General features: G+C 39.6%; 2 protein-coding genes, 1 long non-coding RNA gene, 2 other non-coding genes and 2 pseudogenes across 8 annotated transcripts; 2 read left to right on the top strand and 5 right to left on the bottom strand.

The window, feature by feature from the left end:
- Positions 1–21,334: 21,334 nt before the first annotated feature.
- Positions 21,335–137,148, top strand: NCKAP1 (NCK associated protein 1). Of its 4 annotated transcripts, none has more exons than XM_008258817.4 (32): positions 21,344–21,468; positions 36,191–36,208; positions 37,255–37,365; positions 54,448–54,540; positions 54,728–54,784; positions 57,979–58,121; positions 58,205–58,295; positions 62,254–62,391; positions 63,809–63,857; positions 69,162–69,318; positions 72,689–72,745; positions 77,473–77,569; positions 77,918–78,024; positions 79,792–79,924; positions 84,928–85,009; positions 87,560–87,618; positions 92,738–92,883; positions 96,280–96,412; positions 100,027–100,146; positions 111,101–111,240; positions 112,097–112,228; positions 115,232–115,450; positions 115,635–115,765; positions 116,035–116,132; positions 119,588–119,681; positions 124,763–124,845; positions 125,281–125,361; positions 128,909–129,002; positions 130,723–130,839; positions 131,428–131,537; positions 135,200–135,289; positions 136,219–137,148. In XM_008258817.4, exons 1-32 carry the CDS (start codon positions 21,361–21,363, stop codon positions 136,333–136,335), a joined length of 3,405 nt encoding a protein of 1,134 aa, XP_008257039.1. In that variant the 5' UTR covers positions 21,344–21,360; the 3' UTR covers positions 136,336–137,148. The 4 variants fall into 4 exon arrangements, with proteins under 4 accessions (XP_002712371.1, XP_051704339.1, XP_008257039.1 ...); XM_051848378.2 differs by having other exon boundaries at positions 54,454–54,540; XM_002712325.5 differs by lacking the exon at positions 36,191–36,208 and having other exon boundaries at positions 21,335–21,468.
- On the bottom strand, positions 105,867–106,782 carry LOC127491741 (eukaryotic initiation factor 4A-I-like; annotated as a pseudogene).
- On the bottom strand, positions 107,180–107,323 carry LOC127491920 (small nucleolar RNA SNORA48). The gene has a single exon (XR_007920846.1). It is a non-coding gene; the product is annotated as a small nucleolar RNA SNORA48 (small nucleolar RNA).
- A 7,884-nt stretch (positions 137,149–145,032) lies between the features above and the next one.
- LOC100348142 (density-regulated protein pseudogene) lies at positions 145,033–170,900 on the bottom strand (annotated as a pseudogene).
- A 27,255-nt stretch (positions 170,901–198,155) lies between these two features.
- Positions 198,156–244,220, top strand: FRZB (frizzled related protein). Its single transcript, XM_002712232.5, has 6 exons — positions 198,156–199,608; positions 208,997–209,044; positions 232,708–232,773; positions 239,770–239,974; positions 240,306–240,369; positions 243,285–244,220. Exons 1-6 carry the CDS (start codon positions 199,152–199,154, stop codon positions 243,399–243,401), a joined length of 957 nt encoding a protein of 318 aa, XP_002712278.1. The 5' UTR covers positions 198,156–199,151; the 3' UTR covers positions 243,402–244,220.
- On the bottom strand, positions 209,948–210,053 carry LOC127491883 (U6 spliceosomal RNA). The gene has a single exon (XR_007920815.2). It is a non-coding gene; the product is annotated as a U6 spliceosomal RNA (small nuclear RNA).
- A 3,741-nt stretch (positions 244,221–247,961) lies between the features above and the next one.
- LOC127491588 (uncharacterized) lies at positions 247,962–267,634 on the bottom strand. Its single transcript, XR_007920343.2, has 5 exons — positions 267,371–267,634; positions 266,144–266,211; positions 251,813–251,975; positions 249,174–249,306; positions 247,962–249,082 (listed from the first exon to the last, which is right to left on the bottom strand). It is a non-coding gene; the product is annotated as an uncharacterized lncRNA (long non-coding RNA).
- Positions 267,635–288,358: the final 20,724 nt, after the last annotated feature.

Below are 288,358 nucleotides of genomic sequence, written 5' to 3' on the forward strand. Positions count from 1 at the left end.
ATGTTTATTCATACAGGCTCTTCTTTATAAAAATGTTGCTAAAATTTACCATATGGATAATACTATTTATAATTCCAGTCCTTTCTGAAGGCACAAAAAAGTATGTTGTCTGTGAAAAATTAATGCGAAATGATCACTTTTAAGAGTTTATTATTAGTTATATTATTTATGTTTTAATTATTTTTATAGCATAATTCATTCTAGTTTAGATTACTAACTACAAATACCATGTTCAAGTTTGGAAAAATACCATTATGTGTCAAAGCTGAGTGATGGGTACATGGGAGTTTATTGTACTTTTCTTTCTACTTTTTTATGTTTGAAACTTTTTTGTAATACATTTTTTTTAAATCACAATCTTTGGGACTGTGCTATAATAGTGTAGAAGGTTAAGCTGCGGCTGTGCTGCCAACATCCCATAAAGCCTATGGTTTGAGTCCTGGCTGCTCTACTGCTGATCCAGCTCCCTGCTAATGTACCAAGAAAGCAGCAAAAGATATACCCAAATGCTTGGGCCCCTGCACCCACGGGTGAGACCTTGAAGAAGCTCCTGGCTTCAGTCTGACCCATTGCGGCCATTTGGGGAATAACCAGTTGTTGGAGAGCCTCTCTCTCTCTCTCTTTCCTTCTCTATTTCTGTATCTCTGCCTTTCAAATAAATAAATATTTTTTAAAAAATCACAATCACAGCATGTCTACAAAAAGTAGTAATACCTTTTGGAATGAAAAGGATATAAAATGAAAGGATGTCCTTCACATGAAGAAAGCTAATCTGTCTGCCACAAAGGGAAGGGAAAAAAATCTGTGCTGTAAGTATATGAGCATATTTTTATACAATCTTGTTCCATCCAAAAATAATTGAGGCAACTTACCTGACTCTACCAGTTTTGGTCAAGTGCCTTGCTTAGTGTCAAAGAGCTATTTCATTGTTATATTTTGCAAGTCTCAAAAATTAATAGATGTAGGAAACAAAGGACCCATTGTAGGTTGGCAGAGTGGGCATTTGCCACTTGACATACAAGAGAGAAGATATTTTGCTCTCAAGAAAATATTAACAGCAATCCAAGACATAAGACTCGATTTGAAAATCTAACCAATACTGAATTTGTTTGGAGTCTGTTGCTGATTCTTCCATTTTTGTGATCCTCTCACACATCCTATGTCTTTTTCTTTCTCATGTTGTTTTACTTCTTTTTTTAAATGAATATTTATTTATTTATTTATTTGAAAGGCAGAGTTACAGAGAGGCAGAGAGAGAGCGTGAGAGCGAGAGAGAGAGAGAGTGAGCTTCCATCCCCTGGTTCAATTCTCAAATGGCTGTAACAGCTGGAACTGGGCTGATCTGAGCTACGAGCTAGGAGCTTCTTTCAGGCCTCCCACATGGATGTAGGGACCCAAGGACTTGGACAAATCCTCTACTGCTTTCCCAGGCCATAGCAGAGAGTTGGATTGGAAGTGGAGCAGCCAGATCTCAAGCCAGCGCCCACATGGGATGCCAGCACTGCAGGCATCAGCTTTACCCGCTTCACCACAGTGCTGGTCCCAACACATTTCTATCTTACTCAAAAGCTAATGTTCTTTGTAACACATTCCCCCTAAGTTTTACTTCTTAAGAATGGGGCATGATTAGGGTGTTCTGGCAACAGATTTCCAAATGTGCTGCTTTATACAGAGCAGCTTTGAGAGCGGAAAAGCTGGCTGGGTCTACTTTAGCAGCAGGTTTCTGAGACTAAATTTACATTTCTGCAATCATTCTGAGGCAGACTAACTATGGCTTATGTAATATTCAGAAACCAGAGGATATCTTTAAAGCATCATACATTTCATTACATTTCATTAAGGAAGCAGCCAATCCTGTTTTATGTATAGCAATAAAAGCAACGGATATCTAGATAAACGTCAACTTGCAGATGATTCAAAGATTATGCTAAACCCTGGTTTCCATTTCTTCCTTTCCACTACAGTGTTTAGTCAAGGTGCCTATCTGAAAGCCAAATAGAACAACTTGAGTTTCATGTTTCAGTTCCCCTTCCCACTTTATATTGGAGGTACCAAAGGTATGGCAGCCAGAGGAGGTGAACAGAGAATTTGAGTAATTGATCTACAGGATATTTCATCCTGATAAACTAACTGTTTATTGCTGAGGCTACCTTATTACTGGAAAGATTAACACAAGGCAACCCACTGAACTGATGAGGAAAGAGATACATCTGACAGCTTTGGATAATGTTGTGAAGAGTTTTCTTTTTAACTTTTATGTCAGATTAAATCTGGATGCTTTAGCAGATGAGTACTTGGGATTGCAATTGCTTTTATGACGTCTTATGTAATACGTCTTATGACGTATTACAATGTAGAGAGTTCTGAAACTGTACATTTGGAGTTTTATGTGGATTTAGTGAGACAATGAAATTTTTTTTAAAAAATTCATTTTTTTGAAAGGCAGAGTTACAGAGAGGCAAAGACAGAGAGAGAGAAAGAGAGAGAGAGAGAGTGTCTTCCATGCACTGGCCCACTCCCTAGATGGTCACAACGGCTGGAGCTGCGCTGATTTGAAGCCAGGAGCCAGGAGCTTCTTCCCAGTCTCCCATGCGGGTGCAGGGGCCCAAGGACTTGGGTCATCTTCTACTGCTTTCCCAGGCCATAGCAGGGAGCTGGATTGGAAGTGGAGCAGCCAAGACTCGAATGGGCACCCATATGAGATGCCGGCACTGCAGATAGTGGCTTTACCAGCTACACCACAGCGCTGGCTCCACAGACAATGAACTCTTTAAAATTATATGAAACTTTTTTACATTTTTATGGATAAGATGCATGGCATCATTCAATTTACACAGGGACCTATGATCCAAAGCTAATTACGAACTTTACTAGCAACAAGAACTAGTTTAGCCCATAAATTTTTAAAAAACTTAGAGAGGAAAATGGTTGCAGGGTGATTTTTATTTCTGTTTTAACTCTTTGGGGGAAATGAGTAAAGATGAGTTGTTTATTTCATTCCTTTCTTCTGATGCAAGTCTATCTCAACCACTTTTTTAAAGAAAATTCATTCATTTATTTATTTGAAAGTTAGAATTACAAAGAGAGAGGTAGAGACAGAGACAGAGAGAGACAGAGAGGGAGAGAGGAAGAGAGGGAGAGAGAGAGAGAGAGAGAGAGAGATTGATCTTCCATTTACTTGTTTACATGCCAATGGCTGCAATGTCTAGGGCTGAGCCAAGCTGTAACCAAGAGCCAGGAGCTTCTTCTGAGTCTCCCAAGTTGGTGCAGGGGCCCAAGGACTTAGGCCATCTTCCACTGTTTTCCTGGGTGCATTAGCAGAAAGCTGGATCAGAAGTGGAGCAGCAAGTCACGAACCAGTGCCTATATGGGATGCCGGAGATGCAGATGGCAACTCAACCTGCTGTACCAGTGTCAGCCCCTATCTCAACCTCTTAAGAAGATGAGCTAGACCAATTCTGTTATTTCCCGAATTGACTGCACAGCCAAAGTTCTCTTCTAATGTTTGAAAGTTCTATAGTTTATGAGGTAGTAATTGCAGTTATTCCCAATACAGTAGATAATAGAACTATCAGCCTTTTTCAGCTCATATATTAGATAAATAACTTTGTCCTGATTAATTATTATTAAATTTTAGAGGTAGAGAGAGAGAGAGAGAGAGAACAAGAGCGAGCTCCCATCTGCTTATTTACTTTCCAAATATCCAAAACAGCCAGGGCTGAACTGAGACCTACACTAGAAACTGAGAGCTCAATGCAGATTTCCCACATAGGTGGCAGGAAACCAAGTAGGTGAGCCATCACCATTGCCTTCCAGGGTTTGCATTAGCAGGAAACTGGAGTCAGGAGCTAGAGTCAGATATCAAACTCATGTATTCCTGTGTGGGACTAGGGTGTCTTAGCAAGTGGGCCAAATGCCCACCCCTATTTTCTAGATAAATTTACTTATAGCTGTCGGTGCTGGAGTGCAGTGGGTTAAAGACTCAGCCTGTAGTGCCAGCATCTCATGTGGGCTCTGGTTCAAGTCCCAGCTGCTCCACTTCTGATCCAGTCCTCTGATAATGTGCCTGGAAAAACAGTAAAGGATGGCCCAAGTGCTTGAGTCTCTGCATCCATGTGGGAGAACCCAAAGAAGTTCCTGGCTCTAGACTTCTTATGGGCTTAGCTCTGGCCATTGTGGCCATTTGGGGAGTGAATCAGTGGATAGAAGACATCTCTCTCTCTGTAGCTACATCTTTGTGACTCTGTCTTTCAAATAAATAAAATATATCTTTTAAAAAAACATAAATAAATTAGCTTACAAATGATCTGTGGTAACTTTAAAATTTACTGTATATGAATGAAAAGGTCATTTTTTTCATTCAATTATTGTGTATAGCTGTTGTGTCCCACTAAACCAGGGTCTTTTTGCTTTAAAACAAAAAATAAGAAACAAATGTTTATGTCTCAAGAGAAACAAGCTTATAATTAAAGTACTACTCAGGAATCTATATATAGAGATATCTATATATATCTATGTAGATAGATTATATATTATCTAGATAGATAGATAGGTAGGTAGCTAGATACATAGACCAAGTTTGCTTTACTACATTCCTAATATATATAATGTAAGTAAATTGGATGCTAGTTAGAAACTGTGGCTTCCCACTGTTCACAAACCAGAAGTAAATTGTTCATTATTTCATTTCAAATAGAGCATAAATGAAGTGATTGGGAATAGGAGAAATGCAAAAAGTAATTGTGGACAATGTAAATAAATTCTGATTCCAAAGTTTCGTAAAAAGAGAAACGAGTTGATGCTATAACGAGTACTCAAACAATATATTTCACTTTGTGTTTCTATGGGGGTGCAAACTGTTGAAATCCTTACTTAATGCATACTAAACTGATCCTCTGTAAAAAAAAAAAAAAAAAAAAAAAGAAAGAAATTATCAATTCCCAACTTGACTCTCACTGGGATTAAACATGACAATAGGTCTGCTCTGATTTCATCATCATTTAAAAAAAATCATCTATTATTTTTCACTTTATGTTTCTGTGTGGGAGCAAACTGTTGAAATCCATACTTAATGTATACTAAGCTGATCTGTATATTAAGATAATCGAAAATGAATCTTGATGTGAATGGAAGGGGAGAGGGAGTGGGAAAGGGGAGGGTTGTGGGTGGGAGGGACGGTATGGGGGGAAAGCCATTGTAATCCATAAGTCGTACTTTGGAAATTTATATGCATTAAATAAAAGTTTAAAAAAAAAAAAAAAAAGAGAAACGAGTTGAAGCAACTGAAAATAATTTAAGAAATGGTAAAACTTTAATATACAAATAATAAATTTAAGTGAAGCAGTATATGTTCATAAAATTAAAGCAGAAAAACAGGATTTGGGGGCAGGTGCTATAGTATAGGTTAAGCCTCTACCTGTCGTGTCGGTATCCCATACAGGCACCAGTTTGTGTTCCAGCTGTTCCTCTTCTGATCCAACTTTCTGTTGATGTCCTGGGAAAGCAGTAGAAAATGGCCAAAGTGTTTGGGGTCCCTGCACCCACTCCTGGTCCCTGGCTTGGGATTGGCCCAGATCCCACTGTTGCAGCCATTTGGGGAGTGAACCAGTGGATGGAGGACTTTTCTCTGTCTCTCCCCCTCTCTGTAACTCTACATCTCAAATACATAAATAGACTGAGAGAGAAAGAGAGAGAGAGAGAGAGAGAGAGAGAGAGAGAGAGAGATACAGATGCCAGTCAGCATCACAGGTGCCGGCTTAACATGTTTAACGAAGAAAAAAGAAAGAAAAGAAAAACAGTATTTGGCAGTATCAGCTTAGTTTGTTAAGTAACACTGGTGTTGAATTTAAGTAGAAATAAAAAGTTGAATTTAAGCATCACTGAACACATGACTTACTGTAAGTATTTAGACTTCTGTGATGTTTTAACAGGAAAATTATATTATAATGAGTTTATATAATATTTTAGAATAATGTACATTATATAATGAGGAAAAATTTAATGCTGTTAGCATTTGCATATAATCAACACCTGGGAGTATAGTGTTTATGGTGTGGCTAACACGATGTAGTGAAAATGTCATTTTCAGAAATTATTACTTTTAATTAGGAGATAGTTCAGCAAAGCAATTTAATCCAGTTAGGTAGGCTTCCAACGTCTGTGTTTGAGTGCTAAAAAGAACAATGAGCTAGCTAAAGTAGGCTGTTGTTCCCTAGCCACTGCTCTCAACTCTTTTGGTACTATCTTCCTCTATGGCATTCACCAAGCAAAAAAAAAGTAAAGAAAATCCACAATTCCCTATTTTTCTGTTTCTAAAGCCATTCGTGTGCCATTGTGGGAAATGACAGACCCAGGGAGACAGGGCAGTATTAATGATGATGATGATGATAACTGTAAGAGTAGTAACAGCAACCAACAGTTATAATGCATGTCACTCTGAAATACAGTGCTAAAAATGATCTCATACATTCTTTTCAATCTTCTGGTTTGGTAAATACAATTATTCTCATTTGAGGTTAAAAAGTAAGGATATCCGGCCGGCGCCGCGGCTCTATAAGCTAATCCTCCGCCTGTGGTGCCGGCACCCCAGGTTCTAATCACGGTTGGGGTGCCGGATTCTGTCCCGGTCGCTCCTCTTCCAGTCCAGCTCTCTGCTGTGGCCTGGGAGTGCAGTGGAGGATGCACTCGCATGGGAGACCAGGAGAAGCACTTGGCTCCTGGCTTCAGATCAGTGCGGTGTGCTGGCCACAGCGCGTTGGCAGTGGCAGCCATTGGTGGGTGAACCAATGGAAAAGGAAGACCTTTCTCTCTCTCTCTCTCTCTCACTGTCCACTCTGCCTGTCCAAATAAATAAATAAATAAATAAAAAGTAAGGATATCCAAGCTTTGGTCACGTTCCAAAGTGCCATATAAGCAAAGCCAGGATTCTCACTCTGTCATTCTGACCCCAGAATCTAGGCTTTTCTTCTGCTAACCATTCTCTATGTTTTAAATAAAGATTTATCTATTTGAAAAGCAGAGCTACAGATAAATTTTGCATTCACTGGTTCATTCTCCAGATGGTCACAACACCTGGGGCTGGGCCAGGCTGAAGCCAAAAACCAGGAACTTTATCCAGGCCATTCATGTGAGTGGCAGGGGCACAAGTGCTTAGCTCATCACGTGCTGCTACCCAGGCACATTAGCAGGAATGCTTGATTAGAAGTGGAGCAGCCAGAACTGGAACTGGTGCTCTAATATGGGATGCTGGCATGGCAAGTGGCAGCTTAACAAGTGGCACCACAATGCTGGCCTCTCTTCTGATGGCTGAAAACATGACATGAAGCTCAAATAAACATTTAACACTCTCTGACACATGACTTCTCTTTTAGGATGATGAAAAATTTCTGTTTCATTGAGAAAATAAATGAAATGAGAAAACTTCCTCATCTTCCCCAAACCATTTTTATTGACCCACATCAGGATGTACAACGATTGTTAAATTTGTGCACTCTGTCCTTGAACTAGTTGTGACTTTAGGCACAATTTCTTTACTAACAATGAAGTTTAACGTAAATGATAAAATGAACTTACTTCCATGTTTGTTATGAAGATGAAATACATTAATACAAGCAAGACTTGGAAGAGTACATGACACATTGTTAGTGCTCAATACATGTGTGCCAATATCGTTAGCCTGTCTCCATCTACCTCATCAAAAAGCAGTCTGGCCAAATATTATCTTCCTCTATTCCACTTCTCTTTCTTGTTGTGCCAAAGCCTCTGCTCCTTTGATTATTCCTTCTTTCTTTTTCAGATTGATTGATTGATTTGAAAGGTAGAGTGACAGAGAATGGAGGGAGTGAGGGAGGGAGACACACACACACACACTGGGGTGGGGGGCTCCCATCTGTTGGTTCACTCCCTAAATGGCCACAACTGGGGCTGGGCCAGGCTGAAGCCAGGAGCCTAGAATTCCATCCAGATTGCCCATGTGGGTGGCAAGAGCCAAGTTCTTGGGACGTCTTGCACTGCTTTCCCAGGCACATTAGCAGGGAACTGGATTGGAAAAAGCGCATGTGAGACTCAAACCATCGTTCCAATATGGGTGCTGGCCTCCCAGGTGATGGCTTACCTTGCTGCATGCCATTCATCAGCCCCTATTCCTTCTTTCTTGACTGAATCACAAACCTCTCCTGAATAATCTGACAACTCTTGTTCAAAACAAACAAATACAAAACCCTCCCTTAACTCTCTAGGTACTGCCCTACTCTCTGGTCCCCTTCACAGTTAAAAGTATCAAAAGTGAGCTGACATTGTGGCTCAGTGGGTTAATTAAGTTGCCCATGTCAGAGTACTGATTTGAGTCCCAGCTGCTCTGTTTCTTTTCCTTCCTTCCTTCCTTCCTTCCTTCCTTCCTTCCTTCCTTCCTTCCTTCCTTCCTTCCTTCTTTCCTTTCTTTTCCCAGATACTTTTTAATGTTACTATAATATTAATACAAAGAGAGTGGATTCGGTGTAGTTCACAGATACAGTTCTGAGAATGTAATGATTGGAGACAGCATTGTGGCATAGCAAGTAAAGCCTCCGCCTTTGATTCCAGTATCCCATTTAGATGCTAATTTGAGTCCGGGCTGCTCCAGTTCCCATCCAGCTGCCTGCTAATGGCCTGGAAAAGCAGCAGAAGATGCTTGGTCCCTGTACCCACGTGGGAGATCTTAAAGAAGCTCCTGGCTCCTGAGTTCAGGAGCGGCCCAGCTCTGGCCATTGTAGCCATTTGGGGAGTGAACTAGTTGATGATCTATCTCTCCCTCTTTGTAACTCTGCCTTTCAAATAAATAAATACATCTTTTTTTTATTATTTGACAGGTAGAGTTATAAACAATGAGAGAGAGAGTGACAGAAAGGTCTTCCTTCCATTGGTTGACTCCCCAAATGGCCGCCAAGGCCGGCGCTGGGCCGATCCGAAGCCAGGAGCCAGGTGCTTCCTCCTGGTCTCCCATGAGGTGCAGGGCCCAAGCACTTGGGTCATCCTCCACTGCCTTCCCGGGCCACAGCAGAGAGCTGGACTGGAAGAGGAGTAGCCGGGATTAGAATCCAGCACCGCAGGTAGAAGATTAACCAAATGAACCACGACGCCGACCCACATCTTTTTTTTCTTAAAGAAGGTAACAATATTCCCTCTTTCCCTCTGTTTCTTTCCGTCTTTCTTTTTTAGTTTTTGAGATAACATTCTTAATTAACATTGAAGTCAAGGGCTTAATGCTCAACTAAATAATGAGATCAACAAGTAAAAAGTAAAAAGACCCTAATTCAGTGGTAATATAGACAAGGGCAATAAACTAACCAAATGGAAAAATGACAATTTCATACATACACAGTCAAGTTTAAGATAATTACAAATCATTAAAACTATAGTAATATAACACTCTTAACCATTGGTTTGACAAAAATATAAAACAAAGTTTGACAAAATCATATTTGCAGCAATACAGATACACACAGGCATTTCTTTTTTGTTTTCACTTTTTGATTTTTTTTCTTTTTAATATTAAGGGAGAACATGTAGTATTTGTCTTTCTTTGGTTGGCTTATTTAATTCAACATGATGTCCTCCAGTTGTATACATTTTGATGCAGATGGTTGAATTTCACTGTTTTTTATAGTTGAATATTATTCTGTTGTGTATATATATATATAATACATATTCTCTATCCATTCATCTGATGATGGACACCTTGGTTGATTCGTGTTTTGACTCGTGAAAAGTCCTTCTATAACATGGTGGTGCAAATATCTCTTTGATAAAATGTGTTCATGTCTTTTGGGTATATAGCCAGTAGCAGGAATTTTGGATCAAGTGGCAAGTCTATTTCTAGTTTCCTAAGAAATCAGCATACAGTTTTCCGCTGTGGCTACATTAATTTACATTTTCTCCAACAGTGTATAAACATTCTGCACTAATTTACATTCTCATCAACAGTATGTAAATGTTCTCCTTTCTCCACAACCTTGCCAGCATTTGCTACTCTCTGTCTTTTGGATAACAGCCATTCTAACGGGGGTGAGGTGATGGCTCATTGTGGTTTTGATTTACATTTCCCCAAATGCTAGTGATGTTGAACATTTTTTCATATATTTGTTGGCCATTTGTATTTTTTTTAATATTTATTTACTTATTTGAAAGAGATACAGAGTGAGAGAGAGAGATACACAGAGAGAGGTCCTCCATCTGCTGGTTCACTCTCCAGATGGCCACAACACCTGTGGTGGGCCCAGCCAAAGCTGGGAGCCAGGTGCTCCTTCCTGGTCTCCTGCATTAGCAGGGGCCCAAGCAATTGGTCCATCTTTTGCTGCTTTTCCAGGCCATTAACAGGGAGCTGGATTGGAAATGGAGCAGCTGGGACATGAATCAGCACCCAAATGGGATACTGACATTGTGGGCAGGGGCTTTACCCACTCTACCACAATGCTAGCCCCTATTTGTATTTCTCATTTTTTTTTTTTTTTTTGACAGGCAGAGTGGACAGTGAGAGAGAGAGACAGAGAGAAAGGTCTTCCTTTGCCGTTGGTTCACCCTCCAATGGCCGCCCCGGCCAGCGCGCTGCGGCCGGCGCACCGTGCTGATCTGATGGCAGGAGCCAGGAGCCAGGTGCTTTTCCTGGTCTCCCACGGGGTGCAGGGCCCAAGCACCTGGGCCATCCTCCACTGCACTCCCAGGCCACAGCAGAGAGCTGGCCTGGAAGAGGGGCAACCGGGACAGAATCCGTCGCCCCGACCGGGACTAGAACCTGGTGTGCCGGCGCCGCTAGGAGGAGGATTAGCCTAGTGAGCTGCGGCGCCGGCCTGTATTTCTCATTTTGAGAATTATCAGTTGAGGTCCTTTGCCCATTTCTTAAATGGATTGGCAATTTTTTTTGCTGTTGAGTTTTTTTTTGAGATGCTGATATATTCATGATATTAATACTTTGTTGGATAAGTAGCTCACAAATATTTTTTCCATCCTGTTCAATGTCTCCTTTGAGTGTTTTATTTGCTGTGCAGAAGCTTCTAAGTTTGATATAGTTCCATTTGTTTAGTTTTTCCTTTGCTGTCTATGCTTTGGAATGCCTTATCCAAGAAGTCATCACTTACACCAGTGTCTTGGAGTGTTTCTCCTACATTTTCCTCCAGCAATTCATAGTCTCAGGTGTTAAATTTAGGTCTTTGGTCCATCAAGTTATTTTTTGTACAAGGTGAGAGGTATTACTTGAGGAGATTATCCTTACTCCAATGTATAGTCTGGGCACTTTTGTCAGCAATTAGTTGGTTTGTTTGTACATGGATTAATTTCTGGACTCTCTGTTCCATTGATCGATGTATTGGTTTTTATGCCAGTACCATACTGTTTACATTACTATTGCTTTGTAGTATTCTTTGAAGTCAGGCATCGTGATACGCACAACTTGATTTTTTTTTAACTCAAGATTACTTTGTCTAGTCTGGGTATTTTGTGATTCCATATGAATTTTAAGATTTTTTTTTCTAATTCTATAAAGAATGTAATTGGTATTTTGATGGAGATTGCTTTGAATCTGTGGATTGTTTTAGGTATCATAGACATTTTAATGATATTGATTCTTCTAATCCATGAGCAAGGAATATCTTTCCATTTTTTGTGTTCTAGATGATTACTTTCATCAATGTTTGATAATTTTCATTGTACAGCTCTTTCATTTCTTTTTTAAATTTATTCCTAGATATTTAATTATTTTTGTGGCTATTGTGAATGGGATTTCTTACCTAATTTCTTTCAGTAAGTTTGTCATTCATGTATAAAAAAAGCTATTGACTTTGTATGTCTATTTTGTAACCTGCAGCTTTACTGAATTGGTTCATCAGTTCAGTGGAGTGATTAGGTTTTCCCATGTACAACATCATGTCATCTGCAAACATGGATATTCTGATTTCCTCTTTTCCAATTTTGATGCCCTTTATTTCTTTCTCCTCCCTACTTGCTCTTGTTAATACGTCCAGTACTATATTGAATTAGAGTGGTTAAAGTGTACTTCTTCGTCTTAATCCAGATTTGAGGGGTACTGTTTTCTCCATCTAGTATGATATTGGCTGTTGGTTTGTCATACATAGCCTTTATAGTTTTTTTTTTTTTTTTTTTTTGACAGGCAGAGTGGACAGTGAGAGAGAAAGACAGAGAGAAAGGTCTTCCTTTGCTGTTGGTTCACCCTCCAATGGCCGCCGCAGCCGGCGTGCTGCGGCGGGCGCACCACGCTGATCCGATGGCAGGAGCCAGGAGCCAGGTGCTTTTCCTGGTCTCCCATGGGATGCAGGGCCCAAGCACCTGGGCCATCCTCCACTGCACTCCCGGGCCACAGCAGAGAGCTGGCCTGGAAGAGGGGCAACCGGGACAGAATCCAGCGCCCCGACCGGGACTAGAACCCGGTATGCCAGCACCGCTAGGCAGAGGATTAGCCTAGTGAGCCGCGGCGCCGGCCAGTTTTTTTTTTTTAAAGATTTACTTATTTACTTGAAATTCAGAGTTACACAGAGACAGGTCTTCCATCCAACTGGTTCACTCCCCAATTGGCCACAAAGGCCAGAGCTGCGCAGATCCATAGCCAGGGGCCAGGAGCTTCTTCCGGGTTTCCCACTCAGGTACAGGGGCCCAAGGACTTGTGCCATCTTCTACTGCTTTCCCAGACCATAGCAGATAGCTGGATCAGAAGTGAGGCAGCTGGGTCTCGAACTGGCACCCATATGGGATGTCAGCACTGTAGGTGGTGGCCTCGCCCGCTACGCCACAACGCCGGCCCCAGCCTTTCTTGCTTTGAGGTATATCCTTCTATATCTAATTTGTGGATAGTTTTGTTTTTTTTTTTTTTTACCTTGAAGGGGTGTTGAATCTTATGAAATGCTTTCTCCACATCTACTGAGATGACCATATTTTATTTTCCATTCTGTTGATGTGATTTTTGACATTTATCAATTTGCAAATTTTGAACCAAAAAAATAACTTGTATCTTTGTTATATATCACTTGATTGTGATATATGATCTTCTTGGTGTGATTTTGGAGTTGGTTTTTTAGTATTTTGTTGAGAATCTTTGCATCTATTTTCATCAAGGATATGGGCCTGTAATTTTCTTTTCGTGCTGTTTTTTTTCAGTTTTGATATCAGAGTAATGCTGGGCTTATAGGAAGAGTTTAGCAGAGTTGCATCTTGTTCAATATTTTGGAATAGTTTGAAAAGTATTGGAGTTATTTCCTCTTTAATGTTTTGTAGAATTCAGTAGCAAAGCTGTCAGATCCTGGACATTTTCATGATGAAAGACTTTTAATTACTGCTTCATCTCATTGCTTCTTATGGGTCTGTTTATATTGTCTATATCTTATTGATCTAATATTGGTTTATTATATGTATTGAGGAATTTATCCATTTCTTCGAGGCTTTCAAATTTATTTGTATATAGGTTTTCACTGTAGTTTCTTATGGTTCTTTGTATTTCAGTGGTTCAGCTGTGAAGTCTCTTTTTTCATTTCTCTCTTATTTTTTTAGTTCTCTCCTTTTTTCTTTGTTAGTCTGGCTAAAGGTTGTCTATTTTTTTTATCTTCTCAAAAAAAAAAAAAAACACCCAGCTTTTTGTTTTCTTTATATATTGGATTGTTTTCTTTGTTTCAATTTCATTTATTTCTGCTCTGATCCTTATAATTTTTCTCCTCCTACTGATTTTGGGTTTGGTTTGTTCCCTCCCTCCCATCCTCCCTTCCTCTCTTCCTTCCTTTCTTCCCTCCTTCCTTCCCTCTTCCCTTCCTTCCCTCGTTCCTTCCCTCTTCCTTCCTTCCTTCCTTCCTTCCTTCCTTCCTTCCTTCCTTCCTCTCCCTCCCTTTCTCCCTTTCTCCCTTTCTCCCTTTCTCCCTTTCTCTCTGTCTCTCTCTCTTTCTCTCTCTCTTTCTCTCTTTCTCCCTCTCTCTCCCTCTCTCTCTCTTTCTCTCTTTCTCTCCCTCCCTCCCTTTCTTTCTCTCTCTTTCTTTCTTTCTTTCTTTCTTTCTTTCTTTCTTTCTTTCTTTCTTTCTTTCTTTCTTTCTTTCTTTCTTTCTTTCTTTCTTTCTTCAATGTCAGCTGTTTCTATAACTGAAGCAGTGATCCAGTATGCCACAATTCATTGTGGCTAAGTGAGTTCAGCTCCCACTTGTGATACCAGCATCCCATATCAGAATATTGATTTGAGTCCCAGCTGATCTTTTCCTGATCCAGCTTCCTGCTAATGCTCCTGGGAAAGCAGCAGAAGATGGCCTGAGTATTTAGGCCCTTGTAACTCATGTGAGAGACTACAATGGAGTTCCTGGATCCTGGCTTTGGCCTGGTTCAGCTCTGGCTGTTACAGGCATTGGCATTCGGGTAGTGAACCAGCATGTAGCAGATCTCTAACATCCACCATCACTCTGACTTAAATAAATAAATAAATAAAAATTCTTAAAAGATTTACTTATTTATTTTTAAGAGTTACAGAGGAGAGGTGGGGGGCTGAGCTATAGTGCCCTGGGTTAAAGCACTGGCCTTGGGTCCCTGCACCCGCATGGGAGACCTGGAAGAAACTCCTGGCTCCTGACTTTGGATTGGCTCAGCTCCTGCTGTTTGGGCCATCTGGGGAGTGAACAGTGGATGGAAGACCTCTCTCTCTGTCTCTACCTCTCTCTGTAACACTGTCTTTCTAATAAATAAAATAAATCTTAAGAAAAAAATAAATTAAGTTAAATTTAAAAAAAAAAAAAGGAGAGGTGGGGTGGTGGTGGAGATATCTTCCATCTGCTGATTCATTGCCCAAATGGCCGCAACGGCTGGAGCTGGGTCAATTTGAAACCAGGACAGGAGCCAGGAGCTTTCGGGACTCCCACATGGTGCAGGGGCCCAAGGACTTGGGCCATCTTCCACTGCTTTACCAGATGCATTGGTAAAGAGCTGGATCTGAAGTGGACCAGCCAGTACTCAAATTAGCACTCATATGGGATACCGGCACTGTAGGCAGTGACTTTACCTGCTATGCCACAGTGATGGCGCCTAAATAAATATTTTTTAAAGACAACTCAAAAGGTATGTGAATATGCGATTTTCATATCTTTAACTCTCATTCTATTTTTTTTAAGATTTAAAGGATTTATTAGAATCAAAGACCTCCAATTGTCTCATTCTAATTTTAAGTAACCTCCACCACTCTGTAGAAATTGTTCTTCTCTACATACCCAAAACCTAACAGTTGCTAAAATCAATGAGAATTTTATGTTCAGTTTTTGTCTAATTTAATGTCTTGGTAGCAATTAACTTGGTGGACAACAATCTCTTAAAATGATCTCTTCTTCTGACTCCTGAGAGTCCATTTGCTTGTGCTTTGTTTCTACCTCCTGCATCACTTTTGGCTAGTATTTTTGCTGGCTTAACTTCCTCCAAGCAATCCCTAAAAGTTAGCGTTTCTTGGGGCTCTAGACTAGATCCTATTTTACTTTTTAAAAAAGTCTCCCAAAATAATTTCATTTATTCTCATGGCTCCAAATAATATACATAGTCTGATGGTTCCCAATCTGCTTTTCCAGTGTAGTCTAGACCTCTCCCTGGAGGTCCAGATCAGTATATTCAATATTTCCTAAGTTTCCAAAGAGTATTCACTTTTGAAGTAGACTGATGTAAAAATGTAAGTGGATTATTTGTGTTCAACTGGAAATTAGTATTATCATAGGCTTAACTTTTATTCCATTGCAAACTTGTTCTACCATTCTGATATTGTCAGTTTTCCATGTAGTAATCTAGTATTTTTATGATTATTTTTAATTTATTTGGGGGAGGGAAGAGAGATCAATCTTCTTCTACCCTCTGGTTCACAGCCCAAATGTGTACAGTAGCTGGTATTGGGACAGACCAAAGCCAGAAGTCAGGCGCTCCATACAGGTCTCTCACAGGGGTGGCAGGGACCCAAATACTTGAACTATCACCTGCTGCCCTCAAGGCTGTGCATTAGCAGGAAGCTGGATTGGAAGTAGCTGGAACTTGAACCAGGCAGTCCAAGTTCAAATCTAGGACTTATCCCAGTGTGCCACAATGCCTGCTACAACATTCTAATGTTTAAAATATGTAAGATCAAACAAAAAAATCAATCAGTATTTATATACACTGATATATGTTTCATTATATAATATTTACAGATAATATTGTAAAACAATACAATTCTAAAGCAAAAGCACAAAAGTCCTTTTCACTGAGAAAATAACAGAAAAAATTAGAGTGAATCATTGTTCATTATTTTAGAAATTTATTAAAATAATTGCATTATTTTAGAAATTCCACACATGGATCTGAAGGTCTTTGAAAGACTTAAAGGAAAGCGAAGTGTGTCTTTAGTTTTGTAAAGCAGAAGCAAACAAGCATGTGTGAGTTGTTTTACCAAATGTCTGGTAGGCTATAAGATGAATCTAATTGGTGGTTCATGGTCAAGATGAAGGCTGTAACTAATTTTTCGTTGCTTTCTTTTTGAACTTTTAAGATTGAGACTATGGACAGTTCTTATGTTTCATTTAGGCCTGTCTCGGTTACTCGTCCACTGTACCAAGTTGCAATCTCTGGCTAAGCCTTTACTCCTTACTTCACTTACCAGAGATACTGGGATACTGTTGCTCTATCTTTTCCCTATTCTCTTTCTTAATCATTTTTAATGGAGTACATTTCATACCTTGTGGTCCTTACCATGTGAGAGAATGGAACTTGAAGTAATGACATCGTATTTCTCTCTGATCACTGTTAAACTACAGTGAAATTTTCCCTTGACCTTTCCCACAACTATTCACCCAGAATTCTTTCCTGTTTATGCTATGATTTAACAATACACAGTGTTTCAAATAATTTTTTATTTTTTTTGACAGGCAGAGTGGACAGTGAGAGAGACAGACAGAGAGAAAGGTCTTCCTTTGCCGTTGGTTCACCCTCCAATGGCCACCGCGGCCGGCGCGCTGCGGCCGGTGCACCGCGCTGAGCTGATGGCAGGAGCCAGGAGCCAGGTGCTTTTCCTGGTCTCCCATGGGGTGCAGGGCCCAAGCACCTGGGCCATCCTCCACTGCACTCCCTGGCCACAGCAGAGAGCTGGCCTGGAAGAGGGGCAACAGGGACAGAATCCGGCGCCCCAACCGGGACTAGAACCCGGTGTGCAGGCGCCGCAAGGCGGAGGATTAGCCTAGTGAGCCGCGGCGCCGGCCATCAAATAATTTTTAAAATGGCAATTCCTTGAAAAGTCCCATTACTTTTTTTATTTACTTATGCTTGACTCTAAAGCTTGGTTCATCTTTTTATTCCTGTTTGATTTTGTCAGAATGTGGCAGTTTCCCAAAGGAAGACAGACAACACTGATATACCTGTATCTTCTACATTGTTCCCAGACTGTTTTTAAGGTAAATTTATTCATATATTCCCAGTCATACTTAGCTAGCAGTACCTGGTTTGAAGTCTGATGGAAGGAAAATGTTGCATTTGCCTTTAAGAACATGAGAAACAATACCTTTGACAGGAGACTTCTAAACAAAGGGTTTTATCCTAAGACCCTAAGACATGTCCTTCAACAAGTTTTTTCTCTTCTTACCTTACATTGGAAAGCAACCACAGAGGGCTGGGTCAGCTAAATCAATTTTTTAAAGATGTATTTTATTTATTTGAAAGACGGAGTTACAGAGAGAAGGGTAAAGACACAGAGAGATAGGTCACTCCCCAAATGGCCGCAACTGCTGGAGCTGGGCCGATCCGAAGCCAGGAGCCAGGAGCTTCTTCCAGGTCTCCCACATGGGTGCAGGGGTCCAAGCACTTGGGCCATCCTCCACTGCTTTCCCAGGCACATCAGCAGGGAACTGGATCAGAAGTGGAGCAGCCGGTACTCAAACTGGTGGATGTTGCCAATGCAGGCCAGGGCTTTAACCTGCTGTGCCACTGTGCCAGCTCCAGCTAAACCATTTTTTAAAAGCAAATTAAAAATTCATCATGATTAGCAAAAAAATGATAGAAATAATTCTCATTCTGGTTTCAGGAGAAAGCAAAGCTAAAGGGAGCTGCTGAATGGTTGGTATATAGGTCAGGGGAAACCGTGGCATACTTTAGCTGCAGATGGAAGAAGGTTTGTTGAAAGGACTATTTATGAAGGTTTAGGCAGGGTTAAGGGACTTTAGAGGAAATTACAAAATCAAGTTCAGAATGCACAAAAAATGTAATGACATCTAACAGGTCTTCAGTGTTGTTCACAGTAGTTAACACGAACTTTGGAGTCAGACTCACAAAGGGGATCCAATATCAGCTTTCCCACTTTCTTTTGGTGAGACTTTGATGGTTTAAAAAAAAAACTTATGTGCATTTACATTTCTTCATCCATCAAATGAAAGATAATAATATTTCAAAGGATTTTTGAGAGAGGTAGATGAGAAAATGTAATTCAAACTAGCATCTGACAAGTAGCGCAAAAAGCAATAAATCATTCATTCCTTGCCTTATTCCTAGTAGAGATAAAATATTAGCTGCAGAAACTATTATTCAAGATCACATTTGGCTGTAATAGAAAAAAATCCAAAACAAAAGGAGTTAAAATCAATTTTTGTTTCTCTTTCACACAAAATTCAGATCCAGACAAGCCAGGTTTCATAGAGCTGCTCTGTTCTAAGGCACTCACATACATCTTCCATCTGTTTTGCCGTGCTTAGTGTGTGACTGTTACCTTTATGGCCCAAGCTAGTGGCCACTGCATCCTTATTATATGTGACATAATGAAGGAAGTAGGGAAGAAATAGCAAAAGGAGAGCAGCAGAAGTCTCTTAAGGTTCTTGAAAGCATATATCTTATTGGCCAAATCATTTGGCCACATTAAGCTGCAAGGGAGGATGGGAGATGTAGTCTTTATTTTTCAGGAAGAAAGAGTATATGTGAGGATACTTCTAAAAGTCTGGAAAAATGGAATTAAAAGATGTTTATTTTGATTAAAACGTTTTGAAATCCATGCATAGTTTTTTCATAATGTTTTCTATGAACTTTTTGAAGACTGTGTATGTATTTGTGGGGGGTGTATATGATCTTAATTATGAAGTTCTTTTTGATGCAAAATGTAGAAAAATCTAAATATTGTGATTACTTCATTTAGACTTAATCTGTTTTACTCAAATAGATATATATTCCATTACAGTCTAGGGCCATTATGTCTAAAAATTAATTATAATAAAACTTGAATAGTCAGATTAGATCTACAGTCTTCCTTTTTTTGGATACACTGAGTTATAAGCGCCTTCAAGTATTCAAATTCATATCGGAACACAATAGTTTTACTTGAGTAGGACAATGTTCACATTTATAATATGATAGCACTTTCTGGTTCTCTGTACAGCAGTTTTAAAAGACTAGAAAATTAGTCACTCATTGGTAAGAATCTGTAATTCTGCGTCTAGAATTGGTGTGGCTTCCCTAAAATGCAGGTATTTTGGCAACTTTCCATTGGATCCGGCTACTCCAGAACCCCTCACTGCTGCCTTCCCTTTGCAGGGCAGCTCTTACTATCCCAGGCTGCAGATCCTGGCTTCCTACAAATTGAAATGTTAATTATTATACTGGAAAATAGTAAAGTAAACCTCTCCACTAGATAATGACTAATTATCAAAAGGTGAGCCCTCTGAGGTGTTGATATTAAAAACAGATTATTTAGGCACAAAGAATTCTTTCAGGGTAATACAACTCTATGTATAGAATCTCAAGCACAATGACAGGTTTGTTTGGGACTTTTTGATGGAAATTAGAGTCTTTCTATCGTCCCTTAAGTAAAATCAATGCAGTCCACTCCTTATCATTTGTTGGGCTATCAGTATGAAGATTTCTCTAATAGTAGGTATAGGGCCTTTAAAATATTTTATAAGTTATTGTTACAATTCCTTTTCATGAAATATTTTGGTCAATCCAATCAAAGATTATTTAATCTCAGGATTTCTTCTATTGCAGCAGACTATTTTTCCCTTGATTTAAAATTAATAAATATAAAAGATGAACACATTGAAAGAAGGAAATGCCAGGAACATCAAAGTGGGCCCAGTCTTTCTGGCTGGAATTTCTCACCCTAGTGAATTACATAAGTCTTTGGTTTGTTCATTTTTGGAACCATTTCTAATATATTTGACCAGAGGGAGTAGCCTTGGAGTGTGGCTGAGAAATTGATCGGGGGGGGGGGGGGGATGAGATACAAAAGTAGCTTGTTTCCAAAAAGGAGTGATGTTTAGGGTGGAGAACGGGAAAAGAATGGGAGTATTCCTTTATTCATCGAACAAACATTTATTTTATTTTATTTTTTTTTGCCTGCCACAAGCCAGAGCCCATTAGCGTCTGCACCGGATGGGTGCTTGTCCTCGACAAACTCCAGATGCCGGTTATCTCGGAAACTCCGGCTGTCCGCACTTCCGACCTCCTCCCTCCCGCAGGGGTTTGAGGCGGGGGCGGACGGATGGGACCCGGCGCTTGGGAGAAGCGATGCTCGCCTTGCTGAGCACAACATCTGCTGTGTTCCGCGGGAGCGTCTGTCAGGCAGTGTGGGAGGAAAATGCGCTTGGAGGCTGCAGCCCACTCTTGGGCGGAACTCGCACGAAAAACACCCCCACCCCGAGTTTCTGAGGTTCTCTTTAAGGGGGGGGGTGCGGAAAGGCAACTTTGGGGAACTAGAAGGACAGAGGTGTGAGGCAAGGTGGGACAAGCAGAGGACGCGACCCAGTTCGGTCGCCGCTCAGGACTCCCGTCCCGCGAGCTGGCAAACCACACCGGCCGGGCCAGCGCCAGGTCCCGAGCGGCTGCGGCGAAGGGAGGCCGGGCGGGGCGGGTGAGGGCCCGCGGGCCGCAGTTCCCGGTCCGGCCTCGCGGGGGCGGCGGCGTAGTCGATCAGGTGACCGAGCGCTCGTCCGGGGCTGCGGGAAGCGGCCTCGTTCTCAGCCGCCGGAGACGCCGCCGCCGCCGCCGCCGCTGCCGCCACACCTAGTGGAGGAGCCGTGGAAGGCGGCTCGGTGGGGGCTGGGGCGGAGAGCGCTGGGGGTGGGGACGGAAGGGCGGCGGGCGGAAGGCAGGAGACTGCTGGGGCGCGGACTGCTGCGGGGGAAGGGGCCCCGAGGCGTCCGCCGCTGCTCGCTCTGTCACTGGCGCGGTATTGGGGCGCGAGGGCCATGGGCGCGCTCTCCTGAGGTGGAGGTCCAGGGCGGGAGGGGAGGAGGCCGGAGAGAGGGTGCGGCGGAGGCCGCAGCCGGGTGACCGGGCTCCAGGCGGCCGACCGGCGGCGGCGGCGGCTCCACCACCACCACCACAGCCGGCAGCAGCAGCAGCAGCAGCAGCACCACCACCACCACCACCATGTCGCGCTCCGTGCTGCAGCCCAGTCAGCAGAAGCTGGCGGAGAAGCTCACCATCCTCAACGACCGGGGCGTCGGCATGCTCACCCGCCTCTACAACATCAAGAAGGTGCGCACGGGCCGGCGAGGCCGCGGAGGGGCTAGCGGGCTGGGGCGGGCTGGAGGGCAGGGAGGCCCTCAGGGTGGGGGCAGCGGTCGGCGCCGAGGGCAGAAATCTCGGCTCCGGCGCGGCAGGCCGGGCCCGGGGTCGCCGGGGTGCGCCGCGGCCTAATGCGGGCGCCTACCCCAGTGGTTCGCGGGCCGGCCGCAGGCGGCGAGAGAAGCCATTTCCCCGCGCCCCGCGGTCGGATCCGGCGCCGGGCCCGGCGCGGGGTGAGGGGCGCTTCGGCCGCCCCCTCCTCTGCGCCTCCAGCCTCGGCTCGGGGTCCACAGGAAAAGGAGGGTGATGGGTGGGCGAAATTCTCCGGGGGGCCAGGAGAGCTTGGGGGTTCCAGAGCCGAGCTGAGAGGACTCGGGCGGCGGTGGCAGCGGCGGCGAGCGATCACACCCCACGTCTGCATTTTTTGGTGTGTTAAAGTGTTGGAATGTGGGCCGAGAACGGCTCGTCCGATGAACCTCGGATCCCTTGCACTTGGCCACTTTATTTTGGATTGCCGAATAAAAAGCCATTTGAGGGCTTGTTGACAATTAAGGATCATTTCATTTTCAAAGTGGAGAGGAGGGGGAAGCGAGGGTGGAACCAATTTTCTTCTGAAATACTTGTAGGCTGTGAGTCACTAGAACAGGAATAACAACCTTCTCTCCCTTCCCTCCTCACTCCTCCTCCTGTTAGTTTTTTCCAGCCCTATCTGATAGTACCAGAACACTGCTTCTGTATCAGAACACCATTTCTTAAAGTTGGGGGTCTGTACAAAATGAAAACTAAATATGTTGCTTTTCCTGCTGGTTCGAAGGATAATCTGTTAATTTGAGTCGTGTAAATGATAGGGCTATTGAAAATCTATGTTATCTTAAGCAGTTAACAACGAGTGGAAGCCTGGAGTTAACAGTAGTAAATGTAAAGATAGGAAAACATCATAGTTACTTACCTTAGGAGAAAACAACCACAATTCTTTTAAGACAGGGCTGATAAATTTTAAAGAATTCAATAAGGAGAAAATAAAATTTTTTTTCTTTTTTTGGATATACTGATCGTTTGGATTTCCAGTGTGCACTTGATGTCATCTTCATCGCTAGTTTCGTTAGCTCTTTAATATATCACAAACGTTACCTTTCAGTTTAATCATAGCAATAGATTGTAAGTTGCCAGTCAGGGCTGATGAATATTTTTCTTTGAAATTTATATCAAGGGGTTCTAGTATAAAATCGGTATGTTTCTGTAATTTGATGTAGACACTGTATTTCTTAAGGAGAAGGCTCTTCTGGCAAGGATAGCTGTGTTCCTCTGGTTGCTCACCTGATTGCAAAGATTGATTGGCTGTAAGCCCAGGGTGACCTGGAGAGTAACTGCAACATGCCTATTCAGCCTGTTCAGTTTGCTGCATTTTATGTGGCAGGAGCTCAGTGGCATTACAAAGAAACCTTCTGCCTTTCGTAAGGAGCTTTGATTATAAATTTATGTAGGTTAGGAATAATTTAATTTTAGACAGTATTACTTACAGGTTGCATTGACCTGAACTTTTGGGTGAGATTACATAGCCTGAGAAACTTGGTGAAATTGGTTTCTATGTGAATTTGGGTCAAAAAACAGGCAAATGAAACATTACTAAAAGTTACTAGACCTGTGGTATTGTGGTTAAAGGAAATGGTTATGATGGTTTCCAGAAGAGGAAGTGAAAGTAACATCAAAAGTGATTTGGGTATTTCGGCAAAATACCTTTTTAAGCATTGACTAAACATTTTTTTAGTATCAATGCAATCAAACATTAGCAGTCCGCTTTCATAAATAAGATTAGAGGAAATTCTAAGCATTTAAACTCTTATAATTCCACTTCACTGCCTTTTCTAAAAAGAGCTATTTTTTCACTTCCTGTTTTGAGAAACTTCAGGCTCTTGTATTGTTGAAAGCTGTTGTAATTTAAAATGAGTTGAATATGACCATTATTATTTGCAAGTGTCACCTGTTTTGGGTTATTGAAATATTTCAGCACTTACCATGTATTTTTAGTTTCTCGAGAAATATTTTGCTTACCTTACCTGATTCTGCATTTCTCTGGGCAAGGACACTATAGTTTAATCTTGAAAGCATTGCTGTTAAGGGTCTTATATACTTGAGGGCTTTGTTTAGGCCTTATTGAAATGAATGAATTACATACTCTGTGTGCGCGCACGCGCACCTAGTTTTAATAGATTTTGGTTTGTTTCCCTGAATGCATATAAATGCATCAGATAGATTTTTGCCTATAGAATTATCTTGTAAGACTGTCACATCTTCCAGCTGGCTAGGATTTTAAACATTTGTTCACATACCTTGCCAAAGAAGTGAGTAAGATCTATTCACCATGTGTTTTTAAGGTTCATGCTGTATGCATTCTTATGACAGAGTAAACCACATGGTCTTTTCAATCTCAGTCATTTGTAGTTCTCAAAAAAGCCTTCTGCCTTATAATACGTTCCTGCTGGTTATTACATCTTTATTAATGCATGCGTGCATTAGATGGCCTACTAGATCTGATTTTTCTGTTGTACTTCAGTTGGAAGTACGGATTGAGCATTTTTTATCCAAGATGCTGGAAACCAGAAGTGTTTGGGATTTTTTTTTTTTTGCTTTTATAATATTAGCCTATAGTGTGATATATCTGAAGGATGGAACCCAAGTCTAAACATGAAATTCTTCTTTTATATTTTATACACCTTATACTCACCTAGCTTGAAGGTAATTTTATGTAGTATTTTTAGTGTGCCTGCCCTATGTAGCCTGTCCCGTGAGGTTAAGTGTGGGATTTTCTCCGGTGGTGTCAGAAAGTTTGGGGTTTTGTAGCATCTTGGGTTTAAGATTTTTTGATTAGAGATACTCAACCTGTATTCAAGGAAAGGTTATACAATGAGAAATACTTAAATGATATAAGTAAGATAGCTACTGAAATCAGCATATACCATTTATTAGGGGGGTGTAATGTGGTTACTGAAGAGGTTTTTTTTTTTTAATGTTCATGAGTGAAAAAAATTTGAAATCTTAATAACTTCACAAGTTAGTGGGAATTTTAGGGAACTTTTAATTGAGAATGTAAGGACATATACATGGGGATTTTAGGGAAGACATGAGAGTGATAGGTGGTTTTATATTTAAATTCATTTGTTTAATTCCTTAGGCTTTTTTCTTTTTAAAGATTTTATTTATTTATTTGAGAGGTAGAGTTATTAGAGAGAGAGAGAGAGAAAAGTCTTCATCCGCTGGTTCACTCCCCAAATGGCCACTGCGGCCAGAGTCAGGCCGATCCAAAGCCAGGAGCTTATTCTGGGTCCCCCTTGTCCGTGCAGGGGCCCAAGCACTTGGGCCATCTTCTATTGCTTTTCCAGACCGTAGTAGAGAGCTGGATTGAAAGAGGAGCAGTCAGGACTAGAACCGGCACCCATTGGGATGCTGGAGCCATGTGCAGAGGTTTAACCTACTATGCTACTGCACTGGCCCTTAATTCCTTGAGCTTAAATTTCACTAAAAATATATCTTCCCTTTTGCAGATCTAATCTACTGTTACATTATGTGTGTGTGTGTGTGTTTTTTTTTTTTTTTTTTGACAGGCAGAGTGGACAGTGAGAGAGAGAGACAGAGAGAAAGGTCTTCCTTTTGCTGCTGGTTCACCTTCCAATGACCGCCATGGCCAGCGCGCTGCGGCCAGCGTACTGCGCTGATCCGAAGGCAGGAGCCAGGTGCTTCTCCTGGTCTCCCATGGGGTGCAGGGCCCAAGCACTTGGGCCATCCTCCACTGCACTCCCGGGCCACAGCAGAGAGCCGGCCTGGAAGAGGAGCAACCGGGACTAGAACCCGGCGCCCATATGGCTGTGTCGCCGGCCTACATTGTGATTTTTAAGATTTTTTAGGCTACTTTTATCTTTCTTATTAATATAGCACAGCAAGAGGTCCCCTGACCTACAGGAACACAAGGCCAAAGTTAGTGAACTTATTTTTCAATCTTCATTCACTCATTGAGAGTTCCGTAACATGGGGTAGGTGATTTGACTTCTCTAAACTTCATTTATATTCATCTGTAAAATGGAGAAAATTGTTGGGGCCGGCGCCGTGGCTCACTTGGTTAATCTTCCGCCTGTGGTGCCGGCATCCCATATGGGTACTGGGTTCTAGTCCTGGTTGCTCCTCTTCCAGTCTAGCTCTCTGCTGTGGCCCGGGAAGGCAGTGGAGGATGGCCCAAGTGTTTGAGCGCTTGCACTCGCGTGGAGCCCAGGAAGAAGCACCTGGCTCCTGGCTTCATACTTCTGGCCGTAGCGGCCATTTTGGGGGTGAACCAAGGGAAGGAAGACCTTTCTCTCTGTTTCTCTCCCTCACTGTCTAACTCTGTCATATAAAAAAAAATGGAGAAAATTGTCAAAGGAACTCTAATATCTGTTCCATCTTTGATTATGGTATTTTTATAAGTCATTGTGAGGTAGGGTAGAAGTTGAAGCCCATTTGAAACAGTAACTGACTTCAGTTTAGTTTTCCTTAATATAGGTATACCTGCATCTGAAGATAAAAGTTAAAATATGAAAATAATTGAAAACTTCTGTGAATGTAAGGTAGTATTTAGGAGTCTGAGCAAATTTTTTGACATTAGTTTTTTTGAAATAGTTGTGTTTTTTAACAAAGGAAACTCCAAAGTCCCAAAAGAAAGTGTTTTGCTGAGTTTTTTTTTTTTTTTTTGTCATTTTGTCCTTTTTCTTTTTGCCCACACTGTTGATGAATGAGAGTGATCATGACCAACATGAGATTGATCTCTGTATTGGAAAGACCTCAGTTAATACTTGTATATTTTTCCTCTTGTTTAATTATTGCCTCAAATCTAGAAGAAAAGAAGGGAAAAAATCCACTTGCTAGAATAGACTTTTTAAACGATACATTCTTGGGCATTTCAATGCACTTAGACTTTTTATTTGATTAGAGGAGTATTTTTCTTTTCTTTTTTCCCATGATTTCTTGAGGAAAGAATTAACAGAAATAGGAGTGTGAAATTTAAAGTCCTTAGCTGATACCTTCTTAACTAGTGGAAGAAACATATTTGTGAGGGGCAGATTGCAAGGTAAATGGAGGGGAACTGGCTTTAGTCTTCTTGTATTTGTCTCCCTAAGGCTGAAGCCAGGAGCCAGGAGAAGAAGCCTGGGTTTCCCACATGGGTGGCAAGGGCCCAAGTGCTTGGGCCACCTTATGCTGTTTTTCCCAAGCCATTTGCAGGGAGCTGGATTGGAAGTGGAGCAGAGGGTACTTGAATTGATACCCATATTTGATACCAGCATTGCAGGTTGTGGCTTTACCTGCTGCTCCACAGTGCTGGCCTCTTAATAGTTCTTAGCTCTGTGATATAGGTACCTATTTTACAGAAAAAGAAAAAAATTAATTAATCCATTAAATAAAAATTAGACTTTGGGGGTTGGACATCTGCATAAGTTTGGGAAGCCATATCAGGTCCAAACTATAGTAGTAGTGCTGTGCATGTTTCATTATCAAGGGACTCTGTTGTTTTAAGAAAAATAACATATACTGGAAAATACTTTCTTATTGCATAGTTGATTTTAGATACCTGACTAATTAAACTGCATCTTTAAAACTGTTTTAAAAATCATATGAGCTGTTCTGCTTAGTCTCAAATATTGAGGATTTCCTATTTATTATTTATTAACACATTTGTTAAATGTGTTCCTTAGCATTAGGTAAACAGGTAGATTAAGATGAAGACTCTAGGCCGGAGCCGCGGCTCACTAGGCTAATCCTCTGCCTTGCGGTGCCAGCACACCGGGTTCTAGTCCCGGTCGGGGCGCTGGATCCTGTCCCGGTTGCCCCTCTTCCAGGCCAGCTCTCTGCTGTGGCCAGGGAGTGCAGTGGAGGATGGCCCAAGTGCTTGGGCCCTCCACCTGCATTGGAGACCAGGAGACGCACCTGGCTCCTGGCTTCGGATCAGCGTGGTGGGCAGGCCGCAGTGTGCTGGCCACAGCGGCCATTGAGGGGTGAACCAATGGAAAAGGAAGGCCTTTCTCTCTGTCTCTCTCTCTCACTGTCCACTCTGCCTGTCAAAAACAAACAAACAAACAAACAAACAAACAAAAAAAAAACTCTAGTGCTAAGTGTTTTGAATCTTAGTAGGGGTGAAAGGTGTATAGATAACTAAAATGTAGTGGATAAGTAGGAGTACGGGCATCTTGAGAAGAGAGTTAAAAATTCCAATGTGAGAGAGATGGGAAAGCGAGGTAGTTATGTTTGTGCTTGGTTTTGAAGTACAAAGAAAGCTTTAGTCAGGTGTTGACAAGGACTAGCCAGTCTGTGTTTCAGAGCCAGTCAGTGTTTCAGAGCCCAGAATTTTTGTTTGCTAACGTATATAAAGATATAAAATATATGATTATTAAATACCCTGGTAATGTTCTTACATGCATTGTTCCTCTAAACTTTTCTATACTTGTATCTTCTAAACGTTCTCCATACTTGTAGGATAGTCTGTAGGTTGAAAGACCTAGATTCTAGGTAAAGGTTTAATACTATTTTTTTTTCTTTTAGCTTTAAAAAAATTATTTAACCTTTCTAGGCTGCATTTATTTTTTTTCTCCTAGCAGTAAGCCTGTTAGCCATGTTTAATGAAGAAAGTACACCTGGCAGAGCAGGCGGGCATTTCAGGAAAAGAACTGAGAGCGAAGTTTTTCTGAGTTCATGGTTTCCCCATAACTTTTGCCTGCAGAACAATAACCATAATTTCTTTAGCTCTGCTTTTATTGGAATTAGTTAAGAAGTTGTTAATGAAATTGTAATAATTTGAAAGCTTTTCCAATGATTTTAGTGTAGTCTCCTATCAAGCCTCTTTTTTTGTTTTCTTTTTTAAAGATTTATTTGTTTATTTGAGAGGCAGAGTTACAATCAGAGAGAGGGAGAAAAGGGTATTCCATGCTCTGGTTCACACCCCAGATGGCTGCAATAGCCTCAGCTGGGCTGATCTGAAGCCAGGAGCTTCTTCCTGGTCTCTCACATAGGTGCAGGGGCCCAAGCACTTGGGCCATCTTCCACTGCTTTCCCAGGCCACTAGCAGGGAGATGGATTGGAAGTGGAGCAGCTGGGACTTGAACTGGCATCCATATGGGATGCTGGCACCACTGGTGGAAGAGGCTTGACCTACTACGCCACAGTGCCGGCCCCATCCTATCAAGTCTTTTAATCTAAACATTAGCAGTGGATTGATTTCTTTCTTTTTTTTTTCACAGCTACCCAAGCTCAAGGGGAAGTGCTAAATTTAAAGCACATTGGTTGGTCAAAATACAGATAATATATAGGGGAAAAAATGAATTGAACTTAACCATTGATACTAGAATTGGAGGCTTCTTTTGCTCTTTGTAGGTTTCTCATACTTATTAATACCTTTCACACTATATTGTATTATTTCATTATTTAAAAATTAGAAAAATGATAGAAAATTTTTACAGTCTGTAATTTCTGGTGATAACTATTCTTTTTGTAGACAATAATTTCAGCCTAGTGAAAATTCTGGAGGTCTTAGTCCTTCTACACCATTAATTTTGCAAAACCTGCTTTACAAACTATGGTGTTTCCTTGTTGCTTAGTCAAAGTTAAGTTTCTCTGTTTAGCATAAATTGGCCACATTTTGTATTTTGCTTGTCTGCCCTAATATGAATCAGATGGGCCTGGTTTCTTTTCTGTGCCATTACAAATAGCATTCTCACATTGACCCCTTATATTTTGTTGATTTTTTTTTCAATTAATTTTATTAAATAAATAATTGTGTTCTTCAGTATTTTGGCAAAGGGCTATGTCTTATTGCTGAGATAGTTTAGAATTAAAAAGAAAACTAATTAAACTGATTAGATTTTTACCTGAATATTAGTTACTCCATGAACATGAAGTTTTTTTTTTTTTTTTTTTTTTTTTTTTTAAACAGGCAGAGTTAGACAGTGAGAGAGAGAGAGAGAGAGACAGAGAGAAAGGTCTTCGGTTGCTTCACCCCCAAAATGGCCGCTACTGCTGGCGCGCTGCGCTGAACCGAAGCCAGGAGCCAGGTGCTTCCTCCTGGTCTCCCATGCAGGTGCAGGAGCCCAAGCACTTGGGCCATCCTCCACTGCCTTCCCGGGCCACAGCAGAGAGCTGGCCTGGAAGAGGAGCAACCGGGACAGAACCGATACTCCTACCGGGACTAGAACCCGGAGTACCGGTGCCATAGGCAGAGGATTAGCCTAGTGAGCCGCAGCGCTGGCCTCCATGAAGGTTTTGAGCAGTGAGATATAGAAAGAATGGAGCTTGTTTTTATACATTATTCTTGTGGAGCATATGTTTTTAAATAACCTTTTCTAGTATTTTGGAATTAGATATGAATTTATCTTTGGTCCTGCCAGTTAGTAGGTTTTTTTTTTTTTTTTTAATGATTTATTTTTTTGAAAGGCAGAAAGATTTAGCCGGCGCAGTGGCTCACTAGGCTAATCCTCTGCCTTGCGGCGCCAGCACACCGGGTTCTAGTCCCGGTTGGGGCACCGGATTCTGTCCCGGTTGCCCCTCTTCCAGGCCAGCTCTCTGCTGTGGCCAGGGAGTGCAGTGGAGGATGGCCCAAGTACTTGGGCCCTGCACCCCATGGGAGACCAGGATAAGTACCTGGCTCCTGCCATCTGATCAGCGCGGTGCGCCGGCCGCTGCGCGCCGGCCGTGGCGGCCATTGGAGGGTGAACCAACGGCAAAAGGAAGACCTTTCTCTCTGTCTCTCTCTCTCACTGTCCACTCTGCCTGTCAAAAAAAAAAAAAAAAAAAAGAGAAAGAAAAAGAAAGGCAGAAAGATTTAGACAGAGAGATATCTGTTCACTGGTTCACTCCCCAAATGGCCACAACAGCCAAGTCTGGGTCAGGCTGAATCCAGGAGCCATGAACTTCATCAGAGTGTCCCAGATGGGTGGCAGCAACTCACTCAAATACTTGAGCCATGATCTGCTCCTTCTTGGGTGCAGTAGTAGAGAGCTGGATCAGAAGCAGAGTAGCTTAGATTCAGAGTAGCATGGATACTATGATATAGGATGTGGATGTCTGGAGGGGCAGTTTAATCTACACTTGCCCTCCGCTATATTTGTTAACATCTTGAGCAAGATACTCAATTTCTTTGAGGCTTCTTTTCTTTCTTTCTTTGTTTTTTTCTTTTAAGATTTATTTATTTATTTGAAAGAGTTACACAGAGAGAAGGAGAGGCAGAGAGAGAAAGAGGTCTTCCATCAGTTGGTTCACTCCCCAGTTGGCTGCAATGGCTGGTACTGCACCGATCTGAAGCCAGGAGCCAGGAGCTTCCTCTGGGTATCCCATGAGGATGCATGGGCCCAAGCACTTGAGTCATCTTGCACTGCTTTCCCAGGCCATAGCAGGGAGCTAGATTGGAAGTGGAGCAACTGGGCTTGAACCTGTGTCCATATGGGATGCCAGCACTGCAGGCAGCGGCTTTACCCACTAGGCCATAGCGCCAGCACCGAGCCTTCTTTTCTAAGTGTTGGTTTAATTTCTAGAGCACAGGTGTTTCATTTACTAAATTGCCTACTGAATATAGTAAATATTCTTATTCCTTACCTTTTTTGTGTATTCATTGTTTTGTTTTTTCTTTATTGTTGCTTAATAATAAAGGAGTTTTTTTTTTTTAACATTTGTTTATTTGAAAGTGAGAGCGAGATCTTCCATCCGCTGGTTCACTTCCCATGGTTGCAGTAGCCAAACATGGGCCAGGCAGGAGACAGGAGCTTCATCCAGGTCTCTCACGTAGGTGGCAGGTACCAAAACACTTTTGCCATCCTCCGTTGCTTTTTTCAGGCCAATAGTAGGGAGCTGGATTGAAAGTGGAGCAGCCTCTGTAACATACGGTGCCTATATGGGATGCTGTCACTGAAGGCGCTGGCTTTATTTCTGGCCCTGGATTTTTAAAAAATCTATATTTGTTGTATTTTTAGCATCAAATAGAAAGTTCTTGAAAAATTTTGTATCATTAACCCTGTAAAGTTAAGCTGTACTATATAATGTACACAGTTTTTGGAAAGAACTCAGGAAGGGGGTTTAGTAGTGGGATGGCAGAAAGATTTGTTTTACAAAAACAGAATGACAAATAGTATTGGGGATAAATTATTTTATAATAATAAAAAGAAAATTGGGGCCAACATTGTTAGTGGGTTAAGCAACTGCTTGTGACAGCAGCATCCCTTATGAGCACCGTTTCGTGTCACTTCTTATCCAGCTCACTGCTAGTGTGCCTGGGAAAGCAGTAGCAGATGACCCAGGTGCTTGGGCCCCTGCCAATCATGTGGGAGACCAGGATGGAATTGCAGGCTCCAGGCTTTTGCCAGGCCCAGCCCTATTGTTGGGGGCATTTGGGGAGTGAATGAAGTGAAAGCTTCTCGCTCTGGCTCTCTCTCACTCTCTCGCTCTCACACTCTCTCGCTCTCTCTCTCTCACTTTCACTCTATTGTGTGTGTCGCTCTCCCCCAATCTGTAACTCTGCCTATCAAATAAATAAATACATAAATTTTTTTTTTAAAAAGAGATTTGTTTTAAAGTTGTATAAAACATAGTCTTTATGTTTCTAGTCAGAGGTTTATTTTGTGACCTAAATAAAAATTTTGTGGTTTTCTGAGACATCTTTGTCTTTTATATTTGGTAATAACATTAGGTTTGTGTTTTGTGAGAAAATAATTTGAAGATACTGAATTGGCACTTAACAGGATCTGGAATTGATTTTATGGAAAATGTTATTTTGATAATTAGAAGCTCTTTGTAGATAGACATATGCATTGGAAAGTTTGATCTTTAAAAAGAGAAGATAATTATTTATAATTTTTTTTAATTTGAAAGAGCACATGTGTGTGTTTTCATCCACTGGCTCACTCCCCAAATGGCAGTGACTGCCAGGGCTGGGCCAGGCTGAAGCCAGGAGCCAGGAGTTCCATCTGGATCTCCCACATGGGTGCAGGGGCCCAAGTACTTGGGCCATCTTCCTCTACTTTCCAAAGTGCATTATCAGAGTTGGATTGAAGTACAGCAGGCAGGACTTGCACTAGCACCCATATAGTATGCTGGTTCTGCACGCAATGGCTTAACCCACTGTGCCACAGCCCCAGCCCCAGAACCTACATACCGGGTATCCAGATAAGCTGTTTATATGTACTGTATTTTGTCTTTTAAAAATTTTTAACAGTCTGCCTATGAAGCAAGTAGTAATAATGTGTTCTCAGTTTATGGATTACGTAACCAAGGCTCAGAGGTTAAGCACCTTGACTAAAAGCATACAAACTGTGATCTACTTGATTAAGAGACAGGGTTCTTAATTTTTATATTTAAATATTTCCTTTAACATTACTATAATTTTACCTGCCACATTAAATATTCCTAACTTTTTTTTTGCTTTTTAAGATTTATTTATTCAAAAGTCAGATTAGAGAGAGAAAGAGAGAGACGGAAAGATCTATCCTCTGGTTCGCTCCTCAGATGTCTGCAACAGCGAGGGCTGATTGGGCCAGGCTGAAGCTAGGAGCCAGGACCTTCATCAGCGTCTCCCACATGGGTGGCAGGGACCTAAACACCTTGCCATCTTTCGGTTTTCCCAGTCCATCACCAGTGAGCCAAATCAGAAGTGGAGCAGGTAGGGACTCAACTGCCACCACTATGGGATTCCAGCATCCCAGGCAGGGGCTTTACCTGCTGAGTCACAACACCTAGCCAGTAACCTTTTTTTTTTTTAATTTGAAGATTATATTAGAATATTCAAAGAGAATATATATTTCCAATTTTGAGAACTAGAAATCTGTGTATCTAAATATTTAAAATTCATTTTAGATCTTTTTGGAATGTGAAATTATAGTTTTTTTTTATGTCATGAAAACATTCTGAATTAGGATAAAGTAGAACAAAGTATTGGGGGGAGCTTTTCTCTTTGAAATTCTGTGGTTCACAAATATATAGTTTCTTTCTCGTGAAATGTCTTGTGGAAAATTTTTTTTGGTGGGACTATGAAATTTTGGGTTTTACATACAATTTTACACGAGTCATCTTTTTGTTAGGGGGTAGAGAGCAGATAGAAGAGGTTAGAATTTTAATGATAAGCATTTAAAATTTCAAAATTTAAATTTAAAATATTTAAAATTCTCCTTAAAAAGTTTAAAAATTTAACATAATTGGTAACTTGTTAAACATTTTTGATTCTGTCTTTGTGATAAGCCTTTTTGAAATGTTATTAGTCTAAAAAATGTAATGATGGCTAAGTATAGTAGTATATATTGTTTTTAAAATTGGTTTCCTGAATGGGTGATAATTTTAAGAGTAAAAGATTAATTTTTTGAAATACTATAGCTGTTTTTGGATAAAATGCAGCTCTGTGTGTACCAATAGCTGCCTATATCCTGAAATTCAAGTTTGTATGATTTCTTTGTCCTAAAAATGAAATTTTTGTTGCAGTGAGAGAGATTTATCTTTATAAACTGACCCTTTTTGTTAGTTGAAATTTTCCTGTACTGCTTTAGTGTAATGGTAGAACTTTCTTAACTGGGTCGTGTTTTACCCAGATGATAACTTTTAGTCACCTCATAATTTAGTTTTTCTTGTACTTTTTCTTTTTTGCCTTAGTATTTTGTCTTTTTTGCCTTATACAGATATCTCTGTTGATATTAAGTAAACAAATCAAGTACGTTGATCTTAGAAAATATAAAATGAGGTCCAATACTTTGTGTAGCATCTGCAAACCTTGTATTTTTTAGTTGGTATTTTTTGAGTACTCATGATATGCGAAATATTCTTACAAAAATTCTAGATAAACATGTTCAAGTAGTAAGCACACAAACCTTTTAGGATATATTATAACTATTATCTTCTGTTTAATACATGAAACTGAGGCAAAGAGGTAAAAATCATTGCTCTTGGTTACCCAGCTGGAAGTGCTGGAGCTAGGATTTGAACATGGACTGCCCATCTTAAAACTCATTCTCTTAACTATTAGGGTAAACTCTTTCTCTAGGTACAACAAGCATTTAGACTTAGCATGAATAAGGGGAATATCTGATCGAGAGGGGGAATTGTAGTCATGAAAGGAACTTAACACTAAATTGCTAGTTCTGAATATTATGATAAAGGTGATTATTGCTATGATTACTATTTATATTAGACTTTTACTTGGATGATTATTATTATCAACATTATTGTAGCTGTAATTAACAACAGCTAACATCTTTGGAGCACTTATGTGCCAGTCATTTTGCTAAATGCTTTACTTGGATTATCCCTCTTCAAATCCTCATAATGAGGTAAGTATTAATTTTCCCCATTTGACAGATGAAGAAACTTAGACTAGGAGATGTTATGTAATACATTCAAGGTCCCATGGCTAGTGAAGATCAAAATCCAGCTGGTTTTATTCCAGAGTCTGTTTTTAGACTTCATGACATCCTGCCTTCCTCTATAGTATGTTTATACTGTAAACCACTGTGTGGAAAAAGGCAAAGCAAGTCCAAGGAAAGCAGATTATATAACCTTTTATTTTTTTCATTGAAATGAAATTCCATTCTTTTGTTTTCACTGTAAGAAGGAAAAACTGTGTGTGTCTATATACACACATTTCTTTAGTGGATTAAATTCTCATGCAGTACAATTTGTGATCATGGGAAGTGAGTAAAGTTACTCATATTTGCATTATTTGATAGTCAATAGTACTGTTAGAATGGATAGCTGAATTTTAAAATAATTAAAATATGAAGGGCAGTAAATATCGTGAAAAAACTGAATTTAGAATCATGTTAGGATTCCGCACTACCTCAGGCATGTTTATGAAACTTGATTTTCATTGTGCCATTGATATAAGAAAATGTTAATCTGTAGCAATTTCTGTTTGGGAAAACTCTTAGCTGTGTGGTTTTTAGTTATTTTATTGTATTTTGGGAAAAAATAGATTGGAAGGTTAATTTATAAGAGATATTATTTTAAAGAAGTGATAGCGTACTCTGAGGAAAAGTCAGATATATATTAATATGATAATATTGAAGTGGAATTTACATAGTACCCTTCTGTTGATTTGATTTAAAGATTACAAAGTTCTAAATTTCTTAAAATTAATTTTGTTTTATCTAATTATGCTTAATATTAGAATTTTTTTTACTGCATTCCTATTTCCATTTAGAAAATATAGGAATGTTTGCATTGATTTTTATACTGTTGCTTGAAAGGAAGTTAGGTGATACTTAAAAAATAGTTTTAATATTAGCTGAAGTACAAAAGTCTTCCAATAACGATTTATTTTTATTCTTGGCTACCGTTTCTTTTTAAGGTATGTAAAATTTTGCTGATGGTATTGCTCCTGTTTTTATAACTGCATGTAGTCTTTATTTTCCTTCTTTTTAGAATTACTTTATGTTGGTTTAGAAAGAGCACCAAGGTACTGACTGACATGGTTGTACACTTACACAGTAGTATTTAAATATATGTGACTAGTATAAATTATTATAAATCTATTGTATTCTAAAACTTGCTACATAGAATACCTTTAAAATTGTAGCACCATATAGTTTTAACTTGTTTTGTTATTCATAGTCTGCAGTGCATAAGTTTTCTACTAAAAAAAGTATGGCATTAGTTTGACAATCATTGTTTACACGTAATTTTCTCTCTTTTTGTTACAATGCTTCCCCAGCAAGGACAAGTTTGGAAGGTTTGCAAAGCTTTTCACCTTCCCTCTGCCCGCTTGCCCGCTTTCAGATCAGTTTCATGTTTCATAACTTCTCTTTCTGCAATCCACAACATAGTCATAGTAAATAATGAAACAATACTAAATTGCAGTACTGTATTTTCTCATACATGGAAGGCAGATATAACTTTTTAAAAGACATATTCTTTTAAAAATGTAATAAAAAGTTAAATAGGAATGTTAGGATTTTAGTAATTCCCTAAGAAATAAAGCTCACTAGGAAGCAGTTAATTAAATGTCACATAATGAAACCATTAGTGAACAGTATTCAAGATTATATTCTGTCTTGCTAATAGTCGAGGTAAAACGTTCTTCCTAGTAACACCCTATAATTGTATAGTGGTTTACAATTCACTGCAGAAAATGCTGTACTGCTGATGTGGTCAAAGTGTAAACATTTCCATTTGTTCTGAGCTTATGAGATATAAAACAGATGCAGATTCATTGTTTAAAGTGCTGCTGGTATGATGGAAAACCGTGTTGTAACTCAGATGTTCAGAGGCAACACACGTTAGCATTATCAAGACAATCTTAGCAGCTTCCAGTTCATTTGAACTAGGGCTCTTGTATTAAAATGTTTAAAGTGAATGAGGAAAACATTTTGGAAAAGACATTTAGATATAAGCTTTTATTTTATAACACTTAGAAAAAAAACATGTCCAGTCTACTGAATATTTAATTTTTAATATTTTATTAGCTTCAGATGAATACAATCCTACCTCAAACCAAGAATTTTTTTCTTTTCCTTTTTTTAGGTTTGAGCTTTTTCCTTCACTGCTGTTCTGCGCTAACTGCTTTGAAACTTTCCATGCATTTTTTTCAGTAGAAGAACATCTCTGTACTGTCTCCCATTGCATATCTCAGCTGTGACAATCCCTGCACTTTGCCTATTCATTTTATCACCTGCTCACCAAAAACAATGAATATCTTTCTAATTTCTGATTACAGATTTGCTATTCCTTGATTTTAGAAGGATGAATTTCACTTTTTTTATTACTGTTGTTTTATAGGCATGTGGAGATCCCAAGGCCAAACCATCTTACCTTATTGACAAAAACCTGGAATCTGCTGTGAAATTCATAGTCAGAAAATTCCCTGCTGTAGAAACCCGCAACAACAATGTAAGTCATCTAAAGTTTTCTATTGCTTGGTTTTAGCCAACTGCAAGCAAAAGAGTGGTCAGTATAGTGCTTGTAGTAACTAACTCTTTATCTAATTCTTTCTATTTTGTATAAAGATTATATACATTGATTAAGAGCTCTTAGAGATGATTTTATCTTAGTTACTGGGAAAAGGGATTCAGCTTTATTGCCATTTTATTATAGAAACAATAAGATCTTAATTTCTTACACATCTATTCCCTTTCGAATTGCAGCAGGAGTAAGGTAATAGATACGTATACACGGTTCGAAATATTTGTATGAATACCTGGTGTGTTTTGTTCATATAGTTATAAACTTAACATTCTTTTGTAGTCATTAAATGTCTTCATGGAGCTTGTATTATTTTTAGCATTTAGATGTGTTTAGTGTAAAATATGTTTGTTTCTGTAGTATTTTCATAGTTGACAAAATCACTTCTGAAAATTAGGTAATATAACAAGATGATGGTGTTAGGATTTCTATTTTCATGCTGGAAAGTTCTTTCTTGGTGTTTTGAAGTAAAGTCATATTCAGAGCACTCCTAGTATGTTTATATATTCTTTGATAGTTCCTTATAATAACTTGTATAAATAACTAATTTAGAAAATGGGACTGACTTTTCAGCTTATGGCATTTTCATATATTTTGTTGACTTGGAGATTTTCTACATATCTTCTCCTTTTACTTTTTCTTTGATATCTCATGTTATAATCCTTGCTTTATGCACATATTTAGCCTAGGAATTTCCTCTTGTGTAGATTTCCCTGCTTTTGTGACATTCTATTTAAAAGAAATTGTCATCTGTTTGTTTTCTGAAATCATATGTTCATTGGAAATTTGTATTTAGCTTGTTGATACCACTTTTACTTAAAAACATTTTAATGTGGAAGGAAAATTAGTCTGTTTTAAATAATTTTATTTTGAAGTTTCCAGTTTTTAGGAGAATAGGTTAGTAGAGGCTTTATTTTATAGAAGATTGTGTTTTATAATGGTATATTAAGGCATCACAATTAGTTTCTGATTATAAAATGGGTGATTCAGATCATGCATTTCTTAAGAACACTGTTTCTCTGTGTGTGTGAAACTTATTTTTAGTTATTAACATTACTTGGCTAACTTGTTTGAGTGATTACAGACTCACTGTAAGTGTAAGATTTTATGATAGTCTATCTTGCTTTTTTTTTTTTTAAGATTTATTTTATTTATTTGGAAGAGTTGTAGAGAGAGAGAAAGAGAGGGAGAGAATCTTTCTTCCTCTGGTTCACTCCCCAAATGGCCATAAAAGCCAGACTGGGCCAGACTGTAGCCAGTAGTCAGGAGACCCATCATGTCTCCTGTCTGGGTGCAGGGACCCAAGGACTTGGACGATCTTCCACTGCTTTTCCAGATACATAAGCAGGGAGCTGGACCAGAAGTGCAACAGCAGGGACTCAACTGGTGCCCCATATGGGATGCTGGCATTGCAGGCAGGGGCTTAACCCATTATGCCACAATGCTGGCCCAGTCTATGTTACTTTAATTTTATATATACTTCTCTTTGTGATGTGAACTCCTCAGTTTGTACTAGGGAACTTCAAAGTGTTCATGGAAAATGTGAAGTAAGCCCATTTTCCATAAATGAGCTTTCCTGAATTCTATTGTATATGTATTTGTATGCAAATTTTCATTCAGATAGTCCGTAATATGAATTCTTTTCTTAGAAAATTAGCAAGATTATATATACATTCACTATTTTGTAACAGTAAATTTTTTTGTCAAGACCAATTAACCAGTTGTTGGTATGCTTCACAAACTGTTTATATTTAATGCTGCTTTTTGTTTTGTATTGTATTTTACTTTCCTTCTCAAATTTTGAAGCATAAAACTGGTACTTTTGTTAACAGCTATATTGGTACTCATTTCTTATACAATTCACTCTGACATGTACAGTTCAGTGGTTTTTAGTATATTCACAATTATACATTCAACACCCCAGTCGATTTTTAGGACATTTTTATCACCTCATAAATAAACTACACTCATTAGCAGCTACTCCTGATGTCTTGTCAAGCACCAGCCTTAGGCATACACTAACCTGCTTTCTTTCTGTGTTTGTATTCTGCAGGTTTCATTTCAGTGGAATCATATAGTATTTGGTCTTTTGTGATAGGCTTTTGTCACATTGAATAAAGTTTTCCAAAGTATATCCAACTTGTAGCATATACTGTATTTCATTTTTAAGTTGCCAAGCAATATTTCATTGTGTGGATATGCCACATTTTATTTATCCATTTATGAGTTGATGCATGCTTAAGTTTTTTACTGGGCGGGGGGCATGGATATTTGTTTATACACACACACACACATACCTAGAAGCTGGATTGCTGAATCAAGTGGTAGTTTCGTTTAAATATATAATGAGTTGTACAGTGCTGTTGAAATGTTTCAACTGCTTGTAGATACGTTTATTCTGATTGTTTACAAAGCCTAAGTTTTGTCTTATGGCCATTCTGGCCATTGTGTGTATTGTGGTATTTTTGTTTTGCTTTGTTTTTTACCTGCTGCAATTTGATGTCCTGGGTATCTGTGAAGCCTCATGATCTCAGTTTTGATGTGGACTGGCTGAGATCTTGGTGAGAGATTCTTAGCCAGTTGGGTGAGGGAATGAGAAGTGAATAATTCAGCTTTACGGTTTTTAAAATGTAGATAAATAGTTAATGGAGATTTAAAGACTGGAAATGAGTAGCATTTGAGATTGATAGGAGGTTGTAGATTTCTAGCTACTTAAGTGTACTGTGGAAATGGTATTGATATCAAGCCCTCACATGTGCCACATAGCCGGCTTACTTTATCTTAAGGATCAAGGTTAGCAATATTTCTACTTTGATTCATGTCATACAACTTGTTCCCAATTTCAGAAAAGGCAATCATAGAGAGAGAGATGGTTTCTGGTGAAAATTCAATAAGGTGTATTTTTGGAATTAGTATGAAAATGATAATCTTACTTTGCAGCCTAAAAAAATTTTTTGTTTCTTCAGTGATTGTCCTCACCCCTTCCTTTTTAATCCCATTAGAAGCCATAAATACATACCTGTCTGCTATACAACAAAGTCCGACATTGTTGAAAAATAGTAGGGTTGGAGATATTTTTACTAAGTTGTTCAGACCCCTTTGCGACCAGTTTTAAAGTTCTATACTTAAAATTCTGAATTTGGGGAAAATCTGGGACCAAGGAATCAGTTACTTTTTTTTCTTTCTGGGTATTGATGTTTAACTAAATCCTCATATACTTCAAAGCAGGCTGATTAAATAAAATTTAAAATGAAGAAAAGCCATACCAGTTTTTTGATTATTGCAGCCACTTACTGCATGTCTACCAAGTGTCAGGCTATGTGTTTTAGTAGATCTTATTTAAGAATTTCAAAGCTGAGAAATCATCCGATTTATATATAATATGATATCTTCTTTTATTTTGAAAGTCTAAATGTCAAATGTAATTTATTTCTCCTATTTCTCTTAGGTCACTTAAGAATACATAGAGTGGAATCTTATGATTTTCCCAGATGAAGAAAATAGAAATCCCTTTCTTTCTTTATTAATAGATAAATGTTATTGCGCTAGGATTTTCTAAAAGGCATTTTAAGTACATGTTCAAGTGTATGTTAAAACTTTTCTTACTGATTTTTTCCAGACTTTTTAAAAAAAAATTTTTTTTTTGACAGGCAGAGTGGACAGTGAGAGAGAGAGACAGAGAGAAAGGTCTTCCTTTGCCGTTGGTTCACCCTCCAATGGCCGCCGCGGCCGGCGCACTGCGGCCAGCGCACTGCGCTGATCCAATGGCAGGAGCCAGGTACTTATCCTGGTCTCCCATGGGGTGCAGGGCCCAAGCACTTGGGCCATCCTCCACTGCACTCCCTAACCACAGCAGAGAGCTGGCCTGGAAGAGGGGCAACCGGGACAGAATCCAGCGCCCCAACTGGGACTAGAACCCGGTGTGCCAGTGCCGCAAGGCAGAGGATTAGCCTAGTGAGCCGCGGCGCCGGCCCAGACTTTTTTAATTTAACGTTTTTCTCTTTCATCCTTTGCTATATTTACATATAAAAGCTAGTTTGTGTTTTTTGAAACAATGTAATTGTCTGGCACGAAAGTGTTTTTTATAGAATTTGCCTGTGGAATTGTACATTTTAGTATAATATTTTGGGTTTGTTTCCTTAATCAATGGGAAAATATAAATTATGATCCTATATATGTTGAATTAGGCCATGGAGTCTGTAAGAATAAGGACATTTTTGGTGAGGAGAGAGCCACAAGAGTGATACAGGGATTCCAGAATAGAACTCAAACCATTGTCATTTGAAAATTATATCTATGTATTTGTATAAATTATATATTTTCAAATTAAGAGGAATATGTTATAGGTATTGTTATCTCCTCTCTCAAGGAATACAGTATTCAAGGTCCTGTGAAACAAATACTGTTTTTTGAAATAGCTTGCAGATATATGTAAAGAAATTCAAAGTATCATCATAACATAATAAGGTTGGTTCAGAGAGATAGCATTAGAATCTGTTTCCAAACACCATTTTATTCCTTGTAACTGACATATTAGAGACACTAAATAAGTGTTTAATGAATGAATGAACCTTCTTAATTGACTTTTAACTTTGTCAGTGGTCACTTGTATTCAAATGCTGGCTTATATTTATGTCAGGACCCACGCTTATTGATATCCTTTTAAAGTTATTGTGTTAATTTTAGCTGAGGAAAAGTAGTACTTTTTTGTAAAGCTATACAAATATATTTCATTAATGATATTATTACTAAAAGTAACTTAGTAAAAGAGAGAGTTTTAACTTTTATACAGTGTTCTGAGATTGCATTATATGCTGGCTGATTCTTAAAAACTAGTGATAAACTGAGTATTGGTTTGTGTTGCTTCACTCTATTTTCACATCTTGGACTTTAAGACATAATATTGTTACCATCAAAATGAAATGAATTCTTCCTAAATTTTATCCGTTGCTTAAAATTATTTCACGGTTTGATGTGTTTCATTGTTAAACTGTAACTCTCTGGAATTACAGTTATGTGCCTTTCTGGTATTAAAACTATCCAGCCTAATAACATAGCACTTTCATTTACATTTTCTCTTTTTTCTGAAATACTTTCTCCTCTTAGCTGTCCGTCTTGTAATTTCAATCTGAAGAGTATATATGAGCCTGCTGCATAGCCTTCATCTTGGATATATTTCTTTCTTGTCTTTAGTGTAATGGTTTTAATTTATTCAATCTTTCATACCGAATTATCATGAGTTTTAAAATCCCCTAAAATTTTTCATGTAATTTATGGAAGAATGAATTTCTTTTCATTTTCTCCATATTATCAACATTATTTCATATGATTCCAAAGCACATTTATTTTAAAAATCTTTTTTTCCTATCCTACCTGTGCTTTTAAAACATTACTGTGTAAATATTTTGTACCATCTGTTCTAGTCATACCAAACTAAAGACATAATCTCTTCAATTCAAGGATACTTTATACTTTTCTGGAAATAATCATGCCAATGAGTATTAAACTGGGGTTTCATAGCATAGCCCCTAAGGATATGCATTTCAGGCATCTTAAATCATTTTTCCATTTTGTTTAAGTTTCTTGAGTTTGTATCGTGCCACTAATGATAGTTTTTCGGCTACTTTTCAAATAATTAATGGCCATTTCCTTTGGCTACAGTGGTGATAATGATGCTCTTGATAGCAGCAAAGGGCATTATCAGTACCTAATCATCTGCTGACCTTTATCTTTTGTTTCTTTGTCCCTTCTTTAAGGCCTTTAGTCACTTTTAGCCTTTTGAGTAGTTAGCATGATATCTTACTGTTTCTTTATGGCACATTTAATAGTACCTTTCTTGGCAGACCAAAGGTTTATTTGACAAGATCATAAATAAAAGATAGTAAAAGAAGCTATAATGTTGTGAAAATTCGTTTCTTTTATTATTATTCCTTGTACTCACCATGTTTTAAATGTGTTTGTCAATGTCTTAGGCCAGCCACAAGAATACAGAATGATATGTTGTGTTAGAGCTAATTGTCAACTATGGGTGTAATGTAGAATATGCAGAAACTATATTTAATTGTCTTTTATTTTAAGGAATGTTTTATTATATAATGGTATTATATACTTGTATGGCACAAATTGCCATGCTGTCTGTTGCCTCTTGACCTTTCCTTTGCTGCTTTCACTATGTGGAATAGCCTCTGTCTTCCATATTCTTTTCCAAGGCCAACTTCTACTTGTCTTTCAGTCTTCATTTAGAAGTCAGTAGTCAGAGAAGCTTTTCCTGACTCTTTCAAATGGGGTTAAGTGCTGCATGGGTATGTTCCCATTGTGTCTTTACAGACTGATCATTCATTTATTTAAAATATTTGTTTATTATCTTCTGTGAACCAAGTACTTTCCTGGGAGAGAGGAATCTAGCAGTGAACAAACCGATGTGGTCTCTGTTCTTATAGAGCGTATGTTTAACTAGATGGAGATGAACAGCAAATGAATACAAATATAATACCAGGTAAAAAGTTTTAGGAAGAAGAACAAAACAAGGTAAATGAATTGGAGCAGTGAGGAGATACTAATTTTCTTAGAATGACCAGGGAAGGCCTTACTGAGGAGACATTAGGGCAGAGATGTGAATGTATGAGGGAGTGACATGAGCGAGGGGGAGGAGTGTTCTATCCTGAAGAAATAGCAGCTCCAAATGCTAAAATGGGTATAACTCTGACATGTTCAAGGAACACAAAGAAGGCCATTATGAGTGGAATAGGTGATTGAGAGGGACTGTGGTAAGAGATAAGATCAGAGTGGTTGCAAGAGAGATCATATAGTGCTTTCTAAGTCATAGTAAGGACTTTAGCTAATTACCTTAACCTTCTATGCCATAGCACTAGTCCCCTCTAACTACCGTGAGTGAGTTGAGATGCCATTGGAAGTCAGTAACAGAGGAATGAACTGATATGACTGATTACTTTGATTGCTGGAAATAGTGTGTAGGAGAATAGAAGTTAAAACCAGGAAGAATAACTAGGAAAAAAATTAAAAATATGTAAATAATTTTTTTTTGTTTGAGAGACAGAGATAGAGCTGCCATACACTGGTTCACTCCCCAAATACCTGCAGTGGCCAGGACTGGGCTAGGGGTAAAGACCGGAGATGACTTGGAATCTGTAGGTCCCAGGTGTATGGTTGGGACCCAGTCACTTGAGCCATCCCCCCTGCCTCCCAGAGTCTGAGTGACAGTAGAAGGATAGTGGAATGAATATATATGAAGCCCCTCTGCATTCAAAGAATTAGTGGAATTAGGGTATTAGAGATTTTAAGTGGAAATTATTCTCCCATTGATACTACCTTGTTTCCAAATATTCCAAGAACAACAGATGGCTGAAAAAGCCAGTGAGAAACCAGAATGGCTTAAATATAAACTTTGTTCCTGTTCCTCAAGGCTTGCCTTGAGGAAAGTTAACATCAGATTTCATTCCCTTTGTCATGTATTCATATATCAAAAATAATCCATGAGTGCCATCTCAATTATAGACTCTTAACTTTCCTAACTTGCTCACCATTCTTAACATTCTTAGAAGTTCTGACTTTTCTTACTGTGGTCATCATCATACTATTATGTAGTTGTATTATTTTTACCTATTTCATGTTATTGCCAGTTGATGAGGGCCTTTGTCTTGACATGTGGGAATTTATTATTACAATTTTTCACTATCTTTGAATTTTTCACTTAGGGCACCTTGAAGTTATAGTATAATCTGCTTTTTTTTTTGCAGAGTTAGAGAGAGGCAGAGGCAGAGAGAGATGTTTTCCATCTGCTGGTTCACTTCCTAAATGGCCGCAATGGCTGCAGCTGGGAGCCAGGAGCCTCTTCAGGTCTCCCATGTGGGTGTAGGGGCCCAACCACTTGGGCCATCTTCCTCTGCTTTCCCAGGTACAGTAGCAGGGAGCTGGATTGGAAGTGAAACAGCCAGAACTTGAACTGGCGCCATTGTGAGATGCTGGCACTGCAGGTGGCTTTACTCACTATTCCACAGTGCTAGCCCCTATAACCTGCTTTTAAAACTGGATATTTATTTAAAAAAAATGTGGAAGTCTCCTGTACATGTTTACATCTGCCCCTCACTAGATGGGTGTTCATTTAGGGCAGAATCAGTGTTTTAGTCCAGTTTACTTTAACTCCTCCCACAGAGGCTGACAATATAATATACTTGTATATTTGTTGACTATATGAATAATACATGATTATAGTGATTCTTCACTTATCCAGAGGTCACTTTTCCTGTTACTTATCTCTTTGAGTCACATCTGAGAATTTAAGAGAAATTAGATTTACTCCTGGGAATCTTCCCAAGAGAAATGCAAATAATTTCTACCCCAAGATATGTTTACAGTGGTATTTATTACTCCTAATAGCACCAAACTGAAACAGTTCAAATTCCTGTGATAAACAAATAAACAAAATGTAGTATATACATTTAGTGTTAATACTGTTAAGCAATTAAAAGCGAAAGACTGCTGCTATGTGATACAATGTGGATGAAAGTCAAAAACAGGCTGTGTGCAAGAAGGCATTTGTAAAAAGCTACGTATTGTGTGATTCTGTTTTATAGGAAATGTATAGACAGGGCAAGTTTAGTGAGACAGAAAGCAAACCAGTAGTCATGTTACAGCCGAGGGTGAGAGTGGGGCTAACTAAATGGGCATGGGGATGATGGAAATGTTCTGAAATTGGATAGTGTTGAAGGGATGATGAAAATGTTCTGAAGTCAACTAGGGTTTTAATGGTTTCAGAGCTCTATAAATTTACTAAAATTATTGTTCACTTATAATGGGTAGATTTTATAATATGTAAACTGTACCTCAGTTAAACTATAAAAAGAAAGTGAGTTTGAGCAACAACAAATGGTATTCTGTAATAAATGATTTATTCAGAGAAAAGCATTTTGGTTCTCTTACTACTAAGGTTGTTGAGTTTACTGAGCCAAAATTTTAACAAGTATGTTTTTTAACACTGTATGTACATTAAAACATATTCTCATATGGAGCAAATGATAATTGGCAGACAGAAAAGTAAAACTTTTAGCAAGTGTTGTGGAAATGGATATTTGGCCTTGAGTTATGACACCAGTTAAGATGCCATATCCTATATCAGAGTGTCGGAGTTCCTAGCTCTGCTCCTGATTGCAGCTTCCTGCTATTGAGCACCCTGGGCGGCAGCAGGTGATGGCTCAAGAAATTGGGACCTTCCCCCTAATGAGGGAGCCCAGACTGAGTTCCTAGCTCTTGGCTCCTGGCTTTGGGTTGACCCAGCTCCAGCTGTTGAGGGCATCTGGGAAGTGAAACAGCATATGGGAGCTCTCTGTCATTCTCTGCCTGTCTGATAAAAAGTTTTAAAGAAATAGAGTAGCAAAGACTATTTAATGTTGGAGTACCTTGCATATGTCAATAGCTCCTGTGGCTATCTTGACATAAATAATTCAATATAATTATTGGTTACAATGATTACATCAAATCAGTAAGAAAAACCTGATTCATATCTAAGTATACTCTGGTGAAAGCAGGGTAATCATATATTAGAAAGATGTTTTAATATTGTGAAAATTAAATGTAAAGGAGCTATCTCATTTATATTTTTATTTGTAATGGAAAATGGTGCCATTTAATGAGCTAAGTTGTACTCATTAATATAATTTTTTATACAAAAATGTTACATTTGATGAACTCCACTTTAGGGGAGCATACAATTAGTGATTTGCTAGTACTGATAACATTAATTTCATGTTTCCTTTAATTTGAACATTTTGCAATCAGAATCTTACAGTTACATTTTGAAGATTTTTAGCTGAGACAAGTTAATGTGTTCAGGTAATGAAATAGAGACTATCTTAATTTGTATTACTGAACCTTATATTGTTTCACTTACCTGTTGCTATATAATAGACTGCCATAAAACCTAGTGGCTTAAAACAGCAGGTTGTTACTTAAGATTTTGTGGGTTGACTGGACAGTTCCTCTGCCTTTCATTAGCTCCAGGTTATTGCTTTGTTCAGCTGGGAGGGAGATGGGCCCACCTTGGACGGGGGTTGCTAAACTCTCTGTATGTGGTATGATTCCTCAGGCTTATTCACACCTGATTCTTGAGGGCAGTGTTTGAAAAGAGCAAAATTGGAAGGTGTAAGCTTATTAAACCCTAGCCTTATAAGCAATACTATTTCATTTACACTACTTTCTGTTGGTCAGAGCAAGTCACAGGGCTAGCTAAGATTGAAAGAGGAAAGAAATGCATTACAGCTCTTTTTTTTTTTTTTTAAATTTATTCATTTACTTGAAAGTCAAGAGTCACTGAAAGACAGAGAGATCGATCTTCCATCCGCTGTTTTACTCCTAGAGGGCCGCAATGTCTGGGGCTGAGACAGACAGAACCAGGAGCTTCTTCCTGTCCCCTATGTGAGTGGCAAGGACCCAAACACTTAGGCTATCTTCTGCTACTTTCCCCAGGCCACTAGCAGAGAGCTAGATTGGAAGTGGAACAGCCAGGACTCGGATTGGCGTCCATGTGAAATGCCTGTGTCACAGGTTGGCAGCATTACCCACTACAGCTAGCCCCTGAACTCTTAATGAGAGGTGCAACAAAATTCTGTTTCAAAGGGCGTGTACATAGCCTTTAATTCATTTTCTTTGCCCTTAAGTTCTTAACAGTGTAAGATGTTTCTTTTTGCATTTCAGAATTAATTGAATAGGTGATTATCAATGTAAACTTGAAAAAAACACTTTAATATGTAAAACAAAGGAGTTGAATAAGAAAGTTCTTAAAAATCTGAATCTGTGAGATCTATTAGAATGCAGTTAAATACAAGTATACTTTCTGAAAAGAAAATGGAACTTGAACTTTGCTTGCTCCTGCACTACTTTTGTCCTATGGAATGACAATTTGAATGTTGAACTGCATTGAAGAGGGGTTTGAGCTTTGAAATCCGATAGCCAGGAGCCAGGAGCTTCTTCCAGGGCCCAGGTACTTGGACCATCTTTTGGTACTTTTTCTGCTGGATCAGAAGTGGAACAGCCAGAACCAAACCAGTGTCTATGGCATCACAGGTGTCAGTGGCAGCTTAACCACTTAGCTATGCCACTAACAGACACCTACTTCTTTCTGTTATTTTCCTATTTTAGAAGGGCATATGAAATATTTTGCCAAACTTCGAGGATTTATTCAAAGGATTAAATTACTACTCTTATGTGTTAGAATAGAAACTCATCTGAGATAGGAATTTTTACTGGAGTCAAATTCATTTGTAATCAGCAATGAGACTTTAAAATTAAGACTACATGATCTTTATGTTAGGAAGCTTGAAGATCATTTGTTTATAGTGTACTTAGTATGTGCCAATATTCTTGCCCTTGTGGAATTTAAATTTGAGTTGACAACAAGCAATTAAAGTGAGCAAATAATTTATATTTTTTGGAAACTAATGGTAGGAAGAAATAAGAAACAGGATAAGGAGTTAGTAAGGGCAAGGAGATTATTTTAGATAGAGTGTTATTTTAGATACTCAACAGTGGCCTTCACTGAGCAGAAGGGATGCAAGGGAATGAGCTATGCCAAGTGGCGAAGAATATCCCAGATGTGAGAAAAAGCATGGGTAAAGGTTTTGAGGTGGGGAACAAGCCTGGTGAATTTGACGAACAAAGCAGGAAAACCAGTGTGGCAACTACTGAGTGACTTTGGAGAAACACAAAAGAAGAGCTATTAGAGATACACAGGGGCTCCTAGTTAGATTTTGAAAGGCATTTGTAAGGACTTTATACTCATGTTTTATTCTAAGCATGAAGGGAAACCATTGGATTTATTAAAAAAAAAAAAAACCTATTTTGCTATAAGGTGAGACTAAACAGAATTTTTGCAAAATAGTACAGAGTATTCCACAATCGTAGTATTAACATCTTTCATAGCCATCACTGGAATTGAAGTAGTATTGCTATAAAATGCCCATTCCGCTGCTGCTATGTGAAGACTGAAGAGCCAAGAGCAGAAGTACAAGCCCAGTTAGGAGACTACTGTTGTGGTCCACGTGAAAGTTGGTAACTAGGATTATAACTGGGATAGTTTCTTCAGAGAGTTCTCAGTACTCTGTTATTTAAGAAAGCTTGGCTTAGAATATCATACTAAGAAATTAGGAGCTAGCATTGTGATGTAGTAGGTAAAGCCGTCATCTGTGATGCCAGCATCCCATATGGGTGCCAGTTTGAGACCCAGCTGTTCTACTTCCAATGCAGCTTCCTGCTACTGTGCCTGAGAAAACAGAAGGTGGCCCAAGTGCTTGGGCTCCTGAACCTACCTGGGAGACCCGGAAGAAGCTCCTGACTCCTGACTTCTGTCCTAGCTGTTGTGGCCATTTGGAGACTGAACCAGCAGATGGAAGATCTCTTTCTCTTTCTTCCTTGCTCTATGTAACTTTCAAATAAATAAATCTTTTAAAAAAAGAAATTAAATTAGATGGAGCTTTACCTGAACCCACATTTCTTAAGAGGAACAAAATACTAGCATCATTTAGATCAAGAAAAGTAATTTATTTTTTATTTAAAGATTTTATTTATTTGAAAGGTAGAGTTACATTGAGAGAAAGAGAGAGAAAGGTCTTCAGTCCTCTGATTCACTACCCAAATGGTCGCTTGCAGTGGCCAGAGCTGAGCCCATCTGAAGCCAGGAGCCAGGAGCTCCTTCTAGGTACCCTATATGGGTACAGGGGCCAACACTTGGGCCATTTTCCACTGATGTTTCAGGCTGTAAGCAAAGAGGTGGAGTGGAAGAGGAACAGCTGGTACTTGAACTGGTACCCATATGGGATGCCGGTGCCACAGGAGGAGGTTTAGCCTACTATGCCACAGCACCATCCCTGAAAAATAATTTATTATACGGAGTTAGTTTCAAGAGTGGAAGAAGATAATTGAAGGGAGTAAATTAAAAAACTGTAACCACATCCCTTTATGTATTAAAAGTCAGTCAGTTCTGTTAGGCTCATTGATAATTTGACTAGTTGAACAAAGATTAATTCCAAAGGTTTTTTTTTTTAAAGATTTACTTATGTATTTGAAAGAGTTATACACAGAGAGGAAAGGTAGAGAGAGAGGGGGAGAGAGAGAGGTCTTCCATCCACTGGTTCACTCTTCAGTTGGCCACAACGTCTGGAGCTGCATTGATCCAAAGACAGGATCCAGGAGCTTCTTGTGGGTCTCCCACATGGGTGCAGGGGCCCAAGTACTTGGGCTATCTTCTGCTTTCCCAGGCCATAACAGAGAACTGGATCGGAAGTGAAGCAACCAGGACTTGAACCAGCGCCTGTATGGGATGCTGCCACTGCAGGTGGCAGCTTTATCTGCTACGTCACAGCACCAGCCTCACGAAGGTTTTTCAATGTAGAAGATATGCTATTTGTAGTTCACATATCTGGTATATATCCTGTTTATTTTGGATTTTTATGCATTTTACTTGACTATTAAGGATAATGATTCATCGAAATTTTAAGTGAATGTATCATCACTGGAAGTGTTTTAAAGTATTAGAGATTAGAATCAAATTTTCAAATAGTACTTTTCTGATGTGATGTTGTAAAACATCAAACATTTTATTGATTTATGATCTTAAACCATATTCTACTTTTTATTTACTATAAAACAGTGAGATGTTAAATTAAGAAAACCTTGTTATAGATGTTGAATCTGGCTAATACTTCTTGGTAGTATCTGTTGTCCTCCAGTTTAATGTAACATATTTTTGTAGTTGAAGCCCAGTATTTTCATGTATGACATTATGGAATTTTCACTAAAATATGGAGCATAACTATAGCTATAACATAGGGATGTTGAGAAGATTGTTTGAGATACCTGTAATCTTTGCTATGATGCTTGACATACAGTGCATGCCCAATAAATATCAACTCTTATTAGAAATAGAATGAATAGTAGTGAGATTATTTAAAATAGTTTTATTTTTACTTGTTTTGAAGAAATGATCTGTGAGCTTCCTTTCTTAGTCACATAACATTTAATGCATAGCTTCTAGGTAACAGGTGCTGTTAAAAGTTCTCATGTACATTGCCTTGATTGATTGTCCACATCATCTCCCATTTTGATAATGGGCTTCCTAACCATGTCATTTGACACGGAACATTTAAAGGTATTTAGTTTATCAATCAGTCCCCTATCTGAAAAATGTTTATATTGAATACTTTTTTGTGCAGAATTGTATGATACAGACAAGAGATATTAAAATCTCAGATCTAGTGTGCTGTCTTCAAGTTTTGAAAGTAGCTATGATAAAAAGTAAAAGTGATATCTGCTATTAGAATTCATACACATTTAGAAAAGGAGATTTTTTTTTTTTTTTCATGGAAGAAGTTCATTTAGGAATGATCTCTTAAAAGTGAGGTTAGCATTTTAGCTGAGTGTTTTAGGAACAATGGAATTTGGACATCCCAAGAGGGAAACAGAGTTAGACAGCATGAGATATATATAGAAACTAGTGAATAACTTGTTTTGGCTACTGTGTGTAATGTGTGAATGGGTGTACCGGAAATTTAAATAGGAAAAGTAAGTTAGAACCAGACTGTACAGGTTGTTGAAAGTATGACTAATTATTTTGAATTCATGCATCTAGTGATTGTTTTTGTAGCTGATATAAAGTCTGGGCCTATATGGTTTGGAGAAAATAAGATTGAGGAATTTCAATTATAATTATATTTGCTTGATAAAAAGGGAAATGATAGGCATATAGAATAGTAGAAAGGACACTTTTTTAGAAGTAAGGAGGTGAGATTTCCAATCATGGTTGTCTGACAATAAATAGTGATATAACTTTCAGAAGATCTTTTCAAGTTCTGTATTAGATTTTATATAAAATGAGGGTTTATATAAAAAAAGATCATTAAGACCTATAGTAAGATAGTGACTGTGTATCATTTATTATCCAAAATAGTATTCTGAAGTTTTAAATGGGACATTATTAATGATTAAGCTAAGGCAACTAAAATAAATAGGATTATTAAACCTAGTAGCTAACATTATATTCTTCATATCTTAGTATTATGAGTGTGTTTTCACTTGTTGTATTTTCAAACTCAAACTTACAGTACAGAAAGACAGTAAGAAGGTCTGTGGAACTGGCATTGTGGTGTAGTGAGGTAAAGCCCCTTCCTGTGATGCCGGCATCCAGTATGAGTGCTGATTCAAGTCCCTCCTCCACTCTGAGCCAACTCCTTGTTAATGCACATGGGAAAGCAGCGGAGGATGGCCTGAGTCCTTGGGCCCTTGCTACCCACGAGACAGACCCAGAAGAATCTCCTGGCTTCAACCTGGCCCAGCCTTGGCTGTTGCAGCCATTTGGAGAGTGAACCAGATTTCTCCCTCCCCCTCTCTCCCTCCCATAACTCTGCATTTCAAATAAATTTAAAAAAATACTTATAAAAAACCTCAAACAGTTCTAAGACATCAATCATAAATGTTTAATGTTAAACAAGGGAAAAATCAGGTAATTTGAAGGAATAGGGTCATTTTAAAAGTAAGTATTAGTTTGATGTTGGAGCATTAATGATTAAAAATGTTTTCATAGAAACAGAATTGCTTTGAAACATGTTGTACAAAATAGAGTCAATTACTTTCATAGATAAAGCTAAAAACCATTAGGTATCACTACAAGTATGTATCTTAATTTCTTTGGCATTTACAGGGAGTGAGATATTCCATTTACATATGTTTTCTAGCCATAATTACTTTCATATAAATGTCTTCAGGAACTGCAGTATTTAGAGTGATTGACTCATTAATAGTTGAATGTACCAGACTGCTATGCTTGCTGTTTTAAATTGACTTTTGGTAGCTTTTAAAAATTAGCCCCCTGTCTCCAGAGTTAGGCATATTGCTGTAAATTTTCTGACTTATAATGGTTGAGTATAATTATATATGGGAGCATCTTTCCTCTAATGCCCCTGTGTAAATATAAATAAAAACTATATAAGGACCTCAAATATCATTTAGACTTTGAAAGCAAGTTTGGTACTTTGAACTGCTTTCTCATATTTTTTAGTTTTTATGTGTTTTAGAAGAATATTTCTCAGACATTCAGTGTGTGTTTTGATCACTTGGGTATCTTGTTAAAAAGCGAATTCTGGTTTTATTGGGTCTGAGGCCTGAAATCCTGCCTTTCTGCCAAGCTCTTACATGATGTGGAAGCTGCTATTCAGTAGACTACACTCAGAGTATCAAGATTCTAAGTGATTATTAGAATTCTGGCGGTCCCAATTGTATAGGCTATTAAATATGGCTAGATTCTTGAAGTTGCATTAACAATTGATTTAAAAAGAAAAGATAGGATTTTTGTAAATTTTTAGTAATACAGTTGGTTGAAACAATATCTGTCTTTCACATTTTCTCTCTCATGTCTTAACACTAGTTTTGCTTCTTTCTCATTTCTTTTTTTGTTGTTGTGATTTTTGCTTTTGTTTGATATATTATTGTTTTGTGATCTGGTCAGGGAACCGTTACTGTATTTTATGTTTGTATCTACATTTTATTTTGCATGCGTAACGTGGCTTTGCCTGGATGTTCTTTTTGGTAAGTTCCAAATTTATATAGCATATTGTTTTTTGTAGTGTAAATGTAATGTTTTTTCACTTTCTTTTCTTCCACAAATAGTAATGTGATCATGCTCATGACTTGCTTTTAATTTTTTTTTAAGAGTTCTTTTGGTAATTGGTCTAACATTTCCCAGTTTTCCTTAGTAGTAGCTCAATTTATTGGTACTAATCTGCTTGGATTTGTTTTATAGCTTCACACTATCAGTTGCTGATTACTATTAGCAGTTGCAGTTTCCGGTACTTGGGTGTTAAAAAAAAAAAAACAAAACCTAGTCATCTAGAAATATTCTGAAAGCTTGTGCTTCCATTTAGCCATCATAACAGAAGATAGTTTGTAGTTAAAATCAATACTTTTATTCTCTATAAATAATACATTCTAATTTTGTTTATTTTACAGCAACAGCTTGCACAACTACAGAAAGAAAAGTCAGAGATTCTGAAAAATCTGGCGTTATATTACTTCACATTTGTAGATGTTATGGAATTTAAGGTATGTATTTTAATATATAAAATTTAGTGTTTCAAATATAAAGTTAATATTTGTTGTACAAAGTTGTTATTTGTAGATAGTAAAATTGGAAATATCCTGTAACTGAAATTTAAAATATTTTGTTTGTATTTTCTGAATTTAAAATTATTTCTGTGCATAAAACATTAAAACAAGCCTTTCTTTTCAGGACCATGTTTGTGAATTGCTGAATACTATTGATGTTTGCCAAGTTTTCTTTGATATTGTAAGCATCATCTTTAAAAAATTTACTATTTTCCTTCTGTTTCCAGAGCTTGCTATTAGTTGCTCTCTTCTTCTTCTCCTTTTTTTTTTTTTTAAAGATTATTTATTTATTTGAAAGGCAAAGTTACAGAGAGGCAGAGGCAGAGAGAGAGAGAAAGAGGTCTTCCATCTGTTGGTTCATTCCCTAGATGGCTGCAGCATCAGGAGCCAGGAGCTTCTGCTGAGTCTCCCACGGGGTACAGGGACCCAAGGACTTGGGCCATCTTCTGGTGCTTTCCCAGGCCGTAGCAGAAAGCTGGATTCAAAGTAGGGCAGGTGGGACTCGAACTGGCACTCACATGGGATGCTGGCAGTGCAGGTGAAGGCTTTACCCGCTGCACCACAGAGCTGACCCCAATTGCTTTTCTTTAGAGAAAGTTTATAAAAGCAGTATATAAATTTTTAGTATTATTATAGTTTTTTTTTCTTTTTTAAACAATTTGTTTTTTGAAATGCAGTGTGACAGAGAGGGAGAAACAGATCTTCATCTGCTGCTTTACTCCTAAATTGCCCCAAAGACTGGGGCTGGGCCAGGCCAAAGCTAGAAGCCAGGAACTCCATCCTAGTCTGCCATGTTGGGGGTTGGGGCCCAAGTACTTGGCCCATCATCCACTGCTTTCTTAGGTATATTAGAGAGTGGTAGATTGGAAGCAGGCAGCCAGAACTAGTTCTCCTGTGCTTGAGTGGGATGTGGCAGTGGAAGTAGTGGCTTAAACCACAGCACTACAATGCTGGCCCCTATTTTAGCTTTATTGTAGCTTCTTTTTTAAAGTAAGGACTTATCAAATGTATTCTGTATATTTACTTATTGATTGCCACTGATTATAAGTCTTATACAGTTATTAATTTCTGTATTTAGGCTCAATATAAAAATATTTAATTGATAATTTTTTTTCTTTAAGAGGCATACTTGATAGAATTCTTCTTAGTATGACAGTTTCTGAATGTAAGAAGTGTAAATGAGGGGCTGGCGCCGTAGCTTACTTGGTTAATCCTCTGCCTGTGCTGCCAGCATCCCATATGGGTGCTGGGTTCTAGTCCCAGTTGCTCCTCTTCCAGTCCAGCTCTCCTGTGGCCTGGGAGAGCAGTGGAGGATGGCCCAGGTGCTTGGGCTCCTGCACCCATGTGGGAGACCAGGAGGAAGCACCTGGCTCCTGGCTTCAAATTGGCACACCTCCATCCATCGCAGCCATTTGGGGGGTGAACCAACGGAAAGAAGACCTTTCTCTGTCTCACTGTCTGTAATTCTACCTGTCAAAAAATATTTTTGCTAAATATATTCTTTAATATAGGTTTGTGATTATATGTAATTTGAATTGAAAACCCAGAAAGTATTTAGATTTTTGGAAAGCTCAAAAAATATTTTTCCTAGATTTTTGGGGACAAAACTTAGACCCATCTACAAACTCAAAAGAGAAAGATTTCAGAGGAAATGGAGTATAGTGTATAATGTTTTAATTGCAATTATACTTGTCTTCCCTTCTTAAATTACTTAAGCCAGTTGGAACCCATTTACTTGAGCTATGCTTGGTGCCTCCTAGTGTCTGCATTAGTATGAAATTGGAGTCAGGAGCCAGAACTAGGTATGGAAACCCAACACTGGGACTTGGGACACAGGTGGCTTAACCACTAAACCAAATGTCCATTCCAAGAAAACCTGAGCATGTCAGTGTGATGATTAGTAACTCAAGTTGTTCAAATATATATATAGATACAGATATAGATAGATACATATGTATCTATATCGATATATTGATATATATTGATAAATTGATATAGATATAGAACATCCCTCAATGTAATTTCTGCAAATATTCCTGTATATTGCAAGAATAAATCAGAGAAATCATGTTATAACCTTAACCAGTGAGTTAACTGAAAGAGTTATGAAGTACTTCCTTTATAAGCAAAACCACAATACATTAAAAATAACAGAAATATGGCATAATGACTTACTTGGTTTTTCAAGGTGACTGAATAGTCGATTTTCCTGAATCAAGATTCCTAAACCTGAACACACTTAGTCACTCTGAAATTATTCAGGAATTTAGACCAGATTTTTTTGAAGTTTTATATTCTTGCAATATAGCATTTATAGTCAATAGCATTTACAGTCATAGATTTTTGGTTTGCTTCAATTGGTATACTTTTAGAAACAATTTATAGTTATACTTTTCTATTTCACATAAACTTTTGACTTCCTTATTTTGTATGTATATTTATAATGTACCCTTTATTGTTTGAGTATTAATATACTGTAATAAAAATAATAAATTTAATATTTTCCCGTTAGTATCTTTATTTTTTCAAGGCTATTTGTTTTATTTAATTTTTAAAAATATTTTATTTATTTATTTAAAAGGTAGAGTTACAGAGTCAGAAGGAGAGACAGGGAGGTATCTCCTGCCTTTGGATCAGCACAGCGCCGGCCATGACGCGCATTAGGAGAATGATCCAACGGAAGGAATGCCTTTCTCTCTGTCTCTCTCTCACTGCCTGTAACTCTACTTGTCAAAAAAAAAAAAAAAAAAAAAAAAAGAAGTCTAAATGAGAAATGTCTCTTGACATAATGAATCTTTTTAATAATACTTTTTTTTGTTGTTGATATTGGCACCAATGTGTTGCCTTATGCTGGTTTTTATCTTTTTAAACTCTTATAGTTTGAATACAGTGATCAAAAGCTCTTTTTCTTTCATTCATAGAATTGTGTAAAAAATGCAAAACTGTTTCCTGTAACTCAAATTTTAGAAGTTTGAAGAGGGCATTTAGCACAACAGTTAAGACACTATTTAGGACACCTGCATTCCATATGGGAGTGCCTTGTTCAAGTCCCAGCTTCCTATTCTAGCTGCTTGCTAATATGTACTTAGGGAGGCAGCAGGTGGTGGCTCAAGTATTTGGATCCCTGCCTCTCATAAGGGTGTGAGCATCAGCTGCTGTGGGAGTTTGGGGAGTGAACCAGCCATTGGAAAATCTATCTCTGTCTCTCTACCTTTCAAATAAATTAAAAATTTTTACAAGTTTTTACTGAAAGAATTGCAGAAATGGGAGATTAGAAAATTAGTAGCTTTCAGTAGTTGCTATGAAATTTTTCTTGTGTGTATTTAAAAGATGGACAAATAGGAAGGAGGTGAACTTGATGATTTGCTTTTCTAGACTGTAAACTTCGATTTAACAAAGAACTACTTAGATTTGATTATAACCTATACAACACTAATGATACTACTGTCTCGAATTGAAGAAAGGAAGGCAATCATTGGATTATACAACTATGCTCATGAAATGACCCATGGAGCAAGGTAGACCTACATTCTAAAAGTCTTTCTAAGATTCTCAATTTGGTTTATTACAACTTACTGAAATCTGATATGTCTCTTTTAAGTGACCGAGAATATCCACGACTTGGTCAGATGATTGTGGATTATGAAAACCCTTTAAAAAAGATGATGGAAGAATTTGTGCCCCATAGCAAGGTAAGAGCTGACTTTTGGATAAGGTATAATGAGCATGACTATGTCTGTATGAGATACCTTAAGGATGAATAGTTAGACAAGGTGATGAACTTCTTTTAGGAAAAAAAATTATAGTGGGATATAATTTTTTTTGTGAACCAAAGAACTAATTGGTTAGATTCAGAATAGCCTATAGAGATTCAATTATTCATTGATAATTATTCATTCATTACTGTGTATAGAGGTAGTAGAGCATACAGTATAGTATTTAAGAATGTCTGTTATCATACTAATATGCCTGGGTTTTAACCCCAGTTCTGCCAATTCCTGTGTAATACTGGGCAAGTTACTTAAACAATCTCATGTTCTTCAGTTTTCTTGTCTGTAAAAATAGAGTAATAATAGCACTTACCCATATGGTAAGAGATTATGAGAATTGAATGAATTAGTTTTTAAAAGTACTTAAATGTATAGTATTTGGTGAATTTTAGCTATATTATATTATGTTCTGTTAATGAGAAAAACATGAAGAGTTTTGTAGAAATATGAAATGTCTAATCTTAAAATTATTTTAAGAAGACATTCTGAGGGCTCATACTGTGGCATAGTAGGCTGAATCTCCGCCTATGGCACCAGTATCACATATGGGTGCCAGTTTGTATCCCAGCTGCTCCTCATCCAATCCAGCTCTCTGCTATGGCCTGGGAAAGCAGTGAAAGATGTCCAAGTGCTTGGGCACCTGCTCCTGCGTGGGAGACCCAGAGGGGGTTCCTAGCTCCTGGCTTTGGATCGGCTAAGCTCCGGTCATCGTGGCCATTTGGGGAGTAAGCCAGTGGATAGAAGACCTTTCTCTTTATCTCTTCCTCTCTAAGTCTACCATGCAAAAAAAATCTTTTTTTTTTTTTTTAAGATTTATTTTTATTTATTTGAAAGAGTTACAGAGAGAGAGGTCTTCCATCTGCTGGAACAGCCGAACCTGCGCCTATCCGAAGCCAGGAGCTTCTTCCGGGTCTCCCATGTGGGTGCAGGGGCCCAAGGACATCTTCTACTGCTTTCCCAGGCCATAACAGAGAGCTGGATGGGAAGTGGAGCAGTCAGGACTAGAACCGGCGCCCATATGGGATGCCGGTGTTTCAGGCCAGCACATTAACCTGCTGCGCCACAGCGCCAGCAGTAAATAAAAATCTTAAAAAAAAATCACTCTGTATGAAATAATTTTCGTTGTAAAAAGACTTGCCGCTAGGGCCAGCATAGTGGCGTAGCATTTTAAGCCTCTGACTGAGAGGCCAGCATCCCATATAGGCACTGATTTGAGCCCTGGCTGCTCCGTTTCCAATCCAGCTCCTTGCTAATGCACCTTGGAAAGCAGTGGAAAATGGCCCAAGTACCTGGACTCCTGCACTCAAGTGGGAGACCCACAAGAAGCTCCTGGCTTTGTATCAGCCCAGTTCTGTCTGTTGCTGCAATTTGGAGAGTGAACCAGTGGATGGAAGATCCCTCTCTTTGTCTCTTCTTCCCTCCCTTTCTCTAACTCTGCCTTTCAAATAAATAAATAAATATATCTTAAAAAAAGTAAAAAGCAATAGGTGAAATTAATAAAAAAAAGACTTGTCATTATAGCTTCTGTGTAGTAGGGCTCATTCACAGAATTGTTATTCCTATGTGGCTCAAAGAAATTATAGATAATAATATTGTTACTTATAAACATTTGAGGGCTGGAAAAATATTATGACAGAGTAAGCCATTTGGCAGTGATAGTGACAATACTGAAGTTCAGGAAATTGAAATCTTGGTTCATTTTTCCTCTTTGAATATTAAGAGTTAGAATTTTAATAACACAACATTTTGTATAAACCTGTGCTTTTTCTTGACATCCAGTCAACAAAGGATTTTATTTCACTGCTTTTACTCCATAAAAATTGTTAAAAGACTTTTCCAATTTGATTTCTTTGCATAGCCAGTTTACAGGTTGTGCATTCTTAATCTGAAAACCTGAAATCCAGAATGCTCCAAATTCTGAAACTTTCTGAATACTGAAAGAGGTTAGTAGGTAGTATCATAGGTTAAGCCATTGGCTGCAACACTGGCATCCCAGTGGACATTGGTTTGAGGCCCAGCTTCTCCACTTCCAATCTAGTTCCTTGCTAGTGTGCCCAGGAAAAGCAGTAGAAGATGGCCCAAGTCGTTGGGCCTCTTCACTCACGTGGGAAACCCACATTAAGATCCTGGCTCCTGGCTTCAGCCTGGCCCAACCCTGGCTGTTGTAGCCATTTGGAGAGTGCATTAAAATACACACTCTGTCTTTCAAATAAATAAATCTTTAAAAATCAGCATTGTAGATGGAGGTATGAGGATTCCTCAGAATGTTCATGGCCATCTCCTGGCGCTGATTTTGGTGATATTTTTTTTTTACCTAGAAGTGTCTTCCCTGTGCCTCTCTTCTTTGCTCTCTGGATCCATTTAGATTTTTCACTACTTGTGTGTTGCCTTGTTTTTATTTTTTAATTTTTTTAAGATTTATTTTATTTATTTGAAAGATAGAGTTACAGAGAGAGGTAGAGCCAGGGAGAGAGGACTTTCATTCACTTCCCAAATGACCACAATGGCCAGAGCTGCGCCAGTCCGAAGCCAGGAGCCAGGAGCTTCCTCCGGGTCTCCCACGTGGGTGCAGGGGCCCAAGGACTTGGGCCATCTTCTGCTGCTTTCCCAGGCTATAGCAGAGACCTGGATAGGAAGTGGAGCAGCCAGGACTCAAACTGGCGCCCATATGGGAATGCTGGTACTGCAGGCTGGCACTTTAACCCACCGTGCCACCATGCTGGCCCCACCTGTTCTTAATTAGCCACTTCAGATTTGATGATTTCTTCAGTTAGGTGATGAAAATTTCCTTAAAGGCTATCAACCACCTACCTACCTTCCTTCCTTCCTTCCTTCCTTCCTTCCTTCCTTCCTTCCTTCCTTCCTTCCTTCCTTCCTCCCCTCCCTCCCTCCCTCCCTCCCTCCCTCCCTTTTCTTTCTTTCTTTCTTTCTTTCTTTCTTTCTTTCTTTCTTTCTTTCTTTCTTTCTTTCTTTCTTTCTTTCTTTCTTGTCTTGTCTTTCTGTCTTTCTGTCTTTCTGTCTTTCTGTCTTTCTGTCTTTCTGTCTTTCTGTCTTTCTTGTCTTCCTTTTGCCGTTGGTTCACCCTCCAATGGCTGCCACGGCTGGCGCGCTGTGGCCGGCGCACTGCGCTGATCCGATGACAGGAGCCAGGTGCTTCTCCTGGTCTCCCATGGGGTGCAGGGCCCAAGCACTTGGGCCATCCTCCACTGCCTTCTCGGGCCACAGCAGAGAGCTGGCCTGGAAGAGGGGCAACTGGGACAGAATCCGGTGCCCCGACTGGGACTAGAACCCGGTATGCCGGCGCCGCTAAGTGGAGGATTAGCCTATTGAGCCAGTGCACCGGCCATGTTTTTGAATATTTATTTATTATTCATTTGAGAGGCAAAGTTAACAGACAGAGGGAGAGACAGAGAGAGAGGTCTTCCATCTTCTGGTTCACTCCCCAAATAGGTGCAATAGCCAGAGCTGAGCTGATCCAAAGCCAGGAGCCAGGAGCTTCTTCTGGGTCTGCCATGTGGGTACAGGGCCCCAAGCTCATATGGAGTGCTGGTGCTGCAGGAGGAGGCCTAGCCTGCTATACTACAGTGCTGGCTCTTCGACCACCTCTTTTTAAGTACTTCATAGTCACTAGCACAGTGTTCAATTAAGCTCTTGCCTCGGATTGCAGAATATACATAGCTTTTACACACACACGTGTGTATATATAGAGAATTAAAAGCAAAATCTAGACACGGGTCTGTTAAAACAGCTCAGATGTTATAAGAAGTATAGTTTTAAATAAGTGGCTCAATTTTTTAAAGTGATAAAGCATAAACAGGCAACAATTCTAGCTGGAATTTAAAAAATAATTTATTCCTCGGCTTTCTTTTTTCTACTTTAGTCTCTTTCAGATGCGCTAATCTCTCTTCAGATGGTATATCCTCGAAGGAATCTTTCAGCTGACCAGTGGAGAAATGCACAATTATTGAGTCTCATCAGTGCACCCAGTACAATGCTTAATCCTGCACAATCTGACACTGTATGATTCTGTTTTTCCCTTCAGAGTGAAAATAAGTGGTTTCTAAAATAAATTGGCTAAACAGTGCTGTTGCAGTTTTTTTAGTAAACATTAGTCTATCAAAGAAGTTTGTTGTAAAATGCTTTTTAGGTGTATTGTTTAGTTTCTTTGTAGATTTTCAAGAAAAACTGATATTACTGTAATGCAATTAATAGCATGAGTATTCTTTAATGTTGAAAGTTTGTTGTGTTCTATCTTGGTACAAAAATTTGAAGAGGTATAAAGTATAAAGAGAAAAAGTTACCCTAAATCTTACCTACTAGGAAAAATTGTTATATTGTTTTTAATTTTATAATGTGTATAAACTTAGATCTTGTACATATGAAAAATATACACAGTTATGGATTTGAGAGAGAGTGAGCATCGAGGCACATAAATCTCTTTTAACTTGACTAAATTTGATTCTGTGAAATCCTGTCAACTCTGATGTAGTCTTGAAAAAAATGGGAAGTTGTCATTTACTAGATTGAAGACAATTTAGCTGTAGTGTGTTTTAAATAGAGGTTTGGAGGGGTACAAATGGGAAACAGGCATATCTCATTGTCTTTTATTGACTGCAGGTTTAAATAATAAAACTTATCTAGCTGCTTTTTTTTTTTTTTTTTTTTTTTTTGACAGGCAGAGTTAGAGACAGAGAGAAAGGTCTTCCTTTTTCCGTTGGTTCACCCCCAAAGTGGCCACTATGGCTGGCGCGTTTTGGCCGGCGCACTGCACTGATCCGAAGCCAGGAGCCAGGTGCTTCCTCCTGGTCTCCCATGTGGGTGCCGGGGCCCAAGCATTTGGGCCATCCTTCACTGCCTTCCTGGGTCACAGCAGAGAGCTGGACTGGAAGAGGAGCAACCGGGACAGAATCTGGCGCCCTGACCGGGACTAGATCCTGGGGTGCCGGCACCGCAGGCGGAGGATTAGCCTAGTGAGCCATGGTGCTGGCCTCTAGCTGCTTTTTGTAAAGATTTATTTTATTTATTTGAAAGAGAGAGAGGTCTTCCACCCACTGGTTCACTTCCCAAATGGCCACAATGGCTGGAGCTGAGCTGATCCAAAGCCAGGAGCCGGAAGCTTCTGCCGGGTCTCCCATGTGGGTATAGGGGAACAAGGACTTAGGGCCATCCTCTGCTGCTTTCCCAAGTGCATTAGCAGGGAGCTGGATAGAAAATAGAGCAGCTGGGACTCGAACTGGCGCCCATGTGGGATGTTGGTGCTATAGTTCCGGGCTTTGACCCTGCACCACAGCACCGGCCCCTTTATCCAGCTTTTCAGATTTGTTGTGGTGATTGGTATTTGAACCAAGACTTGAATAGTTATATTTTTGAGAGGAAAAGAAGATAGTGATTCAATGTGAATTTTTAATCATAAATTATGTGTTCTCTTTTTAAAGATGCCTTGTGAATATCTTTCTTTGGATGCAATGGAGAAATGGATTATCTGTAAGTAAAATGGGCTAGTTTTGTGATTATCCTTTGGTTTTCAGTTTTACAGAAAAATAGTTTGCAACAGTGGTGCTTTATCACAGTGCTAAGTCATTTATGTGCATTACCTCATTTTGTCCTTGTTTTGACCTGTGAGAATGTAGATAGTCTTTTTTTGTGGATGAGGAGTCTAAGTCCTAAGGCCACGATTAGTCACAAAGAAAAAGTTAGAACCCCGGCTAACTCTTAAGACTTGTTGACTACATTATATTACCTTCAACATAAATTTCAAAACTAAATTTACTTTTGTTTTAAATGTTTTTTGATAATCACATTTATTCAGTTAAGGTTTCTTGTTTTAATTTATTTAAATTTATTGAGTACATATAAGTGTCCCATGTATTCAGAAGTCTGTTAGACGCACAGAGATTAAATTAGTAATTTATGCTTCTAAGCAGCTCACGAACTATGGGGAAAGTAAACACACAGGTGTAAAGCAGAATTAGAACTGATAGACAGATAAATTTTTCTACTTTCTCCCATGTTCACTGCCAGAAGGGAATAGTTTTAAAATGTGTGTTTTCTTGATTTATTGACATACACTTGTTGGATTTGTATTACCCTGTTTCTCAAATTATGGTAAAGGACCAGTTTTTCTTTTGTGTTTTTTGGATTGATACTTTAATAAAGTAATATAAGTGATTTACTGGAATTTTCAGAAAAAAATATAACAGAGACCTAAAATCCCACAGTTTTGATAATTGGATTTAGTATAATCTAGGAATTATCTTATTACTAGGTTTCTACTCTGAAATTATTGTCAGATGTTTATAAATTTCTAAATATTTTTGATTTCTATACTTAATCTCATTATAAGCTCTTACTTTGAATGTAAAAGAGGAAGAATTTAGAATCACTATCTGCCTTTAGCCATTTTTATTATATTATTTTTTATAGTGATCAGGTTTGTGATATTTGTATTTTCTTGTATAAAGATAGTTGGGTTTCCACGCTTTATCTCTTAGTGATTTTAAAAAATAGCTTTCATAGCATTGCTTTTGCTTAAATGTATGGTGATTCTGTTGTTGATTTATGTTTATGGGTATATGGCTGAAGACTCAGTTTGATTAGTAGAGTTAACTGGTGTTAAGTAACCATTAGAGATATTTAGTACTGTTTCCTTACAGTTTTTACTTTAAATGGGAATGCTGATTGTAGGACTTTGTGCAATGAGCAGGGAATTGGATCAGGGAGCTAGCCACCCAGAAGCATGGGCATGGGGAAGGCAGACAGATGGAGGGTAACTACAGCTGACAAAGGAGAGATTATTTACTCTGAGTTTTATTGCTTCTGTAAGTTTGAATCTTGAGTAAATTTAATGTAGAGCTAGAAGTTACCTTATATTCTTCCCTTCTCTTTTTGACACCATCTCTCATTCTAGGATTCAGAAGATAGTCTTTTTTTCTTTAGAGCTTTGTTCTAGATTAGTTCAAAATATAGTCCCTATAACCTATAACCTATAACCTATAACCTAGGGATTTCTTTTTCTTTAAGATTTTATTTATTTGAAAGGCAGATTTACATAGATGGGAACTGGAGAGAGACTGAGATCAAGAGAGATCTTCCATCCTCTGATTGACTCCCCAAATGGCTGCAACAGCCATGGCTGGGCCAGACCGAAGCCAGGAGCTTCCTCCGGGTCTCTCATGTGGGTGGCAGGGGCTCAGAGACTTAAGCCATCTTCTGCTGCTTTCCCAGGCTCATTAACAGGGAGATGGATGTGGAAATGGAGCTGCTGGGACTTGAACTAGCACCCACATGGGATTCTGGCATTACAGGCACCTTGCTATGCCGCTGGGCAGTTCTAGGACTCCTAGATACTATTTGGTGCTTAAATACTCTGAGATTGCAGAGTTTTGATCAGTACCCAAAACTACTGAATCAGAAACTCTGTGGGTGGGTCTGAGTAATCTGTGATTTAATAAACCCTCTTGGTGAATCTGATGCAACATAAAGTTTGAGAATCACTGCTCAAGATTATATCCCGGCTGACGCCACTGCTCAATAGGCTAATCCTCCGCCTTGCGGCGCCAGCACACCGGGTTCTAGTCCCAGTCGGGGCGCCGGATTCTGTCCCGGTTGCCCCTCTTCCAGGCCAGCTCTCTGCTGTGGCCAGGGAGTGCAGTGGAGGATGGCTCAAATTCTTGGGACCTGCACCCGCATGGGAGACCAGGAGAAGCACCTGGCTCCTGGCTCTGGATCAGCGCGATGCGCCGGCCGTGGCGGCCATTGGAGGGTGAAGCAACGGCAAAAGGAAGACCTTTCTCTCTGTCTCTCTCTCTCTCTCTCACTGTCCACTCTGCCTGTCAAAAATTGAAAAAAGATTATATCCCAAAGCCAAGAATTGGAGAGGACCTAGAATGTTGGGGACCAAGTTATTTGTAATGTAAATTTAAATTAATTATTCTGATATTATTTTCAGAGTCTGCTTTAGCTTTGTTGATTGGATTTGGAGGACCCCTTGGGAAAGATCTCTATTTTTGGAGTTTTGGGTTATTAATTCCTGAATTTTTTAAACTAATAGTTTTATCCGCTTTCTGTCTCCAATTTTCTGGTCTAGTCTTGATCTTCTATTTTGTTTTCCAACATTTTTATGGTTCTTCTTAAAATTAAAAAAATTTTTGCCTTTGTTGCTAAGGAAAGGAGGTTAATGTACGTTTAATAACATTTCCTTAATCTTGGACAGTCTGTTTTAAATTCATTTGCCTTTTTTGGTTTATCATAAATAAGTTAATATACACTAACTCATATCCCACTCATATCTTAAAATAAAAAACCACCCTAGCCTGTACTATAATATAAAATTTTCAAGGAAATCTTTAATTGTTAGTTGCAAGTATTTTGTAAATCTAAGTGCTAAGTCCTCAATATCCACAGGTTTCACATCCATGGATTCAACTAGCTGGGGATGGAAAATATTCAGAAAAGTTCAGAAAATTCAGAAAAATTCAAAGCTGTGTATTGTACAGATATTTTTCCTTCTCAGTTCATAAGCAATACAATATAACATCTATTTGCATTGGATTAGGTATCACAAGTAATCTAGAGATGGTTTAAAGTAAATATGAGGATATGTACAGGTTTTTTTTATATAAATACATCCTTTTATATAAGGAACTTGAGCATCTATGGATTTTGGTATGAGGGTGTATTCTGGAGCTAATCCTCTAATGATAACCAAGGGACAACTACATACAAAGAGGTCTGAGACACTAAGTGAAATCTCACTTTACTCAAGGGATTAGGGTAAAAAGTATATAAGCTAAAAGTCATTTATTTGTCTTGAAATTTACTTATTTGATGCTGGTAGTAGTGGTGGGGAAGCCAGCTCTTATCCTCTGGTGCACTTCCCAGATGCCCAGATGCCTGCCTTGGCTAAGGCTGGCCAAGTTGAAGTCAGGAATTCAATCCAGGTCTTCTACATTGGTGGCAGAAACCCAACTACTGGAGGCATTACTGCTGCCTCCCAAGGTGTGCATTGCAGGAAGCTGGAATTAGGAGCCAAGCTAGAACGTGAACCCAGGTGCTCTGATGTGGCATAGGGGACATATTCACTGTTAAGTCAAATTTTCACCTCTAAAAATATTTTATAAACAAAATTTTTCTTGAGGACTTTTTTAATTTAAGATTTATTTATTTATTTGAAAGAGTTTGAGAGAACCATTGCCAATATGGGATGCTGGAGCTGCAAGTGGCAACTATTGCAACTATCCGCTGTGGCACAGTGCTGGCTCCCTTGAGGGTTCTTTAAATTTCTAACCATGTTTTCTGGTTGTTCTTTTTTTTTTTTTTTTTTTTTTGGATGTATGCCAAATCAAATAATTGATTTGCATTTAGGGTCCCTGATAAATGCCATTTTTTTTTTCATATTTCAACAAAGTCAAAGAAGTTTAATATGCTCTGTATATGTGGTTTCCCAGTATATAACTAAAGAGCAAAATTGCTAATATAGTATACCCCCTCCCCCTTTTTTTAAAGATTGATTTATTTATTTGAAAGACAGAGTTACAGAGAGGCAGAGGCAGAGAGAGAGAAAGAAGTCTTCCATTTGCTAGTTACTCTTCAAATGGCCACAGTGGCTGGAGCTGTGCCTATCTGAAGCCAGGAGCCAGGAGCTTCTTCCGCATCTCCCACATGGGTGGCAGGGACCCAAACACTTGGGCCATTTTCCTTTGCATTTCTCAGGCCATTAGCAAGGAGCTGGATCAGAAGTAGAGCAACCAGGACAGGAACCGGTGCCCACATGGAATGTGGACATGGCAGGCAGCGGCTTAACCCACTATGCCCCAACATTGGCCCCATAGTGCCCCTTTTAAAGGAAGAGAACTATGAATAAAAAGATAAATGGCAAGTTATATGTTAAAGTGTCGGTAGTAGTACAACTATAATATGAGTCAGGAGTTTAAAGATGGAAGTAACTTGAAAAAATCATAGGGAAATCTCAAAAATGGAATTGCTTCATAACTGGCCCAGCATAGAACCTCGTTACATGTATAGTAGGCATTGAGTGTTGAGTCATTGAGAAATGTCGTCCTGTGGCTTAGTATAGAGGGTTAGGGAGGTCACCAACAAGCATATTTAGGATTATAAATTTGTGAGGAATTTCCAGGCAAGATACCAAAAGTAAGATATTTAGAATTCGTATAATAGAGAGCAGCTTAATATGTTGAAAGAATATTGGACTAGCTCTCTTACTTTGATAGTATAGGTTTAGGTAAGTTATTGAACCTTCACTTCAGTTGTGAAAGGATACCACTTTTCTGGTCTACCAAAAGGATAAACCTGAGAGACAATTCAAGTACATGTGAAAAGACTTATCGCAAACTATAACTTACTATGAAATTATTACTCTATCACTTCTTCTGATGACTTTGAAAAAGTCAGGCTTGCTTTAAATTTCAATTATTATAACAACTGTAATAATATGTTAATTAGTAATTTCTGATCTTTAACTTAAAATATTTTTGAATGTTCCTGAAAATATCTTATTTAAATGATTTGTTTATAACTCAGAAGTGATCTTTTTTCTTCCATTAATATGGGTTCAAAGAACTGATTTTGCAGAATACAAAAAGTTTCAATTGGAAAAGAAAATATTATTACCAGTTTGTATGTATATGATTTATAGACACTTATCACTTAAAAGTCTCAGCTTAGAAATTGTGTTAATTTTTTTCTTTTTTAAAGACTACATTGTAACCAAAAGACATTAACTTTGGAATGTGTTTTTACATTTGTATTTGCTTTCCTTTTTATTTAAAGTTGGCTTTATTTTGTGCCATGGAATCCTAAATACTGATGCTACAGCACTGAACCTTTGGAAGCTAGCTCTTCAAAGCAGCTCTTGCCTGTCTCTCTTTCGAGATGAAGTTTTCCATATTCACAAAGCTGCAGAAGATTTATTTGTGAACATACGAGGGTATGGCATTTTTTTATTATTCTGTCTATTTTGGAGAAGGTTGGTGATGCATTATTTGCTAATGTTTTTGGGATACAGTAGTTGTCACATTATTTAGGATGATTTAGCCTAAACCATCCTGCTTGGTCCTAGCAATGTGTTTTAAACAATTGTCCTGTTATAATAGTAGTCATATTTTTTTAAATACTCATATTTCTAAAATAACTTTACAGATTTAAAATGTAGGGTTCCTGCCTTTTCAAACCTGTATTTTAGGTGGAAAATGTGTCTTCTTGCAAATCATGCAAGTATATGAAGCAATCTGAAACACTGTATTAGATTGATATAATAATTATAAAAGTGAGACCACTGCTGATTTTGTTTCCTTTTCATAGAAGATACTCCCATGCAGTTTGTTTTCATTCTTTCCTGGTAATTTATTTCCTTGGAATTTTTAATGCCTCTCTACCCAGTATATAAAAGCCAAGCTGAACTCAGAGTTTGCAGCAATTATTAATTTTTTTAAATGAGACGCATCTGAAATATATTAGAATCTTTTTGTACTTGATGTTGAGTAGTTATTCTGGGCTTGGTAACTTCAGGCAAAAATGAAATTTGTTTACATTTATTTCACATCCAATTTCAGATACCGTTTCATATCCAATTCAATATAGTCCTTATATAAGTTGAGGTAAAATAAAACATCAGTTTTAAAAAAATAAGTATGTGTAGACAGGTGTTTTGGTGCAGTCGGTTAAGCTGCTGCTTAGGATTCTGCATCCCATATTGGAATGTTGGTTCAAGTTACTGGCTATTCTGCTTCTAATCCATCACTCTGATAATGCACTTAGGAAACAGCAGATGATGGCTCAAGTACTTGAGTCCCTGCCACCCAAATGAGAGACCCACATGGAGTCCCAGTCTCTTGGCTTCAAGTTGGCCTAGTCCTGGGTGTCATACCAATTTGGGGAGTCAAATGGACTATTTTATTCTTTCTGTCATTCTGCCTTTCAAATAAATAACTAAATAAATCTTTTAAAAATGTGTGTCTAACATACATCTCAGATTTTAGTGTGCCTAAAAATTACCCTGGGGATGCAGATTAAAATCCAAATTACTGGGCATCCTCCCAAACCTCTTTATCTGTAGCTTGGAAAGGTTAAAGGAATCTGCCCTTTCCTTACTACTACTTTATTGAAGTAAAATTTACAAATAAAAATAAAATAAATCTTACATGTATAGCATATGACTATTCCTGTGTGACCACCTCATAGATCAAGATGTAGAACATTTTCCTCATCCCTAGAAAATTTTTTTGTGTCTGTTTCTGGTCAGTACTGCCAGCTTTCTTTTTTTTCTGTTTTTTTTTTTTTTTTATTTTTTATTTTATTTTATTTATTATTATTTTTTTTTTGACAGGCAGAGTGGACAGTGAGAGAGAGAGACAGAGAGAAAGGTCTTCCTTTTGCCGTTGGTTCACCCTCCAATGGCCGTCGCGCCCGGCGCCTGGCGCACCGTGCTGATCCAATGGCAGGAGCCAGGTGCTTCTCCTGGTCTCCCATGGGGTGCAGGGCCCAAGAACTTGGGCCATCCTCCACTGCACTCCCTGGCTACAGCAGAGAGCTGGCCTGGAAGAGGGGCAACCGGGACAGAATCCAGCGCCCCGACCAGAACTAGAACCTGGTGTGCCGGCGCCACTAGGAGGATTAGCCTCGTGAGCCGCGGCGCAGGCTTAGTACTACCAGCTTTCATCTTTGCTCCCTCTGTTGCTTTCCCAACTGACCAGCTGACATATGTCATAAGCCAAGGAGCTAGGGGCTCCATCCTGGTCTCATGTGGGTAGCAGGAACCCAAGTACTTAGGCCATCATTCACTGCCTCCCAGGCATATTAGTAGGAAGCTGGATCAAAAGTGAGGAGTAGTTGGGAATTGAAATAGGTACTCCAAAATGGGACATGGGCATCCCAAGTGGAGTCTTAACCTGCTGTTTCACAACACCCATCCTGATTTGCTATATTAATGGTAAAGTTGACATTTTAGAATCTCAGTATTTAAATTTGAGTAGTCTTAATTTTGATTAAATTGTGAGTGATCAGTTTAGAATGAGTATTGTGATAATTAAGTCATAAATATAAAAGCTTATTATAGAGGCCAATCATTTGAAAAATAGCATACTGTGGACATTTGTTTAAAAACAAATATTAGACTACTTAAATATGGAAGTTGAAGTTTATTTTGATAATGCATGGTTTTAGTCATTTTGTCAGGAAGATAACTTTAACATTTTAGGAATTTTGAATATGTTCCTTCAAGATTTGTTTACTTACTTATTTGAAAGACAGAGTGACTAGCGTTAGGGGAGGAGATCTTTTATCCATTGGTTCACTCCCCTAGCCAGAATGTAGGAACTCCATCCAGGTCTCCTACACAGGTAGAAGGAACCCAAATACTTGGGCCATTTTCTGCTGCCTCCCAGGTGTATTAGAAAGAGTGCTGGATTAGAAACATGGAGTATCTGGGACTTGAACTGGCACTGTGATGTGGAATATCAGCATCTCAAGAGAGTGGTTTAAGCTGTTGTGCCACCATGTCTGCTCCAGGAATTTTGAGTTTTTAATCTGGTATTAATGAAGTTACTTATTATTATTTGTTTTTCCAATGGTACCTTCAAACTTGCTGATGTCCATTGCTTTTTTTTAACTGAATTTTTTAAATTGGAAAATAGTTTTTTTTTTAAATGATGAGTAAAAATCATCCTTTATAAGTCTCTTAAAATAATTTGAAGTAGGCAAATGCTTTCCTGCCTGAGTTTTTTCCACCCAGACTGCTTGTATTCAAAGAATTAACTACTGTTGAGTCTTAGTACAAGGGTACTTGAAGAAGTTCATGGAAAAATGGAATTAAAAGATAATTTCATTTTTATACAAAAAATTTGAAATCCCTGGGTAGTTTTTTTCATAACATATATATGTCCTTTCAGAGTTTTTCTGTGCTTATGAAATAGCATTAATAAAAAGGAGTAATACTTTTGTCAGTACTTTGGATTTTTGGGAATTACTGTTAATTATATCAGAGGTATAATTTTATTGACTTCTGGGCTTAAGAAAGTAATGAAATTTAATTAAATAAAAAGCTTCTTGTGAGGAAATTTCATTTTGTTGATTTAATATCCTGGGCAATTGTTTTTTCTTCCCTGGAAAGGCTTGTCCTGGTCTCCTGAGTTGCTAGGGTAGGATATGGTTGGATTTATGGCATTTCCAGTTTGATGGCCAGTTTTTTGGCCATTGTTGTTGATAATAGATTTTTTTGAATTGAATTTTGGTATTCGATATATTCAGTTTGACTGTTATTGATCAAGTTAAGATTAACATGATTCTGGTTTTTTTCATAGCTATAATAAACGTATAAATGACATAAGAGAATGCAAGGAGGCAGCTGTGTCACATGCGTAAGTAAACTGCTTTATCTATGCTTTTCATTAAGAATTCCTTTCTTGAATATGCTTTTATTGAAATGAGAATAGATGAATGGTATGCAAAATGCAGTGTTTGAAAAGGGAGAACTTTCATTCAGTGAGAAACAATGGGCTGTATCCACTAGCCTTTGCAGACAGATTTTAAGTATTTTTGAAATCTTAGTAAAACGCATTAAATAAGTTTCATATAGATCATCTTAAAATTGTGCCAATTTTGCAGATTGTGCTGATTTTTTGTACTTCTTTAGGGAAATTGATAAATTCTTAACACTCTTCCAAATAGGGTATACTTTGGAAAGTATGCTAATTTCACACATTTCCCTGATTTTAGCTTTTTAATATTAGCAATTATATAGATCTCCTAGATTAGAAATTAATGTATTTAAGACCTTTGAACAACTTCTCAATTTTCTTCATGAAAGGATTCTACATAATTTTATGTTTCACGTTACTTATTACATATATGATAGAGCTTTATAGATTATTTTCTCCAGTGTGCTTAGATCTGTTCCATCAGTATTTCTTTAAGGTAGAGAGAAGACAAACACTTCCATAGAAGTAAATAAAAAGCTACAAGAAATTTTAGAATTCAAGTTTAGGCTATAGATGGGTAATGGGAATTTAAGCCATCTTTATATATTGTTAATGTGGCCGGTGCTGTGGCTTAATAGGCTAATCCTCCGCTTCTGGCGCCAGTACCCTGGGTTCTAGTCCCGGTCGGGGCATCAGAATCTGTCCCGGTTGCTCCTCTTCCAGTCCAGCTCTCTGCTTTGGCCCGGGAGGGCAGTGGAGGATGGCCCAAGTACTTGGGCCCTGCACCCACATGGGAGACCAGGAGAAGCACCTGGCTCCTGGCTTCGGATCAGCACGGTGCGCAGGCCGCAGTGGCCATTGAGGAGTAAACCAATGGGAAAAAGGAAGACCTTTCTCTCTGTCTCTCTCTCTCTCAATGTCTAACTCTTCCTGTCAAAAAAAAAAAAAAAGTATATATTATTAATGTGCTACATTATTCCTCATGCATATTTTTTCCACTGGAATGAAGTGCATATGCTTACATTATTCAAAAACAATTCTGTAATACAAATAACATACTTTAGAGTTTGTTAGGATTCCTTTCTAGACCTGCTGAAATTCACGTAATTATCATTTCTTTGTGGGAATAGATCCTATTGTAGATAGATACATAGTGTCACAGCTATCTTTTATAAAGATTTTTTACAAATGTGGTATTTCTATTACCTTGATTTTTTTTTTTTTTTTTAGGTTTATTTACTTGAAAGGCAGAAGTACAGAGATCTTCCAGTGGCCATAATGGCCAGGGTAGGGGCAGACCGAAACTAGGAGCTGGGAATTTCTTTCAGGTCTTCCACATGGATACAGGGACCCAAGGACTTGGGCCATCTTTTGCTGCTTTCCCAGGCACATTAGTAGGAGTGGGATTGGAAGTAGAGCAGCAGGAATTCAAACTGGTGCCCATATGGGATACTGGTGGTGCAGGTGGTGGCTTTACCTATTCCACCACAACACTGGTCCCTACCTTTAGTTTTTATGTAAAATAATTATAAATAGTAAGCAGTACTAATTCCTGCAACTTGTTATCATTTGCTAGGCAATAATACTTCGTAGACATTTCCTCCCACTGTTAACAAACATCACAGATTCTTCATAGCTACCCTAGGAAGCAAAGTAGACAAAATAACATGGTTTTTTTTTTTTGACAGGCAGAGTGGACAGTGAGAGAGAGAGAGAGACAGAGAGAAAGGTCTTCCTTTGCCATTGATTCACTCTCCAATGGCCACCACGGCCGGCGCGCTGTAGCCGGTGCACCGTGCTGATCCTAAGGCAAGAACCAGGTGCTTCTCCTGGTCTCCCATGGGGTGCAGGGCCCAAGGATTTGGGCCATCCTCCACTGCCCTCCCGGGCCACAGCAGAGAGCTGGCCTGGAAGAGGGGCAACTGGGACAGAATCCGGCGCCCCGACTGGGACTAGAATCCGGTGTGCCGGTGCCGCAAGGCGGAGGATTAGCCTATTGAGCCGCGGCGCTGGCCAAGATAACGTTTTCTTATTTCCTTCTTAGGAATGACAACGATTATTCTCAGTAATAGTGTTTTATCATCGCAGTTAAATTTAAAAGTCAGAGATACAGAGAGAGAGGGAGAGATATAGAAAAAGACAGATCTTCCATCCACTGGTTCACTTGCCAGATGGCTGCAAAAGCCAGGAGCCAGGAACTTCTTCCATATCTCCCATGTGGGTTGCAGGGGCCCAGATACTCTGGCCATCTTTTGTTGCTTATCCCAGGCTTTTAGCAGGGAGCTGGATTAGAAATGAGACAGCTGGGACACAAACAGGTGCCCGTATGGAATGCCAGTGTTGCAGACAGCAGCATTACCTGCTACGCTGCAATGCCAGCCCCTAAAGTAATATTTTTTAAAATGATTTTTATTTATTTATTTGAAAGGCAGAGAGTGAGAGTGATCTCTGCTGCTTCACTCCTCAAATGGTCACGTTGGCCTGGGGTGGTCCGGGCTGAAGCCAGGAGCTTAAAGCTCCATCTGGGTCTCCCTCATGAGTGCTAGGAGGCCAAGTTCTTTGGCCATCTTCTACTGCTTCCCCAGACTCATACCAGTGCTCTGATATGGGATGCTAGCATTGCATGCAGCAACTTAATCCACTGTACCAAAACACCATCCCCTTAAGTAATGTATTCTTGAAATACTATATATCATGAAAGATTTGTATATATTTTTTTGAAGTACATTCCATCATACTTGTTTTTTAGATGAGAAATTGAAACTTAGAAAACTTAAGGTAATATATATAGAGAGGACTCATTTTAATCTAAATCTTCTAAAACTAATCTTTGACAACAAAATTACTCTTGTCATATACTCTTTATATTTAGACTTTTATGCACCTAAATTTTAAAACTTTTCTTGGAGCAGTGTATATTTTGCATGATATGATGAGTTGGAATACTTAGAACACCTTTTTTTTCCGTGTTAGTATAAGGTCTTTTTTTTTTTTCTTTATCTTTTCTTTTCTTTTTTTTTTTTTTTCTTTTTTTTTTTTTGACAGGCAGAGTGGACAGTGAGAGAGAGACAGAGACAGAGAGAAAGGTCTTCCTTTGCCGTTGGTTCACCCTCCAATGGCTACCACGGCCGGCACGCTGTGGCCGGCGCATCGCGCTGATCCGAAGCCAGGAGCCAGGTGCTTTTCTGGTCTCCCATGGGGTGCAGGGCCCAAGCACTTGGGCCATCCTCCACTGCCCTCCCGGGCCACAGCAGAGAGCTGGCCTGGAAGAGGGGCAACCGGGATAGAATCCGGTGCCCCGACCGAGACTAGAACCCCGTATGCTGGCGCCACAAGGCGGAGGATTAGCTTATTGAGCCACGGCGCTGGCCAGTATAAGATCTTAATTTGTACTTAATTTTAAAAGATCTGGTATATGATAATTTCGATTATCCCTTTTTTTTCTATTTTTGAACAGGAATGCCAAATAAATCTCATCCCATTATCTTCATTGACTATAACCCTAGTTATAGTCTAGTCTAGTCTAGTTAGTTGTGTATGTTTAACAGGAATATGTCTAATAAGCAAGGCTATAGATTACCAGATACTTCTTAAGTTATACTTCTTAATTTCTACCTGGAAGTGACAAATTGTGTTTATACTGAAACAGTGCTTATCTTCAAAAGGATTTTGTAGTTCAGTTTGTAAAATGCTAAACTCTATATGATATTAAAATTGCAGAAATTATTTAGAAGTTTGTAGCTGGGTATTGGGAAATGCTTCATGAAGGATTGGTCTTCAAAGTTGGGTTAGGATTTTTTTTTATAAAGATAAATTTATTTATCTGAAAGAGTTACACAGAGAGAAAAGGAGAGGCAGAGAGAAAGGTCTTCCATCTGCTGGTTCACTCTCCAGATGGCTGCAACGGCCAGAGCTGTGCAGATCCTAAGCCAGGAGCCAGGAGCTTCCTCTGGGTCTCCCGTGGGGGTACAGGGGCCCAAGGACTTGGGCCATCTTCTGCTGCTTTCCCAGGCCATAACAGAGAGGTGAATCGGAAATGGAGCAGTTGGGTCTCAAATCACACCCATATGGGATGCTGGCACTGCAGGTGGTGGCCTTAACCACTACGCCACAGCATTTTTTTTTTCTTTTTTTTGAAGATTTTATTTGTCAGGGTTATAGATTGAGAGAGGGAGATACAGAGAAAGGTCTTACATCCGCTGGTTCACTCTCTAAATAGCTGCAGTGGTTGGAGCTGGGCCAATCCAAAGCTGGGAGCCAGAAGCTTCTTCTGGGTCTCACATGTGGGTGCAGGGGCCCAAGCACTTGGGCCATCTTCCACTGCTTTTCCTTGGCTATAGCAGAGAGCTGGATTGGAAGAGGAACAGCTAGGATTTAACCGGTGCCCATATGGGATGCCAACTCAGCAGAATGGAGGCTTAACCTACTGTACCACTGTGCTGGGGTAGGATTTTGATAGGTGGAGAGCAACACAAGAAAGGCAAGGATAAACATAAAATTAGAAAGTAATTTAACAAAAAACATACAAAAGATGATTTTTTTTTTATAGGAGCATCTACTTCTTAAAATTAGAAATTTGCTCTGAAATTTCTAATTAAAACCAGCTGCTTTAATTGTCAGTAGTAATTTAGTAGAAACAAATAAACTGATTGTTTCTTTTCCTTTAGTGGTTCAATGCACAGAGAAAGACGCAAGTTTTTAAGGTCTGCACTGAAAGAACTGGCTACTGTTCTCTCGGATCAGCCTGGCTTGCTAGGGCCCAAGGTAATTGATTTAATTCTTACTGCAATAAGTGTGCTATATTAAAATTTTTGCAAGCATTTCTTTTTTATGGAATTTTACTAAAATGTACATCAAGGACCACATAAAAAAGTGGGTTTTATGTTTAGCCAAGAATGAATTTGCTGATTTGACTCTGATACTTTAAAGCCTCCTGCATTTTACTCACTCCTCCCTTGTGGATAGGCTCTCCCTCCAAGTGCTTTTTTATTCTGTTGTCTCTCTTCTCTTTTGAATTTGGTATTATAATTTTCTGCCAATAACTTTTGACTTAAAGATTATTATATGTTTTGTTTTTAATCTTTGAGAATAATTTTTCTTTTTCTATAATAGGCACTTTTTGTTTTTATGGCATTGTCTTTTGCCCGTGATGAAATTATCTGGCTCCTTCGTCATGCAGATAACATGCCAAAGAAGAGTGCAGATGACTTTATTGATAAGTAAGTTAATGACATTAAAAAATTTATTTTCTGTATATTCTGATTTATGGAATATGGAGACTTAGATCTGAAGCAAAGTAATTTTTAAAAAACTTGTTTTTTTAGGACTTTTATATTTTTCATAACAAATATTCTTAACATTAGATGATATGAATTGTAATACAACGTTGTTTTTAACTTGAAATTAGGGCTTTTAATGTATTTTTTCTCTGGTACATCAGATGGTGATATAGTTCTTGTTTGTTTTCTTGATATGCCTAGTAATATTTCCTATGGAATTTATTTTTCAAAATTATTTACTAAATATTTAATTAAGAAATGTTTACAGAGTAGAATTTCAACCCAGTGTGTCATTTGAAATTTCTTTCCTTCATTTTAGTCCACAGTCTTTCAGCAGTATTTAGATAAGTGAAGCAGAGAAGTAGAGCATACAGAAAAATCTTTATTTCTTATAAGCCTCTTCATTTGTGATTTTTAAAAATATATGTGAAGTGTTTAAATTTATTTTAATTTGGATTTTCTGCTATGAGTGTTTATTCTTAATAATTTTTCTTGTTTTGCTTTCTGATTTTTTTTTCTGACATGAATTTTTTTGAATGGAAGTAGTTAATATTAAATATTAACAATTCTTGATCCCTGTTAAAAATGAGTGTCAATAAGAGAGGGAGGAGATGTTCGGTTTGGTACATACTCCCTCAGACTTACCGCTAAGGGTAAAGCTAAAAACTTGCCATTGGAGTCCAAATCCCATTAAGTTGGCAGGTACCAATGCCACCTTATTAGTTAAAGTGATCAGTTTAAGTTCATAAAGATAGGATTAAGTGTCAAAGGGATCACTTAAATAAATCATATAAGACATGTGTCTGCTAACAATAATTGATAGAATTAAAAAGGAGGGAACTATCCAACACGGGAAGCAGATACACAGCAGACTCATAGAATGACAAATGCCCTAAACAGCACTCTGGTCTCAGAATCAGCCCTTAAAGCATTCGGATCTGGTTAAAGAGCCCATGAGAATATCTCAGGCATGGAAAGCCAAGACACTGGGGCAAAAAATGACCTAAATGAAAGATCTCTGTGAGTGAAATCTCAGTGGAAAGAACGGGCCTTTAGAGGAGGTGCCTTTTTCTAAAGGGAGGAGAGAACTTCCACTTTGATTATGGCCTTGCTAAATAAGGTCAGAGTCTGTGAATTCAAGAGGTTTCCATAGCCTTGGCAGCTCATGACAAGAGCCTTGGGTGATTACTGATGTCATAAATTAAGAGTGCCAGTTGTTAAATCAACAACAGGAGTCACTGTGCTTGCTTGCCATTAGGACCTCTGTCCTTAATGTGTTGTACTATGAGAATTAACAGTAAAACTAGTATTCAAACAGTACTTTATACTTTGTGTGTCTGTGTGGGTGCAAACTGTTGAAATCTTCACTCAGTATAGAGTTGATCTTTTGTATATAAAGATAATTAAAAATGAATCTTGATGAAGAATGGGGTGGGAGAGGGAGTAGGAGATGTGATGGTTTGTGGGCGGGAGGGTAGGTATGGGGGGAAGAACCGCTATAATCCAAAAATTGTACTTTTGAAATTTACGTTATTAAATAAATGTTTTCTAATAAAAATAAATTTCTTAACTAATAAAATAATAAAATAAACAGTAAACAATTCCATTTCTAAGAAGCATCTGGAAGTAATATCAAAATAATTTAATATTCTCTTTGATAACAATGAACTTATTACTTGAAATATTCTTCTTGAATTTCTTAAAAAGGCACATTGCTGAATTAATATTTTATATGGAAGAACTTAGAGCACATGTAAGAAAATATGGACCTGTAATGCAGAGGTATTATGTCCAGTACCTTTCTGGCTTTGATGCTGTTGTCCTCAATGAGCTTGTGCAGGTAAAAACTATCTCACATTTCTCCACATTTTGTTTTTTCCTTTTGTATTTTTAGTAATTTATTTGTTTGCTTAATAATCATTTATACAATATCATTTGCTAAGCAGTGAAGATAAAAATAAATGATTCATGGTTATAACGTGTTAAGGAGATCATTGTCTCAAGTTTAGGAAACAGTTGTAGTCTAGTATGAAATGTGTCCTTTATAAATATGTACAGAGCTCAGAATGAGGACAGTGAAGTGAACATTCACCCTGGGAATGGAGGTATACATTAACCAAATTTTAGAGGGCCTAAGAAAAGAGAGAAGTTAGTCACAAATCAGATTTACTATTCACATCACTTTGGCTCAGTGTGTAGATGATAGATTTCTGGGAGCCAAGAGAAGAGGCAGAGAACAAGAAAAATCGCTGCAGTAGGCTAAGTGAGAGCTAATGAAAGCATGATCTTGGACGGTGGCTATGGTGTTAGAGAAGAGGAGATGGAGAAAGTATAACTGATAAGTAAGTATTAGAGGACAGGTAGAAAAAGATCTTTTTAAATACTGTGTTAGAGAATGCCCAGTAAAAAGATTTCATCTAGGCATTCTAATTTAAATGTCCTAGTTTTATTTTAATTTTGAATTTCCCTCTCTTGGTTTTTAGTCATAATTTTTCTTTTTGTTCTTTATTCAGTCTTTCTATATTAATATAAATTTTCTTTGTTTTTATTCCAAATAAACTGAGTGTAGTATTTTATTTTGCCTCATTTTATAGTTACAGATCTCTAAAACTACTGTAAGCTAACATACATTAGAGAAAAGAGAAAGAGCAGTAAATACTCTACATTAAGAGCACTCTAGGGACCAGCACCGTGGTGCAATAGGTTAATCCTCTGCCTGGGGTGCCAGCATCTCATGGGCGCCTGTTCTAGTCCTGGCTGCTCCTCTTCCCATCCAGCTCTCTGCTATTTTCTTAGAAAGCAGTAGAACATGGCCCAAGTCCTTGAGCCCCTGCACCCACGTGGAAGACCCGGAAGAAGCTCCTGGCTCCTGGCTTTGGATTGGCACAGCTCTGGCTGTTGCAGCCATTTGGGGAGTGAACCAATGGAAGGAAGATCTTTCTCTCTGTCTCTCCCTCTCCCTGTCTGTAACTCTACCTCTCAAATGAATACATAAAAAATCTTAAAAAAAAAAAAAAGACTACTATAAACTATTCATTTTTCTAAAAAAAAAAAAAAACCATATTTTAAAATCCTTTTTATAAAACAAAAATGTGGATAAGGAAGAAAATTTGTTCATGTAATTGTTTTACCTTGAATTGCATGTACAATTATTGGTTGTTATCCTGAGCTGATTTCTTCTTTTATCCACTAGATGGAGCCCAGATACTTCTCTTCTGGCCATTAAAAAAAAAGTGCCTTAAATCCCTAGAATATCATTTTCTTGTTATAATTTTATTTGAATAGTTATTATTTACCAGATAAGCCAGAGGCTGTCATTACTGTTAATTATTTATTCTAGCTTACACTCTAGAAAGTAAACTAGAACTCCTGGTATCATGTAATTTTGAAACTATTCTATGATTATATGGTTAGGAGGGGTCTTCAAAAACTTAGTGGAAAGGTACAGATGATAAAAAAACTGTATGGATTTCAACTTTTTTTGCACCAAAATAAACTTAACTTTAAATTCCATTTTCCACTTCTTTTTAAAAGTAATTTTCTTTTCCTTCCTTCCTTCCTTCCTTCCTTTTTTTTTTTTTTTTTTTTTTTTTTTTTTTTTTTTTTTAATTTACTTGAGAGAGAGAAATCTCCCATGAAGCCAGGAGCTAGGACCTCAGTCCAGGTCTCCTATATGTATGGCAGGTACCCAACCACTTGAATCATCCATTGCTGCCTCCCAAAGTGCACATTAGCAGTAAGCTGGAATCAGAAATGAAGCTGAGGGTCGGCACTGTGGTGTAGCGAGTTAGGCCGCTGCCTGCACTGCTGGCATCTTATGTGGGTGTCGGTTACGGGACCCGGCTGCTCCACTTCTGATCCAGCTTTCTGCTATGGCCTGGGAAAGCAGTAGAGGATGGCCCAAGTCCTTAGGCCCCCGCGCCCGCATGAGAGACCTGGGGGAAGCTCCTGGCTCCTGGCTTCTGATTTGCACAGCTCCAGCTGTTGCCATCAACTGGGGAATGAAACAGTGGATGAAAGACCTTTCTCTGCCTCTCATTCTCTTATTTGAAAGAGTTACACAGAGAGAAGGAGAGGCAGAGAGAAGGAGAAATAGAATCTTCCATCCGCTGGTTTACTCCCCAGTTGTCCACAACGGCTGGATCTGCACCGATCCGAAGCCACGAGCCAGGAGCTTCTTCCAGGTCTCCCATGTAGGGGGCCATCCTCTACTGCTTTCCCAGGCCACAGCAGAGAGCTGGATTGGAAGTGGAGCAGCCGGGTCTTGAACTGACGCCCATATGGGATGCCAGCGCTGCAGGCGGTGGCTTTACCCGCTATGCCACAGCGCCGGCCCCAGCATATCATATTAAATGCAGTTCTGTGAGGGGAGGTATGGTGATCATTATTTGTTGAAGAAATTGCATAACTAGCTCAGTATTATATAATTCATACTGAGCTTTTTGCTACCCTCTTCTCTAGCAAAGTACAATTGAAGTACTTTTAACCTTTTGCAAGGATGTAAATTTAGAATTAAGATTGTAAACCTTATAGTTTGTTAATATAGTTTGTTGTAATAGGTGTTGATTTTTTATTGTAGGTAAAATATACATAACAATTTACATTTTAACTTTGTATTTTCAGTGACACAAATCATTACATTGTTGTGTAGGTCTTAATATTTTAAGATTTATTTCATTTATTTGAAACAGTTATAGAGAGAGGTAGAGACAGAGAGGTCTGTCATCGGCTGGTTCACTCCCCAGATGGCCACAATGGCCGGAATTGCGCCGATCTGAAACCAGGAGCCAGGAGCTTCTTCTAGGTCTCCCACGTGGGTGCAGGGGCCCAAGGACTTGGGCCATCCTCCACTGCTTTCCCAGGCCATAGCAGAGAGCTGGATCAGAAGAGGGGCAGCTGGGACTAGAACTGGTGCCCATATGGGATGCTGGCACTTTAAGCCAGGGCTTTAGCCCGCTATGCCACAGTACCAGCCCCAGATCTTAATATTTTTAAAAGATATTTATGTTTGTGAGCATCAACTTTTAAAAATATTTTTTAAAGATTTTTTTTTTATTTGAAAGAAAGAGAGAGGGAGAGACAGAGAGAATTCTTCCAACTACCAATTCACTCCCTAAATGGCTGCAGTAGCCAGAGCTTTGTGGGACAGAAGCCAGGAGCCAGGAGCTTCCTCCACGTCTCCTACTTGGGTGCAGAGATCCAAGCACTTGGGTCTTTTTCTGCTGTTTTCACAGACACAGTAGCAGGGAGCTGGATCAGAAGTGGAGCAGCTGGGAATCAAACTAACCCCCTATATGGGATACTGGTACTGGAAGGTGGCTGCTTTACCAGCTACATCACAGTGCTGGCCCCCCAGATTCAACTTTGTTTCAAAAAAATTATTTTTTACCATCCTTCCCCCTCCTCCCTTTTTTAAAAAAGTTTAAGAAGCAGAGCATCAGACAGCTCCTATCTGCTGGTTCACTCCTCAGATGTCCACAAGAACTGGAGCTGGGCCAGGCTGATACTGATAGCCTACAGCTCAATTTAGATCTCCCATTTGGATGACAGGGACCCAGCTTGAGCTGTCAATTGCTGTGTCTCAGGCTGCCACATCAGTAGGAACCTGGAGTAGGGAGGAGAACCATGATTCAAACCCCAGATACTCTGATAAGGTTTGTTGGTGTCTTAACTGGTAGGTCAGACACCTGCTTCTTACTATCAAGTTTAGATAGCAATATTCGTTTTTTTTTTAACAGTTGATTTATTTTTTATTTATTTGAGAGAAAGAGGGATACATATGGAGGAGGAGAGTGTTCCAGTCTGCTAGTTCATTTCCCAGATGCCAAGATAGGTCCTGAACTGAGCCAGGGTCAAAGCTGGGATCCGTGAACACATCCAGGTCCCCTAGGTGGGTGGCAGGAACCCAACTACTTGCTGCCTCCCATGGTCTGCATTAGCACAGCACCTAGAACCAGAAATCAGCACTGAATTGTAATCCCAAGAACTCTGGTGTGGGACATCAGCATCCTAACCAATGGGTTTACCACTAGGCCAATAGCCTGCCCCCAAATATTCATTTTCTTAACTAATTTTTAAAAGAGTTTTTTTTTAAATTGTTGTTCCTATTTCTCTTGAGGTGTTATTTACATACAGTAAAAATCACACATTTTAGTATGTGGCTTTAATTTGGCTGTATTTTTTTTTTTTTTTTTTTTTTTTGACAGGCAGAGTGGACAGTGAGAGAGAGAGACAGAGAGAGAAAGGTCTTCCTTTGCCGTTGGTTCACCCTCCAATGGCCGCCACTGCAGCCGGCGCACCGCGCTGATCCGATGGCAGGAGCCAGGATCCAGGTGCTTTTCCTGGTCTCCCATGGGATGCAGGGCCCAAGCACCTGGGCCATCCTCCACTGCACTCCCTGGCCATAGCAGAGAGCTGGCCTGGAAGAGGGGCAACCGGGACAGAATCCGGCGCCCCGACCGGGACTAGAACCCGGTGTGCCGGCGCCGCAAGGTGGAGGATTAGCCTATTGAGCCACGGCGCCGGCTAAGGCTGTATTTTCTTATACACATTTATGGTGGATTCCCTTACAGACCTTTGACAACAAGTGATCTGCTACTTGTCTCTATAGTTTTAGCTTTTTAAAACATTTTTTATAAATGTAGTCATACAATTTTTTATTTCTTTCGCTTGCTATATTGTTTTTGAGATTCATATTTGCAATGGTATATACAATATTTTGTTCCTTTTTATTGTTGATAAATATTCTACATTATGGATGTACTGGTTTGTTTATCCAGTTAATGGACCTATGAGTTGTTTCCCAACTAGATATGTTGACATTACTTTTTGCTTCTTTTTCAGAATCTTTCTGTTTGCCCTGAAGATGAATCAATCATCATGTCCTCTTTTGTTAACACTATGACTTCCCTAAGTGTAAAACAAGGTATTAAGTCCTTTAAATAACAGCATATTTTCTTTTTATTAGGTTTTCAGACTTGATTATTAAGGAGAGAATTTAACAGTTAAGTTTTACAGAATCACCTATCTCATTTTTTAGATATAATTTGTATTGTTTTATCTTGACTCTGTTCTCTGTAAAGCAGATTTCTAAAATGAGTTTGTCATGATGTGTACTAAAATCAAAAGAATTATAACTTAAGGTTTCTTATTGTTTAGACCAGGAAAAAAGGCATTTTAAAAATTTATTTATTTGAAAAGCAGAGTTACAGGTAGGCAGCGGCAAGGAGAGAAGTATCTTCCATCTGCTGATTCACTCCCAAAATGGCCAGAATGGCCAGGGCTGAGCCAAGCAGAAGCCTGGAGCTTCTACCAAGTCTCCCATGTGGGTGAAGGGTCCAAGCACTTGGACCATCCTCTGCTGCCTTCCCAGGCATGGTAGTAGGGAGTTGGATCAGAAGTGGAGCAACTGTGTCTCAGATGGTACCCATATGGGATACTGGCACTTCAGGCATTGGCTTTATCCACTCCTCCAAGGTACCAGCCCCAAAAAAGGTATTTTGTAACATGAAAAGGCAAAAGAGTACTGAATACTGTAACAAAGCATATATTTGGTCCAACATATCTATGAGAGTAGAGAATACCATTTATAAAATGTTCAGTCTGTGTCAGGCACTTTATCCCATTAAATTCATGTCATGTTTTTCAACACTATTATTATTTTCATTGATAGATTTGGAAACTCAGGATTTGAGGCTAAACCCCTCTGTTAACATTATTTGCCAAAGCTCAAACAGCTATTAAGAAAGAATAAGAATTTGAGATTGGGTCTGTGGATCTCAAAAATTGATCTCCTCCATTATTTGAAGGCCCTGTTCCAACAGATTCATATATTTTAATTTTGTAGTATTTAATTAAAAGATATTTGAAAACTTAAAAACTTCTGAGTATTAAAAATGTAGGTATTTATTTTAGTTCAGTCAGTCTTTATAGTTACCACATATAAGTCATGAAACTACCAAAAACCTGCCTAAAGAAATACAGAATTATTTTGTGGCGCTTCAGTATGTTGTCCAGAGTTTCTGTTCATAGGGTCCTTTGAGTTCTGTTTTTTTGTTTGTTTGTTTGTTTGTTTTTTAAAGATTTGTTTTATTTATTTGAAAGGCAGAGCTAGAGAGAGAGGGAGGGAGGTAGAGCTTCCATCTGGTGGGTCACTTCCTAAATGGCTTCAACAGTCATGGCTGGGCCAGGCTGAAGCCAGGAGCCAGGAACTTCTTCTGGGTCTCCCATATGGGTGGCAGGAGCTCAAGCACTTGGGCCATTCTCAACTGCTTTCCCAGTTACATTAGCAGGCAGCTGGATTGGAAGTGGAGCAACCAAGACTCCAACTGGTACCCAGATGGGGTGCCGGTATTGCAGGAGGCAGCTTAACCTGTTAATGTCACAGTACTGGCCCCTATTCTGTTCTTCAAAATAGGGTAAGCACACTGGGAATAGGCTTAGGAGAGACATTTGCACTTGCATAAGTGCCTCCTTTATCTTTACCAGATTTGAAAAATGGTTTGCTGTCTTATATCCTTAAATAAATGTTAAAAAAATAATTTTTTTTTTTTTTGAGAGAAAGTGAGAGAGATTCGAGAGATTCCATCTGGTAGTTCATTCCCCAAATGCCTGCAACAGCCAGGACTGGGCCTGGCTGAAGCTAGCAATGACGACTCCATCCTGATCTCCCATATAGGAATCGGGTACCCATCTGCTGCCTTTCAGGGTATACAGTCTCAAGAAACTAGATCAGAATTGGAGGAACCAGGACTCAGACCAGGCACTCAGAGAGGGGATTTGGGCATCCCAAGCAGTAACTTTGCACAAAAGGCCTGCCCTAAAAATATTTTTGATTTTCATTTTATAATTGTTAACATAACATAAACTTACCATCTTTTGTTTATGTTTTCCTAACTGTTGTCTTAAACTTTAGGCCAAATAACCATTTTCAAATATACCATCTTAATCATTTCTAATGTGTATTTCAGTGGTGTTAGGTCTGAAAGACTGTAACTGTGGCCATTAAATAACAACACTGTTTCCATGTCCTGCCTGCCATGCCCTGATAACCACCATTCCACTTTCTGTTGACTTTTCTAGATACCTCATATAAGTAGAATCATGTAGTGTTTGTCTTTTTGTGACTGGTTTATTTCACTGAGCAAAATGTCCTCAAGCTTCAGCTTTGTGGTAGCATGTGCTAGAATTTCTTTCCCTTTTAAGACTAATTAATAATACACATATGTTCATATAGTACATTTTGTTTATCCATTCATCTGTAAATGAACACTTAATTTGCTTCCACCTTTGCCTTTTGTGAAGAATACTGTTGTGAACATGGCTTTACAAATACGTTTTTCAGATCTTGGTTTTCATTTTTTTGGATACATACCCAGAAGAGGAATTGTCTTAGCTCTTATATTTTCAAATGTGTTTTTGATTAATTAAAACATTAATTTGCTTTGTAATCCTTTCTTTTCTTCCATTATTACAGTAGAAGATGGGGAAGTATTTGATTTCAGAGGAATGAGATTAGATTGGTTTAGGTTACAGGTAAGAATTTAATTTTTATTGTGACAATAAAATACAATTGCTTATATGCATATTGAAGGAATTTTTGTATAACTAACCATAAAAGAAATATTTTTACTACTTATTAAATGTCCATAAATATATTTATAACTTAGGCCAATATAGTTTGTATAAAATAGATTACTAGAATTTAAAAATATCCTAAAATTTAAACCCCAATATCTCTTAATTGTCTTATTTCAAATATTTAATTCTAAATTAAAAGCACAAAATTTTTTTTGACAAAATGTTTCTAATATAGCATTAAACATTTACAAGTACAGGGCCAGTTGATAAAGATTTAGGATTGTGGGCCATGCAGTCTCTGGCATAGCTACTCAGCTCTGCCATTGTAGTGTGAAAGTAGCTGTGAACAATACATGAACAAAAGGTCATGGCTGTGTTCCAAAACACTATACAAGCAAGCAGCTGAAAAACTGAAACAGTTTCATCTCCTGCTCTCTGTTTATAATAGTGCCTATTCCAACATTTGAGTTGAGAGATATTTAGGGATTCAGGTGATTTCTCTATGTACTCTTATTAAATACTTTCAGAGTCATTAAACTTACTCACTTGAAGCTTTCATTTGAGAATTTTAGCTTTGTCAATTATATGGCATAATATAAAGTGAGTGAACATTAAGAATGTAGATAATATGGTCCTGTGTGTGGATTTTTAAAAATTTTTTGTAAGGGCATCATCAGCTATCTGTTTGATTAATTAATATAATATATACCTGCTTGTAAAAATTGCCTGGAGCTGCTATAACAGAGTATCAACCAGGTGGCTTTAACAGTGGAAGTTTTTTTTTTTTTATTTTTTTATTTTTTTATTTTTTTTATATTTAAGGTTTACAAACTTCATGCATTGCATAAATACAAATTTAAGAACACAGTGATTCTTCCCATCCTACCCTCCCTCCACCTGTACTCCCACCTTCTTCCTCCTCCCTATCTTATTCCCATTCTTATTTTTTACTAAGATCTATTTTCAGTTAACTTTATACACTAAAGATTAATCCTACACTAAGTAAAGAGTTCAACAAATAGCATGAAAAAAAAAAAAAGCAACTGTTCCTCAGCAGTCAAGACAAGGGCTGTTCAAAGTCATCAGATCTCAAAGTGTCAATTTTACTTCTATTGATTACCTTTTAGGTGCTCTGTTACCACAGATGAGGGAGAACATATGGTCTTTTTGAGACTGGCTTATTTCACGAAGTATAATGCTTTCTAGTTGCATCCATTTTGTTGTAAATGACAATTTCATATATTTTATTTTTTACTACTGTGTATTGTTCCATGGTGTAGATATCCCATAATTTCTTTATCTGATCTTCAGCTGACAGAAATCTGGGTTAATTCCATATCTTAGATATTGTGAATTGAGCTGTAATAAACATGGGGGGGTGCAGATAACTCTTTCATATGCTGATTTCATTTCCTTTGGGCAAGTTTCCAAGAGTGGGATGGCTGTGTCATATATATGGTAGGTCTGTATTCAGATTTCTGAAGTATCTCCATCCTGTCTTCCACAGTGGGTGGACTAGTTTACATTCCCACCAACAGTAGATTAGGGTTCCTTTTTCCCCCACATCCTCACCAGCATTTGTTGCTTGTGGATTTCTGTATGAAAGCCATTCTGCCTGGGCTGAAGTGAAACCTCATTGTGGTTTTGATTTGCATTTCCCCTGATAGCTAGTGATCCTAAGCATTTTTTCATGTGTATGTTGGCCATTTGCAATGGAAGTTTTATATATCAGTTTTGGAGCCTAGAAATCCAAAATCAAGGTGGGGGAAGGGTTGATTCCTTCTCAGGACTGTGAGCAAGATCTGTTCCATGTCTTCATGCTTTTGATAATTTGTTAATGATATTTGTTGTTATTTGGCTTCCAGATGCCTCACTCTATTGGCATTCTTCCTGTGTTTCTTTGCATAGTTTTCCCTTTGCATATTCTGTGTCCAAATTTTTCCTTTCTATAAAGGTACTAGTTATATTTGATTAAGTCTGTCCTGATGACCTCATTTTCATTTCTTTGCTTCAGTAAAGACTCTGTTTCCAAGTAAGATCACATCCTAGGTATTAGAGGTTAGAAATTAAATGTAGTTTTTTGAGAGAGTCACAGTTTAACCCATAACTGCTATTAACTATGACTGGAACATACAATCACTTAGACTCCTGATGCTGCCTATAAGAACCTTACTTTTTAACGACAATAGGACAAAACATTCCAAAGAAAATTTATAGTACTAAGCCAGAGAATTCCTGGCTAGGAGTAGGAGGTAAAAGTTCAAGGTAGGAATCAGTGTCCAGAATCTAGGAGGTTCACTTAGGTGTTGAAGAGCAGGTCAGTGGTGAAGGTTCCAACCCTGCAGACCAGATAATAGGATACAGAAGATTAAATATTGAAGAACAGTGCATTTCTCTTTTGAAGATTTTGTAATCTAGCTATGAACAACATTTTTGTAATCTAGCTATGAAAAACAAAATTAAATGATTGTTTAAAGTCTAAAAGGTTAACTTAAGAGAAGCTACAGGTAATGATTTTCAGTTAATTACAATCTCCTTAGAGACAAGATTGCATTTTTCAAGTTGGAATTGGTAGTAATGCTTTAGAGAAAACAGGATATTACCCAAATCTTAAAAAAAATGGTGGAATATGAATAGGAAGATAAGCTTGTGCAGTTGTGAGTTAAAGTATCAAGACTTCTATAAGAAGCAGGTATTCACAAGAGATATGAGTGATCTGATTTTGATCACTGACCATTGATTTCAAGTGGAAGTACTTGAATTGCTAGATAGAAGCATATGGCCAGAGAAAGGTATTATAGATACCAGTAGTTCTTAAACAGAGCAGGGCCAGAAGAATAAGCCTTTGGGAGAATCTTAGTAGTGTGCTTTGTGCCTTCATTGGAATCCTATTCAGTTTCAACCTAAGATTATTACTCTTTCATAGGTTACTTTCATCTTTCTCTTTTTTCTACTCTTTGTTCCACCTCTTTTATAAGAGTTATTTCTATGTGTTCTTTGTCATTTTTTTCCCTATTTCCTAAGGGATCTTGTTCCTCTGTGTATTTTCTTAAGTATCTTCAGTTGCTGTTTCAGATATCTTCTCTATCTTCTGATTTATTTGGATGATTCCTATCTTATACTTCTGTTTAAGCCAGTGTCCCTTTTTTGTAACATGTTTATCCTTCATTATTGTCATTTTAGATGGGTATTTAAATCAAATTAACTCATTTTGTCACTACTCATTTCTTCTCAATCTGTTTTTACAATGTTACTTATTTCTGATTTTTTAAAATGAGCATTGGTTATGGGAAGTCTGTTGAACTCTTGACCACAAGTGTTTCCTCTATAAAGCTTATTAGACTTGATTTGCCATAAATGTGTGGTGTACTTTTTGTCACCAGAATATTGTCATAAGTGTTCCTCATTCCTTCCCTCCTGGCAGACAACGCAACAAAATACAAAGCTGCTTCCTCTGTAGTGTTGCTACCTTAGTGAAAGGTAGTGTCATTCACATAATGACCCTTTGCCTTTGTAGGGTTTGAGGTTTGACTTGTATCCTACTCTCAAAGCAATAATTTAGTCTCTTACTGGCAGAAGATATGAGACTCATGGATCAGTGACAAAATAATTATTTACTGTACAAGAAGCAGCATAAGTATCGGTATATATTCATTTGCATCTTTTTCCTCTTAGTCCTGCAATGGGGTCCATGTGAATGCTATGTATATAGTGGATTTATGTTGTAGATAAGGAATACTGAGTTTGAGGAACCCATTTTATCATCAATAGTAAGCATACTTGCTCTTTGTTACAGAAGAGACATCGCCTCTTCCTTCAAGTTTGATAGTTGCAAATATAATGCTAAGAAATGGTCTGGAGATTAACTGCAAAGTCCAGATCCTGCCTTCTTGGCATACCAGCAAGGCATGTGGGAGTTTATGAGACCTTTGAAGGAAGTCCCTCAGTAGCCAGAACTCTGACTACGAGCTATAATTCTTGCCAACCATATCTAACTATTTCTCAGATTAAACTGTTTTAAATTACCACCACTCTCTACCAGATCATTGTAATGCTGTCTTATTGCCACTACTGCCTGATAATAGATTTGTTCCTCTTGTTCCCTTCCTAGTATTAGGAAAATATTATTTCCTAGTATTTTCCTATTATTACCTCTCCCTGTTTCTCCCCTCCATATAGAGCAATCTTTCTAAAACAAAAACCACCATACAGAACATTCAGTAGTTCTCCAGAAAGTTCAATTTTTTAACATGGTTTACAAAACTGTGTCTGATTTGGTTGAATCTCATCTTTACTATTTTTCTTTGAGCTCAAACTATAGCCATTGAAAAGTGTTTATTCTGTAGGCACCACTCCTTTTCTTATTTTCTGTGCTTAGAAAATATCCACCACCCATGGACATGATTCTGTTCTCTGTGATTTGTTATTCAAATCATGGAACTTCTTTCTCTGCAACCTCTCTGGAGTCTTACTTAAATTCTGTCACCTTTTTTGGCAAATCTACAGTAATCTTTACTGTATCAGTACTTCACCACAATCCGTTATGCTAGTATAATTTATTATATAAGGGAAATAGTTCATGATAAATGGAATTAAAAAGTTAATTTTGGTGCTAAAAATTGTAAAATCTATACTTTTTATTCACAGTATGCATTTGTTGAAGACCGTTCAAATTACTCAGTTTTTAATGATTCATTAAAATGTCACTGAATCAACATGTGCAGTCCTTACTTTTATTGGATTGTTTCCTATGTTTTCTTTCTTAAACTAGATTGAAAGCTTGTTTTGATAGGGTTATCATGACAATTAATTGTTTTTTTACTTTTGATAATGATTACTTCAATTCCTTTGGAGTTTGAGTGACAAATAATTAGATTCTGTTTTATGATCATCAGTGTTTCCATTTTTTAAAAGAAATTGCTTATAGGAATTTCAAGTTACAGTGATTAGAAACAGTTTACAGAAAAAGATATTCCTGATAAAGCGTCACAAAAGCATTTGCAATTTTTTTTTTTGTTTCTTATTGACAAACTCCCTACATAAACTACTTTTGTTTTTTGCTGTGCTTTTACAGGCATATACTAGTGTCTCCAAGGCTTCACTTAGCCTTGCAGATCACAGAGAACTTGGGAAGATGATGAACACAATAATTTTCCATACAAAAATGGTAGATTCTTTGGTGGAAATGTTGGTTGAAACATCAGATCTCTCCATATTTTGGTAGGTTGTTGTTTTCTTTAAATCTGGATTTGAAATTTTAGTGTTTGGAGATAAGTGTCTTGACAATTCAATTAATAGACTTTTAGGAATGAAGGAGAGCAGATTTTCATTGCAGTGGTTAAGACTTCTGTTTAGGATGCCTATATCCCATCTTGGAGCCTGGGTTCAGGTCGGCACGGTTGCCAATTCTAGCTTCCTGCTGATGTGCACTGTAGGAGGCAAGTGTGATGACTCAAGTAGTTGGATCTCTGCCACCCATGTGAAAGGCCTAGATTGAGATCCTGGCTTGGGCCTGACCCAACCCCAGCTGTTGGTGGGCTTTTGGGAGTAATCAGAGGATGAAAGATAGCTTTCTATCCATGTCCTTCAAATAAAAAGGAAAATGGAAAAACAAAAGCAATATTGGCTGTCTTTGTGGTACATGTTAGGCCATCGCTTGTGATGCCAGCATCTCATATCAGAGTGCTGGTTTGAAATCTGGTTGATCTGCTTCTGATGTAGTTTCCTGCTTATGTGTCTGGAAAGACAGTGGAAGGGGGCCCAAATACTTGGGCCCCTGCCACACACATGGGAGACCAAAGTGGAGTTCCCGGCTCCTGGTTTCAACCTGACTCAGCCCTGGCAGTTGCAGGCATTTGGGGAATGTACCAGCAAAATCTCCCTTGTCTTCCATCACTCTGCCTTTCAGATCAATAAATAAAACCTTTAACAGAATTAGAATAAGGTAAAAAGGAGTAATTGACTTTTTATAAAAACTTGTCAGCAAAAAAGTGAGTGTATTAGGATTTTATGCCTATTTTAATTTCTGTATAAGAGGGAACTCTTTTTTTTTTCTTTTTAAGATTTATTTATTTATTTATTTATTTTGAAAGAGTTACTCAGAGGAGAGAGAGAGAGGGAGGGCTTCCATCCAATGGTTCACTCCCCAGTTGGCCACAACGTCTGGAACTTCGCCTATCCCTGGAGCTGTGCCTATGCGAAGCCAGTAGCCAAGATCTTCCGGGTCTCCCACATGGGGACAGGGGCCCAAGGACTTGGCCATCTTCTGCTTTCCTAGGCCATAACAGAGAGCTGGATTGGAAGTGGAGCAGCCAGGTCTCAAACTGGCGCCACTATGGGATGCTGGCACTTCAGGCCAGGGCGTTAACCCACTGTGCCACAGCGCTGGCCAAGAGGGAACTCTTATTGATATGAACTTTATTTCTTATATTTTGTTTGATGAGGTGAAAAAAATCACTTCAAATTACCTTAAGGCCTTCCTTTGCATCATTGGACTGTGAGAAAAAATTCTGGATCAGGGTCAAATAGAGAAGAATTAGAAATTAAATACTTACTAACTTCACTTGTAAAGTATTAGATTAGTTATTAATATGATGATGTGAATATTCCTTGAATGGTGTTTCACTTTCCTGTTTCTATCATAGCCTCTTTTGTTGTACTTAGTGTTGTAGTTTACTTTTCTCTTTTTTTCCTTCTTAACCAGAGGATATAGTCCTTGAAGGAAGTTTTTATTGTTTCCTTAGTGTCTAACGTAGTAGATACTTAATGTTTTAATTAATAAGTGAATTGGCCAGGATTTAAATTCAGGAATACTGACCCCAAAGCCATTATACTGCCTCTATTTCTTGCTTCTTTACCTTTCTTTTTCCTTCAGGCAAGTCTCTCTTTCTTTCTTTCTTTTTTTTTTGACAGGCAGCGTTAAGACAGTGAGAAAGAGACAGAGAGAAAGGTCTTCCTTTTTCCGTTGGTTCACTCCCCAAGTAGCTGCTACGGCTGATGTGTTGCAGCCTGCACGCTGCGCCGATCCGGCCAGGAGCCAGGTGCTTCCTCCTGGTCTCCCATGTGGGTGTAGGGCCCAAGGACCTGGGCCATCCTCCACTGCACTCCCGGGCCACAGCAGAGAGCTGCACAGGAAGAGGAGCAACCGGGACAAAATCCGGCGCCCCGACCGGGACTAGAACCCGGGGTCCCAGCGCCGCAAGCAGAGGATTAGCCTATTGAGCAGTGGCGCTGGCCTCTATTTCTTAAATGCTGAGACAAGCTGAGTAGCTAGTGAAAGTAACAATTTCAGTGTATTGACATTATTATGAAAAATGCATTGCTTTTATTATGGAAAAAATCCAGTCAACAATGATTTTGGTAGTTTGTTAGGATGGCTTTAATTAGCAGTATTGTAGAAGAAATTTAAATCACCAGGCAGAAAAGGCATGCCTGTTAAAGGAATTCATGAGGTACTTCAATACTTAACACTTTTTAGGTTTAGATACATCACATGTCACATTTGCAAGAATTTTAAAGATTATTTGGAGCTGTGTAGTAATGTCTAACCTAAAGGCTGCCTTTTAAAGGAAATGGAACATTTTATGTTTAAATATATTTAGTTATGGAATTACTCCTATAGTATAAGAAGAATACAGCAATTAAAAAGTCCTCTCCCCTTTCATAAAACTAAAAGCAATAAAGTTTAAACTGTCATTTTCAGTAATTAATTTTTACCCAAATTTTCTGAGTCACATTCTAATTTATTTGTCACATCCAAAAAACAGGACATGTTTACTACCACTGTTTGTCTTACGACTTTTAGATGTATTAAGTATAACTACTCACATTCTTTTAAATTTAGATTTAACATATTTTAAAATTTGCATGAAAATTAAAATTTATGGCATATGGTTGTTTAATTGACAATGTTTTTTCTTTCTTAGTGGTACTTAAAATAATGGGATTTCTTGCAATCCAAAATGATTTAATTAAGTTCTATTATGTGGAAGTTGAATGTCATACAATCATACACCATAGAAATGGTTTATTTTCTGTTAGGTTTTTTGTTATATGTTTATTATACAAATATATTCTCTGTTTTAAAAAGTTTTTTTTTTTTTTTTTAATTTGAATAAGAGACAGAGAGATCTTGACAGAGAGAGAGATCTTCCATTCACTGGTTCACTTCCCAGATGGCTGCAATAGCCCAAGCTGGGCCAGGCCAGAGCCAGGAACCATGAGCTTCATCCAGTTCTCTCACGTGGGTAGTAGGAGCCCAAACACTTCAGCCATCCTCTGCTGGCTTTTCCCAGGCCGTTACCAGGGAGCTGGATTAGAAGTGGAGCAACAGTAACATGAACTGCACCCATATGGGATGCTGGCATCACAGGTGGTGGCTTTACCTGCTGTGCCACAGTGGAAGCCCAAATAATATTCTTATAACCCTGATATTATTGGCATGTTAAAAAGATACTTTTTAGGGATAATATGTCTCAAAGAAATAAATGCTACCAGTGATAATTTAATTGAGTCAAATTAGATGAGTTATACATCAGAAAATTATTCTTTTGAGTATAAAATCTATGTTTATTAGCTTTAAAACTTGTGATTCTAATTTTTTGTTTCCTTATATAGTTTTTATAGTCGTGCTTTTGAGAAGATGTTTCAACAGTGTTTGGAGTTACCTTCTCAGTCAAGATACTCAATTGCATTTCCACTACTTTGCACTCATTTTATGAGTTGCACACATGAACTATGTCCAGAAGAGGTAATTTTGAGTATAATACTATGATGTATATGGTATGCAAAGTAAATTATATCAAATGTGTAGTCAACCAAATAGTCACACAATGATAATTACCTAGTATCTCTTCCCATGTAGTACATCTTTTTGCAGAATCAGAATAATGCTTAAATAAATATATGATGTAGGTATAATATATGATGTAGATATATATATGTATAAGTGTCAGTGATGGGTCAGATATTAAATATTTGTGTTAAGAATATTGTCTGCTTTTTTTTTTTTTTTTTTTTTTTTTGACAGGCAGAGTGGACAGTGAGAGAGAGAGAGACAGAGAGAAAGGTCTTCCTTTGCCGTTGGTTCACCCTCCAATGGCCACTGAGGCCGGTGTGCTGCGGCCGGCGCATCACGCTGATCTGAAGCCAGGAGCCAGATACTTATCCTGGTCTCCCATGGGGTGCCGGGCCCAAGCACTTGGGCCATCCTCCACTGCCCTCCCTGGCCACAGCAGAGGGCTGGCCTGGAAGAGGGGCAACCGGGACAGAATCCGGCGCCCCGACTGGGACTAGAACCCAGGGTGCCAGCTCCGGAAGGCGGAGGATTAGCTTAGTGAGCCGCGGCGCCTGCTACTTTTCCTCTTAAACTGCTGAAAATTTCAAAATTGAATTTATGAATAGCTGAGTAAATATAAACAAGTCAAAGATAAATTTCACTGACTTGTTTATATATATTAAGCTAAATCTAAATTTTCTTATATTTTTAAGGGACATACATACACAGTTACTAATTGAACTAATTACTCATTTTATTGATATCAAGTATTTATAAAAATGTGCTCAATATCAAGCATGACAGAGTTTTAGTTTGATTGGAGGCGTAAGTGTTAGTGATCTATTACTCTGCATGGTGATTATAATTAATAATCTGTTGCATATTTTTAAGTACCTAAAATTAATTGGTTTTTGATGTACATACCATAAGAAATAATAAGTTAATGAATATATTAATTAGCCTGACTGAATCTCTCTACTATGTTTATGTAGATAAAAACATAACATTATACCCCACAAATGTATACAGTTATCATTTGGCAATCAAAAATAGTAAAAAAAATTATTAGTGTTTCTTCTAATATTTAAAGAAGTAATAACATTTTGAAAGTATATAAGCATATATTAAAGTTAGTTAAAGCATTTTTTAATAATTTAACTTAAATGTTTAGTCCTTCACATAGAACTGCACACCTTGTAGAAAGAAATTTACAGAGAGCAGTACCATTATCAGTATCTTTAAGCATTGGGTGACATATCTTGTTACAGTGTTGAATGCCAACATTCCATGGGGACTTTAAGATAGATTATTTTGGGGTGGGGGTAGTTCATTAGGAAGTACACCAATTTTAATAAGATTAGAGATTTTTAAGATTTAATAGATTTTTCTTGATACTAAATATCCTTTTAACTCTTTCCTTACCATCATCCTTCCAATTAAATTGCCCAACAAATTTCAATTTTATGTTATGTGGTATGACTTCTTGAGTCCATCCTCTGCTTTCTATTGCTATTGTCTTTTGTGTAAATCAGATTTATTTTCATTACTCTTTGTGTGTACTGTCATCCTTTAGTATCCATGGAAGATTGGTTCAGCCCTCCCATGGACACTAAAATGCATGGATACTTAAATCTTTTATAAAATGATGTAATTTTTGCATATAACCTGTGCACATTCTCTGGAATATTTCGATTTCTTTCTAGAGTATTTATATGTAAATGATATGTAAATTCTTGTTATACTGTACTGTTAATTGACTAATGACAAGAAAAATGATCTGTACATGTTTAGTACAAAGTTTTTTTAATTCTGAGTATTTTGAAATTGCAATTGATTGAATCCACAGATGTGGGGTCCATAGGTACTTATCGCAGACTGTACTCATTTGTGGATCTTGTTTTTCACCTGTTATTATAGTCTCCTAAGCACTCTCTGCTTCTGTTGTTTTCTCTTCTAAAAGCTGTTCTCAGCACTGCAGCCAGAGGCAGAGGGCAAATAATGGAGAGATTTGTATGACACGTTAACAAATATTAGTTGTCTTTTCCCCCAGTTTTAGCATTTTTGAGCTATTGAAGAGTCTATATTTAAGTAAATTAATGTCTGTTAAGAATAAATTTGAAGTAATTCTAACTCAGTATATTTTTTTCATAAATCTTAATAGCAAGGCAGATGTTTGTCTTTCAAGAGTGAGAAATAAGATGTCTGAATGCTTGCTAACTGGTGGTCCTAAAGTGGACCAATATTTAATCATATCTGGCTGCAAATCCTTTTTGGTTTGGCTTTTTAAAAAGGATTCATTTATTTATTTGAAAGGCAGAATGACAGAGAAAGGGAGATGTTAACAGAGATCCTCCATCTGATGGTTACTTCCCAAATGCCTGATAAGAGCCAGGCCAAAGCCAGGAGAAAGGAACTCTATCTGCCTCTGCCACATAGATGACAGGAATCCAAGCAGTTGGGCCTTATCTATGCCTCTCAGGTGCATTTGCAGGAAGCTGGTCAGAAGCAGAGATTGGGATTCCATCCCAGTCATTCTGGTAAGGGAATGTAGGCATTTCAGATGATAACCTGCTGCACTACAATGCCTGTTTACTCCCCCAATTCCCTTTTTTAAGATTTATTTGAAAAAGTAATGGGGGAGAGGGGAATCTTTTACCATTTTAAAGGGTATTTTAAATATAATACATTATAAAGTATTATGCTAGATTTAGGAATAATTATTTTGTATGTTTAAATATTTTTATATTTTTTAGCAGCATAGAAATACTGTATATAATCTTTGTAATTTTTCTATAATTATAGATCAGGGAAGGAATGCTCTCAGAAATTTATCTTTTTGTTAAGTATTATAGCTATATAGTATAAAAACTTACAGTATTATACAACATTCCAATTATTGTTGATAAGAAAAATCCACCAAAAGTACAGAATCCTGTAGAGAAGCATATAGACTTGAGTGTGTGTGTCTGTATGTACATATGTAATGTTCTAAAAATTAAGGTTTTTCTCCTTTTTGATTTTAAAGAATATACAGACTGCCTCCCCCTGCTCACGCTATAAACGAAAGATTAGGTTTTGAAATTCTGAATGCTTTTTGAATTTATTTTACCAACTTAATTCCAACAAAAAAGTTTTATTTAAATATTTGAGCTCTTCTGTTCATACGTTAAGTTGTTGTTTTGTCAAGATTTATGTATTAGGTGTAAATTTTTTTGCAGTATGGCTAGAAAACCTTACTTTAGGTCTGTTCTTTCACTTTGTAAGCTTAATATTTTAATGTTTAAGAGCTGAAAATAAAATTGTGGAATTTGAATATTAAATAAATTTTTTTTATTAAGGAAAGTACTCATCTTTCAAGTTCTCCCAGTAGTACATTAGTGGGATAATTGTGAAGTACTTATTTCATGTCAACTGTGGACAAATACAGTCTGGTAGTTTAGATACTCTAGTAGATAAAAAATATCTGTAACATCTTCTACTCCCATGTTTTGCGTATTAGGACTTTAGCCAAATTTTCCATATTTATTTAAAGTATTTTAATTCAGACTAGTTTCTTATAACTTTTATTATTATTTCTGCTTGAACAGCGACATCATATTGGAGATCGCAGTCTTTCCTTATGTAATATGTTCCTGGATGAAATGGCCAAACAAGCTCGAAATCTCATCACTGATATTTGTACAGAACAATGTACTCTTAGTGACCAGGTAATAATTTAAATGTTTCCTACAGATAGGGAATTTGTTTATAAAGGCAAGAAACTGAACTGTTGGGGTTGGCATTATGATACAGTCAGTGAAGCTACTACTTAGAACATGAATAATCCACATTTGAGTGCCTGGTTCATGTCCCATCTCTGCTTCTGATCCAGCTTCCTGCTAATGTGTACTCTGTGAGGCAGCCCATGATGGCTCAAGTACTTGTGGGAGACCTAGGTGGAGTTTCTGGATCCTGGCTGTTGTAGGCATTTGGGGTATGAACCAGCAGATAGATCTCTCTCTCCCTCATCCTGTTTCAGTCTGCCTTTCAAATAAATAAAAATGAATAAATAAAAACTTTTTTTAAAAGGGTTGGAAGAAAAAAAGGAATAGGCAAATCAGGATTCTCTATTCAGTGAAAATTTTTTTTAAAATTAAAGAAAAAAATGAGCCATTGGCCAGTTACTATTTTACTTTCCATTTTATTATTCTAAAATGCTCAGTAAAGCCCATTACCTCTTTTTTTTTTTTTTTTTTTAAAGATTTATTTATTTATTTGAAAGAGTTAAGAGAGAACTTCTTTCCACTAGTTCACTCTCCAAATGGCCTCAATGGCCAGGCCAAAGCCAGATGCCAGGGGCTTCATCGAGGTCTCCCTGTGGGTGGCTGGGGCCCAACCACTTAAGTCTTCTTCTGCTGCTTTCGCAGGCCATTAGCAGTGAGCTGGATTGGAAGTGGGGCAGCTGGGACACGAACCAGGGCCGATATGGGATGCCTGCCTTGCTTTATCCGCTATGTCGCAACACCGGCCCCAATCCCATTACCTCTTGCTGTGAGATTTCTTAAAGATGTAAACTTTTTGATAAACTGTAAATAATAATATTTGTGTTCTTTCATCAGGAGACATAATATTTAGTTTGTATGTGTGTTTGTGTGTGTGTGTGTGTGTGTGTGAGAGAGAGAGAGAGAGAGAGAGACTAACACCTGGTTCAGTTATTTCATTGGTAGTTGCAAAATACTCTGATTATATCTGTTTTAAATATATAAGTTGCAATACATTTTTGATGATATTTCCTCATCTGCTTCTTGTTTAACTGTTGGTACAGTTCATAAAGAAAGGCAAGGCAAAATAAATAGTAATTCTTTGCCTTCATTTTCTAGACATTAATAAATGATTTTATATTATTATAACCTCCTAATGTTATTTGATAGTTTTAACTCTATTATACTTTTTTTAAAAAGATTTATTTTATTTATTTGAAAGGCAGAGATAGAGAGAGAGAGAAAGACAAAAAGAGAGAGAGAACTGCTGGTTCACTCCCCAAATGGCCACAATGGCCAAAGCCAGGAGCCAGGAGCCTCTTCTAGGTCTCCCATGTGGGTTCAGGGGATATCTTCCCTGGTTTTCCAGGCACATTACCAGGGAGCTGGATTAGAAGTGCAACAACTGAGTCTGGAACTCAGCTCTTCGTTTTGCTGATCTCTAGTATTTTTTCTGTTTCAATTTTGTTGATTTCTTCTCTAATTTTAATTACTTCTTTTCTACTAGTTTGGATTTGGTGTGCTGTTGTTTTTCTAGGTCCTTCAGATATATTGGTAACTCATTTATTTGGAGCCTTTCCAATTTCTTGATGTAGGCACCAATTGCAACAAGCTTTCTTCTTAACACTGCTTTTACTGTGTTTTCAAATGTTTGATATGTTGCAGTCTGCATTCGTTTTCAGAAATTTTTTGATTTTTCTTTTGATTTCTTTAGTGACTCACTGTTCATTCAGGAACATATTGTTTAGTCTCCATGTGTTAACATATGTTCTAGAGATTCTTGAGTTGTTAATTTCCAGCTTCATTCTGTTGTGGTCAGAGAAGATGCATGGTATGATTTTGATTTTTCTTTTAATTTGCTGAGACTTGTTTTATAGCCTGGCATGTGGTCTATCCTAGAGAAAGTTCCATGCACTGGTGACAAGAATGTGTATTTTGTAATTGTAAGATGAAAAGTTCTGTAGATGTACATTAGATCCATTTGATCTGTTGTGTTGATTAACTGTGTTGTTTCCTTGCTGATTTTCTGTCTGGTTGATCTGTCCGTTACTGAAAGTGGGGTATTGAAGTCCCCCCATTACTATTGTATTGCTCTCTATGTCTCCCTTTAGATTGATTAACATTTCTTATAAACAGCCAGGTGCCCCGTATTTAGGTATATATATATGTTTATCATATCACATCTTCCCATTAAATTGATCTTTTAATCATTACATAGTGCCCTTCTTTGTCTCTTTTAATAGTTTTTGTATTATAGTCTATTTTGTCTGATATTAGAATGGCTACACCAGCTCTTTTGGTTTGTGTTGGCATGGACTATCTTTTTCCATCCTTTCACTTTCAATCTGTGTGTATCTTTGTTGGTGAGATGTGTTTCTTGTAGGCAGCAAGTAGATGAGTTTTGTTTTTTAATCCATTCAGCCATTCTGTATCTTTTAACTTGAAAGTTGAGGCCATTTACATTCAAGTTGACTATTGATAAGTAATGATTTGGCCCTGCCATTTTTCCATAATTTTTTTTTTTTTTTGACAGGCAGAGTGGACAGTGAGAGAGAGAGAGACAGAGACAGAGAGAAAGGTCTTCCTTTTGCCATTGGTTCACCCTCCAATGGCCGCCGCGGCTGGCGCGCTGCGGCCGGCGCACCGCACTGATCCAAAGCCAGGAGCCAGGTGCTTCTCCTGGTCTCCCATGCGGGTGCAGGGCCCAAGGACTTGGGCCATCCTCCACTGCACTCCTGGGCCACAGCAGAGAACTGGCCTGGAAGAGGGGCAACTGGGACAGAATCCGGTGCCCTGACCGGGACTAGAACCCGGTGTGCCGGCGCCGCAAGACGGAGGATTAGCCTGTTGAGCCGCGGCGCCGGCCTCCATAAATTCTTGTTGTTTACTTTGTATTTCCTTTGTACTTTTACTGGGAGATTTTTGCCTTCACATTCTTTCATAGTGATGACCATGTTTCTGTGTTTCTGTGTGTAGCACATCCTTAAGCATCTTTTATAAGGTTGGATGAGTGATGGCAAATTCCTTCAATTTTTGTTCATTATGGAAGATCTTTATTTCACCTTCATTCATAAATGAGAGTTTTGTAGGGTACAATATTCTGAGTCAACAGTTTTTTTCTCTTAAGACTTTTTTTTGGGGGTGAGGGGACAGGCAGAGTGGACAGTGAGAGAGAGAGAGAGACAGAGAGAAAGGTCTTCCTTTTGCCGTTGGTTCACCCTCTGGTGGCTGCTGTGGCTGGCGCACTGCCCTGATCTGAAGCCAGGAGCCAGGTGCTTCTCCTGGTCTCCCATGCGGGTGTAGGGCCCAAGGACTTGGGCCATCCTCCTCTGCACACCCGGGCCACAGCAGAGAGCTGGACTGGAAGAGGAGCAAGTGGGACAGAATCCAGCACTCCAGCCGGGACTAGAACCCGGTGTGCTGGCGCTGCAGGCGGAGGATTAGCCTATTGATTCATGGCGCTGGCCTCTCTTAAGACTTGGAATATATCTCACCATTCTCTCCTAGCCTGTAGGGTTTCTGATGAGAAGTCAGCTGTGAGTCTAATTGGAGATTCTCTGAGAGAAATCTGGTGTTTCTCTCATGCAAACTTTAGAACTTTTTCTTTATGTTTTACTGTGGAAAGTTTGACTATAATGTGTTGTGGTGAAGATCTTTTCTGGTGATGTCTATTAGGAGTTCTGTGTGCTGCTTATACTTGGACATCCCTTTCTTTCTCCAAACTGGGGAATTTTTCTGTAATTATTTCACTAAAAAGCCTTCATTCCCTCTTTCCATGCCTTTAGGAACTCCTAAGGCCTGTATGTTGGGTTGTTTGATAGTATCCCATAAACCTCCAACACTGTTTTTTAGTTTTCTACTTTCTTTTTTTGGTCTGACTGTAATATTTCCTGAGATTTTTCTTCTAAGTTGAATATTCTTTGTTCTGCCTCACTGAGTCTGTTGTTAAGGCTTTCAACTGCATTTTTTATTTGATCTATTGAGTTCTTTTTTTTTTCTTTAAAGATTTATTTGAAAGTCAGAGTTACACAGAAGAAGGAGAGGCAGAGAGAGAGCTAGAGAGAGAGAGATCTTCTATCCGCTGGTTCACTCTCCAATTGGCCGGAATGGCTGGAGCTGTGCTGATCCAAAGCCAGGAGTCAGGAGCTTCCTTCGGGTCTCCCACGTGGGTGCAGGGGCTCAAGGACTTGGGCCATCTTGTGCTGCTTTCCCAGGCCACAGCAGAGAGCTGGATCGAAAGTGGAGCAGCTAGATCCTGAAATGGCGCCCATATGGAATGCCAGCACTGCAGGCAGCATCTTTACCCGCTGTGCCACAGCACTCTCCCCTGATCTATTGAGTTCTTGATTTCCAATATTTCATTTTGATTTCTCTTTAAAATCTCAATTTTTCATTCATTCATCTACAGATCTCTTTAGTTTATGAATTTTCTTCTGATTACTTGTAATTAATCCTATGATAACTTTTTTTGATTTGTTTCTGGGATTTTGTCAATCTCTTCATCTTCACATTCTAGTATTGAAGTGCTGAATTCTCTTGGGCATGTCCAAGTCTTCCTTATTGTTGTTTCTTGAATTGCTACATTTATTATTAGGCATCTGTAGAGATAACTTGTTGATTTTGTTTTTTTTTCCCCCACCCTGTTTTGGCTTTTATCTTTGGACTATGCCTCTGTGGCTTTAGTGGAGTGTCTGCTCTTTCATTGTATACCCAGAGGTATGTGCTGGTTATCGTCAGGGAGCTCTGTTCAGTGCTCCAAGGTGAGGGTAGTATCCAAGATGACACACAAATTTGGCATTTTTTTTTTCCCTTTTTTATCAGACGGAAGGTATGTTCTGCTCTGTTGGTATATTCTCACACTCACCTCCTCTCCTCAAAGGACATCAATGCCTTGACCCTAGCCCCAGTGGGTACTATATTTGTCCACGCTGCCATGGAAACCATACAAAGGATCCCACAGCAATGACCCTCACCAGGGAATCAGGGAGTCCTGAGTCTGGCACCATCCACAGTGACTGCACAAAGACCCAGTCACATCCTGTGCCCTTGCACGCAGCCACAGTGTTTTCAGAGTCTCAGCACACAAGACTCCCACAGTCATGAATACCCATCCCCTTCAGTCATCCCAGCCAGATTCAAGCAGCTCCTCTTGGCTGGTTGCTGAGCATGCAGACACTAGCTGACACAGCTGTTCTGTATGTCCAGAATGGTGCCCACGCTCTCTGCTACTTATGGGACTCCAGTGTTGTGTGATCGGAGAGGGAGAAACATGTCCTCTTGTTTTTGCCTCCAGATTGGCATGTACACTGTCCCCCACAGGCTCTAGGCTGGATTCATGCCAAGCTCTTCCCGCAGCTTTATCACTATTGGCTTTGGCTACTGCAGTCTGGTCTTACCTTTCTCCAAACCTGGTGCTAAGTCTCTCGACTGCTGGAGTTCTGAGTTGTGCATGACCACACCCTCCACATAGGTCCACAGTGTCCCTCTAATTTGCATGAAGGTTCCTCTGGAATTTGCTCTCTTTCCAATTTTTTTTTGTGTGCCTCAAAAAGTGACATTTATTCAAATAAAAAAAAAATGACAAGATGTCCATCCCTTGGCTTCCTCCTCTTCCCCCTCCTGCTGCTCCTCAGCCTCCCAGGACTGAACTCTAGCTGGGGTTAGGTGGCAAGACAGGACAGCCCTCCTCAGATGAGGTCGGCAACATTGAGGGGCATCTCCTCAATGGAGGTGTTGTAGAAGGTCTGATGTCTTGAAGAGTCTGCTTGTCTTCTCCTGTCACCCTGTTAATAGCCAAACCCTTATGACCAAAACATCCACCATGGCCAATTCTGTGAATATAGATTTCTCTGTTGGTGGGTAGGTCATAGTTGATGACCAAAGAAACTTGCTATACATCAACACCTCTAGCCAGCAGGTCAGTGGTAATCAGTGCTTGGCTAGAGCCATAATGGAACTCCCTCATGATCATATCTTGCTCCTTTTGGTCCATATCTCCATGCGTAACAGTGAAGTCCCGGGCATGCATCTTCTGAGTGAGCCAATTGACCTTCCTTCGGGTATTGATGAAGATGACAGCCTGGGTTATGCTCAGCATTTCGTACAAGTCACTCAGTGTGTCCACCTTCTACTCCTTGCCTTCTCTGTTGATGTAGAACTGGCGGATACCCTCCAGGGTCAGCTTTTCCTTCTTGACAAGAATCCGGATAGGATCCCTCATCAACTTCTTGATCCCTTCAAGCACATTGAAAAGCATTGTAGCTGACAACAAAACCACCTGGTGTTGCGGTTGAGCTTTTGGAAGATGTCATAGATCTGGTCCTTGAATCCATGGCTTAACATTTCATCAGCTTCGTCCAGTACAAACATCTTGATGTATTTGGGAGACAGGTATCTTTAGCTAAGCATGTCGAATACGTGGCCAGGGGTGCCCACAATAATATGGGGAGCTTCCATTTGCAGTTTCTGCACCTCAGCACACACATTGGTGCTCCCAGTGCAGGTGTGACAGGATGCACCCATGTAAAATCCTAATGCCATGACCACCTTTTGTATTTGAACCAGAGAAAGGTGGGTGCACACATAGATGTTAGCTACAGCCATGGCAGGTCCCATTTTTCACATTTCCTTGGATTCACCCTTTCCACAACAACTGTGATATATGCAGTTGAGCCCTCAGCTTCTGAAAACTGTGATCCTTTTATTTTACTTCCATCATAGCCAGCTTTAAGAACCATATGACACACATACATGGCCACCTGCACCTTGCCCCCAAACACAAACCACACAACCTGTTCGGTCTTACGTGTTATAAGGGCCTTAGAAGAGGACTACTATTACTTCTTGGTTACAGTACCTGTGCCCAGTTCCCATCAGAATAATCACTTCAACTATCACAGAATGTTCAGTAACCTATTTTTCCCATAAGCCTCATTTAACACTTTGCATAGAAGACCGATTTCTGATTCTTTCCAGGAGGTAACAGTCTAGCATTAGGAATTTTTGTGCTCTAGGCATGAAATAGCTCTGGCCACCAACACAGGCATCAGGTTAGGATGAACAAAGGACTGTGCATCTGCTCTGCCCCTGACTGATATAAGAGCAACACCATGAAAGAGGTGTCTCTTTGCCCATTGCCGGGGTGCTCCACTTTTTTTGAACTGTATTCTGTAGAGTAGAGCAGTAAGCTACCTTCCCATTCTGCCATTTTGGAAGACCCTCATTTCCTTTTAATATTCATTTATTTTTATTTGTATAATAAGTATATGTTTAAGGCTCCCAACTCCTCCATAAGTGATCTCTTTAGTTTTTTTTGTTTTTTTTTTTTTTGTCTGAATATTGTTCTTTATTACTGGGTCAGCTGATTTTTCAAATAAAGGGTTAGAAAGTAAATATTTAATGTTTTGTACCCTGTAGGTCTATGTTGCAGCTGCTCTTCCATGCCCTTATAGTAGAAAAGCAGCCTTAGATAGTATAGGAACAAATGAGTGACTCCCTTGCATTAAAACTTACCTATAAAAAGAGGAAGGGCCAAATGTTATCCATGGGCAATAATTTGCCAACCTGTCTTTTGGTAGACTCCTTAGGAAGGACTCATAGGATTAATATTCCTTGAGTTCTTTGTATGGTGCTAAAAGTTTGTACCCTTTGTACCAGAAAGTTGTTAGCCATATGTAAAATACTTTTTTCACATTTTCTTTCTCTATTTTATTTTTATTTATTTATTTTATTTTATTTATTTATTTATTTATTTATTTTTGCCAGGCACTTAGACAGTGAGAGAGAGACAGAGAGAAAGGTCTTCCTTCCGTTGGTTCATTCCCCTGATGGCCGCTATGGCTGGCGCTGCGCCAGTCCGAAGCCAAGAGCCAGGTACTTCCTCCTGGTCTCCCATGCGGGTGCAGGGACCCAAGCACTTGGGCCATCCTCCGCTGCCCTCCTGGGCCACAGCAGAGAGCTGGACTGGAAGAGGAGCAACCGGGACTAGAACCCGGGTGCCGGCGCCACAGGTGGAGGATTAGCCAAGTGAGCCACGACGCCAGCCTACTTTCTCTATTTTAAATACAAAGGAATATCAAAAATTTTATGGAGAGATGGAATACAAGATGCTTGTTTTGGTACAAAGAAACCTTGAAATCCATGCCTACTTAAAATTTTATTTACTTTGTTTATTTGAAAGGCAGAGAAATAGAGACAAAGACAGAGTAATCGTCTATCTGCTGGTTCTGTACTCAAATGCCCTCAAAAGTTGGAACTTGGCCAGACTGAAGTCAAGAGCCCAGAAAATCAATCCAGGTTTCTCCTGTGTGTGGTGGCATAGAACCAAGTACTTGAGCCATTATTTGCTTCCTCCGGGTTGTGCATTAGCAGGAAGCCAGAATCAGGGAGTAGAGGTGGGATTTGAGTCAGGCACTCCCATATAGGGTGTGGCTATGCCAAGTAATATCTTAACTGCTGTACCAAATGCCTGCCCCTGTTAGTTTTCTCATAATGTGAATTTTCTGTGAAACTTTAAGACCTTGTATACGTTTTTCCATTTTGTTTTGGAATAAAACTTTGCTGTGATAGCCTCGTGCTAGTCTGGTTATTTATTTATTTTTTGTATATCATATACGTGTTTTAACTAGATGCCTTTCTTTTTCTTTTAAAGTCTTGGTATTATTCTATGTTATTCTATGTGAGTTGAGAATCTGAAAAATTTGTGCTCTCTTACTAGTTTGAACCTGTTTTCTCTTAATGACAGGAAATATTTCTTGGATTGTAGCTTTTTGTGTTTTTTTTTTCAGGTATACATTGCTCTATTCCCTTGGTTTGATTTTCTTTTTCAGAAACTGCCTTGTCTGTATATTGCATCTCCTTTGTGTAACTTCAGTGTTTGTCAGTGTCTTTGCATTCTTTCTTTCTCTCTTTCTTCGGTCTCTTCAGTTGTTTTTAAGTTGTTTTATGTATTTCACCTCTTGTTTACTTTAAGGAATTCCTTAATATGTTTCTTAAACTTGTGTTTCTTCTAGTCCAGTATTGATCTTTGAAACGTTTTAATTTTTTTTTTTTTTAAAGATTTTGTTTATTAGAAAGGCAGAGATACTAGAGAGAGACAGAGACAGAGATCTGTCTGCTGGTTCACTTCCCAAATGGCTGCAGTGGCTGGAGCTGGGCTGGTCTGAAGCCATGAGCCAGGAGCTTCTTCTTGGTCTCCAATGTGGGTGCAGGTGCCCAAGTACTTGGGCCATCTTTCACTGTTTTCCCAGTCTCATAAGCAGGGAGCTGGATATGAAGTGGAGCAGCCAGGAAGAACCAGTGCCCATATGGGATGCCAGTGCTACAGGTGGAGGTTTAACCCTCTACACCACAACGCAGGCCCCTATCTTTAATTAATTAATTTTTTTTTTTTTTCTGAATTCATTCTTTTTTCTGTGCTTCTTTGTAGTAATGTCATTGTGTCCCTTGGTCTTTTTTCTCACACTGATTCTAAATGACACCCAGGTTGGAGACATAGAATGAATCCCCAACTCCTGGTTTTGACCCCAGTCCAGAGCTAGCCATTTGGAGAGTGAACTGGTATATAGGAGCCCTTTGTTTCTTTATGTGTATCCAATAAAATAGTAATAATAAAGAGGTGAAACTAATTTTATCAGTATATTTGATTGACTTCAGCATACCCAAAACCTTATCTTTTTGCCATATAATCATGTTGCTTATGAAATATTTTGCACTGTTTATATTGATTCTTTGAAATAACACTTTGTATGTCATACTTAAAACCCAACTAAACTTAGACTAAGCATATTTCAAGTGATTAGTAATTATGTGTGGGATATGGCTACTATATTGTACAGTGCAGCAGCTCTCTTTCTTTTTACAATACTCTAATTCTGTTTGCCTGATATGTTACCTGCCGAACTAAATTAATTATTTCCAACTTGTACTTTTTTTTCAATAAATAATTTGCCAGTGTGTTAGATAGAAACCTTTGTGTCATCTCAGGAGTGTTTCAAATATGACCATTTTTTAAAATTTTATTTTATGTATTAGCTTTACTACACTTGCCTGAACCTTTTTCCTATCTTGTCCAGTTGTCCTAATCATTTTCCTTGTTTTAGTATTTTCTTTTGCCAGTGCTGATCAACATTAATGTTAGAAAATATCTCCTTATACTGTTACTCAGTTTTTAAAACTTGCTATTATCTTTTGCTTTTAAATATTTTATTTATATATTTGAGAGTTAGAGATACAGACAGGAGAGACAGAGAGAAAGGTATTCCATTCGGTGGTTCACTCCTCAAATGGCTGCAATGGCCAAAGCTGGGCTGATCCCAAGTCGGGAGTCAGGGGCTTCTTCTGGGGCTCCTATATGGGTATAGGGGCCCAAGCACTTGGGCCATCTTCTAGTGCTTTCCCAGGCCATAAGCAGAGAGCTGGAAGAGGAGCAGATGAGACACAAGTTGGTGCCCATATGGAATGCCGGCACCAGAGCTAGAGGCTTAAGTTAGTACGCCAGAGCCACCCCTGACTTACTTGCATTTTAAAATCTAGTCTTTCAGTGGACATTCAAGGCCTTTCCTGGTAGTTTAAGCCTTCCTACCCTGTACTTTATTTGCCACTGGACTCTGAGCACATCATGTCTTTATGTAGTTTTGTTTTCATAAGCCATTTTTTGTTTCCCTATTTAAGTTTTTATTTCAATAATAGCTTAAATAAACCTTGTTACAATTTTTTCAATGAAGTGATTCCTAACATGTTTTATGTATTTCTGTTTTCCATCCAAACTAGCTAGGTAAGGTCTGCATCTCATATTTCTTCTAAGTACTAGTATTGTATGTACTATATATAATCTGCATTTAGCCAGAATTTGCCTGAACAGTTTTTGTGTTATCAAAATAAATTGGTATAATTTTAAGATTTCATTATTTTCTGAATTTAGTTGCTGCCTAAGCATTGTGCCAAAACCATCAGTCAAGCAGTGAATAAGAAGTCAAAAAAACAGACTGGTAAGAAAGGGGAACCTGAAAGGGAAAAGCCAGGCGTTGAGAGCATGAGGAAAAACAGGCTGGTAGTGACCAAGTAAGCCATCCACTTTAACTGTATCTTTGTGTTCTGGGTAGAAGTTGTTTTCTTTTTTCATTCTTTTCTATGGTATTAGTGCTGAAAAAATGCTAGTAATTGTTTATTCTTCATTTTCTAGGCACTTATTTTCTTTGTTATCTTTTAAAACTTGGTTAGCCTGTTAGTGCTTATTTCATTCCAAAATATAGATATGTAGTAGATGATATTTATCTTTATATATTAAATACTAAAGTTCAAAAATTTGTTTTAAAAATTTCATGAGGTATACTATAAGCCATCTATTTTCAGTTTATTTGAAGTTCAGATAATAGATGTTTTATTTTGGCCTGTAATATATTAGAACATACCTGAAATCATTTCTTTAAAACAAAAATATTAGACCAGGTAGCATTCAGAACTCTTTATTTACTTGTTTAAGCACTTGGAGAAGTTGCAGAGATGGCCAGTAATTGAGTGGGTTATTTTTTGTTTAAAGTAAATTTCCTACTTTGTTGCTTAAGTTGAGCGAGCTATTGCTATTTTGTAGAGAATTTTTCTTTTCCCATATCAGAAAGTACAGCAGGAATTGGAAAAGATTTTCTGAGTACAGAATAAGCTCTTCCTATATTAAGTCAGTATAGTTATTATAAATTGAATGTAAAAATAAATGAATGACACTACCTTTAAAAAATTGTTCTCATATGTGAGTAGTACCCTTAAAGATTTTAAACTTTCTTAGTTTAGGAGAAGGAAAAGAATTTAGTTCTGAAATTACTATCTCCAAACAAGAACTGATATATTTATAAAATTAATATTGTATTGCCTATTATGGTATGTTGAACATTTTATTTACTGTTTATTAATTTTTTTTCAGCCTTGATAAATTGCACACTGCACTTTCTGAGTTATGTTTTTCCATAAATTATGTACCAAACATGGTGGTATGGGAACATACCTTTACCCCACGAGAATATTTGACTTCTCATCTGGAAATCCGCTTTACTAAGTAAGAAAGAATATGAAGTGTTTTTGTTTGCTGATTCAGTTAATGAGTTTATTATATTAATTATTAATGCCTATACAGTGTTTTCCTTTTACAAGGAAAATCATTAGTAGTAAAAAAGAGTAGTGAACTGGGAAGTATAAAAGAATAGTGAGCTAAGAATTAAATTGTTCATATCCTTATCCCATACTTGTTATTAACCAGCAGCAAGCTGGTTACTTTATGTCTTACCTTTCTTGTATGTAAAGTAAGATTGATTGAAGCAAATCAGTATATTTCAGCTTGCCAGTGAAAACCAATAAGCTGAGGAAATTAGTTGATTATAGTCAGTGTTTAAAGAGAAAGAAGTATAAGGGAAGAAATAGAAAAAAAAATGAACGCATTGCATGTAGTAAATATAAATGGTACTTTAAGGGAAATGTGAATTTGACAGTTTTCTTGAAAGCCCTTATGCAATTAATAAAAGAAAATTTTGCAGAAGTTTATCAGAAGTTTCTGTAGTCACTAACAACTAATATTTGCATTTGCACCATGTGCTTAACAGTGTGTTAAGTATAAGTAGAAATAAAATAGTATAAAATTTGGGACTCTAGTTGGTGAAATAAGACTTGAACAATCAGAAAACAAAATAGGTCATTTTATAAATGTGCACTAAATTGAGTGTTAGATCCTCAGTTGAGAGGCAAGTGTTGTAACGTATTCTGCCTGCGATGTTGGCGTCTCATATGGGTACCAGTTCAAGTCCTGACTGCTCCACTTCTGATCCAGCTCCTTGCTAATGGCCTGGGTAAAGCAGCAGCAAACTGCCCAAGGACCTGGGACACTGCCACCCATGTGGGAGACCTGGATGAAGCTACTGATTCTTGTCTTTGCGACCTCTTGGGGAGTGAACCAATGGATAGAAGACCTCTCTCTCTCTCTCTCTGTCTCTCTGTCTCTCTGTCTTTTCTAATATCTGTGTAACTCTTTCAAATAAATAAGTCCTTTTATTATAAAAACCCTAGTTGATTAGAGAAGAGGCTGATGTCTAACAAAGATTTTCTTTTGTTCTCCTTAGTAAGGCAGTCCAACTTGATAGTAAAACCCAGGATGCCCCAGTATTTATATCAAAGGGACATTTTGCCTGTGCTCTGGTCTGTTATTGTCATCTTGGTAGGATGGGTGTAAGGTCAGGCCCAGGGCCCAGTTGGTTTACAGCTACCTTATTTTTCATCTGTGAACAGTCTGGTCTGTTAATTCATGGAGAAGCAAATTTTTTTTTTGACAGGCAGAGTGGACAGTGAGAGAGAGAGACAGGGAGAAAGGTCTTCCTTTGCCGTTGGTTCACCCTCCAATGGCCACCGCGGCCGGCGCACCGGGCTGATCCAATGACAGGAGCCAGGTACTTATCCTGGTCTCCCATGGGGTGCAGGGCCCAAGGACTTGGGCCATCCTCCACTGCACTCCCTGGCCATAGCAGAGAGCTGGCCTGGAAGAGAGGCAACCGGGACAGAATCGGGCGCCCCGACCAGGACTAGAACCCGGTGTGCCAGCGCCGCAAGGTGGAGGATTAGCCTAGTGAGCCGCTGCGCCGGCCAGCAAATGTTCTTTTTACCACGCATTACTTAATGATCAAGATCAAGGCAATTAGCAAGGAGCTGGATCAGAAGTGGAGCAGTCAGGACTTGAACTGGTACCCATATGAGACGCCAACATCGCAGGCAGAATACGTTACAACACTTGCCTCTCAACTGAGGATCCTCAACTGAGGATCTAACACTCAATTTAGTGCACATTTATAATAGTTTACCTGGGAAAGGTTTTTTTAAGATGTATCTATTTGAAAGTAAAGTTACAGAGAGAGAGATATCTTTATCTGCTGGTTCACTCCCCAAATGACTACAATGGCCAGGACTAAGCCAGGCTGAAGCTAGGAGCTGGGAACTTCATCCTGGCCTCCTCTGGGACATCTTCCACCGCCTTCCCAGGCCTAAGGCATGGAGCCAGATTGAAAATGGAGTTGCTGGCATCACAGGTGGCTGCCTGCCCTCCACACTACAGTGCCAGTCCTGGGAAAGATTTTTTTATGGCAGGACAAATAGCTTGTGAGTACTAATGGGTTGATTCTTTTCTGATCACTTCAGTGCAGCTTTAGGACTCAGGGACTAAATACAAGGGGTAGCAATTTTCATCATGAGTTGACTTTTCTGTTTCTGGTGATGAGATTTGTCTATTATCTTTAATGATCCTTATTTACAAATACAAGTCAGATCTTTCTAGTACTTGAGAATTTTAAGGTGAAATAAGGGTGGGCAGTGTAGAACAAGATCAATTAGGATGGTATTTACAAAATTTTTCATTCTCTTTGGCTTATACAGTTTCTTGGGATATATATATAAATAGAACTATATTTTATATACTGTGAGTGATATAAAAAGCAGATTTGTGTATTGCTTTGTTTTGACTATCATACAGTTTGTTGAGAGGCAGAACTAAGTCAGGACTTGGAAGTCAAGACTTGAGGTCAAATCTTAGATGATACCACTTCCAAATAAAATTTTGCTCAAGTTCTGAGCCTTAGTTTTTTTTTCACTTGTGGAAGTATGGTGATAATTACTGCATGGTAGGGTTATTAAATGTACTGATTGTGATTAATTTACATAAAGCCTAAATAACAGTTTAGATGAGTTCAAGATATGAACCAGAGCGTCCCTTGTCTTTGCTATAAACAACTTACCACATTATAGGAATGTCTAAAATTATCCTTATGCTTTAGTCATTTTTGTTACCAGTGTTTTTAAACTGTGATTAATCATTTTTACTCCCATTTCATTGTAATTTTTAAATATTCTTTTGTTTCTTGGGATCGCATAGTAAGAGCAGTAGTAATTTCATGGCTCTGCAGCAAATTATTTTTTTGTTTGATTTTATTATTACTTACTTAGTATTAGTTATATGTGAGTTGAATGGCTGTTTTACATAAATGGAAAAGTCAGAGCTCTTTTCTTACTCTCCTTCTTACCCTAGGTCAATTGTTGGTATGACTATGTATAATCAAGCTACACAGGAAATTGCAAAACCATCAGAGCTTCTAACAAGTGTAAGAGCATATATGACCGTACTGCAGTCAATAGAAAACTATGTGCAGATTGATATTACAAGAGTATTTAATAATGTTCTTCTTCAACAAACACAACATTTAGACAGTCATGGAGAGCCAACAATTACAAGTCTATACACAAATTGGTAAGGAACACATTTAGAAATACAAAGTGATAGAAAATTTCTTTATAATGAACTATTTAGGAAAATTATTTTTTATAGAAAAGTTCTCATTTGTGTTATTGGGCAACTTAAGACTATATTCAAGGATATAACTGATTTTGAATTAAATAATCTCTCCAGGTTATGAATTTTCTTTTCTCTCTAGGTATTTGGAAACTTTGTTAAGACAAGTCAGCAATGGTCATATAGCTTATTTCCCTGCAATGAAAGCATTTGTGAACTTACCTACAGAAAATGAATTAACGTTCAATGCAGAGGAATATTCTGACATATCAGGTGAATAATACTTTAGAGAATTGCAGAAAACTCGATCCATTTGCTATTATTTTGATTATTTTGATTTTTGGTTCTGTTGTGACTGTTTTCACTTTCCCGCATAATTGCACATTATTTGAATTACTTCTGCATTTTGTGTTATAATTTTTGTTAGAGACTTGTCCCAGGACTTTGCATTAATAATTTCTATGATTGAATGTTTCAGTATTTTGTTATTCCTTAAAAATTTTTATTGTCAAAAGTATAAAATTAATTACATTCCCTTTCAGAAATGAGGTCTTTATCAGAACTACTAGGCCCTTATGGGATGAAGTTCCTGAGCGAAAGCCTTATGTGGCATATTTCATCACAAGTTGCTGAACTTAAGGTAAAACAGACTCTTTCTATTTTAACTTTTTCATAAGTTCCTGAAGAACTTCTCAGGACTTTGAACAAACCTACGATGTTAATTACTTTTAACCTGATGTGCAAATGTCACTATGTCAATGAAATTCAAGAGCTAGTCGTGGGGGCAGGTGGTGTGATGCAGCAGGTAGAGTTACCCCTTGGAATGCCTGCATCCCATAATGGAGTCCCACCTCTGCTTCCCATCCAGTGTCCTGCTGGAGGTAGTAGGAGGCAGCAATTGATGGTGCAAGTACTTGGGTTCCTACTACCACGTAGGAGACCCAAGTGGAGTTCTTGGATCCTGGCTTCCAGACTGGCTCAGCTTTTGCTGTTGTAGGCATTTGGAAAGTGACCCAATGGATAGAAGATGACTTTTTCTCCTTCTTATCTCTCTGTCACTGTGCTTTTCAAATAAATATATAAGCTTATAATTAATTTCTTAAAACCAGCAAGTAGACAAAGGATAGAATTTTCAAAAATTAAATTACAAATAAAGCTAGTGAGAGGGCTGGTGCTATGGTGTAGTAGGTAAAGCTGCCGCCTACAGTGCTGGCATCCCGTATGGGCACTGATTCGAGTACCAGCTGCTCCACTTCCAATCCAGCTCTCTGCTATGGCCTGGGAAAACAGTGGAAGATGGCCCAAGTCCTTGGGCCCCTGCATCTGCATGGGAGACCCAGGCTTTGGATCGGCGTAGCTCTAGCCATTGAGACCAACTGGGGAGTGAACCAGCAGATAGAAGACCCCCCTCTCTCTCCCTCTCTTTGCCTCTGCTTCTCTGTAACTTTGCCTTTCAAATAAATAAATCTTTAAAAAAAAATAAAAAGCTAGTGAGGCCCTTCAGTGCCATTTTAGTTTAGTACTATTTTATAGATGAGAAAATGTGTGGCTTACAGAGATGACTTGGCTTGCTAAAGGAGATTGCAACTCCTATTTCTTTTTTTCTAAATATTCTTTTTAAAAAAATTATTTTACTTGAAACTCAGAGTTACACAGAGAGGAGAGGCACAGAGAGAGAGAGAGGTCTTCCATCTGATGGCTCACTCCCCAATTGGCTGGAGCTGCACCAGTCTGAAGCCAGGAGCCAGGAGCTTCCTCCAGGTCTCCCACGTGGGTGGAGGGGCCCAAGGACTTGGGCCATCTTCCACTGTTTTCCCAGGCCAAAGCAGAGAGCTGGATGGGAAGTGGAGCAGCTGGGTCTCGAACCAGCGGCTACATAGGATGCCAGCACTTCAGGCCGGGGTGTTAACCCGCTGTGCCACAGCGCCGGCTCCTCCTATTTCTTGTCTTTGGTCAAGCCATCATTCTCTTGCATCATAGTGTTTTTCTTTGACCAAGTTCAAACTTCTACCCCGAGTTATTCATATTTTTAATTTGTATCTATTATTACTGTCTTAATGAGTTTTATTATTAAGGAGTCTTTTATACCCTTTAATCTGGGTGGAAGTGTCTTTAGAATGTCTAGTGTTTCAACAAATATGTAAAGAAATCAAGGGGCTAACATTATGGTGTAGCGGGTTAAGCTACTGCCTTATAGTGCCGGCATCCCACATGGGCGCCAGTTTTGAGTCCTGGCTGCTCCACTTCTGATGCATCTCCTTACTAATGTGCCTGGGAAGGCATTTGGGGATGGCCCAGGTGGTCGGGTTCCTATACCCACATGGGCGAGACATGAATGAAGCTCCTTGTTCCTAGCTTCAGCCTGGCCCATCACTGGCTGTTATGGCAGTTTGGGAAGTGAACTAATGGATGGAAGACCTCTGTGTCTCTCTCTGCTTTCTCTTTCTCCTTGTTTGTAAATTTGCCTTTGAAGTAAATTTAAAAAGAAAGAAATTGGAACAACAATTAAAAAGAAAAATTGAGAGGCAGAGAGATGGAGAGCTCTTATTGCTGATTCATTCCCCCACATGCCCATGTCTCCTGACCAGCATTGTTGCCTAGTGGGCTAAGCTGCTGCCTGTGACTCCCACAACCCATGTGGGCATCAGTTTGAGTCCTGGCTGCTCCACTACCAATCCAGCTCCCTGCTAATATGCCTGGGAAAGCAGTGGAATATGGCCCAAGTCCTTGGGTCCCTACACCCATGTGGGAGACTTGGATGAAGCTTCTGACTCCTGCCTTTAGATCAGCTGAGCTCCCATCATTGGAGTTATTTGAGGAGTGAACCAGCAAATGGAAGATCTTGATCTTGATAGCTCTCTCTCTCTGTAACTCTACCTTTCAAATAAATAATCTTAAAAAAAAAAAATTAGGGAGTTTAAATATGCCAAGAAGTTAACACTTGGGCCATCCTCCGCTGCTTTCCCAGGTGCATTAGCAGGGAGCTGGATCAAAAGTGGAACAGCCGGGTCTCAAACTGGTGCCCATATGGGATGCTGGCACTGCAGGTGGTGGCTTTACCTGCTACACCACAGCCACAGCCCCAGCCTCTAGCTTACATTCTTAGAATGTGTTTTGGTATATATTGTTATAATGTAATTCCCATAAAGTGTTGCCATACCTTGGAAAGTTATTCTCTTTGTGATTTTATGTATCTAGTGATGAATTTGTTGTCTAAAATATCTTTGGCTAACATTAACTTTAGAAAGCTATTTTTGTTTGGGTTGAAATTTGTTGCCTTCTATACCTTAGTATCTACTTTTAATTGATTCTATGCTGTTTAAATAGAGGAGTGATACTTTATCCTATTACTTACCTTTGTTGCTTTTTTTTTTTTACTTTTATTTAATGAATATACATTTCCAAAGTACAGCTTATGGATTACAATGGCTTCCCCCCCATAACGTCCCTCCCACCCGCAGCCCTCCACTTTCCCACTCCCTCTCCCCTTCCATTCACTTCAAGATTCATTTTCGTTTCTCTTTATATACAGAAGATCAGTTTAGCATACATTAAGTAAAGATTTCAACAGTTTGCTCCCACACAAAAACATAAAGTGAAAAATACTGTTTGAGTACTAGTTATAGCATTAAATCACAATGTACAGCGCATTAAGGACAGAGATCCTACATGAGGAGTAAGTGCACAGTGACTCCTGTTGTTGACTTAACAAATTGACACTCTTGTTTATGGCATCAGTAATCAACCTAGGCTCTTGTCATGAGCTGCCAAGGCTATGGAAGCCCCCTGAGTTCACTGACTCTGATAATTTTTAGACAAGGCCATGGTCAAAGTGGAAGTTCTCACCTTTGTTGCTTTTTCCTGCATGCCGCCTTCTTGAATTTGCCTACAGAAGAAAAACACTAATTCTATGTAAATAATTTTAAAGTTATTTTCTTGAAGCAGCAAAAGAATATAGAGCATCTGGATTTCATGACTTGTGTTTCCTACTTTCCATATTTTAATTTCCACATATGCTTATATGTCATTAATAGGAGGCCTGTGCCTGACCTAGAATTTTTCCTTTCTTTTCTTTCTTTTTTTTTTTTTTTTTAGAAACTTGTGGTAGAGAATGTTGATGTGCTAACACAGATGAGGACCAGCTTTGACAAACCAGACCAGATGGCTGCACTCTTTAAAAGATTATCATGTGGGTAACTCATAAACTGGTAAACATTAAGAAGATCTTGGTACTCAAGTGTTTATAACATACAAGTAGTAAGTTATGAAAAATGTTCTTTAGTTTATGAAAATAACTAGAAAATGTACTCAAAGAATCTTTTCAGTGTGTAGTTTCAGTATATGGCTTATCTGGTTTATAACTTTTTGATCAATTTAATATTCATTAAATATTTGATTTAGTGAATTTAATCATCATGGAATGTGTCAAGTCTTTAATACTTATAGTATGTGTCAAGTATCATTATCAATTAGTTCATAAATCTATCAAATTTAGTATATTAAATCTACATACTAAAGGAGAATTATCTTCTGAGCCTATATCTTTACATATGATAAAATACATACATTAAGTGAACAACATTATGGATTTTGGCAAATGTATACATCCATGTAACAATCACCATAATTAAGAAATAGAATAATTCCCTGAGAAAGTTGCCTCCATTCTGTTTGTAGTTAGTCTTCTACTTCCAGCCTCCAAATCCAGACAACCACTGATCTGGTATCTGTCACTATAGATTGATTTGTTTCTGACTCCTTTAGCTTAGCTTAATTATTTTGAAATTCATCTGTTTGTGTTGTCTAATGAATCAATACTTTGTTCTTTTTTATTAACTGGTATTCTGTTGCATGGAAATGTGAGCCTACAACTTGATTTTTTATTTTTATTTTTACTGTCTTCTTGATACTGATTATAGGAGATATTTTGTGAAATAACAGTGGATCTTTAGTATTAAAGTATTTTTAAGAGTCATGTCATATAGCAGTTAAGATATCCACATTCATATCAGAGTACCTAGGTTCAACCCAGCTCTGCTTCCTGACTCCAGCTTCCTGCTAATGCACACCATGGGAGGCAGTATTGGTAGCTCATGTGAAATGGGGTTCCTGCTACCCATGTTGGAGACCTGGCTTGAGTTTTCTGTTTTGGCATGTGCTAGTCCCAGTCTTCACAGGCATTTCTGGAATGAACAAATGGATGTGAGCTCTCTCTTTCCTGCCTGTTTGTCTACCTCTCAAATAAGTAAATCATTTTTAGAATTAAAAATTTACAATTTGCTAAAATTACCTTCTAGAACAGTTAAAAGAAAAACAAGGAGGAAGCTTTTTGGGGTGATGAAGCTTTTTACCATAGTAGTGATGGTGGTAATCTACGTAAGTTAAAGTTTGTAGAACTGGAGCTGGTGCTGTGGCATAGTAGGTTAAGCCTCCTCTGGCACTGGCATCCCATTATGGGTGCTGGTTCGTGTCCTGGCTGCCCTTCTTCTGATCCAGCTCTGCTAATGTGCTGGAAAAGCAGCAGAAGATGGCCCAAGTGCACCCATGGGGGAGACCTGAAAGAAGTTCCTGGTTCCTGGCTCTGGAGTGAACCAGTGGGTGGAAGACCTTTCTTTCTGTCTCTCCCTCTCTCTCTCTCTCTCTGTAACCCTGCCTTTTAAATAGATAAATAAATTAAAAAAAAAAAAAAAAGAAAAAAGTTTGTAGAGCTATGTACCAAAATGGAAAAGAGATGTGCTTATTATATGATACATTTAAAAATAAAATAGAAAAATGAAAATGAAAAGATTGATTGGATAGTATTTCAAGGAAGAGGACTGTTCATAAATAGGAATTTTTTGACCTTTTGTTTCTTGTCTTATTATCTACTTCAATTTTTCAGTCTTTTGTTAAAAAGTTTTTTTATGTTTCTCGTATGTTTTAAAAAAGTTTTATTTAGTTGAAAGGCAGAATGACAGGGAATGTGGGAGAGAGAGAAATAGATATCTTCCATCCTCTGATTCACTTCCCAAATGCTCAACAGCCAGGGCTGGACCAGGCAGAAAGTAGGAGGCAAGAACTGCACCAAGGTCTCCCACATGTATGGCAGTAAGCTACTCACTGGTAACACCTTCTGCTCCCTCCCAAATGCATTAACCAGAAGCTGTTTTGGAAGCAGAGGAGCTGGAACCAGCAATTAGTGCCCCCCTTGTCTTCTATTTTTAATACTCATTTGAGTATTCATTCAGCTATTTGAGCTAGCCTTAACCCTGTTTAACTTTTCCTATCAGCAAATAACTTTTTTAACTGTACCATCTGGTTAGATCAAGTACTGCACTGAAATGCTCAATACCTTGTTTGCAGAATTAAATCAAAATGGAAATTTTAAACAAAATTTTCGAGTTTTCAAAATAAAATCCATAGTCCTTTGTCTGGATTCTGCTAACTTGAATTTTGTATATAATAATTAATGGTGATTCATGTTAGGATTGACCAAAACCAAAATCTAAATTGTTGACTCTTAATGACCCATTTTATCAAATTTGTCTTAAAATAGAATTTATTAAATCTGTTTTGTGATTTGGAAAAACAAACGATTAATTTGAGAGTCACTTATTTAGAGGAAGGAACTACTCTTTCACTTAAATTGTTTTACAAAATGCTATTATTTGCCTTTGATCCCCTTCTTTGTGCTTCCTTCACTCCATATTCAGAAGCTAGAGTTTTTATTTTCATAATCAACATATACATTCTTTTAAAAAGATAAACAGTCACAATTTATTAATAGTATCTATTGTGAGTGGGGCCAACATTGTAGTGTAGCAGGTTTGACTGCCACTTCCTAAAACCTTTCTTAAACAGTTTGTGACTATCCATTTGCAAAATCCGATTCTCTTTCATCAGTTCTCATTCTACTTGATTTCTCTGTAATGTTAATTTTTATTCTCTTCCATGTTGAAATTTTATTCTCTTTAATTGCCAATACTTTTATCTTTATGCTTTATTACTCATGTTGGGAGGCTCATTTTTTATGTAATGTCAGGTTGTGATATTCTCCTCTTTGATTCTTACTCTGCAACCTTATCGTGGAAATTTTATTCAGACTTATTTCCCAGTTAGTGTTAAATACTCATCCTTAACTTTATCTGCTCAGCTCCAGATGTTTCATGCCAAGTGCTAGCATGATCAGGGTTTCCCAAAGTGTGGCCCATGAACCAGCTGCAGCAACCAACACCACCACCTGGGAACTTGTTAGAATATTCGAACTTGTTAGAATGAATATTCTAACAAGTTCGAAGCTGTGGGGCTGGAGCAAGCTGTGTTCTAACAAATCTTCCAGGAGATTCTGATTTGAGAAACATTGTGATAGACATTTTCAGCTCAACAAACTACCTTCAAATTGTTCATTGAAAATGCTTATTACGCGAGGGCCGGTACCGTGGCTCATTTGGCTAATCTTCCGCCTGCAGCGCCAGCATCCCATATGGGCGCTGAATTCTAGTCCCAGCTGCCCCTCTTCCAGTCCAGCTCTCTGCTGTGGCCCAGGAGTGCAGTGGAGGATTGTCTGAGTGCTTGGGCCCCTGCACTTGCGTGGGAGATCAGGAGGAAGCAAGCACCTGGCTCCTGGCTTCAGATCGGCACAGCACCTTGGCGGCTATTGGAGTGAACCAACGGAAGGAAGACGTTTCTCTGTCTTTCTCACTGTCTAACTCTATCTGTCAAATAAATTAAAAAAATCAGTATAAATAAAAATAAATAAAAAAGGGAAATGCTTATTCAAAACTATGCATAGATCCCAAATTTTTTTACATCAAAATGAACTTACTTTTAAATTACTTTTTTTAAATTTTTTTCCTTGGAAAGATAATGGAAATTTTGGGAGATGAGGGGAGGTGCCAGTGGTCAAAAGGTTTTGCCTGTTACAGTTTTTGTTAATCTTTGAATAAATTCTGGGGAACATCCTTTGGAAAACAAATGATGATATCATACTACTTTTTATTTTTTCATACTTTAGTAGTCTCTTCTGAGATGCTTTGTTATGAAATTGTTATTTACTTTTTTTTTCTTCCTGCCATGGAATTCATTTCTCTTCTTACTCTTCTTTATGGCCAAATCGGATGACATTTTCATAAGAAGTATTTTTTTCTCAGCCTCATTTTTTTTCTCTGTTCTCTGGATAGTCTGATTTTGAATTACCATTTCATTGAACACCTGCTGGCCTGCTGAATATCAGGGTCTCTTGAGTGCTATGGGTAGATAAAATCAATATAACTGGTTTCCGCTCATGTAGAATTTATAAAAATGTGCTTTGTGTCATTTTGTTAACACTGCTGTTTTAATTTCCATCGCATTTTAGTTTATATTATGCCTGGATTGTGAGGTTTAATGAAAGATGCTTGTGGTCAGAATTTAACCAAGCTGCACAAGATTCAAAAAGTAAAAGCAGAACACTTCTCTGCATTCCTTTTCCTCACTGACTATAGTTCGCAGTTTTCTATATACCTCTTTGCAGTTTGTTACATATATACTGATATATATATTTTCCCATCATATAAAAATGCTAATATTTTCTTAATTTTCTTGACAGTTTGTTTAGATTGTTTGCTATTTGAGGTGTAGATCATGATTCTATTTACATTTGTATTCCTATTACCCAGTATAGTGCCTTTTATGTAGGAAATGTTTAATGTTTGTTTGGCTTTATAAATATGAAAGTATTTATCCTTCTAATTCTAATAAATGATTTTTAATATTAAATACATAGCCATAATTTTTAGAATAATGCTCTCTAAGCAATATGTAAGTGATCAAATCTATTCATGGGCTTTAGCAACCTAGTGCTACCAAAACTGCTTGTAGTTTAAATAGTCATTATTCCCTTATTTGCTCAAGACCTTAGCAACTAAACAATTTAGCATCTGTAAGTTTCTGAGCTGTTTCCACTGAGCTGCTTCTTTCTCCCCTGATCTCTTCCTCCCACCTTCTTCCCCTCTTTTTATACAGGTGACTATGTGAAAGATTACTTCAAGATTCTGATGAACTGGGTAGCCTATTTAAAAGAACATAGTATACTCCATTTGAAGTAAACTAGTATTACTTCAAGTATTCAATACCTTTACCACTAATCATTTGTTATAATCAAGTTTCTATTAATTACATCTTCTATCATGGAAATTTTGTGACTGAGAGTTTTTTCCAAGATTAATATAGAATTCATTCCATATAATTCTTCTATATAATAATGTTCATTCATTCTTTTTTCTTCTTTTCCCCTACTTCTATTGAATTTAGCTGTTGACAGTGTCTTGAAGAGGATGACAATAATTGGTGTGATTTTATCCTTCCGATCATTGGCACAAGAAGCACTCAGAGATGTAAGAAACTATTACAAGTACATGCTTATATTCAGAAAATCACTTCTGATTTCCCAGAAACCAGAAGTCATTCCTTAAATTTATAGCGGGTATTAATATAACTAAAATTTGAGTTTTTATCATGGGAGAAGATAAACTATATAGAAATTAAACTCAGATTTTGTTTTGATATAGACATGTGAATAGTGTAACTTGGCCTAGTTATTGCATTACTGTTTCACTTTTGCTGTTGAAGCATTTTTGATTTTGAATATACTTGATTGCACGTTGAATACATTCCATTTCATATATCTTGGTACTTGAGAAAAATCACATGAACATAGATAAAGTAAAATAACTTTTATGGAAACTGGAATCAGTCAAATGGTAATATTACATAAACTTAGGGGTTGCATTTAAAAATAATTCTACATTTTTCTTTGTTGTCCTGCCTAGGTCTTGTCCTACCACATTCCTTTTCTTGTAAGTTCAATTGAAGATTTTAAGGATCACATTCCAAGGGAAACTGATATGAAGGTAGTAATATAACTTCTGATTGGATTTTATCATGTCTAAAATGAAATTTAGATTACACAAGAAATGAGATATAATAAATCCTATACTTTTATAAAGTCTCTTTTTTACAGTGATCAGTTAGCATGCTTGCCTTTGAAATTATTTCTTTGAGAGCACCAAAATACTAACTGTGCATTCCCTTGTTCACCTTTAACAATATAAAATTAGTGAAAAATCTTTTTTTTCTTTAAACTGATAACTGTTTATTCATGGTCATAAAGCAGAATGAAAAAGATGAGCTTTTAATTTAAAGCATTTTAAATAATTCTTTTAGTGATATTAAAAGAAATATTTATTCTTAGAAAAGGTTGTTGTTTGTAAGCTATAATAAAAATTTGTTTGTTTTTTTAGTTAATATAAGATAGAAGAGGGCCAGCACCGCCGCTCAATAGGCTAATCCTCCACCTAGCGGCGCTGGCATACCGGGTTCTAGTCCCGGTCGGGGCGCCGGATTCTGTCCCGGTTGCTCCTCTTCCAGGCCAGCTCTCTGCTATGGCCCAGGAGTGCAGTGGAGGATGGCCTAAGTGCTTGGGTCCTGCACCCTATGAGAGACCAGGAGAAGCACCTGACTCCTGCCTTCGGATCAGCGCAGTGCGCCAGCCACAGCGGCCACCAGAGGGTGAACCAACGGCAAAGGAAGACCTTTCTCTCTGTCTCTCTTACTGTCCACTCTGCCTGTAAAAAAAAAAAAAAAAAAAAAAAAAAGATAGAAGGTTGGCAGCTTAGTGTGAGTCAGTTTTTGTTTTATAATTTATTGAGCCATGAAATCTAGCCACTGATCTAATCCCAACAATGATTTACCAGAAGTAGTTTATAACATATCAGGACACATATCTATATAGTCTCAGCTTTCATGTTTCTTAGAGAGGTTATTTTCTGTTTCCCATAAACTGAAAAATATAATGTGAGTCACTCATTTGTGGAGCACTCAAGTCACTTCTCAAATTGGTGCTGCTCAGACTTACAGAGGCTTGTTTACCACTTGTTCCTTCCTTTTCCCACTTCCAAATGTATCTGTGAACTAACCAGTTAAGAGGCTACTCAAGATGCCTGCATCCCTTTAGCTAAAGAGTACTTGGAGTTAAGTCTTGGCTCTGCTCCTCCACTTCCAATCCAGCTTTCTGCTAATATACATCCTGAGAGGCAACAGATCAAGTACTTGGGTCTGTGTGCCCACATGGGAGTTTCGGACACCCATCTTTGCCCAGGCCCATCCCTGGTTATTTCCAGACATTTGGGAAATGAGCCAGCAAATGGAACATCTCTGTTCCACACCTACCCCCACCCCCATTCTCTCCATCTCTCCCTCTGTCTCTTTGCCTTTCAAATTAATGTGAAAATATATTATTTAAAAAAAAAATCTGTGCAGAGAACTTTCGGTAGTACTCGTTGTTTTGTTTTTAAAACAAGCTATGTTTTTAACAGGTTGTTTTGAGTTTTACTGAAAATTTACCTGTCATAAAATATGTTTACTTGAAATTTACTATTCAGTGATTTTTAGTGTAGTCAAGAGCTATGAAACCACCACCACAATCAATTTTTGAACATTTTCATGTTTCAAGAACAGCTATGCCCGTTATCAGTCATTCTCATTTTTCTCCCAGTCTCCAGTTCTAAGCAGTCACTCACTAATCATTCTGTAGATTTACCTGGTTTGAGACCCTCAGATAAATGATACCATGTGTAGACTTCTGCACTAGCTTCTTTAACTTAGCATACCATTGTTGAGGTTCATTCACGTTAAAACGTGTCAGTACTTCATTTTTTAAAAATAGCTTTGAATATTCCATCATATGGATATACTACAGTTTATTCACTCTTTGTTATGAATGTGTTTTCACTTTTTAGCTCTTAAAAACAGCAAATTCATGCTTTGAACATTCAGTGTTTGATTTATGTGACGCCATTTGTTTTCATTTTTCTTCGGTATATCAGAAAAGTGGGATTTTTGGGTCATATGGAAAGTATATGCTTATTAGCATTTTGAGGAACTGCCAAGCTGTTATCAAAGTGGCTGTATTATTTTGCATTCCCACCATCACTCTATAAGATTGTTTATGTTTTTACATCTTTACAGATAATATTTAAAGTCAGTCTTCTTTATTATAGCCATTCTGGTGGGTATGAAGTGGTATCTCAGTATTTTGATTTACATTTTTCTGATGGCAAATGATATTAACCATCTTTTCATGTATTTGTTGGCTGTTTATACATCTTCTTTGAAGGAATGTCTATTCAGAGCTCTTTTTTGCTGTTATTTAAATTGGATTTTAATTTTTTTTCTTCTTAGAGTTTTTGGTGTCATATCTAAGAAGCCATTACTCTAACTGAAAGTCATGAAGATTTATAATTCCTAGGAGAATTTTATATACTTGGCTCTTAGATTTCAGTCTATGATCCATTTTAATTTTTTGTATTTGAAATGATCATAAACATGCCTTATCTAGAACTTAATTAATGATGTGTTTTCATTTATTCTAACCTGTACAGTTTATCTTCTGAGGTATTATTAACACTGAGGTTTTGATTGTTGTTGTTGCAGTATCAGAGGTAGATAGATATGTAGGTATGTACCACTGATACTATGTAGCTTTTTTTTTTTTTTTTAAGATTTATTTATTTATTTGAAAGAGTTACACAGAGAGGGAGAGACAGGGAGACAGCGATCTTTGATCTGGTGGTTCACTCCCTAGATGGCCGCAACAGCCAGGGCTGGGCTAAGCCGAAGCCAGGAGCCAGGAGTTTCTTCAGGGTCTTCCACGTGGGTGGCAGGGGCCCAAACAGTTGGACCATCCTCTGCTGCTTTTCTCAGGCCATTAGCAGGGAGCTGGATTGGAAGTGAAGCAGCTGGGACACAAACCAGCCACCTATATGGGACGCTGGTGTCACAGGCGGTGGATTTACCTGTTCCACACAACTCCAGCCCTGTAGCTAGTTTTTAACTATGATATTAAACAACCAGAATTAATAGAATACTTGCAATCCACATGTGATATAGAAAACTTATTTTAGTCATTAGAAAATCCTTTATCAGATTTTCAAATCAACACTTCTTTAAAAACCTGCTGTAATGAGTAGTTTCTCGTATTTGTACATACTATATAATTAGGTATTTTATCATAGTTTTTCATTAAACAACTGTGGACATAAAAGTAAGTACAGTAATACTGATTTATTTTTGTTCACTTAGTCATCTCTGTGACTTTTTTAAATCCATACTTCCATGAAAAATAACTCTGGAGTAATTCTGTTGGAATTTGTCACAGAAGGTATGTATGTTTTCATTGGCCTCACAGCAGGAAGTTATAGCTAGCAGTACATTGGAGTACTGAATCAGTTGTTCAGTATAAGTTATTTGCTCTGTAGTTCCCTGCTTCAGCCAAGTTCCTGGAGTTTTATAGTAGTCTTACAGATCAATTCTGATATGAACAGCAAATTTTAATCTACCAAAGTGAACATTCTCAGAAATTTGTTGTTGGACTACCTCTTATTCTTTAATTCTTAACAGGTTGCAATGAATGTGTATGAGTTATCATCAGCTGCTGGGTTACCTTGTGAAATTGATCCTGCCCTGGTGGTAGCACTTTCCTCACAAAAATCAGGTAAAATGTGTTAGTAAATATGTAGTACTTTTCCTTAAAATTATCAGGACTACATAGGTATAAGTCTGATATTTATCCATTTATTCAAATACCTGCTTTGTATTGGTCTTTTCTCTTTTGGGGAGGTGGGATGGTGGTGGGAGTGGTTGGAGCATCAGTGTGGAATGACAAAGATCACTGCCCTTGGTGGGCTGTGTTATAGCACAGTCCTCTTTCAGATGATAGCTCAGTCCTCTGAGGCCATTAAGTGTATGTAGCTGGATCCCTGAAGAGGATTAAGGTCTGAGCCTTGGGTCACTCTAACTTTAGAGCTTAAGGAGAAGAGGAAGAATAACCAAAAAGAAATTGGTAAGGAAGGACCTATGGAAGTAGAAGAAAAATTAGGGGTAAGTAATATCCAAGAAAGTAGAAAGACAATGACCAGTTATGTAGTTAATGAACGATGCTGACAAAAATCAGTGTCAGTGGAGTTTTTCAGGAGAATAGGAGAAAAGAAATTGGGATACTAGGTATAAGACAATTCTCAAAGAGTTTTATTGAAAAGTGGAGCAAAGAAATACTATAACTGAAGGCAGAGGTAAACAGAAGAGGATGTTTTTAAGGTGGAGAAGATAACAGCATTTGTAAGCTGATTAGATACAGTCCAGATGATAGCAAAAAAAATGTATCTAGAACAGGATGTTCTGTTTTAATGGGACTGAATTTATTCACCATAGAGTCTGTTTATTGTTATGTAATACTAAGCATTTGGTTATTGTTAGGGATAGTCCTTTGAAATATATTACCGGAATGCTCTTTTTTGATTCGACTGTGATATAAATAGCAGTTCATCTATTTATGGCACTAAAATTTCTTCTTCCACTGGTCCCTTGAGCATTGTTTGATTCATTTTTCTTATTTAATGTCTTTTGTTTCTTCATTCATGCAGTATATTGCTTATAGTCACACAGATAATTATTACGATTAGTAGATTTGTTACAGCTGCATTTTTTATAATCAAATTTTTAAAGTATATTCTATCTTTTTTTCTTACATTCAGTTCTTAATTATATGATGATGAAGAGTAGGGTAACCAAAAGTTCCCAGGTAGCAGACAAGAAGTCAAGTGCCTAGACAACACAATTTGAATACATGTTACAATAAATATTTTAGAAAGGGTTTTGTACTAAAAGCTTCGAAGTGATGCTGGTTATTTTTTATTCACATAATATTTATAACTTTCAAAAATAAACTAAGGATTTATTTTTATTTATTATTATTTTGCAGAATAATTTATAAATTTTCTGAGCCATAGTAAGTCAATTTTTATTGTAAAATAATTTCTTACCCATTTTGTTAGGAAATTTTGTGATTCCAGTTAATCCTAACTATATTTTGTAACCTACAATATTAACTATTTATTAATGTGTCCTTGAAATATGCGTGAGAAAGCCTGTAGTAACATATGAGAGGTCTTCAAAAATTTATAGAAAATGAATATTTTGAAAAACAATGTATGGACTTCAAAAATTTTTATATAGTATTTCTACTTAATTATATATTTTTATAGCAAAAGTGTGATCAGTTCTATAGAGTGTTAATAAAATCCTTCATGTTATTATTTTTAAATAAAATACTAAATTTTAAGTGATTTAAAATAATTTTTATTTAAAAATTTGCTTTGTCTTTGGCTCATCTTCAAGACATACCTAGACTTAAATTCTTAAATTTTCTCCTTTAGAAAACATTAGTCCAGAAGAAGAATATAAAATTGCCTGCCTCCTCATGGTCTTTGTAGCAGTTTCATTGCCAACGTTAGCCAGTAATGTGATGTCTCAGTACAGCCCTGCTATAGAAGGTAATATGGTTTAAAATTTTTTGGGCAATGGACAAACCATTGATTTTGGAATAGTAGATACTTTCTGAGTAGTCGATGCTGTTTCATAATAAAATATGGATTAAATCCTGCCACTTACTAGCTGTGTAACCTGGGGTAGTCTGTTTCTCTAGGCCCCAGTTTCTTGATCTGTGACATGTATGTAAGTGAGATCACATCTGCCTAAATGTGTATATGTGCTAGAGAATGGTGAGGAAGTAGCTAATTCAGGTATATTAAGGAGTGGATGATAAAATGTTTGTAAAGCAGCCAAGCATTGCTTTTTTGGTTTCTAAGTTATTGTAAAACATGTATGATTTCTTTTAGGGGTTTTTGAAAATATTTGCCTGTTTAATATAGATATGATCTTTTGTTGCTGTCATACTATACAGTTACTGAAAACACCATTCCTTGTGAAAAAGGAAGGCAAGTCAGTTGATGCCCCAGCTCTGCTTCTAATCATGTCTCTATTTATGTAGATTGTGAAGTCATTAAATATTTGCCTGCTATGTATTATTTGATATTTTGGGGTCATACAGAATCTATACCACCTTATTTGCACTTTCTCAGGACACTGCAACAATATACATTGCTTGGCCAAAGCCATCAACCAGATCGCAGCAGCTTTGTTTACAATTCACAAAGGAAGCATTGAAGACCGCCTTAAAGAATTTTTGGCCGTATGTATAATCAAGTAACAAAACTTACGACATTTTATAAAGAAAACTAAAAATCACAACCATGTGTTACAATAGAGTAAATGTCATTTATTTTACATTTTATTTAGTGTCCTCTAATGATATTTTTGCTTTTAAATTCTTTTCTCTAGTAAATGAGTTTCAGTCTCCTTTTAACTTTTTTTGAGTACTTTTGGAGAGAGGGACAAGCAAAAGCATTAAAATTAAGCAACAAGGCTTAATTTTTTCCCTGCAGACTCAGAAGCCTCTCCCCGCCTCTCTGGAGCTCTGCAACGTGACCTTTTTTTTCCCCTAGAGTTTGAAAAGGGAAAATTGAACCAAATAGAGAATATTTCCTTTGAAAAAGATGTATTTGACTAATTTCCATTTACTTGGAAAAAGACCACTAATGATGACAAACTCAGCAATAAAAATTATTGCTTGCTACCAAGAGAGTACTGCTAAGTCTAGCCTCATAAAAATATGACTCTTGGTTTCTATGTTAATGTAGTTCTTTTTTTTTTTTTTTAATTTGTTTCTTTATTTTGAAAAGCAGAGAGAGCGAGATATCCTACATCTACTGGTTCACTGCCCAAATGGCCACAGTGACTAGGACTGGACCAGGCCAAAGCTGGTAGCCTGAAACTCCATCTGGTTCTCCCATGTGGGTGGCAGGGGTCCAAACACTTGGGCCATCTTCCACTGCTTTCCCTAGGCCATTAGCTGGGAACTGGAATGGAGATGGGGCATCCAGAACATGAACTGGCACCAAATGGGATCCCAGTGTTTCAGGCAGTAGCTTTACCCACTACACCGCAACTCCTGTGGCCCCTCTTTGTATCCTTTATTTCCATATTTTATTTAAGGAAAAATGTACCTTAGCATACTGAACTCTACAATATTTGCTTCTTTTTCAGCTACAAATATTGTTAGCTTTTTTAAAAAATTATTTTTTTGTTTTAAAAGTAAATGTAGGAGAAAATGACTTTAAAGGTAAATGAGAAGAAAATAACTTCTATTTCAAGGAAAACAGTATTAAAATTTTTCTTTTCTTTCCATTTGTTTTATTTCCTTTTTTCAGGATTTAATGTCCTAATCCATAATCCTAATCCTATAATTTCAAACTCATTGTAAAATTGTCTTCCATTTTGGCAATTAAGAAATATAGTAGTCCTCCTTTATCCTTATGGAATATGCTCAAGATTCCCGGTCGATGCCGGAAGCCAGATAATAATGACCGTAATATATACTGATTTCCCTATTCATACATACCTGTGATAAAGTTTAATTTATAAGTTAGGAACAATAGGAGATTAACAACAGTAACTAATGATAAAATAGAACAGTTAAAATAATAAACTATCTTTTTCTCAAAATATCTTATTGTAGTGTACTAACCCTTCCTCATGATGTGACATGATACAGTGATGAAAGATGAAGTGAAGTGAGTGATTTAGGTATTGGATTGTAGTTGTTGCATTGGGCTTTTGTTGACGTGATGATGCTATATCAGGAGGATCATTGAACCATGATAATGATGATAATTGAGATCAGGAGTCTGTCAGTGATTGTACTCCCCCCCCTTTTTGCAAAATATTTTGAAATAATATTGTTATTGGAAGTAGTTATCTCTTTTTAACCCATCCAAATATTGCTACAGAGATTATAATCCTTTGGTGCTCATGTAAGTGATGACTTTCTTGCTGTGTTCCATCCAAAGATCATAGTCCTTTTAATTCTGTCCTTTAAAGTGTACAGTTTGAAACACTTTAGCATCTTTCGGTTGGATCTACACTGCTAATTCTGCTTTAGTTTCTTCATCTTCATCATCTTCCTATTTAGGTAACTCAACATTGTATTCCAGTTCCTCATTTGTTGACACTTCTCAGTGGCTATCAGTATGTTCTTTCTCTGTTTTATCAGACATGTTGACGTGCCACCAGTTTGTCTTCGTCTTCATCAGTCTCTGGAAAGCCTGTCAAATCATTCATAACTTCATAAGTTCTTCCAGCAGGCATTTATAGTTTCTCGTTTTCATGTATCCATTGTAGCTTAGGTGAATGTTATTGCCTAAACAGTAGCAAATGATTTCCAGCACTCTGTGTATGTCCAGATTAGGCTGCCTCAGTTGGTAAAGAATGCAGTCAAATACAAGGCAAGTGTATGCGCCTTTGACAGATTGAATAATGCCCTAGTCAAGGGGCTGAAGCAATGAGTTTGTATTTGGAAGTAAAAAATACAACTATAATATTTGCATTTTCAAAGCAAACAGATTCAGGTCCTTTGTCTGTTTTCAGTAGGACTTTAAATTCGAAGGCTTCTCTTATTTTTTCACTTCTGGTTTGAAACATTAATGGAACCACTCCATAAACAAGATGGCTGTCACCCTCACTTTATGATTATGTTATCAGAACACAGGCAGATAATTTTTGTTTTTGAGAGCATGTCTTTGCATATTATGTCTGATTTTATTGCTATGCCTTTCAGGATTGCCACATGGTACCGGAGTTCTTTTGTTCTTCCATGTTTTAAGCTCTGGTGCTACCTTTGCACTTTAATGAGGAATGGTATTCTTTCTCCATAATCAACCTCTTCAGCTCTACCCAAAATGTAGCAGCAGCTCTGTCCAGTAATTTTTTTTTTTCCAGTTCAAGTCTATTTCTAAATCTGTGTAACCATCTTTACATGCAGTAAATGGTTGGTATCAGGGAATTTCTTGCTCAAATCTTTGTATAGGCTCAGTGCTTTCTGGTGAAATATGTTGCCATCAATTGGAACATGTTTTCTGTTCATGTCTTCCCCCAAATTAAATGTCTTTTCATGTCAACCAAGCGCTTCACATGCAGTGTGGCCGTAACTTTTGCAGTTTTAGCACAAATTTCTTTTTCCTTCTTGATAACTTTATGGGTAGATTTGTTCTTAATATAGACCTAGCAACCTTAGCATATGTTTTTTGTTCATTGTTGAACTGGAGAGCTTTCAACTTTTCTCTTATCACAGCTTCTCTTTGGTGTATCCAAATTGCCAGCATCACCACACTTGCTCTTTGGAGCCATTAATAAGTAAAATAAGGGTTACTTGAACACAAGCACTGCAAAACGGGGACAGTTTTCTGATAACCAAAAGTATGTGACCAATGGTGGAAAGCATATATAGTATGGGTGGGTGGGTAGTGTATATAATATGGATACACAACAGATGGATAATTTGGCTGGAAAGAGCAGAATGGTACAGGATTTTATCACACTACTTGGTACACAATTTAGAACTTATTGTTTCTGGAATTTTCCATTTAATATTTTTTGGACTGAGGTTGACTTCTGTTAATAAACCACGGAAAGCAAAAGGTCAGATAAAAGAAGACTACTGTTTATTTAACAGCAGATATTGGAAAGAGGAAAAGTTTGAATACTTTTAACGAGAGACTTGTTCTGAAAAAAAAATTTTAAAGATCAATTTTTTTTACTACATTTATTTCCTTGGAATCTATCCTTTAATGCTTTCTAAACTATTGCTTGACTGTTTAGACATCTTATTTAATTGCTCATAATTTTATTTATAGCACTAATAATTAATGTGTTGGAAGTTGAATCATCCTGAAAATAAAAAAGTAACTGATGAACATTTCATTAAAAACTCACTTAATATGTATGTGTACTTTTAAGCTTGCCTCCTCGAGTCTACTGAAAATTGGCCAAGAAACAGATAAAACTACAACAAGAAATAGAGAGTCTGTTTATTTACTGCTAGACATGGTAAGTCTCATTTTAATTTTTACTGACAAAAGGTTTGAGCCATTCCTGACTGCCTTTTCTTGGCAGGCTGAGTTAGTTTTTGATTTCTTGTATTCACTCCACCCAGCCTATACACTTTCTTAAAATGGCTAAAAAAACTGACATCCCCCACATTTTATATTTATGTTAATATTAGCAAACAAAATCAAAGTTGAGCATTAACTATGAAGTATTCTTTTATGAGTAGTTTTTCAACCTGTTGGAGAACATTTGGGCCTTGTATTTTCCTGGTATATACGTTTTGATTCTCTTTAGTTTTCTGATTTTCCTAATATTCCGACTGTTCATCAAATGTAAGTTCCTGTAATTTTCTACGCCCACTGTCTATGAAGCACCTACACTCTTTTCTACCATAAGGCTCTGCTTCACTTAGAGTCATGTCCATTTCCTGCAGAGAACAGTGTCCATCATAATGACCAGCGTGTCCCCATAGTGCAAATCTCTTTCATGATAATCTTTTCTGATTACTCTGTCGTACATTAATCTTTCTTCCTTTTTGAACTCATCTAGAATTTACAACTTGCTATTTAATTATGGTTGGTCTTATGTCTGGTTTTGCTTTCTAGCTTAGTCTAGGGACCCCACTTAAACTTTTTGATATGGACCACATTTTCAGTATCCTTATGTTCTCTTTTATCTGTTACATTGTTAAGGACAATAAAAGTACTCAACACGTTCTGTTGAGTGATTGATTTTATCAAAGAGTAACATTTTTCAAGGATTTTGATATAATTCACTGTGGCACATTAATATTTTTGATTTTAAAGTAGAAGGAAAATAATTTGTCAATTTTTAATGAAACAGTATAGATATTTTTACCTAATTTGGTTGTCAGTAAATGTTCCCATGATAAGTAACTTAAATTTCCATGCATTTTTGGAATTTTTCAGATTGTGCAGGAATCCCCATTCCTGACAATGGATCTTTTGGAATCTTGTTTTCCTTATGTCTTGCTGAGAAATGCATACCATGCTGTCTACAAACAAAGTGTTACATCTTCTGCATAAAATACCTGCTTATTGAAGACAAGCACGCATTTCTGTTGCCTCGGTTTATCTGTAAACTGTGGAGCTATTTTACCTTAAGGCCTGAAAAACAGTTTTGTGGATTATAAATTTCTTTCATGGTGTATTTTCTGATTTTTGATTTCTTAATATGGTTGTACTACAATATACTTGGTTGATTTAGGTTGCACATTCTCTGAATTCACTGAAATCATTCCTATAATTTTAGAGTATCATTTGTTTGAAAAGCCTACATTATCTACATGTTTTTTGATATTTGATAATGAAAAACATACCCTTTGCTTGTTTATTTCTGAAAAAGAATTGTATTTAGTGATTATTTTAGATAGTGATATTAGAGCATTCATCTGTGTGTAAATTATTTCATATAGGAAAGAGTTCTGATCTGTACCTATGGTTCTTATTGAAAACAAAATTGGATGTGCATTTCTGTGATGTTATGAATACATTTCTATTTTATTTTGAAACATTTGCCAAACTAAATACTGTAACACTGTATAACATTCAAAATGTTAAAAGGACTGCTTAGCATTAGAAGCAGATCATGTCCCAAAATTCTAAAACAGCAGCATATGCTGTTGTTTGTATAAAGCCTAGTGATAATTTTTAGACTAACTTCCATGGTGCCCTGTTGGCATTAGCACTACCATTATACCCTGCTGTATAATAAACAATCGTAGACATTTATCAACTGTTGATACAGATGTTAGTCCCTAACCACTTTTTATATGTTTTAAATTTTTGAAATTCAAGTGTACCTGCCATAACATAAAATAAACACTAGACTGTATCACATTTTGAATTATTTCTTTAATTAAAGCCTTTGGAAATTTATTCAATAATATGAAATTTTTAGTTTAAAATAAACTGATTTGGGAATGTTTAAGTACAACATTTGGTAACAGGTCAACTATTATATTATTTGTTTATTTTCAAATATTTCACAGGAAAAAAACATAAAAATTAGGAAATAAAATTATGTGACTTTTTTTTAATTAAGGACTAAAAGAAAAATTATGTACCATCAGCTCGCTAACTGTATCTGCCAGAATGGAGAGAATTATTTAAAAGAATGAGAAAAAATTAAATTATCCTGAAGAGAATGTTGTTGAGAACTGGTAAATCAGTCAACAGTGAATGGAAAATACATAGAAGGCCTGTTGCTTAGTGGTTGGCATAGAGGGGAAAGCAGCTCATTTAGTTTGAAAACCAAACAGATGTTCAGCTCTTTGATTGGCATTGTAAAGTCGTTTTCTCAACAGCTTTGTATCTGGGAATTATAAAGAGCTGTTGTTCACAGCTTCTTATATACTGGTAACTTGTGTTGAGATCAAAAAGCTGCTGTAAACTCAGTTACAGTGTTTTTCTTTGTTCAGCTGTGGATAATGCAATGATTGAGATGCCACAGATCATCATACTACTCTTATGGTATGATTTATCAAGTGTATATTTAAAGCAGGGAATCATTGTCACTGTTTGTCACAAATTGCAGTGGGTCCACTAGGATTTTTTTTTTTTTTTAGGGAAACTTTTTAATGGAATCATTCCAACCTGAAATAGCCAAATCCATATGAATAGTTGAAACTAAGATTTAATTTTGTATGCTTCATAGTAGTATTAGGATCCTAGAGTAGTTACTACTTTGTTGGCAATGATATCCTGAGAGATAGAGTAGGTATTTGAGTCTGTGTACTTAGGAGTAATATGCAAAAGGATGTAATTAAACTGTATTTAACCTCTAGTAGGCCAAAAAAAAATCACCCTTTCATAATCACCTGAAGTTTTGCTCATTTAAAATTTTTTCACATACATCTAATCATTCTGACTGAATTCATACTACAACATAATATTTTTGTTATTTTCTCTACAGTAATGTTATCATCCCTACACAGTGGCCTGTAATCTAATTATTTCACTCAATAACAGCAGAAGGTCTCTAATAGTCTTTTTAATGCTTCCAAATATTCTAACTAATTTGACAATTTCATTTGTATGTTTAGGAAATTTCTTGTTTTTCATTATTATAAATATCTTATATCTGTGTCTTGATGAACTTGATCTGTCATTTCCCTAGGATATTTCTCAGAATTATTTCCTATTACTTATCCATTCAATTCAGCCAATCTTTTTAGATGCTGCAGTATAATGGTTAGAGAAATATAGAAGGTCTCCCTTTCACAGTCGGGTTTGTTTTTCAATTGTGGTTAATGTTAAAGGAGCAAACTTGTGATAGTGTTAAGGAAATGTATAGAAAGCAGTGAAGGAGTTGATAGGGCACTGCTTTTAGAGAATCATAAGGGAAGACACCTATAATAAAAACCATTTAAGCTCATACCTAAAGGATGAGAAAGAACCAGAAGTGAGCATAGGGCTGAACAGTGGCAGTAAGGGCCGATTAGGCAAGCACTAACTAGGCATACATGAGAAGTCACACATAGGCTACTTAGTGTCTGTGTCATAAGGAAAACTCAAGGCCCCCTCTAACATCCTCTTATTTGAGATCTAGCTCTCAGTCTTTTCTGATCTGCCTACTTCCTTTCTTTATTCTTTGCTTTTATAATCAGAGCTCACAAATCCAAACTAACATAGATTGCTGAATAAGGAAATGAACATGAATCCTGATAATGCCTGAAAATGGTAAGGTCTGTTATATACTATCGGATCTTCTAACCCAATCCCAAACTCCACCAGGCAATCAACTGTGACCTGATTAATTTAGCATGCAGTCATACCCATTTTACTTGCCTTTGTAGGATTTTAACTATATTATTCCTGAGACTTTTGTGAGTAATCCTTAAAGTAGTAAGGATGAAGCATTGTGATCAAGTAGTAACTTCTTACATCTTATTTTCCTCCTTTATAGGCACTTGAAATGACAGCATGGATCATCATTTAATTTAATGGGTTTAGCCTGTATTTCTAATTAGATGAAAAAAAACCTTCCCCATTCCTAAGATTTACTGTGATCACTTTCTTTGTGGCAACAGATTTGTTCAAAATTTTGTAAGTTTAATCTTTTTTTAACTTGATTCTGTTGAATCTTGAAAGGAAAATTCAAAAATATCTATGAATGTTGAAACTTGCTTTAGGTGTATTTTTAAAAATCTTTTTCAGAGAGAGAGAGAGAGAGAGAAACAAACAGAGCTCCCATCCACTGGTTCACACCCCTGAAACAGCCAGGACTGTGGAGAGCCAGGAGCCAAGAATGTAATCCAGGTCTTCCATGTGAGTGGCAGGAACCTAATTACTTGAGCCACTGCAGCTGCATTCCATGGTGTGCATTGACAGGAAATTCTGGGGACAGGAGCCAGAACTCAGAAATGGGATGCCAGATATCTTAACCATAAGGCTAGACTCTCTAAAATTTAATTCTTGTATCAACTGAACATATTGCTGCCATTTACATTCTAGATCTAGTATGTCTAACTCTGGAGTGTTCTTTCTTTGTTTCTGTCTGTCTGTCTTTCTGTCTGTCTTCCTTTCTTTCTGTCTTTCTGTCTGTCTGTCTGTCTTTCTTTCTGTCTTTCATTTTATTTATTTGTTTGAGAGGTAGAGTTACAGACAGTTAGAGGGAAAGACAGAGAGAAAGGTCTTCCTTCTGTTGATTCACTCCCCAAATGGCCTCAACGGCTGGAACTGTGCCCATCTGACTCCAAGAGCCAGGAGCTTCTTCTGGTCTCCCATGTGGGTGCAGGGGCCTAAGGACTTGGGTCATCATCTACTGCTTTCCCAGGCCACATTAGAGGGGTGGTTTGGAAGAAGAGCAGCCAGGACTAGAACCGGCGCCAATACGGTACACTGGCACCTCAAGCAGAGGATTAACCTGTGCCATGGCGCCGGCCCCTGGAGTATTTTCATTTCTAGTAATTTTCAGCCTGTATTGCTGGTCTAAAAACAGCAAAAATAGAATAAATTAGCAATCTGAAGTTAGGAATCTAGTCATAGAGGGCTATGTCTCATTTCTGGTTTACATGCACTCTCCTCCCACCTCCTTTACCTAATTCTTTCTCTTGAGGAGTGAGGTGAATAGTCAAGTTCTTGGCATAGGAACATTCTGATCAAGCTCCTACATGAGGTCCACAAACCGTGGTGACCTGAAGTTGGGGCTTTATGGGATATGTGACCTTGGGTTCCATGTCTCACTAGTGTGTGCTTCAGTCACATTTATAGTACAAACACATACTGGCCAAGTGTTCAGTGGATGAATCTCAAATTATTTGGCCAAAGCCTAAGCTGAAAACTATTGTAGGATAAACGTCTATAATACAATAATATTAATGAAATTTTATTAAAAATACTATAATTTAATGGAACATTAGTGATGTTTTAATACTTTAATGTGTAGAATCATTAATTTCTTAGTGTTTTCCACTGCTAAATTGCTCCCAAAACTCATTAAACCACTCATTTAAGATATATTTGAGGGGCTGGCATAGTAGATAAAACTGCCACCTGTGATGCTGGCATCCCATATGGGAGCCATCTTTTTTCCTGGCTGCTCCACTTTTGATCCAGCTCCCTGCTGATGACCTGGGAAAAGCAGTGGAAGATGGCCAAGTGTTTGGACTCCTTCCACCCACGTGGGAGAACTGGATGAAGCTCTTGGCTCCTGGCTTTGGTTTGGCATAGTGCTGGCTGTTGTAGCCATCTGGTAGTGAATCAGAGATGAGAAATCTCTCTGACTCTTCCCCTCTCTGTAACTCTTTCAAATAAATATTCTATTTTAAAGAAGCATTTAAAATACAGGGCACAGAAGAGCTCATGATAAGTGCCACCAAATTCTTAAGATCTGCTTTTTCATTAGTAACTGACTAGGGTGAAAGCATTTCCTTGGGGCAGGCATTTAGCCTAATGGTTGAGACACTGCCAGGACACTAACTTTCATGATTGGGTTTAGTGTCCTTATAAAAGAGGCTCTCAAGGTTTGCCTGGTTGCTTCTACCATGTGAGGACACACCGAGAAGAAACAGAAAACAGACCTTCAGCATATACCAAATCCACCAACACCTTAATCTTGGGCTTCCCAGACTTCAGAATTGTGAAAAAGAATATTCCGTTACTTGTATGTCACACACTGGAAGGCATTTTGCTACAGTCTTTGACTGACACCTTAGTTCTAGAAACGTGGCGGTAGAACAGTGTAGCTCTCAAGATGAAAGCAGCGTTTTTAAGTTTCCATTTGCATATCTCTAATGGCATGCACACCAACTTCAGCATCTTCTTGCTTAGGTAGAATCTCTACAGCAATTATTGTAAGAACTTGATTTTGAAGTTACAACTTAAGCTGATGTGTAAAATTAAATATGTAGTACATGGGAGATTTTCACTCGAAGTTATTTATACAATGCTTATCTATTTGAAAGGGAACATTAAATAATAAGTTAGAATACCATACTAATTAGGTATAGCCATACCTATGTAATTCATGGCTGTTGATAATACAGAAGTTTGGGTGCCAGAGAGCACACTCAGGAGCTGTTTAACAGACCTGACAAAGGCTGAAGCTGAGGGGCAGATAATGCACAGTGTCCCAGGCTGACGCTGAGCTTCAATTCATTCCCAAGTCAACCGTCAGCCAAAATATACAAAGGTCTTTGTGTGCAGCTTGAAGCAAGGCCTAGCTGGCAGAACTTGAGATAGGAAGGAAAGGAAAATTTGACCTTGGCTGATAAGAGGGGTTTTGTCCAAGCCAAAAATGTTGGCTAAAGTATTAATGAGATAATGTTTATTAAGAACTCATTATGTACAGACACTGTGCTGAGTTTTATCTAATTTAACTCTAAGTATTACTCATTTAGTTTTCACAATAGCCCCATATGCTGATTATTCCCGTTTACTGAGGTGGAAACTAAAGTTCAGGGAAGATAAAGTAATTTGCACAAACATACTGCAAGGAAGTAGCAGAGGCCTGGATTTAAATGTGACCCACAGGAACTATATTTTTATCACCACATTGCCTCTCAGATCTCTCACATATGAATGTGGACTTTCCTATCCAATAACTTTTATTAAAGGTTCTTTACACTGAACCACAACTCAGTGAACAAATAATGCAGCACTTAAGTTATTCCACTTGATACTAGACATTTTCAAGCCCATTTCCTTAATCTCCACAACCCAGTTATTTCTCAATTTTCACAAATGAATGAGGAAAACTGACTCGCAGAGCTGTTAAAAAAGTATCATGTGTTTTTTTTTTTTTGAAAGGCACATATAACAGATGGAGCGCTCCTATCCACTGGTTCACTCCCCAAATGCCCTCATTTCGGGACTTTCAAGAACTGGCTGCTCCACTTCCCATCCAGCTCTCTGCTGTGGCCTGGGAAAGCAGTAGAAGATGACTCAAGTCCTTGGGCCCCTACACCCATGTGGGAAACTCAGAGGAAGCTCCTAGCTCCTGGCTTCAGATGGATCCTGCTCTGGCTGTTGCGGCCATTTGGGGAGTGAACCAGTGGAGGGAAGACCTCTGTCTCTGCCTCCTGTAACTCTGCTCTTCAAGTACATAAGTAAATCTGAAAAAACAAAAGATTTATTTATGTACTTGAAAGAGTGACACATACAGAGGGTTAACCCATGGCACCACAATGCCAGCCCCTTGCTGAACTTTAAAATCCCTTGCAAGCCCCAGTGTCACAAAGTTACTGGGTTACAGTGCTGAGATTAAAAGCTATGGCTGGGGGCAGGCAATTGTGGCACTGTGGGTTAAGCCATGGCCTGCTGCACCAGCATCCTATATGGGCACTAGTTTAAGACCTGGCTGCTTCACTTCTGATCCAGCTCTCCTCTAATGTGCCTGAGAAAGCAGCAGAGGACCGTGCAAGTCCTTAGGCCCCTGCAGCCACATGGGAGACTCAGAAGAAGCTACTGGCTCCTGATTTTGGACTGGCCCAGCTCCAGGCATTGTGGCCATTTGGGGAGTGAACCAATTGATGGAAGATCTCTCTCTCTCTCTTTCTCTCTCTCTGACTGCCTTTCAAATAAATAAATATTTTTTTAAAAAAGCTGTGGCTGCTGAATTTCTAGCCTATATTTTTAAAAGCTATATCATGCTCTTTGCCTAAGCACTGAAAAAGATTTTCTGGGTAAATGACAGTGGCCTTGGGGGTTCTGTTCTTTATGATCTTAATTTACTTCTTTGCTTTACTTTTTCTTACCCGTGTTCCTCCATTTAATCTCTACAGAATCACATTTATTAGTCATTTCTCCACCCCACATATATAGTAGTTCATCACATACCAGATTTGAAAATACTGAAGTCTTAAATTCACATAGTACTTATTTCTGTGTCAACAAAAATGCTGTTTGGGCTAGTTAGTGAAGCTAGTACAGCTGTGAAGGGAAGTCTCACTTTGGATACAAGACCTGGCGTAGTATTAGATTAATGGGGGAGTGGTCTACATGTGATTATCTCTGTCTTTGTGAAAGATGAACTTATTTTTAAGGTAATAGATTATCCTTGAGTAGTATAAAATCACAACTTCCATCTATGAGAATATAACATTTTTTGTCAGTCTATTCTACTCTAGTCCAAAGGATTTTACATTATCTTAAAAGTATTTCCCCTCATTTAACATAAACAATGCTAAAATTAATTTTAATATATGGTGTATATATGTTATATTGTATGTGTATAGATATAAAGCTTATATACGATTTTCAAATGTGATTGCAGTACCCCCAAACAATTACAACAGTTACTGCTTGGAAGCCTCTGTGCTTTTCCACATTCTGTTTCCTACCTCTGGAATGGAATGTTCTCTTATATTCTGCTTGGCAAACTCCTGATCATCCTGTGAATAGTGAACTCAAATGCCACTTAACCTTTCCTTAACATACCATCCTGTTCTAAATCTTTTAAATACCCCTAATATAGAACTTAACATATCTCCATCTCCTTTGATTCTGGGCATACCTTGGGATTAGGGTCTATATTTATTTTTATCTTTCTGTCAAGTCAAATCCCCAACCCTGAATAGTTCTCAGAAACTATGATTTTACAGTGCAAAAAAAGCTGATGACCAGACAGATGTTACAGACATGCACACCTCCACTGGTAGAGATGCCTTTTGTTTCAAGTTGGGAACAAGTGGTTATATTTCTGTTTACTTTTGAGGAGAAGCAGGGTGTCATGAGTTGCATGCAGGTGAAGATTTTCAGCGCATGGGATAAAGGTACTCCACTGGTACTACAAAGAAGTGGTTTCTGGGGTTTTTCCCAAGGAGGTAATTGACCTCTCTGGGTGTGTGGCAGAGAAGATGCAGAATCTGAACCTCTTGTGTCAACAGGTATAAGGGTGGGAGCATTAGCCAGATCTAAAGTTGTTGTGATCTGGAAATGTAAATGAAACGCCAAGTGCAGGAATGAGATGCTCTCAGAGGAATTACAGATTGATTACTCAGGTTAGATTATTGTTCTGCAATAAGGAATGGTCATATCATTCTGGTGGCTCACCTCCAGCTAGAGTCAGTACTTCATAAAAAGGCAGGAGCTTTGAGACACTTAACCGTAATCTTACCCCTTGGCAGAAATGCCTCAAGCTGGTCTGATGATCTCATGTCACCAAGCACAAGGATTAGTAAGCCTTGAAATTTTATCCTGTTAGCATAATTCCTCATCTCTTCTCAAGATTGCACTGGCAATTCCTTTGGCAACTGATCACACAGAGAGGACCGACAAGGCTCATACCCTTCCAAGACAGCAGAACACTCGAGAATGAGTGCTGCTGCCGCTGAGCTGCTGCAGGTCGCAGCACCAGAAAGTTACTGGAGAAGGCAGCTGATGACCTCTCTGCTGAGTTCTGCAGTTCCTTCTGCATCTGAATCGAGGTCCAGGGGCTGCTGGCCAGTGAGCAGATATCCTGTCTCCAGTCTGAACTACTCTGTCTTCAGCTGTGAACCGTACAACCTTGTAGAAAAGCAAGTCTGAGTATTTACTTTCTGCGAGCGGTCTTCAACAAATTCATGGAAGATTTGCATTACCTTGTAATTCCTTTTTCCCATGACCTTTTAAAAGCATCCTTATTTAAAAAAAAAATGTATTTGAAAGGCAGAGTTACAAAGAGAGGCAAAGTCAGAGAGAGATCTTCCATACACTGGTCACTCCCCAAATGACTGCAGTGGCCAGAGCTGGGCCGATCAGGAGCCAGGCGTTTCATCCGAGTCTCCCAGGTGGGTGCAGCGGCCCAAGCACTTTGGTCGTTTCCTGCTGCTTTTCCAGGGAGCCTAATCAGAAGTGTAGCAGCTGGGACTCAAACTGGCACCCATATGGGATGCCCACACCACAGATGGAGGCTTTACCTGCTATGCCACAGCACCAGCCCCCAAAAGTACACATATACAGGATGTTACAATTGGAAAATAGTTAAGATATTTTCAGAAAAGCTTCCAAACCCTTCAGCCCATCCTAGATGAAGCCTGTGCTAGAAAGTCTACTTTGCTTCCTGTATCAACCTAATTGTACCTTTTGTGGTAGAGTCCTAAAGTAGATGCAGAAGGTAAGCCCTCAGAATACTTTATCTCCCTGTCTGTGTTAAGAAAGACACCTTGAGAGCATCCAGAACCCTGAGAGAAACTCTCACAGAGCTCAGAACATGCTCTGACATCTGGTTTGGTTGGATTCTCACTTAAATGATTACATCTGCTCTTTTTTTTTTTTTTTAAGATGTATTTATTTTGAAAAGTTAGAGACAGGTCTTCCATCCGCTGGTTCACTCCCTAAATGGCTGCAATGGCTGGAGCTGTGCTGATTGGAAGCCAGGAACCAGGAGTTTCCTCTGGGTCTCCCATGTGGGTGCAGGGGCCCAAGGACTTGGGCCATCTTTTACTGCCTTCCCAAGCCACAGCAGAGAGATGGATCGGAAGTAGAGCAGCTGAGACACGAACCAGTGCCCATATTGGATGCTGGCAGGGCAGGCGGCAGCTTTACCCACTACGTCACAGCGCTGGCCACCACCTCTGCTCTTGTTTGTTTAGACATCCTTTACCAAATTTTATTCATTGAAGGGAAGGGAAAGAAAAGGCTAGAAATGCTCCTCTGGACATCAAAAAGGTCCCTCCACAAGAACAACAGAAAAATCATTTCTTGCTTCCAAAGGTACATAACAGTGGAATTACACTGCCTCTGTCCCGCTGTCATCCTTTCTGTCCTCTTGAAATTGATAGAATTCCTGATATCGTTCTAAATGGCTTAAATTCTAAAGGCAATCACCAATGAAAATACTAGCATACTATCACGGCAGTTTTAAAATACAAACTTGGGCTGGGTGTTTTTCACAGAGGTTGAGATGCCACTTGGATGTCTGTGTCTCATTGAAGTGCTTGCCTTTGAGTCCTGGCTCTGCTTTCAATCCAGCTTCCTGCTAATGTGCCCATGGTAGGCATCGGGTGATAGCTCAAGTACTTGGGTCCCTGCCACCCATGTGGGAGATTCAGATTGAGCCCTGGGCTCCTAGCTTCAACTTGTCCCAGCCCTGGTGTATTGTGGGAAGTTTGGGAGTGAGTCAGAAGATGGAAGATTGATTCTCTTTCTCCCTTTCAAACAAATATTTTTTTAAAATGTGGAGTGTCCTCAGTGACAGTTATGCAAGCAATGAGCAATGACTTTCTAAGGAAGTACATATTGAGGTGCTCAGTTTTGTTTCAGCTGTTTTAATTGATGTGTTAAAGATTGATTTGCTAAAAGTTTTCGTTTAAAAGCAATGATTGAGTAGGAAAGTTAAAAGACTATTAATTCTCAGCTTTAAATCTACTCATCCCGGCAGCAGGAGACTTTTCAGAGTCCAAACCTCAGCAACTGTTACTAAATAGCAGTTATATAAATTATAAACTTAAAGGGTTATGTCCTATCTTAGTTCAGTGAATAGAATCTTTAAATAACTGCTATGTGCTAGATTCTGGGGACATAATGATAAGAAACAAAACAAAGCAAACTAGCTAAAAACGCTGTTTAACCAGACTTGTCTGTGATTACGGGCCCTTGCCAGGGTGGGGAATGCAAAATCATTTAGTCTGGCCCTGCCAAGGCAGCTGCAGGCAGGACTCAAAATTCAGTACACCGAGCCGGTGCCGTGGCTCAATAGGCTAATCCTCCACCTTGCGGCGCCGGCACACCGGGTTCTAGTCCCGGTCGGGGTGCCGGATTCTGTCCCGGTTGCCCCTCTTCCAGGCCAGCTCTCTGCTATGGCCAGGGAGTGCAGTGGAGGATGGCCCAGGTGCTTGGGCCCTGCACCCCATGGGAGACCAGGAAAAGCACCTGACTCCTGGCTCCTGCCATCGGATCAGTGCGGTGCGCCGGCTGCAGCGGCGGCCATTGGAGGGTGAACCAACGGCAAAGGAAGACCTTTCTCTCTGTCTCTCTCTCACTGTCCACTCTGCCTGTCAAAAAAAAAAAAAAAAAAAAAAAAAAAAAAAAAAAAAAAAAAAAAAAATTCAGTACACCTATAGCAGGTTTTAAGTTGATAATTTTGTATGGCCCATGAATGATGTTATAAGTAAACAAATGGCTCTTTGCAGAAAAAAGGTTCCCCACCCTTGGAGAGGAGCTGCTGCTCAACAGGGCTCCTTCTGCGCACTCTTACCCCAATATGGGACCTCTCTCTGGCTACAGCTGATTAAATGAGGGAGGAAACCTGATCCAAGGGAAGTTGGTCCAATGGCTTGCAAATGTTTTTCTCAGATGTTTCTCACATAAATTAGAACCAAGAGGCCAAGGGTTGTGGTGGGCAACTACTTGAGCTAAAGGTCTCGGGGAGTAATGCGCAGTACAGGCAGCCATGGTGAGGTTTCCTGCACTCTCAGGTTACTAGGGCAGAGAGCAGTAAAGAAAGCTGAGCAAGAAAAGAGAATGGAGCAAATGCACAAAAAGAAGCCAAAAAGTATGAGAATTACAAAAGATCAGAATGAGAAAACAGATTCCCCCTTTTTTCCACTTAATTAATTTGTATTTGTACAAATTGATTAAAACATGAAAGAGATCTAGTACAAGGCCTGACAAAGAGTGGCTGTTCAAGAAATGGTCATCATCTTAGAATTGTTGAGATCATGTACTTTTTTTTTTTTTAAAGAAAATTTATTTATTTATTTTGAAAGAGTTACAGAGAGAGGCAGAGACAGAGAGGGAGGTCTTTTATCTGCTGGTTCACTCCCCAGATGGCAGTAGCAGCCAGCACTGGGCTAGGCTGAACTAGGTGCTTCATCCTGGGTCTCCCACATGCGTGCTAGGGGGCCGAACACTTGAGTCATCTGCTGCTGCTTTTCCCAGACCATTAGCAGGGAGCTGGATTGGAAGTGGAGCAGCCAGGACAAACTGGTGCTCATATGGGATTCTGGGACCTCGGGCAGCAGCTTTACACACTACACCACAACCCCGGCCCTGTATTTGTATTTCTTGTAAGCAAAAGAACCCTGTGCAGAGGAATCCTCATTAAATATTTGCTGAATGAACGAATACACAGGACATTGTGTCCTAACTGGTTGGTGTATTCATGAACCAGTTATAATCCCTGATGATGCAGGGCTTGTCATATACATGTGGTCTAGAAGACAAATGTTACATATCTGATCTTGACTATAACCTTAATATCAACACTCATCTTTTGCTGTAGGAAGCAGACATTAAAACAAACTACTGGGGTCAGTGCTGTGGCATAGTGGGTAAAGACTGCTGCCTGCAGTGCCTGCATCCCATATGGGCACCAGTTTGAGTCCCTGCTGCTCCACTTCCAATCCAGCTCTCTGCTATGGCCTGGGAAAGCAGTAGAAGATGGCCCAAGTCCTTGGGCCCCTGCACCCATGTGGGAGACCCAGAAGAAGCTCCTGGCTCCTGGTTTCTGATCATTGCAGTTCCAGCTGTTTTGGCCATCTGGGGAGTGAATCATCAGATGGAAGACCTCTCTCTCCCTCTCTATCTCCCTCTCTCTCTCCTTCTCTCTCTGTGTAACTCTGACTTTTAGTAAAATAAATAAATCTTAAAAAAAAAAAAAAAACTACTTAATGTGGTAGTATCAACACTGAACAGAAGTCCAGGTAAAAATTTTAATGTCATTAATCACAGTCAATAGGTAAGTGAATGCATTTGAAAATTAGTATAATACCATTAGCAAACAAAATAAATTGTGCTCAACTAAGTTTCAACTTCGGCTAACTTTTTTAATTCCTCTACCTTCCTGCCTTCATTTCTTCCTTTGTTTTTGTAACCTGGCTTCAGTATTTTTGCTAATGCATATAATTTGGTGCAAGATATACATAATAGAATAAATGAAAAGCAATCAATGTTAGAACATGTACTTATTCTAGTGACTAAGAAGTAATAAATCATTTTGTCACGTTGCATTCTAAGATTTGAGTTCCATCCTTATTATGGCTAATTAGCCAAGCATTTGCAATTCTGAACTCCACAGAATGGGGGGAAAAGTGTATTAACTTGTCACAATAGATCATTGAACTTGTTAAATGTACCTTTCTTAATTCATACTTTCTTCGTTCTGCTGAGAAAAAGTGCCTTTCTTGAATATATAATTTTTACAGGTCATTGGAAGTGAGTTCTGCACAACAGGATTATTATGATGTGCTAAAAGATGGCACTTGTAATATCATTGACATGGAGAGGACTCATGTGAAATCTCTTTGATCTTTGCTGGCTTTTCAGCTGAAAGGATTTGGGAATCTTTCTGGCACTGGCAAAAACAAAACCTAGGGGCTGTTTATAGTTGGTTGGTTTTTAGCAATGGATAAAAGGTCTTTGTTGAAGCCAGCTTATTAATACATAATGAGCAACATGTTGCCTTAAAGGCAGAAGCACTTTTTCTCAGGTCAAAAAGCTTCCCAAATTTTTGCAATATCTACAGATATTTAAAAGAGGTCTACATTTCCTTTGTCAGCCGGTCCATCCTGTGATGAAAAATAGAACTGTGGCCTTCTGAACTTCAGCAGTTTTTTGGTAAAAGGAACTTTTCATGATGTAATTGATATCATTTCAGTTCAGCAGGACACAGGATTTCAGAGCTGAATCCATTTGCTGATTGGTTTGCATTTCATTCTTCAACTAAAAGAGTTCAAATACATGAAGTATCTATTGTGAAAAATGTATGAGTAATGCAAAAGTTGTTTTCAAGTGACCTATCAGGGTACTGATGTAGTTATTGCTGTCTAGTAAAATCAAGAAAAACTTAAACTGATAAAAGTATAATCATCTCAAATATGTTCAAGCAGTTATAAGAGTACATAAATGCAAGTTACTCCTGTAATCCATTTGGTTTTTGTTATTTTGGTTTTTTAAAAGGCTGAGTTATTTATTTAAAAGGCAGAGTGACTCTAGAAAGAGAAAAAGACTGAGAGAGGGAGAGAGAGAACAAGCTCTACCATTTATTGGTTCACAACAGCCAGAGCTGGGCCAGGCTGAAGTCCGGAACCAGGAAGTCCATCCAGGTCTCCCACATAGGTGGCAGAGACTTAGCATCTGAGTCCTCATCCCCAGGGTACACATTAGCAGGAAGCCGGATGGGAAGTAGAGCTGCCAGGTCTTGACAGGAACTCCAGTATGGGATGTGGCTATCCCAGGTAGTGACTTGACCTGCTGTGCTACAGTACCTGCCCTCCCCTTTTTAAATAATACGATCAATAACAGTCTGTTTTGCCAGCATAAAAATATGTTATTAAATATAGAGGCTCAAATAGCTGGAAGAAACAAATAGGATGTTACAAAACTAGTTGAAGATATTTTAGCTCCAAATCATGACAACAGTTATTCATAGATGACTAGTAAATTCAAAGTTTGACTTGATAAGGTGGTGACATGTTTTCATGCTTAAGAGTTTATATTGTAATTTTTTTTTCATTTAGTATGTTTATAATGATGTGAAGCAGTTAAATGGATTGTACGTGGAAGGGGAACTGTTGGAACTCAAAATCCTGGCTTCCAATACACAAAATATATGGCACTGTGGCATAGTGGGTTAGCCTGTGGCCTGAAATGCCAGCATTCCAGAGCCAGAGCTGTGGCATAGCAGTTAAGCCGCCGCCTGCAGTGCTGACATCCCATACAAGCACTGGTTCAGGTCCCGGCTGCTCCACTTCCAATCCACTCTCTGCTATGGCCTGGGAAAGCAGTAGAAGATGGCCCAAGTCCTTGGGCCCCTGCACCTGTGTGAGAGACCCGAAGAAGCTCCTGGCTCCTGGATTCGGATCTGCGCAGCTCCGGCCATTACAGCCAATTGGGGAGTGAACCAGCGGATGGAGGACCTCTCTCTCTCTGCTTCTCCTCTCTTTCTGTGTAACTCTGACTTTCAAATAAATAAATAAATCTTAAAAAAAAAAAAAGAAATGCCAATGTTTCATATCAGAACACAGGTTTGACCCATGGCTGCTCTACTTCTGGTCCAGCTCTCTGCTAATGTGCCCAGGAGAGCAGCAAAAATGGCTCCTGCTAACCATGTGGGGCACCAGGACAGAGTTCCAGGCTCCTGGCTTTGGCCTGACCCTTAACGGTCGTTTGGGGGAGTGAATCAGTGAATGGAAGCTTTCTCTGTTGCTCTTTTAAATAAATAAATCTTTTTTTTTTTTTTTTTTTTTTGACAGGCAGAGTGGACAGTGAGAGAGAGAGACAGAGAGAAAGGGCTTCCTTTGCCGTTGGTTCACCCTCCAATGGCCGCCGCGGCTGGCGCGCTGCGGCCGGCATACCGCACTGATCCGATGGCAGGAGCCAGGTACTTCTCCTGGTCTCCCATGGGGTGCAGGGCCCAAGTACTTGGACTGTCCTCCACTGCCCTCCCGGGCCATGGCAGAGAGCTGGCCTGGAAGAGGGGCAACTGGGACAGAATCCGGCGCCCCGACCGGGACTAGAACCTGGTGTGCCGGCACCACAAGGCGGAGGATTAGCCTAGTGAGCCGCAGCGCCAGCCCAATAAATCTTTTTTAAAAGAAGACTTTAATGCAGTTTAACTTGAAAAATGCTTAATACGGAAATAGTATAGAAAATATTGTGTATGACTTAATAAACTTTTAAAAAGTTTTTCTTGATTTTATAGAGAGCAATAACTACATCAGTACCCTGATAGGTCACTTAAAAATAGCTTTTGCATTACTCATGCATTTTTCACAATAGATACTTCATTTTAAAAATGCACTAAACATGGTGAAGTAACACAAATATAATTGATGTTGGTATACCACAAGTGTGAAAATAGCTATCATATATTGCTCACTTTACTTTCAGTGAAATTCTTATTCATAGATACTAAAAATTTTATAGAAATATTTTTAAGTAAATGAATACAATTCAACTTTAGAAATTTAAGTGGTTTTCCACATAGAAGGTTTGATGGGGATATAACACGTCAACCCAGTCCTTGAAATGAAGTTCTTCATTTAGCCAAACTGCAGATACATTTTCTTTGGCCTACTATGTTGCTTGTAACTTTGGACCATTATGGTATGTATACATGTTGAGTCTTGAATTTATAAATATTTAACAAGTATCTTCCTATTAGTAACCTTCTCTGAAGTTTGCTGACAAGCCAAATGTTCTGTGTCTGCTCAGCAGCCTCCCCAAATGAAGAGTAAAGAAATGGGTTGGATTGCAAGAATGTTCTAGAATAAGAGGTTTTTGAGGATCCACAGCCTTTAAGGATCCTGAGGAACCCTTTCCATAAAAAATGTGGCCTAACTAAAGGGTTGCTGTTCTATATCCATTGTCTCATTGGATATACATAGAAGTGCACTTAAGATAATAGAACAGGAATTATTCTGGCTTTCCCATGCAATCTGACAGTCACTGCATGTTAGACATGTGACTAATATGTGCACCCAAACGCATCCTTATGACACAGCCCCATGCTCAAGTACAACAGAGAACCTGGTAAAGGATTCTTCTCACTGGATTCTTCACTTCAGAGAACCTGAAGTCTTTAGCTGTTGATTTAGCGATACATTTCCACAAAAAAATATTCTCAAAAGAGTTCCTGCTCACTGTTTAAAAGTTCTCAACTTCTGTGGTGTTTTCGTATCATGGAAAAAACTGGCATTCCCAGGTTACTCAGAACACAGCACAGCCTTCCCAGGACCACTGACCTAGCTGGTGAGCACTGAGTGGCGGAAGCTCCTCCAGAGTTGAGATTCTCTTTTGCAGATCACGTGGAGTGTTGCCAGATGTCCCCAAGGCTGCAAGCCTTGTGAACCCATACAAGGATACACTGACATCCATGCTCAAATAAGAATCAGCATTCCCCACACCTGCTCACTCAGACCTCCAAGCCCTCTGAAAAATACTGGTGTTCCCTCCCAACTCCCAAAGAATTCTGGTACTTTGATCCCGATAAAGAAGCACACAATCACTCAGGCTCTCCTACTCAGCCAGAAACTTCAGCTTGAGTGGGCTGCCCTGAGCTCTCTGTCTCCTGCCAGAGCTACAGGCCTGTGACAACCACTCTGAGTAGCCCTGGGGCAGCTCTCAGTCTTCCATGTAGCAAGGAGAACCTCTCCCTTTGCCCTGGTGATACGCAGCTGAGGATGAGGGTGGAGTGGAAAGGTTGTCCCACAGCAGGCTTCTTGGGCTCCAAAATGATGGAGAAATTTTGACACGTGTAACAGAAGAATGAATATTGTGATTCCTCTTATCTGAGGCACCTGGAGTGGTCAAATTCATAGGCACAGAAGGCTAGCAGGGAGAAGAGAATGGGCAGGGTTCAGTGGGGGACAAAGTTTCAACTGGAGATGATGACAAAGTACCGAAAATGGATGACAGTGATGCTTGTACAATGTGGGGGTACCAGTACTTAATGCCATAGAAATGTACATATAAAATTAGTTAAAATAGTGAGTTTTCTATGAATTTTACCATGATGAAGAAGGCAGTAAAATATATGCTATGAATAAGTACTGTGATTTTTCTTGTAGTAGTAAGCCTCTACACCTTTGGGGATTTGAGTATATATGCTTGACAAATTCCTAGAAATATAGTCTTTAGGTGAGAGAATACATTTTCACAATATGATATATATTGTCATATTTCTCTCCAGGAGTAGCCGTTATGGCTCCTGTCTTTTCCCCTTCATCCTGCTTGTGGTCTTCACGCTGCCCCCTGAAGTCCCCACACTGGCCATGGCTGGGTCTGGGTCTCAGCACCATGTTGTGCCTCACAGGGACCCAAATGCAGCTCAGTGTTCATGCGGGTTTCAGGGAGAATGAATAACATTATGACATTAGAGGGAAGCAAGGACCATGTTCCTTCTGCCTTGAAACTACAGTCACGTTGACCCAGAAAGGCTCTCAGTGAATTCCCATTTAATGAAAGTCCTGGGCTTAGCCACTTGGCACCAAGTGGAGGTTATCATGGCCATGGAAGACAAATTTGGGTTCAAAATTCCTGCTATAGCTGCAGAAAAGTTAGTGTGTCCTCAGGAAATTGTAGACAAGAAGGATGTTTACGAGTAAAATATCCCACCACCTTCCTTCTCGAGAGAGGACCTGGAAGAGTCTGGCAAGACTCTGCAAGTAGGAAGAAGGCATTTTGGCATCATTGCTGGCTTTGACAGAGTGATTCTGTTCAAAATGTATGTAAATTAAGTGTTTTGCCTTTAAAAGTAAATCTATAAAACTAGCATTTTTCTCAATCTTCAGTTTTTCAATGATGTCCATAAAGTGCGTTTTTATATCAACATTGCTTAATATTTTTAGACTTGTCTAACTTGTCATTGGTGTTAATGCTTGTCAAAAATATATGGCTTTTCCAGCAGAAAAAAAAAATCTCCAAAATGGTTGCACCAATTGACATTCCTACCTTCAATGTGTAATGAGGTAAATAATAGATAATAAAGCCTATTTCCCACTCTCCAGCAATGGATATTATCCAATTTTCAAACCTCCATCAATTAGATGGATGAAGCATATTGTATAAGTGAGGCTGAGCGTCTTTTGCATGTTCATTGAGGGGAAGACACCTAGCTGTTTTGTAAAAATAATCATTCCTCATTAAACACTTTGTGAAACGCTGTACTAATTGCCTTCCTTTTTTTTTTTTCTTTTTTTTTTTTTCTTTTTTTTTTTTTTTTTTGACAGGCAGAGTGGACAGTGAGAGAGACAGAGAGAAAGGTCTTCCTTTGCCGTTGGTTCACCCTCCAATGGCCGCCGCGGCTGGCGCGCTGCGGCCGGCGTACTGCACTGATCCAATGGCAGGAGCCAGGAGCCAGGTGCTTTTTCCTGGTCTCCCATGGGGTGCAGGGCCCAAGCACTTGGGCCATCCTCCACTGCACTCCCTGGCCACAGCAGAGAGCTGGCCTGGAAGAGGGGCAACCGGGACAGAATCCTGCGCCCCAACCGGGACTAGAACCCGGTGTGCCGGCGCCGCTAGGCGGAGGATTAGCCTAGTGAGCCGCGGCGCCGGCCCTAATTGCCTTCCATACATCATTTCCTCTGTACTGGAAACAAGTGAAGAAGCAGGTGCATGAAAGTCCAGGTGCTTACCCTGAACCCAGAGCTAACACCTGGTAAAGCCTGAATCCAAGCAGAGACACGTGTGCTCTCCACTCCTGGGCCACCATGGTCTCATTAGCTAATCTGCTCACAGAATCCACCACTGGATGAGACCTGGGCCTTCAGCTTCTGAGAGTTCCTTCATTTTGCATAAGAAGCAATGAGCTCTCCAGAGGTTCTGTGAACACAAGATGCAGCATTTTTTTTTTTTAATTTGACAGAGTTTACAGACAGTGAGAGACAGAGAAAGGTCTTCCTTCTGTTGGTTCACTCTCCAAATGGCTGCAACGGTCTCCCACTTGGGTGTAGGGGCCCAAGGACTCGGGCCATCTGCTGCTGCTTTCCAGGCCACAGCAGAGAGCTGGACTGGAAGGGGGGCAGCCGGGACTAGAATCGGCAGCCATATGGGATGCCGGCACCGCAGGCAGAGGATTAACCTAGTGCATCACGGCGCTGGCCCCACAACATTTTTAAAAAATTTTTTTATTATTTATTTGAAAGGCAGACTTACAGAGAGAGTGTAAGCGAGAGAGAGCAAGAGAGAGAGAAAGCGCTTCCACCTGCTGGGTTATCCCCCAAATGGCTTCAACAGCTGGGGCTGGGCCAGGCCAAAGCCAGGAGCCTGGAACTCCATCTGGTCTCCCACAGGAGTGTCAGGGGCCCACCTGTTTGGGCATCTTCTGCTGCTTTCACAGGTGCATTAGCAGGGACCTGGATTGGAAGTCAACCTGGTGCTCATATGGGCTGCTGGTGTTGCAGGGGGCAGTTGAAAACACTACACCACCACACTGGCCCCAGGAGAAACCTCTTAAAAACTTGTCAGAACTCCTGTCAGAAATTGCAGCCTAGTGTAAGGTTTTTCTTCCCCCAGAACTTCATTCTTATCATTTCTTGGGTCAGCACCAAAGGATGTACAAGAAGGCATTTCTTGATAACTCAGCTTGATAATTATACTGGTGGGACTGGGCACCTTGCTCTGCGAGAGGCTGTAGGTGTGATGGCAGGGAGCTCGGACCCCAAAACTCTGCCTGGGATGGGGTGGGGGTGGGCCCCAGAAGCGCTGTTTCAGCAGCTCTGTGACATAGGCTCTGTTTTTATGTACCTGTGTGCTTTCTTCTCCAGGGAAATAGTTTTATTGTTTATTAGATTGCCCAAGGGGAAAGGTTGTGAGAAAGGTTGTGAGATGTAAAGTTGTTGATTGAAGGAAGGAATGCTTGCAGTAGATTCCTGAAAGATATCTTCCACTAAATTCCCTTTCTTCTGGAAAGATTTCTCCATTAGCGACTCCCAATTTAAAAAGGTGAAAGTTGGTTATTTTACCACCACCACATGTGCAAACATTTAAAAAATGACTGCTTTTCCTAGAGCTCCCTGTTCCTTTTCTCTTTAAGAGGCCAAGTCCTTGTGAAGACTGGAGAAGCTATACGGGTGAGTTGCAGGTGAGTTGCGGGGCCCTGGCTCCCATAAAACACAAAGTCCTGACTGCACTGCAGCCAGAAACAACAGGGACACTGTCACACTGAGCTTGCTCTGTCCCCAGGCAGCTGCACGGTGTCTCTGACTAAGCACATTACTGGTGACAGGGGAAGGAGGGACGGGCGTTGGCAGAGCTGTGAGAACTTGCAAGTATGATCACCAAACTTTGAGTCAATCTAGAGTGAAGCCTCTCCCCTCCCCCACTAAGCTGCAAGTATTTTCAGGACTCACTGATGTCTTTGGGGGTGGGAAATTAACATAACTTCCTTCTCTCACAGTCTTGTCCTCCAGCCTCCCGGTGGGGTTTCTCTTTGAAATAGGAGTTGTGTGTGTGGAAAGGATTCAGGAGCAAGGCTTGGAAGCTGAGAAGAAAGGCAACCGGCCTATTTCCCATCCAGAGAGTAACCAAATACAGCTGCAACTTTACACTGAGGTGCTTGGGAAAATGATTTCTATTTTTATTATTTATTATTTTTTAAGAAGCAAGGGAACATTGCTAAGGAAATGTAACACAGCAAAGCTAGCTGCCCTGTCATAGTCCATACAATATGTACAAATGTAACATGTTGGTTGATTTTTTTATTAGGAAAAGAAAGTTGACAATCATTTTTAAAAGGCAAAATGATTAAATATCAAGTTATATGTATAAACCAGGGAATCCCAAGCATCCAGAAGAAATAATATAGGTAAAGCAACAAAACAAAACACCAGTTTTAGGCACAAGCATATTTTTAAAAACCTGTTCCCATTTATTTCCTTCTATACTAGCAAAATTCAGTTCAGTTCAAGCAATTATTAGAGGAAGTTAAAACTCTCTTGTGCTTTGTCTACCTGTGGGAACCATAACAAGACCTCAGCGGATACAGGAAATGTACAATAAATCCCCCTTTTATGACTGTAAGTGAATATGTTTTATAGTGTTTGTGGTAGTCACATAACTTTGCAGGAAAAACAAGTACATTAAAATAGAAGTTCATATTTCTACATAGCCTCTTCTGGACAATAAACTGTTTTGTGTATTGAGCACCTCTTTAAAATAGTAATGAGTAGGTAGCAACTAATCAGCGGTGATGTTGAAGTGAAGACACATTTGACACTAAGCATGTGAGAAATTGTATATAATGGGTTTCCCATTGCACAAATCGAACAATTACCTATGTATTAATAGTCTGAACAGAAAATTCAAGTGGCTTAAAAAATAAGGAAATCTTTTAGGAATATGGCTTATTAGCTCAATGTTTTTCCAAGAAGTCTCTAATTTATGAGGATGGGTGTCAGGGAGAGGTTTGTCCACTGCTGTGATGGAAGCCCTCATCTTATTCTTTAAGCCTATTCGAGAGAAAAGTCAATATATTCTTTAATTACTGTCACTACAAAGCCAAGTTCTAAAAAAAGGAGGAAAGAAAAGAAGCAATCTTTTATTTTCTGGACCACAGACCAAATTAAGGAACAGCAACAACAACAAATCTCTTCCCATGAGACCTCTGTGCTGAAGCTTCACCATGTTCACTCCACCCTGTGCTGTTTTCTGGAGACTTCAATGAAGCTTAAACAAGAAAGCAGAAATGGACTCAATATTTGTTCCTTCCTGAGCTTTTTGTGCACAATATCTAGGTGTTCCATCATGTGTCAGGTTGCATCCCAATCTTCTAGAGCTAAAAAAGAGTTTCCATATTTGTTTCTTTAAAATATTTTTGTTTAACTCTCTTAGAGAGGTTATTATCCCAGAAATAATCTACTCTGTGGGGATAGTCTCTGGTGGAGGTAACCACATTTCCTTCCTTGTTATTAAACTGGGGAAGCTGTCCCAGATGTATAAAGCCAGAAGGAATTGGATGTCAAAGCAAATTTTCCTGTTCTCTGTGCTACTCAGCCACAAGTACTTGGGCTGATAGATTGGATCCTGATTTGCTTGCCATATGAAATACTTAGAAAATTAGATTATTCTTACACTGAGAATCTGAAGATATTTCCTGAGCTAGTACATTAAAGCAACCACAAAGTGACTTTTATGGTGTTGCAGATGATGTAGTACCCTGTGTGGAGAGTCAGACATATCTCCTGAAGGCCTCTCCCAAGGTCTGAGAACATCCAAAGCTGCTGGTACAGTTGTCCCTAGGTAATTTTGAGACTCAGTCCTACAAAGACAGTGGTGACTCAGTTCTTACCAACCTTCATGGCACAGGAGAAAGCTTTGTCTACAGCAAAGCTTTTGGGGCAAGAAACTAAATTTGTGCTCAAAAAGTATAAGCACATAAAATATGCAGGGCAATTTATTTTTTTCTTTTAGTGTAAGTATGTTATAGTCTACTAATTAGTTTACCTATGTGATTGTCTTGTGACATCCATTTAAATTATTTTCCATATTATAAAGCAATACTTATTTATTGAAGAAAACCTATGTTTATTCAGTAAAAATACAGATAAGCAAAAAATAGAAATGTCAAAATTACCCCAAACCCCATCACTCAGAAAGTCTTTATTTTTTTTTTTAAAGATTTATTTTATTTATTTGAAACTCAGAGTTACACAGAGAGAGAAGGAAAAGCAGAGAGAGCAAGAGCGAGGTCTTCCATCCGATGGTTCACTCCCCAAATGACTGAAACAGTGGGAGATGGGCAGATCTGAAGCCAGCAGCTGTGGTAGAATGAGAAGGCTGTGCCAAGATGGTGCTGGTGAGCATCAGTTACTCAGGAAATGGTTTCAGAACCCACCTGGCAAAGGAGCCTGGCTGGCAACAGGCAGTGATTGGTTATGGCATAAACTGCCCCTTGACCAGATTGGCTGCCTCGGCTATATAAGCTGCTGCACCAACTGAAATGAACGAGTCTGTGGGCTGTTCACCTCCGGCTTACTTTCACCTGATTCCTGGGGTCTGTGTGGTGACTCCGTGCCTCTTGCCTCCATTGCGCTCCTCCTCTCAGAACAAATCAACCTCAACATCTGGCGCTAAACATGGCTGAGAGACAGTGTGTTGGACTCAGTGAGGTCCCCCCTTGATTTCGACAAGTAGGCCCCTTGGTGTTTTGTGTGCTGTTCGGTTCTGTGAGGGTGAGCATGGAACCCCCTCCTACACCCCTACCCTTGTCCTTGTCCTCGGTCAAAGTGACCCCGGGTTAGGCACACACCACCCAGAAGTGTAATGCTGCTTCTTGGCTCCTCCTTTTACTTTTGGTTCACCCGGCGAATTCACATAAGGGACTGATCACCCCAGAATTTGGAACCAAGTCATCTTCCCTCACTCAAGAGAGATGACGCTCCGGAGACACTGTATGGACATACAGCCTTGACCTAATGAATCAAGGAAGACTCCCACTAAGCACAGGACATACTTATGATCTGATACACCACTATCTCATTGTCTAACATAGGGAACCCCCTGCATAATGTCATCAGCCACTGAGGTGCTAGGAATTTGCTTTGTTATAGCAGCAGTGCTGTGGGTGTCTTTCCTTTGGCTAGAGTTGGCGTGGCATGCGCTCTTAAGCACTCAAACATGGGAAAGATATCCCCCTCTTAGAAACCCACACAGATTACCAAACATAATGAATCTGAGTGATAAGAGCCTGTCACTCCAGGCCACTGCCTCACAGGCAACAGTTGATGAATTGGGGAGAGAGCTCTGACAGTGAAAATGACATGACAGCAGACAACACAGCAATGCCTAGTCAGCTGCCCCCCAAATAGCCTGGGGGGATTAATTTAGATGACCTCGGAGTGATAACCCATGCAAGGTCATCCCATCTGCACCCAGTGAGGATCCCCACATTTGTGGCAGTCCCCGGGCATCCCAGGCTCTCAGGGCAGCCGCTAGACCCCATCTGACCACATTTTTGCCATTAAATGTCGAAGTGGATGCAGAACTCAGGCCCTTAATTCCAACACCTGTAAAAAGGCTTCTGCTAACCAAGGGAGGAGGATATGCTTGTGTCTTTCCAGAGAATGTGGGACAGCCCATTTAGGCACCAGCCAGAAATATCAAGCCTGAAACTGACAGTCAACCAGAACCAGTTGAACAAGACTGGGAGTCCACCTTGTTAGCAGAAGCACCTGCCCTATCATCCTGCTCTGAGGAACTGCCCACAGCCACATCTGCTACTGCTTCATACCCCCACTAGCTCTGGTCAGCCACTCAAATGGCCCACAGCCTGTGTGCGGTCATGCCGTTCCTGATTACCATTGTTCCTCATTCCTCCCCCTATCTGAGCAAGCACTCCTGTGGTCTCCTGTTTTGAGAGCTGGTTAGTCAACAACAGGTAAGATCCCCTGGGGGACAACCTAAGACAGGCACCGCCACATGAGGAGACCACATGGAAATGGGGTCAACAATGGTATGGCCAAGGATCATGCCTCCCATTGCTCAAATATAAATGAAAAAGGGGAAATGTGGTGGAATGAGAAGACTGGGCCAAGATGGCGATGGCAAGTGAGCATCAATTACTCAAGAATGGCTTTGAAAACCCACTTGGCAAAGGAGCCTGCCTGGCAACAGGCAGTGATTGGTTATGGCATAAACTGCCCCTTGACCAGATTGGCTGCCTCGGCCATATAAGCTGCTGCACCAACTGAAATGAATGAGTTTGTGAGCTGCTTATCTCTAGCCTGCTTTCACCAACTCCCAGTGTCTGTGTCGTGACTGTACCTCTTGCTACCACTGTGCTTCTCCTCTCAGAATGAATCCACAGCAATAAGCAGCCAAGAGCATCTTCCAGGTTTCCCATGTGGGTGCAGGGACCCAAGCACTTGGGCCATCTTCTACTGCTTTCCCAGGCCATAGCAGAGAGCTGGATTGGAAGTGAAGCAGCCAGGACTTAAACCAGCGCCCATATGGGATGTCAGCACTGCAAGCAGTGGCCCTACCCGCTCTACCACAGTGCTGGCCCCTATTAAAGCATTTTTAGTGGTTTAATGCATTGTATTCTATATGGTTTTCTTTTACCATTTTGTGTATTAAGGCAAATTTGCAGAAGTGGAATTATGAGTTAAAATGATAACCCTCCTGCCATTTGATGGCACTGTATCAGAGAATCTGTTTCTCTTTCTACTTTCACCAGCAGGATTTGACAGGGCCTGCTTCTCTGCCTCATACCAGACATTACTCTCAGTTTTTATAGGCTCTTTTTATCTGAAAACCTCAAAATGCCATGGATATCTACTTAACAGTGTGTTCTACATCAGGCAGGGAAGTGAATAAAGTTGTTATGCTCAGTTTATTGTAGAATATTCTATATTTGGCTGAAGTAAAAAACTCAGATTAGGTCAAGCCAAAACCAAGAATAGACTCCTGTCGGCGGACTTCCAATTATATCTTTCTTTTAGTTATATTGCCAAAATTTCATTTAACTGTATAATCAGAGGAAGTGTTGTGATTGATTTTTTCACATTCAGAAATGTCATCAGTTTAGAGTGCCAAAACAAATTTTAATACATGAGAATTCAGTATAGAATAACTTCCTGTCACCAAGAAAAGAATAGATTTTAATAGAGACTTATAAAAATAAACTAAAATTAATTCCTTTATCAAAATATCCTTTAATATATAACTGGTGAGGGAAGTGTAAGTTAATAAATAGATTAGATTTTTTCACTAATAGACTGAAGTGAATTATACTGTTTGCAAAATGCACTCTGCTAAACACAAATTTGAAAAAACAACTTAAAGTTCCTTTGCCAAGTCTACAATAAGCCAAAATTTACTCATTCCAAACCTTCTTTGGTTTTCTCCTTTATATAAATCTTAATCCTTTCTTGGTTAGTTATCTTCTCCTTTTGGTTTAGTCTCATTGAAGTTTCCATAGGCTGGTCTGGTTGCATTCATTATGCTGCAAGTGGTAGAATTTCATTCTGTTTTAATAGCTGAGTAATATTCCATTGTGTATATAGCATATTTTCTTTATCCATTCATCACCTCAGCTGATTCCAAATTTTGGCTGTTGTAAACAGTGCTGTTATAGGCCAGCGCCGCGGCTCACTAGGCTAATCCTCCGCCTTGCAGCACCGGCACACCGGGTTCTAGTCCCGGACGGGGCGCCGGATTCTGTCCCGGTTGCCCATCTTCCAGCCAGCTCTCTGCTGTGGCCAGGGAGTACAGTGGAGGATGGCCCAAGTGCTTGGGCCCTGCACCCCATGGGAGACCAGGAGAAGTACCTGGCTCCTGCCATCGGATCAGCGCGGTGCACCAATTGCAGCGCGCCGGCCGTGGCGGCCATTGGAGGGTGAACCAATGGCAAAGGAAGTCCTTTCTCTCTGTCTCTCTCTCTCACTGTCCACTCTGTCAAAAAAACAAAACAAAACAAAACAAAACAAAAAAACAGTGCTGTTATAAACATGGTGGAAAAGGTATCTCTTTGATTCATTGTGTTCAAGTCTTTTGGGTGTATACTGAGTACTGGGATTGATGTATCATATGATAAGTCTGTTTCTATGTGGTTTGTTTGATATATTTATTTATTTGAAAGAGATACAGAGAGAGAGAGAGAAAGAGATTACCCATTACTGGTTCATTCCCCAAATGGCTGCAGTGGCCAGGGCTGGACCAGGCTGAAAACAGGAGCCAGTAACTTCTTCTGAGTCTCCCATATGGATGCAAAGGCCTGTGTACTTGAGCTATCTTCTGCTTTCCCAGGTGCATTAGCAGAAAACTGGATTGGAAGTGGAGCAGCCAGGACTTGAACCAGTGCCCATATGGGATGCTGGCACTGCAAGCGGCAGCTTTACCTGCTACACCACAGCGCCAGCCCCTTAACCCTCTTCACCACAGCACTAATTCCCTATTTCTAGTTTTTCAAAAAAATCTCCACACTGTTTTCCACTAATACACATTCCCACCAACAGTGTTCCGCTTTGTCCACATCCTCACCAACATTTGTTACTCTCTGTATTGGTTTTTAGCCATTCTGACAAGGGTGAGTTGACTGTGGTTTTGATTTGTATTTACCAGATGGCTACTGATGTTGACCATTTCTTTCATATATTTTTGGCCATTTGTAATTTTTTCTTTTGAGAACTGTATATTGAAGTTCTTTGCCCGTTTCTTTACTCACTGGGTAAGTTTTGTTGTTGAGTTTTTTAAGTTGCTGATATAGTCTGGATATTAATTCTTTGTCAGATAGGTGGTTTGCAAATATTTTTTCCCATTCTATTGGATGTCTTTTCACTCTATTGATTGTTTCCTTTGTTGTACAAAGCTTCTGAATCTGATACAGTCCCATTTGTTTAGTTTTGCTTTTGTTGTCCTCCACACCATCTTGGAGTGTTTCCCCTATGTTTTCTTTTTTTTTATTTTTTGACAGGTAGAGTGGCCAGTGAGAGAGAGACAGAGAGAAAGGTCTTCCTTTGCCGTTGGTTCACCCTCCAATGGCCGCCACTGCCGGCGCGCTGCAGCCAGCACACCACACTTATCTGATGGCAGGAGCCAGGTACTTCTCCTGATCTCCCATGGGGTGCAGGGCCCAAGCACTTGGGCCACCCTCCGCTGCACTCCCTGGCCACAGCAGAGAGCTGGCCTGGAAGAGGGGCAACCAGGACAAAATCCGGTGCACCGACCAGAACTAGAACCCAGTGTGCTGGCGCCGCAAGGCAGAGGATTAGCCCAGTGAGCCTTGGCACAGGCCCTCCCCTATGTTTTCTTCCAGCAACTTCATAGTTTCAAGTCTTAAATTTAGGTCTTTGATCAATCTTGAGTTGATTTTTGTATGTGGATTTAATTTCATTCTTCTACATGTATAAATCCAATTTCGCCAGCACTATTTGTTGAAGAGAGACTGTCTTTACTTCAGTGTATATTCTGATCACTTTTGTCAAAAATCAGGTGATTGTAAGTATCTGGAGTAATTTCTGAGTTCTTTATTCTGTTCCATTGGTCTTTGTATCAGTTTTTATGCCAGTACCATGCTTTTTTTTTAAAAAAAGATTTATTTATTTACTTGAAAGTCAGAGTTACACAGAGAGAGAAGGAGAGGCAGAGAGAGAGGTCTTCCATCCCCTAGTTCACTCTTCAACTGGTCCCATTGGCTGGAGCTGTGCTGATCCAAAGCCAGGAGCCAGGAGCTTCTTCTGGGTCTCCCACTTGGGTGCAGGGGCCCAAGCACTTGGGCCATCTTCTACTGTCCTCCTAGGCCACAGCAGAGAGCTGGATTGGAAGTGGAACAGCCCAGTCTAGAACCAGCGCCCATAGGGGAAGCCGGCACTGCAGGCAGTGGCTTTACCTGCTAAGCCATAGCACCAGTCCCCCTACCATGCTGTTTTAATTACTATAGATTTGCAGTATTACGATGCCTCCAGCTTGATTTTCTTGTACAGGATTGCTTGGCTATTCTGAGTGTTTTGTTATTCTATATGAATTTTAGGTCCCTTTTTGGTTCTGTAAAGAATGTCACTGGTATTTTTATGGGGATTGTATCTGTAGATTGCTTTAGGTAGTATAGGCATTTCGATGATATTGATTCTTCTGATCCATGAGCAAGGAATATCTTTCCCTTTTTTGTGTCCATGAGAATTTCTTCCATTGATGTTTTATACATTTTATTGTAGAGGTCTTTCATTTCTTTGGTTGAATTTATTACTAAATATTTAAATTTTTTGGTGGCTGTTGTGAATGGGCTTTCTTTTATGATTAGCATACAAAAAAGCTACTTTTTTGTATGTTTGTTTTGTAACCTGAAACTTTACTGAATTGGATTATTAATTCTTTTTTAAAAAATATTTATTTATTTATTTGAAAGGCAGAGTTACAGAGAGGCAGAGAGAGAGAGAGAGAGAAAGACAGAGAGAGTGATAGTTTCCACCCACTAGTTCACTCCCCAGATGGCCACAGTGGCCAGAGCTACACTGATCCACAGCCAGGAGCCAGGAGCTTCTTTCAGGTCTCTCATGTGGGTTCAGGGGCCCAAGGACTTGGGCCATCTTCTACTGCTTTCCCAGGCCATAGAAGAGAGATGGGTCAGAAGGGGGGCAGCCGGGACTCGAACTAGAGCCCATGTGGGATGCCAGCACTGCAGATGGTGGCTTTACCCCCTACACCACAGTGCTGACCCCTTCTTTTTTTTTTTTTTTAACATTTATTGTTTTTATTTGAAAGACAGAGCTATATAGAGAGGAGGAGAGATTAGAGAGAGAGAGAGAGAGAGAGAGAGAGAGAGATCTTCTATCTGCTGATTCACTCCCCAAATGGCTAAAATATCTGGAGCTGGGCCAGGTCAAAGCCAGGAGCCAGGAGCTTCTTCTGGATCTCCCACATGGATGCAGGGGCCCAAATACTTGGGGCATCTCCTGGTGCTTCCCCAGGCACATTATCAGGGAACTCAATTTGAAGTGGAGCAGCTAGGGCTGGGATCAGAGACTATACAGGATGCTGGAGGTGTTGTAGGCAAAGGCTTAACACATTACATCACAATGCCAGTCCCTGGTTTATCAATTCTAAGAGCTTTTAGTGGAGTGTTTAGGATTTTCCATGTACAGCATCATGTCATTTGCAAACATGGATAATTTGACTTCCTCTTTTCCAATTTTGATGCCCTTTATCTATTTCTTCTCCCTAATTTATTTACTATAAATTTCAGTACTACATTGAATAAGAGTGGACATCCTTGTCTTGTTCCAGATCTGAGGGGCAAGTGCATTCAGCTTTTCCCCATTCAGGATGATATTGGCTATTGGTTTGTCATGTATAGCCTTTATAATTTTGAGGGATGTTCCTCCTATACCTAATTTATGGATTTTTTTTATCATGAAGAGCTATTGAATTTTTTTTTTTTTGACAGGCAGAGTGGACAGTGAGAGAGAGAGACAGAGAGAAAGGTTTTCCTTTGCCATTGGTTCACCCTCCAATGGCCGCCGTGGCCGGCGCCCTGCGGCTGGCACCCTGTGGCTGGTGCACCACGCTGATCCGATGGCAGGAGCCAGGTACTTCTCCTGGTCTCCCATGGGGTGCAGGGCCCAAGCACTTGGGCCATCCTCCACTGTACTCCCTGGCCACAGCAGAGAGCTGGCTGGAAGATGGGCAACCGGGACAGAATCCGGCGCCCCGTCCGGGACTAGAACCCGGTGTGCCGGTGCTGCAAGGCGGAGGAATAGCCTAGTGAGCCGCGGTGCTGGCCCGAGCTATTGAATCTTCTAAATATATTATCTATGTCTATTGAGATGGTTTTTGTTCTTTATTTTGTTGATATAATTTATGACATTTCTTGATTTGTGAATGTTGAACCACCCTTGCATTTCTAGGATAAATCCCACTTGATCATGATGTATGATCTTTCTGATGTGGCTTTGGATTCAATTTGCCAGTATTTTGTTGAGGATCTTTGAGTCCATATTTGTTAAGGACATAGATCTGTAGTTTTCTTTTCATGTCATGTCTTTGGTTTTGGTATCAAGGTAATGCTGGCCTCATGAAGAGTTTGGCAGAGTTCTGTCCTATTCAGTATTATGGAATAGTTTGACTAATACTGGAATTATTTCCTCTTTGAATGTTTTGTAGAATTCAGTACTAAAGCCATCAGGTCCTGGACTTTTCCTTGATAGAAGACTTTTGATTACTTCTTCAATCTCACTGCTTGTTATGGATCTGTTTAGGTTGTATATAGCTACTTGATTTAATCTTGGTAGGTTATATGAATCCAGGAATTTATCCATTTTTGAGGTTTTTCAGGTTATTAGTATATTGTTCTTCATACTAATTTCTTATGATCTTTTGTATTTCAATGGTATGGTTGTAATGTGTCCTTTTTCACCTCTAATTTTATTGGATTTTTTTTCTCTTTTTTCTTTATTAATCTGGCTAGAGGTTTATCTATTTTGTGTATCTTCTCAAAGATTAACTTTTTATTTTGTTGATCCTTTGTATTGCTTTTTTACTTTCAATTTCATTTATTTATGCTCTGATCTTTGTTATTTCTTGCCTCCTGTTGATCTTGTCTTTGGCATGTTCTTGTTTTTCTAAATCTTCAAGATGCATCATTAGATCTTTAATTTGAAACATTTCTCATTTTTAATGTAGCACTTAATGCTATAAACTTCCTTCTTAGTCCTGTTTTTGCTGTATCCCACAAGTTTTGATATGTTGTGTTTTCATTTTCATTTATTTCAAGAAAGCTTTTTATTTTCTTCTTAATTTTTTCAATGACCCATTGATCATTCAGTAATATATTGCTTAGTTTCCAAGTATTTATGAATTTTTTTTGTTCTTGTTGATTTCTAGTTTTATTCCTTTATGATCTGAGAAGATACATGGTCTGATTTCCATCTCTTTAAATTTGTGGAGACTTGATTTATGGCCTAATGTGGGGTTTATCCTAGAAAATGTTCCATGTGCTAATGAGAGGAATGTATATTCTGTAGCTGTTGGGTGAAATGTCCTGTAAATGTCTGTTCAGTCCATTTGTTCAATAGTATGTTTCAACTCCCATGTATCATTTTTGATTTTTTTGTCTGGATGATCTGTCCATTGATGAGAGTGGGGTGTTGAAGTCACTCACTATTATTGTTTATAGTCTATCTCTCCCTTTAGGTATAATAGTAATTGCTGTATATGTCTGGGTGGTCTTGTGTTGGATGCATATGTATTTATGATTGTTATATCTTCTTGCTGAATCAAAACTTTTATCAAAATATAATGTCCTTCTTTATCTCGCTTTACAGTTTTTAAAGTCTGTTTTACCTGCTATCAGGATAGCTACACCTACTTGCTTTTGGTTTTCATTAGGCTGGTATACCTTTTTCCAACCCTTTACTTTCAGTCTGTGTGTTTCTTTGTGAAGTGAGTTTTGTGTAGGCAGCATATAGTGGTGGTCGTGGTTTTTTTTTTTTTAATCCATTCAGTCTTTTGTTTGGTGAATTTAATCCATTTATGTTCAGGGTTAGTGTCGATGGAGAAGACCTGTCATTTTGTTGGTTGGATAATGATTCTGCCTGCTGTGTTAGTGAATTTGGTGGTGGCATGTGTTTCATATTTACTTCTAATGCAGGACACTCTTCTTAACTTCTTGTAATGCTGGTCTGGTACTAGTGAATTCTGTTTTTGCTTACCTGGAAAATACTTTGTTTCTCTTTCACTTTTTTTAACCAAAATGTTTTATTTGACTAACTCTACTTCATGCATGAAAATGACAATCTCCTTTGTTCATTAGACTTTGGCAATAAAAAAAAAACAAGGAGCATGGGCAGGTGTTGTGGCATAGTGGGTGAAAGTGCTGCCTGTGACGCTGGCATCACATATGAGTGCTGGTTTGAGACCCAGCTGCTCCATTTTCAATGCAGCTCCCTGCTTATGCGTCTGGGAAAGCAGCAGAAGGTGGCCCAAGTACCTGGGCCCCTGCACCCATATGGGAGACTTGGGAGAAGCTTCAGGATCCTGGCTTCAGCTTGGCCCAACCCTGGCCATTGTGGCCACTTAGGAAGTGAACCAGAAGATGGAAGATCTCTTTCTCTTTCTATGTTGTCCCCTCTCTCTCTGTAACTGCCTTTCAAATAAATTAAATAAATATTTTTTAAAAGGCAGCCTTGTACAGAACAGTGAAACTTCCAAGAATGAAGGTAGTCTAGTCTTACTGTAAGACATATATATATATATATCGATAGATGATAGATCTGTCTCCCTTTGACCATATCAATTCTCCGTTCAGATCATTAAGTATAAACAAGTTTTCAAAAATCACTCCTTCTTTAAACTCTTTGATACTGTCATCATCCACCTCCAGCCATTTTTCCTGAATGACATAAATGTTGTCATTTATAAAGTCTCCCTGAATGATGATCTCATCCTTCTCTGTTACTGAGGCAGCACAGGAGAATTTTTGCACAAAAAATCTTTGTGCTTCCTTAAGATCAAATTTCAAAAGTTACAAGATCACGTGCTCTTGTCACATGTTTCTTCTTTGCTCTGGGAATTTTAGCTATCATAACCTTTTACTGTCTTCATTTTTGGCTATTTATTTATTTATTTATTTGACAGGCAGAGTTAGACAGTGAGAGAGAGAGACAGAGAGAAAGGTCTTCCTTTTGCCATTGGTTCACCCTCCAGTGGCCGCCGTGGCCGGCGCGCTGCAGCCAGCGTACCGCGCTGATCCGAAGGCAGGAGCCAGGTGCTTCTCCTGGTCTCCCATGGGGTGCAGGGCCCAAGGACTTGGGCCATCCTCCACTGCACTCCCTGGCCACAGCAGAGAGCTGGCCTGGAAGAGGGGCAACCGGGACAGAATCCGGCGCCCCGACCGGGACTAGAACCCGGGGTGCCAGTGCCGCAGGTGGAGGATTAGCCTATTGAGCTGTGGCACGGCCCATTTTTGGCTTTTTTTTTTTTTTTTTTTGATGCCTTCCACCTCTCCTTTGATTTTTCTTCTCCTTTTCTTCCCCTATTGTTCCTTGACCTCCCATGATTCCAGCTTTTTTTTTTGGATGAATTTTCTATGGTAAGTTTTGCAAATTCATTTGGAAAATTCTTCTCTAACCCCTGTCTATGCTTAGCAATAGCAGGCATATATTCACAGTACTCTGTTGGAAATGAACAGGCTCCACAATAAAGCACTTGAAGTGGTAATCAGCATCTACCTTCGCACTGTGCCTAGTGTCTCCTCTGCAGTCAGCACCACTGGATTCAGAAATGTCAGAAGCCATTTCAGAAACGCAAGCAGTCACACAACCCGGCCACCTCTACTCCCACCACACCACATGCTGAGGCCATACATGTGACTTCTCTTCTCTCTTTCATTTTAAAGGATAGCTTCACTGAATATAATATTCTTGACTGGAAGTGTTTTCTTTTAAGACCTTGAATATATCATCCCACTGTATTCTGGCCTGTAGGGTTTCCATTAAGAAGTCTGATGGTAATCTGTTTGGTTTTCCTTTATATGCAACTTAATGCTTTTCTCTTAGTGTCTTTAGGATTCTTGTCTTTAACTTTTGACAATTTGACAACAATATGCCTTGGAAAAGACCTTTTTTAGTTGAGTCTGCTTGGGATTCTTTGAGCTTCTTGTATATGGATGTCCATTTGTTCCAGGTGTCTTTCAAGACCTAGAAAATTTTCAACTATCATTTCACTTATCAGGTTCTCAAATTCTTTTTCCTTTTCTCCTTCTTCATGAATACCTATTAGTTGAATATTTGGTCATTTAATGGTAGCTCATAGTTCATATAGATTTTCTTCATTCTTTTTAATTCTTTAGTCTTTATTTTTTTCTGAGTTTTTTTCAAAATTCTTATCTTCAGGTTCAGAAATTCTTTCTTCCACTAGGTCTATTCTGTTGTAAAAACTCTCAGTCATATTTTTTATTTCACTGATTGAAGATTTCATCTCCAAAAATTCTATTTGGCTCTTCTTAGTGTGTTCTAGCTCCTTAGTAATATTTTCATTCATGTCACTCATTGATTTCCTCCTTCTTTTTTGAAAGGCAAAGATATGAAGAGAGAGAGGGAGAGACAGAGAGAGAGATCATCCATCCACTGGTTCACTCCCCAAATGGCCACAACGAGAAAGAAGGATAAAAGAAAGAAGATAGGGAAGAAAGAAGGGAAAAGAGTGTGTTGTGTGGGGGATTCTAGGGCTTATCAAGGATTTATTCAGGATTCACTGTGGAAGGAGTAGGACTAGAAATAGAGGGTGAATCAAGTATTCTGTTACTTTCTTATTATTCATTTGGTTCATTGGTTTGTAAGATTCACAAATGTAGATTTTATGTCTATCTTATTAATTGCTGTAAACTCAGGACTTAGAACTGTGCCTAGAACAGAATGGATAATTCATAGCTATTTGTTGAATGAACAAATTCAGTATTTTCATGAAGACTGATGTTTGTTTTCCATATTTTAAAATAGATGCAGAATTTCCTTTGTCCAGCATTGTAACACATGACCCAAACGATTGCAACAAAGGCTGAACTTACCTGGTTTCTTGGAAATCTCATACCAGGCAGGGTAGCCAGAACCAGATTGACCTCTACTTCAATGGATCATGGATCACAGATCTGTGAACCTGTTCTAGTCCAGGAGAAGTAAACAATAAAAAAATCTTGGAGTGAGATTTCCAGGGTAGCTATGCAAATCTATCTACCTACCTTTTGTAGAACCCATGATGACAATCTCATTCATCATGAAGGGTACCATTGGACAGGTTGTCCCATCCAAAGTCAGAAGTTGCCTTATTGACAGCCACCAGAAGTATTGTGATGTGGGTAACATCTATTGTTGGTTCTCTGGATTTCTAGTGGAGTTAAGAAGCACTTACACAGAGCAGGATGGACAATTATTAATTATTTACTTGATGAAAAATAGAAATAAGAAGTTCAGAATGGGACAGATGGGAAATACCTAGGGTGTGTCTGGTTAGAGCAAAGAGCTTACACGTCAGTGACCTTAGACCCTGGTATGCCTGGACTGGCAAAGTGAACACATGATGACATGAGGATGCCAGATTTTTCTTTTGGATTAAAAGAGATGCTTTCAAAAATGACTAATAAAAACTATGACAGACACTGTCCTAAATGGGCTTATTAACTTATTTAACTGTCACAATTGTGTGAGTTCAAATAATGTTATTATTGTTGCTTTCATGGGAGGAAACTTGGCCTGAGAACATTATGACGTTCACTTGAGGTTATGCAGACAGTTGGTGGCATTTTCTAATAATGGGGAGAAAAAGTACCAGTGTGATGAGTCTCAACCCAAAAAATCAAACATGCAAAACTAAGCTCCTAGGGACTAGTGCTTCTGTTGCAGAGATGGGTGTGAGTGGTTTGTGCAAACGGTGTGATCCCCGTTTGGATCCTCTCATCATTCCTCTCAATTTCCTTGTACAAATTCTCTTGACAAAACTTGAAGTGAAAAGAAGTTGGGCACTTACCTTTGAGTCAATTAAGAGAACTGAGCTTGTGACCAAGACATAGGGATGGCGGCTGGGTCTCTGGAGTCTGTCACAGAAAGGAAAAGACAAAGCACGGGGCTGGGTGTGCCGAGAGACCTTGGAGGTGAAGAGAGAATGCCAGGAAATGCAGACTACGCTGATTGTGGGAACAGACACAAACCATTTCTGAGGGAGGTAATGGAATTTTCCTTTCTGAAGGTGTTCAGATTTTGGATGCTTCTAGCTATCACTCCTACATATTGTGTCTTTTTTAAAAAAATTATTTATTTGAAAGGCAGAGTTCCAGAGAGAGAGAGAGAGAGAGAGAATGTCTTCCATCGGTGGTTCACTCCTCAAATGGTCCTAACATCTGGGGCCGGGCCAGGCCAAAGACAGGAGCTAGGAGCTCCAGGTCTCCCACGTGGCTGCAAGGGCCCAAGAACTTGAGCTATCTTGCACTGCTTTCCTAGGAACATTAGAGGGAACTGGATCAGAAGTGAAGAGCTGGGACTCAACCAGTACCCATATGCGATGTTGTCACTGCAGGCGCAGCTTAACCTGCTATGCCACGGTGCTGACCCCTATATCTTGTGTCTTTGTTATCATACAAAGAAGGTGCAGTTTCCTGACTTGTGGTCACAGCACCCAAAGGATTCTCTACACTCATCTGACAACCACTTCTGACCAGGGCATTTGGGCTGTTGGAGTCAGCTGCTTCTGCTGCATTTACTTCTGCACCATTGCTAAGAGTGCTTGAAAAGTGTGCAAACAGGCTGGTGCTATGGTGCAGCAGGTTAACGCCTTGGCCTAAAGCGCCGGCATCCCATATGGGTGCCGGTTTGCAACCCAGCTGCTCCACTTCCAATCCAGCTCTCTGCTATGGCCTGGGAAAGCAGTAGAAGATGGCCCAAGTCCTTGGGCCCCTGCACACACATGGGAGACCCGGAAGAAGCTTCTGGCTCCTGGCTTCGGACTGGTGAAGCTCCGGCCATTGCTGCCAATTGGGGAGTGAACCAGCGGAAGAAAGACCTCTCTCTCTCTACCTCTCCTTCTCTCTCTGTGTAACTCTGACTTTCAAATAAATAAATAAATCTTTTAAAAAAAAGAAACTGCAAAAAAATTGTGGAAACAAGCAATTTTCTTAAAGTAAAATTCTTATTTGAGCAACACTGGAAATACAATAAGAAAAACTACTTCTCCTGTCTTTGTCTTGCCATGGTATTCTGTATGTGTCTAATGCCTCTTCTCTGCCAACACCTATTGAATCCCACCCTCCAGGAGATACGCTACCCCTGTTCCATTTTTTGCATATCCCTTTCAGCTTGTTTCCATAGAGACCTGGTAATAGAGGTAGATAAATGCAACTATTTCTTACAATATGGAATAGTACTATGTATATTTGCATTTTCCCACTTCCTTTATTATAGATTTATTTACTAGGCAAATCTACTTGTTCTTTTCAATGCTTCTCAGTGTCACTTTCATGTAGGTACCCTGACTTATTGAACCATGCCTTATCAATAGCATTTATTATATTTCCAACTTTTTGTCATAACCATCCCTCAAATATCCTTATAGAAACAGTTTAATTGAAGATAATTTATATTTTTTGTTATTTTTACACATGACCTTTAGTATACTGCACAAAGATATTATTCCTGAAAACTGACAAAGAATTATGAAGACCAAAAAACCTGTCTTTTCTACTAAAAACTCATTATTAAAATTTTTTTGATACTATTTTCCTAGACATTATTTTATTTAGTGTTTTGTTGTAGAATGAGAAAGGACTATTGGGCCCATTTTACAAATGAGGACACTGAAGGTTAGAGAAATTCAATGACTAACACAAGGTTTAGAAATTGCTATGAGATGAAACCAGAACTGAAATCTATTGTGCCTTTTTTTAAGATTTATTTTATTTATTTGAAAGACAGAGTTACAGAGAGACATAGAACCAGAGAGAGAGAGAGAGAGAGAGAGAGAGGTCTTCCATTCCACTGGTTTACTCCCCAAATGACCGCAACAGCCAGAGCTGAGCTGATCCAAAGCCAGGAGCCAGGAGCTTCTTCTGGGTCTCCCATGTGTGTGCAGGGGCCCAAGGAGTTGGGTCATCCTCTACTGCTTTCCCAGGCCATAGCAGAGAGCTAGATCAGAAGTGGAACTGCTGGGACTCGAACCGGCACCCATATGAGATGCCAACACTGCAGGCAGCGGCTTTTCCCACTACGCCACAGTGCTAGCCCCCCTGTTGTGCCTTGATAGTGTTTATAATGAGTGGGGTTATCATAATGAGTAACTTACTGAAGTTACAGTAACTTTCTGTTATAGTCAATAAAGATTCTGCTTCAAAGTCACTCATTCATTAATTCATGCGATAAATACTTTTTGAGTGCTAAGTACCCAATTTTGGTGTAGAGACTGGGAGCAAATGGAACACTCACTATCCTCCATGAGCTTGCACTCCAGGGGGAAAAGATTGACAATGAATATTTAAATTATATAGTCCATTAGAAGCTGATACGTATTATAGAAAAAATAAATCAGTGGAAGAGGAAAAATAAAGAGGGCCATAGGATTGGACATGTACCTATTTAACATATGGTAGTTAAAGAAGGCTTCATTGAGAAGTTAACATTAGCTCAAAACTTTAAAAAGCTATAGCAGGGAGCCATTTGGTCATCTGAAAACACAGCACTCCAGGCTGAAGGATCTGCAAGGGCAATATCAAGCAACCAGGAACATTCTCATTCCCATGGTGTTCAAAAATCAACAAGGAACATATGCGGTATAGCAGAGTGAATGAGGAGAAGAGTAGTAGGGGATGAGTTCAGAGAAGAAAGGAGAGAAGTAGATCTTGTGAGTTTTGTAGGTTACTATAAACATAGGTGTTTATTTTCGTGTAGATAAAAGCTATTGAAGGAGTAAGATGACCTGACATAAATTTTATTTTTTTTAAATTTTATTTAATGAATATAAATTTCCAAAGTACAGCTTATGGATTACAATGGCTTCCCCCCCATAACTTCCCTCCCACCTGCAACCCTCCCCTTTCCCGCTCCCTCTCCCCTTCCATTAACATCAAGATTCATTTTCATTTCTCTTATATACAGAAGATCAGTTTAGCATACATTAAGTAAAGATTTCAACAGTTTGCACCCACATAGAAACACAAAGTGAAAAATACTGTTTCGGTACTAGTTATAGCATTAAATCACAATGTACAGCACATTAAGGACAAAGATCCTACATGAGGAGTAAGTGCACAGTGACTCCTGTTGTTGACTTAACAATTTGACACTCTTGTTTATGGCATCAGTAATCCCCCTAGGCTCTTGTCATGAGTTGCCAAGGCTATGGAAGCCTTTAGAATTCACTGACTCTTATCATATTTAGACAAGGTCATAGTCGAAGTGGAAGTTCTCTCCTCCCTTCAGAGAAAGGTACCTCCTTCTTTGATGACCCGTTCTTTCCACTGGGATCTCACTCGTGGAGATCTTTCATTTAGGTCATTTTTTTTTTTTTGCCAGAGTGTCTTGGCCTTCCATGCCTGCAATACTCTCATGGGCTTTTCAGCCAGATCCGAATGCCCTAAAGGATGATTCTGAAGCCAGAGTGCTGTTCAGGACATCCGTCATTCTACGAGTCTGCTGTGTATCCGGCTTCCCATGTTGGATCGTTCTCTCCCTTTTTTGTTCTATCAGTTAGTATTTTCTGATGCTAGTCTTGTTTATGTGATCCCTTTGATTCTTTGTCATATCATTATGATCAATTGTGAACTGAAATTGATCACTGGGACTAGTGAGATGGCATTGGTACATGCCACCTTGATGGGATTGAATTGGAATCCCCTGATATGTTTCTAACTCTGCCGTTTGGGGCAAGTCAGCTTGAGCACTGACATATATTTTAAAGTGTTATTTACTGAAAGGCAGATAGAAAGAGACAGACACTGGATCAAACCTCAAATGCCTGCCACAACTGAAGTTGAGCCAAGCAGAAGCCAGGAGCCAGGAACGCATCTGGCTCCCAAAGAGGGTGACAGGGACCCAAACACTTGATCCATCACTGCTCAAGCCATGGCTGCTTCTTCCCAGGGTGCATGTTAGCAGCAAGCTGGAATTGGGAACAGAGTTGTGACTCCAGTGCCAGGATGGGTTGTAGCCATCCCAAGTAGCATCTTAACCACTACACTGAATTCCTGCCCCTTAAATTTCTGAAGTATTACTGTAATTGCTCTGTTGAGATTAGAGTTAAGGAGCTGATAATGAAAGCCAGAAGACTAGTAGGAACCTATTCCAATAATCTAGGCTGAATTTACACTGTTATAACATGGAGGTGATCAGATACTTTATATATTTGAAAGCAGAGAATGAAGATGACTCCCAGGATTTGTCCTGAACAGCTGGAAAGAGCTATCGTTATTCAGTCAGGCGCTGTGGTGTAGTGGGTAAAGCCATTGCCTGCAATGCTGACATCCCATGTGGGGGCCCGTTCAAGAACTGGCTGCTCCACTTGTTGTCCAGCTTCCTGCTAATGTGCCTGGGAAAGCAGTGGAAGATGGCTCAAGTGCTTGGGTCCTTACCACCCATGTGGGGGACCTGGAGGAAGCTCCTGGTTCCTGGATTTGGACCAGCCCAGCCCCATCCATTGCAGATATCTGGGGAGTGAGCAAGTGGATGGAAGACCTCTCTCACTCTCTCATTCTCTTTCTGTAACTCTGCCTTTCAAGTAAATAAAATAAATCTTTAAAAAATAAGCTTTTACTGAAACTGGCAGGATTATAAATGTGACAGGTTTTTTATTTAATTTTATTTTGGGAGATGGCAGGGTGAAAAGCCAGGAGCACAATTTGGAGTATGTTAAATTTTTTTAAAGATTTAATTATTTATTTGAAAGGCAGAGTTACAGGAAGAAGCAGCGAGAGAGAGAGAGAGAGAGAGAGGGAAAAAGATATCTTCCATCTGCTGCTTCACTCCCCAAATGGCCACACAGCTGGAGCTGGGCAAGTCCAAAGCCAGTAGCCTGGAGCTTCTTCCAGGTCTCCAATATTAGTGCAGGGGCCCAAGGACTCGGGTCATCTTACACTGCTTTCCCATGCCATAGCAGAGACCTGGGTTGGAAATGGAGCAGCCGAGACTCAAACCAGTGCCCACATAGGATGCCGGCACTGCAAATGGTGGCTTTACCCACTATGCCATAGCACTGGCCCTGGGGTATGTTAAATTTAAGGTGCTTATGAACTATGTAAGTGTGAGTGTTGATTAGGAAGTAGAGAAGAATTTAGGGCCATGATCTGAGCTATAAATATAAATCTGGGAGCTATTAGTTTCCAGATAGAATACCCAGCTATGAGGTTAAATTGGAAGTGAATAGAGATAGAGACGAAAATTAAGGACTCAGATCTGAGCCCCTCCAACATTAACCAAAATAGGGAGATGAAGATGTCAAAGGCCATTGTCGCTCCCCCTCTTCGTGGAGGAGCGACACTAAGCCCTGCCTAGGCTTCATATCCGAGTCACGGCACCATTATGTCGCTCCCCCTCTTCGTGGAGGAACGACACAGGACCCTGCGCTGTTCTTTTGTCTGCTCGGCCCTTCCCAGGTTTGCTGCTGGTTCTTCCCGGGTTGGCTACCGACCCTTCCACCTCTGTGGAAGGGCGGTTCCCCCTGCCGCTTTCCCCACTTCTGCGGGGGAGCGGCACACCGCCGGCTGGTTCTCTCAGGGGCTGCACAGGTGTTCCTTCAGATAGATGTTCCTGGTGCATGTTGTCTCTCTCCTCCTTTATAGTCCTCTTCCACCAATCCCAACTCTGCTACCCACACGCCGAGTACGCTGCTCTCCTCCAATCAGGAGCAGGTCCTACAGTTTATTGATTGAACTGGAGGCAGCTGTGTAGAAGCTGTTTCCTCCTCTCCCAGCGCCATATTGTGGGAGAGCAGATGCATAGAATAAATCTTAATTCCAGTAACTTAGTCTAGTCTGAGTTGCTCCCCACAGCCATTGTTTAGGTAGAAAAGGTACCAGAACTTTCTGGGGTATCTGAATTCTCTGGCGCAGCCACCAACACCACTGTCATCGTCATGACTCCCATGACCACGTGACTGTGGTTTAGGTGAGCTGGATCTGCCATAGGAGTGCTTTGCATTGCAAGTTTGTACTTGACCTCCTTCATATCTGTGAAGTGGTGAATTTTTCTGGGTGGAAAAATTCCTTAGCTAACTCTGCCACATAATAAGGGCTGTCTCTTGTTCTACAGCTATCACACGTGAATCCATAGAGGGTTTTGCCCGGAATTAACATGCATCGAATAACGATACTGTAGATGGTGGGGCCACAGAAAAACAATCTTTTCTTATTTAGATGACAAATACTAATCATCTACTATGAAGACCGCATGCTGTCTGCAGGGCAAAGGGTTACAACATGGTTCTCAGTCTTGAGACATCAGGAACTGATACATTCATATACAGTGGGTAAGTGATGAATAAGTGGTCACCCCAGGCTGCCAGGGAAGGGGAAGTGTTCATGAACTTCATGCTTGTACATCAGTCTGGCTGAGGCCGAGTAGGTCCTGAGAAACAGATTTGTGTTGGCTTGGAGAGAAGAATGAGGTGGCTTCTGCAGAAGGGGACCGAATGATCCAAGACCAAGGGAAGACTCAGTATGGCAGGGGTCGGGGAGGGAGCATGGCCCCAGAGGGCGGCAGAATATAAGAAAGAGGTTTGGAAATTCTGGACAAGTCTCTAAAAGGCTCTGGACTAAAACGCCAAAGGATGAGTCTCAGCCCAAACTCACTTCTTCTGCCTCTTTCAAGGAGCGAAGTTTGGGGAATCCTGGATCCCAGGATAGTGCAGGACCCCAAGGCACTTCCTGGGCACTTCCTCAGGCTGGAGACTGAGACGGAGCAGCTCCACTGACTTTCCGGCTCATCCCGGAAGCTCTGGACTTGAGTGGAATAGGGAGTGGCTTCCAAGGGCTGCTTGTTTTCTTTGCTTCACCCCACTAGTGCTGGGTTTAACCTCACTGGGAAGATGTGTTGTGAGATTAAAAAAAAAAAAAAAACAACACATTGTTTTTTCTGTGCCAGACAAAACTGCTGTGTTCTGTTTATTTTTCATTTGCTTGCTAATTCTCACTTACTCACTCTCACATCCTACATTTCTTCAACATCTACTCTGTGGAAGGTACTACTTGAAGACACGAGAAGGGTGGAGCTCAGTGCCTGTCCTCTTGTGCTCACATCATGTTATGCTGTGGTTGGAACACTTTCTGGTAGGAAAAAAAAAGCATTTGAGTGTGTGCCCCGCCCTGCACCCCCCAACACTTACCCTTCATAAACTTAAAGCATTCCGTTTTATTCTGTTATTGTCTGCACCTGTGTGACTCAAAAAAGAAAGCAATAATTAAATACTTTATTAAAAATCAAAAGCTTTTGGGCCCGTGCTGTGGTGTAGCAGATAAAACCATCACTTGCAGTGCTGGCCTCCCATATGGGTGCTGGTTCAAGCCCCAGCTGCTCTACTTCTGATCCAGCTCTCTGCTTATGGCCTGGGAAAACAGTAGAAAATGGCCCGAGTGCTTGGGCCCTGCACCTGTGTGGGAGACTCAGAAGAAGCTCCTGGCTCCTGGCTTCAGATCGGCTCAGCTCAGGCTGTTGTGGCCATTTGGGGAGTGAACCAGTGGATGGAAGACCTGTCTCTCATTGTCTCTCCCCATTGCTGTCTGTAGCTCTGTCCAATAAATAAATAAATAAATCTTTTTTGTTTTTAAAGTCAAAATATTCTTAGGGTGGGCCTTTGGTGAAGCGGTTGTCACTGCTTTGGACACCCACATTGCACATGGAGTGCCTGGGTACGAATGCACTTTTGTTTCTGATCCAGCTTCCTGCTAATGTGTACTCAGAAAGGCAGCAGTTGACAGCTTAAAAACTTGGGCCCCTGCCACCCATGTGGGACATCCAGATGAGGTTTGTGGCTTCTTGCTTTACCCTGGCCCAACCCTTGGCTGGTCCAGCCAATTTAGGAATGAACCAGCAAATGGAAGATCTCTATTTCAAACAAACAAAAAAATTAAAAAAGAAATACAACTTTTATTTTTGTTGCTTTCAGTCACAGGGCTGAAATACTCCATGTGCTTTCCCTGAAGAATACTGGCCTACAGAAAAACCTAGTGCTAAAGTTGTTTAGTTGTATAATTTTATTCCAAAAACAAGTGGTGTTTTTGAGCAGGAAGGAGGCTTAGGCGTTTGTTGAGATAGGTAGTTGTAAGAATTTGCTGATCAAGGAATTTTGATGAGATCTTCCAAATGCCTTCTTTGAAAAGAGTAAATTCAACTTCAGAACGTTTTTAAGTGCCATAATTGTTCCAAAAACAAAAAACCAAATGATAATTCCTATGATTTTTTTTTTTTGACAGGCAGAGTTAGACAGTGAGAGAGAGAGAGAGACAGAGAGAAAGGTCTTCCTTCTGTTGGTCCACCCCCCAAATGGCTGCTGTGGCCGGCGCTGTGCCAATTCAAAGCCAGGAGCCAGGTGCTTCTTCCTGGTCTCCACGCGGGTGCAGGGGCCCAAGCACTTGGGCCATCCTCCACTGCCTTCCCAGGCCACAGCAGAGAGCTGGCCTGGAAGAGGAGCAACCAGGACAGAACCCAGTGCCCCAACCGGGACTAGAACCCACGGTACCAGCACCGCAGGCGGAGGAATAGCCTAGTGAGCCGCGGTGCCGGCCTCCTATGACTATTTTTATAAATTTTACTGTTTCCTTCATGAAGCTACCTGAATTCAGCTGTACCTCATCGAGATTTTTATCTACTTTCTGAGTCTTTAGAAACAGAATCACTCCTGATTCCTCTCTTACTCTCTCACCATCTCGCCCTGGCCCGTCAGGCTTCTCCCACCCGATAAATACAGCAGTACTAATAGGCAAGCCATTGAAAGAGGGTAGGATTTCTGTAACACTTAAAAACTATCATACTAAGGAATTTTAATTGATGGCAATAGGCTTTTTAAGTTTAGTCATTTGCTATTTCAAGTGTACTTGAAAGAAACTGTCTAATATGCATCTACCAAAGAGCACCAGATATACCAGTTTGCAGTTCAATTTGCCATATTGAAACAGAACGATAGTCTAGGAGAGTTTTCAATCCGTGTAGCATTTTACAGGTTTCTCGGCAATGTTTAAGATGAGTAAATTATTTTAGAGTCTTTAATTTTAGATTGTTAAATTATTAAACTGCAATAAGCAAATCTAACTCTTTAACCAATCAAATGGATTTAACATGTGTGGCTGGATCTTATTCTTTAGGTTAGAACGCCTTTCTAAAGAGTTGGGTTTTTTGCTCATATTTTAATCCAAATTCAATTTAAAGGCCTCCTGTCTTCTTATCCAGCTGTGCTGCACAAAGGCTAGGGCCATGTCTTGGCTAGAGCTGATTGTATTATTCACAAGTGTGGATTTTCTTGTCTTTCCCAGAGGCCATTCTAGAGTGAAATTCTAATCTTACAGTGACTGTTTGTCAAATCAGGGCCATCTAATCGAGTTCAGGACAAGGAAATGGGTGGTGTTGATAAATAGCTGATAAAACCCCTGGGAAGTCTCTCTCCTTTTCTGTGCTACTACTGCAAGCTCCTCCCATGACTGGCTGTTTTTCTCCCTCCTTTGTCTGTCCTAAATTATGACTAGTGAGGCAATTAGAACTTCTAGCTGAATAGCGATTTAAGTCACAGAAATGTCATTGAAAGTTATTGATTTATCATTGCATATAGTTTTAAAAATCCATAACATCACCAACAAACAACCAGGTAAATAAAGTTCAGTTTTATTCTACTTGGTTCTTTGCACTTTTTTTTTTTTAAAGATATATTCACTTACTTGAAAGGCAAAGCATCAGGAAGAGAGGGAGACATATTTTTCCATCTGTTGGTTCATTCCCTAAATGGCTGTGACAGCTTGGTGTGGGCCAGGCTGAAGCCACAAGCCAGGAACTCAATATGGTCTCCACACAGGTGGCCGGGGACCAAGTACTTGAGCCATAATCTGCCACTTTCTCAGGCATTTAGCAGGAAGCTGAATTAGAAGTGGGGTAGCCAGGGCTCAAACCAGTGCTCTGAAATGGATGCCAACATTACAAGTAGCAGCTTAACCCACTGTACCACAAAGGTGACCCAGCTTTTCATTTTTATTTATTTTTAAATATTTTATTTATTTATTTGAGAGAGAGAGGTACAGACAGTGACAGGAAGAGACAGAAAGGTCTTCCCTCACTGGTTCACTTCCCAAATGGCCACAATGGCTAGAGCTGAACCAATCCAGAGCCAGGAACCAAGAGCTTCTTCTGGGGCTCCCACATGGGTGCAGGGGCCCAAGCACCTGGGCCATCTTCTACTGCTTTCCCAGGCCATAGCAGAGAGCCTGATTGGAAGAGCAGCAGCTGGGACTAGAACTGGCGCCCATATGGGATGCCAGCGCCACAGGCGGAGAATTAGCCTACTACACCACAGGCACTGGCCCCCAGCTTTTTATTTTTAATAGTACATAGATTCAGTCACAGAAATGGCTAAATTGTTTCTCTCCTTTGCTTATAATGTAGATATGAGGTTGTTCTAAAAATAAGTAAAGAAAATAAAAATAATTTAAATATAGAAATACTCATTTGTGCATATAGAGAAGAAGAGGATAGGGAGAGGGAGAGAGAGAAAGAGAGGAAAGAAACACCTTAGTTTCTTGGTTTGGTGAAATCATAGGGTCTGAAAGTCACATGGGGGGAGGCGTTTTGCATCCTCTGAACATATGTAACTGCAAATCATTTCTAGAACATGTCCATTCTCAAATACAGAGGAACAATTTGAAGTTTTAAGTTGCAATTTTTTTCTGTTTTTCTTATATGTTCTCCTTTATTAGTTTGAATGTACTTTATTTATTTCATTTATTTGGAAAGGCAGAGAGAGAGAGAGAGGAGAAAGAGATCTTCCTTTCACTCCCCAATTGTCTCCTGTAGCCAGAGGATGAAGCTGAGATCCAAGAGTCTGGAACTCAATTAGCTCTCCCACATGGGTAGCAGGGACCCAACTACTTGAGGCATCACCTGCTGCCTTCCAGGGTGTGTATTAACAGGAAGCTGGAATTGCAAGCTGAGCTGGGACTTGAGAATCCTGGCTCTTCAGTATGGGATGTAGGCATTCCAACTGGAGTCTTAACTGCTTTGCCAAATGCTTGCTTGACCATGTTGGTTTAAATGTTATATGCACTATTGCTAATTTTGTATGGTTATCTTAGACACATGGAAGGACACATTTAACCTAACATGATCTAATATCAGTAATTAGGATAGGGGCCGGCGCTGTGGTGCAGCAGGTTAAAGCCCTTGCATGAAGCACCGCCATCCCATATGGCCACCGGTTTGAGACCCGGCTGTTCCTCTTCCAATCCAGCTCTCTGCTATGGCCTGGAAAAGCAGTGGAAGATGGCCCAAGTGCTTGGGCCTCTGTACCCATCGGGGAGCCCCAGAAGAAGCTCCTGGCTCCTGGCTTTGGATTGGTGCAGCTCCGGCCGTTGTGGCCATTTAGGGAGTGAACCAGCGGAAGGAAGACCTTTCTCTCACTGTCTGTAACTCCACCTTTCAAATAAATAAATTAATTCTCTAAAAAAATAATTAGGATAGTAAATAGTCTTTCTAAATAATAAAATTTTTATAATGTCTTAATGCTAATCAATGCCACTTTTTTTTTTTAAGATTTATTTATTTACTTGAAAGAGTTACACAGAGAGAGAAGGAGAAGCAGAGAGAGAGAGGTCTTCCATCCACTGGTTCACTCCCCAAATGGCCGCAATAGCCGGAGCTGCCCCAATCCAAAGCCAGGAGCCAGGTGCTTCCTCCAGGTCTCCCATGCGGGTGCAGGGCGATGCCACCTTTGCAATTATATTATTGTTGTCTAGTGAATACATATGGATGTGTGGGTACCTTTCTAAAAAAGGAATTGAGAGAGAGCAGTTAAGGATTTTCCAGATACAAATTTTTGAGCAATTTATAAATTAATTAATAATGGAAATGTATAGAACTTTTTACCCTCAATGGCATCACTGTTTTGTAACCTTTCCATATCAGTAGGGAACATTTCTGTGACTTGAGCTGAGTCTTGGTTCACAGACCCATGTGAACATGCTCAAAATTCATTACTTTTGTCAGTGGGGAGTTGCAAATAAAACAGGCAAGGGAGTCTTAGTGACAGCAAATGTGATATCTGGTAGGATATGTGTTGAATTACAAGCAAATTTACACAGAAGCTCTGTAATTTTCATGGCTCTTGCTTCGAAATCCTAAAATATTTCATGGTCTTAGCCACAATGCAGATAAGGTCCCTGGATAATAATCTTATTATAAAAACATGTAACACAAGTTCGACCTTGTAAGTACAGTGTATGAATAGTACCTTCAGGCGTGGGTGTTCAGGGCGAGGGGTGGGAGGGTTTTCTGTGCACCGTCTGTTCCGTTTTATATTTCTGTATTACTTAATCTCCAGGGCATTTTGTTCATGGATAGGCAAAGAACAGGCAACATGAGATGGAAACGGCTGAGGGGTCACGCATACTCGAGGAAAATAAAAATTGTGAGAACTGAAGTCCTGATCAACAGTATTTTATATCCAATCATTTTTTTACCTATGTTCTTTGTGATTCTATTCATAAAAATAGCAATATTATTGTTAGGAACAATACTTTGGGATCTAAGCATCTTTTTGGAATTGTATCCTTTTGGGTAAAAAAAAGATTTGCTTATTTACTTGAAGGGCAGAGCCACGGGGGGGGTGGGGTGGGGGGGGAGAGAGAGAGAGAGAGAGAGAACACGAGAACCTGCATTCACTGGTTCACTCTCCAGATGGCTGCAATGGCCAGGACTGGGCCAGGCTGAAACCAGGAATCAGGAGCTTTAGCCCGCATGAGTAACAGGGGTCTAAGTACCTAGGCCATCCTCCACTGCCTCTCACAGGCCACCAGCAGGGAGCTGGATCAGAAGTGGAGCAGCCAGGACATGAATCAGCACCCATACAGGGTGCCAGAATTGCAGACAGTGGCTTTACCTGCTATGCCACAATGCCAGCCCCTGGGGGATATTTTTCCAAGAGGACTTGCACAGAGGTCTCCTTACCATCCATTCTGTACGCACTGGGACATAGAGTGGTCCTGGAGGTCAACAGGAGGACGTTAGATTCCTGGTAAATCTTGAAGGGACCCAATAAACAAACACTTCACTTACCCATCCAGATAAGAAACTAATTGAAAAATAAAATCACAGCAGATAAGCTGATAGATATTATCACTAACATAGTTGATTGGGGAATGTGGCTTTCCATAGAAGGCTAACAAGTCTTGCTAATTTTGTCTTACTATTTTAACTGATACAAAAAAATTGTACATATTTATGGAGTACCTTGTGATATATATATCCAATAAGGGTAAATATACAAATATTCAAATATAAAAATATTCAAAGTCCTTTCTTCTAGTCTTCTTTTGCTTTTAGATAAATAGGTGATGCATTCTGTGACTGAGCAGTAGAAGCCCCAGATTTCTTTCTTCTATTGAACTGTAACTCAGTACTCCAACTTTCCCCCAGTTCTCTCTCCTCGCTATCTCCCCAGCCTCTGGCAATCACCCTTATACTCTCAACTTGTTTGAGATCAACTGTTTTAGAAAGTCTGGCCCAGGATGAGTAAGAATGAAGTCCCCCTCAGGAGAGTGTTGAACCCACTGCCGCTTCCCTTACAGGCTGAGCCAACTTTGGAATTGACCACAGGGAGCACCTTAGCAGTCTAAAGGATTAGCTCAAAAGGAGAAGGAAAAGCCCAGAGGCCTTTCTTGGCTTAAATTCACAGGTCAGAGGAATTGCTCCTTTATTCAGATTTCTTCCATACTTTTGGTCTTCGGGAAGAATGGACATTTCCTTCTCGCTGTGGAAATATAACCTCCCAACTGTTTGTGCTGCACCTTTTCCATTTCCTTTGTTCTTTCTACAGCTCTTTTTCCCTGCTGGGGGCCTTCATGCTGTATTGATTAGGGGCAGACATCAAACATTTTCCTATGTAATTTTCTCTAATATTTTAATCATATATAGTCATTTTAATGATATAATGGCAATATCAGTTACACACATTTATAAATGAAAACATATCATTTATATATGCTGAGATCTGTATATAAAATGGTACAAATCTCAAGTCTCTATATTCAGGAAAGAAAAAGTAACTTTGCATTTAGGTTGAAAACATGGGATGTGGGAATACCCAAGGAATATCTGTCAAACACAGGAAGTAAGTTCATTCATGAACAGAACCTAAAAATTTGTGTTTCCTTAGTAACACCTAGATAGAAATGATTGTCTATTCAGATAGTTTTTTTCTTTTTAAAATGTGACTAAACTCTTTACGTGAAGAAGTTTCTTGATTCCCTGAGTTCCTTAGTCATAGTCTTACCGTGAATTGAGTGTTACAGTTTCATTGTTTTCTATTGGGTTCTTCTTCCACACGTTAGGAAAAGCTTTGCCTGTTGTTGCTCTGACCCCATTCTTTGGAGAAAAACAGGCTCAAAACCAAAATGCACAGCAGCTGCAAAGCCCTGCGAGGTTCCCACCTAACCTTTCCCCATCAATGATATTTTTAACACTCGGCTGTACCCGTGGAGTTGTTGATGTGGCACTGAGTGGCAGAGTTCCTTGAGGCCTGCGAAAACCTTACTTGTAATTATGGTCTTACAGATACTTCTAGTTAAACTCTTTTATACCTAGACAAGGAAATGCCATTTTCTGCAAAAAGCATGCCCATGGATGATGTGGGAAGAGAAGCAAAAATAAAATGAAAACATAGATCTAAAATTTGGTGAAATGAAACATTAAATATGTCACCTGCAGAATAAACAATGATTTCCAGTGTACACATTTAGGCTCTTACCAGATGAGAAGTGACTAAATAAATATATACTAACATTGAAATATGTCAGGGAAATGTAAGCAGATTTTCAAAAACAGTTTATACACACTATCAAAAATGCCATTGATCATTTTCCACCTGCCAGTTTTTCTGAGAGTTCCTCTCTGGTTCATTAGGTTTAGGGCCTTTAAGGAGAAAACAGTGATGAATGTGGCCTGGCTTGCAGGGCAGTGTCTTCGAAACCCTTTGAAGGAAAGATGTTTTCTTCTATGTAAGTTAGTTTTTAAGGGACTCAATTCATGGTTTTCCACGTTCTACGTTTGAACATTCTTCTGACCTAGTATAAATCTTCTTTGCTGTAACATAAACAACATTGTAACTTATGCTTGGTTAAGATGGGGGGCCAGCCATTATACACCCCTTTCCATTTTGTAGAGAAAACATAATGGAATTTAAGTTCTGCGATGGTCCAGACGTTGCTTTGTTTATTGTGTCATCTCTGCAACCTAAAATTGGTTGGTACTTAGAGTGCTCAGTGTTCAATGAAAGGAGAGATGCATGATATTTCTCAATATTCTTCTAAATCTTCCTTGCAAATTACATTTTGCACCCTCCCCAGAAGAAGTCTCATTGCTTCCTCTGCATCTTGCCCACTTTTGTCCTATAAGGCACAGTGCTCTAGACCTTACTAGCTATATTATAATTGTCTTAGTCACCACCATCATCTTTATAAGTGGAAATATTAAAATAAAGTAGAATAAGTGGACTCTAATGGACACCGCACTCTTCTTGGGAGACCTATAATTCATTTTTACTCAAAGCAAGTTATATTTTATGCCCAAATGAAAATCATTTTAGTTTCAACACTGGGAAGAAAGGAAATGTAAGAAAAGGAATGCCATTCCTTTCTCTAAGCAAAATAGTTCAGGAATTCAAGTTATTTCTGATTGGTAATTCCTAGTAAAATGTCAAGATTTGAATTTCTGTCAAAGGAGGAAAGGAAGAGTTTACAAAAATTTTTGGACTTCAAAAGAATCTAGATGACTAGGGCTGGCGCCGTGGCTCACTTGGTTAATCTTCCGCCTGTGGCGCCAGCATCTCATATGGGCGCTGGGTTGTAGTCCCGGTTGCTCCTCTTTCAGTCCAGCTCTCTGCTGTGGCCTGGGAGGGCAGTGGAGGATGGCCCAAGTGCTTGGGCCCCTGCACCCGCGTGGGAGACCAGGAAGATACACCTGGCTCCTGGCTTCGGATCGGGGCAGTACTGGCCGTAGCGGCCATTTGGGTAGTGAACCAACGGAAGGAAGACCTTTCTCTCTGTCTCTCTCTCTCACTGTCTATGACTCTACCTGTCAAACAAACGAACAAAAAAGACTCTAGATGACTTTAACTGATCTTCACATAAGTTGTCCTTTGCCAGGTTTATCTTTATCAAGCAGAGAGAAAGGATGGCTGCTTTTCTGTCCCTACCTCCCTTTCCTCCTCATGTAGAATAAATGAATGATGTCGCTCGGTATGACACTACTTTCTGGTTTTCTCTCTGGGAATCTTCCCATGCTGCCTTGACAGGTGGTGTTCCTGTGGGGAAAGGAGAGTGGTTCCCCAGAAGAACTGAGTGTAAAGTCCTAGCATATCCTAGGCCTCATCACATGTAGCAAGGAATTGGGGAGACTCTCACTTCTGCTTAATGCCTTCTTCTCTTAAACTCAGCATTCTAATAATGTACATGATCACACTGGCAGCCAATAATGATGATAAAAACAAATATTACCTATTATAAATTAAAATTACAATTGCAATTTTCCAGAGAGCTTTGGACCCTTTCACATATGAAAGAAAGAAAAGCACATTAAGATATAGAAAGTATAATCCCCCCAAACTTATTCCAAAGATTATCAGGTATAATAATGTGGTAGTAATTAAACAGTTTGACTTGATCTTTTTTCCTTTGGGCTCAAGAAATTATTTGTTATTGTGTTCAGTTGATAATATCACATCAATTGTACTTCAGTCATACATTCAGGGTAGGATTTGGAAATTATAATCCCCTTATCTTTCCTGCCATTTCTAACAGAATGTTCAAGGGAGATAGGCTTTCTAAGATAAATTTCCTAAAATAAAACCAATGTTGTTGTTAAAGTCTTCACTTATCCTCAAAGTGAATTAAGATAGCTGGGAATTCAACAGGATAGAATTTAGAGTACAGAAGCAAACCTTTACTTTTAGGTTCAATTAATTTATTCCAAAGATTTTATTTATTTAATTGAGAGGTAGAGTTACAGACAGAGAAAGGGAGAGACAGAGAGAAAGGTCTTCCATCTGCTGGTTCACTCCCCAAATGGCCACAATAGCTGGAGTTAGGCCAATCCGAAGCCAAGAGCCAGGAGTTTCTTCTGGCTCTCCCTCACAGGTTCAGGAGCCCAAGCACTTGGGCCATATTTCACTGCTTTCCCAGGCCATTAGCAGAGAGCTGGATAGGAAGAGAAACAGCTGGCACACGAACTGGTGCCCATATGGGATGCTGGCGCCACAGGTGGAGGCTTGCCCTATAGTGCCACAGTGCCAGTCCTCAATTAATTTTAGACAAAGGTGCCAGGACAATCAAATGAGAAAATAAATTATCTTTTAATAAATAGTGTTTAGGCAACTAGATAGCTACATGCAATATTTCTTAAGGATTTATTTATTTATTTATTTATTTGAAAGGCAGAGTTACAGAGAGGCAGAGGCAGAGGCAGAGAGAGAGAGGGAGAGAGAGAGAGAGAGAGAGAGAAAGAAAGAAAGAATCTTCCATCCGCTAGCTAGTTCACTCCTCAAAAAGCCACAACAGCTGAAGCTGGGACAGTCTGAAGCCAGGAGGAGCCAGGAGCTTCTTCCTGATCTCCCACTCAGGTGCAGGGGTCCAGGGACTTGGGTCATCTTCTACTGCTTTCCCAAGCCATAGCAGAGAGTTGGATTGGAAGTGGAGCAGCTGGGACTCAAACCAGTGCCCATATGGGATGCAAGCATTGCAGGCGGTGGCTTTACCCACTATGCCACAGCACTGGCCCAGACAATAAAATTTGACCCCAGCTTATACCATGACTAAAAACTAACTCAGAATGGATCCTAGACATAAATATGAAATATAGATAGAAAATTCTTAGAAAATAGAACTAAATCATTGTGATGTTGAATTATTCAAAACCTTTAGTACAACACAAAAAGTGTAAGAAACAAAAGAAAAAATAGATAAATTGGACTTCAGCAATATTAAAAACTGTTATGTTTCAAAGGACATCCTTAAGAGGGGTGAGTGTTTTGGCACAGCAGGTTAATCCATTGCCTGACACTCATATCCCATGCTGGAGTACTTGGGATTGAGTCCTGCCTCTACTTCCTATTCAGCTTCCTTCTGGTGCGCCTGGAAAATGGCAGATGATGCGCAAGAACTTGGATCCTGGCCACACACATGGATGAAGTTTCTGTCCCCAAGCTTTAGTCTGACCCAGCCCTAACTGGCAAGCATTTGAGGAGTGAACCAGTGGACAGATGATCTCTCAACCTCCCACTCTACTCTCCTTCTCTGTCATTCTGCCTTTCAAGTAAATAAATGCATCATTTTTAAAAGAAAAAATACAACAATAGAATGAGAAAATATGTTTGCAAATTATAAGGGACTTATATCTAGAATGTATGAAGAACTCTTGAAACTCAAAAATATAGTGACTGCATAGCTTAAAAGTGAGTAGAGATTTCCCCAAAATTATATAAATAGCTTGTAAGTATTTGAAATGATAATATCATCAATCATCAAGAAAATACAAATAAAAGTCACTTGAGATCCCAATTCACACTCACTGAATGGCTACAATGAAAAGGCTGTAATAATTGTTGTTTATGTAAGTATTGGCAAGGATATGGAAAAAATGGAACACTTATATGTTACCGGTAGTGTTTCAGCCAATTTGAAAACAGTTTGGTAGTTAAAAAAATGACTTACTATATGATCCAGCAATTCCATTCCTAGGTATCTACCCAAGAGAAATGAAAATACATATCCAAGCAGAAACTTCTACACAAATGTTCATAGCAATATTATTCACAATAGTCAAGAAGTGGAAACAACTGAAGTGTTGTGGGGAGCAACTCAGACTAGACTAAGTTACTGGAATTAAGACTTATTCTATGCATCTGCTCTCCCACAATATGGCGCTGGGAGAGGAGTAAACAACTTTTACACAGCTGCCTCCAGTTCGACCAATAACCTGCAGGAGCTGATCCTGCTCCTGATTGGAGGAGAGCAGCGTACTCGGCGTGTGGGTAGCAGAGTTGGGATTGGTGGAAGAGGACTATAAAGTAGGAGAGAGACAACATGCACCAGGAACATCTAAGGGGAACATCCGGATAACATCTGAGCAGCCCCCGAGAGAGCCGGCCGGCGGTGTGCCGCTCCCCCGCGGAAGTGGGGAAAGTGGTGGGGGGAACCGCCCCTCCACGGAGGTGGAGGGTCGGTAGCCAACCCGGGAAGAACCAGCAGCAAACCCGGGAAGGGCTGAGCAGACAAAAGAACAGCGCAGGGTCTAGTGTCGTCCCTCCGTGAAGAGGGGGAGCGACAAGTGTCCATCAACTGAGAAGTAAAATGAGGTATATCTGTGTATATATATATATATATATACTATATAATATTCATGTATTATTATTCACCAGTATTCACCACCAGTAAAACATAATAATGTACTCATACATGCTACACTGTGCATAAACCTAAAAACACACAGGGGGAAAGAAGTCAGTTAAGAAGACCACAGATTGTGTGAGTCCATGTATACAAATAGGTGTGTATATATATATATTATATATATATGTTCATATATGTTCAGAACAGACAAATAGCTATGTTACTGGCTGTTTAGGGTTGGAAGGTTAGGGGGGAAATGGAAAGTTCTAATGAGTATGGGATATCTTTTGTTGGGTGAAGAAAATGTTCTAAAATTGCTTGTGGTAATATTTACACAACTATGTGAATAAACTGAGAACCACTGAGTTGTATACTTGAAACGGGTGAACTGTATGGTATGCAAATTATAACTCAATACAGTTGTTATAAATCAAGTTATCTGAGGGACGGCGTGCAGTTTAATATTCATACTAAAGTGTACCAAACAGTTCCTCATGGGCACTGGGTCAAGGTTGGAGGAGTCAGTTTCCAGGCAGAGGCAAGGCAGCGCTGATAGGAAGAACACAGGACTTGTAGCTGGATTGCCTGGACTTCAGTCCGACGTGGTCTCTTACTAAGTCATAGGAGCTGAGGAAAATTATTCATTCATTCTGTAGCCCAATTTCCTCATTGTAAAATGGGAATAATAATGGTACTATGTTATGGGGTTGTTGTGACAATGAAAAATTTTAACAGGGCCCAGTACAAAATAAATGTTGAATAAGTACTTGCTATTATTATATAGGATACCAAATTCAAAGCATAACTCTGGTGCTGACCAGATTCCAACTTTTTCTGCTTTCAGATTAGTAAGTAATCACATGAAAAAAGGATTCCAAATTTGAGTAAGGGAAAATAGATTTCTAAGGCACAAATTTCAGGCAGATAATAATATTAAACAGTAGAAGAGTAAAATATTTGCATTAGCCTCCTCATCTTGCTACATTCTAAGAAATAATATCTGTGTCTGTGAAAGGTGATTAAGTACACCCTAAGAAAGAAGCAAGATGTCTGCATTCACCCTTTGAGATTTAGGATTAGGAATTAGTCACTAAAGTTGTAGCATGGAGTGGATCCTGCTCTTCTGGCCTAAGTTGCATTATACTAATCTGATTCTTAGAGATGGAAGAATGGAGGAAAAAATTGAAAGAGTACTAGCCAATGATAGGATTGGGGTTTCAGTTAGAAAGGATCTTGGAGCAACACTTGTACAGGATGATTAATATTCTTGTGTTAGCAAGAATCTCAGTGAGTTAGGGTGCCCAGTTGGGGTTAGTTAATTGACTGGTGATGTTGGGATTACTAAACCTATTTCCAGGAAGGGTTCTATGTGCACTGGGAGAATATACGTTGAGACTTAAGCCCTTTACACTGGCTAATTTATTTTGAAGTATCTCACTTTGACTCTAGAAATATTTCAGTAGCCATTAAAAAAAATGTTTTTATTTATTTGAAAGGCAGAGGAGAGACATCTTCCATCCGCTGGTTCACTCCCCAAATGGCTGCAATAGTTTGGGGCTGGGCCAGGTGGAAGCTAGGCTGGGAGCTTCTTTCGGGTCTCCCACACGGGTGGCAGGGGCCCAAGCACTTGGGCCATCTTTCACTGCTTTCTCAAGCTCACTAGCTGGGAGTTGGATTTGAAGTTTAGCAGACGGGACTCCAAACTGAGCCCAAGTGGGATGCTAGCATTGCACACAGAGGCTTAACCTGCTATGCCACAATGATGGCCCCTTTGTAGCCATTGTTGACATTCTGATGAGCAAAGCTGAGGAAAAACTTTAGAAAAAATTCATTGGATTTGTAGTTATATAGTTGCCGACTTGACCAATTTGTGCTCTGATTATTTCTGTATCCACATAAGAGACTGGTTCAGCTTCAAGGTTAACAAACCACAGATGACTGAAGACAAGGTCGGTTACAGCTTCTTATCGACTGTTTTGTAGAATTTCTAGTCTTATGGAGATAACTTTAAGGTTAATTTCTAATTTGAACCTGGTCATGTTTTGGTGTTCAGTTTTCACATTATCACTTTAAGGCCTAAAGCACAAGTTGTTGATCTTCTGCTTCTTGATTTATCCTCTAAATTTGGGTCTGTTTGAAGCCCCTCATTTTCTAGGCTACAGCTCATCCACAGTGGATGAGCATATCTCCTAATTTTCAAACTTAGCTATCATTATTTACTTAGATTATATTTCATTTCTAAGAGAAGACTTTAAATTTCAAAGATTTTGAAATTTTACTTATATTAATTGTACTATTTTATTTATTTAAATTAATTCCTTTTATTTTCCTTTGACATTTTTAGAATATTGTGTTTCAATTATATCAATCAACAGCTCTCATATATATATATTTTTATTTTTGACAGGCAGAGTGGACAGTGAAAGAGAGAGAGACAGAGAGAAAGGTCTTCCTTTTTGCCGTTGGTTCACCCTCCAATGGCCGCCATGGCCGGCGCGCTGCTGCCGGTGCATCATGCTGATCCGAAGGCAGGAGCCAGGTGCTTCTCCTGGTTTCCCATGTGGGTGCAGGGCCCAAGCACTTGGGCCATCCTCCACTGCACTCTCGGGCCACAGCAGAGAGCTGGCCTGGAAGAGGGGCAACCAGGACAGAATCCGGAGCCCCGACCGGGACTAGAACTAGGCGGAGGATTAGCCTATTGAGCCACGGCTCCAGCCTCTCATATATATATATTTTTTAAAAGATTTATTTATTTATTTGAAAGGCAGAGTTTCAGAGAGGCAGAGGAAGAGGCAGAGAGAGAGAGAGGACTTCTATCCACTGGTTCACTCCCCAGATGTCCACAATGGCTAGAGCTGTGCTGATCTGAAGCCAGGAGCCAGGAGCTTCTTCTGGGTCTCCCACATGGGTGCAGGGGCCCAAGGACTTGGGCCATCCTCCACTGCTTTCCCAGGCCATAGCAGAGTGGATCAGAAGCGGAGCAGCCAGAACACAAACCTGCTCCCATATGGGATGCTATGCCACAGTGCTGGCCCCTCTCTTATATCTTTTTATTTTTTTAAAAAAGATTTTATTCATTTATTTGAGAGGTAGAGTTACAGACAGTGAAAAGGAGAGACAGAGAGAAAGGTCTTTCCTCTGATGGTTACTCCTCAAATGGCCGCAACAGAGCTACGCCGATCTGTAGCCAGGGTCCAGGAGCTTCTTGCCAATCTCCCACGCTGGTGCAGGGGCCCAAGTGCTTGGGCCATCTTTCACTGCTTTCCCAGGCCATAAAAGAGCGCAGCTGGGACTAGAACCAGTGTCCATGTGGGATGCTGGCGCCTCAGGCGGAAGATTAACCTCCTGTGCACAGCGCTGGCCCCATCCTCTGGTGTCTATTTTCAAAAGAAACAAAAGATGGATTCTTCTTTCAAATATCAAACATGCTGTTTAGAAAGGTAGAGCATACCCAGAAGAAACAATGGAAGAAAAAATTTTGAATAAATTGGTAAGTGCTAAGAATAGTTTGTGTAAATGAACAATGTTCAAGGGAAGTAACTAGAAAAATGAGCAGAATTGAATGAGATACTGAGAAAGGCTTTCTGGAGGTAATGAATTTTTTAAAAAATATTTATTTGAAAGGCAGAATTACAGAAGGGGGGAGAGAGAGAGAGAGAAAGAGACATTTCTTCCATACTTAGTTCACTCCCCAAATGGCTACAGAAGCCAGGGGTTTCTTCTGGGTCTCCCATTTGGGTGAAGGGGCCCAAGTACTTGCTTTCTCACACCATTAGCAGGGAGAAGGATTGGAAGTGGAGCAGCTGGGGGCCGGCACCGCAGCTCACTAGGCTAATCCTCTGCCTACGGCATCGGCACGCTGGATTCTGTTCCGGTTGCCCCTCTTCCTGTCCAGCTCTCTGCTGTGGCCCGAGAGTGCATTGGATGATGGCCCAAGTCTTTGGGCCCTGCACCCGCATGGGAAACCAGGAGAAGCACCTGGCTCCTGCCTTCGGAGCAGTGCAGTGCGCCGGGCCACAGCAGCCATTGGAGGGTGAACCAGTGGTAAAGGAAGACCTTTCTCTCTCTCACTGTCCACTCTGCCTGTCAAAAAAAAAAAAAAAGGAAGTGGAGAAGCTGGGACTTGAACTGGCATGAGACTTCATGTGGCAGCTTAACCGAGGCCCCTATTTGGAGTTTTGGTAAAGACTGAGGAAATTCAGACTGAGAGGACATGTGTTAGACAAAGGGGAGAGCCGACTTTGTGCAGGGAAAGGAAAACACTTTACCTTAGATGGGTGTAGAGCCACTAAAGCAATTGGTTTGCTGTTCTCATGCTGTACGATTTAAGATGAACAAGTAAACATATTTAGCAGGAAATCTATTATATCTGCCCCTCACTACTTATCTATTTTCCTTATTCAGAATGTCCCCCAAATATTCTAATATTGACTTGTTTTCTCCCTAAATTTTAGATGCTGGCCCATTTTGCATCTACTTCTATAATTTCTGACTTTGTTTTCTTATGTGATATTAAATAAGAGTAGCCCAGGAAAAGTTTGTGTACTAGCTGACTCCCTATCTACCATCTGTTGTTTTTTCTTTTCTTTTTTTTTTTTTCTTCCTAAGTGGAACAGAGTTCCTTTTGAAAAAATTTACTGCAGTCACAAAGCGCTGTTTATGGTCATTTTAGAGATAAAATTCCATCAGCTCAAGTTAGCGCTGGCATTTATACGTGCTGTCAAGTGCACGCTGGGGAACGGAAACCAAAGTCTCTCTGGGTGCTCTGAAGTGGGGACACACGTTCTCTGCTTATTATCCACGGGGAGAATTATTTCAATGATGCAGAGCAAAGGTGACTTCCTGTTTTGTTTTAGGTTTTGTTTCTGCCTCATCTCAGTGGAGGCTGTTTTCTGACAGTCCGCAGCCTTTGGCTCACTGATTTCCCATTGGAAGGGCTTGGTGATAGGGGCTCTGCAGGTCATTTCACTTACAATACGCTGAAAAGGGACGGGATGGGGGGGGGGGGGAGAGGAAGAGAAAGAGGGAGTCATTAGTGGAAGGAGCCGACCAGGAGAGCATCTGTTTTCTATTTTCTCCTCTAAATGGAACTCATCTGGATGGAGATCTCGGCTTGTGTCGTTGCTAGCACTATCATCATCACCAGTTAGTTACCTGTATGGGGTTCAGCGGCATTGGTGACAAGAGTTCGATGATAAATGCCATTTTATAGCAGTGAGCAAACTCAGACAAAAAGACCAAGTGCTTTTAAGTAGTTACTTTCCACTCGTACGCTTAAAAGTAAAACTCGAAAGTTCCATAGGGCAAAGAAAAAAAAAAAAAAAAAAACTACTGGGTTCCTTGCTTCTGGCGGCCTGTTTGGAATCCCGCCCAGCGTGGCTTCTCTTTTTATGAAAGGCAACCCCCGACCCCGCGCAGACAGGCACACCGCTGCAGTCGCGACTCTGGGCGGTCAGGGCTGCCCGGGCGCTGGCAGGCGCGCCCGAGCGCTCCGCAGCTTAAGCCCCTTTCCCTCGCGTCTGACTTTGTGCAGAGCCTGTGATCGCTCGTACCTCCCGGGAGAGAGGGGCTCAGCGGGTTCCCAAGAGGGAACCTGGGGGGCGGGAGGAAGGACAGGGAACTTTTCAGTGCGGGGCTGGGGGCTCATCTTTGGGGCCAACGTCGGGCGGGTACTGTCCTGGTTCTGGCATCCTCGCTGCTGGGCAAGGCTTCCCTCCGCACTGCTCCTGGGAAACCGAGCTGGCAAGAGGGAGCAGGCGGCGGAGGGCGGGCGGAGCTCTCTGTCCCGCCCGGAGATGGGAAAGTGAGGGGCTGCGGGATCTGGGGGCACCGAGACCTCCGGGCCACGCTCCTCCCGCGGGGGCCCGCTGGCAGTCGCGGTCACAGGGGCGGCTGCGCACACCGAGACTTGCAAACTCTTCCTGCACCCTCCCCTCGCACGAGAGTTCCCCCTCCTCCCCCTCTCCCTCTCCCTCCTCCTCCTCCTCCATCTTCTCCTCCTCCTCACTTTAGAGGATTTAATGCTGCTTCCAGCACCTTTTTTGTGATCCGGGGGACGTGATACCCCAGAGCTCGAACTACCGCAGCGGAATCCTACTTTTGTTTTGATTCCTCCCTCGCTTCCCCCCTGCGCTGCGCGCATCTGATTGATCTGCGAAGTTCGACGCTTCTGCCAGCGGGAGAGGAATAAATAGATGCTGTTGCCCCCGAAGGCTTAAGCCTTGGGAAAGAGCGGCCAGAGCGGCAGGGGCGGTGGCGGCTGGAGCTCAGCGAAGCTCGTGGGACCCCATTGGGGGAATTTGATCCAAGGAAGCTGTGAGATTGCCGGGGGAGGAGAAGCTCCCAGATCATTGTGTCCACTTCCAGGGGACGGGAGGAGACGGCGCAGCGGGCCTCTGGGCGTCCACGGCACTGCTGCACGCTGCCCCGTCCTGCCGGGAGCATGGCCTGCGACAGCCAGGCCGGGCTGTTCGCCCTGGCCGTGTTCTGCTTGCTCCAGGTGCCCGGAGCCTGGGCTGCAGCCTGCGAGCCAGTGCGCATCCCCCTGTGCAAGTCTCTGCCCTGGAACATGACCAAGATGCCCAACCACCTGCACCACAGCACCCAGGCCAACGCCATCCTGGCCATCGAGCAGTTCGAGGGTCTGCTGGGCACCCACTGCAGCCCCGATCTGCTCTTTTTCCTCTGTGCCATGTACGCGCCCATCTGCACCATTGACTTCCAGCACGAGCCCATCAAGCCCTGCAAGTCTGTGTGCGAGCGGGCCCGGCAGGGCTGTGAGCCCATCCTCATCAAGTACCGCCACTCGTGGCCGGAGAGTCTGGCCTGTGAGGAGCTGCCGGTGTACGACCGAGGCGTGTGCATCTCCCCCGAGGCCATCGTCACTGCGGACGGAGCCGGTGAGCTTCCACCCTGCGCACCCTCCCCTCTTCCTTTACTCTGAATTCTGCCTTTTCTCTTCGGATCACTTATCTTACCCTCTGTCTTACTGTTCTATGGAACACCACGCTTCTTTTCTTTAACTCTCACCTCATCATCCTCCCAAAGGGCTGCCCTCTATTCCAACAGGCAATGTGAGTTTCTAAAACATTCGGTTCACTCCACCCTCTCACACTTCCCCAACATTCTGACCCTCTCTACGCCTTTTTTGTATGGTGATGCTCTTAATGTCCTTCTTAATGTTTGTAATCACTTTTGAGTTTTCTCGCCTGGTTCTGTTTTTGCTGCTTGCTAAGGTTGTGTGGAGAAAACAGAAAGCTGAAGCCCCCATTCACTTTTAATCATAGAGATAATTTCTAATCATTAAGGATAATTTCTAGTTTCTCATCATGCCAAGATAATTTCAGTAACCTTGCTCCAACCCACAGATGTTAGTGGCATGTGTTTGCTTAAAACCCAATTTGAGCAATTACCTTCACCTTAAATTTCCCTCTCCTTTCAATGAGATAAATTGTTCTTCCATTCCAGACTGAAACAGCTGTGAAGCATTGCTATGCACTGCTAATTAGTTTCTGTGGCTTGCTCCAGCAGTAGAGCTGGCACACTGAAATTACTGGGCTCTTTCACATGTCCACATGCCTTTAGGTCATTTTGCAAGTGGCTTATGGATGGAAGAAGTTATATTTAAGGCATGTTATCATCATACATTCATGTAATGTTATTTTTAATCTCACCCCTCATCCCAGTCTCATACACTATAAATGATTTGTCTTTAATGGCTTGTTTTATACTCTCAATGTGTGCCTTAAGAACACCTTCATTTAGGTCTTTCCCTACTGTAAAACTTCATTGCAGTTCTACATTTAACAGAATCAATCACAAGTTGTTTTCTCACTAGTGTGTAGTTTGATTATGACATTCCTAATTCTGACACTCCCATTGAAACCTGGTTCTTCATGGTCCATTTAATTCAAAGTCAATACCACTCCTGCCAACTAACCCAAACTTCACTTTCACCCTTCATATATATATTCTCTATAAAAAAAAATCAAATTTTCACTTTAATACCTTCCTCAGATGTGTGTTGACTTGGTTGCCTCCATTTCTGTTCGTTTCTTGAATATCAGTTTTTCTTTACTCAGCCTAGGCTCACATCTCCAGTCCATTACTGTGTAATAGTTTCTAGATACCAGGGAATTGATTTGTAAAAATACTTTCTGTGCACATTGATTTTGTTAACCCTGAATGATAGGGGAAAGAAAAAATACTTGCACAAATAGCTGAGAAACCAATACCAAGCAGAACGAGGTCATCCCACTTAGTCTATCACTCTTTGAATATACCTCTTGTAATCTTGACCTTAAGACCCAGGAGTTGGTTGTAGAAAAATCAGAAAGAAATGTATTTCTTTTTACTCTTTGAGCTTAAGGAGCACCCTGGAGCCTTTGTGCTCACTGTAGTCATAGGCTCTGCAGACTCTGGAAGAGCTCAATGCACTTGGCTGCCCTGCTTTGCCAGGCACTTAGCATCCGTTAAATGCTGGCACTGCTCTCAGGCCAAGGGCGAGGAATGAAGTGGCAGTGGTTCATGCTGAAATGCATTCCTCCCCTTGAAGGACAAAAGTTGCTCTTAAACCCCTTTCGAGGTGGACCTCCAATGAGCCAGGTTTGGCATGGTTAATAGCTCTCAAAAAACCATAGTCAGGATGGATAGGAAGCAGTTCCATTAAGTGTTCCTGAGTCACCTATCACTGTGGACCAAACGGGGAACAATTGCCTCATTGAAGGACTCAAATAGGACATGCATGGAAACAATTTGTTAGTCCATGGAACTTGGTTTCTGAGCTTCTTTAAGATATCATAATACTTGCTTTGCTGACAGCATCCTTGCTAGAAAAATAAGTAGGAGTAGGCGGTAGTTGGAATCATAATTTAGTAATGGTCTCCCCACCCCCTACCATAATCCTCAGTGTGAATCAGATAGTGGTGGCAGGAGGGAGCTGAAAGGGAGGTGGGAATAAGTTGTGGAGGGTGGATTTTAGCCTGAAGGCTCCCCTAGCTTCCAGGGCTAGCTTGTTGAAAATTACATTCCCTGTGTTGGGTCAAACTGTCAGACACCTGGAATTACTTAGGAACTACCACATGTGACCAGTTTAATTTACAGTGCAATATATCCCTTGGTTTAGTGGGCTAGGACAGTTCACCAAGCGGGTTCTTTTTTCTTCCTTCAGGTATAAACAGAATCCCTGTGTCTTACAACTAGAATCTATCCAGCCAGATACAAAAATGAAGTCTCCCTGAATAAAACGGGATAATGTTTTACATTCCTTCAACATTAAGAGGATTTTCAGATTCTACCATTCTAGGGCTTTGTTCCCTCATTGTGTATTATTATAACTCCACAAGCAAGCTTAGAGCATTTTACAAAGCTTAGTGTTACTGTAATGGAGTAATGCTTCAAACTATGTTTTGCTTTAAAATACTAACGGTAAACATACTTTTATAAAGAATAGGTCACATCCTGACTATTAATATTAAATTCACACAAATTTTTTTAAAAGATTTATTTTATTTATTTGAAAGGCAGAGTTACAGAGAAAGAGAGAGAGAGAGAGAGAGAGAGACAGAGACAGAGACACATCCGCTGGTTCACTCTGTAAATGGCTGTAAGGTCCAGAGCTAGGCTGATCTGAAGCCAGGAGTCAGGAGCTTCCTTGGGGTCTCCCCCATGGGTGCATCCTCTGCTGCTTTCCCAGGTACCTTAACAGAGAGCTGGGACTCGAACCGGCACACATTTGGATGTTGGCACTGCAGACTGGGGCTTTAACCTGCTGCAAAATGGTGTCAGCCTCATGGATTTTGTTCTTACACATTTTATATTTCCATGCATGTGGTTTCATGTATGAGGGCAACTTTATCTAATTCAGTTCAATTTAGCCATTCTACCAGTTAATTAAACATTTAATTAAACTTTTTTAAAATAATTTTTTATTATTTGGAAGGCAGAGTGACACACAAAGAGAAAGAGACACAGAGAAATTTATCTATTGGTTCCTTCATCAAATGCCCACAATAGTTAGGGCTAAGCAGGACCAAAACCAGGAGCAAGGGATTCCATCAGGGTCTCCTGTGTGGGTGGCAGGATCCCAAGTTCTTGGGAAGTTATCTGTTGCCTTCCAGGCACATTAACAGTAAGCTGGATTGGACGTTGAGGTGTGACTTGATCCCATGCACTCAGATTTGGGATGCGAGTGTCCCAAATGGCAGCTTAACTCACTGTGCCACAATGCCCAGTCCTAGTGAAATCTTTATTATTGCTTGGTGAATAAAGAGTCAGGCAGATCAGTTATTAAATCTGTGTGTATGTGTTTTAAAGATTTATTTATTTATTTGAAAGGCAGAGTTAGAGAGAGAGAGAGAGGTGTCTTCAGTCTGCTGATTCACTCCCCAAATAGCCACAGAAGCTGGGGGCCAGGAGCTTCTTTCGGGTCTCCCACATTGGTGCAGGGGTCCAGGTACTTAGGCCATCCTCCACTGCTTTTCCAGGTGCATTAGCAGGGAGCTGAATCAGAAGTGGAGCAGTCAGGAGATGAACTGGTGCCCATACGGGATGATGGCACTGCAGGCGCTGGCTTACTTAACCCATTATACCACAGTGCTGACCCCAGATGTTGAATCTTGACTTCTCAATATCAACTGTTGCTAAGGGAAGATTATATAACTTCTTCTTCTTCTTCTTCTTCTTCTTCTTTTTTTTTTTTTACAGGCAGAGTTAGTGAGAGAGAGAGAGAGAGAGAGAGAGAAAGGTCTTCCTTCTGTTGGTTCACCCCCAAATGGCCGCTGTGGCCGGCTGCTGTGCCAATCTGAAGCCAGGAGCCAGGTGCTTCCTCCTGGTCTCCCATGCAGGTGCAGGGCCCAAGCACTTGGGCCATCCTCCACTGAACTCCCGGGCCACAGCAGAGAGCTGGGCTGGAAGAGGAGCAACTGAGACAGAATCTGGTGCCCCAACTGGGACTAGAACCTGGGGTGCTGGCGCCGTAGGCAGAGGATTAGCCTAGTGAGCCGTGGCATCAGCCTATATAACTTCTTTGATTCAAAGTTTTAAAATCTGTAAAATGGGGGCAAAGCTAATTATATCCTGAGGGTAAGGTGAAGATGAAATTAAATAGCACGTAAAGCTCTGAACCTAGGCCCTCATACATAGTCAGCCCTGATCCAATTGCTGCTGCTGCTACTGCTGTTTTAGTGTTATCCTTGTTATAGGAAATTGACCGGTACTTTCTGTTTTGTGTTCTTAAAAATATACTAGTAAAGCAGATACAAACTGGAACTTCTATCAGTTCATCTCTGAGAAACAAGCTCTATACTGCAACATAACCAGAAGAGAGATTTTATTTCTTCTGAATATATAAAGTTAATATTTCATTTCACACAAATCGACCTGCACTTCAGGCTCAAGAGCATATCCCTTTGGGAGCAACAGAAAAAAAGAATGAAGTCCAGTGGATGTCTGTTAATTACAAATGGTTTATCTCAGAAACCCAGAATCCAAGCATTTAAGAAAGTTTATGGTAAGATATTTCACAGCTATTTCTACAACACCTACAGTTTGCCACGCCAAGCACTCCATAATCACTCCTCAGTCATTGCTGGTTTCCGTGGTAGAACTAACTTGTCATCCCAGCTCTTGCCCAACACATTTCTGCAGGCCCTTTCTCGCCTGGCAGAGCTGCGCCAACTTTCACATGCAGGAACTGCTGTTTAATCATTTCTCCACTCCTGGAGGAACAGGCAGCCTTTTCTTTAGCCCTGGTCTACAAATATTTGAGGGGCCAAATACCAAGAAGGAAGAAGAATTATTTACTGTGATATGAGAAAGAAAATAGAATGGAAAGGAGAAATGGAAATTTTAGATTAGAATGTTTTCTCTCCAGTCCTAAAGATCACTTATTATGTAAAATATAGAAAGACAGTCTGAATATGGTACAGAAAAGTATCTCAGAATGTTATTAAATTTATTTACAGCTAACTTGATTATCAGTGGAAATAGAATCTTATGTAGTCTCTAACCCCTCTAAACTGTATTTAATCATTCACTTTTTATCTCATTTCTACCACATTTTCAAATAGCTGTGACAAACAGCAAACTGACCAAGTTATAGTAAACCTTTCTATATTTACTTGATGTCTAAAAAGAAGAGACCATGGAGCCGGCATTGTGGTGTAATGGGTTAAGCCACCGCCTGCAGTACCAGCATCCCATATGGGTACCAATTCCCATACAGGTACCAGTCCCAGCTGCTCCATTTCTGATCCAGCTCCCTGATAATGCACCCGGGAAAGAAGCAGAAGATGGTCTAAGTGCACTCACGTGGGAGACCTGGATGAATCTCCTGGCTCCTGGCTGCTGCCGCCATCTGGGGAGTGAGCCAGTGGATCAAAGCTCTCTCTCTTTGTAACTCCCTCTCTCTGTAACTCTGCTTTTAAAATAATATATATATATTTAAAATAAATTTAAAAATAAGGAAACCAAGAGTTACCATATTATAGTTTTGAATAAAGAATTGGCTGTATTTTCTCAATTTTGAGGAAAAAATTTTGGAGTTATAGGCCCTTAGTTGGAATTCCAGATTTGTCATTGATTTTGTGTTCAAACATGTCATTTTGCATTGACATTGATTGGATATTGTGAAGAAGAAAATATTCATATGAAGTGATTCATTTATTTTGTGAATGGTGAAGCATAATATAAGTGTTTTACAGCAACATTACTGGGAAGAGGACATGACATCTGTAGGATAGGGCTCATTAATAGCAACAGAATAAAAACCAACACATGTTCTGGGTGCTCTTCTACGTACATTATGCATGTTAACTAACAATTACATAGGAGGCACTATTCCCATTTTGCAGAAAAGGATGCAGAGGCACATAGAGAAATTAGGTGACTTGCCCAAGTTAATACAGCTTATAGGAAACAGAATTCAGGGGTCAGCATTATGGCATAGTGGGTAAAGCCACACTGGCTTCCCATATGGGTACTGGGTCATGTCCTGGCTGTTCCACTTCTGATCCAGCTCCCAGCTAATGTGCTTTGGAAAAGAAGCAGAAAGTGGCCCAGGCGCTTGGGCCCCTGTCACCCACATGGGAGACCCTGCTGAAGCTCCTGGCTCCTGGTTTTTGGCTTCAGCCTGGCTCATCCTGGCCATTGGGACCATTTGGGCACTGAATCAAGGGGTGGAAGATCTCTCCCTCTCTATATAACTCTGACTTATTTATTTATCATTTGAGAAGCAGAGTTATAGATAGAGGGAGAGACAGAGAGAAAGGTCTTTCATCTGCTGGTTCACTGTCCAAATGGCTGCGATGGCCGGGGCTGGACTGATCTGAAGCCAGGAGTCAGAAGCTTCTTCTGGGGCTCCCACATGGATGCAGGGGCCCAAGTAGTTGGGCCAGCTTTCACTGCTTTTCCAGGCACATTAGCAGGAAGCTGGATTGGAAGAGGAGCAGCCAGGACATGAACTGGCACCCATATGGGATGCTGGTGCTGTCGGTGGAGGCTTAGCCTACTACACCAAAGTGCTGGCCTCCAAATAAATCAATCTTTAAAAAAAAAAAAAAAAAAAGGCTTAAAATCAGAATCCTTTCTTCACTATACTTCCTCTCTTACTAAGAAAGATGATTTGAATTTTAAAGAGAAGCTGTGTCTTTTGCCCATCAGATTGCAGTTAAAGAAAATTTTTGTTGTATTTTGAAAGCCTGTTTAAATATGGCTTAAGAGGATAAAAGAAGGCTCTGGACAATAGATTCCAAGAGATAAGAGATTGCTGCATTTTTGGGATAGCAGAGAACACTCCAGATTCTCATGTCTGATCCAAGCCCCTCGGCATGCCCTAAAGTGAACTCATCATCTCATTGCCCTCAAGCACTGCTCCTTTCTGGTGTTTTCTGTCTTGTGGAGAGGCATCACCATACCCTGGTCATGCAGGCCCAAGAATGAGCCTTGATTCTACACATTTCCTCGTCTCTCACATTTGATAGGTAGCAAGCGCTGTTAGATCTACTCTGAATCGAATTCCCTTTCCTCCCTGTCTAATGCCATTTCCTTGGTTTGGATTTCACCGTTTCTGACATAGACTGTGGCCGTAGGATGGTCGTTGGTTACAGTATTCCCCCTTTGAACACCTGCAGGATGATCTTTCTGAAAAGCCAGCTTCTGCTTAAAATCCTTTGATATCTGCCACTGGCCTTCATGATCTCACCCCTCCCAGCTCTTGAGCTTCCTCTCTGTTTACACGCTCAGTGTTTCAGCTTCCCTGGAGGACTTCCAGGTCCCTTGATGGCTACGGCAATTTCTCAGCCTGGTACTTTTGCAATCCTATTCTTCATTTGGAAGACATTCCCGACCTCCCCCAGTTCCTTTCGGACTCTTCTTCCGGAAACCTCTGTGCCCTCCACTGGAAATCCTTGGGACAGTATCACCTATTTTAATTTAAAATTTTGTTGATAAAAATCATTAAAATTCCTGCAATCAAAGTTTTTAGAAGATTTAATATGCAAAACTCATACAAAACACTGTGTATGAATTTCAGGGTATTTTGCATCTGATTTTTATCTGATTATTCTAATAATTGACTTCTAAGCATTTTTAAAAGTGTTGAAACATTTTCTGGTGAATAAGAATGAAAGAAAGAAAATACTCTTCTTGACTCACTTGTTTCAAAAGGGTTTTCTTTTTCCAAGAGAAGAGTTTCTTCCTCATTTTTATTTCAGTCTTTGAACACTCAACATTTTAAATGTAGATCACTGTAATTGCTTCCTTATAGGTAGATTATTTTATATTGGCCATATAAATTTATCATGTGATTGTTATTCAGGAATGGAAAAAACTATTGGAAGATTACTTTAAAATGTGGGTACATTTCTCATGAATGATGTATTTGAATATAATAAAAGCCATTAAATTAACAGTTTATGCCAAGTTGAATTAAATGTTTTAGAATTATTGTTTGTCACTTGCTTCTCTATTCATTTATTGGATGACTGCTATCTTTCCTTGGATATAGCTTTTTAAATAGCAGCTGATGCTTACTCAGCCCGAGAAAGTAATTCATTAATTATAATTGTGGTTATTGCCCTAAAACAATATTAATCCCTCCTTGTTAAGTTTACTCATGATATGACCCATGAAGAAAAAGCACAAGAGTGCTGTTTTTTGTTGTAACACAGAGACACATTTAGCTGAAGTGTTAATACAAATATGAAGCTCTTATATAGAAGTACTGAGCTGGAGTGCCAAGAACATATAACTTGGTACAGCATTTGAACATAGTGCTCTGCTCAGGCACTCAGCATTACTCATTAGGGGCTGCTTTCTTGATTAGAACACAGAATACCTTTGTTACCATTTTCTGGGATTCAGACATCCTAAAATTAGTGGCAATTTCTCATTATTTGTCACATCTATTAATTGCACAGCTTGAATAGTCCCTGGACAATAGACTTCCTCTCTGGTGAAGAACTATTTAGACTGTGATTAAAATATGGCATGAGCTTGCTCCCTGAGTGTTTTCCTTAGGCACTAAGGATTTAAATGTATCCCAGTACCGTGTGATAAATCTATTTATTGAAGAGATGTGTTTGTTTTTTTTTTTTTTGAAATTCATTTATTTATTTGAAAAAGTTACAGAGAGAGAGGAGAGGCAGAGAAAGAGAAAGAGAGCAAGCGAGCGAGCGAGAGAGGTCTTCCATCCGATGGTTCACTCCCCAACTGGCCGCAACGGCTGGAGCTGCATCAATCCGAAGCCAGGAGCTTCTTTCGGATCTGCCACGCAGGGGCAGGGGCCCAAGGACTTGGGCCATCTTCTACTGCTTTCCCAGGCCACAGCAGAGAGCTGGATAGAAAGTGGAGCAGCTGGGTCTTGAACTGGCACCCATATGGATTGCGGGTGCTTTGGGCCAAGGCATTAACCCACTGCACCACAGCCCTGGCCCCTAGCTTGTTTTTGTAATCAAGTCATAAATGTTGGGTGAGTGCCTATTTGTACGGCTTTATTGTGATAGGGTGCTCATCATTTACATATTTTGCAAAATTTTAACATTAAATTCTGAAATTTCAGGCACAGCTGAGGATTCCAAAGAGCATCACCTTTTAATCAGATGGAAAAATAAATCTCATCTGTATTCAACTCACAAATGATCAGAATGCCAACCAGGTGACCCTAATAAGAATACGCTTCCTGAGACACCTGGGTTCTCACCCAAGTCAAACATTATGGATTTATATTTTTAGATATGAATTCTTTATTAGATATGTTATAGTTCTTTCTTTATTCTATCTTCCTTTCAGATTTTCCTATGGATTCTAGCAATGGAAACTGTAGAGGGGCAAGCAGTGGTGAGTATATCACCATCTTCTCGGTTTTCATTTGTGGTTAATTTATTCTTCAATGTAACCTAGATACTCAAGTCTTCTTTGTGAATGTTTTTGTCCTACATTTTAAAAATAAACTTATACATTATTTACTTATTTATAATAACTTTGTTTCTAATATTAACATATAACAACATTGACTTTTTATTTTGGTATATAATTTGGTATACATGAATTTTAAAAGTGTGTATGGATATGTAACCACTGTCACAATCAGGAGACAGAACAATTCCAAAACCCTGAAGAACTCGATCAATCTATACCCATTTCTATGTAAGATTTCCCCACATTTCACCACTGGCAATTACCAATCTGTTCTTCATTACTGTTGTTTTGTCTTTTTGAAACTGTCATGTAAATGGAATGCTACAGTATGTAACCTTTTGAGATTGACTTTTCATGCAGCATTATGCCTTTGAGTTTCATCCAAGTTGTTGCAGGTATCAATATTTCATTCCTTTTTATTGCTGAGTATTTTATTACTTTGATGTGTTATCATTTGTATATCCATTTATTCCTTGAAGGATATCTGGAGTGCTTGCAGTTCGGAGTGGTCATGAAGAGAGCCGCTGTAAATATTCATGCACAAGTTTTTGTCTGAACTTAACTTCGTTTAAAAGTTTTTGATTAGCATGTATTACTTGTACATTTGTGTGGAGTACAGTGCAGTATTTTGAAACTTGTAAATATAGCACAAACTGATCAAACCAGGAAATTAGCAGGGCAAACATTTCTGTTTCCTTATCATTATGTTTGGAGTCTACAAGCTTTTCTCTTGCTAGTCTCTAAGGCAGTATGTAATACATTATTGTGAATTACAGTTAGCCCACTAGAACCTATTACTGCTAACTAATTGTTCTGGTCCTCAAAAACATGGAATGCTTCACAAATTTGCGTGTCACCCTTGCACAGGGCCTTGCTAATTTTCTCCTTTTGGTTCTAATTTGAGCATATGTGCTGCTAAGGTGAGCACTGTACATATATTTTCATTTCTGTAGGGTAAATATCTAGGAAAGAATTGCTGGGTTATATGGTAAGTGTATATTTTACTTTGTGGAGAACTGCCAAACTGTTTCCAAAATGGCCCTCCAATTTTGCCCTAGCAATTTGTAAGAGTTCCCGTTGCTCTATATCCTCTTTGGCACTTGCTATTGTCAGTTTCATTTTTGTTAGTCATTTTAATAGGTGTGTAAAGACAGCTCATCAAGGTTTAATTTGCATTTCCATTATGGATAATGATGTTGGATATCTCTTTTTTTTTTTTTTTTTTAAGATTTACTTTATTTGTTTGAAAGTCAGAGTTATACAGAGAGAGGAGAGGCAGAGAGAGAGAGAGAGAGAGAGGTCTTCCATCCGTTGGTTCACTCCCCAGATGGCTGCAACGGCCAGAGTTGCGTCGATCTGAAGCCGGGAGCCAGAAGCTTCTTCCGGGTCTCCCATATGGGTGCAGGGGCCCAAGGACTTGGGCCATCTTCTACTGCTTTCCCAGGCCATTGCAGAGAGCTGGATTGGAAGTGGAGCAGCGGGGTCTTGAACCGGCAACCATATGGGATGCTGGCGCTTTAGGCCAGGGCTTTAACCCACTGCACAGCAGTGCTGGCCCCTGGATATCTATCGGTTTGCCTATCATTCACATATATCCTTTTTGTTGTGTCTATGCAATTCTTTTACCCATTTAAAGTTGTATTTTTTTTTTTTTTTTTTTTTTTTTTTTTTTTTTGACAGGCAGAGTGGACAGTGAGAGAGAGACAGAGAGAGAAAGGTCTTCCTTTTGCCGTTGGTTCACCCTCCAATGGCCGCCGCTGCAGCCGGCGCACCGCGCTGATCCTGGCAGGAGCCAGGAGCCAGGTGCTTTTCCTGGTCTCCCATGGGGTGCAGGGCCCAAGCACCTGGGCCATCCTCCACTGCACTCCCTGGCCATAGCAGAGAGCTGGCCTGGAAGAGGGGCGACCGGGACAGAATCCGGCGCCCCCACCGGGTCTAGAACCCGGTGTGCCGGCGCCGCAAGGTGGAGGATTAGCCTATTGAGCCACGGCGCCGGCTCTAAAGTTGTATTTTTTTTTTACTATTGAGTTTTGACAATTCTTTATTCATTATGGATACAAAGAACCCTTTTTGATTTCATTTGTTTTCTTTATTTTTTGTTTTCAGTTTTATTGACTTCTATTTCTTTCTGTCTGCTTGCCTTGGATTTAGTTGGCCTTTTTATTTTTTAGGTCCTTAGGGTAGCACTTATGTTTTGAGACTTTTTTCTCTTCTAAGATAAAGTTATAAATATTCATCCTAAGAATGACTTTAGTTACATCTCATAAATTTAATAGTCTCATTTTCATTTTTCTTCAGTTCAAAATATTTTATAATTTCCCTTGAGTCTTCCTCTGACTTGTGCATAATTTAGGGTTATGTGGTTTAATTTGCTGTTGTTTGGGGATTTTCCAGTTGTCGCTATGTTCTTATTTTTTCTAATTCTTTTATGGCTAGAGAACATACTTCGTATGATTTTAATTCTTTTAAATTTGTCAGTTTACTAAATTTTTAAATTTTGATTCTTTTAAATTTGTCAAGGTTTATTTGTTAAGATTATTTGTTAAGGACATGATCTATCTTGTTGCATACTCCACCTGGAAGAAATGTGTATTTCTATTTTCTATTTTGCTTTTTGTTGGAATGTCCTTTAAATGTCAATTTGATTCAGTTGATTGATGCTGTTATTTAGTCTTTTATATTCTTGCTGGTTTTCTGTCTAGAAGATCTATTTAGCATTCAAAGAGTTGTGTTTCAGCCCACAAATATTATTGTGGAGTTTTCTAATTCTCTTTTTAGTTTTGTCAGTTTTGCTTCATGTTATTTGATATACACCAAATATTTTGTGTTCACTATATTATGTGTTAATAGTGAATTGATGTTTTCATTACGTTATGTCTCTCTATATCTGGTAATTTACTCTAAAGTCCATTTTGTCTGACATCAATGTAAAGGTACTTCAAAAAGTTCATGGAAAATGGAACTAAAAGTATGAGTTTATTTTGGTACAAAGCATTTTTGATGCAAAAATATTCTTTTCCCAAGATACAGGAAACTCATATTATAGAACACACCATGCATGGATTTCAAGGTTTTTTTGCACCAAAATGAACTCATACTTCTAATTCCATTTTTTGATGAACTTTTTGGAGTCACTCTGTAGAGCTGCTCAAACTTTCTTTTTATTAGTGTTTTCAAGTGGATCTTTTTTTTAAACTTTTATTTAGTAAATATAAATTTCCAAAGTGCAGTTAATGGATTACAATGGCTTTCCCCCCATAACTTCCCTCCCACTTGCACCCCTGCCATCTCCCGCTCCCTCTCCCATTCCATTCCCATCAAGATTCATTTTCAATTATCTTTATCTACAGAAGATCAATTCAGTATATATCAAGTAAAGATTTCATCACACTTTACTTTACTTTAAGTAAAGATTGCACCCACACAGAAACACAGAGTGTAAAATACTGTTTCAGTACTAGTTATAGCATTACTTCACATTGGACAACATATTAAGAATAGATCCTACATGAGGAGTAAGTACACGGTGACTCCTGTTGTTGACTTAACAATTTGACACTCTTGTTTATGGCATCATTAATCTCCCTAGGCTCTGGTCATGAGTTGCCAAGGCTATGGAAACCTTTTGAGTTCGCCGACTTTGATCTTATTCCGACAGGGTCATAGTCAAAGTGGAAGTTCTCTCCTCCCTTCAGAGAAAGGTACCTCCTTCTTTGATGGCCCCATTCTTTCCACTGGGATCTGACTCACAGAGATCTTTCATTTAGGTCTTTTTTTTTTTTTTTTTTCCCAGAGTGTCTTAACTTTCCATGCCTAAAATACTCTCATGGGCTCTTCAGCCAGATCCGAATGCCTTAAGGGCTGATTCTGAGGCCAGAGTGCTATTTAGGACATCTGCCATTCTATGAGTCTGCTGTGTATCCCGCTTCCCATGATGGATCGTTCTCTCCCTTTTTGATTCTATCAGTATTAGCAGACACTAGACTTGTGTGATCCCTTTGACTCTTAGAACTATCAGTGTGATCAATTGTGAACTGAAATTGATCACTTGGACTAGTGAGATGGCATTGGTACATGCCACCTTGATGGGATTGTATTGGAATCCCCTGGCATGTTTCTAACTCCACCATTTGGGGCAAGTCCGATTGAGCATGTCCCAAATTGTGCATCTCCTCCCTCTCTTATTCCCACTGTTATATTTAACAGGGATCACTTTTCAGTTAAAATTTAAACACCTAAGAATAATTGTGTGTTAATTACAGAGTTCAACCAATAGTACTAGAACAAAAAATATACTAAAATGGATAAAGTATTACATTGTTCATTAACAGTCAGGGCTATGCTGATCAAGTCACCGTTTCTCATAGTGTCCATTTCACTTCAACAGGTTTCCTCTTTGGTGCTCAGTTAGTTGTCACTGATCAGGGAGAACATATGATATTTGTCCCTTGGGGACTGGCTTATTTCACTCAGCATGATGTTTTCCAAATTCCTCCATCTTGTTGCAAATGACCGGGTTTCATTGTTTTTGACTGCTGTATAGTATTCGATAGAGTACCTGTCCCATAATTTCTTTATCCAGTTGCTGGGCATTTGGGTTGATTCCAGGTCTTAGCTATTGTGAATTGAGCTGCAATAAACATTAATGTGCAGACAGCTTTTTTGTTTGCCGATGTAGTTTCCTTTGGGTAAATTCCAAGGAGTGGTATGGCTGGGTTGTATGGGAGGGTTATCTTCAGGTTTCTGAGGAATCTCCAGACTGACTTCCGTAGTGGCTTAACCAGTTTGCATTCCCACCAACAGTGGGTTAGTGTCCCTTTTTCCTCACATCCTCTCCAGCATTTATTGTTGGTAGATTTCTGAATGTGAGCGATTCTAAGCAGGGTGAGGTGAAACCTCATTGTGGTTTTGATTTGCATTTCCCTGATTGCTAGTGATCTTGAACATTTTTTCATGTGTCTGTTGGCCATTTGGATTTCCTCTTTTGAAAAATGTCTATTGAGGTCCTTGGCCCATCTCTTAAGTGGGTTGTTTGTTTTGATGTTGTGGAGTTTCTTGATCTCTTTGTAGATTCTGGTTATTAATCCTTTATCTGTTGCATAGTTTGCAAATATTTTTTCCCATCTGTCGGTTGCCTCTTCACTTTCCTGACTGTATCTTTTGAAGTACAGAAACTTCTCAATTTGATGCAATCCCAAATGTTAATTTTGGCTTTGACTGCCTGTGCTTCTGGGATCTTTTCCAAGAAGTCTTTGCCGGTACCTATATCTTGCAGGGTTTCTCCAATGCTCTCTAATAATTTGATGGTGTCAGGTCATAGATTTAAGTCTTTAATCCATGTTGAGTGAATGTTTGTGTAAGGTGAAAGGTAGGGGTCTTGCTTCATGCTTCTGCACGTGGAAATCCAATTTTCCCAGCACCATTTATTGAATAGACTGTCCTTACTCCAGGGATTGGTTTTGGATCCTTGATCAAATATAAGTTGGATGGAGATGTTTGAATTGATTTCTGGTGTTTCAGTTCTGTTCCATTGGTCTATCCATCTGTTTCTGTACCAGTACCATGCTGTTTTGATTACAACTGCCCTGTAGTATGTCCTGAAATCCTGTATTGTGATGCCTCCAGCTTTGTTTTTGTGGTACAAGATTGCTGTAGCTATTCAAGGTCTCCTGTGTCTCCATATGAATTTCAGCATCATTTTTTCCAGATCTGAGAAGAAGGTCTTCGGTATCTTGATTGGTATTGCATTGAATCTATAAATTGCTTTTGGGAGAATAGACATTTTGATGATATTGATTCTTCCAATCCATGAGCATGGAAGATTTTTCCATTTTTTGGTATCCTCTCTCTTTCTTTCTTTAAGATTTTGTAATTTTCATCATAGAGATCTTTCACATCCTTGGTTAAGTTTATTTCAAGGTATTTGCTTGTTTTTGTAGCTATTGTGAATGGGATTGATCTTAGAAGTTCTTCCTCAGCCGTGGCATTGCCTGTGTATACAAAGGCTGTTGATTTTTGTGCATTGATTTTATATCCTGCTACTTTGCCAAACTCTTCTATGAGTTCCAATAGTCTCTTAGTAGAGTTCTTTGGGTCCCCTAAATAAAGATTCATATCATCTGCAAAGAGGGATAGTTTGATTTCTTCCTTCCCAATTTGTATCCCTTTAATTTCTTTCTTTTTTTTTTTTTTTTTTTTTTTTTTTTTTTTTTTTTTTTGCCTGATAGCTCTGGCTAAAACTTCCAGAACTATATTGAATAGCAGTGGTGAGAGTGGGCATCCCTGTCTGGTACCAGATCTCAGTGGAAATGCTTCCAACTTTTCCCCATTCAATAGGATGTTAGCTGTGGGTTTTTCATAAATTGCTTTGATTGTATTGAGGAATGTTCCTTCCATACCCAATTTGCTTAGAGCTTTCATCATGAACAGGTGTTGTATTTTATCAAATGCTTTCTCTGTGTCTATTGAGATAATCATATGGTTTTTCTTCTGCAGTCTGTTAATGTGGTGTATCACATTGATTGTTTTGCGATGCAAGTGGATCTTTTTCTATTATTCTAATTTTAACATATCTATCTCATGTTTTATTTTATTTTATTTTATTTATTTATTTATTTATTTTTTTTTATTTTTTGACAGGCAGAGTGGACAGTGAGAGAGAGAGACAGAGAGAAAGGTCTTCCTTTGCCGTTGGTTCACCCTCCAATGGCCGCCACGGCTGGCGTGCTGCAACTGGCGCACCACGCTGATCCGAAGGCAGGAGCCAGGTGCTTCTCCTGGTCTCCCATGGGGTGCAGGGCCCAAGCACTTGGGCCATCCTCCACTGCACTCCCTGGCCACAGCAGAGAGCTGGCCTGGAAGAGGGGCAACCGGGACAGAATCCGGTGCCCCAACCGGGACTAGAACCCGGTGTGCCGGCGCCGCTAGGCGGAGGATTAGCCTAGTGAGCCACGGCGCCAGCCATCTCATGTTTTAAATATATTTCTTGTAGACACTATACAGTTGAGTCATTTTTTTTTTTGGTGTTGTTGATTTTTTAAAAAAATCCACTGTACCTGTCTTTGTCTTTTGATTGCTGTGTTTTGACATTTATGTGTAACATGGTTATTTTTATGTTTTTATTCAGGTCTTACATTTTAATTTTTTGTTTGATCCCTGTTTCCTTGTTTCTTTTGTGTTGAGTTGCTCTCATCCCCATTAGACAATGTTTATATATATATGTTCATATGTGTGTATGTATGTATTTAAAGATTTTTTTTTTGTTTGTTTGAAAGGCTGAGTTATAGAGATAGGGATGAAAGGACAGAGAGATCTTTTATCCTCTGGTTTACTCCCTAACTGGCTACAACAGTTGGGGCTGGGCAGAAGCCAGGAACTTCTCCGGGTCTCTCATGTGGGTTCAGGGGCTCCACTGCTTTCCCAGGCACATTATCAGGGAGCTGGATCAGAAGTGGAGCAGCCAGGATTTGTGGGCCTCCAGCATCACAGGCAGCAGCTTAACCTGCTATGCCACAATGCTAGTCCATAGATTTTTTTATTTTAAGTATTTGATGTGTTTTAAGAAACTTAAGCAATAGAAGAACAGTAGCCTAGTGTGCTTATGCAGATGTTGATAATTTCTATTGTTCTGCCTTTTTGAAGATTTATTATTTGTTTGAAAGGCAGAAAAACTGAGCGAGGGTGGTGGAGTAGGGGGATGTGGCAGGTTTGTAGGCGAGACAGAGACAAAAAGAATTACTTTCCATCTGCTGATAGACTCCCCAAGGGCCATGTGAAAGCCAGGAGCTCAGGACTCCATTCAGGTCTCCTATGTGAGTGGCAGGGCCTGAAGAATTTGGGCCCTCATCAGCTGAAGTCCCAGGTGCGTTAGCAGGGAGCTGGATCAGAAGCAGAGCAGCAGGGACTTGAAGCATTGCCACACGACAACACAGCCCCTGTTTTTTCTTCTTCCCCAAGATTCCAGGCTTTCTTCTGGTATCATTTCTCTCCTGTCTGAAGAATTTCCTTTAGCATTCCTTTAAACCAGCCTGTTGGCAGTAGATTTTATGTTTTCCTTCACCTAAACATATCTTTGTTTCACCTTCCTCACCAAAGAATGTCTTCACTGGGTACAGAGTTTTGGGTTGGTAGTCCATTTAGTGCTGAAAAAATATCGTGCTTACTTCTGGCCTCAGTACGTCTTATGGAAGACCAGCAGTCATTTAAATCATTCTTCCCCTTTAATGCATCTGTTTTCTCTGGTTTCTTTGAAGGTTTTTTTTCTTTGTCTTTAGTTTTTAGCAATTTGATTATGATTATTGATCAATGCTTGGACATTGATCTCTTTGAATTTTCCTGTTTAGTCTTAACTGAGCTTCTTGAATCTATGTTTATTCATTTTGCCAAATTTGGGATGTGCTCAGGAATTATTTCTTCAAATACTTTTTTTTTAACTTTTATTTAATGAATATAAATTTCCAAAGTACAGCTTATGGATTACAATGGCTTCCCCCCCATAACGTCCCTCCCACCCGCAACCCTCCCCTTTCCCACTCCCTCTCCCTTTCCATTCACATCAAGATTCATTTTCGATTCTCTTTATATACAGAAGATCAGTTTAGCATACATTAAGTAAAGATTTCAACAGTTTGCTCCCACACAGAAACATAAAGTGAAAAATACTGTTTGAGTACTAGTTATACTTTCTTCTGTGAGGATCTGAATGTCGATCCTTGGTAATGTCCATAGCCTCTGTTCATTTCCCCTCACCCTCCAACTTTTTTCTCTGTTTAGATGGAGAGCATCTATTGACCTGTCTTTAAGTTCACTGGCTCTCTTCTTGGTTGTCCCTATTCTATTATTGGGAACTTTCAGGCTTTTTTTTTTTTTTTACTGTATTTTTAAAAATTAAAATTCCCTTTTGGTTCTTTAATATATTTTGTATATCTTTGTGAAGACTTTCTATCTTACCATTTATTTCCAAGGTGCTCATCATTAGCCCCACAGGTCCTCCTGTTGGGGAGGAATGTTCTCCATCAGAGCTTTCTGCTTCAGCCAGCCTCCCGTGCTACAGCTGTTGCTGTTACCCCTGTCCCGGGATGGCTTGAGGGGTGGGATACAGGAGACTGGCATGCTAGACACCCCTTTCCCACATCTTGAGCCAGAACTGAGGATTTTTCCTGGAGTACTCCCTGACTGTATAATTCCCCTTCCAGCTTACAGGCTGGAAACCAGACTGGTGGGCAGCAGAGGGGGAAAACTGATGACTCAGCTGTCAGTTTGATGGCACGAATGTTCTTCCCCAATCTCCTTGCTATTGTTTACTTTTTACAATTCTTTTTTTTTTTTTTTTACAGAGAGAAAGAGGGAGAGATAGAAAGGTCTTCCATTTGCTGCCTCATTCCCCAATTGGCCAAAATAGCTGGAGCTGGGCAGATCTGAAGCCAGGAGCCAAAGCTTCTTCCAGGTCTCCCATGCAGGTGCAGGGTCCCAAGCGCTTGGGCCATCTTGCACTGCTTTCCCAGGCTATAGCAGAGAGCTGGATCAGAATAGGAGCTACCAGGACACAAACCGGCACCTATTTGGGATGAGGTGATGTAGGCGGAGGCTTAACCTGCTATACCACAGCGCCAGCTTTCAGAGTTCTAAAGTAACTGCTTCACACATTCTGTCCAGGTTTTATTGCTGTATTCATTGGGAGAAATGGAATGTAGTCTACTATCCCATTTTACCATATAATAAACCTTTAAGTATGATATATCTTCATAAAAGTACATAAGTTATAAGCATATAACTCAGTGCATTACAAAGTACACTTATAATCACCTCATAGATCAAGATATATAATATTACCAGCAGTCCAGAAGTTTCCAAATCACTACTCCCACCCTTTGTCCCAATAGCAGGAATTTTAATATCATAGATTAACTTTACCTTATTTTTTGCTTTATATGGATGGAATCCTGCCTATACATTTCTTTCTGTGCATGTGTGTTCTGTTCATTTTCTCTTCATTATGTTCTGTATAGCAGCAGTTTTTCATTTTTGTGGCTATGTAGTATTCTGTCATTGATCGTATCACACTCTATTTATTAAATGTTCCTGAGTATTTGGGTTGTTTCCAGTTTTTGTTACCATGACTAATACTGTGTCAGTTTCTATAAAAATATTATAATATTATAAAATTATAACACTATAACACAATGAGTTATTATATTCTTTTATTTCATTTTCTCCTAGTGACTTGTACTGATTTTGGTCAGTGTGTCCTACTTTGTAAGGTGTCTTGTATGTAGAAGTGGAAAATTTATTGAGTTGTAAATAACTTTGAAATATCAACTTTAGATATTTCTAAATATCAACTTTAGTTATTGGAATGGTTTTTACTGTTAAATTTTACTGAATCTTATTAGGGTGACAAGTTTTTGGCTTGAGACAATGTCCCCCAGAGGTGGTCCCAACAAACATTTATCTTAGTAAAAACACAAGTGAATTAAAATGTTTTAGAATTAGTTGTCCACTCTTATAGTTTTCAGTGTCTATTTGGAAATCATTGATATCCAGCAATTTTGCTATTTTAAGGATCACTCCTTTAATTATGTTTGCTCAAAACAAACCAAAAAAGCTCCTTTGTATAATAGTGTAATTAGTGAGTCGCAATTTCTGGCCAAGTGTTTATGTATGCTATCAATTTATCCAGAAGTTATAGTTAGAAGAATACAGAGCTTCAGCGTATGAAAGAGAGAATATGTCAACAGCACTATAAACAATATACAAAAATAGTTCAACATGTAAAACTACCTAAAATGAATTCAGTGTTCTGGGTTCAGTGTTTACTGTTCCTCTTTTTAAAATGTTTTCCATTCCCTGGTATAATGGGAGAGAAGAAAACAAACAGGGAAAACCAAGGATCATGGTGTTTGGGAAAGAAACACTAACATATTCACATGTTCCAAAAAGAAAACTTAATTTGTTCACACTCAAAAATTTTATGCTTGGGAGGAATTTAACAGCTGAGGTTGATCATGATAAAACAGGAAATGAAGAAGTCACAAAAAACATTGTAAGCCACATAACTACGTCTTCCCACAGTGTCAAGCTGTTTCTGTCTGGAATTTGGAAAAGAAATTCTTTTACTCCAATTAATTTACCCATTGCTTTCAAGCGGAACAATTTTCTTTTCTTTCTCTTTTGGAAATAATGACTTGTAAGCAGCTTCCTGTTGTGAGTGTATTTTACAGTTGTAAATCCACCAACGTAAAGAATACTCAAGTCCTGTCTATTTTCATAGCATGGAAGAAGAAGAAAAACAAATTTAGTTCTGTTCTCCTGAGTCACTTAGTCTGTTAGATAAGAAAATTAAGGTCGATAGTCAAATGGTTCAATTCTACTTTGTGATGAGTCAATTTTGAGAATTTGCATTTGAAAAACATGGATTTCTCCATATTGTTGGTAGGTTACTAATTAAATTTATAAGCTCGGCCACATTATTTCTCTGGGTCTGATTTGTAACAGAGCAATCAGTCTGTGTTGACTTATAGGGTCCCTTCTGACACAATTCATGTTAGGAAACCCTTAGCAGGGTTCCCTTTTGCAAATCAGATACTCTACCAGAGTTTCCACTATCCACTTTCTGAACTTCTCCAGGTGTAACAGACTTTGGGAGCTGGGTGGGGCTATGAGTACCTGGAGATTCCTGGTGCCTGCAACTGCCCCAGTCACCTACCTGTGTCAGATGGCCTGTGTTTAGCTTGGGTAGTGTAGATCCATTCTCCCTCTCTTTCCTTATTTAAACATCGTTCCTCCCTTTTGGCTTTCTTCCAGCTTGGGGAAGGAATTCAGATTTTTTCTTTAATGCAAATATTAATTGACTATAGAGGCTAAATTAACTTTGGGTAATTTCCACATTGGGAAAATGGTAGGATAGGTAAATAGTATTTTTGTAATTATACAGTAGCTTATAACCATAGGTATTTGCCATTCCCTTGTAGCTACTGGTACTTTTGACCAGTTCTTTTTTCTGAGCATTCTTCTCCTGGCTCTATTACCCCAGTTCTGCTCCTGCCCTTCTTCTGGGCACTTTCCCCAAAGCTCTTGCTTGGCCTCTGTTCCTCTCTCCTCAGGGTGATTTCATTCTACTGAAGTTCATCCAGATACAAGCACTTCATTCTCGCTTCTGTGACTCTAGTGCTGATCATTCTGTCACGTGTGGTATCACATTTCCTTTTCAATAAATACTTCAACCTAGGTGTTCTGTTTGTACTTCAAACATAATGTATTTAATAATTAATCTTCATGAAAAATTTCCTCCTTGTAACTTTCTTATTTCTTATGTAGCAACATAATTTTTCTGGGTCTCCAGTACTGAAATGTATTAGTTGCTTTTATTATTAGTCTACTCATCCTACCATTCATAAAAAATGTAATGAATACTCACTTGTACTATGCACTCTATATGCCAAAGACATGAAATGGAGGAGTAAACAGATGACTGGAATTTTTCTTTTTTTTCCACCTCTTTTCTATGTTCTTGGCATTGAATAGATACATGTTTTTTCAAGATTTTATTTTTTTGAAAGGCAGAGTTATAGAGGAGAGAGGGAGAGACAGAAAAATATTCCACCTGTTGATTCACTTCTCAAATGACTGCAATGGCTAGGGCTAGGCCAGGCTGAAGCCAGGAGCCAGGAGCTTCCTTCAGGTCTTCCACATGGGTATAGGGGCCCAAGGACTTAGGCCGTCTTCTGATGCTTTCCCAGGCACATTAGCAGGGAAGTGGAGTAGTTGGAACTTGAACCAGCACCCATATGTCAGCATTGCAGGTGGTAGCTTAATCCTTTCCACCACAACACTGACCCCCCACACCCCCCATGATCTTCTAAAGGCTACGTTAATTGACTTCTTGAGTATATTATGAAACATAACACTTAGGATGTCATGGGGAAAAATAGGCAATGCTTCATTGTCTCCTATGTTTTGGATATCTGGAATGACTTTTGGATGCAGAAACTGTATGAAAGGTAGTTAATTCAAAAATTTTCAATGACATACATCCTAAAGGAATAAATTGAGCTTCTTATTTTTACTCGTCTAGTGCCAGTCTTCTCAATCTTAAGCAATTCCCTTTTACAAAGTGCAAATTACTCTGAATTGAGTCTTTTATTACAATATTTAAGGTTTGTTTTTACAGCTAACTCAAATGAATATTACTTTTGCTTTCTCAAGCTTTATTATATTACCCAAGTTCACCAGTTGACCTTATCACTTTTTCCATATGATATAATGTTTTTTTGCCCTATGTATATCTTTAGGAAATAAAAATTATTTTGAACACATAATGAATGGTTGCTGAGTCATGACACACTTCACTTTCTGGAAAAAAATTCAAGGAGCATCTTAAATGTATTTATATGTTATTGGTACATTATTATTTATTTATAGTAAAATGCACAAATTTGAAATGCATGTCACCTTGAGTTTTGACAAATGTTTCTTCCCAAGCAGCCATTGCCCACATCAAGGTAAAGAACTTTTCCATCACACTTGGAAACTCCTTTGTGCTCAATAAAGAGGAGAACACAGTTCTGATTTTTATTATGATAGATTAATATTGTCTTTCTTTAGCTCCATCTAAGTAGAATCATACAGTAATATTCTTAGTGATTGCTTTTGTCTACCATGTTTTTGAGATTTATCCATTTATCTATGTGCATCATGTCATTTATTTTTTTGTATAACAGTGCATCTTTGCATGAGGATGACACCGGTATGAATTCCATTGGTTGGTTTTTATTTGAAAGGCAGAGTTAAAGGGGGAGGGAGGTTCTTACATCTGCTGGTTCACTCCCCAAATGGCTGTAACAGCTGGGGTTGGGCCAGGCTAAAGTCATGAGCTAGGAACTTTATCTGTGTCTCCCATGTGGGTGCAGGGGCCCAAGCTCTTTGGCTATCTTCTGCTGTTTTCCCAGGCACATTAGGAGGGTGCTGGGTTGGAAGTAGAGCAGCCAGGACTCAAACTGCCACCGATATGGGATGCTGGCTTTGCAGGAGGCTTCTTAACTTGCTATTGCACAATGCCAGTCCCTAGGCCAGTGCCACGGCTCAATAGGCTAATTCTCCGCCTGGGGCGCCGGCACCCCAGCTTCTAGTCCTGGTTGGGGCACCGGATTCTGTCCCGGTTGCTCCTTTTCCAGGCCAGCTCTCTGCTGTGGCCCGGGAGTGCAGTGGAGGATGGCCCAAGTCCTTGGGCCCTGCACCTGCATGGGAGATGGGAGAAGCACCTGGCTCCTGCCTTCGGATCAGCGTGGTGCGCCGGCTGCAGCGGCCATTGTGGGGTGAATCAACGGCAAAGGAAGACCTTTCTCTCTGTCTCTCTCTCACTGTCTAACTCTGCCTGTCAAAAAAAAAAAAAAAAAAAAAGGGCAGCCAGTCCCTAAATTCTAGCTTTTTAAATATAGCTCTTGGTTTCTTTTTCTGTAGGAGTTGTGCTGTTCTTTACCCCCTTTCATCACTGTGTGATCAGGACACTAGGGCCCTGGGGTTTTTCTTTACTTTTAATCCCCTAGGAATAATAACATCCTAGATTGTGTGTGTGTGTGAAGTACCCACTTGATGCTTTGCAATTTTGGGAAGAGGCAATGTGATCCTTGGGGTGGAATCTGGGATATTTTACCATCTCCTTGTTTCTAGGATGACTATGGAACTGATCTAGTAGGCCAAATATCATATTGCCCATCTTTCAACATACAGCTATCTGAAGAAGTCCATAAAGAAATCTGTCTCCTTTTTTGATGATAAAGTAGATGAACTCTCTAGTGCACTGACTTCTTTATTTATTAGCTTGCTTATCTATTCTGCCCCATCTACACTGGAAATTCTAGATCTTGTCTTCTGTCAATGGTGCTAACTTTATAATGTTAATTTCAGGTATCACACATATCTTGCCTACCACCTCTTTTTCATTCCAGTTGATTTGTTCTGGAAAATTGTTTTTACTCCCCCAAGACTGCCTACTCATCAACTACTTTTTACTCTCTTCAGTCCCTGATCTTCTTGTGTACCTGAGATTTCATACTGTATTTTAACAACCATTCCCTTGAGGTATCCTCAATTCCCTGATCCGCTCTTTGTCTGCCATATTCACCTGGCCGATTCCTAACTCTAGTTGCTGGAACAAATCACTCAACCAGGGTGACTGGATATACTGTGAGTTCAAGATAAAAATTTCAAATAATCAACACTACCTAGCAATTTTGTCTACTAAAAATTTTGCCTTCCCTCTCAAAATAATGGCTTTATACTTTCTCTCCTCATGCTTCCTCACTTTGCCTGTCTTAGCTCTTCACTCCCCATAGCTAATGACTTAACTTCATCCTTCAGCGAGAAAGTAAAAACAATTAGAAGCAACTCACTCAACACTCCTCCAACACATTTATCAACTTGTCAACATCAGTTCTCCTCTCTCCTTTTTCTTGTGTAGTGGGTGGAATTCTTTTGCTTTCAAAGTTTTATTCTCTCTTTTGTTCAGGGTCCCATCATCTCCTTGACAATTGAATCTGTGGATCCTTTTCTCTTCCAATCATTTGAGCTCTGAGGATCATTTGATACACTGGACCGCCCTCCTTTTCTCTTAGAACAGCTTTATTCAGCTTTCTTGGCTCCACCCTCTCTTGTATTTCTTATGACATCACTGGATGCTCCTTCTCAGTCAGAGACTGTTTATCTTGGCAGTTGAAGCAGAAATGTGCCAGGGCAAGGGCTGCAAGGTGATCTTTCAAGGATGTTAGAGGATGTTTGTAATCTTGAGTCAGAAAATGGATGCTTGACTCCATTTTGAATTTTAGGCATGCTCCTTTTGTTTCTCTGCTCTGATAGAGTCTAAATTTTTGTATAAATGTAGAGAAGTAATAACATATCCTTAGAGTTATTGTTTTTCTTTTTGTCAGTTATCTGGACAGTGGTGATGGATGAGTGTTTGCCCTAACAGCTAGGGTACTGGATTGGATTGCTTGCATCCCAGATTGGAGTTCAATACCTGACTCCAGCTGTGAATTCTAATTCCCTAGTAGTGTAGAACCTGGAGGCAGTAGTGATGGCTCAAGAAGTTGAGTCTTGGCCACCCACATGGGATTCCTGGATTGGGTTCCCAGCTCTCAGATGCTGCTCAACACAGTCTTCATTGTTGCATTGAGGGTATAAACTAGAAGATGGGAGCTCTCTCTTCTGCCCATCTTTACTGAGTTGTCACTACATATATTACAAACAAATATCTGAAAACAAGCAATCGGAACACAAAGATAAATGGCTTGGCATAGGATCATCAAAATTAGCAACATTCCTAAGAATGTAATTACTACATAAATTATAAAATAAGCATGAGATCTACATAACAAGTTTCAGTATTTAAGGATTGTAAAGGCCTGGTCCAGGGTCTCAGTTGAAAACAGTGAAACATCAAGCTGTCAGTCATTTTTCTTCCTGGTCAGACAAAGCTTGCGGTCAGTGATGCTGAAGGGCTAGACTATTAAAGCGGGATCAGTCTTTTTTAGGTGGGAAATGTGGACCCAAGCATCAATTATCTTGAGTTTGGCTGCATAGGGACTTATGAGAAGTACCTGGAAAGGACTTTCCAGTGAGGCTGTAAGGAATTTTTAAGGAGATGTCTGTCTTTTTCAGTACATGAACTCACCAAGCTGGATTCTGTAGAGTTGAAGGTCAATTTCCTTGTCATTGTAAAAAGATTGTTTTACTAAAGAGTGATTTTTATTAATATTTTAAAAATATTTATTTATATATTTGAATGTCAGAGTTAAATAGGGAGAGGGAGAGACAGTTATATATAGAGAGAGTTCTTCCATTTGCCGATTCACTCCCCAGATGGACTGGGCCATATGGAAGTCAGAAGCCAGGAGCCTCATCTGGGTCTCCTACATGGGTAGCAGGAGGCATCTTCACTGCCTCTCCCAGGCCACTAATAGGGATCAGGAAAAGAAGGGGAGCAGTTGAGACATGAACCCTCATGGGATGCTGGCATTGTAGACAGTGGCTTTACCACTAAGCCCTTTATTAACTCTTTTAATGAGCTCTTGACAATATGTAGGAATTCTGCTTTTTATGACTGAAGAGTCCAGGACTTCAGGGGACATATGCATAATGGATTTTTGTTCTGTTTGATATATTAACAATTTTATAGACCCAGTTTTTAAGTTGTGGAATGTTTTTAAAAATATTTTATTTTATTTATTTGAAAGGCAGAATTACAGAGACCAAAGGAGGGAGGATAGAAGGAAGATTTTTGTTATGATTTATTTTTTTATTTATTTGAAAGACAGAGTTACAGAGAGAGGTAGAGACAGAGAGAGAGGTCTTCCATCTGCTGGTTCACTCCCCAGATGGCCACAATGGCTGGAGCTTCTTCTGGGTCTCCCACGTGGGTGGAGGGACCCAAGGACTTGTGCTATCTTCTATTGCTTTCCCAGGCCACAGCAGAGAGCTAGATCAGAAGAGGAGCAGCTGGGACTAGAACCGGCGCCCATATGGGATGCTGGTGCTTCAGGCCAGGGCTTTAGCCTGTGGTGCCACAGCGCTGGCCCCAGAAGGAAGATTGAGAGAGAGACACCTTCCATCTGCTGGTTCACTCTCTAAGTGGCCACAATGGCCAGGCTGGTCCAGGCTGAAGCTGGAAGCCTGAAGCTCCATCCAGGTCTCCTATGTGGGTAACAAGAGTCCAAGCACTTGGACCATCTTCTGCTGTGTTCCTGGGCACATTCCCAAGGAGCTGGATCTGAAGTGGCATAGCCAGAACTCAAATTGGTGCTCATATGGGATGTTGGTGTCATAGGTGGCAGCTTAACACATTGCACAACAATGCCACCCCCTAAATTCTGGAATTTTTACTCAATCCAGTATGTGACTTTAAAGTTACCAAATATCTGTATTCAACATACAAATCTTAAGATTATAGTGAATTTCAAAGATCATTCATAATCAGCATCAGAATAAAGCATTTTAGCTATGGGACAATAGGACTTAACTGTCCCGGTTGCTCCTCTTCCAGTCCAACTCTCTGCTGTGGCCCAGGAGTGCAGTGGAGGATGGCCCAAGTCCCGCACGGGAGACCAGAAGAAGCACCTGGCTCCTGGCTTCGGATCAGTGCGGTGCGCCAGCCGCAGCAGCCACTGGGGGAGTGAACCAACGGAAAAGAAGACCTTTCTCTCTGTCTCTCTCTCTCACTGTCCACTCTGCCTGTCAAAAAAAAAAAAAAAAAAAATTCAGAGAAGAGGGTCTGGCGCTGTGGAGTAATAGGCTGAGACTCCAGCGCCATGTCCCATATGGATGCTGATTTGCATCCCGGCTGTTCCTCTTCTGATCCAGCTCTCTGCTTTTGGTCTGGGAAGGCACTGGAAGATGGCCCAAGTGGTTGGGCTCCTGCAGTCACGTGGGAGGCGTGGAAGAAGCTCCTGACTCCCGCTTCAGATCAGCTCAGCTCTGGCTGTTGTGGCCATTTGAGGAGTGAACCAGTGGATGGAAAACCTTTCTCTCTGTCTCTCCCTCTCTTTGTCTATAACTCTACCTCTAAAATTAATAGATAAATAAAATCTCTTTTAAAAAATCAGAGAAGAATTCACTATCACCAGCAATGTGCTTTGCTTATTTCTGTGTCATTTAATATAATCAGATTTCTAGGAATTGTATGATTTTTATCTTCTCCATCTTACATATAATGGTTAGGTCCTGCCTAGGTGAAAGCAACTCAGCTTTCAGATTTCTGGCATAAATATAATTTCCTCAGAGCACTTTTCAGGTTAGACTAACTTATTAGGTCATCAGGTTACATGTTCTCACTTTACTTACACAGTGTACTTTTCTTTCATAGCATGTGTCAATGTGATTATAATTTATTTTATGTGTATTTGTTCAATAGCTGTATCCTCTTCTGTTTCTGTTGCCTATTGTTCATCCTATATACCTGTTACCTGGAATGTAGCAGATACCCAATACATATTTATAGAATGAACACATTAATATGTAAGTATCTAAAAAAGTTCAACCAATGTTAGTACTTTTCTCTTTGCCATCTCCCCTTTAGGGAAGGATGAATATCTCAAAGTCATTATGTGAGAGGACACTATTGTTTCTATAGAAGAAAGAAGAATTCATCATGTGATAACCATTAACAGATGTTTAAATTACTTTAGGATGTATGTGCCCATAGATAACCTTTATAAACAGTTGAAAATATAGATTTGAATATCAGTAAAGAGGTCACAGTTAAGGATCTAGATCTTGAAATCATAAAATGTGTACTTTATATCCTTTAAAATTTGTTGTGATCAGCTCCTATGGAGGGAGAGGACCAGTGCATTTCAGTGGGTCAAATGCTGGGATATATGACCTACAATGCTTTTGGCACAAGTTAAAACTTATTTAAACTGTGATCTGATTAGCAAAGGTCCATCTTGAAAGATTAACAATAAAATTCTATAAATAAGTAGAATTTATGTTTTCTTTCACCCTCTTCCCCCTACTTTGGGACAGATCCTAAGCACAGATCTAAGAAGTTTCCCTAGAAAAGCAGAAAAATATCCACTCAAAGATAGTATTCCAAGGTCATGGTGCATGAAATGTTATAGGATTTTAAAATCTAGTAAAGTTAATTATAGTCTTGGAGCTCTGAATCAGAGCCAAGAGAATTCAATAGGAAACAACAGTCAAGGCTAATTAGAAAGTTGTATCCCATTGAACTCAGACAAGGTTGCATTATAAAGTGATGCTGCAGTGAGTATCAAACTCCATAATTGTATCAGAATTATAAACTTAAAAATTCTTTAGAACTTGTAAAGCCATATAAAAATACCATTATCCTTATGTATTTTCAATGAATGAAGCTATTTATTGAGCAAAACAGAATAAAAGAGAATATGATCATTTTCCCCCTTGAGCTTTGTATGTCTCACTGTTGAGACAGCAAGGCTGTTCATTGCCCAGATGCCGCTGTGTACACTGGGGCATCTCCCCTGAGTTGCAGATTAAGTTCTGTGGAGCTCTGGACATCTTTTACTTTTGCTAACTCACTTCTGTACTAGAGCGAAACACTTATTTTGTACTATGACAGTCAACAGTCTTGTTTTACTAGTAGAGATAGTATGAGATAATTGATTTTAGGAGAGTCCCTTAAAGAGTGGAGCAAGGAGAGTGAAAGGATGAGGAAAAATTGTCAAAGACAGTTTCCTGGCGGTGGCCCTGGTTGCTCTTAGGGTATGGTAATGCATTGTTCCAAATTCATTTTTTTATATTTAATACTAGAAGTTGATGTGAACAAATTGTTAATATTAAAACTTTGCCCACTTTTAATATTAAAACTTTGAAGATCTCTTTGTCATGATTTAGGCGATGTCAGAGCCAACTCCTTTAATTTTTTCATGTATGTTTTCCTTAGGTGAAACACCAGTGTAGACTCTTTATAAGCTTTCAACATTAGAATGCAGGAAACTCGGTTGCTAATGATTTTAGTACAATAATTTCATTTGACACTGTAGAAAACAAAATTTAAAATCTTGTACCATTGGAAAGCTGCAGGAGGAAGACTCCTAACAATTAAAGCAGAAAGGATGGTAGTGCTACTGACCCAATAAAAAGTGAGGTCAAGAAATGAACTATTGGTTATAAAGAAACATTAAGTTACAGTCAAATTTAGAGTGCTAGGCACAAAAATGTGGTAAATAATGTATGCAGTATATTTCTCTACAACTCTTTACAATTTCAACCTTCTTAGGTTTTGGGGATCCATATATATGTAAATGTGTGTCAAAATAATTTAGAAGAGGGATAATGCTTGGGATCTGTTCATCTAAGATATGCTTCATGAGTACCCTCAGATATGAACATTTGGATTGAGTAAGCGTATAGAAGTGAAAGGAAGTTCTTTCACTTTTGAGCCTTGTATGTATAAAAGTTTATTCCTCCTCATTACTGTTAGTGAGTTATTAGTTACTTAAACTAGACAGATATTTGCTTATAGCAAGAATTAGCGATTGGGGCCTGGAGAGGGCCTCACTATACGAGCAAGTGGTAAGGCATTACCACTAGTAGGAATGATAGGCACATTGCAAATGAGCAAGATTCAGTTCTCAGAGTGTAATCGCTTAGCTTAGTAGCTATTAGGTAATAGTTCTACGTATATTTGTATACACAGTTGTGTAAACACCTACCGACAATCTTCCCAAATAACCTTAATATATAATGTTTAAAAAATCTCTTGTTAGAGTGTTTTATGGAATCCATTTGTTTATGCTTCAAACAAAGTTAAATGGGTAGTAACAAAAAATAGACTCCAGTCAGTGAAAGTTGCTATCTATTTTAAAATATGTATTTATTTAAAAGGTAGAATGACCAGGAGAGAGGGAGAGACAGAGATATTTTCTATCTGCTGGTCCACTTCCCAAATGCTCACAAAAGCCAGGGGCAGGACAGGCCAAAGCCAGGAGCCAAGACCTCCATGTGTGTCTCTCATATCTGGTGGCAGGAATGCAAGTACTTGGGTTGTCATCTGCTGCCTCCTAGACATTTTAGCAGGAAGTTGGATCAGAAGCGTGGAGTAAGCAGGACTCCAACCCGACACTGATTGGGATGAGGGAATACCAAGCAGCAGGTTACCCTGCTGTGCCACTATGCCTGCCGCAGTTGCTATGTTTTCTTTTTTAACATTTATTTATTTGAAAGGCAGAGTTATAGAGAGGGGTTTGGAGAGAGAGATTGATCTTCTGCCTTCTGGTTCACTCTGCAAATGTCCGCAACAACTAGTCTCCTGAACCCAGGAGACTGGAACTACTTCTGGTTCTCTCATGTGGATACAGGGGCCCAAGGACTTGGGCAACCTTCTGCAGCTTTCGCAGGCGGGTTAGTAGAGAGCTAGATAGGAAGTGGAGCACCTGGGACTCGAACTGGCACCCACATGGGGTGCCGGCACTGCAGGTGGAGGCTTAACCTATGCCACAGCACCAGCCCCTGGGCCATCTTAACTATACTATACAGAAAAGTTCTTAAAAACTCAGTTGGACAAGGGAAGGTGCTGCGTGCAGTGCTGCCAAACTCACCTCTTTCATGGTGACAGTGACAGTTGCTGCTGCTACTTGTGCCCAGTAGAGATACTGCTTTCTGGAACTTAAAGCTAGTAGGAATGGCGCTCCTGTCTCAGAGCTGCTACTTGAACACCTGGCATTTACAGTTTCAACTGGACATAAGGTTTATTTTGATTGGAAAATACAATATTTAGTGGTCAACAAAAGCTTCTGGGCTTTATTGATCTTCATGCTAACATAAAACACTTTTTAAACAAGACATTTTTGTTGGCTTCCTTTCTCTGATTTGTATGTTCTTTTTCCCTTCTGTCAAAACAGAAGGAACACATGCCATTTAACTTATAACAAAGCTTTCTCAGGGTGTTATTTTAAAGAAATCTTTATATATAATCAAATATTTTCTAAAGTAATTGTGTTATTTTGAATTTTTATATTGATTTTAACTGCTTACAATTTATCATGTTTATGATGTATGTTTCTTAGCTAAATAATCCTGGCAGCTCTTCTATAGAAGGTATAATAGCCCACTTTCCAAGATGTTAAATTACTGGTACTACAATGATCACATTTTGAGATAACTAGAACTTTTATTATATGTATATAAAATATATGTTCTAGTTTCTATCCATACAGGTTTGTTCTATAAAATTTTTTTCATTCTATTTGGAAGACAACGAGGAAGAGGGGGAGAGGGGAGAGGAAGGAGGAGATGGGAAGGGATCCTTCATCCTCTGGTTCACTCCTCAAATGCCGGCAGCAGCTAGGACTGGGCCAGGCCAGGACCCGGAGCCAGGAGTTCTGTCTGGGTCTCCCACGTGGGTAGCAGGGATCTATGTACTTGAGCCATCATCGTTGCCTCCAAGGATGCCTTAGGAGGCTGGGTTGGAAGTAGGAGAGCTGGACTCAAATCAGGCACCCCAGTGTGGAATGTGGGCAACCCAAGCAGTGACTTAAGTGCTGAGCCAGATGCCCACCCCTCATCCAGACATTTTTAAAACATGGAATTACTCTTTTCAAGATATGTACATAGTAATTTCCTCCAAAAAGCACAAAAAATATCATTAAGTGAAATGATATTTATTCCACCATCAGAAAGGGCTCACTGATTCTTTTCTTAAAAACTTCATGAAGTTCCCTGTGTTGTTAAAATACCTGCTCATCTCCTTGAGTTGCTTTTAGGTCCAGGAACTCATATTTGGAGGAGTGCTGTGTAGTTTGTCAAAAGTGTATGAAACTTGTGTATTATTCCACATGAATGTACCAATAACCTGAGCATAAGCAGCACATTGCCTCTCAGAAGGCAATCATTCCACTTTGTTTCGTGCATGGGGAGAACACGGCTTCTTCAGGATTTGGGTGGTCTATTAGGGAGTAGGACCTGATATCGGATAAGAAGATACGTAGATTGCAGTTCGAAGAGAAAGAGAATACCATCAAATTCAGATTTAGCCTTTATAAGACATGTGAATGAACAACAAAAAGCTGATCATAAAAATTTTCTTATAACAAAACTGTGTTTTTCAGAACGCTGCAAATGCAAGCCTATTAGAGCTACACAGAAGACCTATTTCCGGAATAATTATAACTATGGTAAGGATAACTTCATGGTTGCCTGATAAACTGCTGTGCTAAGAAAGGTGTAAGTGTCTGTGTTTTTGTATGCATGTACATGTAAATGAAAATAAGAATAAGCCTTAAATGTGAATAAAGGACAATTTTGAAAGCTTAGTCCTCCTTGTTGCAAAAAATTAAAATGTTTCGCATTGGCATTTTTTTTTTTTTTTTTTTTTGACAGGCAGAGTTAGACAGTGAGAGGGGGAGAGACAGAGAGAAAGGTCTTCCTTCCGCCGATCCAAAACCAGGAGCCAGGTGCTTCCTCCTGGTGTCCCATGTGGGTGCAGGGCCCAAGCACTTGGGCCTTCCTCCACTGTCTTCCCAGGCCACAGCAGAGAGCTGGACTGGAAGAGGAGCGACAGGGACTAGTACCCGGCACCCCAACCAGGACTAGAACCTGGGGTGCCAGCACCACAGGCGGAGGATTAGCCAAGTGAGCTGAGGTGCTGGCTTGGCAGAATTCTTAACTACATGGTTGGTATCTTAGAAGCATATAATTAAGTATATAGAGTTAAGTTCAAGACAGCTGGGACTCTGCTATATCTGGGAGGCTGTGGAGGATTTGAACTCATGTTTAGAGCTGCAGGGACCATCAGTTCTGCTGCACTGGAGTAAACAGAAGAGGACTTTGATGTACAAGAAATGGTTATAAAAGGGAAACTTGGCTTCTCCAGTCAATCTCATGGAAAACATTCCCAAAGTTGGAAAGTAACACTTAGAGAAGTTTCTGGTATTCAGTTGAGGGAATGTTTTGGTATCTAGCTTGACCTAAAATGTGACGTTCTGATAAACTGAACATTAATTAAAGAGATACCAATCCAAATGTAGCTGAGAAGCTGCATTGAGGAATGAAAAGGCATGCTGTCTCCATGCCAGGGACTGTGTTGGGGGATCCCTGTGTATAATTCTTCATTTAATTTTCACAACATCACCGCAAGATATGCTATTATCCTGATTTTATCCATGATTGATGAACCTCCTTTAATCATTTCTAATATTCGTTTGGGTACTGATGTGTTTCAGAGTCATAAATATCATTCACCATCAAATGTAGATGGGATAGTTAATGGAGTTTTCCAGTAGATAAAATCATGGAGGAATCAATATTTACTGTATTCTGTAGGTGTTTTATTGTGATTTTTGCTAATATCTATGAGATTAATGAAGGTCATGTTACTATTGCTGCAAAAGACTTGCAAATCTGATGTTGACTCAATAAGTAAATATAAGTAGACTTTCATGATGAATTTTTTATGAAAAGGAGAGCACTGTGTTACATGCCTTATTGCAGAGGACATAGGATTTATAGGGCAGATTTATTTATAATTTTGCATTTTTGGGAACTGGAAGGAGAGAAATGTGCAAGACTATATGAGTACTCTTTGATATCTTTTAAAATACTCTGTTTTAAAAACATAAAGTAGGAAATTCCCAGTGAAGTCAAATCTGTTTAAAATAAATGTACCTAATTTCCCAACTTTCTCTTTAATGACATCAACTTTTATTTTCTTTTTCTTACTACTCATCTTAAAAGGAATCTAGCTTCTCTTAGCCAGTGATGGACACATTTTCCAAAGTTGAAAGGTCATGTTTATCTAAGAAGTCAAATGACCGGGCTGCTTATCTGAAGACCATTCCTGTACAAATTGATGTGAAAAACCTCAGAGAAAGGGGAGGTCTCAGCTGGTAGGAGGTTAGCTTTTTAAGATTGAAAGCTGCTATATGAACTTTTCTATATAGTTATACTAAAACTAAAAACACAGTAAAATTTGTTTATTAGGGCAATTCGCTTGTTTCTGTATTACTTACCACTTTTTACCTTAGCTTTTTAGTGCTGCAGTAGTTGGTGCTGCTCTTTTTGTTAAAAGCTAAATACTAGTCATTATAGCACAGAAGAAGAAATCCTAGAGGAAGTAGCTGGGCGAATACTGTAAACTAAAATGGGATATGTGTCACAATTAATGGAAAGAAACAGCAACTTTCTTTTTCAAAGCCAACCAATAAACTGGCTTGCACATAGTTTAAGGCTTATCATTTGTGTGGAATGACTTACAACTTCTTTGAGGAAGGCATGCCCTTGACGGATGGAATAGAAGGAAAAATAGCTAAAAAAGGAAATATATTCTTATTTCAAAAATAGGTTGATTTTTACTTTATATATTTTTATGTATATATTAGAAAGCAACGCGAGGGTGAGAGCCATGGGTAATTCAGACAAAACCTCTGCCTTATTCAGATTAATTACATTAAAAACTCTTGAGCTTTAACAAAATTACTTGAATAATAAAGTAGGTCTTGTAGAGAGATATTTATTTTGGAGTGGGTACATGTGCTAAAATGTGCTAAAAATTTCTAATGAAAATAGTAGACACACTGGGTAAATAAATCATTAGTTTGAGAACGTTTGCACAGCTCACTAATCTCTAATGGTTGATGGATGCTGTGAAGCACATTTACTTAAGCCAGGACACACAAAAATGCCTGCTAGCTGGGGCTGAGAATTTATCATCTGTTTCTCCCAAATGACATTTCAAAAGGCAATCTTATCTTTTGTTAAAATACAGATTAGAGAGACCACAGATAGGAAAGGGACTCCATTTGCAAATGGAACCAAGTAAGGCCAGCCAGGCAGTTATGTTTTGTATGCTGCAAATTCTCTTACTTGAGGAACTAATTCTCCGAAGGCTGAAACACCTGAGAAGCAAAAGTAGTTTTCTTCTGAGGTTTTAAAAGTGAATGAGTATGTGTGTTGAGCTGGTGCAGCATCATCAAGTTTCTGTAACAGAGCTGAAGTGCTGACAGAAGAATAGTTTATCCCCTGGCTTTGTATTCTCATGGACGACTCCCTCCCCTCCTCCACCTTTGTAGTCCAAAGCTCCTAAGATCCATGAGAAACTGTTCAGATGAAAGCGGTTTGCAGATATTCCTGAGAAGCTTGCAAAAACCATGTTCCTTTGGATAAATTGTGTTTTGCCTTTTTGGGATTGGCTTATTTTACCAAGTATTCCTGATCTGTGGTAACTAATAGAGTACTTAAAAGATAATCTTTCAAGGTGGCATGTACCAATGCCATCTCACTATTCCAAGTGATCAATTTCAGTTCACAATTGATCATAATGAAAGGACTAAGAGTCAAAGGGAGCACATAAACAAGTCTAGTACCTGCTAATACTAACCGATAGAATAAATAAAGGGGAGAGTGATCCAACATGGGAAGTGAGATACTCAGCAGACTCATAGAATGGCAGATGTCCTAAATAGCACTCTGGCCTCAGAATCAGCCCTAAAGGCATTCGGATCTGGCTGAAAAGCCCATGAGAGTATTTCAGGCATGGAAAGCCAAGACACTCTGGCAAAAGATCTCTGCGAGTGAGATCCCAGTGGAAAGAACAGGTCTTCAAAGAAGGAGGTACCTTTCTCTGAAGGGAGGAGAGAACCTCCACTTTGACTATGACCTTGTCTAAACAAGATAAGAGTCGGAGAACTCAGAGGGCTTCCATAGCCTTGGAAACTCATGACTGGAGCATAGGGAGACTACTGATGCCATAAACAGGAGTGTCAATTGGTAAAGTCAACAACAGGAGTCACTGTGCACTTACTCCTCATGTAGGATCTCTGTCCTTAATGTGCGGTGTATTGAGATTTAATGCTATAACGAGTACTCAAACAATATATTTCACTTTGTGTTTCTATGGGGGTGCAAACTGTTGAAATCTTTACTTAATGTATACTAAACTGATCCTCTGTAAAAAAAAAAAAAAAAAAAAAAAAAGAAGAAGAAGAAATTATCAACTCCCAACTTGACTCTCACTGGGATCAAACATGACAATAGGTCTGATCTGATTTCATCATCATTTAAAAAAAATCATCTATTATTTTTCACTTTATATTCTGTGTGGGAGCAAACTGTTGAAATCCTTACTTAATGTATACTAAGCTGATCTTCTGTATATTAAGATAATCGAAAATGAATCTTGATGTGAATGGAAGGGGAGAGGGAGTGGGTAAGGGGAGGGTAGTGGGTGGGAGGGACAGTATGTGGGGGAAGCCATTGCAATCCATAAATCGTACTTTGGAAATTTATATTCATTAAATAAAAGTTAAAAAAAATTTTAAAAAAAAGGTAATCTAGGCTGGCATCGCAGCTCAATAGGCTAATCCTCCGCCTGTGGTGCCGGCACACCGGGTTCTAGTCCCAGTTGGGGCGCCGGATTCTGTCCTGGTTGCCCCTCTTCCAGGCCAGCTCTCTACTGTGGCCAGGGAGTGCAGTGGAGGATGGCCCAAGTGCTTGGGCCCTGCACCCCATGGGAGACCAGGAGAAGCACCTGGCTCCTGTCATTGGATCAGCGCGGTGCGCCGGCCAAAGCATGCCGACCACAGCAGCCATTGGAGGGTGAACCAAGGTAACGAAAGACCTTTGTCTCTGTCTCTCTCTCACTGTCCACTCTGCCTGTCAAAAAAAAAAAAAAAAAAGTAATCTACAGGAGTGTAACTGACATTTTTAGATTTGATGATTGTTTACAGCCCTTGTCTCAACTGTTGAGGACAATGTTTTTGTTCTTTATACTATTTGTTAAACTCTTTACTTTGTGTAGAGTTAATCTTATGAGTATAAAGTAAACTGAAAATAGATCTTTATAAAAATTAAGAATGGGAATAGGAGGAGGAGGAAGAAAGGTGGGAGCATGGGTAGGAGGGAGGGTATGGTGGGGAATAGTATTATGTTCCTGAATCTGTATATAGGAAATACATGAAAGTTGTGTACCTTAAATAAAATTAAAATAATAAATAAAAATAAAGACTAGGTTCTGAGTTAAGAAAAAATTTTGTTTTGCTCTGGGTAACATGTATCACTATTGAACTAGAACAATGAGGGTACCTGGGCAAATGCTATTGGCTTCTTCCTGGTTGATATTTCTACTCTTTCTCAGTTTTTATAAACTTCTTTATAAAGTTCATTTACCAGGGGAAGCATTGTGCTACAGCAGGTTAAGCTGCTGTTTTTGACGTTGGCATCTCTTGTGAGCCTCAATTTGAGTCCTGGTTGCTCTGCTTCCGATCTGCCTCCCTGCTCTTGTTCCTAGGAAAGCAGCATAAGATGGCCCAAGTGCTTGGGGCCCTGCATCTTTGTGGGAAACCTGAATGGAGCTCCTGGCTCTTGGCTTCAGCTTGACCCATGTCCAGCTGTTGTGGCCATTTGGGGAGTGACTTAGCAGATGGAAGAATTTCTCTCTCTCATCCTTTCTCTCTCGATCTCTATGTCAATGTGCCTTTCAAAGAAGTAAGTAAATCTTAAAAAAAAAGAAAAAGAAAAGATAATCTGTCCTGAAACAAAGGAAGAAAGGAACTAACATCTGAAGTGTGAGTCCAGGTGAAGAAGGTGAAATGGTTGCAGACACGTTTGGTGACATTATCATCCAGGACTTTATTTTAAAGATGCTACTATTATATGAATTCTTTAAAATATTTTCTTTAAAGTTTGTTTATTTGATAGGCAGCAGACAGACAGGGAGACCTCCCATCTGCTGGCTCACTCCTTAAATGCCTGGGAACTAGGAAAGCAATCCATGTCTCCCATGTAGACGACTGGGACCCAAGTACTTGAGCTATCACCTGCTGCCTCCCAGAGTGTGCATTAACAGGAAGCTTGAATCAGGAGTGGAGCGAGCAATAAAACCCTGGCACTCTGATATAGTATGCAGATACCCCAAGTGCTATCTTAACCTCGTCACCTAATGCCCATCCCACATAGAATAACCTTATAACACTAAAGAGACTCCCAACTTGAGAGAAATCTATTAATAGACCTGATAGAAGAATTCTGTTGAAGAAGCAAAACATATTTGAGTATGAGGTCTTTACATAAAGTGAAATTAATATAGTTTAAATTCCTGTTAACAGTCATTAGAACTTTAGACATGTGGGATGGGTGTTGTGGCACAGCAGGTTAAGCCAACACTCAGGATGCCCATATCTCATATTGAACTCCTGGGATTGAGTCCCATCACCACTTATAATCCAGCTTCTTGCTAATACACCTGGGAGGCAGCAGATGATGGGCCAAGTACTTGGGTTCCTGCCACCCACATGAGAGACTCTGATGGAGTTCTGAACTCCTGACCCTCTCAGTCCCTCCTGTGGCGGAAATTTGGGGAGTAAATGATCAGAAGAAAGCTCGCTCGCTCGCTCTCTGCCTTCCTCTCTCTGTCCCTCTCTCTTTCCCTGTGTATGTGGATATATATTCCTTTCTCTGTCACTGTGCCTTTCAAATAAATAAAAAAATTTTTTTTAAGATTTATTTTAAAGTCAGAGTTATGGGGGCAGGGGAGAGAGAGAGAGAGATAGAGAGAGAGAGATTTTCCATCTGTTAGTTCAATCCTCAGACAGCCAGGATTGGGCCAGGGTGAAGCCAGGAACAGGGAGCTTCATCAGGGTCTCCTACATGGGTGGCAGGGACCCAAGGACTTCTCCCAGGTGCATTAGCAGGGAGCTGGATCGGAAGTAGAGCAGCTGGTACACAAATTGGCACCCACACGAGATGCCTCCATCGAAGCTGGTAGCTTTACCTGCTAAGCCACAATGCTGGCCCCATAAATAATTTTTTTTTTAAAAAAAGAACTGCACACATACACATTTGCATATCCAAGATAACATTCTGGAGTAAAGTTACATGAAATTATTCATTCTACCTTTGATGACCTAAATGGATTTCTCTAAATGAAACATGTGCACACACACAAATATGTGGGTATACACAAATTGGTAGGGAGTCAGAGATGAGCATTACCTGGGAGCAGTTCTGGTGTTTAGTATGTCACTAGTCTAATACAAAAGCATCTGGTTGTCTCTTCTTCTGCATTCATCGAGCATCAAGCATCTAGGGATGGACTAGAGGGAAGATGCTTGTCCTCTTTGAACAGGGCACTTTTGTATGTCACATTACCATATCAGCTTTATTGTCTTTTATCCCAGTCATTCGGGCTAAAGTTAAAGAAGTAAAGACTAAGTGCCATGATGTGACTGCAGTAGTGGAGGTGAAGGAGATACTAAAGTCTTCTTTGGTAAACATTCCAAGGGATAACGTCAACCTTTACACCAGCTCTGGCTGCCTGTGCCCTCCACTGAATGTTAATGAGGAGTACATCATCATGGGCTATGAAGATGAGGAACGCTCCAGGTAATTCACTGCTTTAGGACTCAGAATAATTCCTTTGCCTACTCTGCTCTCACTGTTTTCTGACCTTGAGCTCTGTTTACATTCCTGGGGATTACAGATGGGTTTTAGTTGGGTTCCTCAATTTCATATGTACATTAAATAGAAAAGTATATGTGTGTGATTTGTAGTTATATATTTTTCTATGGAGAGGGATCATTAATTTATTTGTTTCTTAAGGAACTCCATGGCTCTCAAATGGTTAAGAATTAGTGTTCTAAGTTAGTTAAATCATTATATTTTTCAGTAATGTGTTTCAATGTTTTAGAAATGGTTCTTTCTTTTAAAAATGCAGATTACTCTTGGTGGAAGGCTCTATAGCTGAGAAATGGAAGGATCGACTTGGTAAAAAAGTTAAGGTAAGCCTATATATTACACTTAGACAATGCCATACCAAGAAAACAAAAGTAGAAAACCAGCCAGCTGTCAATTAAACAAAATAGCTACCCTCAACTACATGAGAAATATTCCAAGTTGATATACATGTATTTATATAGTTAATACTCCTAGGAATGAATTTGGCCCTAATGTTGATTTCATTTAAGAAGTGAATTCCATGAATGTGTATAAGAGCTCTAACTACAGTTGGCTGGTAATAGCTACTCCAGTGACAGGGAAAGCTCCACATTTTGGCAAGGGCTCCAGGCTCCTAGCGTTATTGTTCACCACTTTTAAGGGTATTGCTTCCATATCCATGTTCACTTGGAAGTTACAAGATGGCTACTTCCCCTGTAGAATCACACTTATATTTCATGTAGAAAGAAAAATGTGGTAAAAAAGGGATTTCAAGAGCCTTTAGAAACTTTTCACTTAGGATTTTTGGTCAGGACTCAGTGCATGTCTATTCCTAGCTGCAAGAGAGGCTAGGAAATTCCAGTTCTGTTTCAAGAAGAAATAGACATTAAGAAAACACCAGTGTTATCCAATGTGTAGATGCTGATTGCAATGTACAATGTGCAGCCACATTTGTGTGTATATAAGCGACTTGGCTATGTTAGGTCCTTAGATCAGTAATGTATCTATTTTAAAGCCAATGGCTGGTATGTTCTGGGATTGGTGCATTAAAAAAAAATCACAGTAAAGTGCTTTGTTGTAGAAATCTTCATTTCTTTTTCCTGCACTAAGCAAATCTGTTTCAAAGCAGAGAATGTGGGGGGAAATGCATAGGGAGACAAAGACTCTAAAAGGATGTGTGGGGGTGGGGAGTGGGAACTGTACCAAACATAATATACCCTCTTCCTTTTCTGTGAATTGGAAAGCTTGGGAAACATTTACAGGGTAACTTAAACACCCCTGGGCAGTTTATATTTTACATCTGGCACTTGACATAGCAGACACATTTGGGCTTAAGTGACCTACAGAAATGTAAAGGGCATTATTTTTGGGAAAAAACTACCCTCCAGTATGTTTCTTTTTTTCTCCAATGTATTTGTCAAAAGTGGGATGCATTTGAAGTGCAGGCTTGTGGGCATTCTCTGTACTTCTCTTCAATTAGTTTCATGTTTATTTAAAAAAAAAAAGTGGTTCTTCTTCAGTATCATGGAATCTCTTATTGTCCTTTTAATTTGGTTTTCTTCAGGCTAATGCAGAATAGGAATTTGTCCTAAATTCCTGTAAGAGTTCGAAGAGCTTTCAATGTCCCTGCTGTAAAGCATGTAACAAGTCTTACTATTTCTCCTTTGGTATCAAAATAACAATCATCATGTTGTTGACAGGACACATGGCTTATTTGTCCTTTTTTTAGTAAGGCAACCATGGTTCAAATTGCTTTCTATAGGACACTCAGAGTTATTATGGCAAGGTCATTTGTATGCTAAATCTATAAATATGCTAATAGGAAAAAAACAAACCAGCAGCTCCACCAATTATTAACTGTTATACAGATACCCCTGGCTAAAGGATTTAGGTGGAAAATCTCTTTGAGCCAGCATTATTGATGTTCTTTATATTCTAATTTTAGTTTTCTAGTCAATTTGAGGATATAAAAAAGAATTTTCTGGAGGCTATTAGTTTTTTGTTATTTTTATAAAATCAGAGTTACTGTTTTCAGCTGATTTTTGCTCTCAGGTTTTAAAATACCTTTTTTTTTTTAATGCAAATTGTTGTTTCTCTAAGTCTCTGTTATAGCAAATTGTTCCAATCAAGATATTTAGACTGCCTTAGGGAGCTGAGATTCAGTTCTTTAAATATTAAAACAATAAGATTGTGGAGTGAAGTATGCTAAAAAGAAGAATTACTATCAGTAATAGAAAAATAATATGAGCTAATATTTATATACCAATTACTCTATACATTTTCCTTCAATCTTTAAAGCATTCTTATGAGTTTATTTGATTAAGTCCAATGGGATAAATTAAAAAAGGATCTAGTAAGTTCAGGAAACTTTGCATGTTAAGTGACGGAGTTAGAATATTAACTTGGGCCATCTGACATTAGCTCTTTGCCTCTTAAAGTGTGGTCCCTGGAAGGAAGAGCAACATAAGCATAAGAAAACATTATTAATACACTCTATATAAGCAACTTTTCCCCCCTTTTCAATATTAAAAATATGTTATTGGGAAAAATTGGTTTGTTTCTTAGTAACAGTTTATGGTGGGGAAAAGCAAAGTGGGTGCTGGGAATCAAACCCCCAGGGGAGGCACTCAAGCTTCCCAGAATCCCTTGTCCCATGGGGGAAGGGCAAGGAAGAAAGAGGGGGTGACTGATAAAGCTAAGCATAGATAAAAAGTGCTGGTAGGTTACATTCTGGGCCTGCGGGAGGGAGGCCGTGGGCCAGCCCCAGATGAAGCCAGGGCGCCTTGCCTTCGCAGTATGGCTTCGAGTCCTTTGGTGTCCCTTTCCTGGTTTTGGTCTTAGGGGTACAGCTGGATCACGCGGAAGGTCTCCTGGCACTGGGCATTGAACCAGACCTTCTTCAGGGTGCCTTGGTGGGCTCTGATGCCTGTGCCTCATTACACGGCCCCCCAGCTTTCAAGCTTGTACTTGCAGCTGGCTTCAAACCCTGTCCAGCTGTAGGGCAGCCTGCAGCGGATGCGCTCCGTCTGGGCCCCCGCAGACGCCCTGGCAGAAACCCACGCTGCAGTCATTGCTGCTGGGGGTGCAAGACCCCTCCATCCATTCTGTGCGCTCGCTGGGAGGGCTGCCCTTGACCTTGGCTGTCTTTTTGGCCACCGTGGGGGTGAGCGCCCTTAGGGCAAAGAGGGTGCTGATAGAATCACACAGAAATGACATTGGTGAGATGTGCACGTGACTGTTTTCATTTTAAATTTCACAGCGTTGGGATGTGAAGCTCCGTCATCTTGGCCTGAGTAAAAGCGATTCCAGCATTAGCGATTCCACTCAGAGTCAGAAGCCTGGCAGAAACCCCAACCCCCGGCAAGCCCGCAACTGAATCCCGAAATGCAGAAAGTAACCTCAGTGGACTTCCTGTTGAGACTTGTATTGTTGGACTAGCAAAGGAAAATTGCACTATTGCACGTCATATTCTATTGTTTACTACAAAACTCATGTGGTAACTGATATTCTGTTTTCTCTATTGTTTTCTGCTTGTCTCTCATCTCCCCTCCCCCCTTTTAATGGCCTGGGCGTAGGTCCTTAAATATATGTTTTCTATTTCACTAACTATGGGAAAGCTGTTCCTTTGCAATAGTAATCCATTAAACATGCTGATACTGGGGCCTCTTTGCTGGAGTCTCCAGATGTTAATTTACTGTTCTGCACCCAGGTTGGGAAGGCGGTATTGGATGCAAGGAGACTTCTGGTACAGACAGAATGCTGGATATATTGTAAAACATATTCTACTCATTTAATTACAGTCTCATTTTCATTTGCCTTGTGGGCATTCTCCTCATGCTTAGAAAATCCTAAATGTTTAGAAAGGTAAAATGGCAGTTTGAAATCAATGCCACATAGGCAGAGCAATCAAGCACCAGGAAGCATTTACGAGAAACAACACACAAGATGAATTATTTTCAAGATTGACAGGAAGCAAAATAAATAGTGTTAGGAGCTGAGAAAGGACATCTTGCTTGACAGTGGAAACCAGTAGCCACTGGGGTATGAACAGTAGCATTGATCTTTTGGCAACACATTTGATTTGTTAAAATGAATATATTAATCAGCATTAGGAAGGTGAATTGTTTAGATATCTGCTGTTGTCACTATAGTTCCGTTTAATTTGCTTCCTTTTAAATAAACCTGTTGGTGGAAATCTTTTTCTCTGTCTCTCTTTTTCTCTCTTCTTTCATAATAAATTGGACTTGCTGTATTGATGAGGAAAGGAAAGTATGTATGCATGTGCACTGGGGTGTTATTTTTAACAGATATGTATTTCCATAAATGCTGTAGTTTACAGGACAGTGAAATGTGTAAGTTGTTTTTGTTTCTGTTCTTTTTGGAGTGTGTGTGTGTGTGTATTTGTATATGTGTGAATCTATGCACTCACATCCAAGCTGCATTAAATTACAGACCTACACTCTGGCCAGTACTTTAGCTTTTTGATTTGTGCTGTTTAATGCTTAGTTAAAAAATATCTAGTAAAAGGAATTAGGGCTAGGAGAGAGGTTATTCTTTTGAACCAAATGTACATTCTCATTGCCCAAGCTGCAGTGAGATCCCCAGGGACCATGGGGACCAAGTGATATTTGTACTTCCTTCTTCCAGCAGGGTCCCTTAGAGCTTGTTCCAATCACTTGAAAGTCTCATTCCCTGCAGTTTCCATGTGTGATATGAGTAGAACCAAACTTCTAAGCCAGGGTGTGCTGAAAATAAAACACTAAGGAAGCAAAGTGGTGCTGTGGTTCCTTCTGTAACAACAATCATGCAAGGATGAAATTCATTCCTGAACGGAAGATTCCTCAAATGGTAAACATTCATCTAAATTCTCTTTTAGAAGTTAAGAGAACATTTCTGCTGTTTGACGGACTCCCAACCCCAACAATCTCCACAATCCCAGATGAGTGAGTTCTCACCTTTTGCTATAGCAGGACCGTGTTCAGTGCTTTTGGCTACCATGGGGTTCACTTCAGACAGTTTTGTTGTCCACCTCTGGGCTGTGTGTTCCAGTTGCTAGTGCAGCAGCATCTCTTCCTACTTGCTGCTGGCATAGCCTGACAAAGGTGAATTTGGGTGCCATTGGCAGTGATGAAGTGCTGCATGGAGGGGTTGCACCTTGGAAGCTCTCTTTCCTTGAGCTTTGAGGAATGAGGAGTACAAAGTACTGCATCCACTTTGTCCTGTTTCCCTCAGACTTTTATAGTCACTTTGGGAAGAAGGGCAAGCACTGACTATAGGAGATTTAAAGGAACTGGTCTCCACAAAATGTCATCAAGTCTTCTGAAGCATATTAAGAGCATATTGCGTAAGTAAGGAGATATTATGATAACAGTGAAAGCCACTGATATTTTGAGTCTTGGTGTTTTTTGGAGAGATGGGGGAGAAGGGGACAGGAAAAAGCAGAATAATTTCTGTGTAGGAATTTGACATATTTATGCTTAATACAAAAAGACTTCAACAAGCATGGAAAATGCATGTTATAAAAAAGCATGCATGGATTTCAAAACATTTTGCACCAATGTAAACATCTTTTAATTCCATTTCCCATGAAATTTTTGAAGTCCCACTGTACATGTAAAACAATTACATTTACAAATGAAGGAGGAACAAATTAGTAGATTTAGCAGTGCCTTTTAATACTTGCCATTTTAACAATCTATCCTAACAATGTTTGATTTTGCTCACCCACATCAGTGCTACTATTTATTTTTAAAATCTCAAATAGTATCAGGTTCATGAATAAAGTGCATGTGATTTTCCAGTTTGATAACTGCAATATCTTTATTAATGAAAGTATGTGTAGGCCTTTGTGGGGGATGGCTTGATTTGTTCATGATGCTCATGTTACTAATCAGACTATAAAACCATTTTTTTAAAGATTTATTTATTTATTTGAAAGAGTTACAGAGAGAAGGAGAGGGAGAGAGAGTGAGAGAGTGACGGGGAGGTCTTCCATCTGCTGGCTCACTCCCCAGATGGCCGCAGTGGCTGGAGCTGGAACTGCGCTGATCTGAAGCCAGGAGCTTCTTCCGGGTCTCCCACATGGGTGCAGGGGCCCAAGGACTTGGGCCATCTTCTACTGCTTTCCCAGGCCATAGCAGAGAGATAGATTGGAAGTGGAGCAGCTGGGACTGGAACCCGTGCCCATATAGGATGCTGGCACTGCAGGTAGTGGTTTTACTGCTACGTCACAGTGCCAGCCCCTACAAAACCATTTGTACACTGCAGTTACCATTAACACAAAAACGTCTTATTCATGATTCTCTACAGGCTTCTCTTGCAGGTACTAACTTTTAAAGTCACAGATTTAATAGATATGTGTCGTTGTCAGTAACTGTGATATATAAAATTAATTTAAAATTTATTTAGGTAATTTTGTTCACCTTAAAGATTTTAATTTTCTTAGCCAAAAAACAAAAAGTCCTCAGATGTATCCTGACTAAATAGTAAAAACTAACAGCAAACTTGGTTTCACTTTGCCACAGACACATGCATCTTTCACTGTGTTCCATCCAGTGTAAGCTGATTCGGTGCCATATGTTGCACTGAGCATTTGGGGGTGGGGTGGGACAAACCCATGTCTTTTCACATCTGTTGTATATTAGGAAGGCAAATACAAAAGTTACAATCACTTTGAGTAAATAGTGCTATTTATTGCCTTCTGCAAAAAATTATTTGCTATTATATTTTGACAATTAACAACTAAAATATTTCTTTTTTTTTTTTTTTTTTTTTTTTTTTTTTTTTTTTTTGACAGGCAGAGTGGACAGTGAGAGAGAGAGACAGAGAGAGAAAGGTCTTCCTTTTGCCGTTGGTTCACCCTCCAATGGCCGCCGCTGCAGCCGGCGCACCGCGCTGATCCTGGCAGGAGCCAGGAGCCAGGTGCTTTTCCTGGTCTCCCATGGGGTGCAGGGCCCAAGCACCTGGGCCATCCTCCACTGCACTCCCTGGCCATAGCAGAGAGCTGGCCTGGAAGAGGGGCAACCGGGACAGAATCCGGCGCCCCAACCGGGACTAGAACCCGGTGTGCCGGCGCCGCAAGGTGGAGGATTAGCCTATTGAGCCACGGCGCCGGCTCAACAACTAAAATATTTCAAGATCGATATCTAGCATTACAAATTTTAACATTTTAATGCAGCATTCAAGAGGTTGGAAAAAGTGAAGTAAGGCAGAGATTTCTAATACTGTGTTTATATCCAGCATACAGAGTTTAAAAATATAGTATAGTCATACTTTTGGTAATAATTTCTTTGGGGTAATAATGTCTAACAGTGGCTACAGTTGCACACAACACGTGCACACAGGTTACTTACTCCTTGAAGGTTGTGCAGTAGATATTGTTGCTCTCACTTTACAGATGAGAAAATTGAGGATTTGGAACTTCAGAGAGGAATAGCAAAGCTGAGCCTTACAACTTCTTAATCTTATTTTCCAAGCTACGCGTGACCCACCAATGCAATTGCTGATAGAAAAGTAAACAAATACATCCTAACATTGTAAGAAACTAAACAAAACACATAGTGCCAGGCAAGTAGTGACCACCTAATATTGATTTATTGAACTGAGGTCTACGGACAGTAGGCCAGAAAGTCTGTATAATGTAGTCTCAACTCTAATTGGAAATTCTGTCACTTTTCCTCTTCAGATCTCTCCTACAAAAGCGCTATTTCTGTGTGCTTGTTCCTGTAGAGAATGGGCATTATAATGATTCTTTCAGAATTAGCAGTTTAAAGATACGTGATTCTCAGTAGAAAAATACGGCATTTTCCTCTCTAAGTTGCTGTTTTCCTTTCAATTTGGAGACAAGTATGGAGTTAATACTCAAAAAGAAGGAAGGTTGAAATTAAAAGTTCATGGTTACTATAAATAAAAGCGTAACAACTACTTTCCACTGGGACTCTCATCACTTACTCTTAAATCATTCTCCCTGTCCCTCCCACCAGCAGAATCCTCCACAGTCTAGGAGGAAAACCATTCTACATGACCTAATTGCTCCTGCTTTTCTTTCATTAAATATTCTTATCATAAAAGGGATTCAACACATTGTAACATGACTGAATATGCATTTCTTTGGGTAAAATGCAAACATCATTCAATATGTTTCTAATCTAGAGGATGTTGAGAACTCCAGTAGTCATACCATGAAGAAGGAATTGATGTGTTTAGGCAAGGGTGTCTAAAAGGAAAGGATTTGTGGACTCTTGAGGAGACAGACACAGAAATGAAAGAAAATGCAGAAAAAGAACTTCCCACGAACTACCGGGATGTGGAGGGGGCCATTCTACTCATCATATAATGGCACTATAGCCACACTTCCAAGCAGGCACCACCCCATCCACACACACTTAGCATGATGAAATGGGCTAATGTCATGGCCAAGTGTGGACCAGTGGTGATGTATGATGCTTGAAATCGCTCTGAGATGTTAAGTTGTGCATGAAACAGGGAACAAAGTACTTACTGTTTATACTGGATGATAAATAAAGCTAATAAACAAGGTTGGTCAGGTGCATTTTAATGTCCTGATTTCTGCATTATTTTAGTGATTCTGGAGGAATCATGGCTTCCCAGAGATGGTAACCCTGTGTTAGTTTTGAATAGCAGAATTTGAGGTGAACAGTTACTACTGTGGAAGAATTCAGGAGAACAAGAGGTCAATAGCAACAAAATCTCACTGAAGCACTTTCCTTATACCTTGAAATTGAAGTAATATACAAAAGTTTTAAAAAGGACTTCAGAAAATATGATAGCACAAAGACAGTATTGTTCTGTCTTTGCATTTATCTTGTTTCCTCTTGGCCAGTCACTTCTATGCAGCATCCCTTCATATCGGTGAGCTAATTCAATCAAACATATGCCTACAGGATGTAGACTCAGAATTGCTAGAGATGATCAAGCATGTAGCAAGCAGATAGACTCTCTGATGTCTTTTGAATTCATTCACCAATATCCACAAAAACTCATTTGGATTTCTTTCAGATGCCCAATTCCAGCAGTCTTGTCCTGAACATCTCTTCACTGCGTAACACATAGAGTTATAGTTAAGTATGTTTCCTTTCTCAGGAATAGCACTTTCGAGGCATTCAATCATTCAAAATGGATCCCTTACCTCAACTTGAAAAGAGCTTAGGAGTTAGGACACCTGGATTCAGATTCTCGCTTTGCAACTTACTGGCTGTTTGACCTTCTTCCAAATTTCCAGATCAGGAGAGATGGGGTGGGTGGAGCCTGTTGAATGCAGCCTGTAATGTGTATGGTATGTGCTTAATAAGTATCAGCACTTTTCTACCTCTTACTGCTAAATACTCTCTTTGGGTACACAGTTCCTTCCTTCCTTCCTTCCTTCCTTCCTTCCTTCCTTCCTTCCTTCCTTCCTTCCTTCCTTCCTTCCTTCCTTCCTTCCCTCCCTCCCTCCCTCCCTCCCTCCCTCCCTCCCTCCCTCCCTCCCCCCCCTCTCTTTCTTTCTTTCTTTCTTCCTTTCTTTCTTTCTTTAAGATTTTATTTAATTGAGAGGAAGAGAGTTACAGAGAGATGGAGAAACAGAGAGCAAGGTCTTCTGTCTACTGGTTTACTCCCAAATGGCTGCAACAGCTGGAGCTGGGCTGATCCAAAGCCAGGAGCCTGAAGGTTCTTCTGGGTCTCCTATGTGGGTGCAAAGGCCCAAGCACTTGGGCCATTTTCTACTGCTTTCCCAGGCCATAGCAGAGAGCTAGATTAGAAGAGGAGCAGCCAGGGCTGGCACCGCGGCTCGCTTGGCTAATCCTCCGCCTGCGGCGCCGGCACTCCGAATTCTAGTCCTGGTTGGGGCGCAGGATTCTGTCCCAGTTGCTCCTCTTCCAGGCAGCTCTCTGCTGTGGCCTGGGAGTGCGGTGGAGGATGGCCCAAGTGCTTGGGCCCTGCACCCCATGGGAGACCAGGAGGAAGCACCTGGCTCCTGGCTTCGGATCGGTGCGGCGCACTGGCCATAGTGGCCATTTTGGGGGGGTTAACGAACGGAAAAGGAAGACTTTTCTCTCTGTCTCTCTCTCTCACTGTCTAACTCTGCCTGTCAAAAAAAAAAAAAAAAAAAAAAAAAAAAAAAAAGCAGAGGAGCAGCCAGGACACAAACTAGAGCCCGCATAGGATGCCCATGCTGGTGGTGGAGGCTTAGCCCACTCTACCACAGCACTGGCCCCAAGTGAAAAGTTCCTGAACAGTGCTCTAGTGAATGCCTACCAAACCTGGAAGAAAAGTGGCCTTCAGGAGATCCCACCCCTGCCTTGTTTTTTCTCTATCAGGAGATTAGATACACATTCAATCATAAAATGATAAAGTTCTAGGAAAACCACATAAAAGTCACTCCTACAGATAGTTATATCATGGGTATATAACATCTGGATATATTCATATCATTGATATCTAAAATATAAATATATGTTTTCTATTTTATATGGATATATAGAATTATTTACATTGTATTTATTTGGATATATAATATTTTATTTAAATATTTATTTTGGAAAAACTCAAGACTTCTACAGCCACTTTTAAATACAGAGCATTGCAAACCTTTGGAAATTTAATACTTCATGTTGGTTATTATTTAATCCTTGAAATTTTCTGTGGAATTGGGTTTTTATACCGTATTGTTATCTATTGTAAGTAATATATATTTCTAAAAGAGTAAATAAAGTAAAATAATTTTCTCCCAATGTTATCTGTAAAGATTTGGCTCCCCGAAAAGGTTGCTGTTCATAGCTTAGGTCAGAAAGGAGAGACACTTGGGCAGATATGTGTTCTCAATAAGAGCTGAATTTTTGTCTGAGGAGCTTCTTGGTGTTTTTCATTTCCTAGGGAGTTCCAGGAGTACTAAAATTATATCTAGACAAAGTGTATGTTTCAAAAGTGCAGGCTCTGCATTCCAGGCTACACACTGAGGGCTCTCAAAACAGAGGCTGCTTTTACTGAAACTGGGAAATAAGGATAATTCATAAAAGGCTTGGACTAGTCCATATTGAAAAAACAGACGATAACCAGTGAGCCAGCTGGAAAGGAACAACCTAACCCTGGGCTTGGCAAACTTCTCTGTGAAAGATCCCCTAGTGAATATTTAAGGTTTTGCAGGCCCCTATCGTCTCTGTTGTAGCTACTCAGCTCTGTCATTAAGACTAAAAAACTGACATTGACAATACATACATGAATGAGTATGGCTGTGTTCCAATAAAACTTTATTTACAAAGACAGGCAGTGGACTGGATTTGGCAGTTGGGTTGTAGTGTGCCAGCTCTTGTAGGCCTTGTCAAAAGCTTACTAACTAGGCCGGCGCCGCGGCTCAATAGGCTAATTCTCTGCCTTGCGGCGCCGGCACACCGGGTTCTAGTCCCGGTCGGGGCACCGGATTCTGTCCCGGTTGCTCCTCTTCCAGGCCAGCCCTCTGCTGTGGCCCGGGAGTGCAGTGGAGGATGGCCCAAGTCCTTGGGCCCTGCACCCCATGGGAGACCAGGAGAAGTACCTGGCTCCTGCCATCGGATCAGCGCGGTGTGCCGGCCGCGGCGGCCATTGGAGGGTGAGCCAACAGCAAAGGAAGACCTTTCTCTCTGTCTCTCTCTCTCACTGTCCACTCTGCCTGTCAAAAAAAAAAAAAAAGTTTACTAACTAGATTCAATTATCTTATTATTCTTTGGGCTTAATGAAATTGGTGATATAAAGGTTTTACTGTACTAAAATGGTTAGCCATGTGCTTAAATGGGATTTTGTCTGAAATTTTACCAGTAGAAATTCAGTCTTTTCCATTGAACATCATTCTCTTCACAGATCTTCTTGAAATGCAAGAGCTTGTGAACTATATTAAGTCACTGCTTCTTTAGTGACAGTTAGCTTCGAACTCTGAGGCCGGATGGGATCCTAGCAGCCGCATGCGGATACACAGTCCCTAGAGTAGAGAAAAGAGAAGAATGGCCTGTCTTTCCCACGTAAACAATTATTCACAGGACCCCTTGGACACCTAGTGATATTTTTGTTGTTCTTGCAAAGGAGTTTTCTTTAGGAATAAAGTACGGCTTGAATCAGTGCTCATGTTCAGGCGGAGGATACCCATGGTTAATGCACACCATTCTACAAACACCTATTTTGTTGCAAGACTGTGTGCTAGGAGCTGAAGGTAGGAAGCAGAATGGTACAATTTAGCAGGGAAAATTCATAGGTAATACAAAATGATAGAGTCTACAGAAGAACAAAGGATAATTCTGTTTTAAAAGTCCCTCAAACAGCTAGTCTCATTTTCTCTTTTCCTCTCTATTTATTCTAGTTTGATGTATTAAAATGAAGCCCTAGTGCTAATTAAAACTTATTTTTAAGTTGGAATGACAGGGATCATGAAAAATTATAAACATGGTTGGTAGTTATTATTTTTAAAAACCTTATTTCCTCATTGCTGTTTCCTTAAAATTTTCATTTAAATTGCAAAAGCTGGAAAAAGAGCTTAGGCTGGGCTGCTTTAGTACTAAAACCCTCTTGTGTGTTTAACCCATTCACCATAGGGTTGATTTACAGCTGCTTTCCCTGCTTGATGAATCCCACATGCCCCATAATTTAAACATCTTAATGCGCCTCTCTGGAGTGCCTTTTTATTTGAATGTAAATTGATTCTGAAACTGCTCCCAATCAGAAGTTCTGTTTGATATACTGTAGCTTAGGGTTGAATCTGGTCATAATAAGATTCAGTCTATAAGGTATAGGATTGAGGTTCAATTGCTACCATAATTAACCTAGTTCAGGTTAATTTAACCATAAAGTATACACTGCAGTGGACTGTTCAACTTGTCACAAATAAATGAATGGCACAGATGCTGAGCCACTCAGAAAATGGACTGTAGTTTGTTCATAGTAATACAAAAGAAGATGGAGTTTCCTCCTAAATCTGCACAGTTTACTTATTTTAGAACTTTGAAGAATTTTCAGGCAAACAAGATTTTTGTAGTATTCTAGACTAGAAAGCCCTATTAACTTGTCTAAGTAAAAACAGATGCAAGCCATGTAAGATAATGGCTTATCTATTCCATTGGAAGAGAATTTACTAGAAGACATGTAATAATCTCTACTTGTTGATAGTCCTAGAGATAAATAATTCCTGCTACTAGCCATTTACACTGCAGATTTCAGCATAAGAACATGTCAAATTATGTGAAATATTCAGCTAAAATTCTGGAAATTATGGCTTTCCCCCTAATTGCTTTCTCAACAAGTCATGTTGGCTGCTGCTGCTGCTGCTGCTGCTTAAGATTTTATTTATTTATTTGAAAGGTAGAGTTACAGATAGAGAGGGAGAAACAGAGAGAAAGGTCTTCCATCTTCTGGTTCGCTCCCCAAATGGCTGCAACAGCTGGAGATGGGCCAGTATGAACCCAGGAGACAGGAAGTTTTTCCATGTCTACCACATTGGTGCAGGGACCCAAGCACTTAGGCCATCTTCCACTTCTTTCCAGTCCAATAAGCAGAGAGCAGGATTGCAAGAGAGTCAGCCAGGACATGAGCTGGTGCCCATATGTGATGCTGGCACTGCAGCCTAAGTCTTAGCCTACTTCGCCACAGCACAGACCCTAAGAGTTAACTTTTTTTTCTTTTCCCAAAGTAAACTTTTATTTAAGGAATATAAACTTTATGCATTTCATAAGTACAACTTTAAGAGAATAGTGATTATACCCACCATTTCTGCCCTCCCACCCATACTCCCAATCATTTTCCTTCTCTCTCTCCTATTACCATTCCTATTTTTTACTAAATTTTTCAATTAACTTTATGCACATATGATTAACTCTATATTAAGTAAAAAGTTCAACAAATTTTATGAAAAAAAAAAAAAACTGTTCCTCAACAGTTGACACAATGGCTGTTCAAAGTCATTGCACCTCAACTTCTATAGATTACTTTTTAGGTATTCTATTAATTATCATAGGTCCAGGAGAACATATGATATTTGTTCTTTGGGGACTGGCTTATTTCACTAAGTATGATGTTTTCCAGTTTCATCCATTTTGTTACAAATGACAGGATTTCTTATTTCTTTTTTCTTTTTTTACTACTGTGTAGTACTGCATAGTATACACATCCCATAATTTCTTTATCCAGTCTACAGTTGATGGACATTTGGATTGATTCCATATCTTAGTTATTGCGAATCGAATTGCCATAAACATGGGGATACAGATACCTCTTTCATATGCTGATTTTATTTCTCTTGGGTAAATTCCCAAGAGTGGGATGGCTAGGTCATGTGGTAGGTCTATATTCAGATTTCTGAGGTATCTCTGTGCTGTCTTCCACAGTGGCTGTACCAGTTTACATTCCCACTAACAGTGGATTAGGGTACCTTTTCCCCTACATCCTCGCCAGCATTTGTTGTTTGTTGATTTCTGTATGAAAGCCATTCTAATGGGGGTGAGGTGAAACCTCTCTATAGTTTTGATTTGCATTTCCCTGATGACAAATGATTCTGAGCATTTTTTCATGTGTCTGTTGGTTATTTGGATTTCCTCTTTTGAAAAATGACCATTTAAGTCTTGCCCATTTCTTAATGGGGTGGTTTGTTTTGTTGTGGTTGAGCTTCTTGTATATTCTGGTTGTTAATCTTTTATCAGTTTCATAGTTTGCAAATAACTTCTCCCATTCTGTTGATTGCCTCTAACTTTGCTGATTGTTTCTTTTTCAGTGAAGAAGCTTCTCAATTTGATGTAATCCCATTTGTCAATTTTGGCTTTGAATGCTTGTGCTGATGGGGTCTTTTCCAAGAAGCCTTTGTCTATGCCAATGTTTTGCAGGATTTCCCCAATGTTCTCTAATAATTGGATGGTATTGGGTCATAGATTTAGGTCTTTGATCCATTTTGAGTAGATTTTTGTGTAAGGTGTAAGGAAGGGGTCTGGCTTCATACTTTTGCATGTGGAGATCCAGTTTTCCCAGCACCATTTGCTGAAGAGACTGTCCTTGCTCCAGGGATTGGTTTTAGCTCCTTTGTCAAATATAAGTTGGTTATAGATGCTTGGATTGATTCATGACATTTCTATTCTGTTCCATTGGCCTAACCAACTGTTTTTGTGCCAGTACCAGGCTGTTATAACTGCCCTGTAGTATGTCTTGAAATCTGGTATTGTGATACCTCCAGCTTTGTTTTTGTTGTATAAGATTGCTTAATCTATTTGGGGTCTCCTATATTTCCATATGAATTTCAGCATAATTTTTTCTATATCTGAGAAGAATGTCCTTGGTATTTTGATGGGTATCACACAGAATCTGTAAATTGCTTTCAGTAGCATGGACAATTTGATGCTATTGGTTCTTCGAATCTGTGTACATGGAAGACTTTTTTGTGTCTTCTTCTTTCTTTAATGTTTTCTAATTCTCATCATAGGGATCTTTGACATACTTGGTTAAATTTATTCCAAGGTGTGTGTGTGTGTGTGTGTGTGTGTGTATGTGTATATATATATATAGAGAGAGAGAGAGAGAGTAGTCATTGTGAATGTGATTTATCTTAGAAGTTCTTTCTCAGCAGTGGCATTTACAAAGACTAATGCCTTTGTGTATTGATTTTATATCCTGCCACTTTACCAAACTCTTCTGTGAGTTCCAGTAGTCTCTTAGTGCAGTCTTTTGGATCCCCTATATATAGAATCATGTCATCTGCAAATAGGGATAGTTTGACTTTCTCCTTTCCAGTTTGTATCCCATGATTTCTTTTCCTTGCCTAATGGCTCTGGCTACAACTTCCAGGACTATATTGAATGGCAATGAGTGAGCACCCTTTCCTGGTTTTGGATCTCAGTGGGAACGCTTCCAACTTTTCCCCATTCAATAGGACGCTGGCTGTGGGTGTGTCATAGACTCCCTTGATTGTGTTGAGGGATGTTCCTTCTATACCCAATTTGCTTAAAGTTTTCATCTTGAAAGGGTGTTGTGTGTTATCAAATGCTTTCTCTGAATCTATTGAGATAACCATATGGTTTTTGTACTGCAATTTGTGAATGTGATGTATCACATTGATTTGTGAATGTTGAACCATCCCTGCATACCTGTGATAAATCTCACTTGGTGTGGGTGGATGATCTTTCTGATGTGTTGTTTGATTCCTTTAGCTAATATTTTGTTGAGAATTTTTGTGTCTATGTTCATCAAGGAAATTGGTCTATAGTTCTCTTTTCTGGTGTATCTTTTTCAAGTTTAGGAATTAAGGTGATGCTGGCTTCATATAAGGAGTTTCAGAGGATTTCTACCCTTTTCAGTTGTTTTGAATAGCTTGAGAAGAATTGAAATTAGTTCCTCTTTAAATGTCTGGTAGAATTAAGCAGTGATGCAATCCGTTCCTGGGCTTTTCTTTGTTGAGATGGTCTTTATTTCTGATTCAATTTCTGTCTTGGTTATTTTTCTGTTTAGGTTTTCTATGTCTTCATGGCTCCATTTAGTTATGTTGTATGTGTCTAGGAATCTATTCTTCCAGGTTTTCTGACTTGTTGGCATACAGCTCTTTGTAGTAATTTTTGATGATTCTTTTAATTTCTGTGGTGTCTGTTGTTAAATTTCCTTTTTCATCTCTAATTTTATTGATTTGAATATTCTCTTTTTGGTTAGTTGGGCCAATGGTGTGTCAATTTTGTTTATTTTTTTTTTCAAAAAACCCAGCTCTTTGTTTTGCTAATCATTTGTATTGTTTCAATTTTGTTGATTTCTTCTCTAAATTTAATTATTTCTTTTCTTCTACTAGTTTTGAGTTTGGTTTGCTGTGGTTTTTCTAGGTCCTTGAGATGCAGTGATAACTCTTTTATTTGGTACCTTTCCAATTTCTTGATGTACACATATATTGCTATAAACTTTCCTCTTAACATTGCTTTTGCTGTATCCCATAAGTTTTGATATGTTGTGTTGATATCTTCATTTGTTTCCAGAAATTTTTTTAATTTATCTTTCGATTCCTTCTATGACCCACTGTTCATTCAGGAGCATGTTGTTCAGTGTCCATGTGTTTCATATGTTCTAGAGATTCTTGAGTTGTTGATTTCCAGGTTCATTCCATTGTAGTCCAAGAAGATGCATGGTATGATTTCAATTTATTTGAATTTGCTGAGACTTGCTTTATGGCCTATCATGTGGTCTATCCTAGAGAAAGTCACATGCACTTGTGAGAAGAATGTGTATTCTGCAACTGTAGGATGAAAAGTTCTGTAGTTATCTGATAGGTCCATTTGATCTATAGCGTTGATTAACTCTTTTGATACCTTGCTGATTTTCTGGTTGGTTGATCTGTCCATTGATGAAAGTGCAGTATTGAAGTCCCCCATTACTATTGTATTGGAGTCTATGTCTCCCTTTAGATCCCTTAACATTTCTTTTAAATAGCCAGGTACCCTGTGATTAGGTGCAAATATGTTTATAATAGTTACATCTTCCTTTTTAATTGATCCTGTAATCATGACATAATGCCCTTCTTTATCTCTCTTAACATTTTTTTATGTAAAAGTCTATTTTGTCTGATATTAGGATGGATACACCAGCTCTTTTTTTTTTGGTTTCTGTTATTTTGGAATATCCCCATTCTTTCAGTCTCAGTCTATGTGTATCTTTGTTGGTGAGATGTGTATATTGTAGGCAGCAAATAGATGGGTTTTGTTTTTAAAAAGATCTAGCAAGTCAGTATCTTTTACCTAGAGTTGAGGCCATTTACATTCAATGTGATTACTGATAAGTAATGACTTGGCCCTGCAATGTTTTTATAAATATTTCTATTGTTTACTTTGGATCTCCTTTGTACTTTTACTAGGAGATTTTATGCATCCATCTTTTTCCATACTGATGACCATGTTTCTGGGTGTAGCACATGCTAAAACATCTTCTATCAAGCTGGATGAGTGGTGACAAATTCTTTTAATTTCTGTTTGTTATGGAAGTTCTTTATTTCATCTTCATTCATAAATCAGTGCTCTGCAGGATACAGTATTCTGCACTGACAGTTTTATCTCTTTTTTTTCCTTAAGACTTAGAATGTATCTCACCATTCTCTCCTAGTCTGCCGGGTTTCTGGTGAGTAGTCAGCTGTGTGTCTAGCTGGAAATGCTCTGAATGTAATCTGGCATTTGTCTCATGCTTTGAGAATCTTTTCTTTATGTTTTATTGTGGAGATTTTGACCATAATGTTTTATGGTGAAGATCTTTTCTGGTCTTATCTATTAGGAATTCTATGTGCTTCCTGTACTTGGCATCCCTTTCTTTCTCTAAATTAGGCACGTTTTCTGTAATTATTTCACCAAAAAGGTCTTCTAATCCATTCTCTCTTTCCACGCCTCCAGTAACTCCTAAGATCCATATGTTAGGTTGTTTGGTAATTTCCCATTAATCTCCAACACTGTGCTTTAGTTTTCTAATTTCTTCTTCTTCTTCTTCTTCTTCTTCTTTTTTTTTTTTTTTTTGGTCTGACTGTAAAATTTCCAAGAGATTTGTCTTCTAACTTGGATATTTTTTCTATTGTGTTACCCAGTCTGTTGTTAAGGCTTTCCACCACATTTTTTTTTGTTCTTTTGTGTGGTGGAATGAGAAGGTCATGCCAAGATGGCCACTGGCAATGGAAACTGACTGGCCACAGGCTGTGATTGGTTAGGGCATAGACTGCCCCTTGACCGGATTGGCTGCCTTGGCTATATAAGCTGCTGTACCAATTGAAATAAATGAGTCAGTAGGCTGCTCACCTCTGGCCTGCTTTCACCAGGCTCCCAGGGTCTGTGTGGTGACTCTGTGCCTCTTGCCCCCACCACGTTCCTCCTCTCAGAACGAATCCACATCAACATTTTTGAATTCTTCATTTCCAATATTTCATTTGATATCTCTTTAAAATCTCAACTTTGTGGGAAAAATTTTCTTCATGTCATGTACATATTTCTTTAGTTCATAAGGTTTCTTCTGATTACTTCTAAGTAATCAGAACAATTTTTTGAATTCCATTTCTGGCATTTTGTCAGTCTCTTCATCTTCACTTTCTAGTACTGAAGTGTTGTGTTCTTTTGGGAGCATGATGTTGTCTTCCTTATTCTTGTTTATTGAATTGCTGCATATATTTTTAGGTATTTGTAGAGATACTTCTTTTTTTTTTTTCTCTGTGATGGCTTTTATCATTGAAGTATTCCTCTGTGGCTTAGTGGAGTGTCTGCTCTTTCAGTGAATATCCAGAGGCATGTGCTAGGTGTGGTCAGGGAGCTCTGTTCAGTGCTCCAGTGTGAAGGGAGTGCACAAGGCAACACCCAAGTTGGGCATGGTAAATTCTCTCTCTTTTTTAATCAGAGGGGAGGTTTTTCTACTCTGTTGGCATATTCTCATGCTCACCTCTGCTCCTCAAAGGGGACTAATGCCTGGGCACTAGCCCTAGTTGGTACAATTTTCATTCACGCTACCATAAGAACCACACAAAAGATCCATGCAGTTCTCAACATAAACACATATCCTGCAGCAAATGACCCTCACCAGGGACTCAGGGAGCCCCGAGCATGTGAAGCCACCCACAGTGACTGCCCAAAGTCTCAGCCAAACCCTGTGCCTTCCCTCACAGCCACAGTTTTTTCACAGTCCCAGCACAAAAGGCTCTCACAGTCACAAGCTCCCAGACTCCTGTTAATTCTCCCAGCTAGACTCAGGCATCTCCAGCTTGTTGCTGGGTGTGCAGACATGAGCTCACAGAGCTGTTACATATGTCTGAAATGGCTCCTGCTCTTTCTCAGTTAGTTCTAAGATGCTGGAGCCAGGGGTCAGGGAGAGAGAAGCATGCCCCCTTTTTTCCTCTCCAGTTTGGCAGGTACACTGTCCCCCATAGAGCTCCAAGCCAGACTCAAGCCAGGCTCTTCCCGCAGGTTTATTGCCAGTGACCTGGAGGGGAAAAACATGGAGGGCCATGGTAGATACATATTAGGAGTTGGTTTATATCAAAGTGATATGTAAAACCATTACAGTGTTGTAAGCAGGAGAATGAAAGAATCAGATTTGTGTTTCTAGAAGATTAATCAGACTGTACAGGCAGAATTGATATGGGGTTAGGACTTGATTAGAAAATGGAGGTTGTTGCAGGTGTCAGACAATGGTAGTTTGGTTTAGGCTTGTGGCAGTGGTTAAGGAGGATAATTGAGAGATGTAAGATACATATTAGACTTTGAAATCATACGACTAGCTGATGATTTGGATTTAGAGAACTGCTAGGGCACTTTTCTGATGTGAGCTACTGGTGTGGGACAGGATTACTACTAACTAAAGGCTCAGGAAAAGGGAGAAATGTGTGTGTGTGTGTGCACGCGTATGTGTGTGGGATGCTTGTGGGAGTTGTTGGAAAATGAATTCTGATTTGGTTGTGACAACTTTGAGATATTTATTAATTACTCAGAAGGAATATGCTGAGTAGAAAATTTGATACATGGGGCCGGTGCTGTGGCATAGTGGGTTAAGCCGCTGCCTGCAATGCCAGCATCCCATTAGGACGCTGGTTCAAGACCTAGCTGTTCCACTTCTGATCCAGCTCTCTGCTATGGCCTGAAAAAGCAGTAGAAGATGGCCCAAGTTGTTGGGTCCCTGCACCCATGTGGGAAGACCTGGAGGAAGCTTCTGGCTCCTGGCTTCGGATCAGCTCAGCTCTGGCCATTGTGGTAATTTGGGGAGTGAACCAGTGAATGGAAGACCCCTCTCTCTCTCTCTCTGCCTCTGTCTCTGCGTCTTTTCTCTCTGTGTAACTCTGACTTTCAAATAAATAAATAAATCTTTAAAAGAAAAGAAAATTTGATAGATGAATTTGGGACTTAAGCTATAAGTTAAAAATTTGGGAGTTGCCAACATATATTTGGACAATATAACATATTTCTAAAGTCTATACAAGGTGGGTTTTTTTTGTTCGTTTGTTTCTTATTGTTGACCCTTCATTCCACATTTTAATTGAGGCCTGACAGAACCTTTAAACTGGATTAAGTAAAAATGTTGAATTAAAGAGTTGCTTTCATGTCAAACTACAGGATTCTTAGTAAAAAGATGTTGGGGGTTAGGTGTAAGTACTGCCAAGGGGCTTCAGTACTCATAGACAACAATATCGGGAATATCTAGGGAGGCATTTATGAATAGTATAACGGATATGGCTTTCTACATGTAAATATGTCAACGCTGACCTCTCTTTGAAGGTGATATAAAAGTAGGATTATGGATTTAGACATGTTTCTGCATCATTTAATCCCACTCGAGTGTGCAGGAGTGAATTAGGTATGTGAAATATGTATACAGTACCATCTTAATAAATCAGACCTTAACTTTTTTATCTGACTTAGTTTACATTTCTTAGTGGCCTGTGAGAAACACTTATTTGAGTACCACTGAATCATTCCAATTACTGAAGAGACCAGGCTTTTCAAGCATACATGAAATAGGGCCAACATTGTATTTGTCTGTGGGTTAAGACTTTAAGAGGTATCCATTAAATATTTTCTCTGGCTTAAAAACATATTTTTATAAATAAGTAACAGAGTATTAGCTAATTTGGCTTTCTAATTTCTTTAAATATAATTGAAAGTTCTAAGTGTCAACTATAATTAAGCATTTTCTGGAAATATAGGATCCTGACAAATTCATCTTGTGGCACCTGTAGCATTAGACTATTTCAAAGAGCTGTGCAAGGGAATCATAACAAAGGGGAAGTAATTTGTTTTGCTGGCATTTCAAAAAATTCTTGTATTTTCCTTCAGGAATATAGATCAGAATATAGATAGGTAGTTGCAAATACAATAGAAATTGTGTTATTTTAAAGCACAGTTTTTATTAGACTTTTAGGGAATACAATGATATTGAAATAACTTTGGAATCAGGAATGTAGATCATGAGGCTGCAAAGTAAATTTCTTTGGGGATGCCAACTGTAGCCACAAAGCATGAGGAATGCCAGGGTCAACTCAATATTCAATTCCATGTGGGATTTTCCATGAGTGGATTTTTTATGAATTAGTTTTTATCTGATTTCAGAATCCCTTTCTTCTGATTTTTTTTTTTTATTATTGACAGGCAGAGTTAGACAGTGAGAGAGAGAGACAGAGAGAAAGGTCTTCCTTTTCCCTTGGTTCACCCCCAAAATGGCTGCTACAGCCGGCGCGCTGCGCCGATCTGAAGCCAGGAGCCAGGTGCTTCCTCCTGGTTTCCCATGCGGGTGTAGGGCCCAAGCACTTGGGCCATCCTCCACTGCCTTTCCAGGCCACAGCAGAGAGCTGGACTGGAAGAGGAGCAACCGGGACTAGAACCCCAGGGTGCCGGAGCTGCAGGCGGAGGATTAGCCAAGTGAGCCATGGCGCCGGCCATGATTCTTTATTTTTGATGAGAGTTAGTGATCTAGGAGTTTTTGTAACTTATCACACATAATTTCTGAAATATTTATTTTGAAACCTAGCAGCACTTGAGTAGAAGCCTAATCCAGGGGTAAAAAGAGTGAGGAATGTAACAGAAAATAATGGGTCTGGGACAGGCTTTGTGGATTAGCAAGGTAAACTGCTTGGTGTGCCGCAGCACATATCTGAATGCTAGTTAGAGTCCTGGCTACTCTGCTTCCAACCTAGCTCTATGCTAATGCACTTGAGAAGCAACAGGTGATGGCTCAAGTATTTGAGTTTCTTCGACCCATATGAAAACCTGAATGGAGTTTCTGGCTCCTGGCTTCAGTCTGGCTCAGCCTAGCCAGGCTGTTGCCACCATTTTGGGAATTAACCAGCAGATAGAAGATCCTCTCTCTCTTCTTGCCTTTCAAATAAACAAACAAATAAGTAAATAAATCTAAGAAAAAGGAAATGATCGTTTTAAGCACAATAGGCAAGGCAACTTAAGAACTTTAGGGGTAGGGGGCAGCTCTGTGGTGTATTAGGTTAAGCCTCCAACCGTGTTAAGCCTTCTGGCGGCTCCTCTTCTGATCCAGTACTCTGTTCATCGCCTGGGAAGGCAGTGGAGGATGGCCCAAGTGCTTGGGCCTCTGCATCCACATAGGAGACTTGGAAGAAGCTCCTGGCTCTGGATCAGTCCAGCGCTGGCCATTGTGGTGATTTGGGGAGTGAATCAGTGGATGGAAGACTTCTCTCTCTCTCCCTCTTTCTGTGCTGTGCCTCTCAAATAAATAAATCTTTTAAAAAAAGAATTTTGGGTGTGAAAATAAGATTTGTGTTCCTTGGCATTGGAGTGTTCAACTCTAAAGAAGTACAGATTAGAAGTCAAGTAAAAACATCCTAGAGAACTCTCAAAAGAGAGGCTAGGACTATGATAGAGTTAAAATGACTCAGAAGACCTTGCTGACCGTGGGGAAACAAAAGTAACACAGCTTTTATACTCTGTTTTATAGTTGTCTGTTTTATACTCTGTTTTGTTTTGGAAACAAAAGTAACACAGCTTTTATACTTTGTTTTCTACAGAATTTTAAGTATGCAAACATACTAGGCAAAATAGAAAGCTTCCCAAAGCCATTTCCTTCTGATGTTGCCCGTTTATTATCTTTGCCTCCAGCTCAGACTAACTGTAGCCCCCAGACGACTGCGATGTTCATAGTCAATCCAAATTCGTTAAAAAGTAACTGTTAGCACCTGGGAAATCAAAAATGCCAAACGTGGACTCTTGAAAAGTGACTCTCATCCCTGTTTCTGGTTGGAATACATCGAAGACCCAGGGGTCATACATGCTGCTGTTGGCAACATCATGGCCAAATTCCTAGAGAATCTGCCTGCACTTCTGTGCTCTAACGTGCATGTCAGGGAACCAGAGACTCACATTTCCAGAGAGCAGCTGCACTAGCAGAGCCCGCAGGTCTACCTGGGAGCTGCTCTGGAATGGCCTGCAGGGTCAGCTTCTGTTCTAGGGAGCTTCTCCTGTCAGCCTCTCCAGTACTCTTAGCCTACTTGCCTACACGCAACTGCACCAACTGGGTTGTTTCCCCCAGGTACATTTGAACAACTACAAATGGCTAAACAATTCAGTATGTTTGTGACTGTCCAAGATACCATTGTTGACTTCATGCTCCATAAAATACCACTATCAGATCCTTACTCTGTTTGCCTTTCTTTGGTTAAAAAGGTCACTTTTCCTGAAAAGAGCCCTTTAACGGATGTGAGGTCTTTATCTCATTTTTACTCTGTGTACCTTTTATTATAGCTTGAAGAATGAAAGAATTTTCATCAACCATTAATGGAAAGAAAAAGGCTTGAGTTTGTGACTTTCCACAAGATTAAATTCAGGAAAGCTAGCTGGATTTCCCCATCTGTTGTGCTTTGTAGTTAAATGCATAAGATAAATGAATCACAGCCAATTTTGTCCCTCTGTTAATAAAATTAGTTGTCTTTGCAGGCCAGCTGACCCTGCCTTCTACTGCTGCTTTGGCGTGCTAATTGAATTGTCAACAATAAACGCAGGAAAGAGGCACTTTAAGCTACCACAAAACCTTCCCTTAAAGGCTGCCTGCTGTTTCTCCCAACTACTCATGAAAAGCAATTAAGAAAACTCTTGTATAACTGTAGTCTGCTAAATCAAGGATAAGCTGTATGATGGAAGTAACAAAAGACACACAAAACACTTGCAAATCTTCTCAGGAGCAAACTGTGTGCAGTGGTGCTTGTAAGAATGTGTGGTCCAATTAATGGAAAAACACTTAAGGAAAAGGTAAATTGCCCTGTTGCCTTTTGCCATATAAACTGCTGTCTAGCCTCAAGCATGAGAACCCTCGCTGAATGCTTATTTTAGCAAGGTGGAAACACAATGAGCCAGATATGAACCAGTCTAATAACTTTACCAGTCCTGGGCCAACTATTAGTGGTAAGAATTTACACTGAATGAATACATACCGCTTTGTTATTTCTAATTGTGGTGGTGAAAAGGTTACTCAATTCCCACAATTTTGCGATGGCACAAAAGAAGCTGTGCCAACACAGGCAGCTCCATTTGACACCTGTGGAAGGGAAGGACTGCAGACATTTAGGCTGAGTTTAAAAAATAAGATAAATTAGAAGTGCCATGGTCACATAAACTTGGGTTATCGGTTTTTAAAAACTCTGTGAAGTTATGCTTTTGTTACTAAACACTTACAATTTTGACATACACATTACCACTTTAAAATGTTTCTAAACTGCTCTAAGCTCCAAATGCTATCTGAGTTTTAGGTGTTATTGAAATAATTTATGTGGTAATATACCTCCAAGAGTTCTTGTACAGCTAGTCACCTGGGCTGCAATGTGTGTAATAGCAATGCTGGTGTCAACCCAGGGAAGACCACCAAAAATGTCCCAGAGAAACTGGGAAATATATTTAAAATTGCCAGTCAACGTTCTCTTGAAAATAAGATTTTACAAATGCTGAAAATAGAAGATTGAAGGCTGCTAAAAACAGAATAGTTTAATTCAAACTATTCTAAACAGACATCTTACACCTATATTTTATAATGGAAAATAAATAATTTACAATCATTCTTGGGCTGCTTTGTCATAGTTAAAATGTATAGAAATTTCAAAATGTTGATTTATCAAAGTTTAAAGGTTAACATTATATTACAGAGGGCTACAGTTTGTGAAAGTGTGCATATACACAAGCATTCATTAAAAGTCAAAATATTTTCTTCATGCTGACTCCAATTGAGCCCTAATTGTAATTTTAAGATTAGGATATGACATATTGTAGTTATTTAAATTTTTAAGGATTATTTTTGTTATTTCAAGTGTGAACCTTACGTGCCTTTGCTGTAGACAGCAGCATTCTTTGTTCCAAGTAAAAAACAGCTGTAATAAGATTGAGTTATTTTCTTTTCTTCTATGTCTCTATTTTAAGTAGGCCAAGTATATGTCCTAGAAAATGCTTCCTTTGGCTAGTCGTCTTCGTATTACAATGACCAATAAAAACTAATCGTCTTTAAGAAAATTAAACTCTAAGTGATACAATACATTGACTCAAATTTTGCAAAAAATGTCAGTGGAATGGATTTAACATTTCTTTCTGATAATAAAATTATAGCAACTGTATATAAACATTCCCATAGAAAGGATAAACAGATTAAGGTGCATCTCACACACACACTTTCACTCATACTCACAGAATACTTCTGTGTGTAATCAACTGATTCAGGTTCAATGTGAAGACTGTCAGTAAGAGTTTACAAACCTAAGAAGCAGAAAAAATTTTTGATCTCTTTTTTGCCCTTCTAATTTTAATTTCATTCTTGCTTATAAAAATTCATTGATAAGAATCAAGATACGCAAAACATGTTCTCTCAGATAACTGTCCTTGTTTATCAATTTGAAGCAGCTGTAAAATTTGAAGGATTCAAATGACTTTCAGAAGATTACTGAGCAGCAATGCCTATCATATATTCTGCATGTTCAGGGAGGTGGTTTTCATCCTTGCAACAAAGCTTGTTGGGCTCCTGGGTTCTCCTGGGGCCACGGTAAAGGCTCTGTAACTTTAGTAAGTACTTCTGAAAATATTCAGACACAGAGTGAAAGGTTAGCAAGGAGAGAAAATCACCCAGCACAGGACATTGCCCCTAAATGTTTGCCATCAATTAAGGCTCTGTTTAAGGTTAGGCTGGAATTCTTCCAGCTGCGGTGCACCATGTAAAATATTGCCAGCTGTGGTCAATTATTTGATTTCCCCGTGAAACTTGAGAAACGTGTAATCACTGTTAATATGGTAAAAACTGATCGAATGTGACATGCTATGTAATTTACTGATTGCAATAGCTTTTTAGGTATCAAGGCAGAGCAGCATCTGCTGATTAGTTTTCAGATCTCAGTGGCTAAAGTAAGAGGTTAACCTTTATATATCAGATTTAGCTTTATGTCATGTAACAGAAGATCGGTTAGGAGACCTGTGACTTAGCTACTTAATACAGTAGTATGAACAATGACATGTTTTTGTGAAGAGTACTTAATATATAAGAAATGCTGATACAGAATTTAAATGAATTAAATGGGGCTCAACACTGTAGGAGTATATACAATGATCCTAGTTACATTAAAAAAAATCTGAGGTTAAAAAATGCCAGAATATCAAAACATCTTTTTTTCTGGTTCCCATTTCTATTAAACCAACTCATGTAATTCAAAAACTACATTTGGCAGTCTGCATCTAATTTGGAAAAGATGCAGATGGGAAAATATACCCAAATCATCAAAACTTGTAAAAAACAAAAGCTAACATATAAGAAATAAGCAGTGAAAAATAGAGGTGTCTGAGAACCCAAGCATTGCCTGTCACAAGTAGTGTCAAGAAAGTAGTTCCCGAGGGCTGGTGTTGTGGTGTAGTGGGTTAAGACACTCACCGTCTGGGATGCCAGCATCCCAAGTGGGTGGTGGTTCGTGTCCCAGATGCTGTACTTCTGCTCCAGTTCTCTGCTAATACACTCCTGGGAAGACAATGGAAGACGGCCCAAGTTATTAGGCCTCTGCACCCACACAGGGGACCTGGATGAAGCTCCTGGCTCAGCCTGGCCCAACCCTGGCCATTGTGGCCATTTGGGGAGTGAACCAGCAAATGGAAGATCTCTCTGTGTCTCTCCTCTCTCTGTAACTCTGACAAAAGAAAGTAGTTCCCATACTGTGTGCGCTTTGGAGATAAAATTCTAAATTTGCTTGTCATCGTTGGGAGGGATAATAAAGACAAAGCCACATGATCTCGTCATGGCCAGGAGAGTGGACTCAGGAGTTACTTATAAGCCCAGCATCAAATCCATCAGATTTCAGCTTTCTCATTTATCAAGAGGGAGTGATACCATTACTTACCTAACAGAACCACCAGACAGTCGCATGAGATGATGCACAGGAGGCGCTAAGCATCGCACCTGGACCGCTGGGCCAGGTTCCTTCCCTACCCTGTGAGTTTTCAAGGTATCATCTACAGCCTGTAGGTTTTCAGCATACTATTCTAGCTATTTAAAATTTTTATTTATCATTTATTTGAAAGGCAGAGAGAGAGAGAGAGAAAGAAGGGATCTTCCAACTGCTGATTCACTCCCTTAATAACCACAACAGCTGGGGCTGGATTAGGCCTAAGTCAGGAGCTGGGAGCTCCATCTGTGCTCCCATGTGGGTGTCAGGAACCCAAGTACATGGGCCATCATCTGACTCCCAAGTACATTAGCCGGAAACTAGACTGGGAAAAGAGGCGGGACTCGATCTCAGGCACTCTGATATGGGAAGAGGGCATCCGAACACTCACTGCAGCTAGCTTTTCTGAAATTGCTTAGTTTACACACAGCTTCTAAGATTAGTTCAAACATGGATTCTTCTGTATTTTTCTATTTTCACTTAAATTCTGTCAATGCTGATGTCATTTTGCTGTATGAATATTGAGAAGCCATGTAATTTTGATGTATAAAAAGTCTAATTCTAAATTTGGTTCAGTACACCTGACTAATCTGTAGACTAATCAGAAAGTGACTGAAGGGTGGTAGAGGTGATATTATACATCCTCAATAGAGGTTCTTAAAAATCCCATTATATTTTAAATCTTAATTTATATCATATCATCCCTCAGTTTTAATTAGATAATGACTCTAAAGGGGAAGTAAAAGGTATTAAATCTTTGAATTTCTGGTGTACATTTGAAAAAAGTAAAATAAAATAGGTTGCCTAACAGGGACTCTTTAAATGTTAAAAAATTATTACTTACTGAGGATGAGAGTGAGGGAGTTGCTGAGTGGGGAATTGAGAGCTCACTTCTACTGGCTTGCTCCCCAAATGGCTGCAACAGCTGGGGCTGGGACAGGCTGAACCTGAGAGCTGGGACCTCAATCCAGGTCTCACGTCAGTGGTGGGGACCCAATTATCTGAGCCATCACAGCTGTCTCCAGGAGTCTGCGTCAGCAGGAAGCTGAAGTCAGGAGTCAGAGGTGGGCGTCTTACCCAGTTATTCTGGCTTGGGACAAGAGAGTCCCAACTTCTAGGCCAAATGCCTGCTCCTGGGGACTTCTTTTAATCTTTAATTGAGTAGCACAAGCTCTCATTTTCTCTCTCCATTGAATGTGCTTCTATTGCCACTGCAAAGTTTTCTCCAGTCCAAAGAGTTAGTCCACATGGCTCTGGATTCACGGCGTTCGTGAAGCTGGGGCTGAGGATTGCTCCCACAGAACTCTGCCACCATGCCAGAAATGGGGAGTTCCCACAGGTCCAAGGGATTTGAAGAGGTTGCTCCCTTAGCATTTGTAGGTCCTTTAGTTACCCCTCAGAAAGTGACTAAGGGATAAGTGTCCTGCTGTGGCTGTTCTTATCAGGACTAATGAAAAGCCCTGCACTAAGTGTGATGATTGCCCTATGTGTGAGGGTTAGAATCTCCACCTGGGGCACCGTAGCCAAGAGGGCTCTTCATAAGTGTTGCATCTCTGGGTCATGTCCAGGGACCCGCCCCACTGTGGCTCAGAAGCTCCGTCTCCCTTTGCTGGGTGGCAAGGTGCAATGGCCATGCTCCTTGTCCGGCTTCTCTACTACCACGGTGTGGATTTTTGTTTCAATGGTTTGTGGATTCTCTGCAGCTGGGCCTTTGGTCAAGTCCTCCTGGGTCTTCTAAAAGGTCTCAGTCACTTTGAAGCTCAAAAGGGCTTGAAATCTCCTCATGCAAATTTGTCCATTTCTTCTTCAGCTAACTTCAGGCTCTGCACATCAATGGTTTGGGCAGGGAGGGGGAATTCAAGTTCCACCTCTGTGACCACTCAGCTCCATGTCCACTAACACTTACAAAACTTAATGATGGCCGGCGCCGCGGCTCAATAGGCTAATCCTCCGCCTGAGGCGCCGGCACACCAGCGGGGTGCCAGATTCTGTCCCGGTTGCCCCTCTTCCAGACCAGCTCTCTGCTGTGGCCTGGGAGTGCAGTGGAGGATGGCCTAAGTACTTGGGCCCTGCACCCACATGGGAGACTGGGAGAGGCACCTGGCTCCTGGCTTTGGATTGGTGCTGTGCAACGGCCACAGTGCGCTGCTGGAGCGGCCATTGAGGGGTGAACCAACGGCAAAAGGAAGACCTTTCTCTCTCTCTCTCTCACTGTCCACGCTGCCTGTCAAAACAAACAAACAAACAAACTTAATGATGCTTACATTGTATAGAACACGGTGGCATGTGAGTGACTTGGACTAGTCCTCAAGTTGCCTCCATATTATTTTCTTTTTTTGTTTTCCTAGGTTTTGTAGATAAGTTCAAAGATAAGGTTCAAGATATTATGGAATTCTCAGCAGGTATACTTCAGTGACTGTTCTCAGCAAGAAGAACTGATGCACTTTTACTTGGAGGATAACCACAGTGCCTCTCTTAAATCTTTAGTTCGTGCTCATTTCCTATGCTGCAAGCACAGAATAGATAATAAAAACATTTTATTGTTACTGGGCATGGAGACAAGCTGACACTCAAGTTCCTTATAAATACCACATGACTTCTGGTGGTTTTCCATGAACTGCAGCCGGGCAATTATTCCTGTGGTAACCAGATAACACCCTGGGTTTTTGGCTTATTTTATTGTCAGAAGAAAATCAATGTGATTCATTCAAACGACATGAAAGTACTGAAATTTGGAGACATTGGCCAACTCTTAATTTTGTTAAAAGAAGGAAGGCTATATTATAACTATGTCCCATATGTTTGATTATTTAAATTGAAAGAAAATCCCTAAATCAAATCAGCTGGCAGTAAATGGAGGCCGATGAAGCCACAAAAGATAGAGATTTATGTGATTGTTTGTTATTTTATCTAAACATAAACTTCACTCTTGAGCCCCAGAGCAGTGTCATTTCTTTTAGAAAACTGCAGTTGGTGTTTTTTCCATTATCTGTTTTGGTTCTTATGAAAAGAAAGTGGAAACATGGCCTAATGAGGTGACAGTAATGCTTAAATCCACACCCAGTCTCTAATGTCTCTCCCCACAGGATTCAGTCTACAAAGTCTCTAACACTTGCTGCTATTAATAAAAGCTGAATAAAATGATGCCTTTGTCTGAAGACATTAGCAGAATTGTAGTTGTGTTCCAATGGATTGGGGGATGGAGGAGGAGGGTGTGAGAAGGCCAGCTGCCCAGGGCACAGACCTAAAGTGTTGCTAAATTTGTTAAGGGGAAAGGCGCCTAGCCATCCATCAATGAGCCACAAGCACTCTGTACCCAGTCTAGGTGTCCACCATGCTGGGGATAGTTCTTACTTTCAGCAGTTCCACCACATGTGCTGCTCAGAAATTGTAAACACCATTTATATATTTTAATAAAGCACGTTTTTAAACACTGGACATGCCATCTTGCTATATACTGATGTGAATGACTTTAGAATTCAGGTTAAAAGGTAAATAAGTGTTTCAAACAAACCAGGACACCTGCAACACCTACCCCACACCCTCAAATCCTCCACGGTAGAAAACTCTTTTCCTATTTAGATCTCCTTTGAGCCTAGGGCAATGTCAGCACCTTGGCGCAGCAGCAGAATCGCACAGAAACTCTGGGCCCCACCACAGGCCAACTGAGAGCGAATATCTGGGGGTGGTCCCAAGAATGTGTGAGCCTGAATCCCCCTCAGGTGAGTCTAATCAACACTGAGGATGGACTGGGAGCCACATGGCAGTGGTTACCTCAGGCCTCCCAGTCTTCAGCTTGCATCAGCGTCACCTGAAGAGCTGGGGAAAATGGGCCCACACTTCGGTTTCTGATTCAGCGGGTCTGGGAAACTGTCTGAGAACTTCCATTTCTCAAGTTCCAGCGCTTATTGTTGCTGTTCTAGGGACCACACTTTGAGAACCACGAGTGGGATGTGAATCCCGGTCACTGTGCAGCTCTTAAGGCATTCTCATTCTCAGCAAACTTCCAAAATTGTTATTGCCGTTCACGGTGGGGATTTGGAGGTGAGGCACTGAGTCAGTGCCCAAGGGTAGGAAGTGAAGGAAAAGGACTTTTAGAAGAAAGTTTCGGTGGGAACGTTATTAAGACTGAAGAGAGGACATTTTGAAGTTTAAAAGTGCAGGCTGGGCATCAGAGTTTTACCAGAGAGGTTTGACAAGGGAAGACTGGGAGGAACAAAATGGCTGTGTGAGTAGAACTTAAAGAAATGCCTTACGGGTCTCTGTGTCTCCCTCAAATCACAAGAAATGTTAATAAAGCCGGTTTTAGATTGTGTCGCCTATCATCAGTGCCACACCTCTGGGATGAACCACAGGTATCTCTCAACATTGTCTGCTATTTTGTCATTTTCTCACTTAGGAGACCTACACAAGTTAAAATGGGCAACTCTCCAAAGAAACAAGGGGTAGAAGGAATAGGGTTGCAAGTTTCGAAAGGATGAATTGTTGGGGAATGAGGAAAAGGGGATTTGAGTCTAGGAGAGACTATGCTCATGACTGTGTTGGAGGCAGCACAACATTTGTGAAGTGGTTTCCATCTCTCAATGGTCAGATGAAATCCTGGGGTGTGGGAGCCCTCTGTATCTCAGTTGTGTTGGTAGTGAGGAGAGAGGAAGGGGTGAAAAGATGGCCGGAGGTCACTAGAGATGCTGTTGCCTCACATGGAGACACAGGTGTGCTGCCTTGCATGGAACTGCCAGCATCCACAAGGTATTGAGGGCAGTATAGTTTAGGCTGAGAAATGCTGAGATGGTCAGAGAGGTGTGATTTCAGAACGGAACAGGGAGCATGGATGCTGGTGGAGTGGCTAACAGGGTAAATTCTAGAACTCTTCATTGCTCCTGTGACAGGATTCTACCCACAAAAAGAAAACTCCCCCCACCCCATCCTACACTAACCATTTGTTTCAAAGCTTTCTCTAGCTATCACATAACTTACTAGCTCTGCCAATTAACTAAGTTGTCCAAAGCAACCTTCCCTTTGGTTCATTGTGCTCCTCCCCACTGCAGGAAGCCTTAATGAGCATTAAAAAGACCCCCTGTTCACTGAACAGGATAGCTGTCTTCTAAATTAGTGGAAGTGGGTAGAATTGAGACAGAGAGGAGGAATGCAAGTTCCTCTCAGAAGAATCAGGTGGGACTCACCGTTTCTTGACTGCACAGTTAATTTTGCATTTGTATACAATATTTGCAAGCACTTCAGGAGGGTGCCTCATTGATAATGGAAAGGAACTGACTCAGGAATCAGAAAACTGGTAAATAGTGGCATGTGATCTGGATATTTTGGCTTCTTGAGTTGCAGTGTCCTCTTACAACATGATCATCAATAGGGCCAACTCACAAATATCCTTGGAAACAGAAGAAAAATCTGCTTTCAGGTCCTACCTACCTAGGAATGCAGTTTCTGAAGCACAGAAGTCGCTGTCTTCAACTAGAATGCAAATTAGGTTAAGCTCACGGTTGCTTCCTTGGGTTTGGGCATGAGGCCAAAATAAGATTTTCCAAAGGAACATAGAGGGACTGGCTCTGGTGGTGTAGTGGGTAAAGCCAACACCTGCAGTGCCAACACCCTATGTGGGTGCCAGTTCGAGTCCTGGCTGCTCCACTTCCAATCCAGCTCTCTGCTATGGCCTGGGAGAAAGCAGTAGAAGATGGCTGACGTGCTCGAGTCCCTGCACCTGCGTGTTGGTCTGAAAAAGGCTCCAGGTCCTGGCCTTGGATCGGCCCCGCTCTGGCTGGTGCTGCCATTTGGGGAGTGAAGCAGTGATGGAAGACTTCCCCACCCTGCCTCTGCAACTCTATCTTTCAAATAGATATATATTTTTTAAAGCACATAGAACTCAGTGAATCCTTGTCTTCAAGGGTAGAGCACACAGGACAAATGTTAGAGCAGTTCTATCTGGTAAACTAGAAACTTGGTGACATTAGCACAACGCTGCAATAGAGTTGGTGACCCCTCAGTTTTTCTTTTTTTCCTTTGATGTTGGAGAAGTTTACAATCCTCAGAGGACATGGACTAAAATAGATGAGATTTAAACTGGAATCTTTGTAAAATATGACAGACTGTTGCTCTGTTTCTTCTGGCACCTTGTGTTGGTTCTGATACTGGTGAAGCAGAACAGATTTTTTTTTAAACTTTTATTTAGTAAATATAAATTTCCAAAGTACAGTTTATGGATTACAATGGCTTTTTCCCCCCCAATAAATTCCCTCCCACCTGCAACCCTCCCATCTCCCATTCTCTCTCCCATTCCATTCCCATCAAGATTCATTTTCAATTATCTTTATAATCCTATCTATAAAATCTTTTTTTTAAAGATTTATTTATTTATTTGAAATTCAGAGTTACACAGAGAGAAGAGGCAGAGAGAGAGGGGTCTTCCATCTGCTGGTTCACTCCCTAGTTGGCCGCAATGGCCAGAGCTGTGCTGATCCAAAGCCAGGAGCCAGGAGCTTCTTCCAGGTCTCCCACGTGGGTGCAGGGGCCCAAGGACTTGGGCCATCTTTTTACTGCTTTCCCAGGCCATAGCAGAGAGCTGGATCAGAAGAGGAGCAGCTGGGACTAGAACCGGCGCCTATATGGAATGCCAGCGCTTCAGGCCAGGGCATTAACCCGCTGCGCCACAGCGCCGGCCCTCTCTCCTTTTTTCCCTCCCACTCTTCTTCCTTCTTCCCCCACTACCATTTTTTTTTTTAATTTTAAGACATTTTAAATTTGCATTATAGTAAAAAGGCTTAATACTTCACTGAAATAAGAAGGTTAACAAGAAAAAGAAAATTCCTAGTTTATAGGAAATAGACAACTGCTATAAACCACAATTGAATGGAAAAATGACCCTTTCACCTATATACAGTAAATTTTAAAGTAATCACAGATCACTAATATTTTTAACCATTGGTTTCACAAAGGTATAAAATGAAGTTTTACAAAACTGTATTTTCAACAATACTGATACATACAAACATTTCTTTATTTTTTTGTTTTTAAAGTTTTTTCTCATATGGGAGAACATGTGGTATTTGTCTTTCTGGGTCCTGCTTATTTCACTCAACATGATGTCCTCCAGTTGTATCCATTTTACTGCAAATGGTAGAATTTTATTCTTTTTTATAGCTAAATAATATTCCATTTTATATGTGTACATATATAGACAAAAATAGACCACATTTTCTTTATTCATTCATCTCAGATACCTTGGTTGATTACAAATTTTGGCTATTGTAAACAGTGCTGCTATAAACATGGTGGCACAGATATCTCTTTGATAGATTGTATTCAAGTCTTTTGGGTATATAGCTAGTAATGAGATTGCTAGATCATATGACAAATCAATTTATATTTGTCTTTTTATTTTAAAAGAAATCTCCACACTGTTTTCCACAGTGGCTGCACTAATTTACATTCCCACCAATAGTATGTAAGTGTTCCCTTTTTTCCACATTCTCACCAGCATTTCAGGGACTGGAAGAATCAATATCATTAAAATGACTATATATATAAAATAATGAAATTTTAAATCACTCTTTATACATCATTTGTGACATAGCAATGACATTCTCTTACTGTAGCTTATTTTTCACTGAATTACAATATGAAATCTATGTACTAGCTCCTGATTGCATTTCCTACTCTCTCACAGACCTTTCTTTGTCCTTATATTTTTCTTTCTCCATATCTTAAGCTCTCCCAATTTAATTACTTTTGCCTGCACATATAAATATACTCAAGGTGTTCCTACTCTGAAAAAAAAAAATGAGATCCTTGCCTATATCTTGGCTGTATCTTTTCTTGTATATTTCTTTCCCCCTTCCTTTCTCTACTTTCTCTTCATTATTCTGCTTTCTTCTGCTCTGCAGCCCTTCATTTTTATTCAATGATTGGGCAGTTTTGGAGAGAGGGGATCCCACTCTAATTTTAGCATTGGACTGAGTTCTGAGAACATAAATATACAGGAAAGACTGGGCTGTGCCCTTGTGGGGTTTAGAGTCTGGTGAAGAGAACAGACTGTCATGCTCTACTCTTTATACACATGTGGTTAACTCTATGCTAAGTAAAGAGTTCTAGGATTAATATGAAAAAATAATGGATAAGTAAAATAAGATAAAGGAAAAGAAAAAAATGTTCCTCAGCAATCAAGAGAATGGCTATTCAAAGTCATTTCTTCTCAAAGTGTCAATTTTACTACTATAGGTTGCCTTTTAGGTGCTCTATCACATTTCGGGGAATACATGCACAGTTTGTCCCTTTGGGACTGGCTTATTTCACTAAGTATGATGTTTTCCAGTTTCATCCATTTTGTTGCAAATGACCGGATTACATTTTTTTTCCTGAAGTGTAGTATTCCATGGTAAACATATCCCATAATTTCTTTACCCAGTATTCAGTTGACAGGCATTTGGGTTGATTCCACGTGTTTGCTATTGAGAATTGAGCAGCAATAAATATGGAGGTACAAATAGCTCTTTCATATGCTGATTTCATTTCCCTGAGGTAAATTCCCAGGAATGGGATGCCTGAGTCATATGGTATCTGAGGTATCTCCACACTGTCTTCCATAAAGGCTGTACTAGTTTACATTCCCACCAATAGTGGATTGGGCACCTTTTCCCCCACATCTTCATCAGCGTTTGTTTTTTATTGATTTCTATATGAAAGCTATTCTAATGGGGATGAGGTAGAACCTAATTGTGGTTTTTATTTGCTTTTTTCTGATCTCTAGTGATCTTGAGCATTTTTTCATGTGTCCATTGGCCATTTGGATTTCCTCTTTTGAGAAATGTCTATTTAGGTCCTTGGGCCATCTCTTAAGTGGGTTGTTTGTTTTGTTGTTGAGTTTTTTGATCTCTTTATATATTTTGGTTATTAATCCTTTGTCAGTGTATAGTTTGCAAATATTTTCTGCAATTCTGTCGATTGCCTCTTCACTTCGTTGATTGTTTCTTTTGCAGTACAGAAGCTTTTCAATTTGAAGTAATTCCATTTATTAATTTTGGCTTTGACTGCCTGTGCCGCTGGGGTCTTTTCCAAGAAGACAAAGACTTCTTCTACGACATTTCTAGGGTTTCCCAATGTTTTCTAGTAATTTGATGGTATTGGGTCATAGCTTTAGGTCTTTGTCCATTTTGAGTGGATTTTAGAGAAAGGTGTCCGACAGGGGTCTTGCTTCATACTTCTGCATGTGGTGATCCAGTTTTCTCAGCACCATTTGTTGAAGAGACTGTCCTTGTTCCAGGGATTAATTTCAGCTCCTTTTTCAAATATAGGTTGTTGTAGATGCTTGGATTGATTTCTGGAATTTCTATTCTTTTCCATTGTTCTACCCATCTGTTTTTGAACCAGTACCAGGCTGTTTTGATTATAACTTCCCTGTAGTATGTCTTAAAATCTGGTATTGTGATACTTCCAGTTTTGTTTTTGTTGTATAAGGTTGTTTTAGCTATTTGGGGTCTCCTGTTTCCATATGTATTTCAGCATCACTCTTTATATATCAGAAGAATGTCTTTTGTATTTTGATTAGTATCATATTGAATCTGTAAATTGCTTTTGGTAGTATGGACATTTTGATGATACTGATTCTTCCTATCTGTGAACATGGAAGAATTTTCCTTTTTTTTGTCTTTTTCTATTTCTTTAATGTTTTATAATTATTTTTTAAAGATTTATCTATTTATTTGAAAGTCAGAGTTACGCACAGAGCAAAGGAGAGGCAGAGAGAAGTGGGGGGGGGGTGGTCTTCCATCTGCTGGTTCACTCCCCAATTGGCTGCAATGGCTTGTGCTGCTCTGATGCAAAGCCAGGAGTCTGGAGCTTCTCCTAGGTCTCCCAGGCAGGTGCAGGGGCCCACGGACTTCGGCCATCTTCAACTGCTTTCCCAGGCCATAGCAGAGAGATGGCTTGGAAGTGCAGCAGCCAGGACATGAACTGGCGCCTGTATGGGATGTTGGCACTGCAGGCGGCAGCTTTACCCACTATGCCACAGTGTCGGCCCCAAGTGTTTTGTAATTCTAATCATAGAGATCTTTGACATCCTTGGTTAAATTTATTCCAAGGTATTTTGTTGTCGTTGCTATTGTGAATGGGATTGATCTTATTAGCTGTTTCTCAGCCATGGCATTGTCTGCATCTAAAAAGGCTATTGATTTTTATGTGTTGATTTTATATCCTGCTACTTTTGCAAACTCTTATGAGTTCTAATAGTCTCTTAGTGGAGTCTTTTGGATCCCCTACATATAGCATCATATCATCTGCAAATAGGGATAGTTTGAGTTCCTCCATCCCGATTTGTATCCCTTTGATTTCTTTTACTTGTCTAACAGCTCTGGGTTGAACTTTCAGTACTATATTGCCAAGCAATGGTGAGAGTGGACATCCTTATCTGGTCCGGATCTCAGTTGGAATGCCTCCAGCTTCTCCCCATTCAATAGGACACTGGCTGTGGGTTTGTCAAATTACCTTGATTGTATTAAGAAATGATCCTTCTATTCTAGATTTGCTTAAAGTTTTCATCATGAAAGGGTATTGTGTATTATCAAATGCTTTTTCTGTGTCTATTGAGATAATTACATGGTTTTTGTTCAGTTTGTTAATGTGATGTATCACATTGATTTTTGTGAATGTTGAACCATCCCTGCATACCAGGGATAAATCCCACTTGGTCTGATGTGTTGTTGGATTTCATTGGCCAGAATTCTGTTGAGGATTTTTCTGTGTTCATCAGGGAAATTGGTCTGTAGTTCTTTCTCTGTATCTTTTTCAAGTTTAGGAATTAGGGTGATGCTGGTTTCATAGAAGGAATAACATTGTTTTGTTATTTTGAATTCTTCATTTCTAGTATTTCATTTTGATTTCTGTATCTCAGCTTATTGGAAAAATTTTTATATCATAGTTTTCTTTAGTTTGTGAATTTGCTTCTTATTGCTTCTAAGTAATCCAATGATTAGTTTTCTGATTTCTGTTTCTGGCATTTCCTCAATCTCTTCATCTTCATCTTCTAATAACGATATGTAGCATTCCTTTGGGGGGCTCATAGTGTCTTATTTCTTAAATTTTCTTTTGTTTTTCATCATTTGTGTAGCTTTTTTAAAAATTGGTGGTTTTTATTTTTGGTCTGTGTGGCTTAGTTGGATGTCTGTGCTTTCAGAGACTACCAAGAGGTGTGTGCTGTATGTGGCCAGGGTGTTGTGTTCAGTATTCCAGGGTGGAGCATGTATGCAAGATAAGACTCCCATTGGCCTTGGTAGCTCTCCTCTGATTAACTGGACAGAGAAGAATGGTCACCTCAGTTGGTGTGACCCGCCCTTCTCACAGCTGCAGGACACCTTGCTTAGTCCCTGGTGTGCTCCGTACTCATCTGCATTGCTTAATGAACTGCTCATTTGCTCTGTGGAGTCTTTCCCGTGAGCATTGTTCTCTCTGTTATGAGGTGCTATAGGCTACCGAGGAGCAAGGGGTTGGGGGGTGCAGAGAAACGGGGTTGGGGGTGCAGAGAAACGCTCTGTAGTTGCCCAGGGCCTAGCCACATTCTGTCTCCTCTTACGCAGTAACTGTTTTCTCACTCAGCTCCCAGGACTCTGAGTTGTGGATAGTCAGTGGGGCCACTCTGCCCCACTAGCCAGTCTTGTCTATAATGAAACTAAGGTGTTCCCAGAGCCACTGTGTGTGGTCCTCCCAACCAGCTTGGGTGTTAGTGGGGGAGTGGGTGGGTTTTTTCATCTAGTTAGGTCTGTGGATCTCCAGAACACTGAGGACCTACCTACTTCACCTCTGCTCACTTCTCAACGATCCTGGGAGGGTAGAAGAGTCCCATAGGTTGGGCTTCTCCTCCCCTCCCATTGCTGGGCAATTGGCACAGTGTAGCTTGCAAGGAGGGGGGAGAAATTCCTCTAAATTATTGTGGTCCTTGCTGTTTGGCTGGGGTGTGCACCTGTTATTGTCAAGTGCATGCATGGTAAGTGAGGACAGCAGCTACTTGCCTGTGTCAAAACAAACTAACAAAAAATGGTGTGAGCTTCATTCCCAGCTGGCTGCAGGTCTCTGTTGTAGCAGCAGTGGTTGTGAGGATGGGAGAGAGACTCCCGCCTTTCTTCCCACCTCTGCTGTCTTAGGGGGCCTGCGTGGAACTTTAAAAGCAGTTTATCAAGCTCTGGCTTCTGCTGTATCAGCAGCGCTGTAGTCCCATGGATTCCCCTCTCATCTGGTTTGCCAGGGCAGGAGTCTTCCTCCCCAATCCAAACTTCTGTTGCTTTTTTTGTTGTGGATTTGCTCTTTCAAGATCTGGATCATTTCTAATGTTTTCTGGGTCTCCTGCTGGGGCTCTCCTTCAGCTCTCTCCTAGGAGTGTACTTTCTCCCCTTTTTAAATATTAATTTCACCCCATGTGAGTTGGACCATCCTGTTGCTATTCTGCAGTCTTGGAACCCTCTGATGAAAAACTTAATTATTGCTCCAGTATCATTGCTTGCTATGGATTTCTTTAGATTGTATCTTATTGATTTAATTTTGATAGTTCTAAAATTTTATTTATTTGAATTTTCTCTTTGTTAGTCTGCTTAGAGGTTTGTCTATCTTGTTTATCTTCTAAAGATACCCCAATTTTTTGTTGATCTTTTTTATATTTTAAGTTTCAGTTTCATATATTTCTTCTGTGATCCTTATTTCTAGCATTCTGCTGATTTTTGGTTTGGTTTGTTCTTGTTTTCCTAAGTCTTTGAGATGTATCATTAGATCATTTGAGACACTGTCTTTAAGGTAAGCATTTAATGCTATAAACTTCCCTCTTTATACTGCTTTTGCTGTACCCTATGGATTTTGAAATGTGTTTTCTTTTCATTTGTTTCAACTTGGAAACATTGGCTGCAATGAGTCCTTCCTGCCAGAGTGTAGACCTCTGCTTGATGCTGGGACAGATGCCAAGACAGGCTGCATCGGTGAGCACTGGCCTGGAGACGGAGGACTTCTGGCTTTATATGGTGCTGGGTCTCAACAAAGTAGCTATGAACTTCAAGGCAAAGCTCAAACTGTCCCACTTGACTCCCCCAGCAGCTGATGTCCTGCTTCACTGTCTCCAGAGGCTGAGGGAGGGATCATGGAGGCGGTCCTTTGACCCTCTGGCTAAAGGAGAATCTGCAAACTCAGTCTTCAGGTGCAGGCTTGGGAGCAGTGGCCATAGGGCTCTGCCTGGCTTGCTCTAAGTTTTGTCATAGAAGGCTTGCTACCGGGTTTCAAGTCCAGGATCTGGACTTATTTTCCTCTCTTTCCCTCCTTAAGTGGAACTTGGACTTGGACTTGGAGTGACATAAGCAACTCTTTCCATTCTGCCTTTTTCAATGTGTCTTTTCTTATGGTACTGAAACCAGCATTGTAGTCTGTTACTTGGGTTTCCTTAGCCCTTGTGAAGGTTCTGTTCAATTTAGTCTCTGTGGGCAAATGATTGCTGGGTTATTTTACTCAGCTTCCATTTTCCTCTGCCACTAGTTTTTTAAATCCTACTCTAAGTGCTTATTTTCTTGAATTTCCATCATTTTTATGGACTTTTGGGCCTTTCAATCACTTTTAAGACCTGATTCAAAATTTTCCTAATATTTTCTTCTATCATCTTGCTTTTCCATGTTTAATCTATTCTGTTGTAGCCAAATGATGGAAGGGAGCTGGGGTAAAAATCTCAGGGCTATGCAAAGAGGTTAACAGAATTGTGCAGACCTGCTTAGGAAAAGTAAGATATGTCTAATTTGATTTTTGTCTAGCTCCCTACATAAAACATTAGATGAGCAAAGTGCTGCCAGAGTTGTGTGTGTGTGTGTTAAGATTTATTTTTATTTACTTAAAGGGCAGAGAGAGAGATAGAGACAGGGATATCTTTCATCCATTGGTTCACTCCCCTAATGGCCAAACACCTGGCTGAAGCCAGGAATGGAGAGCTTGATCTGGGTCTCCTATGTGGGTGGCTGGGGCCAAGTACTTGGGCCCTCTTCTGCTGCTTTACAGCCAGGACTTTAGCTGGTGCTTTGATATGGGCTACCAGTGTTCCAGGCAGTGACTGACCTGCTGAACTGCAAAATTGGCCAACAGAGCCCTTATCGACACAACTCTCCTTCCTGACTCAAGGACTTGGTGATAGCTTGTGTTTTTGTAAGGAAACCCTCGTGGGAAAGTTTGATCCTTACAACCTGGTCCAGGAATGATTGACGGATAGTTTTCCTTAACAGGATAACTTTTTTTTGTGGGTTTTTTTTTTTGTTTGTTTGTTTCATATTGACTTTGACTATTTAGCAAAGAGGATACTATTCTCAGGAGTGACTTTTTGGATGAGATGTATTTAAACCAACCCATGAGCATGAGGCTGGCTTACAGAGAGGGAGGAATAAGCCACCCGCTCTGTTTACTTCTAATAAACGACAGCCAGAACTGAAAGTGACAGGAGAAAAATATGGGGAAAACAACATAATTGTGCCTTGTGCTTTCCTGTTTCTTGCCTGTAGGGCTCAAAATATTCTCTAAACATCAAGACAAACTTCAGTAGCCCTGTGGTACAGACAGGGCAAGCATTATTACCTTCATCTGAAAGACAAGGTCATGTAGGGCAGGGAGCTGACACAGCCAAGATTAGGACTCAGAACTTGACTCTTGTTCAGCAGCCAGCAGAATTAATTCCAGGGCTCCTAGTCTCTCGTCTCTGCATGGTTTTCCTTCTCCACCTTAGTGTAACCTATCCCCTCACTACAAGTTTCCTGTGATACCTTTTCTCCCACCTGGGGAATCTTCCCTGACCTCCCCAAGCAGCGTCCTCCCATCTTCAGCCCCTGCCTGACCCCCTACTTTCACTGCTTCCGCTTCTCTAGCTTTTTGATTATTATCCTTCCCCTTCCCATCACCTTGTACAATGTTTATTACCGATCTCTACCTCCTTAGGGTGCTTTACTCGGGCTTCACTCACATTATTCTACCTCCAATGCTTATGGAGCCCATAGCAGATATTGAGTAAATTTTGTTGACCAAATCTCTTTCTTTAGTAGGCCAACATTGTGCTGCAGCCGGCACCCCATATGAATGCCAGTTTGAGTCCTGGCTGCTCTACTTTTGATCCAGCTCCCTGATGACCTGCCTTGGAAAGCAGTGGAAAATGGCCCAGGAGCTTGGGTCACTATCGCCCACATTGGAGAGCCTGATGAAGTTTCAGGCTCCTGGCTTCTGCTTGTCCCAGCCTTGGCTGTTGAGGCCATTTGGGGAGTGAACCAATGGATAGAAGATCTCCATCTGCTTCTCTCTGCAACTCTGCCATTGAAATGAGTAAATAAAACCAAGAAACAAATTTCTTCCTTTATTACAGCTGACATTTAGTTAGGAATCTAATAGAGTTATCCAAGGTAGTTGAAGAGATGTAATTTAAGATATGTTCTGAGGATTGCTTTTGTTATAATGGGAGATATTTTCTGTGATTTAAATTCAAGAGCTAAAGCCCTAACTCATAATCACAACATTGTAGAAAGTAGTTTTTCACAGTGAGGGATCCCTGTTGATGATTTGTGACCTAAGACTGAGGGCAGCTCTTCCAATAGCATCCTCAGAGAAAGGGAAGGAGAGAAGAAAAGTAGATGAGAAACAGTGTTTACATGACACTGGTCAGCAGTGCTGTTCGTATCATGTAGGAGTAAAACACAGGTTTTATTTTAACTGATATGTTCAACATTAGAAATAAACACTTTCAGTGCTTTTTAACAATATCCTTTTGTGTTTTGTAGATTTTTTTTTAAAATTCTGGGCGTCTGTCCTTTATTTTATCTGAATAAATGCTGTCTGCACAAAAGGAAAAGAGTTGGTGTTTCATTAGCCAAGTAACTAGATGAGTGCTTTTTAGGGGACTGGACCCTTGTCTATCAAAGATAAAACCAAGAAATGCCTTTCCTACAACTTTTCTTGTCTAGCTGATGAGAATTTCAGGTACTTTCCCCTGGGAAATCTTTGAACAATCTAGTGGCTTTTCTCACAGAACTCATCATCCAGACACATTGTAATTGGAAGCAAGTCAGGGCATGATCAGATCTGAAGTCACCTGTGAAAGGTGCAAGTACCAGATAAGGTCTATCTAGATGATAACCCATTGTATTTCTGTAGAAATAATATCTTTATTGGTTACTTCTAAATTCTTGATCACTGTACACATCTTGGCATTCATTTGCTTTTGCTTTATTTCCACTTAGTCCTGGAAGCATATAAGATGGCTTAAAAATTCATATAATGTGAGAAACAGATCACATCAAAAACTGGTGAAAGAAGAAATCAGTATCAAGGAAAATGGAGCAGGAAGGGTGAGATGAGAATAAGGATGTCTGAATGTAGAGCACTATGGGCTAGAACCCGTTGCTCTAAGCACTTCGCATATAAGAGTTCACTTAGGACCTAGCGTTGTGGAGTATGGGTTAAGCTTCTGCATGCAAAGACGGAATCCTATATCAGAGATCTAGTTCAAGTCCTTGTTCCTTTGCTTCCTATCCAGCTTCCTGCTAATGAGCCTGGGAAGGCAGTGAAGGGATGGCTCAAGAAATTGGGCCCCTGCCAACCATATGGGAGACCAGGAAGGAGTTCCTGGCTCCTGGCTTCAGCCTGGCCCAGGTCTGGCTGTTGTAGGTATTTGGGGAGTGAACCAGTGGATGGATGGAAGATATCTCTCTGTCTCTATCCCTCTGTCTCTCTCTCTCTCTCTCTGTTTCTTCCTCACTCTCTCTTTCAAATAAACACATAAGTCTTTAAAGAAAAAATTCAACAATAATCTACAAATTTTAATACTGTTGATTTTTCCATTTTTCAAATGAGGTAACTTGAGCCATGGATAAGTGGTAAAAATCATATAAATAACAAGCAGCAGAGTTCTGGAACTCAAATCGAGGCCTTCTGACTCCACGATGCTTTGCTAACTCAACAATGAAAGTGGAAATAAAGTTAATACACAAGTAGAAATTGTGAGGTCCTATGGCTCTGCTAGAGACTAACCACAAATTTACCTCTTAAGATTTTTGGCAAACAAAATCAAGAAGGGAAAATGATCAGTTACATGATTCACAGTGTTTAGGAGATAAAAACAAGCTATTTGCTCAAGAGTGGCATAATTATTTCTGGTTAGGAAACCAGGAAGAACATTCTCTTATAAATTCTCACAAAGAAGTCACTATGTGATGAAGTAGACACTATTCTCCAGTAAATCTGACAGCTTTTCATAGGCCTTTTCATACAACATCCCTCACTGTGTCCGAATGTATAAAGAGCACCAAAGCCAAGCTCGGTAAAAGGCAGCTCAGCAGGGGTGGGGATTTCAGAAGATGCGGTTGGTTTTGTGGATCTCTGCTGGTCTAGCTTAATTTAGGAAAATATTTTAGGCTATTTCCAGGGTAGAATGGCCTGTAGATTCTGCAGGCCACTGTCTTTAATTATTATTTGTCTCAATTGAGTTTTTGTACTGCCTTGAGTGGTAGTGAATTTGAGGTTATCCCCTGACCGATACTTGGAGAGCAGCTCTTCTGTGTTAAGTATAGAGCTTTAGTTTAGTAGTCAATTGAGCTGGGAGAGGACTGATTCTCATAAAAGCTGAGAACCACAGGGATATCATTTGAAGAGCAGACCACCTAGACTCTACTGGACAATATTCCATGTAGAATCTGAGGTCTTGATTGCCCTCCAAAATGAGTTTGTGGAGATCAAAATGTTCCCCAGATGGGGCTGGCATTGTGGTATAGCAGGTTAAGCCACCACTTGGGATGGCATCCTGTATCAGAGCATTGGTTCCTGCCTTGGCTGCTTTGCTTCCAGTGCAGGTCCTTGTTAACGTGCCTGGGACAGCAGCAATGATGGCCCAAGTACTTGGGCCCCTATCACCCTGATGGAGTTCTGGGCTGCTGACTTTGGCCTGGCCCAGCCCTGGCTGTTGTAGGCATTTAGAGGAGGAACCAGCAGATGGAAGATCTCTTTCTGTCCCTTTTTTAAATGTCACTCTGTCTTTTAAATAAATAAAATGAGTTAGTGTTAAAGACGAAACAAAAATGCAATAATTTTTTTGACAGAGTTAGACAGTGAGAGAGACAGAGAAAGGTCTTCCTTTTTCCATTGGGTCACCCCCAAAATGGCCGCTACGGCCAGCGCTGCGCCGATCCGAAGCCAGGAGCCAGGCGCTTCCTCCTGGTCTCCCATGCGGGTGCAGGGCCCAAGGACTTGGGCCATCCTCCATTGCATTCCCAGGCCACAACGGAGAGCTGGACTGGAAGAGGAGCAACTGGGACAGAACTGGCTCCCCAACCGGGACTAGAACCCCGGGTGCTGGCGCTGCAGGCGGAGGATACCAAGTGAGCCACAGCGCCGGCCGCAATAATCTTTTGTACCAACTCTCTCTCCTCCTGTTTCACTCACAAAGGCCACCACTTTTTGTTTTAGTTTTATACTTCCACATTTTACCCAGGTTCACCATTTGTAACATTTTGCCACATTTGCATCATTATCTTTCACTCTATACATATATACCAATGCAGATAAACACAGACATGGTTATTGAACTGTTCGAGAGTAGTTTGCATCCATCATGCATTCTTTTACTTTTTAATAAACCTTTATGGAGACATTGCCATATAACTGGATGTAGTTGTAGAAGTTAACTGAAATGTATGTCTTTAAGTATGTGTTTATGAAATAATCAGCACAATCAAGAAACTGAACATAGCTTTCATTACCAGATGCTCCTATGTCCCTTTGTAATTTCTCCCTCCAACCACACAGTTTTCCATTCCCCACACAACCATGGATCTGCTTTCTGACATTACTTTATATTTTTAAAATTTTTTAAAAATTATTTATTTGAAAGACAGGGTTACAAAAGGAGGGAGGGAGAGAGAGAGAGAGGGAGAGACGGAGAGAAAGAGAAAGCAGGGAGAGAGAGAGAAATCTTCTATCCACTGGTTCACTCTCCAGATGGCTGCAATGCCAGGTCTCCCACGTGGGTGCAGGGGCCCAAGCACTTGGGCCATCTTCCACTGCTTTCTCAGGCACATTAACAGAGAGCTGGATCAGAAGTGGAACAGTCAGGACTCGAACCAGTGCCCATAAAGAATGCTGGCATCGCAGGTGGTGGCTTTACCTGCTATGTCACAATGCCACCCCCTATTTTTAAAATCTTAGAGAATTTTCTTTCATTATAATTTTTCAAAAGTCATCCATGTTGACATATGTATGAACATGTCATTTTTGTGGAGAAATAGTCCTTTGTACTAATATACCACAGATTATTTACCCATTTACCATTGATGGATATTTGGGTTGTTTCTTGGGTGTTATGTAGGAAACTATGAATATTTGTGCACAAGTGTTTGCGTGGACATAATTACTTTTACTTTTTTTTTTTTGAAGATAAGCCTCTGTTATTTTTTTTAACCCTAGCAAAAAATTTTAAGAGGCTATATCAAATGACAATGCATTTTGAGTCAGGGGGAGAAAAAAATTAAAAGCCCAAAACATCTTTCAGTTTATTTAAAATAAAAAAACACACATAGGAATAGTAAACCTATATTTTGATAATTCTACCATGTAAGTTGATGCTGTTATTGAAAAGCTTGCAAATTATTTTCAGGTTTTTGTATTTTTTAAAGATTTATTTATTTATTTGAAAGTCAGAGTTATGCAGAAAGAGAGAAGTCTTCCATTCACTGGTTCAGTCCCTAGATGGCTGCAACAACTGGAGTTGTGCTGATCTGAAGCCAGGAGCTTCTTCTGGGTCTCCCACTTGGGTGCAGGGGCTCAAGCATGAGGGCCATCTTCTACTGCTTTCCCAGGAATAGCGGAGAGCTGATCGGAAGTGGAGCAGCCGTTACTTGAACTGGCGCCCATATGGGATGCTGGCCCTGCAGGTGGCAGCTTTACCTGCAATGCCACCATGCCAGCCCTTTTCAGATTTTTAAAGCTCATCTGGATCCCTCAGTAAAGTGTACCTATGTTTGCTGGGACATGTTTACTTTCCAAATAAATATCTTTAAGGGCACATTTGGATAAGGTATGTTTTAAAAATATTTATTTGAGAGAGAGTGACAGGTCTCATCTCCTCTGCTGGTTCACTACCCAAATGCCCAAATGGTTTCATCTGGACTGGAACTGAGAGCCAGACATGCAATTCAGGTCTCCCCTTTGGGTGGCAGAAACCTAATGACTTGATTCATCACTCTTGTCTCCCTAAAGCTTCATTAGCAGGTAGCTGGAGCTAGGTATCAAACCCAGATACTCTGACATGGGATATAGACATCTTAGTTTAAAAAAATTTTTAATGTTTCTTAGAATTTCATTTCTTCATTTCAGTGTTCAAATCTTTTGCCTTTTTTAAAAAATTATTTGTTTGAAAGGGAGAGAGGCAGATGCAGAGAGAGAGAGAGAGATCTTACATCCTCTGTTTCACTCCCCAAATGGTCACAATGGCTGGA

The sequence above is a fragment of the Oryctolagus cuniculus genome, chromosome 3 (assembly GCF_964237555.1).
Source record: "Oryctolagus cuniculus chromosome 3, mOryCun1.1, whole genome shotgun sequence".
In the NCBI taxonomy this organism is placed as follows: domain Eukaryota; kingdom Metazoa; phylum Chordata; class Mammalia; order Lagomorpha; family Leporidae; genus Oryctolagus; species Oryctolagus cuniculus.

Coding starts and splice junctions, on each gene's coding strand:
- NCKAP1 (XM_008258817.4), top strand. CDS start 21,361: ATGTCGCGCTCCGTGCTGCAGCCCAGTCAGCAGAAGCTGGCGGAGAAG. Junction 58,296..62,253: donor AATTTGTGCCCCATAGCAAG/GTAAGAGCTGAC, acceptor TTTCTACTTTAG/TCTCTTTCAGATGCGCTAAT. Junction 131,538..135,199: donor GCCTTAAAGAATTTTTGGCC/GTATGTATAATC, acceptor TGTACTTTTAAG/CTTGCCTCCTCGAGTCTACT.
- FRZB (XM_002712232.5), top strand. CDS start 199,152: ATGGCCTGCGACAGCCAGGCCGGGCTGTTCGCCCTGGCCGTGTTCTGC. Junction 209,045..232,707: donor CTGTAGAGGGGCAAGCAGTG/GTGAGTATATCA, acceptor TGTGTTTTTCAG/AACGCTGCAAATGCAAGCCT. Junction 239,975..240,305: donor GAAGATGAGGAACGCTCCAG/GTAATTCACTGC, acceptor TTAAAAATGCAG/ATTACTCTTGGTGGAAGGCT.